At 44.6% G+C, this 259,865-nt stretch overlaps 8 protein-coding genes across 15 annotated transcripts in view; 6 read left to right on the top strand and 2 right to left on the bottom strand.

The window, feature by feature from the left end:
* Positions 1-40,101, bottom strand: part of atg7 (ATG7 autophagy related 7 homolog (S. cerevisiae)) — a 46,285-nt gene extending 6,184 nt beyond the window's left edge. Inside the window, exons 1-18 of one of the 2 annotated variants that reach the window (XM_056606583.1) lie at positions 39,589-40,101; positions 38,751-38,954; positions 38,510-38,564; positions 37,923-38,040; positions 37,599-37,676; positions 37,345-37,461; positions 35,570-35,716; positions 35,224-35,312; positions 33,485-33,606; positions 28,571-28,661; positions 27,954-28,098; positions 27,094-27,252; positions 23,896-24,090; positions 21,342-21,587; positions 20,239-20,354; positions 18,640-18,715; positions 16,726-16,806; positions 12,211-12,333 (exon numbers count right to left, since the gene is read on the bottom strand). In XM_056606583.1, coding sequence (XP_056462558.1) covers positions 12,211-12,333; positions 16,726-16,806; positions 18,640-18,715; positions 20,239-20,354; positions 21,342-21,587; positions 23,896-24,090; positions 27,094-27,252; positions 27,954-28,098; positions 28,571-28,661; positions 33,485-33,606; positions 35,224-35,312; positions 35,570-35,716; positions 37,345-37,461; positions 37,599-37,676; positions 37,923-38,040; positions 38,510-38,564; positions 38,751-38,922 — 2,130 coding nt within the window. In that variant the 5' untranslated portion in view covers positions 38,923-38,954; positions 39,589-40,101. The other variant, XM_056606584.1, reaches the window with a different exon arrangement.
* Positions 40,102-41,155: 1,054 nt separating this feature from the next.
* Positions 41,156-52,525, bottom strand: hrh1 (histamine receptor H1). Of its 2 annotated transcripts, XM_056606587.1 has the most exons (3): positions 52,454-52,514; positions 45,011-45,112; positions 41,156-44,130 (listed from the first exon to the last, which is right to left on the bottom strand). In XM_056606587.1, the coding sequence occupies exon 3, from the start codon at positions 43,887-43,889 to the stop codon at positions 42,285-42,287; it is 1,605 nt and encodes a 534-aa protein (XP_056462562.1). In that variant the 5' UTR covers positions 43,890-44,130; positions 45,011-45,112; positions 52,454-52,514; the 3' UTR covers positions 41,156-42,284. The 2 variants fall into 2 exon arrangements, with proteins under 2 accessions (XP_056462562.1, XP_056462561.1); XM_056606586.1 differs by lacking the exon at positions 45,011-45,112 and having other exon boundaries at positions 52,454-52,525.
* A 40,964-nt stretch (positions 52,526-93,489) lies between these two features.
* Positions 93,490-103,519, top strand: lrrn1 (leucine rich repeat neuronal 1). The gene is made up of 2 exons (XM_056606828.1): positions 93,490-93,989; positions 100,402-103,519. Exon 2 carries the CDS (start codon positions 100,580-100,582, stop codon positions 102,731-102,733), a length of 2,154 nt encoding a protein of 717 aa, XP_056462803.1. The 5' UTR covers positions 93,490-93,989; positions 100,402-100,579; the 3' UTR covers positions 102,734-103,519.
* Positions 103,520-110,731: 7,212 nt separating this feature from the next.
* setmar (SET domain and mariner transposase fusion gene) lies at positions 110,732-113,830 on the top strand. The gene is made up of 2 exons (XM_056605888.1): positions 110,732-110,922; positions 111,305-113,830. The coding sequence occupies exons 1-2, from the start codon at positions 110,818-110,820 to the stop codon at positions 112,097-112,099; spliced, it is 900 nt and encodes a 299-aa protein (XP_056461863.1). The 5' UTR covers positions 110,732-110,817; the 3' UTR covers positions 112,100-113,830.
* Positions 113,831-120,336: 6,506 nt separating this feature from the next.
* On the top strand, positions 120,337-215,493 carry itpr1b (inositol 1,4,5-trisphosphate receptor, type 1b). Of its 5 annotated transcripts, XM_056605398.1 has the most exons (60): positions 120,337-120,511; positions 121,362-121,475; positions 124,375-124,445; positions 129,387-129,502; positions 131,248-131,334; positions 132,598-132,756; positions 133,688-133,786; positions 134,840-134,923; positions 135,324-135,470; positions 135,934-136,029; positions 137,481-137,525; positions 137,670-137,699; positions 138,519-138,673; positions 140,876-140,975; positions 141,204-141,364; positions 141,679-141,820; positions 142,036-142,194; positions 143,096-143,268; positions 144,113-144,232; positions 144,659-144,853; positions 145,247-145,498; positions 146,185-146,326; positions 147,133-147,289; positions 147,998-148,191; positions 148,418-148,544; positions 148,663-148,717; positions 149,045-149,210; positions 149,715-149,882; positions 150,053-150,124; positions 150,546-150,683; positions 150,890-151,015; positions 151,388-151,588; positions 151,934-152,185; positions 153,377-153,502; positions 153,782-153,910; positions 154,188-154,205; positions 154,795-154,915; positions 156,200-156,384; positions 157,429-157,577; positions 159,642-159,753; positions 170,390-170,519; positions 171,831-172,015; positions 180,044-180,227; positions 182,430-182,746; positions 183,721-183,921; positions 185,006-185,116; positions 185,488-185,583; positions 185,719-185,850; positions 186,302-186,409; positions 187,390-187,621; positions 191,641-191,763; positions 197,240-197,415; positions 197,873-198,037; positions 198,443-198,632; positions 199,380-199,472; positions 200,788-200,936; positions 201,253-201,418; positions 202,797-202,957; positions 207,188-207,349; positions 213,657-215,493. In XM_056605398.1, exons 2-60 carry the CDS (start codon positions 121,384-121,386, stop codon positions 213,741-213,743), a joined length of 8,289 nt encoding a protein of 2,762 aa, XP_056461373.1. In that variant the 5' UTR covers positions 120,337-120,511; positions 121,362-121,383; the 3' UTR covers positions 213,744-215,493. The 5 variants fall into 5 exon arrangements, with proteins under 5 accessions (XP_056461373.1, XP_056461374.1, XP_056461376.1 ...); XM_056605399.1 differs by lacking the exon at positions 154,188-154,205 and having other exon boundaries at positions 200,785-200,936; XM_056605401.1 differs by lacking the exon at positions 154,188-154,205.
* A 1,097-nt stretch (positions 215,494-216,590) lies between these two features.
* bhlhe40 (basic helix-loop-helix family, member e40) lies at positions 216,591-220,991 on the top strand. Of its 2 annotated transcripts, none has more exons than XM_056605403.1 (5): positions 216,591-217,068; positions 217,248-217,311; positions 217,445-217,558; positions 217,922-218,045; positions 218,333-220,991. In XM_056605403.1, the coding sequence occupies exons 1-5, from the start codon at positions 216,992-216,994 to the stop codon at positions 219,319-219,321; spliced, it is 1,368 nt and encodes a 455-aa protein (XP_056461378.1). In that variant the 5' UTR covers positions 216,591-216,991; the 3' UTR covers positions 219,322-220,991. The 2 variants fall into 2 exon arrangements, with proteins under 2 accessions (XP_056461378.1, XP_056461379.1); XM_056605404.1 differs by having other exon boundaries at positions 216,597-217,068; positions 217,445-217,552; positions 218,333-220,938.
* Positions 220,992-222,292: 1,301 nt separating this feature from the next.
* Positions 222,293-227,391, top strand: LOC130402069 (N-acylethanolamine-hydrolyzing acid amidase-like). The gene is given in 13 exon segments (XM_056606166.1): positions 222,293-222,524; positions 222,749-222,913; positions 224,112-224,235; positions 224,371-224,461; positions 224,580-224,665; positions 225,504-225,529; positions 225,531-225,665; positions 225,769-225,834; positions 225,979-226,045; positions 226,149-226,177; positions 226,537-226,606; positions 226,728-226,744; positions 227,319-227,391. Coding segments are annotated over 13 exon segments (1,098 nt in total). The 5' UTR covers positions 222,293-222,354; the 3' UTR covers positions 227,371-227,391.
* An 819-nt stretch (positions 227,392-228,210) lies between these two features.
* On the top strand, positions 228,211-236,928 carry LOC130402077 (ADP-ribosylation factor-like protein 8B). Its single transcript, XM_056606175.1, has 7 exons — positions 228,211-228,438; positions 229,497-229,577; positions 229,686-229,759; positions 230,180-230,273; positions 231,324-231,391; positions 231,860-231,930; positions 232,314-236,928. Exons 1-7 carry the CDS (start codon positions 228,316-228,318, stop codon positions 232,361-232,363), a joined length of 561 nt encoding a protein of 186 aa, XP_056462150.1. The 5' UTR covers positions 228,211-228,315; the 3' UTR covers positions 232,364-236,928.
* Positions 236,929-259,865: the final 22,937 nt, after the last annotated feature.

Consider the following 259,865-nt stretch of genomic DNA (forward strand, 5'->3'; position numbering starts at 1 on the left):
GTGTGTGTCAGTTTAATTGATTGGTACGTACAAAACCAAAATACTGAAAATAAGCCAGGTACTAGGGAGCTTAATCCTAGCGTACCATCAGCCACACCCTGCCTCTACTAAAGACATCCAGTCTCCTCATAGAAACTGAAAAGAGGGACACCCAGCTCCAGCTGCTCCTTGGCCTCATGCCTCCTCATCCAAAGAACCATCTCATTTTCCCCTCCCTATTGTTTCCCCTCTGGTGGCTTACCGCCTCCATCATGGAAAACAAAACACACCGCACCAGGCCACCTAAGCAGCAAATTAGCAAAACAATGAAAAACGAGACACACATGCACTAGTGCAGGCATATATTGGCTTCTATGCTGATTCTTTTCCTAAACAACTTAACATCAGAAACATTATAGGGACATTTATAGTCTAGAACACACACACACACACACACACACACACACACACACACACACACACACACACACACACACACACACACACACACACACACACACACACACACACACACACACACACACACACACACACACAAACACACACACACACACGGGTGTACCCCAGGTTAATAGGAGCTCCTGTAGGTGTATCAATAATGCAGGCTGCGTGTAGAGTTTCTTGGAGTCAGTTGTTCATATAAAAGGCTACTCAGCTGTGAAATAGCCAACAATCTGAAGACACAAGGTCAACAACGGGAGGGCTGAGTGTACTTTCCATTCAAAGGTGCTGGAGGTAAGAGCAATAATTTGAGTGTAATTTGTTATAAATGCCATCTATCCATCTATCAGCTACGGCCTCAATATGAGCCAAAATATACTGAGCTCACAATCATGGTTTTTCTTTCCTTCGGAAAAAGGTAACTTAATGGCTTCATTTCAACAGCACTTATCCATCTTATCTTACAACCCCATGCAAAGTTAATATGATAAAAGAACATCTGGTTCTCATTTGTACATAATATTGAGGTTTTAAAATGAAAACAAAGCCAAGTCCAGGGCTCAGGTGAACTTGTAATTTGCTGAAGGGACAGCATGGGGCTCAAACCACCAGCTCCTACATGTCCCCCACCCCAAGTGGTAGAAGACCTCCTGATCCACAATGGAATGTGCCCTGGTATGCTACAGCATCATCACACACACACACACACACACACACACACACACACACACACACACACACACACACACACACACACACACACACACACACACACACACACACACACACACACACACACACACACACACACACACCTGCCTTTTTCCCATGATTGAGTAGCGTCTCTCAGTAGAAGCCGTGAAGAGAGAAGATGATGAGAAGCAGTGACCTGTCTTCTCATCCCATGGGAGTTGGATTAGGTTGTTCTAAATGCTGGTGTGATGGCAGGGCACCGGGCCCGAGATAAAGAGGAGCCAAGTGAGACAGGAATATGGACAAGACGGAATGCAGGAAGAAATTGTAAGGTTGGTAAAAACTTAGGACCGATTTTCAGTCCCACATCTAGGCCTAGAGGCTTACGAGTCTCTCTGCAGCTACATTCACACGTTGGGATTGGATGTTCACCCCGACCCATGAGAATAGCAGGTCACTCCTCTGATCCAAGAACACTAGAATATCTAAGTTTTGAGTTCAGAGCTTTGATTGTTCTTGTCATCAGCTGTGCCTCCAGTGCACATAAATATAGGAGTCATGAAGTCGTAATATATTCATAAGGAGAATATGAAACAGACTACACAAAGGGAAAGTAGGCAATATAATATACACAAATGATCAAATCTAAGATCAGAATATCTACAATCTTATTTCCATACTGAAGAATCTTACAGGTAAATCATCCAAGATAAGAATTTATTCTTATTTACATACTGAGGTGTTTACTAGTAAATCCTCCATAAGGAAGGGGAAGATGTAGCCAGGATGTTATTCACTTCTTCAGGATCAGTGGGCGTAGCATAACACCACAACACCATTAACACCAAAACACAATAACACCATACCAAACGTCATTCAGAGTCTGCCCATCGCAGCTTCCCTCTCAAGGGAGTGCAGACACTATTCAAAGTACTGCTTGAAGGAAAGTTGGGGCCTCTTTTCACCATTTGTGTTCACCGAGAAAAGAAAGTCTGCTGTAGTTGAAGTGCCAGTCGTTATTTTTAGATTTGGACTTAAGACAAGGTTTAAAAGGCCCATTTTCATCTCAGGGTGACTTTAAGGGTAAGTGATTGTAACGCACGCACGCGCACGCACGCACGCACGCACGCACGCACGCACGCACGCACACCAGGCTGAGATGTTGGCTGAGGTCACAGCCCGCGTCCCCTGTGCTTTCTGAGCCGTGATTGGTCTTAATGCTTGTCTTGATCTCCCCCAGGAGGACACAGTGTTCTCCACAGTGGCGTCATCGTTCCCGGCTCCACATCTCAGAGGGGAACGCCAGGGCTTTAACAACCTCGGAATAGACGCGCGTGCGTGCATAAAGGTGTGTTTGTGTGGGTGGAGGTGGAGGTGGCGCACACTTAACTGCTGGAGCGACATAATTGTATATGTAGCTATGCTGGTGGTAGTGTAGTATAAAACAAATCAGTAAAAATACAGCCAAAAGGTATCAATACATACCCTGACTGAAGCCGGTCCAAAAGCATCATCATGCTGTGCAGTGGGAGAAGGTACAATGGTAACATTGACTTAAGTAAGAGCCAATACCCACTTGTCAACTACAATCAATAAAGAGACACACTAAGCTACCCAAGGGCTTATAGAAACAAAGCAGAACATGAATTGACACGCATACACACATAATCCTCAACATGGTTTTGCTTGGTATAAGGTTTGTCCTAGTCTCACACACACACACACACACACACACACACACACACACACACACACACACACACACACACACACACACACACACACACACACACACACACACACACACACACACACACACACACACACACACACACACACACACACACACACGAGAGAAAGAGAGAGACGTCAGAAACAGCAGAAAAGAGGAGGACATCAAAATAAGTGTATGTGTGTGAACTACTCTGGGAACAGAGTAAGCGTTTATGTCCTGGCTGAGATCTTGTCCCTGGTTTGTGTTTTCATAAACTCCTCAGTCTCAGGGTAATCAAACAAGTCGCTCCAGATAACAACAACAAAAAAAAAAACACACTACTTAGGGAAGAGAAAACACAGAAGAATTGATTGTTGTCTTGCCCCCCCCCCCCCCCCAACACACACACACACACACACACACACACACACACACACACACACACACACACACACACACACACACACACACACACACACACACACACACACACACACACACACACACACACACACACACACACACTCTTTCCTCAGGTGTGTCAGGGTGGCTATGGAAACTCCATCTCTCTTACAATCTCTCTCTGACAAACTCTAGTTCTGTCCTACAGAGCACGGATGGATGGGTGGGTGAGTCTGTGCTCCCTCCTCATGAGTCTACTGTGATGTCTTAATAGTCGGCGGGATAATGCACAACTGCACGCAAAAGCTTAATTAAAAACAAGTCACTTCTGTACGATAGCCATTCCCGTCCACTCGTTCCAAAATGTCCCTGAACTCTGCTCTGCTCCACCTCCCCCCTCCAGTCCACTCGCTCCGTCTCTAGCAGAGCGCTGAAAAACAGCTAGAAAAACACATTTGGTGGTCTCTCGGCTGGGTGTGGCGGCCCACAGGGCAGCAGCTGGTTCCTGTTCATTCTCTTGGGAAAAGGGGACCTCTCTCTCTTTCTCTGTCTGTCCGTATGTCACACGACACACCTCTCCCTGCTCCCATGGCAAACTGCTGTCCAATCAACTTTAGTCCAAACCTAAATGCACTAGTAACTTTGCTCCAACTTTCAAAGTGACTTCAGTCTTGTTTTCAACTAGCTAACTTTAGTCTCACTGTTTCACTTTAGCCTAAGTGTCCAGCTGCCTAACTTTATAGACCACGTGTCCAACCAGCGAACTTTAGTCTACCTTTCAAGCTTGCTTACTAACTTTATCTAAAGCCTATCACACATAGTATATAGAGTTGCAACCGAAACAGAACATTATTAAATGTTGACATCCATAATACAGCCCTGCTTTATGATTTGCATTATTTTGTTGGGTCATGCTACAAATATGAACCCACATTTGCCCTCTGTGTGCGTTGGCTTGAGCCAACACTCATACGTAAACTGGGTTAATGCCGTACAACAAACTCGCAGCTCGTTCACTTTGTCTTCCTCTCAAGTCAACTCGTGTGGCTTATCCACTCCATCCTCAGACCATCAAACAATCAAAACCCAGCCAGCAGAAATCCCCCGTTCTATCATATCCTCTATTGCTTATTTTTCCACCTTTCCTCTCGCTCTCCCCCGCTCTCTCCCTCTCTCTCTCTGCCGCTCCCTCTGGGTCACATTTCCGTTCCTGACACATTTCCTGTAGGTTATCGGCTCAGGCCTGATTCACACACTTCACTGGTGGCTGCTTTCTCACCCTTGTTAAAGGACAACCGAGGTGTGCTGGCATAAGACCAATGATGCAAACGACTGTGCCAGTAAAGGATATGTTGTAGCACGGTAGCTATCCAATTATTTATTATTGTAGAATAAACAAACCACAAACCCCCCCCAACCCTCACGATAACCACTGAGCACAAAATAAATGTCATCCACATGATGATGATGGTGTGTGTGTGTGTGTGTGTGTGTGTGTGTGTGTGTGTGTGTGTGTGTGTGTGTGTGTGTGTGTGTGTGTGTGTGTGTGTGTGTGTGTGTGTGTGTGTGTGTGTGTGTGTGTGTTGCCAGTAGAGTCCTGCCCCATGTTTAATTACAACTGTGAGTCAAAGCCAAGCAACGTGTGGTCACAGGGAGCAATCAGACCCCGTGGAACCTCACTGGCATACACAGACACACCCACACACACACACACCCACACCCACACCCACACCCACACACACACACACACACACACACACCTCCATGCTAAAGACTTGACATTCAATAATATTTAACACTATTAGATTGCTGATATGCGTTTTATTTCTTACATCAAGGACATTATGTGGCACTTGGACAATTATGTGTAAATCATTGTCCAATGAGGATACAAATAAACTGAAATAAATAAACTCACACTGAGCTATTGAGATTAGGAGGGGATATGGGTCAATATATTGGGAATATTGAACATTAACTGAATGAATCACAACAAAATAATTGTGTGTTCCATGTGAAGCGAACCACATATATGAAATGTCTCTGGAACAAATCATTCACATCTCACAAGAGGCAGTAATAACAATAAGTGTGTGTTCTGTGTCATCGACCCAAGGCAAGCTCGTCACCAGTTAGAGACACACCTTCGAGCGGGAAGCCCAGTAATCAAACAGAGTCAATCCAGCACACGTACATGGAAAAGGGCAATTGGGAACACATGCTGTAACAGGCCGTGTCACCAAAAGGAAGTATGGCATTTACACCTGATCCCTGACCTAAAAGTGGCAGTACATGAACAAGTGTAAACGGACTGAGAGGATAAAATTACCTCATCTCGCTTTAAAATTAAGGTGTCAGCTTCCCCTTTTTCAGAGCTTCTGAAAAATACTTGGTTGTCCCCAGATTACAAACGTTTGTGTTGCGTGTTTGTGTGCAAAATCTGGACTTCAGGCCTGATATAATCACACGTTATCACTCTACACCATATGCTGGGCAGGACAGATACTAGCTTTAAGATGCCAGAGCTCCGAGGCAGATGACCTGTTATTAAGCCTGCCAAAACCTTATGATGCCAGACGCAAACAGCAGGACCCTGCAGAAGGGGGGGGGGGGGGGGGGGGCAGGGGGGGGGGGGTTACGTTTGTTCTAAAAGCGCAGTAGTAGCCCAGATTCAGAAATACCTGCTGCTGGCAGAGGTTCCTGCATTTACGACTAGACTGTAGTCTGGGCAGTGGCAACCCGATCACCTGTCTTCCGTCCATCCGTCTGTCTGTATTCAAGCTGGCCAGCTGCCTTGAGGGTGGGGGGGGGGGGGGGGGTTACAGAGGCCAGCGCCCCGGACTGGCAGGCGCCAGCAGACGGAGGCCATCTATAGAACCGTGCATGCCTAGAGGTTTCCCCATGTTGTGAGGCAAGAGAGTTTGCTTTAAGGGGCTTTATTTAGGAGTGCTTGATCATTCTGTACTGGAGGACGACCCTAGCCGATGGTACCCCTGCATGTATTACTTATAGTACCACACCTGCCAGACCGCAGGAGAGGGGAGGCGAAGGCACTTGACAGGGCATGTTGATGTCTCATGGCTCGGCTATGAACACGCGTTTGCCTCCTCTATTTACGGTGGGACGTCTCCGTGTCATCGGAAAATAATGTTGAAAAACATCTTTGATGCTGAGGGAATTAAGCGAACGTGTTTAGGAGGTTGTAAAGTACGGTTTATGGCTTACATGAGGGAAATGGCAGCCAGAAATGGTTTGGCTTTTGGAGACTTTATATCAGATGTCACACACACACACACACACACACACACACACACACACACACACACACACACACACACACACACACACACACACACACACACACACACACACACACACACACACACACACACACACACACACACCTCTCGTGGGCAGTATTTTAAACATAGTTGCATGGCACAGGCAGGCCAGCTATGGAATATCATGTTGCATTGTTTCTAAACAGCCTTGGTTGCTATGGTGCTGCACATTGTTGGGTTGCAAAAAAAAGGTAAAAATAAAAAAGCCCGGGCTGCATCTTATTTATTTTATAGCTCAAAGGGTTGAATTTCCTTATTCAGATCTTAGGTCTAATTTAATTTATATCTATAGCATATATAGATATATTGGCTGTCACCGATAACACAAGAGCTAAATAGCTTCCAGCAGACGACCAACTGAATGCATTGGTTAATAGTGTGCCTTTAATAAACACACTGTTCCCATTTATACTGCTATTTATAATAGTTGCTTCTGTATCGTCACTGAAATATAGCATGCTCTTTTCCCCGTATTTAAAGGTTTGGGTTGAAATGTTTGCCTGGTGACTGTGGTTTATCTTTGTTCTGCTATATAGGGTTGCAATGTAAAAATGTATGGTAATTCGACCCAAACCAAAAAAGAACAACATTTTGGCTCCACAGCATATGCTTCAACTCGTGTCCGTATTTACACCATCACCCAAACCCAACAAGATAAGGGATTGACCTTCAAACATGAAAGGAGCTGAGGCTGCCCAAGTCGGCCTCGGACATCCCAGAATACCCAGGATTTAGAAACCAAGCTATGTATAGTAAATGTGTGCGTGGGCAAGCGAGGGACGGAAGGACAGAACGCCAGAGATGCTAACTATGTTAGGAAAGATGGGAGGTGTGATCGGTTCTGTGCATAGCTGGCGTGCATCACTTCAGGTTGAGCACTAAGATATAATTAGCCGAGCTATACCGAAGCAGGCATAGCAAGCATACATTCAAAGAATACATGCATAGGACTAGCAATGCACACACACACACACACACACACACACACACACACACACACACACACACACACACACACACACACACACACACACACACACACACACACACACACACACACACACACACACACACACACACACACACACACACAGGTGTGCATTGGCTGCTAATGAAAAAGCAAGCCCAATATTGTTTTTCCCAGCGGACGCCCGACCCATCTGGTAATAATTGCAGCATGTAGCAACCGTAGCTGTGTTTGGATACAGCTCTGAGCTCCTCTGACATACATGAAGCCAAGACACAAAATTGTGTATTATTAACACACACACGTGCACTGCATACACACACACATATCACATTTTTGAAATGTAATAATTAAGTAAGAAGTCATGTGTGTGTCATTGTGTGCGTGGTGTGTGTGTGTCATTGTATGCGTGTGTGTGTGTTTGTGTCATTGTATGCGCGTGTGTATCATTGTATGTGTGCATTTGTGTTTCATTGTAAGTGTGTGTGTCATTGTAAGTGTGTGTGTCATTGTATGTGTGTGTGTCATTTTATGTGTGTGTCCTCGTATGTGTGAGTGCAAGTGTGTTTCATTGCATGTGTGAGTGAGTGAGAGACAGTGTGCGCATGCATGTGTGCGGCAGTGTGCATGCAATGTGTGCGTCAGTGTGCATGCAATGTGTGCGTCAGTGTGCATGCATTTGTGCGGCAGTGTGCGCCTGCTGTCACTGCGGCAGTGCTTGCATGGGCCAGGCTGAGCCGGAGAGGAGTGGAGGCCGGCTGGTTGGGCCAGAGCCGAGCCCCGGAGACGTGAGAGTGAGTCATAGAATGGTTGATAAACACCCCATGATGTCATCCCCTATGTTATCTCACAGCTCAACACACAACTCAGGGGAGAAATGTGTGTGTGCGTGTTTGCTTTGAGTGGGCGTTTGCTTAGAAAAAAGGCCTTAGGTAATCCAACAAATGCTTTAAAAAGTAAACTCTGGCTTATAAATACCATCACCACAAAGGCAGTAATGGCAATCCTTTGCTTGCTTATCATTTGTGGCCCTAAGAACCAACCAAACAGACACACACAAACAAACCTAAAACAACACATACTAATATTATGTGTGATGACGTAATCCCCCATGGCCGTCATACTTGTACTAGACCGCCCGGTTTGAGCTGGTTCACTGGTTTTGTCAGTGGCCTGTGTCTTATTGGATGGGCTGATCTGACCCCTAGTATTGCCTGCCTCTGTGGTTCTCCGGCTGGCTGCAAATTCAAACATGCAGGCAGGGAGGTAGAGCACCAGAGAGCCACAGCATCCTGTGCAGACACTAATTTCCTTCCAGGCCCCAACCATGTCTTTGTGTGTATGTGTGCGTCTGTCCGTCCACATTGTGAGCTTGAGTGTGTGTCCGTCAGTGTTGGCGTGCTTGTGTGAGATGAAAATGTTAAAATTGTTTTTTTTGCCCCTACCATCTCCAGCTCGACTCCTCCAAATTGTCTGGCTGGCACACACACACACACATTTCAGAGAGGTTAATCCAAGTTCAAAGACTACACCGTTATCTATACATTACCCATTTCGACTAGGAATTAAGTTATTCCTTTATATTCTTTCTGTCATCGCCTGTTCTCTTTCCAGTAATTAGAGAGATGGAAAATTGTACTACAATATCCATGTATCAAAGTGTTAAGCTAATTTAAACACCCAATATTGAGAAAAAAAAGGCAGCCCTCAACATCACAAAGCTGGTTCTGAACAAGGTTTACAAGAGAAGAACATGCACTTGCATAGAGTATAGACAGTGTATTTAAAAAAAAAGGATTTCAAGTTGATTGCTCATGTCAAAAAGCAGTAAAACACCATGATTAGTCACTGCACATCATGCGAGTTTAAAACCTCCTGGCAGCTATGACGTAATGCACTTTCATTTATTTGCTACCACAGACATTAAATCAAATCTAATCAAAGACAAAGAAAACACATCAAGTAGCTAAACATTGTATGCATTTATTTATGGAGCCTATTCTCAGATACATGTGGTAAAGTTTCTGGCCCCGTTAACCCACGCCTGCCATCCGAGTTTCCCCTAAGTCACTACAAGCTGACCTCACAAAGAAGCCATTCATACGGACGGCTCCACACACACACACACACACCACACAGAGAGAGAGAGAGAGAGAGAGAGAGAGAGAGAGAGAGAGAGAGAGGGGAGAGAGAGAAGAGAGAGAGAGAGAGAGAGAGAGAGAGAGAGAGAGAGAGAGAGAGAGAGAGAGAGAGAGAGAGAGAGAGAGAGAGAGAGAGGAGAGAGAGAGAGAGAGAGAGAGAGAGAGAGAGAGGAGAGAGAGAGAGAGAGAGAGAGAGAGAGAGAGAGAGAGAGAGAGAGAGAGAGAGATGAGAGAGAGAGAGAGGAGAGAGGAGAGAGAGAGAGAGAGAGGAGAGAGAGAGAGAGAGAGAGAGAGAGAGAGAGAGAGAGAGAGAGAGAGAGAGAGAGAGAGAGAGAGAGAGAGAGAGAGAGAGAGAGAGAGAGAGAGAGAGAGAGAGAGAGAGAGAGAGAGAGAGAGAGAGAGAGAGAGAGAGAGAGAGAGAGAGAGAGAGAGAGAGAGAGAGAGAGAGAGAGAGGAGAGAGAGAGAGAGAGAGAGAGAGAGAGAGAGAGAGAGAGAGAGAGAGAGAGAGAGAGAGAGAGAGAGAGAGAGAGAGAGAGAGAGAGAGAGAGAGAGAGAGAGAGGTTAGTCTAAACTTTTACCAAACGTGAACTCAACCAAAGCCCCATCACAGCCACATAAAAACTACTTCTCCGGTTTCATGCTGGCTCAAAATAGGCCCAAAGTACATATTACAGCAATGGAGTGATGTAGATTATAGTTCGACACGGTTACTTGAATATTTTAAATATCATCCCTGAAGTCATAGTAGTGCTACACGCATGCAAAATCCTGTGCACATGCACTACACAATACATTGAGGACAGGATTCTGGGCTGAGGAAAGAAATAAGCGCATGTAAAAACGTTGTTTGACTGATTCTGATGACATAGGGAGGTATCAGCAAAACGCATGACATGAAATATTGCCCATAGCAAGATAGGGCCGGTGGAGCAGCAGGAGTACTCAATGTTCTTCCATGGTCTTAAGTCAAAGGTGTAAAACAAACTCACAAATCTTGTCGCTGGATTGCCTCGAGGCAGTGCGAACACCGTGTTCACTTCTTCTCTATTAAATAAAACTAATTGGCTGACCTTTTCAACCTCTCCTTTTATTTTTTTAAACACAAGTCAACTTGATCTTCATATTTGTACAGCATGAGACCATCCAGTCCAAAAGCACACATACACTTGAGTTCTATTTCAAGTGGGTCCCCGCAGATATAAGTAATAACATGTTTTCCTAATGAAGACTAGATCTTTTCCCCGATCCTGGAAGCAGAAGAAGGGAAAGAAAGAGTGCTCTTTAAAAGAGAGGGCCCTCCCACACGCTGAAACCTACAGGCAGACTAGCAAGGCCCTGATACCTACAGGCAGACCAGCCAGGCCCTGATACCTACAGGCAGACTAGCAAGGCCCTGATACCTACAGGCAGACCAGCCAGGCCCTGATACCTACAGGCAGACTAGCCAGGCCCTGATACCTACAGGCAGACTAGCCTGGCCCTTCGACTTAATGGAGGGTTAGCCTAGCAAAGAGGCCTATATATATATATTGCAGAAATAGACAGACAGAGAGAGAGAGAAAAAGAGAAAGAGGGACAACAAAGAGATACAATATTTCTCCCTTTTCATTCCTTCTCTCCCTCACCTCTTTCTGTATGACTCTCTCCTTGTCAGTCTGTGTGTTATGAGGAGGAGTTGAAGGAAGAGAGTATGTGGGGTTTTCCCACAGCTCAACGGGACCAGACAAGACCCGACCAACAACCAGCCCCCAGCCCCACACATCTCCCCTCCCACACACATCTCCCCTCCCACACACATCTCCCCTCCCACACATCTCCCCTCCCACACACATCTCCCCTCCCACACATCTCCCCTCCCACACACATCTCCCCTCCCACACAGGCACCCGCCCCATCTGACAAAAACACAAAACAAAACACATACACACATACACACAAACACACACATACACACACCCACCCACACACACACACGTAACCACAAGAAATGCTTGTCTCCCTCTCGTCCGAAGGGAGTCTTGAGGGAAACCACCACCCTCACTCACTCCCACAGCAATGGCTCAGGATGTTTGCAATAAATATGTGCCACTGATTCAACAACTCGCGGTTGCCGTGGCGACGGAGACAATAAGGGAAAGTTGGACGGCCAGAAAAGTTCGGTGCCATAGAGACCTGCGTATTTCTCTTCTCAGACGTCACGAGTGCGGGAGAAACAGGGACACAAGGGGATAGATAGATACAAAGATTGATAGATACATAGATGGAGAAATCACAATGTGTCCAGTTATTTCTCAGTGTGAATGTGGGGTTGGCTTTGAGTGGCCAACCAATAATTGGAGGTCAATGGCACCAACCTCTGAACTACACAACTGAAGCATTCCAGTGAAGGGTTTACCATGACCTACTTAACACCTGTGTGTGTGTGTGTGTGTGTGTGTGTGTGTGTGTGTGTGTGTGTGTGTGTGTGTGTGTGTGTGTGTGTGTGTGTGTGTGTGTGTGTGTGTGTGTACCTCTGCGGCCTGGGTCTCCTGGTGCAGCAGGGTCAGTCCCGTGAGGTCTTCAAGGAAGGAGTGGGAGGAGTTGAACACTTTGGACAGGAAGTGAAAGCCGTCCCTCTCGTACTGGTCCAGCACCTATACAAACAGCAGACAGGCCAAGGGTTCTTATTATGAGCGGCGACTATCGGGGACGAGGAGAAACAACAGTGGATGTAAACAAGTGAACCCTCCCCTCCTCATATCCCCCTCAACCTTCAACTCAGATGATAAAACATGCCTGTAGTGACATGTGTGAATTCTATGTAGTCTATATTTTACAAGCTGTTGTGAAACTCATTCCGTGACGACTGGAAACAGATTGACACATCCAACGTGTCAATTAGACAACTGCGTCACAAACGCTCTTCATGGTTGAGCGCCTTAGAAAGGTGATTTCATTTTTTCATTTGAATAGATTTCGCAATCTACAAGCCTGGGCTCATCCCAGATTCAGATTATCACATGTTTACCATGTGTGGGCAAACATTGCAGTGAGCATGGGCCATTATTTGAAGAAACATAAGCTTGTGTGTAGACATCATGATCCCATTTTAATGATGGTGTAAACCATCTAGGGTACACATTGTGTCTTCAACCAAACAATAGTTATTGTATTCAAAAGGGGTTGAAATGCAACTTTTGTCATGAAGATGGATACAAATTCTCCAATTGTGATTGAAACAACAAACCTGCACTTCCTTTAACTCCCCTTTCTTGACTTCCTCGGCTCAAATGTGCCTCGGCTCAAATGTGCCCCTTGAGCCCTGTAGTAGTATAGTGCTGCCCCAATGTAGTTTTTGGGATCAATAGATCTAATATGAATTTGTTATACCTTGTACCTCTACTCTGATGCCCAAATTCTATTGAAGACAGTCTATTGACTGTCTTATATTTTCTAATCTCACTCTAGTCACTGAAGATGCACTCATAATCAATGTAAAAACCTGGATTATGAGCATGAACTTGCAACTTGAATGAAATGCATTTTGGTCTTTTGAAAGCCTAACCCCTACGCCCCCATTCATCCCCGCACCACACACTATGATCTTCCAACACACAGCCCCACACACACATATGCTCTGCCTTACAAGCCAGGCCAAGCCTTTCATGCCCGCCCACAGACTCGACCCTCCTCTGCAGGTGTAGGATTACCTCTACCTCAGACATCAATAGGCCTGTGTGTTTTACTGTCTTGTACGCTGTGTGTGTGTGTGTGTGTGTGTGTGTGTGTGTGTGTGTGTGTGTGTGTGTGTGTGTGTGTGTGTGTGTGTGTGTGTGTGTGTGTGTGTGTGTGTGTGTGTGTGTGTGTGTGTGTGTGTGTGTCTTCTCCGAGTGCCCCCTGCCTCACAACTAATTCTGTGTAGAAATGTGTGTGTCTGTGTAGAACCAATTGTGTGTGTGCGTGCTTCAATGTGTCTGTCGGCTGCCTAGTGCGATTGCATTTGTACCAACTGTGTGTGTGTGTGTTAGTGCCCATCTGTGTTCCCAGACCAGCCTGGCGTCTAGTCTTGAAACCAGACCCATCCCCAACACAATACACTCTGATATCTCCCTCTTTTTACCTTTCCAACGTTCATCTTCCCTCTCCCGGATGCTAAACTTCCATGTCTCAGATCCCTTCAACAGGACAAAGACGAGAACGGACTGTCCTGTCCTACCAACCCTGCTTCATGGACATGTGCCACCGTCTTTTGATGAAGCTCCAACTGATTCACTACAAGTCCTCTGAGGCCACTCAACAACACACAGAAAATCACAGGCACAATCACACCAAAAACATACTACAAAGTCTAAACACAAAGACCAACACACACACACACAATGCAATTGTATTGTATCAATACTACACACAAACACACACACACCCACACCCACACACACTAGCAACATGCCACACACAAATGCAACCAGTGGATCCAATGGTTTACTTCTGCCCAGATTGATGCGGCTCTCGCGGTGCCATACACATGGAAGAGGCAGCTAAAGTGGCACACAAACCAGAAGGGAAAGATTGGAATCTGCTTTACAAGATTCCCTTTTGTTTGGGGCTTCGCTCGTGATTCCAGACAGTTGACAGATAGAGCTAATTAAGCCAAGGGAACAATCATGTTTTAAGCTCTTAACATCTGGAACACATGACGTCGTTAAGAAGTTCACATACAGACACCCACACACACAGAGACAGAAGCTAGGACAGTGTTTTAGCCTTCCGGGCGGCTGATTGGACTAGGATGCTGGTGTCTTTTTGAAGCACAGTCTGTGGCTCCATCTTATTAAGCACCGACTGTATACAGTATAGCAGTGTATATTACTTAGGCCTGATTGGGCCTGTGCGTTTTTCTAATCATGCTAAAAGTCAATCAAACAGCCATTGTGTACTGTTCGTTCTGGGGAAGTGATGGAGTCTGATCTCTCTATTGTTAGATTCTTTTTTTAACTTTGTGAAAAACAAAAAACCCACTGGGTCAAAGAATTTGAGACTTTTTCCATTCTACTCATATTGGCAAACCATTGAATCTGACCAACCAATATAAAGTTCATATAAAATATTATGACCATCTTAATCTGTTGTTGTGCTATCAAAAGAGATGCTCAATACGAACTGGTATAGGTTTGTCAGAGGTAATCTTTAAAGACGAAGAAGGACTGCTGGAACTGGATTATGGGAGCAATGTAATGAATTTAGTTAAAATATCATTATTTTTAACGAGAGCAGTTTTGTGCCCTCTGGTGGATGGAAATCAAATTATGCTGCTTTTCAATTACCAAATATAATTAAAAAAACGATTTGTATTATACATGTTCAGCTTGATAACACTTTTGCTATAAATACGTATATAGTGTTGTGGCTTTTTTGGTAGTCGTTGTTAATGTAATCATAGAACATTGCCTGGCATGGTTTAAGACCAAGCCACGTCACAGGCTGAGATTTACTCCCTGGCCTTGTTGTTTTATTGGCTTTCAGAACCAGTAAGAGTTAAGAAATACACACATGTAGGAGCGCACACACAATAAAAGCCCCAGCTCGCTACAGGAACTACTCCAGCCCAGACAGGGGTTGAATTGTTTTGTTTCCATAGTGACCTGGCAGCACACAGCTGACTGGGGCAGGAACGAACACACATATGCACGCACGCACGCACACGCACATGCACACGCACACACACACACACACACACAGACTTGGGGGGTGGGGGTGGCTAAGAGAAAGGGCGGAAGGAGGAGGAGAAGAGAAGGAGGGGTGGGCAGATGAAGTGCAGACAGGAGAGAGGAGAACAAAAAAAATAATAGATAGAGCCAGGAGGAAGTTGGACGCCGACCAGAGAGAATGTAGAAAGAAAAGGGTTTTAAAGCGGGACAAACTGTGGGATTTAGACCATTCTCCCATTCTGGAGATGCGACATCTGGGCCTGCGTGCGTACTGAAGTGTGTTTACGAATTGGGATGTGCTGGAAGTGATGTCGCATGATTATGTTTATGCGTGGGCTTCCCTCAGTTCCTGTCAGCATGGGCCCTCAGAAGAAAGAAAAAGAGAGAGAAAGAGAGAAAGAAGGACTGCCTCCGCAGGAAAGAGATAGATCATGGACTTTATGACCTCCTCACAGACACAAAGAGGGCATTGAAGGAAGGGCCGTGCGTGTTTGTGTGTGCGCGAGTGTGGGGGAGAGGAGAAAGTGAAGCATTCTTACACTTTACACAACACCCTGTTTTGCGTATCTCTCCCCGCCCACCTCAACTTTACCTCCTTTCCCCCCCCCCCCCCAACATCTCTCCCTCTCTCCTTCCTCAATTCCCCTTACCCTCCCTACCCTTCAACACCTACCCTCACCCGAGTCTTACGCACAACCGCCACAGCCAATAGGATCCTTCTTCCCGCCCAGCCTCAGAGTATAACTAGGCCCGTCATTGGCAAGTTGTCTTTGGACCAATGACAACCAGGGACAAAAATACGAGTCCAGGGCCGCCCACCTCGGTTGGCTGATTTAGGACACTTGAACCATTGAATAACCCTCATCTACACACGCACGTACACACACACACACAAAACCGCACACATGCGCACAGACCGCACGAGTGGGAGATAATGCCTCTCATACGACGCTCAGTGACATCAATGAGAAACTGCTGCCTGATTATTACCATCTGGGTTGAGCCACTGTGTGTGTGTGTGTGTGTGTGTGTGTGTGTGTGTGTGTGTGTGTGTGTGTGTGTGTGTGTGTGTGTGTGTGTGTGTGTGTGTGTGTGTGTGTGTGTGTGTGTGTGTGTGTGTGTGTGTGTGTGTCTCTCTCCAGGGACTACATTTCAACACAGCTAGTACAGTGAGTTAGCAACACAGCGTCTATGGGAACCCCCTGATTAATTCTGCTTGAGATGCATTTTCCGTCTCAAAGACCAAAAGTTTTATGGTGTGGGTCTCGCCTTATTATTTCAACAATATCTTGACAACAATCATATGAAGCCTATTAATTGAGTATTCTGGTGACTTACGATAGGTGAACAGGCAGTGCATTTGTCAAATGCCAGGCTGGCAGGCAGGACGTTGTCAAACCTGGACAGGAAGCCTCGAATCTGTACATTCAAGACAAAATCAAGACAATGAAGAGCTCATGGCATAATTATAAGTCATATATTTTAAACATAAAATGTGTATTATTTCTGTAAGTAATATAACACATTTTAGAATAAACTGGTAAATAGGAATGTAAAAATAGGATTCAATTGAATCGTTCAAGTTGTGAGAAATTAGAGATTTTATACTAAGGGTAAAATGTTATGTTTGCTGTTTAGTTTGAACATGTGTCTTGAACCCCCTCTGGTGTTAGAAAGGTATATAGCAAGCTCCATGAAAGACTGAGGACTGAAATCAAAGCAAGGGGATAGCGCCATCTACAGTACAACACTTGTTAGAAACACTGCTTCCGATTGGCTCAACTCACCTGAAATATGAAAATATTGTAAAAACAGCTGTTTTTGTGGTTAGATGTTCAGTGTTTTTCATTACACTTTACACACACATATCAAAAATATAGTTATACATGCACAAGTTTAGTTTCCAGCTAGTAGGCTATGAAATTCTTACTTATACACATGGTGATCCGGTGCCTGAAAAGACCACAGGGTGGCACTGTGGCGCCAGTTCAACACAGACAATGGCTGTGGCGTCAGGACACTTAACCTAATAATGGTGATGAACTGCAGGCGACAGTCATGTCAACTCACATACCTCATCAGGCTAGCATACTACCCAGACTACCCCTTCACCTTGATTAACCTCTTTATCGAACACATGTAAGGAACTTTATCTGAAAGGCCATCCGCTGACGGCTTTGACTCACGGTGCCATTAATACTCATGAGAATGCAAATGAGAACTGTTAGGTGTTAGATGGTCCATCCACTGTGACTGAGCAAGCAGGCACAGCTTGCATATCTGCGTCTGGAACAGCCATTCAGAGCATTGGCCGGCTGCCGGTATAGATGTTATTTTTATTTGCATTCTAATTTATGGACAGTTTCAGATAAACAACGAATATGAACCACTTGAAATCAAAGTCCGGGGCCCAGTCAGAGTGGAGCTATCGATGGCAATCGTTTGAATGGTACTACTGCATGATGGAACCCTGTGTTATGGCCTCGGAGGAGAACACGTATGGAGAGGGACATGGGCAGGCGAGTGTGTGTGTGTGTGTGTGTGTGTGTGTGTGTGTGTGTGTGTGTGTGTGTGTGTGTGTGTGTGTGTGTGTGTGTGTGTGTGTGTGTGTGTGTGTGTGTGTGTGTGTGTGTGTGTGTGTGTGTGTGTGTGTGTGTGAGTGATTAATATCAGTGTATGTGTTTTGGGGTCATCAATATCAGCGACTTGACATTGTCATAGGGAGAAAGTTATGCAAAAAAAACTCCCTAAATAAACGCAATTAGCATCATGTTTGACAGCTGGTGCAATGAGTGTCTGCATGTACAGCTGATTAGAATCCGCATGAATGCAGGTGCCTTATGAGTGGCTGTGTGCATAGCTTTTGCCTTGCCAGAAAATCTTTGCTTGATTAAAAGTCAGGAGTAATTTGTAAAAGCATCGATATACCTCTGGATGATTTGATGTAACCACTTTAACGTAATGGTTCGCACAACAAAACAACACTGCCCTTTCTTTGGTGAATCAACATTTTAATAGAGAATAGCTGGCAGATGAGGATAAGTGGCACTTCATAATTTGAAGCGACTAGTTGTAAACAAAAAAGAGAAAACGCCTAATGAAACGGCTTAGTTTGAGTCGTGATTAAAGAACAGTGGGTTTGGAGAAAACCAACACAGGTCGGTGTAGTTCATCACACAGGTAATGTTGTTATTGTGTGCGTGTGTGTGTGTGCGCGCGCGTGCGTGCGTGTGTGTGTCTGTGTGTGTTTACCTGATGTGGCACAAGGCCTAAAGAGGTAGGAGGTTCATTCATCCGGTCGTCACTGCTGCTTGCTATCGCATAGCCCCTGAAAAACAAAAAATACACAAGTGCAGTGAAAAATAGAGACAAGGAAAGTGTGGAAGAGAGGACAAAGCCAGGCAAAAAAGAGAAAAACAGTCGTAGGGGCAAGGATAAGTGTCGGCACACGATGAGGTCGATGTCATCATTGGTTATAAGGATCATACTGAAAGTGTTTTTAACACGGCTTCATGGCCCTCATTAGACAAGCTTGCACATTGAAGCCCCCAGACCCCCCGTCGAGCCTGGGTTCCATAGCCGGGCCGAGCGTTGACACTGTGTAGGCGCTGTCGGCAGCTGATGGCCCGTTGGGTGTAGGGAATGGGATCGACCGATACAGATTTTTTAGGGCCGATACGATACAGATATTTTTTCATCAGCCTTAGCCGATACGCCGATACCGATATTTAGAGCCGATATTTAGAGCCGATACTGCTTTTGCTCCCTCAATCATAAAAATTACACTGATAACAAATGTTACAAGTCTCAATTTAAAAAAAGGAACATTTATTGAACTTCAATATCAAAAACAATATTTAACAAATAGTAAAAACAGGTGAGGTAGAACAAGTAAGAACAAGTAGATGAACAATATTTAACAAATATTAAAAACAGGTGAGGTAGAACAAGTAAAAAAAAAAATAATAATAATTAAAAAAACGGCGAAAAAATATCGGCGAAAATCAGCCGTGTATCGGCCGACCGATATATCGGTCGATCCCTAGTTGGGTGTGACGTTTATTCCGCACCAGGCGTTAACGCATTTGAGTGGGAGTATGGGACAGCCCAATTATTTGCTATAAACAGATTATCAATCCACGCGTCATAGTAGAAGAGACTGGCACTACAATAGCATTCATGACAACGTGACATCTGATGCGTGGCTTCATATGGTATATTGGAAGGAGAAAACGAAGAGCGGGGAAATTGAGGCAATGAGGAGGACAAAATGATATGAATGGGTGCGAGCGGTAGGGTAAAACATGGTCTACTTGGGGAAAGAACACTGGGTTCTGACGACTTTCCCTCTCCTCCCTGAAGTTGAGTCTTCCTGAGCCTTTTATCTGCACTCTATAATGTCTTAGAGAGGCTCAAAAAAGGAAAATGGCCACCTTATCGGGCCTGCACGGCTGGCCAATTTGGCCGTCAGTTCACCATACCAGCAAGCCCCCACGCCCCCCCCCCCCCCTCACACACACACACAGAACATAATGCTTCCTGATGGAGGTAAGTGGCTAAGAAGTCTTAGGAGCATATTGAAGGGAAAACTCTAATGAAGATTGGGGGTGTAAATATATTCTTTCTATTTTAGGTTACTTTAAATTTACAAGGAAATTGTTAATATGAAAACTACTCATATTGAAGAGAAGTATTGGCTACTCATAAGGTGTAAAAGCATTGAAAAAATCTACACGCATTGCCTAGAATGCAGTTTTTCTGTTTACCGTGTTGTACAGTACCACAACATTCAGTAGTACGGGTGCCATGAGAGAGACCCTTAGAATACACATATACCAGAGTCCATGTTACCCTTCACTGTGCTGCAGAATGGACACCATCATCTCTACAGCCAGCGCTCCTGCGATCATGGCCAGGCCCGGGCGGCTCACGGTGCACTGCTGGTCCAGTGTCCGGTCCCTTGTTGACTGGTGAACAAACAGAACCAATGACGACATTTAATGCAGAGTTAAAGGTGATGTAGGGAAGATTAAAAGGAGGTATTATTTCAGTTCAATTTGATAGAAAATGACATAGTTTTCCCACCAGCTATTAGTGAGTGAAATCTGCGGTACTGTACTGTGCCTGCCTCTGTATGACCCTATTCAGATTGTAAACTGCTCATTGCTGACCAATCAGGGTATCTCTTGCCTGATTGGTCAATGTGAAGATGAAGGGTTGGATGGGATTCCTTTTGGTTGTTTATTTTCAAAATATTGGCCTCTGCTCCCCTCTTGAATCCTACATTCAGCAGCTTTTAGAATGAATAGTTAATATTGGAGTCTACCGGGCATGACATTTAACCAAACAGTAGGGCTTAATTACAGCCAGGGATATGCAAAGGACACCCGGGCGATAAGAAACTGCCAGAGACAACTCGCATCAAAAGGTCAACTAAGGGAGAAAGTAAAAAGGACGAGTGGTGAAGGGGGAGAGACGGGGGAGATAAGGAAAGAAGGGAAGAGAGGGAGGTAAGAAAAAGAAACACAACAAGAAATAACAAGAAATATCAAAATAACAAAGGCAAACATTGAGTAAAGAAAGAGTGAGAGAGCGCTCATCAGAGGGAAAGTTAGATGGAGAGAATATAACGAGGGAGGGAAAGAGAGGGTGTGAGAAAATAAGCAATGGATAATTGTGACAGACACAGAAGGTCGTGGGACAAAAAAAAAAAAAAGTGTCACAAAGCATGCCTGCTCTAAAATCTGTTCAGTGCTCTTCTGGTCTCCTGTGTGCCTTCGAGGGATGCCGCAATCTGCCGCCCTTCATCAGCGTATTCTTACAAGCTCGATTACCACTTAAAACATCCCTCAACGCCGCACACACACACACACACACAGAGACAGAAAACACACGCACACGCACACACACACACACACACATACACACACACACACGTTTGCAAGGGTACTCACATCTCCGGGTGCGACGACGTCATTGCAAAAGTAACAGCCCAGCCTGTGTCCGGGAATGTTGGAGAACAGAGAGGACCCCTGTGCCGCAGGGGCAGCGCCGGCCGGAGTGGACTGGGAAGAGGAAGTAGAAGAGGCGGAAGGGGAGGAGTCTACGCCTGTTCCCGCATCCTGATTGGCTGGGGGGTTCTTCAAGCCGTGTCTCATGACAACAAAGGTGTCGAAGCCCAGAGCTGCGTTCATCACCAGCTATAGATCGACAGAAAACAGAAACAAACTGAAACCTTAATACAGTACAATCATCATATGTCTGCCTGTCCATCATGACATAAAACAAAAAGAGACCAAACAACACTGGACTTGACTCAGACTGCAGGGAAAGCTAGCCCGCCCAATCGACTTTGCCGACCACTCTGTTTCACATCCTCTTTTTCAGTGTCAAAGCTAGACTGCAGGTGCTACCTACCAAATATAATCTGGTATTATGGTACCCTGCTCACCACCATCCAGACCGTATAATGCACTCAGACTCTGGCCATCAACTCGAATCAGTTACCCATATTGTAAATGGCTGTACTACGTACAAAGGACTTTATATTGCACGCCATGACCGAATGGTCCTTCTTATTGCTAGCACTGTTTAGGAAGCATTTTCCATCCTAAACAACTCTGCCAAGGTTGTTTAGCAGCTCTATTGATGTGCTTTGTAATATCCACAACACCCCTGGCCTGAAGTGGTGCTTTTCAACAGAGACGGAAGGGAAGTGCGGTTACATGAAATAGGCTGTGTGTATGATCTCTACATGGACATTGCCTTTAACGATAAAATCATGAAGTACCAGCCCATTCTGGCAAAACGAAGCGACCTAGGCTATCAATGCAAGCTAGTTGGATAGATTTTTGGTATTTCCACAATCTTGCTTTCAGTGGATTAAGGTTGGCAGTGCTCTCCAGCAGAAATTCAAAACAGCTAGCAACGTTTATCTCCCTATCAGCAGTGATAGGCAGCCTTGCAGTGTGACACAGAAGGTGTGTGTGTGTGTGTGTGTGTGTGTGTGTGTGTGTGTGTGTGTGTGTGTGTGTGTGTGTGTGTGTGTGTGTGTGTTGGTAGTCACCATTAGCTTTGAAGACAATTAAAAACAAAAAATCACTTCACATCTTAAAATAATCATGTTACCTTATCTGCACAATGGGGTTGCAGCTAGAATTTCAGATGGCAGCAAAAATTGCCTATTTCGTTCATTGGGTGAATGGCCTCTGTTCAAGTCATGCGTCATGCACTTGGTGCTTGAGCCCCCTTGGTGCTTAAACTCACAATGACATTATTTTTTACACACCCCTTCAAAACTGATGTTTTTGAACAGAGCTGGAAGCGTAAAGCAACTCTTCAAATGAAAAATAAAAGGAGGAATAAAAATACTTAGTACTACTGAAGTACTCACAGGTTCAATAAGCAACAAACCCTTTTCTGTGTTATTGTGTAAAATCTAAATTTGTATTCAAGTAAAAGTTCCTGTCTTTAAGGACGTTGAACCTTTCACTGAACGTTTAGTGCTTAGCCATGTTGCCACAGTAACGGGTCTACCGACAGCACGTCAACTATTAATGTCTTGGCTGTGTTCGCTATGTGCGCTCATTGGGCTCACTGCAAGCTACCGTGACCATTAAAAAAGCTGCAGCGATGAGGACAATTCTACAGCAGACGCAAAACACTTAACAGGAAACAATAATTTTTGAGTTGGGCCATCGAAGGTCAAAGCTGTTTACAACTGCTTGGCCACTAACTGAATTCCATTCAGCAAATGTTCTGCTCCAAAGAGAAAACCACTATTATGTGCTGTGCTTTCTACTCATATTAAAGGCATCGAATACGTTCCCTATGTAAACTGACACCCTTAACTCGGTTAGGACATTGGTTGCGCACTAACTTTCAAAAGTATTCGTTTGGCGCTGGGCGGTCGCCAGGTTTATGACCTTCTATATTCTGAATTTAATATTCAGCCAGATTAAGCCGTCACTGTTGTGTTATGATGAATTAGAGCTTGAAAGGAATCTTAACTGCCCAAAAAACATGTCCCTCTTACAGTATTCCAAACTCTTTGCGAGGGCTTCAGTTAGAGTGTGAACGTCAAACTAATTTGCTGCTTCTCGTGCAACTCCAAACCTGTTCAGTCTGTGAGGTGGACATGTGTACGTACTACGTAGCTTCCTGGACATCACCCATTTACCTACACACGTTTTGTGAACATTAATTGGTTTCCTACAGTGTGTCGCCCTCGTTGGAGCTTCTTGAATGAATGGCTGCCTTGCACTAGTCTGTGGCCAAAACTCCTCCAACTTCTTCAACCTTCAAGGAACTTTCAGGAAAAACATTTTGGAGGTGAACTAGCCACTGAGATCCTAACCCTTGTGGCATAGAATATCGGGCGTTGGCGGGGTAATTTGCCCCCCGACCTACTACTATGCAACACCCAATGGCCGTTTGAGGAACTACACGCTAGTCCCTGCTTCCTTGGCTTCCCAAACAGACCAGTCCCTTCCACTGGAAGTACGGTACCTTCCTCTGGCTGGCGGCCACCACGGTGGGCAGCCAGCGGCTCTCCCTTGTGTCCATGAGCAGGAAGACCACGTCGTGCTGGGAAACCAGCTTCTCCAGCTGCTCCACGTCCTTCTGGGCCTGTGCTAGCGTCTCGGCAGAGAAGTCCACCGGGTGGCCCGGCATGGGGATGCTCATGTTGTAGCCCTGGGTGTTCTGCAGGTGGGGGGAGGGTGAAGGGGTTATTTCAATGAATGCTTTGAAACAATTGACATTCGATCTGCATTGCCTTCAATTATATGTATTTTGGTCATTATTTTCTATAAGTCCACAACAATTTTGTATAAAAAAAAAAGATCCACGCGCCACTCCAAGTCAATGTTGCCTTTGGAAAATTCATACAAGGCTTCGCAAGACGGTCGGTTTGTGGTGGTTTGGGCTCAACATGAACAGCAAATGATCCCAAAGCAAGGCTCCTAGCCCTCCAATCAAGGGTAGGGCTTTGACTCCGAACTTCGTTATTCGAATAAAATTAGAATATCAAAAAATAAATCAAAAATTCGAACGAATATTAGGCAGTCATTAATATTCAAACCTGTTATAGGCAGGCCAAGAGGGAGGGACGTCGGAGAACCTGACGCAGTCTATTCATAATATTGTAATGACCACGGAAGAGGCAGTGAATGAAGTATTGATTAGACAGCGATTTATTAGAAACCTAATAAACCGTTGGAATACGCAAGACCGGTGACCATAGCAACGCGGTAAACAAATCTCGTGAAGCCCAATCCAGGTCTTACTGAAGGCATTTAATGGTCAAAATATTATTAATAGATATTCGAATATATTCTAATATTAATATTAATAAACAAACAAACTTCTAATATGATTTTTGGGCAAAAGTCAAAGCCCTAATAAACGGTGTGCATAAGGAGACCCGGCAGAGGAACCGTGTGGCCGTGTGCGGAGAGCTCCGTCATCAAAGCCGGCAGGTTGAAGCATACACTCCTTACAGAGGGTCAAGTCACCCAGACTGGGAGCTGAATTAATAATGACCCAGATCTTGACCAACTCAATTGAAGCGAGCTGCGTGAGGGAGATTTAAAACTAGAGAAAGATGAACAAAGAAACGGAGGGATAAATATCCGCTGCTCGATGAGGACGTTGACCTGTTGGTGATGAGGGCAAACTTATTTAGGTTGGAATGGGCTCTGTCTGGAGACAGCTACAGCTTATGTTAGTTCCTTTGCATCAATTTGGAATATGTGCACATTGTAAATGCAAAGTATAATCATCTTCAGTTTGCTGTAGTGTTGAAAACAATGTAACATAATATCAGAAAATAAGGGCTCATTATCCTCCACTCCGACATTGGCTGTGACTCTCCGTGCAGAACAGCAGCATTTAACTCGGCCAAATGTATAATCAAATCTGCATCACCTTTGGCGTGAAAACAATTTAGTTAGAGCTATTGTTTCTGAGCTATAATTGGAACTACAAGAAGGCAGAGAGGGACACAAATATTGCGAGATAGATAGACCATTGCGTTTTTAATGACAACCTGGCTCTCCTGAGAATAATGCCTTCTAAAATCGTACCACAACTTGACAAGCTATAAGAAATGAGTAGAGAAAAAGACGAATCCTTCAAATACAAAGTCTGGAAGTGAGTCTAGCATCATGGGTTCTTTCAGGGTCATGTTCTGAAGAGTCATGTTAAGCATTTAGGCGGAGAAGTCACACACTACGCTTCTAGGGTATTATATTTGTATAGAAAGGCTCCCTAACCTTTCCCGGAAGGTTAAATAAACAGATTTCACTATCTTTTTTTAAATGTCAGTGTTGATATCATAAACCTTCAAAAAGGCGTGGCCAGTGTGTCGACAAAACATAAATAGAACCTTACCTAGAAAAAGTGACGCACATAGCGTCACTCAGTGCCTTTGTAAGCAGACAATGCGTGCAGTTTGAATGTTTTCACGACCTGCCACAACCGTTTTGGGAGCCTTTGCAAGTCTTTGATGAGTCCTTTTCATGCCTCACATAGTGAGGGCTCCAAGCCAAGTCCACGAGAGACAAGTGGAGGGCTTACATATAGAAAGTCATGCTGGGAGTGAGAGCACAGATAAGCCGTGGCATAACTTTTTTGGCAAATGCCAGACCATTGTGGTTTGTTGGCAGGAGGCTTAAAGTGACGCAAAGAGAAAGAGAAAAGGGGAGGGAGAGCGAGACAAAGAGAGAGTATGAGAGAGATTGAAACCCAATCGGGGATTGGTGGTAATTCATCTTTTTAAAATCGTAACACACAATGTCTGCACCAAGATTAGCAACCAGCGATTACAAAGCCCCTGATTGCAAGTCAGTCAAGGTCAGTGCTTTGTATTGAGGGACCCCATCGCCAAGCTCAGGGCCAATTACATCACAACCTATGAGTCCACAGAGTGAGACAAACTGGGACTTCTGGCTAACTAGAAGGGTGCAGGGGTCGTGGGGGTAACTGCTGATACAGCGTCCGAATCAAAGTGAGAAAGGGCACTGCAATTTCACTGATCAAAACGTAATTGTTATTGTCAGAAAACCTATTTCATATATAAGCACTTCAGATAAACAATATGATACGCACATACAAGAATGTGCACATTGAAATTCCCTCTTTGGGCTCAGCAGGATGTTGATTTTCATTATCACCAACAAGACACACAGCATGAATAAGCATGCGTTGTCCGACGCATGCGTTGTGAAAGTGTTGGGGATGGGGATGGGGGATTTCTTCCACATCGACACATGGCCCTCATGGGTCTTGCTTATTGTGCGTTTCCTTAGTGATGGACTGAAATTTCCCTCCCATGCAGGGGGCTTAATGTAAACCCTATCCTGCTCCTTAATTAACCAAATAATGAGACTGCCAGCATAAACACGCAATAATGAGAGCATTTCATTTTCTGCAAGGTCGGCTCACATCACAGCGCAGACACGACCAATCAAAAAGGGAATATGTTTATCCACCGAGATTAAACAAAACTGACACAATGAGCAAAACAAGCAAACATCCATCAGTCAGCCATTATCAGTAATTCCTTGTTATTATAGTAAGCCAAACCAGGGAATCAGACCAACAACAACAAGTTGAAAGAGAGTCATTTCACCTATTAGTCTGACTGAAGACATGTAGACTACTGTTAATAACAAACTTTCTAATTAACCACCATCAACTACTCACCACTCCTGGGAAGATTTTGGTGAGGCGATCGGCAGCTGCCGTTGCTTTGGATTTGCCCCCTCCAAGGCAGTCCTCAAACTCGTACAAAGGCTGCCTGACCGGGTTGGAGTAGGAGATCTTTGCGTTGTCGACAAACGTGATGTGACGTACACCCCATCCCTAGAGAGGAAGGATGAACAGGTATTGCCAACACAGTACAATATATGTTTTTGTGATTATTTTTGATTTAATACTGAAAGACTGGTAGTACATGTGAAGAAACTTTTTTTTAACCCTTTGGTAATGTTTTCATTATATGGTAATAATAGGTCTGATCATTTCATACGAGAGATATTCTTATTTTCCCCGTGTTTTCCTTTTCAGTGATTTTTCAACAGCACTTAATAAATAATGGGCTGTGTGAGGACAATGGGGACCAAACAAAAAAACACAATCCCTTTGGGAAAAGTATCTGGGGGACACAATTCCTTGGGGAGGAATAACATGAAACTGAGCTTTTTCATATCATTTTCATTATTGGGACAAAATACCAAATAAGGATAAAAGCGTCTTTCAAAAACAGCTTTGAAATCTTTAAGGATTAACAGCTGTTGAAATATTTCATGGCAGCATGAGAGTTCGGACAGCAACAGAAACATGACTAATCCTGTGCTCAGGGACTCCGAGATGAGAGACAGTGTTAATCCTACAGGGTTGAGGATTTGACGGAGACACTTTAACGCCCGACAGCTAACATGCTCTTGTTTAGACCGTTATGTCCGCCTGCGTCGCCATGTTCCGAGGGAAATAAACAGAGGGTCAAAAGTAAAATGTCCAAAAGTGTTCATTCATTCGTCATCCATCCATCCATCCATCTGTACCATGAGTGTCCTGGCTACGTTGCAGCCCAGAGTCCCAGCCCCGAGCAGCAGACACTTGGTGCTGACCACCTTGTCTAGATCCAGGGAAGGAACCAGCCTCCATCGCATGAGCTTCAAGTTGAGGTCCACCGAGGACTCCGCAAGCCTGGAGGTAGACAGTATGACGTGCACGGAGAAACACTCGCACAGACCCGGTTGAAATACGATGATGAGTGGTAATTATATGAGTCACAGTGTGCAGGGACTATAATCGACTCAATCCCCTAATTTCAAACTATCCAAGTCGAAATACTGTAGTCGATACCGTTACCATAACAGGTCTTATCATGTTATCTTGCTTGAAAGAATATGCAACCTGAGTCTCAAAATGAGTTCTAAGGTGATCAAATGTGTTAAATATGTGGCAGCAATCAATTCCATTCCGATTACCATTGTTTAAATGTATGTGTAACTAATAACCTGTCATTTATTACAAGGAAATGTATTCAGCTAGTAAGTGATTTTGTTGAGACCCAAATCTGGAGATTACTGCAGTCATTTATATATTTAAGTCCTAAGGTTTTCCACACACCTTCCTTGTTATGGATGGGTTAATCAATGGTATTCATCAAGCTTACCTTTTGGGGTCCATACATTCGCTGAGGTTCACCATCCTGGGACTCATGGCGTTCTTGGCGTTCTTTTCCCAACCCACGCTCTTGGGACACACTGCAATATCGAAATGTTGGGTCAAATTATACCATGGAAATAACACGCCAATACAAGACCAACATTCCAGCTGGTCTCTCACTAGACCCAGAACATACTCATGGGGATTGAACGTTGCTGACCACCTGAAGAAACCCCGGCCGGCATCCGGCGTACTTCAGGAAATCAATCTGAAACTTTTTAAATAAAAACTTTAAAATTGGCTTTGTCCCCTGCATCCCACCTGGTATGTGTTCTGGTGCCGTTCATATCCATTTGAATGTCGATTCAAAATGAGGGAACCAGGTTTGCAGACTACCGTCATTAGTATTATGTTAACAGGATATGAAGGATAATGAAGGATGCCAGAGCAAATGGGCGAGCAGTTCGTTCAGAAGATGCCCTTTCTTCCTGACCTGCAGTGGTCAGAATTCAATCGATACTGCTTACAAAATAGCCAAACGAAAAGTGTCTGACAAATAACCTAGTAACGGGGACGCTGGCGAGTCTAACGCCGCTCTGTATGGCTTGTTTTTATTCAGTATTTCCAATATTTCTCACGATTGCATTGAACATTTTGTCGTTTTTTTTGGTCTTTAGTAGTTTAGCTAAGTTTACTTGTTATATATAGTCACTTTTCGCTATTGTCAGTGCGCCCGTTTTCTTTATTTTTACGTGTTTTATACGTGAGGTCGTACGTTGGTGGACGCTGTTGCCTTTTGAACGCTGTTGCTGCTGCTGCTCACCGGAACGTCATTCTGAACATTATTTTTTCGCGATTTTCTTTTTCTTTCTAGTCTTTTAACTTTTTAATCAGTTTTCTTTTGCTTACTTTCAACACCTTCTGTCTGAAACCCTTCTGGACCTCGGATCGGACTACAAAGTTAAGTTAAGTAACTGCGCCAGTTTTCTTTATTTATTTATTTATTTCTGAACGTTAAACGTCTGCGTGTTTTGTTTTGTGTTTTGTGCGTGGAGTCGTGCAGCTGTTGGTGGATGACACCTGCTGGCCGGCTAGACTGCTGTTAACCCCCGGCGCCGTCCAACTGGCTTCCCCGTCTCCAGCGTAGCTACAACCGGCTTGCTCCACTCCTCTGCCTCCGCCGTGCTCGCTCTGTGGCTTCACCATAATCGCCTGGATCTACCGCTGGCTTCTTCCGACTTCACAACCTGTGGATTTTAACCTGTTCCTCTGGATTGCGCTATGTTTGACTCTCACGTAACGAGCGCATCTCTGCCGCTCCGTTACTCGGTAACGGAGATGTTACGTCTACGGATCTTCTCAAGGACCCAACCACCTCAGCTTGCATCCCCCCAGGACATTCTCAAACGACCAAAATACATCCACCGAGGCTCTGGACGGAATTTTCAGTACGCTCACACCAGCAACAAAAACATCCGCTCCTTCTGGTCCACTGGGCCCCGCCCCCCTCCTCGCACAGCCCGTACGGTCAGTCCCGTCAATCACAGTGTACTGTTCCCTCTGCTCAAAGCAACCTGCTACACTCCACTCACCTGTCTGAAACTCTGTCTGCTGAACACCAGATCCCTCAGTAATAAGGCCCTTTTGATAAATGACTTTATTGTTGACCAGAGCCTAGACATTCTCTGCCTCACTGAGACCTGGCAACAACCAAATGACTTCTCCCATCTAAATGAAGCAGTCCCACCAGGTTTTTCTTTTATTAGTAAACCCCGGGTTAATGGGAGGGGGGGTGGCCTCGCTCTCCTCCATCGTGATAACATCAAAGTCACCACTGTCACAGTCCCCCTTCATTCCTCCTTTGAATGTCTAGCTGTAAAACTCTCAGGCCCCAAACCCACTATCATTGTCACCATTTACAGACCGCCAAAACCCTCCGCCGTTTTCCTCAATGAATTCTCATCACTACTTACATCTGTATGTGCAATGTCCCCCACTGTTATCCTCCTTGGTGATTTCAACATCCACATTGACAACCCATCCTGTACTTTTGCTAATGACTTCACATCACTTCTGGACTGTCTTGGCATCACACAACATGTCAACCTCCCAACCCATAACAAAGGTCACATTCTGGATTTAATCTGCTGCACTGACATCACTCCCACTAACCTTGATGTCATTGATTTCCCCATCTCCGACCACAAAGCTGTACTTTTTGACATTCATACCCAACTACACAAAAGCAAGGAACAACGGATCATCTCCTTCAGAAACATCAAACTTATCAACACCACAGACCTCTCCACCATGATCAGCTCCTACCCCAACCCTCCCCCAGCTTCCTCCCTGACTGACCTGGTGACTCACTACAATAACTGCCTCTCCTCCTCCCTCACCACCCTGGCCCCCCTGAAAACCCGTTCAGTCTCATTCACCCACACTGCTCCCTGGTTCACTCCTCATCTGCGCCAGCTCAAAGCCACTGGTCGTCGACTGGAGCGACTCTACAAAAAGACTCAACTCACTGTACACCGCCAAATGTATTCGGACCACCTCCATCACTACAAGAATGCCCTCACTACTGCCAAAACCTCATACTACTCCAACCTCATCAACACTGGTACAGGCAACAGCAGAGTCCTCTTCTCAACAGTCAGCCACTTACTTCAGCCTCCTAAATCTCTCCCTCCAGACATTTCCACCACCCAATGCACTGCGTTCCTTGACTTCTTCAGCTCTAAAATCAACACCATTCACCAACAACTGGCCTCATCTCGCACCCCCTCTGATGACCCACCCTGGATGATCACCTCTGGCCAACCTCTCATCAGCTCCCTCTCTGACTTCACCCTAGTAACAGAACAGACCGTTTCAGAACTCATCCGCAAAGCCAAAACCACCACCTGTCAGCTCGATCCTCTTCCCACCTCCCTTGTCAAAGCATGTCTTCCGTCCATCTCCCCCATGATCACCAACATAATTAACTCCTCCCTCACTACTGGTACTGTACCCCCCACTCTCAAGCTGGCTGCCATCACTCCCATCCTGAAAAAACCTGGTGCTGACCCAACTGACCTTAACCATTACCGGCCCATCTCCAATCTCCCTTTCATCTCCAAAACACTTGAAAGGGTGGTTGCCGCACAACTACAGTCCCACCTCGACACTAACAATCTCCACGAACCGTTCCAATCTGGCTTCCGTCCAAAACACAGCACTGAAACAGCCCTAGTCAAAATCACCAACGACCTCCTCCTTGCAGCCGACTCTGGATTACTCACCATTCTCATCCTCCTCGATCTCAGCGCAGCATTCGACACCATCTCCCACCCTCTGCTCCTGGACCGCCTAGCTGGTATTGGGATCACTGGTGCTGCACTCTCCTGGTTTACATCCTACCTCACCGGCCGTCAACAATTTGTTCAACTAACCAACCACAAGTCTGGGTGTTCAGGTGTCTCACTGGGTGTCCCCCAGGGGTCAGTCTTGGGTCCACTCCTCTTCACCACTTACCTCCTCCCGCTGGGCACACTCCTCCGTCACCATGGGGTCCATTTTCACTGCTACGCTGACGACACACAGGTCTACATCTCCACCAAACCCACCGCTGCCATCCCCCCCACTTCCCTCATCACGTGCCTGGAAGAGATCCGGAGCTGGTTGAGCAGGAACTTCCTGAAACTCAATGGAAACAAGACCGAGGCCCTGCTCATCGGATCCAAATCCACCCTCACTAAATCACAACACACCCCAGCTCCACTCATAATTATCGATGGATTCCCAGTACCCTTCTCCTCCAAAGTCAAGAGCCTCGGCGTCATCCTGGACAACACCCTCTCATTCGCACCCCATATTCACAACATCACCCGGACTGCATTCTTCCACCTCCGCAACATCGCCAGACTCCGCCCATCACTGACCCAATCCAGCACTGAAATCCTAGTTCACTCATTTGTCACATCACGCATAGACTACTGCAACGCCCTCCTCACCGGACTCCCCACCAAACTCATCAACAGACTGCAGATCATTCAGAACTCAGCCGCCCGGATCATCACCCGCACCAAATCATCTGACCACATCACCCCTGTCCTCATTCAACTTCACTGGCTCCCAGTACACTACCGCATCCAATACAAAACCCTACTCCTCACCTACAAAGCTCTCCACAACCTAGCCCCCAGTTATCTCTGCGACCTCCTCCAAGAATACACTCCCTCCCGCTCCCTCCGCTCAACCTCTGCTGGACTACTATGCATCCCCACATCACGACTCACTTCAATGGGTGCCCGGTCATTCAGCTGTTCAGCACCCAGGCTCTGGAACTCCCTCCCCCCACACATAAAACAGTCAGACACCATTACAACCTTCAAGTCACAACTCAAAACTCACCTGTTCAAACTCGCACACAACGTCTAACTGATCACTGTTTTGATTGTTTTTTTTGTTTTGTTTTGTCTTGTTTTTGTTTTATTTATTTCTTATTGCTTATGTTTATTTATTTATTTATTTATTTATTTTTTCCACAATGTCTTGTTTTTTTTTTTTTTTAAATATGTATGATGACTATATGCTCTGTAAGGTGACCTTGGGTGTTTTGAAAGGCGCCTCTAAATTAAATGTATTATTATATATTATTATTAAATAGAGTAACGGAACCTCCTATAAGGACAGTAGCAGTAAAGGCAATCAGTATATCTTTGCTAAACAAAACTACAGCACTCATTGTGGTGACGAAGAGGTCAGAGCTCTATATCAGCAACCAAACACAGTGTGGTTAACAACGTTATTGCCGTCATCGAGAGAGCTACTATAATGTCATCAGCACCAACATATGGACAGCGCTAGCATATATTGCAGCGGTTCACGGTTAGAAATGTGGACACTCACGCACACACACATGCACACCCAAGGTCACCTGAGTTGTGGGGCACCTCAGGAAGTTGGACTTGGAAGATGATGCTATGCTGAATGGATCGGCTGCCCTGAAGTGTTCTGTCCCTGAAGCACAGCACCTCCACCTTGTCCACCTTAGAAGCCCTGCAGGAAACACAGGCATGAGTCACAACAAATAGGTACTCACCCTAATTCATACCGGAGAGGGTCAACAGGGTAGCATTTCATCTTTTAGTGTCCATACTTGATGTTTAATATTATATGAAATTGACATAGTTCACTATGACAATTGTGCATTATATTAAATGTATACATAATATTAATCTGCTTTTAATGAGGGATGCACATTTGAGGTCCAATTAAGTAATTAATTCATGCGAATATGAATCCATTAATAGAATAAGAATCTTTACATACATACACAGAACCCACATACATTTGATTTGACCGGATTATAATGGGCATGTGTTTAGTGTCTCGTGCTAAAAGAGAACAACTGCCGCCTTCAAATGCACCTCACACAGAATCCAATCCAGAATGTGTCTTAGCTCAACTGGGCATGGACAAATGACGCAACAAAAAAACACATGACAAGGAAGTAGCCTAGTAACCCAGTAAATCACTGAGTAACTTCTTGTCCCCTTAAAATGGCGGCGTTTCTTAATACATTGACTTATTAAAAGTAATTTATTCAATTACAATTCAGCTTCAATTTAAATATGGTGGTCTAAACTTGATCAACCTTTTTGTTGCATTGCAAATTCTATGGCGGAATATGATCAAGTTTATAGCTTGTTTATAACGACAGACCCAGTTGTCCCTTTTCCCTCTTCGTTCCAAAAGACTCAACTCCCTAGCACGTCGTGCTACAGATCACTCCACTGGCTCCCTAGCAGCCCACAACCCATTCAGTCAGTGAGGGGGCGATCAGCCTTGGACACTGTAGCTGCATCCATGCACATCCATGCACTTTTTTTGTATTTGTTCCAATATTGGCTCTATGGTTTGATTAGTCTCTTTGGTCGCTTAGAATAAAAGTATCCGCTATATGACTCGTCTCTTTCTCGCCCTCCTTTTTGTGGCTAGAGAATGTGATGACAAACACTTAATTATTAACACAATTAGCCTCATATGGTACAAAGTGACTTAGGTCAACATACAAGCAGTGAACCAACAAGATGCTATGAGGCTACACTGCATGCAGAGCTTCTTCAGCCAAGCCAAGATAAACAGTAGGCCTTGATGATGATGGAGGTAAGTGGGGTGTTCTGAACTGGCGACCACAGAGATTTTATAAAATCGCAAGATATTTCAGAAGATCTACTGATCTCACATGTTTCTGACATCACTCCTGAAACACACCCATCTATACAAAAATAAATCCAGAAAGAGTGTGCGTGCGTGTTTGCTGAACAACGAGGCCTATATTTTATGGCCCTTCGTCCAGTTAACTGTAACCTGCCTCCATCCGTTTTCTTTACACTAACAATAGACCCAGATTAAACAGCCAACGACAAAGATAAAGTATCTAGAAGGTTTACTGCCAACTGTATCTGAGAATTTACAGCCTCAATTGCACTTTGCAAAGGTATGAGGTATGAATGGCTCATGCTTCAGGCTTATCTCCGTCATATAAATATATCCCTGTGAACTAGCAACGCTGCAATAACACACTCTGCTGCAAAGAACTTTGAAAAAACCCACAACATATAAACACATACACGTATGAGTACATTTAAAGCCACACACACAGCTTTATACCATTGGTAAGCCAGTAGGATCAAGAGGTTCCTCAGAGGCCACCCCGGATGTTGGGACAGAGTGCATGGATCATAGACGCCCACTGTAACCTAGAAAAGCCAAACATAGTCTGTTTAAACTTTACACAGGCAATGATGCAAACTGTCATCCAAAACGCCTGTGTTTAAAATCTGAAGAGAGATTTAAAACCCATGACATGGAGTTTTAAATAGCGGTGTGTTTTAACTGTGTGTAGGTGGTGTGCCTGGATTGCGAAGCAAAATACAACAATTTATAGCAAAGGTTACCATATCCTGTGAGTGATAGTAGAATAAAAGATTGGGAAGATCTAGGAACACGGACGTACCTTCTTCTTATCGGTCAGGAAGGTTTCCCACTCGGCCAGGGGAGCAACCTGCACGCCTTCGTCTGTGTACCTGACCAGGAAGTAGGGCACCGCGGTGGTCCCACTCTGACTGCACAGACCGTCGTAGGCCCCCTGCAGGGCTTCGATCTAAACAAGTGAATAGAAACATTGTCATCAATTCAATAAGAAAATAGCTTGGAAAACAAGGAGGGCGATATTCCGGAATGCTTCCGAACACAGGGTTGACCTGGCAGGTCCTGCTTTATTCATATCTTCAGGAGATATAAATAGATAAGTGTTCAATTATCTTTAATGTTCGATTCAAATAATAATTTAAATCAATACATCCGAGGTCTCATTAATATATTAAAGTGGAAAAACATGTAGCCATATGTTGCCTTGGTTTTCTCGAGACACACTTGGCCATCCCAGGTTATAAAACCCTCATCAATTATTACCGCGTTCCCTGGTGAGGCATAGGGAAATACTCTGGTGGCCTCACACCGATTGAGGAGTGGCTCCAGCCTTGTCCCCTCCATGTCCCTTCAGTGCCCCGCTGGGAGGAACGAATGCCTCAAGGACCTCGACCCGAGTTCTCATTCAGACTTCTACATCTTTTTGATTGGTCACAGGAATATTTTATTGATCCTTTCAATGCGCTATCTATTTATAACTCCAAAAGCAAAGTTGCCGAGATGAATAAAGCATGAGCAGCCAGGTGGGCGCCGTGTTCAGAAGCCTTCCAGAATATTGCCCACTTTGTTTTCCAAGCAATTCTCTTAAGCCGGAGAGAAAATGCTTTGAAAAGCATATTTTTGGTTGAATGTCTTCTTAGGTAGCAGTATTAGTGCAGAATGCCTTATTTCAAGAATCACATTTCTGAAAAGCTTAATCTTTGATAAAAATAGAGATTTATACGATTTTGAAATGGGTGTGTTAACGACCAATACATCAGGCGACTGCCCTAATGATTCATAGTTGGGTAGGTTCTGTCTGCGCTGCCACATTAGGCTGTTGTCTATCGATATTAGGGTGCATATTAGGGTGAAGAGTGGTGCATTTAGTGGCCTCTAGTATAACAGATACCAATGAAGTAGTAAAATATAATTTATATGTAATAAGCCACACACTATGGCGTTACACTATGTATTCTAGAAGCTTAACCCGTTTCAGATGCGGACATCCACATCAACTGGCAGATCCTAATTCATTCATCCCGTCAACTTGGCTTCATGAGATATAAATAAAATTATCTATAATGTTCGATTCAAATATTAATTTGAATAAATACATCCGAGTATTGATTTAACAACATATGGCTCCTCACCACTAGTTGCTACTACATTTTACACACTGGACCTTTAACAGCAGCATTGTATACAGTGAAAACACTGTGTGGGGAGGAAAGGGCACAAAAATGCAATTTCAGATTCAAAGAGGTTGGATTGTGGCAATAATTTTCAGACTGAAAAATAGGATCACAGGCCAAAGCAAAGAAACTGCATGTTAACTGTCTAGGCTTTACACCGCCATCAGTACAGCCAACAACAATTACATAGCAGCTACTTTGAAACCGATCAACCTCTGAAAGCACAGACAAATAGAACAACCTAGCTATCAACCCACTGGGCAATGCCAGCCCTTAAGATAGATTTAGTACACTTAATAGTGAGGACGTAGATAATTATTTGTCATTAAGGCAGGTATAAATCTGCCTTCATGACAAATAAGGATAAAATATCCTTTATGAGTGGATCCATTGACGGCAGCCCCACCTGTTTAGCAGAGAGAACATCTTGCAGAAGAGAGGGCTGCTGCAGAATCTTTATCCCCTCGGGGAAACAGAGTGCAGGGAAGCAGAACCAATAGTAGAAATGATATTTCTTCAAATCCTATGGAGGGGAACGGTAGACAGAAAAAAAGCAAGATAATGTTAAAAAAAAGTAAGAAAGAGCATGGGCAGGAAAATAAACAATGAGAAAGAAAGACCAAACTAATCAACAAAACCAATATCTACAGATATACGCACAGCAAAGGTGAGCAGAAGGAATTTGCAGAGAACTGAAGGGTCCTTCATCGCAGCCCCAGACTGAATCGCATCCCATATCTGGAAAAGATTCAAAGAAAAACAAGCTTAGCAGACACGTAACGTCGAAATAATAATTTAGCTTCAATAAAGCGACATAACATTTATTGTGTTCTTATTTAATCAAATGAATATAAAGGAAATAGATCCCATGAAATTGAGATTACAACCTAAACCCGGTGGATAGGAGTTCAATTGACATTCATTTCAGTGAACTTCAGTGTGCGTGCATGTGTGACCAGTGTATACACTGTGGTGATTCCTTACCTCTTGAGCCTGTTTCTCCAGCAGACCTTTCTTATCAGTGGTCTTGAAGGCATCCAGGGTGTTGGTGTTGTACAGAGTGCCTACAGCTGGACAGCAGCGCGCTGGGGTTTTTCCATCCCTGAGTGACGAGGCAATAACTCATGTTTACGACGCGCTACATCACGTACAAACATCAGAATAACAGCAGGAATTTAAACTATTATATGTATTTATACTACAGCGATTTTTGGGGGAAACAAGAATATATTAAAGGATGGTTTCAGATTCACAGATTGTAGATTAAAGCGATAGCCCATTTTTTAGCAATGAATTGCAATGATCAAACCTATCTGATCAAGTTAATAAATTAAATATTACGCAAATTGGTTGACACATGCAGTGTAGTTGATGTGTTCAAATTTATAATACTGTATAAATGGTCACTATAATATACTGCATAATTGGGCACAGTACCTAGTTACATACTTGGTCATCATGAAGGAAAATAAACTGTATTGTGAAAAAATTTCTCTGTGCATTCTACATTCTTCATGAAATAAATATCAACATTTTAAGAAAGTTACATTGAAAAATAATATAACACTTACACATCAAATGCACTGAACTCTAAAGTGAGACGTGTGGGCAAGCTGATTGGGTCACCTGTAAAAAGCAGAAAATTAAAAAAAAAAAAAAAAAAGGACATTTCACAAGACAGGACATTTCCTCATATTCCAGCTATAGAATCATTTCTAGTTTCCAATCCTCAAATTATGAAAGACAAAATATTCTAAAAATAAAGCCAATTCATACAATGCATACTAGCTTAACTGTTGCGCCTCAGCTCACCATTATAGTAGTAGCCTTTGATACATTTCGGGCTTTCATCCAGCCGGTAGTCATTTAGTTTTTTCTGAGTGAGTTGGTGCCAAAAGCCTGCCTCCAAAGCGCTGCAGAAGGGAGCGAACTGCAACTTTGCATCCACTGGAGAAGACCCGGCTTCACCAGAGCTGGACGCCATTGAAAATGTACTAATAGGCTAATTTAACCAAACTGGAAAGGAAAACATTTTACTGGTTACCATAGAATATTGACACTTGACATAGCTTAATCATGAATTTAAGAAAAAAAGTTGTGGTTGTATCACACAGAACTGTTACTTCCTCTTATCGAGTCAGCTGAAGGGATTGAATCAAAATTATGAAAATATGTCAAAGATAAATATTGTTATGCCCCTTAGCTCAACAGACCACAACCAAAAGCGAGAAGACACCTTATCATAAGTTCTACGTGATTAATAAATACCCCTAAAAATAGTTAGCTTTGTATTATTTTTCATGAAGTAATAAGTCTGGCTTTTTGTAGCCTATATCTTTCTACTAAACTGTCCTACAAAACACGCAATGTGGTGGGCTGGTTCAGTAACATAATGATTAGGTACTGACTAGCTGCTGGATACGTGTGGTAATGTGATTAATGGGTGAGGGAAAATTGTTGTGACAAAAAGCAGTATCATGCTGACAGCTAATGTCACGTTTGTTTCACATCAACAGCAAGTTAAATGGACTAAGATTCCTACATCAAAACTCTGTAATGAACAAAAACAGCAGGAAAAGCAGTTTTCCCGAAGTGTCCGTTCATATCTTGAGACCTATAGACGCAACTATCCCATAAAATGTACACTTACCAAAAGTATCACTTCCTTGTTGAGAACATGTGACCGGAGCGTCGTATAAATAAAGCAGTGCAGTCTGGGAAGTCTGGATGACAGCCAAGTTGTGGCTAACAACATTAGCTTATCTGACGTGTAGTATGCATTTCAAGGAGCGTGCACCATTGAATAAACCACAAAATACCAAAACAAAAACAAGAAGGCGAAAACAAAAAAGCAAGAGAATACCGACAAGAACCTGTACGCGCCGCTTCTTTTCATTTGGACTAGTGGGGGGGTGCTCTTGGTGTTAACCAGTACGGAATGCAGTCTAACGTTACCTCTACCTTGAAATGATCTCTCACAACCTCAAAAAGAATGAGAAAATGCGAAACCACTAATTGAAGTGTTTCAATCTTACGAATGGATTAACATTTAGTAATGTCCTATTCCTAATAGAAGTAAACCGTATAGCTTCAGTTTAGCAAGTGCAGGCGCGGAGCAGTTTCAGCATATCTGACAACATTTCTTCCATTCAAGTTAGGTCAGTTTCTCCTGCGATGTCATTGGCTGATCGGAAATGTAGACTACAAGGTGGTTTACTTGAAACTTCTTTTTTTTTTGCTGTCTAAACCGTTGAGTTAGCTTAGATTTGGCCGATATTTTGTACTAATGTATAATATTATGTAATAATAATGTAATATAATGTCAAACCAATGTATATAATAATTATGTATTGCACTTATCAATCTGGTAAGAAAATAGAAGCCTCAATAATATCCTGCCAAATCTATAAAGCCAATCCTTCTATCCGTCGAATTTCAATGAATTGGCAGGTTTGATGGTTAAGTTAACCGGCTGTTTTTATTTGGCTGCATGCTTGTCTGTCCTCTACGGAATGCAGAGCACACAGAATACATCGTCGTATGCATAGGGGACGTATATGAAGGTCTTGGAAAGTCATCAGATTATCTGCTCCTATTTTGTTTTCCAGTAATCCTCTGCTGTTACCCGCATAACACAGAATGAGGACCGACCTCATCCGAAGAGTTCATGTTGAAAACTGCTGAACCGTGATGTTGCTTAAATAAAGAACAAATGCTCTGTGCTTACTACATGTGTTTGTAGTACTCAAATATTCATGTACTTTCCATCTAAGCCACGTCCATGCATTAGAAAACTGTTTCTTTTTAAAGAAAAGCTGTGGCTTTATTTTAGTCTCCTGGAATCTCTCAGAACAAATCCTTCTGCTATATTGAATGTGATCCCTCATAATTCCCATAGATAATTCCCACATATATTGAATGATGCGGAGATAATTTTGAAAACTATCAAGGAAATTACATCCTCCAACTTATATACATCAAAACCAACTAAAAGGTACTTGTATGTCATTGGCATAGGTCTATATTTCCCAAACCCTTTTTTCCCCAGAGGACTATCATGATACTAACAAAACGTGTTAACACATGAGCACATAGAAATTGACAGTCAAACAGACACCCATAAACACACACTCACACACAAGTATTCACGCGCGCTCACACACACATACACACACACACACACACACACACACTCAAAGACAGTTTTTTTGCCTCAATGTAAAGTCATACCATCTACCGTATCAATAGAAATATTGGGCCAGGCTTGCAGATTTACAGGAGGCAACAGTATTCGTATATATTTTTTAGTTTTCTTCTAGCAAAATGTTATATTTTGCATCAATGGACCGCTAATTGACAATAACATTAAAACAATGGTGTTTATTGATTTTAAATTATCATGTTTTCTTTCCAGCATGGTAATAAAATAGCTAATATGTATTACTTGTGAATGATTGATTGGGATAGTAAATCCCTCCGTATCCTATCCAGCTGTTGAGGGTGGTGAGGGTGTGCTTTCTCGAGTCCAAGTCCACAGATCATTTCAAACAAACATTTAGTGTTCTTTGCATTGAGCAGTCCACACATCAAAAATAAACAATAGTCTTAAAAAGTTTGGACAACACCTAGAGACATCTTTCAAAAACGCCCTCACCCTTGAAACACCAGGTTTATTAAACATTTTGTTAAACACAAAGTTCTAATTACAATTTGAGCAACCTTTTGTGAGGCGTTCCCTCATTGAAAAGGTAAAAGCAAATGAAGGATACACACCAGATCCATGACATGTCATTAGTTGACATACTGAGGAACAGTATGTATACGTTAATACAAAAATATTGAGAATAAATAGTATTTATTGACACCAAATAAAACGTGTGAACCTTGGAAAATACTATACAAATGTTTTTCATTCACTTCAATACCCTGTTAGGATGCTGTGAAACTTGTTTCGCACATTTAAGTCCCTTTGCCTTTTACAAGTAAGTACAATACATTGTCTGGAGGCTTATAATTGAACTGACGACTCAAAAGTAACAAAAAAAAGGTGTCAATCACAGTGTCTCTTGCCTATCATTTTGGTTTTGTATTTATCAGTCTTCCATCTTCCACTGCAATATTATATGGCACTATAGTGCAAAAAACATATATATCTATATATATGACATTTGTTTGTATTTGTATTTTACTATTCTCAGGCGGCTGTAATGGAAAAAGTACATTCAATATATTATTATTTTTGCTATTTACACTTTTTACAATTCAAAGCCAGTTTGTGTATCGAGACTTCATCCAGTCATTATGCATAGGCACAAGTAAGCATTTTGTTGCAGGCACGATAAGCATTTATAAATGCTCAGGAATATGTAGAATACTTTTAAAAACTTTTTTAAAGTTGCCGTTACAGAGAGGGTATATAAAGGGGTTAAGAGTTGAGTTAATGTACCCAAGCCATATGGTGAACATATGCAGATCATGGTGCACACACCTCTGACAGAATGCCATGACCATGAAAGCTATAAAATAAGGAATCCAACACAACAAGAATGCCGCTATTATGAAGCCCAGCTGCTTAGCTGCCTTATGCTCTTTGCGGATTCTAAGTGACTGGATCCGGAGACGTGATTGGTCAACAAAACGTTGCCAGGTCTGTTTCATTGTCACACCGTTGGCTTGATTTGATGCGGTCTCCTGACTGGTTTCCTCCACCGATTGGGTTGACTGACTAACGTCTTTGTTGTACATGACAGTAGTGTACTGCTTTACCTTTGGTAGATGGCCTAAGTCAAATTCGCCACTTACTGAGTTTGGCACTGTAACACAACACTCGTTTATGGATACGTAGTGTTTGATGTCATTATGCTCATCTAAACATGCTATACAAGCTGACCCCCCCGGCAGACTTGGAATAGTCGTCGTGTTGGTCTGCTTCTGCAACAGGAGTTCCGGAGAACTCCTGTTGTTCTTTCTTGATATTTGTTCCGTTGTCATCATGAGCATTGACCTCTGAGCACTTTCCTTTTGAGATTTCAGAATTGCCATTTCTTCGAGAGAATATCTTTGATCGAGGGTGTTATGATCCATCAAGTGGTCATTCTTAGTATATCTACCCAAAGGGTCTTTGTTTCTCACTGGTGATTTGCAAGCACTTACCTCTGGGTTAAGAGCGCTATGTTCAATCTCATTATCGCCAAATGAATCGGTTGGATGGACAATCCTCTCTCTCTCTCTCAGATGTTGCCTGACTGCCAAGTAGATGTGCGTGTAGAACCACAGCATTAAAATAGAGGGCACATAGAAGTTGAATATAGCAGTAATCACTTTGAACCAGGTTACGAAGCGAAAATCCGTATCACATTTATTCTCATCCTCTGGTTTGAGGTCCACGGGGGTGAACCATCTCCAACCTAAAATAGGAACAATCCACATCATTGACAGCAGCCAGGCCCCAGAGATCATCAGACACGCCCGTCCCCTCGTTCTATACTTTAGGTACTTCAAAGGTTGCCTGACCGACCGATAGCGATCCAAACATAATATGAAGAGGTTGAAAATGGAGGCTGTGCTGGCCACATAATCCATGATGAGCCAAAACTGGCAGACTGCACGGCCCAGCAACCACTCGTCCCTCAGCAGGTACACCAGGTTCAGGGGCATCACCGTGGCGCCCACTATCAGGTCGGCCACCGAGAGGCTGGCGATGTACAGGTTCCCCACAGTGTGCAGGCTCTTCTCCCTCCTGACGGCGTAGAGGACCAGAAGGTTCATGAGGACCGTCAACAGAGACACTAGCCCCAAGAACACTCCGAGCGCTGTGCTGTACACAAAGTCCTGCAGGGACAACGTCTCATTGGTGTCATTGTGGAGAACGCTCCAGTTGTGGACGGCGTTGTAGATACCACTGTTGAGGTGGAGGCGATCCAGGGAAGCTGCAAAACCAGGTTCCATCATGGTAGTCCGGGGGTGGGCGAGACTGCCCCCTCACGTCACATCAACACCTGGGGTTAGTCTCTTCACGCATCCCCCCGCGCCAGAGGGTTCAGTCAGCCTGAGTAATAGTCAGGAGCAGCGCTGCTTACATTAGGCCCTGTGAATCCAGCTTGTTTGGAATCAGACAGCCGTGTTGCAATTGGAAATGACTCCCTTATGCTTAATCGAGGAAATGTGTCTTCACATTCCAAACAGTTACAGCCTAGGAATATAGAAGGGAAAAAAAACAGACAGGAACACACAGTGAGTACAAGTAACATATCAATGACTGTATCACTGGAGACTGGAGTGAAATATCCATAGGTTGTGTAGTGTAAAGAGCTATGACTATGTGTCTAGGAAAGAAGTGCTCAAAAAAAAGGGGGGTAGAAATGGAGAGTTGCTGTGGGTGTAATCTTTATTGTCATCATATTTTGGAAGCAGACCGACCAGCTTGAATAACAGCTCGATAGTAGCAGTATAAATGTGCTTTGTGTTTACTTTCGCCTCTGCAAACAGATTGCAGATTTACCGCAAATCAAGTGTTATCATGTGACACATCAACACTCTTCATCCTGATAATAATACACTATTTACGAATAATACACTGTTCTGCTAACTAGTTACAAAGGGAAAATGCAAGCTAAAAAAGGTTGCTATAGTGATGCTGTGTGAAATCTATCCAGAGCAGACGCCTTTACAATACCATTATATGTTTAATTCCCTTCACGTTTAAAAAGGTTTTATTTTCTGACTCATTGAAAATTAATTTATTCATCTTTCTACATGGCTATACATAGTTATTCCCCTAGAACCATGATTATGCTTGGTCATATGCCATTATTCTCTTATCTCCGTTAAGATGTCTGTGTTTCTGTCCGTCTGTCTGTCTGCCTCTTTCTATCTTGCCATATTGCTATGTAAACTATCTACCATCTCTTCCCCTTCTCTCTCTCTTGCCTTCTTCTTCTATCTCTCTGTCACTCTAGCTCAATCTCTCCCTCCCCCCCTTATCGATCTCTCTCCCCCTCTCTCTCTCGCTCTCACACTCTCTTCCACAATGCATCATGACCACACTGGCCGACATGTCTGATGATCCTTACGCAGAAGTAGGAGTGTGGAAAGGGACACCATGCTGTCGAGTGTTGTTTCTCCAACAGCAACAAAGTGCGTCCCATTGAGCAGCACAGTCAGCCTAGTGGAGTCTTCACATGCAACAATGAGAATATGCTCATTATCTTCGCTAAGATGTGTCAGCGTGCTATAGTACTTTTATCACAGTATTTATGCTTATGTCATAAAGTGGCTCATACATATCTTATTTTACTTTTGTATCGTGCACCACATCTGTTAGGAAGAGTATGACTAATATCAGATTAAAAATGACCTTTTTTATACTTTTATTTTAATCTATGAAGATGAATTAACTTTACCAATTTAAAATTTTTGAAGTTGATGTTCTTGTCCCAAATCAGTGATTCCTGTGAATGCTTATGGTCATGCTATGACCATTGCTTCACACTGTCATTCTATGACAGTACTTCCTCCTTAGATTATAATGCAATTTATTTACACAGTTACAGATATGCATTTCACTTGGATAAATTATGGTGAGGTAAACTAACATAGAACACTAACAAAAACCTAAATCTAAAAAGAAACATTTAACAGCCTATGGGACATCTGGACAGGAGAATTTACCTTATGAAAGGTCAAACTATTCACAACTATTAATATAATAATAATATCATAATGAATATAATTGATTGTGCAACTATTCAGGACCACCTGAATGATCCCCCTATCCTTTTCCACCGACAATGGTGGCCTGGAATGGCCTGGATTGGGTATGGTGCCAGTAGGTAAACCAGTTTAATCCAAAACAAAACGGTATCTTTGGTATAGACACCATGGTCACCGTACACATATTATAGGTCATTGCTGCAGTAACAGCCTTTACATTTATCCACACACAATCCTCTTACTGAATCCATAATGATAAGCTACATCCATAGACGAATAATTATTGCCATCGTTTATATGCATTGATCGTTCATCTCGATAGCAATCGGCGCTACAAGCCAATGTTTACCTGCACTACGGTACGTTAATATAGGTTGCTTTTGATAACCTGTGTGCACTTGTATTGCAACAGTTTTGTTTTGGATACCAAGTCTCTCCAAAAAAAGAATAGCCTACTTTAAGTTATTGAACAGGGAGGAAACTGCAAAAAGGTATGTCTACGAAACATTGATGCATTAAAGAATGCACAACAAGTTTTCATTATCCCCGTCGTCCATTAACTGCCATTAGCTGCACTATTCTACACTTGGATATCAAAGTGTGATCTGGGCTATGTATGAAGATGGTAGGGCAACATGGCGGCCTCAGAAGAGCACCCACCCCATATAAAGGGCTCGTTCTATGGTAAGGAAAACTGGAATCATGATGGAATTATGCTCTAATTCAAATGCATATTATATTCCACTTCTGCCAACTCCATTAAACATTAACTTTTGAACGCATTAAACCCTTACTCTATTGAGCACAATAAACCCAAACCATATAACTATTAAACCTTGATTGAGTAACTTTCAGAGTCAACCAGCATAAGAGACCTACATGGTCACTCTTTTGGAGAGTGTCCACTCTCCAAAATGATGAGTGTCCACCATCGCGAGGCACTACCGCCGAAGGTCGGTGGTGCCTCGGCGCTGCCCGCTTCCGAGACCATCAACAATCGCGGGCAACAATCCCTTTCTCCTCCATGGCGCTGTTCAGTCTACTTCAGATTGATGTGGAAGTGGAAGAACCAGAGACGTCGGAGAACCAGACGCAGTCGTTTGAGATTCATAATATCGTCTGGAGGCGCCATAACACCTGTTGGTGTTATGGCGCACAACACGGCTCTGGTAGTTCCACAACGAGACTCGTAGTGGGGGTTATCTCAGACACAGTTGAGAAGGATTTGGGGGAAAGGAACTTTGGCTTTGACTCACTGAAATACATGAACCGCGGAATAGAGGAGAAAGGGATTGTTGCCCGCGATTTTCTCCCGCCGCAGCCCCGCTGCCAGCTGCCGAGGCACCACCGTCCCATGAGACAATCACGGTCAACAATCGCGGGCAACAATCCCTTTCTCCTCCATGTCGTGGTTCAGTCTACTTCAGATTGATGTGGAAGTGGAAAAACCAGAGACGTCGAAGAACCCGACGTGGTCGTTTGAAATTCCTAATATCGTCTAATATCGCCGTGTATATATTACACAGCGATATTAGACGTTATATATATTTATATTACACGTTATATATATTTAATGATATAGTTATCTATGTATAATATGATATTATTGAGATTTAGAGCTCCTGGACCCCCGCCAGAGCACCCAGAGTGTTCTAGAATATTAACAGAACATGGCCAAAAGCTGTCTGCGCCTCGCCATTGCGATACATCCACTGTAAACACGAGTGCATGGTACCGTGGTCGCAAGCTGCTCAGGACCACACCCCCACCCTCCACCTTGACCCGCCTCTAAAAAACGGCGCGTTTGGAGAAAGCTCAATGTGCGACTGGCTCATACTGGCTGTATTTCTGCACCAAGGCTGAATCTCTTGAACGTCTTCAAATACTTTATTAAGGGCCCACTAACATCTATATGTAAGCATCCATAAATTAGCATGCAATGGGACCTTTAAGTTTTGCCGCCCAACTACAATAATATATTTTTATCACACTGACTAGCTATCTTTAGCTTAATCTTAAACTACAGGCAACCAATTAATTTAGCAAATTATTTTGACAGTTGAGTTCTCCCCATTTAACTTTTATCTGAAAGGTTTCGATCCACTTTCAGTTCGGCCTCTCCAGTGGTGTAACTTGGGGTCTTCAATGGAAATTACCCCAAACCGATTTTTTTTTAGAGAGCTCTCTATAGGGGTGTCAAACTCATTTTAGCTCAGCGGCCACATGGAGGATAATCTATTCCCAAGTGGGCCGGACCGGTAAAAATATGGCATAATTATGTAAAATTAAACATGCTGTGAGCACACCAAACACAGGTTTCCCATTTACTTCCGTGAATAAAAAGGACGATGACCATTTCTCTTGGAAAACTCTGCACTCTGTGTCCACTTTTCGTCTTTTTGACAGAGACATTTTGGGGCAATGAGAGTGCCAAAGCACATAATGTTGGAAGTATAAGGCAGAACGACAAGGTAGCTCCAGGCTAGCTGCACTACCTGTTTATACTTGCTCCCTGCTCAGCCCCGGTATAAAGTTTGCTTGCTTAACATAATTGCTATTGCGACTTCTAGTGGACACATTAAAGTGCGTATTGGAAGTTAATGTTTTTAAAAATATTTATACATAACATTCTCTGAAAATTGCTCTTTGAAATTAAAATGCAGGATTTTATCAGTTTAAAAGAGTATATCGGCAAAAAATCCAGTTTTAAAGTGACTATTTTGAGCAAGGCTTCAAAAACCGTTGTTTTTTTATGTGATACGTCAAACGCGTCATATTACGTAGGAATTGGTAGACGCGGTCGCTGTTGCTGCCTCAGCTCTATGCGTAGTTGTGAGCAGTCTATGGTTACCGCGGTGAGGGGTCTTGTATTCCCCCCCCCCCCCTGTGGTTTTTGTTTTTTTCTAATCGACGAGATGAGGTTTTGTATCTGTGGGGGTTGTTCCAACTCCGACCTCTTGTCCGACCATCTCCGATTTGACAGTTTCCCCGATCGGAGAAAGGATGGAGCAGGCTTTCGAGCCTGCAAACCCTCACGTTAGTTGTACTCACTCGTTCTCCAGTAGGGGCATACACACGACCTCTTTGACGCCAGGGTTGTTGGCCTTTTCACTGGAGCAGCGCTGAAGGTCCCAGGTGGCCAGGCGCACCGTGGCCCGGCTGTCCCGCGGGCCCGGTGCCTCGCGGGGCCGCAGGGACACCATCTGCGTGGGTCCTCCCGGCGGGAGTCGAGGTCGTCGCTCCGGAGGCTGAACGAGGTTGGGCTCGGATGGGACCGACCCGTGTAGGTCAGCCCGCCGTTGGTATTGGTGGACGGAGTTCTTGAGCGCTCCACAAACACCTGGAAACGGATCTTGTCCAGTAGGGAGCAGTTTATGTGATCGACCCGAACCAGGTCCTCGATGCTCTTGAACGGACCGTGTTGGGTCCGATATAGGCGACAATGTTCCGGGCGATTTTCTCCGTGATGCCGCGGATGCTCATGAGCTGCGGCGGGACGGCGGTGTTGATGTTCATGCCGCTGCAGGAGGACATATGCTCCGGGTCTCTCCGCAGGGAGGACGGGGAGTGCTGCGACGAACTGGTCCTACTCGACACGCAGATCTCCACTTTAATAATCTCCAGTTTGGTGGCGCCTATCCCACTCACCAGCGCTAGGTCCTCCACCTTCTTGAAGCCCCCGATGCAGTCCCGGTACTCCACGATGCTCCGCGCCACGGGGCGGTTGACACCGGGCAGGGTCATGAGCTCTTCCTCCGTGGCCGTGTTGATGTTCAGCCGCTCCTGGCTCACCATAATTCTTCTGACACCACAACTCTATCTCCCTCCTATTACCATGGTGTCTCCCCCTTTTGGGTGGTTGCTGTTCTCCCTCACGGCTAGCTGGCTCAAAATTGTACGGAAGTGGTCCGAAACTGTTATCCATTGTTGTTATGTTGCCTATGTAGTCTATGATGATTAGACTGTCCGTCTACCAATTCCTACGTCACGCGAAAACGAGCGTTTGAGATGCGGAAGTAAAATTGTATCACAAAAACGGCTCAAGATGCCACTTGTAGTGTAGATGTATTAATAAAAACTAAATAATCGTGTATTCGAATTTTTTTCCTATATGATTCTTCACTGCAGTATCTAACTTCCAATACGCACTTTAAGAACAGCAGTTTCTTTCATTGAAAAATAGCAGATCATTTTACGTTACATTCCAAAGCGACTTCCAGTTACACACAATTGTCCAGTAGTTCAATGTACAACAAATTAATCAGTGCCAGTCAATTCAATCCATGTAATGCTAGGAAGGATTTTTATATATATATATATATATATATATTTTTTTTTACAATACTGTACTTCACAAAATCATCTCGCGGGCCGGATTAAACCCGTTCGCGGGCCTGATCCGGCCCGCGGGCCGTACGTTTGACACCCCTCGGAGTGTAGAGAATTTATACCCAGATAATAGGGAATTTTCTGTATTATTATGTCTGTAATATTAAACATTATCAGGAAATTGGCATATTTGATAAAAAATCGATTGACACGTTAATCTTTTAGATTAAATTTAAATTATATAAATCAGGCGTTATGATTACACAAATGTACTGATGATATAAAATGATCTGCAAACTAAATTATTATCACACGGTTTAGCCATGTGACACAACAAACTCGAGAAAAGATAGGGAAAAAATATGGGAAAATACAAAGTATATCAATCAACAAAAGATGTGCGACCATGTGGATGAACTCATTATAAACAACTTATACTCAAACAATAAACCTGCATTCAATTGAATGATTAACCACAATAAAAAAGCATGGATTAATCAATTAGTTAACATATCATTAACAAATCAAATCATAAGTAGTAGGGAGAGCGAGCTGACACCGCCATCGGTGTGTGAATGTTTGCATGAATGGGTGAATGTTAGGCAATATTGTAAAGCGCTTTGGGTAAAAGCATATAAATGCAGTCCATTTACCAGAGAGAGCGAGAGAGAGAGCGAGTGAGAGACAAATAGGGAGTGTATTTGGCGTTTTAGCAAAACAATTTGAAGTGCGCCTACTACATGACATTTGGCACAATCAGGGCGCAGAAAGCTATGATGCATCAAGTTTGAGGGGGGGGGGGAGGACCTGAAAGATTACCCTGTCCCAAATGGTGTATGGTTAAACTCAGGGTGGTCGAAACGTCCTGAGTGTTTCTTGGTAGGGTTAAGTGTAGTGAACAAAATGGTTCTTGGGGATGGCCGGATGTGGTTGAGGTTCTGCCTTGGTGCGTTAGGTGGGATTAATCACTTATCAGGCCCAGATCAGAAAATGACTCTGTACTATGTAATCTAAGGGAGCGTAGCTTGCTATGACTACACCTGTGTTTAGCCATACCATGTCTGAGGTGAGACTGAGATGGACCCAAACCACACTGGAAAAAGTCTGGGAGATTGGATGATGGTACACCACATAACACATAAGCTGATCATCTTTTTGATATCACAAACTACACTCGTGCCATCCTTATCATTAAAACCATAATTGTATTTGTGAGTCCAGGAAAACATTTCCAAATCAATCCTGGCCCCCTTCCATATAGCCCATATCCTCTATTTGGCTTCCCCCCCCCCCCCCCCCTCCTTCTCCTCCTCCCAATCCTCCTCCTCCTCCTACTCATTTACCGCTCCCTCCTCTTCACCCTGAGCTTTGGAATGAGAAAGGTATAGAACACACTCAAAGCCCCCAAACTACACTCACAGAGAGCTGGCAGATCAAAGGTTGTGTACACATAGAAGCCATGCACTGCTTGTCAACATAATTTAACACATAACACATTTTCCCTGGCTGTCATCCAACTTCTTATCTTCATTGGATCGTTATGCCCTCTGCCCTGCACTACTTCACGGATCCCCATCGATCTCATTGTAATGCTGCCTAGCAATTGATTTAATGACACTGTCGAGAATGCTCTGCGGAGTTCTCTTGTATGTCCCAATAGTATAGGGTTAGGGTTAGTTGTAATACCATTAATGGTATTACATTCGATTCAATGGTATATATACACCATTGAATCGAATACATGGAATACATCGAATATATGGAATAATTCTTAAATATTCATTTAAGGCAAGGACATGTTTTGATAGATTTGTAGCTGTACAAAATTTCAAATTAGGCCTATCTGATGGTAGCATAATCTAAAGAACCATTCTTAAACTGCCCCAAACCCGCTCTGTTGCGTATCTGGTGTGCATAATTACGATCTCACCCTTTGTTCATAGCTATTTTAGATAAGACTTGAAAGTCTCATTGTCTCATTCTGCTTGGAATGGATTCACTTTGTGTCGTCAGCCAAAACTGAAACGGTTATCATTTATGTACATATTTGGCTCTTTATTGCCAGAACTATACAATAAACTAATTAACCAACATGACTGTAATTACCATTGGGCTAATGTCATTGGTGTGATTACGAGTGGGCGGATACACAGCGTTAATTATGATGTTGTGGGCTCTATTTATAGCTTATATGAAACATGTCAAATAGTAGATCTTTCCTTCAGAACAAAATCCACCTGTTCACTACAATCTCCGATTACAAACTTTCCCTTATTTTGGTCTAAAAACTGCTTTTTCAAATGCTAAATCCATGTCCCTGGTCCCCTCTGTAAGTTTACCTTCATAAAAGACAGAGGCAGGGCTATGTCATATTTCATAAAACAACTTTAAAAGACATCGGACAACGGAGCTTTTGGTTTCATTACATCGCAGCTATAATCTAAGAAAAACACAGGTTGTCAAAGCAAACTTACCCATGAAAGACACGATAATGCCATAAGTAGAGGAACACCGTTTTGCCGCAGTATAGCCTATCGATTCTGGACAATTTGGAAAATCTGAAATCCTTCGGCGCGATCTTTGCACCGCACACGAAACTACCATCACTCCTCCTCTCTCGGTCTCTAATGCCCTCCCCCCCCCCACCCCCTGTTCCTAACTCATCCTCCTTTCCTGCGCTTTGGCGGCATCTAGGAAAAGTCTGCATTCCATGACACACACAAAGTAGACTAAACACAAGGTACTGTTCCTCGCAAATGCAATAATATATCATACACGTTTGTGTGTGTGTGTGTGTGTGTGTGTGTGTGTGTGTGTGTGTGTGTGTGTGTGTGTGTGTGTGTGTGTGTGTGTGTGTGTGTGTGTGTGCGCGTGTGTGCGCGTGTGCGTGTGTGTGTTTGTGTGCGAGTTTGTGTGCATGTTTTGAGTGTGTGTGTGTGCGTGTGTGTGGGTGTGTGAGTGTGTGTGTGTGTGTGTGTGTGTGTGTGTGTTTTAGTGTGTTTTAGTGTGTGTGTGTGTGTGTGTGTGTGTGTGTGTGTGTGTGTGTGTGTGTGTGTGTGATTGCGTGTGTGTGTGTGTGTGTGTGTGTACGTGTGTTTTTATCAACTGACATTTCTAATGATATTCTTCTATTCAATGTTTGAACTGATTTCTTTCCATAATTGTTTGAGAGGCTGCTAAGGTCGTTCTTACTGATGTGGTGAGTCTGGTTTGTGAGTCAGCAGTGAAGAGAATATATATATGATCGTTCGGCTATATATAGACTCATCCAACAATTAAGTTTTTAAATATATCATAGTCTTAATACAAAATGTGGTCGTGACTGAGATCTGAGATGGCACTGAGGCAAATATTGTCACTATAAGTAAGCCAGAATGTAACTTCCAATAAATTCATACACAATTACAAATAAATCAAATATATCAATATTTTATATAAATAATACTATTATTTAATATTTTTTGAATTCTTTGCGTTGTGCTTCCCTGTGCAGCATGATGCTCTAGTCTAAATTACATATAAGTTGGTAGAGTGACAATTGCGCATCAGTCTATTAGGATCGCATGAGCGCATGACAATCCATAGGCTGCAATATCCAATATGTCATTTATTTTCTGTTTTTTTAAAATGCAGCCTTGGCTACTGATTTTCTTAATGGAAATCCAAGAACTGTTGAATGAAATAAACGTGGGAGGACTCATTGAGGAAAATCCTTAAATGTGTGTGTTTGTGTGTGTGGGCGCCAATGCGTGTGTCTGTGCGTCCAGTTGTTCTCAAAAACGTACATTGTATGTGTGTGTGTGTGTGTGTGTGTGTTTGTGTGTGTGTGTGTGTGTGTGTGTGTGTGTGTGTGTGTGTGTGTGTGTGTGTGTGTGTGTGTGTGTGTGTGTGTGTGTGTGTGTGTGTGTGTGTGTGTGTGTGTGTGTATGAGCAGGGCCGCTGGACTGCGGGTGTAAGGTACTGTACAGGCTTGGGGGGGGCCAAGGCAGAGGGGGGCCGTGGGAATGTAAAAGAAAAAGAAAAAATATTTTTATTTCTCTACCACCCCCTAGTTGTAGGAGCCCCACACTGCGCTCAGTGGCCATTTGCCACTATAGGTCACGTCTCGTCGTGTCGTCGTTGTCCCCCCCTCCGTCAACAATTGTCCCCCCCCAACAATTCTGCGCAGGGGACTGGTAGGGGGAATTCGGGGGGGAGGGGGGGGGGGCATCAGTACCTCTTGTATACAGGGCCCAGAATTTGGTGCTACGCCCCTGCCTATGAGAGTGCACACCACTATTAGGCACTCTAATATCGTGTATTGGAGATATTGAATAGTATTTTCTACTACACCAGGGAATTACAGGCAAAGCAGTGCTAGTGCAACGTCGATGTCCTGGTGTAAAGTGACGATTAGAAGAGATCTGTCCATTTTTTGTTAAGCCTAATACGTTCCCTTATCCTTTTTTTTGGTTTATTTTAACAGGGAGTGTTCATTAATTAACATTCCTGTAAATGCACCAGTTAGCCAGAAGGTTATTTTCCATCTGTTGTCCCTTACAGCACCTGGTATTCCCAAGCAAATTCCCCTCCAAGTCCCTATACTCATATAATGTCTCGCTACGGCTTGTAGGACATGGACATCCAACGTCCAAGTGCTGTCACGTGATTCCACTTGCCACCCCCACTGACGTCACTGGCTAATGACTGTCTGAAACAACCTAATTGTGATTGCAAAAAAATGCGTTTGTGAAATGAGTCTTTGATGGGTCCACTCCTTAAAGGGGACCTATAACTTTTATGACCTATCGTTGTTAGAATGATTGATAGTCATGTTTAACCATACTAAAGTGTCAAATAATGACGTACATGCATTTCGACGTATTCCTTGCTGACAGTCTGGGGTGGCTGTGCAGAGCGCTAAACACTCTGGACAACGTTTGCGATTCACTTGTTCACATTTCCGGTAAATCATCTACGTAGAGGCACTCCTGCCGCGCCCCCATATGCCTGGTCAAATCTGCGCGCGCGCGCTTCAAGGAAGCGCGCGCTTCCAATCACGACGGAGTTGGGTTGGCCGGAGGGGAGGGGAGAGGGCGGAGAAGGACGAAACCGAGCGTTGACAGAGAATGCTGAAAGCGCACAGATGAGAGGAAGAGTTTCCCGAAAATCAACATCGTTTTTTGTGTATGGTAAAACATGACTATCAATCATTATAACAACGTTTATAGGTCATAAAGTCGAAAAAGCATAATAGGTCCCCTTTAAGCCAGGGGTGTTTCTATAGTTTTCATAAACTTCCGGGGCTTAGCCTAGACGGAAAATGAAAATGCCAAAATTATTTCTATGCTTTATTTTGCATGAATTATTTTTCATAATGCTTCACCTAAATAAACAAAGTGCGCAGTTTATTATAGCTTAAAATAGCTACCTGACTGCTGTGCTGCTTATCCCCAAATGTCTTAAGTTCCATTGAAGTTATTTCAGAGTAAAATTAATACAAGTGAGACAGACTTTACACACACACACACACACACACATCTAACTGGGGATAGGATAGGTTAATTCACTTGAGGTGGTAAAAAGGTTACGTTTTTAAACGGTTTATTCTCTTGCCAGAAGGACTATCTAGACTAGGCTATTACTTATAAATAATTATAAATATTTTTACTTTAATTTATTTTTTTAACCCAAAAATTATGTTCGGGGCTAATTAAACACAGGGTCTGTGATTAGGATGTCTGGGTTGGGTCTGCATTCAGGGCCTAATCGACCAGGTAAACACGCGTCCTGCCGTCCTCCGAGCTCCAGGGAACCAAGTTCAAGGTGGTTAATATTTAGCTCAGACGTCGTTCACTCAATACATTCATGAACCAAAATCTGACCGCAGCTGACCTCAGATCTGGTGAACTGGGCTTTTATTTCTTTCACTTCATATGTTTCGACAAATCCTGTTGCTGGAGGCAGAGTTATTTGCAGACAAACTAGACCAGCCCATGAACATTTTAAAATGTAAATACAAAGACATTCCTGTATAATTAAGGTGTATGACAGCTCCCTCTGCTGGACAACAGCCTCACACCAAACGACATCTTCCGTTTGAACCAACGTAGCTATAGTACATTGATGCGAGACGGGTTGGTGGATTGAACATGTGGTAGTAGCAGAGAATGGCCTGCGGGGCAGTATGTACATTGTTAAATACATGAATAGGCTTGAATTAAGTAGTAATATGGAGGTTTCATATTTTTTTCAAAAAGGATTATGTGAACATTGCTGAATAACAATCATGTATACTAAATGTATTGCAGGAGTTTAGCTTGACATTAACCAAGTTAAAGAACAATTAAATGAACCGCACCAAACATGTGGAAGTCAATGTGGAATTTTAATATGTAAACAAAAACACTTGACAGAAGTTTAATACAATTTTGTAAAGGAAAGCAGAGGAAAACATTTTCCCGAATGAATCTTTTCAAAATGTCACCACCATTCCGAAAGCAAGTGAAGAGGTTTGTGTAAAAGCAGTCCTCCCTGACCAGCTATGTCCCTGACTCTAAATCCTGACTCTCAACGCTAAACCCTCTGAGGGCAGGGAGACGCGCCCACAGTGACCTCTAGTTTAAAGGTAATCTAAATTACCGGTCCCTGTGGTCATTACAATATACAGGTGAATTTGTTTTTTCAAAACAAAGTTTACCTTTTGACAATGACGTAACAATTATTAACATAAGGCTAGTTATCACGGTGATTTCATGATAGAAAAATGTAATGGTGCCAATAACATTGATTTATCAATTGAAACTGAAAAACAAATAATCCCAACGCTAGTGTACAAGGCCTGCTAATAGGCTGCAGTGGGCTACATTACTTCAGAATTTTTTTGCTGGGTGATGAAATGGTCTGGAACTACTCTATATATCCCCGAAATATAACTCTCCAGAAGATGTCAGTGGTGCTTTTAAAATGAAATACATTCTAGCGACCCACAATATACTTTGCATTGTGGTTCTAATTCACATGCCGCGAAATAAATAAAGAAGTTACAGTCATACATTATATTTGTTTGCAGTTGAATTCAGATAGAATAGAAGGAAACTTATTGTACATTTTTGGGATGACTATAAGTTAGAAAGACGACAGAGGAATGATTGATGTTGTTGGAACACCAATAACCCACAAATAGGGGATGTAATAGGCTTTGGGGGAGAATCCAATGTTATTGAAAAACTTCCAACACTGTGAATCCATTCTTTCCAATACTACAGTTATAAACTCTCAAGTATAGCAAGGGGAATAGGAACAAATTGTCTGATATTGTTGTAAAACCGTTTATCTCATCCAGCCAGACAGTGACAGACTGTGTAATGCTGTTGTTCCGTGAAAGACTGTATATAAGTGTATCAAGCATCTATCCAGTTTGGACTCCCAACCCATATTTTTGGAGAGGGGGGTTTTATAATGGGAAAGGTTCTACACATCACAAAGACAATGTTATTGTTTTTGGCATTTGAGATTTTGTATAATCAAATTACTTTCTGTTATGTTTATGTTTATACTCTTCTAAAGGGGTTTCCTTGAGAGGAAATTGGCTCTTGAGTACACCATGATGACGATTTCTGTCTGTCTGTCGGTCGGCCTTCTCTGAACTTGTATCTCACTTTCATCGGTAAGGGTTGGTTGATCCCCGCATGGACACGATGTGGTTAACATTTTTGTCAACGCACTCAAACAGCGTTAGGTCTTTAATCCGATTTAAACCCAGCTGTATAGGTTCTCAATGGCAGCACATAGAACTCAGGAGATTTCAAGCCTCAGCGATATAGTTTAACCTTCCTTATACCACGGTCTGCGGGAATACTCGATTCTGATTGGATGCAGGGTGTGCATTAACTCCTGATATACGGACACCTGGACAAGTAGTTCCGTCAAATTGTCTGTTTACCGTTCTCAATTAATGCGCTAGCTGGCGTATCGTCTCTAAAATAGTAGTAACCATAGCAACGGGAAACAAAACAAAGCTCAGCGGACTATAATACCTCCCGCTACCTCCCGTTCTAAAGTCGTAGCTATGGTCCGTCCTAATTACTGGAGGAGTGAACAACGTTTCCGTTGCATGAGAACCCAACGGGCGTGTAATGGTGGTTCCGGGTATTAGTCGGACCCTCAGGCGTAACCAGGGAAACAAATGTATGTTTTGTGGAAAACTTTATATTCAGATTGTAAAACGCATGAAAATATAAATTAATGGTCTTAATTTGGTCACCGTTGGTAAGTGACCGTGGTATAAATATATTAATGGACTTCGCGGAGGCAACCGTCCTCCGCTTCGCGTCGGACGGTTCACGCCTCCACGTCGTCCATTAATTCCTGATAATGGATACCTCGTCGGGCATTATCCCTTAAATAACCTTATTTTTTTGTCGCAACTTGGTCAGAATCGTTGAAAACACCATTTATAACACGTGCACCTGGAATTGTGTGAAAAGACAAATAGGCTTTATTATATGATTAAATTGGCCAGCTGGTATGGTAACATAGTTAAAACGTCCATTATTTATTCCAGATAATTACCTTGTTTGGTTTCTTGGGCTGTGTCAAGGATTCACCAGATTACATTCTCATTCGGAGTCTGTAGCTTGGTTAGGGTTAGGGTTTGGCTTTATCCCTGATTATTTTCTCATTGGTTTCGGTGGCTGTGCAAGGGAATTTGTTCCAGATTACTTTTTCGTGGGTTTTTGCGGCTGTTTAAAGGATGTAGAAATAGTGTTCCCTCTTCAGAATTCTGTGGCAGTGTCGAGAAATGATTCCAGATAGTGTAGCATGGCACGTAAGAAGCAGCACTGAATCAAGGAACAAAAGGAATTGCAACGAGCTGATGTTTAAACGGTGATGTTCCAGGGGATCAGCCCAGATAATTGCTTGGTTGGAGTTTGGTACGAAAGAATCCCCAGTCAGGAATCAGTGGCTATTGAGATCAGGATAATGGTGAAGCCTTGTTATCACAGCTGCTCCCTTCACCTATGTCGACCCCTGCAGGCTTCTTCCCTGCGGCGTAGCACTCATGAAGTGTGGGAGCGTGTATGTGTGTGTGTGTGTGTGTGTGTGTGTTCGTGGGTGTTTACTCTATGTTTGTAGAGGTGTGTGCTTGTGTGCATATGTCTGTCTGACTCTGACCAGGTGTGTGTATGTGAGTATGTCTGTGTTTTTCCACTGGTAACATTTAGTAACGACTGGAAGTCTCCGTGTGCGCCTCTAAAGCATCCCTCTCCCGCCCGCCCGTTACGCTGCAACATCTGCGCTGAGGCGGCTGACCTTTGGTGAATGTTACCCGTGATGTGTTTCTACCTGCCAGAAGACAGGCTGATTGGCCGAGTCCTTGGCTCTCTGATGTCTCTGCTGGTGACCAAACCATCTGTCATCGGAGCAGTTGGTCGGGCAGTTGTGTTTCCTCAACGACCGGCCCCTGCCAACTTTGAGACGGAGCCGTCTGCTGCGCGTCCTCACAAGACGAATTGTATGGGAACAATCTGCCTTGCGTCATCATCAAGCAGTCGTGAGAACGGCTTTGTAACACCACATGTATGACAATGCAGCAATATGTCGTACGACCTCATAATGCACTGTAAGCAAAGGAAAGCTCTGCTACATGTCCTCTCAAAGCAGCGGGATGCATAGGCCTGTAGTCTGTGATGAGACGGTCTTGTACTGCATTGCAGCATGTAGAAGAATCCCAGTCATGTGGCGTACCATCTCCTCATAACGCCTGTAGGAATGGACCTGCCTCTCAGAATGTGACAGGATTACAATGACTTCTGTCTCTCTCTAGACATCATGTCGCCATACAGGTAGTGGAATTTCCTGCTCCACGTCCATGTAAAGTATTTCTAAGAATGACAGGTGTTTGTCACATGAACTCACAAGGCCTCATAGATATCCTTGATGAGCATTAAATAGTGTGAATCAATTAATGAAAACATGCTTGCCGATTCACTGAGTGCTTTTAAATTGAACACTTATTGGCTGTTAACAGAATCGTTCACTACCTGGTTACTCCTTTAAAAAGCAAGCGTCATCCAATGCTCATATTTTGAAGTATAAAATGTCAGCCAAGGAGAGCTTATACAACCCAAAAAAGTCTTAGGAGGCAAAAAGATGAAGAAGAGGAAGTTTAAGTCATGGAAAAGTGTGAAACGGATTATGGTTTGACGGTGGTGGTGAATCTTAAAGTAGAAAAAACCCAACAGTGAAATTATGAAGCTACGTCGTCTAGATTGCTGTGAGTGCCTTAGCAAACACCTCTATAAATGGATGTGTAATTATAGAGGTGCTTGAATTGCAAGCAGCATCTAGGTTTTATCAGAGATATTTCCCACTGCTTCAAACCACAAAGTGGATTGAATGTTTTGAGCTAGGATTTGAGGAGTTGGTCAAGTTGAGACTTCAGATATATCAACATTGCATTAAGAAAGCTCCTTGGAAAAGCAGACAAAACACAAACAGTAAAGCTTTGGAAGAGAAAGGAAGGAGACACTTTTTTTTCCAATGTTGTAACTGTTTGCCTATAATTGGTAATTCATTATGGATGTAGAGCAGACATTTCAAAACTGACAACAAAGGATGGAAACATGTTGGGATGATGAAATCGTTGTACTTTTAAAGTGCGAAGTAAAATGCTTCAGTTATCTCTGCAGTTCATGCAGAGGCTTCAATTGAAAACAAGGCTTAGAATGAAAACCATCCAACAATAAAAATAACTTAAAAATGGGTGCATAGAAAAATGCAGCAGCACATGTAAATGCAGAGGAGAATGCCATTATTTAAGGAGTTGCACTGTGTAGAGGAGGAGTTGATATCGTGAGCGAATGACAATGAAATTGGCAGCTTTGTGCTTCGCTGTCACCCCAGCAGAGAGTGGGACTGTGAGAGTGACTCGTTCTTTATTTTAACCACAAGCCCCCCCACTTGTCCGTGTCGATCTAATCAGAGGTCCTGTCACTGTTAGTCCATAACTACTACAGTGGGCTTTTATGAAGAGCAGAGTATCAGATATGAAGGGCCACTCTGGCTCTCCAGTGATTACATGGAGTCCCTCCTCCGCGACACGAGGCTGAGTGAACGGGCCTCCCGCCGCCCAGACCCTATTACCACTCGACTGTCTTGGGCAGAAGAGAAGAACGGTCTCGGGGGACTATATTAAGGTGGTCATTTGTATTCTAGATGTGCCCGAGATGAGGGGACATTTGTAGTTATCTCTGGCTGTATACATTAATAAAGTGAAGTAGGGGTTCAATAATTCATCTGCCGAAAACAGAAACTCTAGTCCTCGGTGGCTTGAGGAATCAGTCCGCCTTTAGTGATCCGGGTTCAATTCCAACCAGTTTTCCTTTGCTGGGTCTCATTCCCTCTCTTCTTCAGCCAACTTACCTGTATATTTTCACTGCCCTGGACATAAAGTCACACAGCACATACAATATTATCTTTCTCTCCCTATATATACAGTATATATGAATCTGCAAATCTGTGGAGAGTTTGGAGGTGGAAAGTGGGATGTCTCGGCATTGCTGGGAGACAGTAGAGGTAGTGAGTGGAGATACGATTGAAGACTGAGACAGATAGGGAGAAGACCAGCGAGGAGATCCATTTTTCTGGGTTCGGCTTGGCAGGCGGCTGTTAAGGACCGTAGTAAGTGAATCTTAGTAAGTTTTCAATGATAATGATAATTTCCAAGGGGTTATTCAAGAAAGGCTTTTTAGCTGCATAACATTTGAGTATATGGTAACTAAAAGTAGCCTAATGGTAACCCTAAATGAAACATGTAACATTTTTTAAATGTAATCTAAAATACTTTCGCTTTTCTGTGGGAACTAAGTATGGCTAGAACAACTTTAGAGCTGTTTAACACAGGGACCTCTGGGTGGCACTAAAGTCTCCCTCTCCTATGGCTGAGACTATGTTATGAGTGATGCTAGCTTGGAATGGAAGGGACCAGTGTTCTTGGCTCTAGTGTTAGTGCTGGAGTAGCTACTCTTCTAGATGTATGATAGCTACTTAATTCTGCCCTATATGGAAAACATATTGCATAATGCCGCTTTCAACCACTCGATGGGTAAAAGTGTCACGATTTCACGAATTTGTTTCATATTCAGCTCACATTGACCAAATTTCTTCGACTTTTCATGCTTCACTTTGACTCCCTTATGGTATTCTTCCTCTTCAGCGGATCCTATACTGTATATAATGTATGTATCAAATGTTGTTATAGGTTCCAGTGGCTCTCTACTGTACTGCCTGCTCCTCCACATCCCATTATTAGCACCCAGCCTACCGGAATCCAAAATAACAAAGAACAAACCAAACTAGCTCTCTGTCTAACTTGGTTTGGGAGTCGTTTAGTCTTCCTCCTCTAACTAGCTTAATCACTCTGGGGTCATTATGTGAACACGGATATTCTATGTAGTCCCACAGCCTGCTGTCTCCTCTATTGAGTTGTCGGGGTGTTGAGGTTGTTCCGGGGAAAGCCATCAGCATCCATCATGTGGCTCCATCCTGGCCCTCTTCCCCCGTGGCTTCGGGGCTCTGCTGGACATCATGGGCGAGAGAGAGGAAAGTATGTTGTTGAGAGAGAGAGACTTTTTTTTCCACTTTTAAAAATATATTTCAACACTCAGCTTTTGTTAAGTCAAACCAAAAGGAACAAAAAATAAAAAAATTGTCTTAAAACCGGAAAGAGATTCCATCAGGGCAGTCCATTAAGCATTTAACACCACCAATGCACCACCGCTGGTTGAAACATAAAAACTCAGTCATTTTATAGTATTCAAATTCAGCTGCCACCCTGGTCCTGACAATCACTTTAAACACCCCCACTAAATCCTTCCCATTGCCCTCCTCCTTCTCAGTCTTGTGTGTAACGGGGGAGTTAGGCAGAACCCAAGTGCACAGACTGACAATGGTGACAGGGCAGTCCAAAGGTTTTATTGATGGCACAGATGATCAGGGTCGGGCAGGCAGAGTAAACGGGGACAGGCAAGAGTTCGGGAACCGGCAGGCAATCAGGTAGACTGGGGGTACCGTCGGCAGGCGGGTAGTCGGGCAGGCGAGGGGTCGATAACGGGAGGGCAGACAGGCAGGCGAGGAGCTAGAAACAGGGGAGCAGACATGCCGGCAGGGACTCGACAACAGGCGGGTGGTCAGACAGGCGAGGGTTCGGTAACAGGCAGGATCAGCATTGGAGGAACAGTTCAGGAGTTGCGGGAAAGCTCTGTGAGTATCGAGAGACGATCTGACAGAGACAGAGTGGAGATAGAGGATTTATGTATAGGGAGCACAGATGAAGGTGCTTGGCAGGCAGGTGAACGGGAAAATCAGAAGCGGACCATGACACTTGTGGGTTTTATAGATGGCTAGCTTTGCCTGATCGAGAAGGAAATTTGCCAGTGTACATTTTCCTTTTCTCTCCTTACTGTACCATACTGAAAATATTAACAAATACAGAAAGAAGAAAACAAAGGTAACAATCTGGAGCATTCAGTAAAAAAATTAAAAACCGTGTCTGGGGCTGGGCAGAAAGGGCAGGTTGGCATGACGTCAGGGTTGAACCTTGAGACAAAATGGTTAGTCGGGATGGCCAAGTGAAGGACGCGCCACTGCAAGTCCCTACTCTTTGGGAGATGGGAGGCTTGTACAGCAACCGCCATGTGGGAGAGAGGTTTGGTGGAACCTGTCCATGTTGCCGCCACTTGGTGTCTGGACGACTGACCAGCTGCTTGAAAAACAGGGATTTGCTGCATATGTGATAGATTGACTTTCGGTCAACTGAGGCAAAAACTAAATTAGTAAGACCATCAAAGGTCAGCAGGTGTCCCTGTCCTCTAGATACACACTTTGGAGATATCCGAAGATCAGGGAAAACCCCACGTTCTGGTATTCCAGCTACCACGCTGCTTGCTGCAGTACTGAGCCTTGGCGGGAGGGAGACTCTGAGCCTGTCCAACAGGTCAGCCACCAGGCGCAGAGACCTCAGTCCAGTCTGGGCACTGAACTAAGATAAGATAAGATAGCCTTAATTGTCATTGTACAGTCGCCTATACAAATCAATTGGGAGAGCCAACTGAAGGTGCATTACACATACAAAAACAAAAAAGCAATTTAAGTTAAAAAATTTAAAGACAGAAATAACAAGAAAAACATTTGGAACAAGACAAGGACAGGCGAGGTGAATACTAAACATAAAATATAAAAGGCCGTAAGCATATTGCACTTTATAGAAAGTGAGGTGTATGTGTGTCTATTTAATGCTTTATGTTTTATGAGTGTTAAGTGTCCTGATGGCCCAAGGAAAGAAGCTGTTCAGTCTGTTGGTTCTGCTCTTCAGGCTCCTGTACCTCCTACCAGAGGGCAGTAAGCTGAGCAGGTGGTGGCCGGGATGGAGGTGGTAGCGGACCTCCAGTGCCAACTTCCACCTTCCGTTCTCACGGTCTAGCAGGTGTCCTAACTTGGCAATGCCTGCTGCCATGAAAGCCGAGATCAAGCTATCTTACCGCGCAAAGGAAACCCAAAGCACACTGTCGGGCGCATAGAGGAGACATTGGACCGTCTGTAGTCTCATAGAAGCAACCTTACTTGCCAGGCGAATCAGTCCCTGCCCTCCTTCAGCCACGGGCAGGCACAACACCTCCCGGGGCGAATGATACCCATCCCAAAATAAATGTACAAAAATCTTCTGGAGACTACAGAGGAGGGAGACGGGGGTCAACTACGAACGCTCCGTGCCACAACATCGACGCCGCCAGGTTATAGTCCACCAGCACCCGCCTTCTATACGAGAGCTGTGGTAATATCTACCTCCACCGTTGCAACTGACAGGCTATTTTCTTTTCCATTCCCTCCCAGTTCTTATCCATATATGCAACAGTTCTTAGATATACCCCCAAAAACTTAAAACCATCCAAATTCCAGACACAACGTTGTGGCAATACCGATGGTGTTGAGTCCTGCCTGTCTTCATTTAAAAAGGAAGAACATTTCTCCCAGTTAATCTTTGCAGATGCAGCTCTTTGGTAGTTTTGTAAAACCTGAGAGAGCACCTTCACATCCTCCTGCGACTGCAGAATCACAGTTACATCATCTGCATAGGCTGTAAGTGACACGGTAGGGGCCTGTGGAATCCCTGGTGCAGCGATGGTGCCCAGGCGTGCCCTCAGCATTACAAGGAGAGGTTGAATAGAGATAGCATAAAGAATCCCAGAGAGTCCACACCCTTGCCGTATTCCTTGCCGTATATTGCCAGAAACAGAGAAAGGTCTGGTGAGTGAGACGTTTATTTTAAGGATGCTAAAAATGTCTTTATATAGCAGCTTGAGGAGGCCTATGAAAACTGGACCTTACCCAAAAGCCTCTTAAGTCCTAAACAGAAAGCCATGGTCGACCCGATCAAAAGCCTTCTCCTGGTCTAAGGAGAGAAGGCCCAGGTTCAGCTTATGATAGGCAGCTGTGGTTATGATGTCACGAGCCAGAAACAGGTTAACAAAAATTGATCAATTTGGAATGCAGTATATTTGATCACTGTGGACCACAGAGCCTACTACAGCCTTTAACCTATTGGTGAGTAGTCTGGAGAAGATCTTTGTGTCCGCGCATAGGAGAGAGACAGGGCGCCAATTTTCTAAGTATCCCAAATCCCCTTTTTTTGGCAGCAAAGACAGGCCTGCCCTACGACAACTTAAAGGTAGACTTCCCTGTCCAATAGATTCCTGGAGGACGCTATGCAGGTCTGGTCGTAAAAGAGACCAGAAAGCCTTATTGAACCCCCCCCCCCGACAGACCATCTAAACCAGGTGTCCGGCCAGAGTTCTGCTGTTGTACTGCCTTGGTGAGCTCGCTGTAGGAAAGGGGGTGCTCTAGTCTCGGGGCCTCTCCTAATCGTGGTAAATCTTGCAGAAGCTGATCCCCTGCAGATTTATCACAATCCTCAGCTCTAAACAGATCTTCATAAAACAACAATGAAAGTGACCTGATGTCTGCTGGGTCAGTTTTCTCTCTTCCACCAGGGAGCTGAGACACTGCATGTGTTCAGTATTTGATGTCCACTTCTCTAGTCCAAATTTTTTTTTGTGGGACCATCCATGTCTTCATAAAGCAAATAGCGGGCTCTCACTAGTGCCCCCTCCCCCCTATCCTCCAGAAGTTTCCTGAGTTTTAACTTATTCTGATTTAGATAGCTCTCAAACCCTTTCTTTATCCCCACCACTGGCCTTAACAGATATAATTAAGATATCTTGCTCTAGAGCTTCAAGTTTTGTCTTTACAGCTCGGTTGGAATTTGCTGTGTATTGTTGACGAAAACCATCTGATCTGGTCTTTCCCAAGGTCCCACCACAACTGTGTTAGGAACTTTCTCCGCCCTCCAGGTCTCCCAAAAAAAGGTGAAAGAACTCACAAACCCCTGATTTTGAAGTAGCCTAATGTTAAAACACCAGTATGGGCTTTTCGGCTTATACAGTGTGGTGGCAATTGACACAGTGACATAGTGATGGTCAGACAGGCCCATAGGGGTGATACTGCTCTTAAAAAAGGTCTCCTATCCTGTTTTCTAACATAAATATGGTCTAGCCTTGCCCCTGATAAAATGTTTCTATTTTTTTTTAACCAGGTGTCTTGAACCTGGAAAGTCCTCTCTCCACGCATCCACAAAGCCATGATAAGCTACCAAAGCTCTCAGCTCATTGGCTGATTGAGTATGAGGCTCGTCATGGTTCCGATCCAAAGTGTGGACCAGTGTGGAATTAAAATCCCGGCTTACAATAAGTACATTTTCTGGGGGGCAGCTTTTCAATGCGTTTGACAGCGCTTTAAAGAAAACACATCTCTCCTTGCCTTCGCACGGAGCGTAGATGTTGAAAAATGAAAAAGCCATTCCATCTAAGGAGGCATCAACCCTATGTAGGCGTCCTGCACTAATGCTCACATGAGACATACCTTGCCAAGGTGGACCAGGGGAGAGAAGAGTAGCTACTCCAGCACTAACACTAGAGCCAAGAACACTGGTCCCTTCCATTCCAATTCCCACTGTGGGGGATTATCTTGGTCGGAGTGACACTCTTGTTGCAGTAGAGGAGAGGAGAAACAGATTATAGTCAGGGAAGAAAGATGTAATGCTTATATTACGCTGACCCTTTGTGTCGTCAAGGAATTTGTTGAGTCTGGTAATTGAGTATACATTTTGCTTACCCTTCCGAACAAACTTCCCCAGAGCATCCATACTTTCCCCCTCTACAGGCTGCTGCACATTTTCCATGGTTACTTCCTGGTATTCATTCAAATTGATTTCAGATTCATCTTCAAAACCGCCCCACTTTTCTCCAAAGAGCTCGTTCTGCGCCCTGTTTTTCGCCCCCAGCCTGGCTCGCACTGCTCTTCGCTTTGCGTTTGCAGCTGCTCCACTCTGGTTAGCTGGCTGGTTTTGGCTGCTGTAGACCCGCCGTTCGGTGCGCGTCCTCCTCAGCGTCGGCCTCCAGCGAAGCGGCGATCTCTGGGTCCTCATCAGCTGCGATGGTCGGTGGCTGCTGAGGTGTTGGGGAAAACTGTTTGTCCTGCCACCTGAAAGACCTCTGTGCTCCAGCACTAGAAGGACCGGGTGTCTGGGAGTCCACAACAGGTCCCGATGGTGTTGTTGCTGGACCAGGTGTCCGTAAAACCGCAACAGGTCCCGGTGGTGTTGGTGTGGGAACGGGGGTCCGTAAATCCGCAACAGGTCCCGGTGGTTTTTGGCACGAGACCGGGTGTCCGTAGCTTCGCAACAGATCCCGGTGATTTTGGTGTGGGACCGGTTATGCGCTCACCCTGCGCCATATTCGGGCATGATCTGCTGAAATGTCTGTGTTCTCCACATGCAAAACATTAATTGGTGTTTGTGGAAATGTATATTACATAGTCCTTACCCCCCCTGCACCAGGTTGACAGCCACATCCAGGTCCCGATGCTGTTCAAAATCATTCAAAATCATGAACGTTTGCACCCTGAAACTCTCTACATGAACCAAAGTTGTTTTTTTAAAGCCGACTAGGACCGGCCTTATCCGTGCTGTTTGTTTCCCGTATCTTGAGAGGATCCTCTCCAAAATCTCATTTTCGAAATACGGGGGTACATTGGAGAGAACAACCCTCTTGGCAGGGGACGATAGAGGCAAAACTTGAACAAATGAGTCCATAATAACAAGCCCTTCCTCGATCAATTTATCCACCATCGCGTTTTTTTCAAATAATGTTACACTTGGTTTTATACAGCTATTTGATGAGAAAAAAAATAAACCAAAAGAAACATAAGAATTACAAAAAAGCCGAACTGATCACGCACTGCTCTCAACACAACCAACTCCGTCAGAGAGACAGAGAGAGAGAGAGAGAGAGAGAGAGGGTGTTGTAGGATCATTAAGTCTAACTGTGTGGCTCCACGCTTGTTATCCTGACAGTGTCGCCGGTAGTTAACACAATTAAGTTCCCCTCACGCTTCAAAATAAAGCAACTAAATGTGCGCATCCACCAAAAATATTGCAAGTGAATTTCAAAATAAGATTCTATGTATTCGAAATTGACACAATTAACTATTACATTATTTCACTTTTGAAAATCCAAACGTCATCGTGAAATATGAACTTAAATAAAGCAAAGAGGCATTTAGGCTCCTACAGGTGTTGATGTGGTGTGTGGTTCTAACAAACAAGGCTCCCTGTTGAGTTGGAAGCCCTTTGTTTCACATGAGATTAAAGCAAGCTGGCCGCCGTCCATATGCTAGGACTCCAGGGAAGATGGTCGCATTGTAATCATTTTGATGCGGTATAACAACGCACAAGAAACATTATCTTCTGGATGGTGTGCAAGGACAACGGGATAATGGTCACATCCTCCCCGAAGCAATCCATTCTGTTTGGAAGATTAGCTGAGATTCAGCACCGCCGAGCTCATAGCGCGTGACAGATACCTCCGTGGGGCTGGTTGGGATTGCTGGTTTGTGGATGAATTGGTTAGAAAAAGCTACTTACATTGCCCCCGGGGGAGGGAAGGGGGGGCATGAGGTCAGGCGCTGAGAGACAGCAATTAGGCATAGCATTATCTGATGAAGATGGTGAAGACGATGCTGACGATGGGGATTCCTGACAGAGCACAACATGTTTTGTCTGTGTTGTGGAGAGCAGGGCTAATCTGATAAGCGTCAGCGGGCGTGGCGGGATACCATTGGAGCCAAGCGCTCCGAACACGGCCACACGCGTGAATCACCCTCAGGGGTCTTCTGGTGGGTGGCACACAGACTTGTAGTCGGGCGGTGGGTGTTGTTGTGTTGTGGACGAGAACCAAAACCCGCCCACATCGAATTTGGCCTCTTGATTTCAATGACGAAAATAAACGCACGCTTGTTGATCTAAAACTGTTTATTTTGTGCACTACCGAATTGAGGCATGTGTTATAACTATTATTAATATTATGATTATGCGGATTCACCGAAATGTGGGGAATCCAAATTATAATATTAATAATAGTTATCTTAATAATAATAAGATAGCAGAGGATGTTAAGTTGGCGAGCATGATGTAACCATCTGGCCTACTTTAGTTCTTAATTCTCCCAACCTGTTCCTCCCATCCCGGGAGCTAGGTAAAACACAAAAACTTAAGTTATGTGCGACATGATCTGTAAGCTGCCATATGTCGGGCTGTTTAAAAACACATTGTATTACAAAGTTCTAGAAGTTTCAGTCAGCGTGTGCAACTTCCCGCGGAAATGGACCCCAGCATCCCAGACTGACGAGGTGAGACGGGGTGACACAGGGGAAAGGGCGTTGCAACAACATTATCTCCAAAAAAAAAAAAAACCGAACAGGAAAACATCTCAGGCTTCACAGGGTCTAGAACATCCTTTCATGCACAGGAACCGACTAAGAGTGGCTGACTTTGTTGTTGCAAACGTCGCTCCACTTCCTGTGGCTGACAGGCCATCTGCCTTTCATCCGACGACTCGTCACTCGATGGGTTGCTGAGGGTATGAGCCTCTCTCTCTCCAGTTTCTTGTCTACTTTTGCAGTGGTGAGCTGCCAGGGACTCTCACACACTGCGAGCAAACAATTATTAAAATAGAAACGCATGTAAATAAGCCTGGCATCGGGGTGCTTTTGCGTTACGCAACTAGGAGGCGAACGGGTGTCTTTGTCGTCTTTAAGGGAAAATCTGAAGCTCTCGGTTTTGTGTTTCTCCAACGCTCGATTTCTGTATTCATTATTCAGTTGTTTGTGTTGTTTGGATGTGCAGTGATGTGCGATTTTCTACATCTGTCTATCTCTCTGTTTGAAACGATTAACTTGTATAGGGTGCTCTATCAGGATTGTCGTGTAATAATGTTACAAACTTACCATGTTTGCAAACTTAAAAAACGGTATGAAACTATCAAGGCTAATATTATATTGTTTCCACCCAAAGGACTGAGATAACTTTTATATTGTTCTAAATGTAACATGCTACGATTCTCTGTCTATATAAATCCTCTTTGTGAACGTAGCAGTGTCGGGGCAAGATAATGATATCTTCCTTGTAGTCCAACATGGAAATCATAACCTGGCCCTTTGAAGCATCACACCCCCTGCAAGCTTCTCCATCATATATAAGAGAAAGTTGCTTTTCCTACTGAAGCTAAACTTGTTCCCGCGTTGGCAAAAGATAGAGCATGTGCTCAGCTGTGAAGTTGCCAGTCACAGCAGCAGGCTTAACTTACTTGAAATGGCACATTTTGGGGCTTTGTCAGAGTTTCTGTTGCCACACAGAATATTCATCAGTGTGCCTCAGAAGGGAAGCTCTTTTGATGCGGCCTGCAGTGAGCGCACCGCAGTGCTCTGCTGTAAAAAAGAGAAAAAAGACGGTCTCACTCATTATAAACCCAACAGACTGCACCCCCCAAAACAACGTGCGGCTTCAAACCAGCATTACAGCCCAGCACGGCAGAATCAAATGCCATCGATGCACATCCCGACACAGCTTACTCCCGAGCTGCCGTCAGGGAGCAGCCTGATACACGCGGCGCTACGTTTAGCGGAACTGCTGCTATTTATCAAAACCCCTCGGGACACCCACGAGGGGGCTGCATGCCGTCTTGTCTTGTTGCCCCGCTCAAGGTCGGTGGAACACCGGCGTGCATAACGTTGATGAGGGTAAACGATCGGTGCGGAGGATGAAGCCCTAAAGTGGTCTGTAGCCGACGGCAGGGAGGAAGCGAAACAGATGAGCTCGACAAGACGGTTTAATGTACAGTACATGAGGTTCATGTACAGTACATCAGGCGCACACGCCTTCTAGCATGCTGTGCAGCACACACACACGCACGCACGCACACACGCACGCACGCACGCACGCACGCACGCACGCACGCACGCACGCACACACACACACACAGACAACATGCCCCCACGCTGGCATGCACACATATACACACTCATAAAAAACACACACACACCCACACACGCACACACAGAGACACACACACACGCAAACACACACACAATGAGACAAATCACACAGAAGAACATACAACCCGTCCCTCCTATAGCAGTAACCTCTCCAAGAGGTCATCGGCCAAAACACCAACACATCGTTTGTGTTTTGGCCGTGTTAGACATCGACGTTGGCTGTTGTCGGAGGGATTTAAACAAAGGCAACATTACATCCCAACGTCAATAATTAAACATCAACCAAATAAATGATAAACGATCACTGAATAATTTATCCCACCAACGAGTCATTTGCATCTTTGGGTTTCTCTGTAGAGACGGAGAACCTTCCACATGATCTGCGTTGGCCCCAGGGGGCCGGGCATGAAGGGCCATGGGGCCTGATCAGCCGCATCTCCTTTAACTTTAAAATGCACTCATCATGGAACAAGGAGACACAATCCCTTCAGAGACACAATCTGATGAGGAGGAGGAAGATGATGATGATGATGATGATGACAGACACCCTGACCTCATAAAAGGTGAAGGTTTCACATAACATCATTGCATCAGAGTGAAAGGAAACCACCCTATCCAAAGAACGGTGTGACAGTTATTTTATTGACCGATCCGAGGACATTTATATCCGTGGTATTTACGCAGTGATGGCAGCAGTGAAGTTAGGAAGAGCTAGACTCGAGTCTAGCTCTACTGCCAGCAAATGTCCGCTGTAACACAGGGACTGAGGTTAAACAAGTGAATAGAAGAGTCAGCCGGGGGCCGCTGTCCACTCTTTAGCATTTCCCCTGCTGTTACAACAACAGTTTATGCCCTTACAATGCACCTGAAACCTGACCTTAACAATGGGACACTATTTCGTTTTTGGGTTGCTGTTTTCTATTTTTGAGCTCACTCGGGGAGAAAACATACGCACACACATGCACACAGACAAATACACACACACACAGACACACACACACGCACACACTGGCCAGCTGTTCCTGAATGCCACAGAATGTCTTGCCTTTGGCGTTCTGGGGAGAACATTGTTATACTGAGGCACGTGCCGTTAGCACTTCTGTCCATAACCAGGGGCCAGGGCTACCTAAGGCTCACACATATGGTGTGCGTTACACCCTGCAGCACCATATTCACACACACACACACACACACACACACACACACACACACACACACACACACACACACACACACACACACACACAGACAACCACACACACACGCACGCACGCACGCACGCACGCACACACACACACATACACACACACACACACAGAAAAACAGAAACAACTGCAAGTCATTGCAGACATGCATTTATTCTCATGCACACAATTGCACACACACACACACACACACACACACACACACACACACACACACACACACACACACACACACACACACACACACACACACACACACACACACACACACACACACACACACACACACACACACCACAGACACACCATCACAAAGTGTGTCATCAACAGGTGTGAATCCAGTACAAGAGGATAATCTATCGAAGAAACATTTTTGTTTTAACATTTTCCCGCCCCCATTTTGTTTTGTGAGTGGCTACCATGCTGTTTTTCTGCCCCAAGCTGATCTTCCAAAACGGTCATCATATTATAAACTCCTGCCATATGTATTTCCCTATTAAATGAACAGCTTGGGTGAGTTGAGGCAGACAGACAGGATCGCGATGATTCACAAAACAGGATGGGAGTCGGGAAAATGTTTAGGAAAAATGCATTCGGGAAACGCTTTCACGACTCCCATCTTGTTTTTTGATTAATTGCAATCCTGTCTGTCCGCCTCGACTCCCCCAAGCTGTTCATTGAATAGTCATCATATTAGAACCTCCTGCCATATGTGTTTTCTGTCCATGTCACTAAAGTGTCTTAAATTATATATGCTAAAACATGAATTGTGTGCTCTACATTTATGTGTAACGCATAAAGGATGCTTGTAGATTGTGTACTTGAGATTCCGTAGCATTTCAAAATGTGAAAATGTAGCAAGCAATATATGAACGTTAACGCTCCAACGTTCCCCTGTGGTTTTCCATATGCTTCTAAGACTAAAGGATTATGTGGCAATTGAAATGGAAACATGCTTCATTACCGTGGACCATCAGAGGCTCTTTAAAATGAATGTATTCCTGCGTCGCCCTGGGCTCGTAAACAGCCTCCACCAGCTCCGCCGGCCGGCTCTCAGTTAAAAGCACTAAACTTAAAGACACTGAACTTCAATGCCTTCTCAGTCATGATAAAGTGCTTCAGACACATGCTGATCACGCTCTCCTGGGGATGTTGTTGACATCTTGGTTTATTCTGGATAAGGCTTTTAGTGTTTCATTTCATTGGCATAGCCTCCCACGATGTGCAAGGCACATAGGGTGGAGTGTAACAAAAGATTGACGGTAGTGTGGGAAACTGTTCCCACTCTCAGAAATTGTTGTCCAAGCCGAAGCCAGGGTTTTTATTTTTGGTTTTAAGCAAATAACATCTTGATTAAGCAACTTGAAACAATGGCCTTTTTCCACAACCACTCTATGGGCACTATCTTGCATCCGGCGCAATTTAATTAATCACTGGCGCATGTGTCGTTGCTAGTTTGCAACTGGCGCAGAGCGTTCTTTTCCCTCCTGCGCAACGCGTCGGTAAATTAGGGAATGATCTTGCACGCCAAGGGGCGGTTCTGCGAAAGTTCTCGTTCCCTGGTGCTATTTTGCAGTTTCAGAAACCACTTGCGCCACAAACCAGGCAATACCTGGTTTAAATTCAGTGGCGCGTTGTACAGATGCTATTTTAATCAATGCATCTGCAAACACCGTACAGAAAACACATATTTTCTGGACACAGACATCGTGTACATGCCCATAACTTTTAGGATTGATGAGTATTTGATCTTGAGAAAACATTGTTTAACCGCAAGTGAGTGTTAAAAAGAATGAATGAATGCGGGCGCGCCCGCGTGTGCGTCCATCTGTTTAAACACACGCAAACTAAACACGTAACGCATAACACAGTCCATGATACAATATATTAACGGGGGGACACATGCATATCAGGGACACAAGTCGTATTGCTTATATATAATTAAAACGAACCACAGTTACCGCATATCATATGTTATATCATATAAGTTTTCTTTGCCGAAATTTATTTGAGGACTCAATATTTCTGAAGTTGTGGAAGAAAACCTTATTCCATGTTTGAATTAGGCCATATTATTTGGCCATAAACTAAGCCATTTGACACGCTGTCAAAATATCAACTCGTCAGATTCAAATGCGCTCATGGCTCTTAAAGGGGATGGGAGCTGGCACTCGCATTGGTTTATTGCACGTTACGCCCAAACCACACCTACGGGTAATTAGGCTACTTTAGACTAACCCTTTTTAGATATGCGCCGGGTGAAGGTGTCATTTTTCATGCCGGTAAACTAGCGACATCGCCGTAGAGCCGCCCACAAAGGTACTTGCGCTTGGCGCTTCTCACTTGCATTTCAGACCGTTAAAATAAGGCCCTATGTCTCCTTTCTGCCACTACGCTGCTTCACTTCCTTGATCAAATCATAACAATGTGACAATGAGGCGTGTTTATAAATAGGAAAAGAAGCAATACAAAAATAGCTCAGCCCTGAGATCTCTATTTGCACCCTTCACGCTGTCATACGTGTTACAAAATGGGATATGTTTTCTTTCTTTCTGTCTCTGTGTCTGTGTTTGTCTGTCTATCTCTCTGTCTGTCTCTCTCTCTCTCGCTCTCTCTCTCTCTCTCTCTCCCCTTCCTTCTTTCTAGAACACAATGTCAATCTCCCCTCCCCCCCCCCCCCTCCCCCCTCCCCTCCACCCCTTCCTTTTCAAAGCCATCAGCAGGGAACAAAGTAGAAGGCGCCATTTGAATTTCAAAGGCCTGACAGAGCGAATTGCGTGTTTCGGAGCGGACAATAAGGTCCTCTTGTCAGGGCGATGCGCCGTCTTCGGAATTATTCATCACAGAGCGCCCAGGCCTCCTGCTGGAGAGTCCGACGGCGGGCGGACGGGGGGGTCATGAAAGACTTAAAACGGGATGAGTCCGTGCACCGCCAGTCACCGCCGCTCCGTCGACCACCAGCCGCACACGTGTCCCTTTGTGGAGGAAGGAGGACATGTTGTCCTCTTCAAATCCCCCCCCGCCCCCTTCACGCGGTTGTTTGGGTGCAACAAATCTGTTAGATGAGTCGTTTTCCGCGCACCCCAGGGGCCTTCGGGTACAATGACCCCCTAACAACACGGATACGGCGGCCCTGTTCTGTTACCCTTTTTGATTTACACCGCCCTTTCATCATTTCATTTCCATGGAGACAAGGACTTATTTTTGTAGTGTTGCGCGCACTTTATTCAATAAATTGGCATTTTTAGCACACAAGAGAAAGCCGGTTGATTGATCAATCCTTATTTTATTTTCTTCGGTTTTCTTCTCTGCAAATGTTTGTATTGGCACTTGGCCATAGCTCCATTAACACTGCAAGGGTTAGGTATTAAATGTCCTGTATTGCACAACTGCTAGAGCAAGGCATTAACACTGCAAGGGTTAGGGCTTTGATTCCCTTTTCTTCCACGTTAAGTGTTCCCTGAGTTGAGTTGAGTTCACTTGTTGAAATAAAACCTTGGGATGTTTTTATTGGACTTTAATATAGGTGACTATCATATGGGCCTTCATATGAACGTTTGTCCTGAGTCATCATATGAAGGTTTGATGACAGCGGCCAGCTCCATGGTCAAAACTCACTTATGTTCAATCCTTTATACCGTCTTAATGAAATAGAACGGTCAAACGGGGCCACTCAATATCCCCAATATGGAGATGAACTAGCCACTGAGATCCTGAACGAACGGTGGAAAACTGTCATGGCTTCACAAACAGGCTGTCAGGGCTATGGTTATTTATAACATATATTAGACTCTTTCTCTCTCCCTTTGTCTCTCTCTCCCCCCTCCCTTTTCTATCTCTTTGTAGAGACGTGACGTGAGTGTGTGTGTGCGTGTGTTTATTAGCATGTATTTGTGTGTTCGCCCTATTATAATATTTTTCCAAATCTAATTTTGCTGCTAATTAAAACAACATTAATTGAGTGAAGGCAGTAGGCCATCTAGCACATCTAGAATGCAAGGCATCCCAAAGCCTCCGGGAAGGTGCAGAAGAAATACCATCACTTCATCTATCAGTATCGTCTCCAGCACCGTCAGTGTATGGAGGTTGGTGTATTCATCATTTGAGATTATGTTTTGAAAATTAAGATATGGTATCTTGTCTAAGTACAACACAGTGTTTAATGATCGATTAAAGCGTTTGTTGTCTTCCGTTTTTCCGATCAGTATAGCATAAAATATTTTTAACGATTAGATATACTTTGATACACAAACTATGGTGGTCAAAAGATCAGTGCTCCTTTAAACAATAACCACAACAATTATTCACATTTCTGGTACCGATGCAGCTTGTTCAGCAGTCTTTATGCATCTGATCAAAAACCATTGTGGATTGTAAACCCTAATCAAAGATCAAATAAAACTTTATGTTCTTAAGGATCCCCTTGAAGACGAGATGGGTTCATCTCAAGGGGTTGTTCCTAATGAAGACATTTGAACAAATCAAGAGCTGGATAAGGGAAAGGGCCAAGCAGTCATTCAAAATAAAATTACCCTTCTTTTACTGCTGCCTCTGGGAGGCCAATGGGGCTGTGACCTTGGACATTTCTACCAATCAAGAGCCAAGAGGGCCCTCTGTCTCCACTCCTGCCCTGGCTTTAGTACCCATTAGCTCCTGTGGCGCGCCCAGGGGGCCAGTGAGTGGGTTAGGCTGGCTAAGTGTTCCCCCGCTCCCCCAACGCCCGCTGGGGATGGAGTCACGCACAGGAGCCTCGACCGGGATGCACTGAGGCAGGCTGTGAGCCAGGCACTATCCATTGTGTGTAGGCTCTGCTTTTTTAAATCAGCCATTGATCATCAAAAAAAGCTCATAAAAATCTGTAAATAATTGTAAATGATAATAATAAAAAATAATGCCTTCGGTGCTTGATATCTACTAATAGTTATTTACATTTCCACTAAATCCTCAAATCCTTGGAAACAAAACCAACACAAAACACCTACGGTTTCCTTTTAAAATTGCCTTCTAACAGTTGCTGAAACCCTTTGACTCCGACAACATGACGTTAGAGAACAACACTAAAGACACACAGTGATGGTGGGAAAGAAACTAGGTCACACAGAGAGGAAGGAGCAGAAGACCCAGCCGGGCCCCCAGGTAGGGACAGACAGCTACCTGGCCCCAGGTAGCTGTCCTATGTTCCCCAGTCTCATACAAAGAGGGGAACATAGGACCCGGGGAACATAGGACCCGGGGAACATAGACACGCTCCCCGGCCGACTGCCTATCCTACCAATTCTCACAGAGTTTCCTCCTTTCATCTAATCTGTTCCGTGATGTCGGCCACCGCGGGCCCTGAAACCACCTTCTGATAGTCCTTCAGCAAAGTTTGGGTAATGGTTACACACATAGGAACACAAACTCGCACACGCACTAACGCATGAACTTGTACACAAATAAAAACACACACACCCATGCGTATACACACACACCCACTAACAGCACGAAAAAGTGTGGAAGCGTTCACAACTCATTTTCTATAAAAAAGTTGAAAGATTGATAGAGTGAGTGGCAGAGGGAATTCATGTGTTCTGAATAGTTGTCCTCTAGAGAAATACAAGGGGCTGAAATAAACAGGGAATGTAATTAACTAAGTATGTCAATAGATAAATCCACTGTGGGGAAACCAGATGAGCTATCCTACCTCAACAAGGTCCTGATGTGACCGGAGGCGTCCCATAATAACTGTGCTCAGACACCATACATTGTGTTTCTGTCATTCATTACTACTTCTTCTTCTGTTTTCTTCACTTATTTAATCATCACATATTATGGTGTGCACACAGACAATGTGTCTTCAGGGCACAAAGACCACTTTTTTGGAATAAAGCAGGTGCATTATGATGAATAGTAGCCAGTGATTTTAATAGAATACCTAATAGAACGACCACTTGTGAACCCGAGTGAAGGTCCTTATTTTCTTTAGATACCGCCTCTTCTACTATATGGTACTAGATACAGTACCACTACCACATTCATTCCAAAGAGGTGAATACACCAAAGGCATGGGCTGCATCTCCCACCCTTTCTCCTACCGAGTGCGGACTCATCTCAGCCCCGCACCCCAACTTTATCATCAGTCCATTTCTCAGTCCTTCGTTCATTGTCCCCAACTTGTCCCCCAAAACTCACGATGCTATCTCTGCCTCTCGCCGACCCAAGTGGAAGAAGGCAAAATGCATCTCGCACGGATTAGGAAGCCACTGAGCTGTTTAGACTGTGGTGGTGGTGGTGGTGGTGGTGGTGGTGGTGGTGGTGGTGTTTGGGGTTAGACGAGACTGAGGCGACACAGGCTTTGCTGTGGAGTACGACGGGCTCAGTCTGAGATGGGGCGACCCCCCGCTGTTCCCAGACACTGGGGATCCCATTGGTCACAGGATTATGCATGGGTGGAGGTTGAGGATGGGCGGGGGGGTAATTAATACGACTTGTGGTGCTAGAGAGTCGAGTAAGGCGATTATAGCCAACAATAGGCGCAATCAACCCGGGAGTACTACGCGGCGCGGGTGTATGCTAACGAGTTGCCACGACGACGGGTGCGGTGTGCTTTGCGTCATTGTTGCTGTTGTTGTTGTTGTTGTTGTTGTCGTTTGAGCGGTGGCAGGTGAGGCATCGCAGGGTGGCCTCCGATTGATGGCCGATAGGTGGACGCCCCGGTGGTGGCTGTCACCGAGCAGTGACTGACTGACAACTGTTATCTCTAAGGGTGTCGGGAAAATGTGCCTTTTGATTGTACGTGACGGTCGCACGGTCTCATGACGGGGTCGATGCTATCTGCTGACTGGTCTTCCACTGGGGCTTGTGTCGGGGATATCACTGCTTTATCTGCATGCGAGTGCATACACAGACACACGCGTGCACACATACTCACACATGCATACACAAACACACACACACACGCATGCACACATATTGCACACACACACACACACACACACACACACACACACACACACACACACACACACACACACACACACACACACACACACACACACACACACACACACACACACACACAAACACTATATTTAGACAGACGTGTGTGTGTGTGTGTGTGTTTGTGTGTGTGTGTGTGTGTGTGTGTGTGTGTGTGTGTGTGTGTGTGTGTGTGTGTGTTTGTGTGTGTGTGTGTGTGTGTGTGTGTGTGTGTGTGTGTGTGTGTGTGTGTGTGTGTGTGTGTGTGTGTGTGTGTGTTTGTGTGTGTGTGTGTGTGTGTGTGTGTGTGTGTGTGCCATCTCTTTGTTCTGCTTGCTTCAGCCATTTTGATTTTCAAGGAGACCCATTCAAACTCCCCACAGAGAACTTTAACCGACGATGCCCCGTGGGGTAAACATCCGGATGACCCCTTGCCTCCTTTCGCAGGCGCGTAGCGGGGGTGGCCATGCAGCAGAGTCCACACCGCACCTGTGGATCTGACCAGAGGCCTGGTGGTCTCCTGCTATTCAAAGACACGGCGTCCCTCATGGCTCTCTCCCAGGTACCCTGAGTAATGTGTACCAGCAATGAGGGATGTGGAGCTAGACTTTGCACGGGGGAATGCAGTGCTTTTAGAAGTTGAGCTCTACTGAAGTTGACTCATAGTCGTGGGCTCCATAGGAGTGTTAGATAGGCAATTTGTAGGTTTTAGTCATAGCAGGTGGTTTGCTTGGAAGGCAATGTCAATTTTGTTTTTGAGAATAACAGAAAAATAGCTATTGGGACACCATGATGATGAAATAATTGAGTTCACTGAATTAATTTATTCAGGGCATGAATCTGAATGAATAGCAATAGACATATGGATTAGTTAAGATTCCTCACTACTGTGTGCTTTGGGTTAGGGTTATCGTGTATGGTTTCCCTGAGAACCCATAGAGGTTCTCTGCTACATGAATTGTCCATTATGACCTTTGTTTGTCTCTATCAGAGTCAATATTTAAAGGAATCCAAAGCACAAAGCAGCACAGCCCATAGCATTGAAAAAACACCTCTCAGTGTATGGTAAAGGGTGCACAACAGTGGGCTTGGCAAAAACACCTTGGAGACTATGATTAGATTTGTTGATGAGATGGAAGGCTAATTCACAGACGGGGGGCTAAACAAAGGTGTTACAGCAGAGCACACTACAGAAAAACGGTGCCAAACACAATAGAATTACATCAAACAATGATTATTATCTTTATCTAAAGCTAAAACAATATTGTCAGAACACAAATGGATCAACATCTATGTACTCGCTTTAGGTACAAAAGAGCGACCATTTATCCCCAGGTGTTTATATCTCACTGAAAACAAACCAACGATAACCCTCCTCCTCCTCCTCCTCCTCCTCCTCCTCCTCTTCCTCGTCTCCCACAAGTCTTTTCTCACCCTCTCCTCAGCTCGCTCCCCCACAACACCATCCATCATCCGCTGCCATCAATAGCAGCTAATCAGGCAGATGTTCCGAGGGCAGGACTATGCATTCCTTCATGGGCTCAATCAAAGTCCTCACTGGAGGCGGCTGTGTCACCCTACCCCCGTCCCCCTATGGATAATGACCCTCCATCCTGCAAAGCTCACTCATGCTTGTGCCATTTTTCCTTTTCCCTGGGAGTCCAAGGTCGGTGTCCCCACGTCTGAGGCCTGGGGCGACAGGCCGGCGGTTGCTTGGCGGAGGACCTTATGAATATGGATGTGGCCGCTCCATCTGCTCCTTCTCCTGGCCTGGCCGAATGCAAGCACACCACCACCACCACCACCACCAGGCTTGGCTGGTGCTGTGGAACAGCGACAATCCCCACCTTGTAAGGTCTTACTTTGAAGGGTGTGCATTGTGATTTAATAGAGGCGATGGTGAAAATGTGAGTCCTGATATGAGGAAGTGGTACTTTTTGAGTTATGATGCTCAAAGGGTGAGGTATTGCTGTCTTTAACACTTATAGGTCCTATAGTAGTCACAATGTCCTAGCAATAACACAAAACCAGCTTTCATCAACACTTATTTTTATTGCCTGAACCTCCAGTAGCTCAAAGAATTGGGCATTATCAGGCAACAACACAAGTCACTCGAAAGCAACTGTGCCTGTGTAATCTTCTGTAGTTTGTCTCTGTAATCATTGACACCACTTAAATTGCGTACGTTGGATCGGTGCAAGTTTTGCTGTTAATCACCTTGAGGCACAAATCAGAAGATGTGGATCCTGTCACCTTGCTAGCTCTCTCTCTCTCTCTCTCTCTCTCTCTCTCTCTCTCTCTCTCTCTCTCTCTCTCTCTCTCCCTATCCCTCTCCCTCCCTCCCCACAGTCTCCACGAGGCTGTCCTCCTAAGCTCCTTCTGTGTGGCGTGATGAACCCCTCAAGCTCGTCGCACGCACCACACTGATCCAACGCTCCCAGCGAGCCAACCCCGCCCCCACCCACCCTGCCCCCGATTGCGGCTCAAAGGAACGGTATTGTCTGCTCCCCACTGTGGACCAGCCGTCCTAATCACCATCTTTTTGTGGGCTTGGGTTCCAGTCCCACACACACACACACACAGCTATTTAACCCCCAGCAGGGAGACAATGCGACGGCCCGGACCTCTTCCCATTGGCTGGCGCCCGGTGCCCTCCGTATGGCCGGGCAAGCTTCCAACGCAAACTCACTAACATGTGTACAGAACCATTTGATATCCTGTCACGCGCACCAGTGTGCTGGTTTTGGGTGTCAGAACCCAATGCAGCCGCTGGTTTGATTATCTCCGGGCACACAGCTTTGCTGTGTTTGTATTTGAGACAAGACAATATCGGGTTTGAATGAAGACAGGGACTTTGGATTGGATTTCCCCCATTTGTTTGTTTGCATTTTTGGCTGTTTTGTGTTTAGTAAGCATGGGCTTGCATCGTGCCCCGAATGCCCTCGTTATCGGGATGTTTGTGTTCGCGGGTCCAGTCTACTATCTTTTCTTATCTTATCTTAGCAGAATATATGCTTTCAGAAAGAAATTCTTCATTCTTGCAAGCGCATGAACCCTTGAAGGGGATTTTAAGGATTGTATTTCTACAATGGCCGATTGTGGAGTTAAAAAATTTACAAACACTTTCTCCAATAATGGCGATGTCCAGAAAGGATGTTTTGGGTTGCCTTTCCGCTCGGGTAAAGTTGACTAGGGCTTGGCGAGGATGCGAGATGAGATTTTATGTTCAATCCCTCACTTCTTGCTGGCATCTTGTACTGAGGTGACCTTGGGCCACTACTCTCTGGTCTGACATCGATATCTGTATGCATGTGTTTGTTTTTGTGTGTGTGTGTGTGTGTGTGTGTGTGTGTGTGTGTGTGTGTGTGTGTGTGTGTGTGTGTGTGTGTGTGTGTGTGTGTGTGTGTGTGTGTGTGTGTGTGTGTGTGTGTGTGTGTGTGTGTGTGTTGTGGCATCCCGCTCCTTACCCCTGTGGCCCACTGCCTCCGTCCATTGACTGATCGCCATTGACTTTGAATGGGGACGGACGCGCAATGCATTGTGGATCTGTCAAAAAGTTGAAAAATGTTCAACTTTTTCGGCAGCGACGGATCCGTCATCCAATCAGATCTCGTATGCAAATGTGTGCAATGTCTCGGGCTCCGACGACCCCGGAAAGCTCCCCCATCCGTCAGCCAAGCCTTCCGACGTCCTTTGACTGACGGTGCAGTGGGCATGAGGCGTCAAACCTCGGCCCGGGCGGGTCCGAGGTTTAGTGTTACACTTACCGGCGACAGATAGCATCACTTCTCTCCCCCCAATCAGCGAGATAGGGGACACCTGGCCGGAGGTTGGAAAAGGCCCGGGAGCCGTCTTAAAAGGAGCACGAGAACTGACGAGAGGGGAGAAAGGGAGCAAGTGGCCAGAAGGAAGCGCTCGAGACCACGATCGACTAGATGCTCACGGAATCAACGTGTGATTCTTACCTGGAACCCGGCACATCGGGAAGTGGGTTACCGCAGTGTGTAGAAGAATGAATGGTCTTAACTGTGAAGTAGCAGCATTGGCTGGTGGAGCTCAATATGAGTGCCACTTATTTACCTACCATACGAAGGCCTGATTATCAAGGGTGCAGGGAAATACAAAAAGACAAACACGTTTTCCCTGAAAACACATCCAACGATTAAAGGTCCCATGGCATGCTACTTTATGGATGCTTTAATAAAGATATTAGGGTGCACCTAACACAGTATTGGAAGTCGTTCCTGAAATTGAACCGTGGTGCAGAATTACAGCCACTACGTGCCAGTCGCATATTGAGCTTTCCCCAAAAGCGTTGTTTCGGTGTCTGTAACTTTAATGCAAATGAGGAGGTCGAGAGGCGGGTCAAGGACGAGGGTGGGGGTGTGGAGCTGAGCAGCTTGCGGCCACGGAACCATGTGCTGTTTACAGTGGATGTATCGCAATGGCAAGGCGCACACAGCCTTTGGCCATGTTCTGTAAATATTCGGGAGTCCTGGAGCTCTATATCTAAATATTATCATATTATACATAGATATCTATATCATATATATATTATCATGGCCAAAAGCTGTGTGCGCCTCCAGAAGATATTATGGATCTCAAACGACTGCGTCGGGTTCTCCGACGTCTCTGGTTCTTCCACGTCCACATCTGACTGAACCGCACGCTGCCGGCTGCCGGCTGCGGGGTTGTGGTGCATTGTGGCGGTGGTGCCTCGCGGAAGCGGGCGGTGGGCAGTGGGGCTCAACGATGGCTGAGATATCCCCCACTACAGGAAAAACGAGAGACGTCAGAGAACCAACGTGTTATGCGCCATAACAGCAACAGCAGAATGGTTATCCAAATAACACTGTGTACATAAATGTACAACACTTGCGTTACAGTGTGTGCAATCACACACACACACACACACACACATGCACATTGCAAGGTCTTCGCTCATTGTCTCATTGGGGGTCAAATTCTCTGGGCGTGCAAGGCTGAGAAAGGGGAGGTAGCTAGGCCCCTTACCCTGCGTTCACACCAAAAGATGCAAAAAGTTGACGCGCGTCGTGATCCCATTCAAAGTGAATGTAGAGACGCGTTGCTGCTTTGCTGCCGCAGCATTTGCTGCCGAGAAAACGGGCAGCAAAACTTGATTTGCGGCGCGTCAAAATCTGATTTGCGGCGCGGCATGCCCGTGCCCGCTGCCGGGCACGGGCGAAGGGCGCGTTCACGTATTTTGCGGCGCGTCAAATGCTGCTCGAGTTGAAAATTTCAACTTTTGACGCGCCGCAAACCTTTGATGCGCCGCAAAACTTGATTTGACGCGCCGCAAAACTCAGGCGTCAACGCGTTCGGGCAGCAAATGCATCTTTTGGTGTGAACGCAGGGTAATGATGACATATGGGACCACATTCCAAATCAGCTCGCTTGAGCTTCCATTTTTTCAAAGGCGAGCAGGATACTTAGTGCTCGTTTTACATCGAACCAGAAAAAGTGACATTTTCATGCCATGGGACCTTTAAAACAGTTCAACAACTCCAGTAATGCTGCTTTGTTCATTTACCAATATGAAACAAACATAAAGATTTCCTTTAACAGAACCAAGTTGTTTTTGCTTTCTTGTCATATTGATCATCCTTTTTTTTTTGTGCTGGAACCAAATACATTTTAGCTAAAACATTTACAATATAAACAGATATTTACACAAAATGAATCATTTTCTTTATTATAAATAAGCTATTTTGCATGCTATGAATATAAAATACAGTTGAAACTCAAATTGAATTGAATTAATAAATTGACAACTTATTTACTTCCATTACCATTATATACATTTATAACCCTACAAATATTGTTCTAAATGTAAGCATGCGGACAGATATCCCTCAATTGTTATGTCTGCTTTACCATCTGCTAAAAGAAAGATTTAAAAAGCCAGCATTAAAACCTATTTCTTTGAACTCCTCCTCGCTAGGACTGCGCTTTTAATGCGTGAAGTGCGGAGATAAGGTGTTTGAAGAGTCACCCTCAAAGATTAATACAGACATCGTTGGATGTCTGATCTGTCCCGCTTTCTGCAAATTCTTTTCATTTCCACGGCTGTTCAGCTTCCACTGCTGTGCTCACCCCTCTGACACCAGACATATGTCTAATAACTAAAATATCCTTAAAGCGTCACAGTGTGTACAAGAGTGTCTTGACAAGCATGGTCGCAATAAAGGAGTGTGACCCTGCTTGTCGAGTGTGGAAACAAAGTCAGATTTCTAACAAAGGTTGTTGCTGTTGTTCAAGAGGTTGTCTGCTCGAACCCCAAATGTCCGCATTTTGCCTGAGGTCATCACTGAGGAAGTTGCCCCATTCCCCTACCTGCTCACTCACAGAAAAATCGATGTAAGGCTCTTTAATAGTATAAAACGATCTGCTAAATGACAACATAACGGCCCGTGCATTAGAGACTGTGGGTTTAAATTGAAGGCACTTTGTGTGGCAATAGTCTCTGAGGAGGTGGAGGGCGAGTTGGCTTGGGGCCAGCCCCATGACATCACTCTACTAGCGGGTCTCTGTCCACGGTGCTGAAACCACAGCAGAAAGTAACGTTTAAGTTCTGCAGCTTAACTACCGGCACCAGCCCTTACATCATCCCCTCGCCCCTCCCAATAGCCAGCCGCGGTCCCAACACCCGATCACTCCAACTGGCAGAGCCAGAGACCTGGGTGATGGGTGGAGGTGGAGGGTATACCAAGCTTATAGAGAGAGAGAGAGAGAGAGAGAGAGAGAGAGAGAGAGAGAGAGAGAGAGAGAGAGAGAGAGAGAGAGAGAGAGTGAGTTCTGGAGGAGTTCAGAAGAGGAGGCGAGGGGAGAGCAGATTATGGCACACACTTTGATCTCGTCCTTTCAGGCCCACCGTGGGATGGGTTTGAGGCTCTCCCCCAACACCACCCCAACTACCACCGCCACCACCTATTCCCAAAGTAGAGAGGTGAAGCTCTCTCGCTCACTTAAAATAGTTCAAACAAACCCTACCTCCAGCTCTCAGAACACAAAGCGAGTCGACATCTCAGGCCTGACATTTCCCGGCTGTCAGCTGAATTTTTATTCATGTCTTAATGGCCAGGAGAGTTTGGTTGCTGCAGCTCGTGTGCTCCCAGTGCTATTAATAATTAACAAATCCTTCGTGTGGGTGTCGTGCTCGAGTGTGTGTGTGTGTGTGTGTGTGTGTGTGTGTGTGTGTGTGTGTGTGTGTGTGTGTGTGTGTGTGTGTGTGTGTGTGTGTGTGTGTGTGTGTGTGTGTGTGTGTGTGTGTGTGTGTGGGGTTTGAATTGTCTTCATTGCTTTTTCCCAGTGACCAGTCCCCTTCCCCGGGGTTGCCTACACCCTATACTCGGTGTCATAGTGTGTAAGTGACAGCCTACAGAGGAACCCTCTTGTCCACTCCCTTATTTATATGCCCTGAAACTGCTCATCTCCCCCTCAAACAGATAGAGAGAGAAACAGGGTCCGCTGAGGAGACTGGAGCTGATAAGGTTCTGCGCAGGTCCCATTTGTCACGTCATTGACTCCTACATTGATTCAGGGGGTGGTATGTACTCGTTTAGATTTGAGCGTGTGCATGGCTGATTGCCAGGGTGGGTGTGATGCGTGCGTGGTGGGTGAGGAAGGGGGGAGAGTGGCGGGAGTGATGGGGTAATGAAACACCTCGCCAAACGGGGAAGGGGAAGGAGGTGTGGAGCAGGAAAAAAGTAATGGATATGGATAAAAATGAGAATGAATAAAAAAAAAAAAAGAGTGCTGGGAGTTTAAGCCTGCACTTAGCCACCCAATCTGCCCGGCAACTGTAGGGGACCGGTATCTGCCTCTGGGATTGACCTCCTTCTACTCCCCCGCGTCCCCCCTTTGCTCCTCCCTCCTTCCTTTACATCAGCTTACGTTTTTCTTACCTTCCCCCCTGAAACGGGGATGAGTGACAGTTGCTCAAAAACTAAATATGTACCGTCGACAGACAAGCAGACCCAATATGGAGCATAAATGTATGTACGGTTATAAAGACATACACTCAGAAATAGACAGACACACACACACACATGTATTATGCGCTAAACCGTGCACCTGTGGTTAGTTATCACTTCAAAACCCTTTGGTCACGGTTAGCGGGTGGCAGGCAGGCAGGTGGGACCCAATCGCAGACAGTTCAGGTATAAGGGTAATTTATTAACTCAACAGGCAAGGGACACCGAGAACACGGGTGATGCGGGTAACACAGGGAACACCGGGAACACACAGGTAACACACAGGACACAACTCACCACGAACTAAAATGATCAGACAAGGAACTAAGGAAAGACAAGGGCTTAAATACTAGACACAGGGCATGCAATGAATAACAGGTGAAACACATTAGGGGAGGGAGCAGTAATCACACAGGAGGGAAACTTGACCGGACATGGGGAGAAACAAGACAGAGATACTAAAGTAGAACAGGAAACACACCAAAACAAGACGAGGAAACCGACAGACACCTTTTTTAAGATTTGATATCTCTTACCTGCGTGAAGCGAAGCGATGGCCAGTGGGGAGACAACGGTGGGAGTACAGCACACACACACACACACACACACACACACACACACACACACACACACACACACACACACACACACACACACACACACACACGCACACACAAAGGATCCGCTTTGATCCCAGCCAGGTCGTTGACATGGCGATAGCATCGGGCAGACGGAGAACCCACAGAGAGTGTCGGCAGGGTTTGTGGGTACAGAAATAGCAATGGCCCCTCTGTAACTGTGGTAACAACCTGCGGTGTCTGGGAGAAGCTGAGCATATGGTTATCTGTACAGAGCTTCCCACTGACGGCACTCCAGGGGACAGTGGTTCAGGTCAAGACTGCGGATATACACGGAGGATGTGTGCCTTCATTTCTCACAACCTGACTTTTCAAGACTCATTGGATAGAAGTGGTCACTCAATGCCTCACAACGGGAGGCTGAAATTCTTTCAGCGTTCATTCAAATGATTTTGACAATTCAATTCAAACAATTCAATTTGTCTGGTTAACTCAGCAGACGACTCATTTCACAGCTTTCATTTACAAAGCTAGCTCTCTAACGGGACGTGTTCAACCCGGACGATTCGATCCGTCATGTCCTTCTGACTGACGTAGTAGGGGGAGCCGGTCCCGCCAGCCGTTCTGTATGCACTGTGCCGGGACAAGCATCGCTTGGCAGACTGAGGGTGGATGGCCAGTCCCCCGGACGCCCTGGCCTCCTGGACGTCTACCGGCTAAATGTCAAAGCTCATCCGCGCCCCAGGCCACGGGGGCCCCTGGGCCCTTGGTCATGCTTAGGCTTGAAACCACGGCTCTTAAAGGCTCCCCAAAGCCATGTAATCCACCTATCTGCTACTACAGCAAGTAAATGGTGTACGCCTCTCTAGTTTTCTCTCTCCCGTTTTCTCTCTCTGTCTCTTTCTCCCGCTCTCTCTCTCTCTCTCTCTCTCTCTCCCGCTCTCTCTTTCTAAACCCTCTCACTTTCTAAAACCTCTCCCTCTCTCTCTCGCTCTCTCTCTCTCTCTCTCTTAACCCTCTCTCTCTCTTTCTCTCTCTCTCTCTCTCTCTCTCTCTCTCTCTCTCTCTCTCTCTCTCTCTCTCTCTCTCTCTCTCTCCCTATCTCTTTCTTAATCCTCTATCTATCTCTCTCACTCTCTCTCTTTTTCTTAACCCTCTCTCTCTCTCTCTCTCTCCCTCTCTTTCCCTCTCTCCCTTTCTCTTTCTTAACCCTCTCTCTCTCTCTCTCTCTCTCTCTCTCTCTCTCTCTCTCTCTCTCTCTCTCTCTCTCTCTGTCTCTCTCTCTTTCTTAACCCTCTCTCCCCCCCCCTCTCTCTCTCTCTCTCTCTCTCTCTCTTTCTCAAACCACTTGCCACCTTTTTCTTCAGGATACCAGGACGAATGCTCTGTTGCAGTGGCGTCACATTCTAACGCTGAACCATCTGACCGATAATAAACCGCATAAACAGTAGCAGCAACACTAATGAAGAGAGCTAATTCCTTTAACTGCCTCCAGCAGGTCACCAGGGGCCGAAGCTGCAGTACTTCAAGTTGCCGTCATCGTTGGTGAACCTCGGGTCAGGTTTGAGTGTTTGCTCGTCTTCCTCCTCCTCCTTGTCCTGCATCGTCCCCGTAAAACAGAGTGCTAGTTTAATGGTGGCTGGCGGCCTTGTGGACAATAACATTTTATCCATTTCGGATGGTGTGAGGTGTGATAAAGGGGCATTAAGCACTCAAAGCTGAGCGCGTGGTGCAGCTGGCACTTCCTCAGGCCCCCTTTTCAATGTGTTTTGCTGTGATACGGGGGCTTAGTTTTCACAGTGTCTCATTTCGTGGGCCGATGCCGAGGCCTGATAAACCACGGCATATAGTGCACGGGTTAATAGGAGCGATCAATACCGACACCCGACACCGTGAATACACAACGGCTGGAACCATGGAGGAAGCGCTGGGTCCACTTTACCTCATAACCTTTTACTTCAAGGGATAAAGCCTTGTCATACCTCCCCGGTGTGTACAGCACATTAAGGATGATGCATTGATACCTTCTGCCAAGTCCGATGAAGGAGATAATCTTTTCATATGATTAAACTTCCTTCAGCTTCCTATTTAGAAACCCACTTGAACAGACAGGCTTTTCATCTGTGTTTTGGTTTTTCAGTTCTCATGTCTGTTCATTCTTTTATCTCCTTATGCGTCCGTTCTTTTACGCTGTAGAGTTTTCATCCTCAAAGTTGGGTCAATTGAACAGTGATTACAGTCTTTCTTCTTCTCATTGTTTTTAATTCAATTTTATTGCGCTTGAGGTGGTGTAAGATAGGACAACACTTTATCGCCAAAGGGAAGCTATGAACTGGCTGTAAAACGCTGCCCCCATGCAAAGCGCTGCAGCCTAGGGTCCCAGCTCTGCGATGTGTTTCCACCTGTGTTAGATAGATGCAGCCCTTCCTGTTCGGGCCGCTCAGACTTCTATTTTACTTTGTTCACCTCTGCTGACTGGGTCGTAGTGCACCCTCTGTCTTCCTCTCGCTTTGGGAAGGGTCCAGGGGGGGGGGATCAAGATTGCTTGGGAGCTATATAACCACTGCAGAGATGTGGGTGAGCGTCAGACGTCTGGCAGGTGTTTGTTTGTTTCTTCTTTTTTTAGGGTTGTGCTTTCCACCTGTGTGGCGGCCGTTGGTACATTGAATTATGCGGCGTCGAAAACAACATTACAGCACCGAAAGCCAGACTATGAGTCGCATAATGCAAGAAAATCCACGCTGTATAACACACAGAGGTTATTACACACACGCACGCACACTCACCACACGCAAACCTAATAATATTCAGACGTCATAGTCAAAATAACTTTTAAACCTGTTTTTCTATCGATGTTATTGCGAGTTTTCCCTGAGCCTCCACAGCCCTGGGAGAAATTGTGAGAGTCAGCGACCCGTAACACAGATTCAGAAATTGCTCTAAATCAATTACAAACACAAAACAAACCAACTCTACAGACATCTTTCATCAATGAAGGGAACATTGTGCTGCTACAGTGTTTAGACGGCTTAAATATAATGGGTCATGCCACACACAACTAGAGATGTTCCGATACCATTTTTTCCCTCCCGATACCGATTCCGATACTTATGCTGTGGGTATCGGCCGATACCGAGTACCGATACCAGTATGTTACAAAAATGACTGTGATATGATTATCATTGTGGTAAGGCCTGGGTCAGGTTAAACCCTTTGTAAATGAATGAATGAATAAGGCAAATTAAAGCCATTTATTTTTAAATAGAACAGTATAAAAAAAACTTAAATAATAGTTATTTAAAAAAAAATAATAAAGTGTAGCCACAATATCTTTAAAGGAGCATTTCACCGGTGCAGACATGAATATGTATTGAAATTGGGTCCTATATGTAGTCGAATAATAAAATAAAATTCTAATTTGGTGCCGTCTTGACCGAGAAAAGGCAGAAAGTGACTTTTTGGCGCTTGTGGATTGAAGACAACAACTCCCACCATGCACAGCTTCGCTGGCGGCCACTCCCGCTGATCATCTCCGCCTATCGGACACCTCCTTGTTCCATCTACTAATGGAACAAATCAGCGTTGAGCTTGAACCGACGTCACTAGAGTAGTGACGCTTGCACAGAAGCATACGGCCGTCATCTTTCCTTATTCTGGGTGGAAATAGTAACATAGTTACGCCATTAAATGCGTTTATGTAAACATTTTTAGCGAGAAATGTGCATTTTAATTTCATAATGTTCGCTCGTTGAATTTGAAGGATGTTTTTTTTGATAGTTATGACGAAGAGGGAACGCTCCATTCACTGCTCGGTCTTGTCTATGCTATGCGCCTAATAATCCGGTGCGCCCTATATATGAAAACAGTTCTAAAATAGGCCATTCATTAAAGGTGCGCTTTATAATCCGGTGTGCCTTATAGTACGGAAAATACGGTCCTCGTTTGTATTTCTTTCGAAATGGTGAACTTTTGCATTGAGCCATCTTCTATGTCAGATCCAGTACCCTCCGCCAATGTACTTCAGTTTTATCAACAGCCTCTTTTATCTTAGCTTCAGACGCTGTGGATGTTAGTTTCTGCTGGTGAAGTCCCACCCACTGGCACTGCTCTAATAGGTCTGTAGCGTCAGTGGGTCCCACCCCCTCGTCGTGCTCTTTAGCGTGACGCGTCTTCAAGTGTTTTATTAAGTTGCTAGTGTTGAAATTAGCAACACTCGCGCCACCCCTGGAAATCTTTTCACGGCATACGTTGCATGTCGCAGTCTTGCTGGTGGGAGCATCCAGCGTGAAATATTGCCACACCGCCGACATGATAACGCTAGCTCCTTGATTGACAGGTGATCAATTCTTCTTCGCCCCTCTAAAACAGCAGCCTGCAGATGGCAGCACAGCGCAACTGTTTTAAGAGCCGCGAAGAAGAACTGTGTCAGCGCTAACGGAGCTAACCAGTAAATAGCTTTCTATTTTAATAAATTACGTGGTATCGGAGGTGCCTGGACTCCAGTACTCGCCGATACCGATACCAGCATTTTCGGCAGTATCGGAGACATTTCCGATACTGGTATCGGAATCGGAACAACTCTACACACAACAGTATGAAAGAGGGAGAAGTGGCATCTCAATAAGGGGGGAAGGGGTTGGGGGAGCATATATTTATGCAGGGCTCTCACTTTAATCCTTTTACATCCCATTCTAACATCCCGGCGGTTGCCATGCATTCTGGGTCGTGGCAACGGCGGGCCCCGTCTGGAAGCAGATGTAGTGCATTCAGCTGCCGTGCGAGCGGTGACAGCGAGTTGGTAAGCTCTTTGTCTCAGCGCATGCTGGGCTCAATGGATTCATCATATCTGGTCCAATACTTCAGCAGCGCCGCGATACAGGCTAGGCCGCCGCGCTAATGGGGTTAGAGTTGCGTTCAGGATTGACCACCAGCCTGATGTCATTCCTTGGCTGAGTGCAGGATTGTTGTTAAATTGTTGTAAGGTTAATGCCAAGCCGAGGTTAATGAAGCCATACATGCACACACACAATCACATACATGGGCACGCACCAGCACACACACCTGTACACATGGTGCACACACAGGCATACAGACATTCAAACAATCACACTCAGACACGTAACGTGTAAATGTAACAAGAACCCAATTACGTTCACAATCAAACAAATGAGAATAAAAAAGTGGATGATGAAGGCTGACCCTGGAGACCATTTTAACAAGAGATCCATGTGCCCCCTCCTCCCCCCTCCTCCTCTGAGACACTCCTCCCAACCCCCACGCCTTGCGTGGCAACCCTGTGCCGCCGCCCCTGCGACTCCCTTTCTTTTGCATCACAACAATCCTCGAACAGATGGTGTGCTCCTCGGCCGGAGTGATCGACACTCCGCCTCAGCCAATCGCATTGCTTGGAATCAGCTGACTAGTCTGGACAGCGCCAGGTGTTGTTATCATTTTCCAAGGGAGGAGGCGTCTGAGGGGAGAGTAATATCCAGCAAGCCACTGAACAGACTGCAGGTGCTTTTTGGTGGGGGGGATACGTCCGCCGACAGCATCGCAGGCGATACTTCACTCAAATAAGCCTTGTTGCTGGGATGTGCATCTGGTTGGAATAAGAGTTGCGCGATCGCTTCTAACAGCGACTGACTGACCCCGATGGAGAAACGGAATACATATGTTGTAGGGAGATACAGATGAAGCCCAATTTGTTGTACGTATACGTTTAAAGAAAAAACAATCCCTCACGTCGATTGGCCATGTGCTGGCGCGCGGCTTAGGCGCATCGTTTGGACATCTGGAGCCAGAAGAAGTAGAGCTGCGATCACAAAACCAGTCAGGGATGACAACAAGGTGAGGTCACATTAGAAAGCAGCATTTTTCAATACTGTAGCATGTAAGTCCGTTGGATTTTGATGAACTTTAAAGTGTAAACACAGGATAGACTATTGCTGGATGTGCTACCTTTAACATCCTAGTCGTGTCTTAGTTCCATTGCGTCGGCATGTTTGTTGTTATTGAGCATCTCTGCAATCTAGGTTAAATCACAAAACGTAGTTAGTTTCTTGCACTGGGCTATGTCGATAACATAAATGTTCCTATAAAATCACATATCGAATGTATTACCTTCAGAGTGTTTTTTTTAATCATACGTGAGTTAAAAAATGTAAACGTGCAAAACACCGCTTGTACACGTCAAATAAAAGCCATCAACTTTGATCTCGTATCCTGCGGCACATCACTCGCAGTGCACCACCAGCACCTACAGGCTCTGCGTGCTTTGCGCAACGTTGCCCAAATGTCATTTGCATATTAATGTCAAAGTACGACGGCAGATGTCTCGAGCAAAAGTTCCCGAGCCCCGGCGCCCTGCAGGACGTTCTGGGGGAACAGAGGGCGAGGAGTTGGTCAGGAGGGCTTTGTCTCCTTCACAGCAGCTGTTGCGTCTTTGTGCCTTTGGCCAGATGCTCGGACGAAACGCGTCACTCTAAACTTCAGCAAACAGAAGCACCGAAACCACGTCTGTTATTACTTTAGTGTGGGCAGATTTCAATATGAAGATATAAAGTGATGACCATGGAAAGCATCATCACTGCTGTCGTAAACCACTGAGTCATTTAGCAACAACTGGATCTTGATAGTTTATTGACCTTGGCAGCCATTTATTTTTTTAAACAAAGTACATTGATTCAATATATTCTCTTAGCCTGCATACAATTGCTGGTGGGAAATACATTTACAATTGAGATGCCATTCCAATTCTCAGAGTTCCCTTTTCATATACAGGCTACTTACATAATACATAGGCCTATATTTTTCAATTTAACAAATCATCCTAACAATTGACCTTCAATAAGAATTTACTGTTCCCACCTGGTGCTGCAGGGGACTGACTAAGTTTTACGTGACGATAGACACAGCCAGAAGCTTTTTAAGGGATGCTGGGTCTTGCCTCGGGCTCGGTCGCGTGGAAGCAGTTCTGTGAGTGAGCAGGATGTCTGAACCTTCTCCATAAGTCAGGGGAACAGATATAGACACCGATCATCTATCTTGAGTTATAGGTTTTCCTTCTGCCCGTGGGCGCTAATAACATCTATCTATCTACCTAAACACACACGCATGCATGCACACTCGAGCACACAAAAAGACGCACGCACGCACAATAAAACACAGCATGCCTTCATCTTCAGATGGTGTCTGTGCGTGTCGAGTGGAACAAAGGCTGGTAAATGGGGGGGCATGTGTGTGTATGTTTGCATTTGCGTGTGTGTGGGTTCATACAGTTGTACTGATCCCCAGAGAAGGTCTACAGTATAGGCTGGGGGGGGGGGTGGTGTCTGGTCACGGCTTTACTACTTAACTCTGAAGGGAGGGGGGGGGGGCGGTTATGGGGAAGGGGCTTACTGCCTTAACTCTGTTTGTTAAAGGGGCTATATTAAGGATTTTACATGCATTAAGCGTTTTATGCAGTATTTCTATGGCTTGCAGTTGAACCAAAACAATGTGTCCGTCCCAGACTCTCCTCGTTGTGTAGAACAGCTTGTGGGCTGTTTTTGATTATATTTATTATGAACTGGGACGTTTTGCCTTGAAAGAGGAAGGAAGAACGTCTAACTCCCAGTGTCCTAATGAAGAAGAGCTTTAGCCTATTTGCCAAAAGAAAATGTTGTGGTTTTGTTGTCCTGTGTTTAGTAGAGCTGTCAAGTTCTGGTCAATTGGTTTGTAGATGGGCACTTTATCTGCCAAATTCGCATTGGTCGCTGGTGTTACTTTCATAAAATAAAAAAAGCGCTTCTTAATCCATTATTTTCGGGGACGTAAGGGACCAAAGCAGCCTGACGTGTCAATTTTTTTGGCGATTAGGATAGATTGTGTTAGAATAACACAATTTTATTTATTATATTAAATATTAGTACATATTATATTCAAGACTCCATAGTTTCTGATTTTAATTATCATGTGATTTAATAGACAATAGGATTTATACACAGGTGGTCAAAACAGCCCAGTTTTCATAACTTTGAAATCACCCAACTTAAGTGCGACTGCTTGTTGTAACTTCCTGGACATTTACTCCACTCCAAAGTAATGACATGACGTCACAGAAGTCAGGTTGGCATATATATTCTTTAAAGAGGACGAAAAAAAAGTATGCCGGCGTATGCATACAACATTGCCATGTTGTCTCCAATGCGTGTCATCTTTAATGTTTAACACTTGGTAGGCTTGACTCAGAACATATCCGAGTGGGCACATTAGCACAAAGCATGGCGGCATCCATTGGGACCCATTATATTAAACACAGAAATAAAACAAAAATCAAAACTTCCATGTGTTGTGTGGTGTGTGACCCGCTTTGCATTTGACCTCTGTGGTAACCGAGTCAGACTCAGAGAAACCCACAGATTTCCTCCAAGTAGCACTGGCCTGGTATTGAGGCCGGCAGGTACAGCAGAGTGCACTCCGGCCGGTTTAGCCAGAGAGCTAAACCGAGGGGTGATCTAATGCCACCAGTTGTGAGTGTGACCTTTTCCTGTGTTTTAGTGACATCACAAGTGGGATGGTACACCTAGACGTATGATCAATAGATCAACATTTGCTACAGTTCTAGCAATTTTTGCTGATCCAGGATACTTTGATTTTCAAACGGGGTGTAATGCATTATCACACTCAAACCTGATTGCGTAATATTATTCCTTCAATCTAGAGATAACATAGGATATTTATTTTTTACATTTAACGCCCCATCTATACATCTCTTTGGTTGACTACAGCCCCAGTAGTTAGTTTGTATTATTAGTGCCAGTCTGCTCGCACTCAAGTGGTTTTTCACAGATTTTCTTTAAATAATTTTTAGACCATTTTAACTTTTAAGAAACATAGTAAAAAAGCAATTAAAGTTATATAGGAGTTAAACACTGTTCACATAATCGCTTTTCAATCGCCTTTTCATTTGTTCATGTCACACTCAATATCTGTCCTTTGGCGATCAGTGGGTATTATCAAAATATTTTAATAAGCGGGTGTAATATTGCGGTACTCGATCAAAGACATAAACACAATGACGATGCTTAACATTTTCATGTAAGAATGGGAAACTAAACCGTTTATAGACATAGAATATATATTATATTGGGCATGATTAATCGACGATCGACTAATTGATCATTAAGAATTTCGTCTGACGTAAATTGGATAGATAAAACTGATGCTGAAAAATATCTTCAGAAGGTGTGTCTTTTTACAATTACCACTTGAAGTGTTGTTCAGCAGGGAAATATAAAAAAATAATTAATATTTCGATTAGCAACTGGACACACTTGGGTTGATAAGTTACCGGACCACTTGCGGAGTAATAAGAAAGACGTGAATCAGGCAAAAAAAATCACTTTTGCTGAAAGTGGTCTAGTTCGGTGTGCATAAAAGTACTGACGGACCAATCGTGAACTACTGCAACTGCTGATGCCATCTCTCTTAGTTATAATGAAGCCGCACCGACCCCAAACCATTCGGAATAAGTGTATACATGTCGATTATAGCGGACTACACCACCTCTTCTATTCCGCATGGAATTCTATTCCAATCAGAGAATTGTATTCCGATTAGCAGCGTTACATGGACGCTTCTGATCCAAATAGATTTATAATCGGACTAGATCTATTCCTATCATGCAATCCGAATGTACTGTATATATGGCATTTACATAAGTGGAGGAGCGTACGTCCGTATGTCTCTTGTGCATTCTCGTGTTTTCCGATTGAGGCGTATAGATGATAATTTTTTATTCATATTGAGCTGTTCTTCCACTTCTAATCGGACCAGAAGTGTCCATGTAAACGCGGGAGAATTAACGATCAATTTTCATTGCATTTTGAATATAGCATATAAATAGTTAATTTCAATACAAATATATTAATGATTAATCGAATCGACTAAGACAATTTAATTGAATTCCCATCCCTAATTAATGTTGCTGTGTGTTTTTTTTCCTTTTTTAGGTAGTCTATAGTAACCTTTTTAGTGAAAGAGTTGTTATTGTTGTTATCATAGCATATGTTGTTGTCGTTGTTGTTGTTGTTGTTACCATAGAAAGTTATGTAAAAGGTTGCGACTATGGACCCACATCATTGTGCATTCTGAGAAAACACTGACTCACTTGCTTTGGCTTTAATACTAAATGTAAAGTTAATTTAATCCTCATTTACTCTTAATGAGATTTTTATGCAAAAATAAGTTATTAGTATCCCTAGGGAACATCATAATCTGTCAGACAGTGTGTGGTTATCAATGTCTTTTTGGCTTAGAGTGGGTTGTGTTTGGATGTTTGGATAATTAGCAGAGGTGGCTAGTCATCCAAGGTAATATCTACCAGAAAGGTCTCCTTTTCTCTCCATGCAAGTCTTTCCAGCCAGGGGCTGTCGATTGTCGCAGGTAAATATTCATTTCCCACTATGAAGGAAGACGGCTTTCAGCAATTGAAGTGACAAGTGTACACTTTGCCTGCACGGTTGTCCTAGGTTGTCAAGAATTAAAATAGCAGCCCAAATGGGTTTTGTAACCTGTGAATTGAATTATCCTTGGGAAGATAGGGGAACATTTTATCTGGGAAATGTTTAGAAGAACCAAGTGTCCTGATACAAAAAGGATGTGGTTTTACAGCCTCAACGGTAGAATATTCTATGCAACACACAGCTACCCTTCTGTGTATCTGATGCCATGTTTAGTGCAGAATCAATGCCCATACTTTCATTTCCTATGCTTTTCACATCTGAAACAACAATAGTATGTTTTTATTTGTAACAATTTTTTTATTTATCTAGAAAGAAATTAGCCCAAACCTCTCGAGTGGAAAATCAATCGCTTCAAGCATCCGGTTTTTAAACATTCATTGTGGTTTGGGCTTTTGGAAACCACGAAAAGATATGACAAAAAAACGAAAACCACATCTCAGCTTTTTTGGCACTTGAATCTGTTTGTAATGGCACATTGAAGTGTAACGTGATTCGTCTGCCTTAATCAACGTAACCTGTTGCACCCCCGCTTTGAAACCATCACAATGCCCCCCGACTCACCATCTCCTCCCTGCTAATCCCGACAGGCAGTCAAGCGTGACCATGTACCCCCTGCTTCAGCTTGAAGAGCAGATACCGCACGCATAATACCACTGGTTGCACCCAGGAAACCCCACCCCTCTCTCCCAAAAGGAAGTCCCAAGCGAATGGACTCATCCCGCGGCCCTGTTGCCAGGCAGGGTGCCTGCAGACTCAGACCTAGTCAGCTCTCCTGGGGGAAATCCTCTCAGGGTGCTATCTTCTTAGACGCACAGGGACAGAATGTGTTAGGTGGCCCACCAGGACATGGCACCCGCATGGCTGCAGACGGGTCAGGGTGTCGCGGTTGGTAAATGGATCTAATTGGTTATGGGGATTTTCTAATCTAGTTGCACAGTTCTGAATGGGGCTGGTTTTCAATAACTAAAAAACGTTCAGGCCACATAAGGAATAATGAGGAGAGGGACATGGTCTTCACACCTTTCACTTTATATTCTATAGTTTGCGTTCATAATGAAGGTTGGTTGTATTGCATTGGTGCAAATCCTGCCTTTTTCTTATTCTCTTTTCTTCCTTCACCCAAGAGTGGTTATGGAAGCCATTTGGGCAATCAAATGGACTAGTGTAAAATCTCAGCTCCAATTTGTAGTCGTCTTTTATATTAACCCTTTCTTTTGTACTACTTTTCACAAGCGTCTTCTCCCTGCAGAAAACATGGATGGATGGTTAAGCACACTAAAAGTAAAAACATGTTCTGTGTGTATTCTGAATTCAAAAGGCAGAGGATGCTTCATTAAAAATGTATAAGCAAACCCTTTATTTCTGTCTTTGAGGCATGGCGCACGCTAATATCTCATAGTGTTTAATGATGTTCTCAGTAGCTAATGATCAAGCCCTTATGGGCCAGTTGGAGAGATGAAAGCCCTAAAGGAATACCATCCATTTTCACCTCGTTCTCTGTTTTTCTTTTTTGTAAATGGATTTTAATGAGCCGAGGTAGCATTTTTATGAGAATGCAAAACTGATGATGTGGCACACAAAACAGATTCTCCCATGACTAACCCTCTAAATGTCTCTTGTTTTATTGCTATCCGTAATCTATGTAATGATTGCATTTACAAGCGTACCAACCACTTGGTATTTTGTGGACATGGGGATACGATTGTGTTGAACTGATTCTAATCATATGTTTCTTTCTTTCATCTTTCTTCAAGGTTGGACCTACTGCTCCAGGATTTTACTGATCCCATCCAGACTGGGACACAACAACAACGACCCATTATTGGAATGTCTGGTTGATGACCTTAACCAACAATCTGTCTACAATCCTCTCCTCACCTGCCTCCGGTCCACCCTGTGTGGGTCTTGGGGAATTGAACACCGATTCACAGCATGGCTGGACCGAGATTTAATTACTGCCTGCTATGCCAGCTGTTTGTTGGCTTGGTGCTGGTCTCTGCCGGACTATCTATGGTACAGAGCAACGAGTGTCCCCAGCTGTGTGTATGTGAGGTCCGACCCTGGTTTACTCCACAGTCCACCTACAGAGAGGCCATCACCGTGGACTGCAATGACCTGCGTCTCACTCGCATCCCGGGGAACCTGTCTAGCGACACGCAGGTGCTGCTGCTCCAGAGTAACTACATCGCCAGGTCCAGTGAGGAGCTGGAACAGCTCTTCAACCTGACCGAGCTCGACCTGTCCCAGAACAACCTCAGCAGGATCCGGGACGTGGGCCTGACCAACATGTCCCAGCTCACCACTCTTCATCTGGAGGAGAACCAGATCACGGAAATGCCAGATTACTGCCTGCAGGATCTCGGCAACCTGCAGGAGCTTTATATCAACCACAATCAGATCAACACAATCTCTGCCTACGCCTTTTCTGGGCTCCATAACCTACTCAGGCTCCACCTCAACTCCAACAAGCTGAAGGCTATCGATAGCCAATGGTTTGACTCAACAGCCAACCTTGAGATCCTTATGATAGGGGAAAACCCAGTTCTTGGGATAATGGACTTTAATTTTAAGCCACTTGGCAATTTGAGAAGCCTTGTTTTGGCTGGAATGGATTTAACTGACATCCCCGGGAATGCCTTCGTTGGACTCGACAATCTCGAAAGCCTCTCTTTTTACGACAATAAGCTGGCCAGAGTTCCCCAGAGAGCCCTGCAGAAACTACCTAATCTCAAGTTCTTGGACCTAAATAAGAACCCGGTGCACAAAATCCAGGCAGGGGATTTCAAAAACATGCTGAGACTAAAGGAGCTTGGCATAAACAACATGGGGGAGCTGGTCTCCATTGACCGTTACGCACTGGACAACCTCCCAGAGCTCACCAAGCTGGAGGCCACAAACAACCCCAAGTTCTCCTTCATCAACCAACAGGCGTTCCACGATGTACCAGCCCTGGAGAGCCTCATGCTGAACAACAACGCCCTGAATGCCCTGTACCAGTCCACCGTCGAGTACCTGCCCAACCTCCGGGAGATCAGCATTCACAGCAACCCGCTGCGCTGCGATTGCGTTATCCAGTGGATGAGCTCCAACAAAACCAGCATCCGCTTCATGGAGCCCTTGTCCATGTTCTGCGCCACGCCGACAGAGGCACGGGGGCAGCAGATTAGGGAGGCGCTACAGAGAGACTCTGTGGAACATTGTCTGCCCATGATCTCCCACGACAGCTTTCCCAATCATCTCAACCTGGATCTGGGCATGACCGTGGACCTGGACTGCAGAGCCATGTCCCAGCCCGAGCCCGAGATCTACTGGGTCACTCCTCTGGGGAACAAGGTGGCTATGGACACCCTGTCAGACAAATACGCTCTCAACAATGAGGGGACGTTGAGGATCTCTCACATTCAGGTGGAAGACACCGGCAGGTATACTTGCGTGGCGCAGAACTCGGAGGGCGCTGACACAAGAGTGACGGCGATACGCGTGAACGGGACGTTGCTGGACAGCACGCAGCTCATGAAGATCTACATCAAGCAGACCGAGTCCCACTCCATCCTTGTCTCCTGGAAGGTGAACTCAAACGTCATGATGTCCAATCTCAAGTGGTCGTCGGCCACCATGAAAATAGACAACCCACACATCACCTACACTGCCCGGGTTCCCGTAGACGTCCATGAGTACAACCTCACACACCTGCAGCCAGCCACAGAGTATGAGGTGTGTCTGACCGTCTCGAACATCCACCAGCAGATGCAGAAGTCATGCGTCAACGGCACCACAAAGCAGGCCACCTTTGCGGTGGAGTTATCCGACCAAGGGACTAACATAGCCCTGGCGGCGGTAATGGGAACCATGTTCGCTATCGTCAGCCTGGCCTCCTTGAGCATGTATGTCGCCAAGAGGTGGAAGCGGAAAAACTATCATCATTCATTGAAAAAGTACATGCAAAAGACCTCCTCAATTCCCCTGAATGAGCTGTACCCTCCCCTCATCAACCTGTGGGAGGCAGACGGCGAGAAGGAGAAGGAGGCGGTCCCGGAAACCAAACCTAGCCAGGTGGACACTACGCGCAGCTATTACATGTGGTGAAAGCAGGGGATTGAATAATTTCAGGAGCACAAACGCATCTTCTTTGTGTCAAAGTAAAATAAGAAGTTTTTCTTAAATGTTTCTTTTTCTTGTCCTATACTTCTGTTCTTCGGGATTTGCCCGTTTGGGGCAAACGACAAAGAGAGTTTTAGTTTAGTTTATTGCCTTTTCTTCTAGCCCCTTTTTGACACTCAAAATGGCAGCTTTGTTAGCTTCCTATGGGCTCTGTAGTCACTGTGCTTGTTATTAGTACTCGTATCGGTTAGCACAGCATGGGTTATGGCATGGATTCATTACGGGTACACAATGGAGAAACTGTATTCGGAATCCATTTGGACATGTATCTCTGGCAAAATTCTTGGAGACTGCAGTTTTTTCTTTTTCTCCTAAGACAGTTTTACTGTTGACTGTTGTGCACTGAAATATATATTCAGATTTCTCTATCAACTCAAATATAAGCTGACATATACTATGTTTAGACTTGATATAGTGTCTATTGAATAATGTAAGCAATTCTTATGTAATGTTGTATCAGCTATGATTTTATATTACCAAACAGTACGTTTGATTTAGAATTTAAATTTGCAGAGCAACAACTGTCAACCAGCAATAGAAATATGAATGTTAAAAACTAGGTTCATAGATGTAAGGCTTTTTACGTTTCCTAAATATATTGATTATTTTTATTTTGTTAGACTATGTAAACAATCACTAAATTTGTTGTGGTTCACACACTGAATAATGTTGTTTATTAGGAGCAAGTCAAATAAAATACTTATTCCCTCCTATTTTTCATACCATTGTTCCAAGCTCATGTGTCATTATTTAAATTTCTAACATTCAAGTTGTGAATGTTGTTTAAAGTGTTCCCAATATACATTACCATTCAATATCATTGAAATCAAAGCCACATCTGCAAATAATACAAAAAACTGTTAAATGTATTGTCCCACAACAATACACCATCTGTTCGGGCTCAAATTTAATCTCCCAACATCACTACCCACTGATGACCAAAGCATCAACAAAGAATCAGCCGAAACTTTGCCCATGTAAAATACATATTTTCAATTTAGATTTCCAGTTGGCTGTTATGAGTGCACAGCATTCTATGTAACTTAATACAGTTCTGTCCCACTGCCACTCCTCGGCCACCTTGGCGGTTGTCGAAAGTTTCCCACTAGTCCATCTGTGTACAGTGACAATGCTAACGTGTGTTTTGTGATATCATGTTGGCCGGGCTCTCCTTTCCATATTTGACTCCACAAATGACAAAACGATCCAAAGTGTTACTTTCAAGGGTCTCTATAAATACCCTTGCGTGAGGGGGCCTCCTCACTTGCCAGGGTAGAGGAGAGCGGGGTCCGCTATCTCTAGTTTGATTTCACAATATTATTGCATTACTCCGTTCTATTTTCAGCTCAGCGAAGGGTCCTTTTCTGTGTGGGGCCTTTGTTCCTGGTGCCTTGAAAAGGGAAGCTGCAGGGAGAGAAAAATGTCAGTGAATGTCAGGGACACTCTGGGGACGTGTGTGTGTGTGTGTGTGTGTGTGTGTGTGTGTGTGTGTGTGTGTGTGTGTGTGTGTGTGTGTGTGTGTGTGTGTGTGTGTGTGTGTGTGTGTGTGTGTGTGTGTGTGTGTGTGTGTGTGTGTGTGTGTGCGCATTGTGCTGGGGATGATGGATTGAGGAGGACCGGGATGGATGGGGACACCGGTAACCAGCGCTGCTCTGAGACGTCATCCAGCGTCCCCCTAGGTTGATGTGCAAGGCACGCATCCCCACACCCTTTCTTCTTCTCTCTCCTAATAGTCCCCCAATAAGCAAGAGAGAGGCAGAGTGAGAAAACACAGATAGAGACAGAGACAGAGAGACACAGAGAGAGAGAGTCAAAGAGAGGGACAGAGCGAGACAGACAGACATCCTGCTCAGTGGGACAGCCATCAATGAGGGCCTTTCAAAAAAAATCTTGGTTCCGGCAGGGAGAGAGAGAACTACCCTGTTGCTATGGCAACCCTCTCACCCCCCCCCCCCCTTAGTTTGCTGCTTACCCCACCTGCTAAAGCTGCAGCATCAACCCCCCCCTCCCACCCCACACACAAACACACATACTCACACACATACACATGAACAGACACACACACACACACACACTCCCCCCAGGGATGAGGGAAACATCATGTACTAAAGGGGTGTGTAAGTGTCTATGTGAGTGTGTGTGTGTGTGTGTGTGTGTGTGTGGGAGGGGGAGGGGGAGGGACCCAAGGTGAGCTGTCATCTCCGCTTCACACCCCTTGACCCTCAGAGGATACGCTCGTCTTACGAAACTTATTGCAAGCCCATCAGAACTGTGTTCTTAGTCTATCTGTATTATTCAATGGCATTTCAACAGTACTGAAAAGCTGCTAACGATAGCCACTTCACTGGTTATGAAGGCTGTGACTTACTCACGTCCAACTGCTTCCACAAATTAGGCTTGTGTGCGATCCAAGGACCCATCGAGCATTTGCTCCTTGAAATCTGGGGTGGTTTTAAGGACAGGGCCCATAAAGTGTATTTTGTGATATAGTTGACGTGACACAAGTCCACACTGCAGGATATATCTGGTATGACCTTTTGCGAACGTACACCAACTCTTACTCATGCGTCACATCAGTGAAACTGGGGACAGTGAAAACACATGCCAATTGGTCAACTCTTCCAAGTCTCTTGCTATAAGAGTGCATACTCTTGGCGACATACATGCTCAAGGAGGCCAGGCTGACGATGGTGAACTTGCTCTACGAATTGACTTACCCAGGACTATTTATTCCCTCCTGATTGAAAAAGGGATTTTTTCTTTCCTTATCGCAGTTAGCGCTGGCCACCGCAACGAAGAGGCCAGCCGGGGTCAACAAGGTTACCATAGCAACATTGATTCCTTCCTTATTTTTCCCAGGCCTGCCGTTTGAACAGCAAAAGCATTTGTGGCGCAGCATTTTGATTTGATCGGCTTTGATGGAATGCTAAACAAATGACTAGAACCCTACACCGCAATATCTCAGGGCAAACAGTTGCTATAGTATCGGTACATCGTAGTCATTTACTGTCGTTTTTTTTAACAAAATGGAGCATCAAAGCAAGGGCCATGCTTGCACATATAAGCCTTTCCGGCAGATTCACTAAATGTACTTCTGTAATGAGGATAAAAAGACCCACAAAATACAATAAACCCTTCTTTAATTTCTCTTTTTCTTGCGTTGATGACACGCTGCTGGAAGAGTGTCCATCAACAGGGGTCAATCAAGTTCATCGGAGCATTACAATTCCGACGCCTCGCCCACTCATCTGGGAGGCTAATAATTACAACGTGTGTAGTATTAACAATGACGGTTGCTCCTCCATCTTCCAGCAGAGTAGACTAAAGGTTATGCTGGATTGTTGTTATTCAAGGTACCTGGCTGACGGGAAGCTATCTCATAGATGCAGCACCCTTCAAATTTCAACATAAAATGCTTTAGGCCAATAGCAATATTAGATGATTATGACATTCAGTTGAAAAAAAAGCCTAAAGGCATGGCATTCCCATCATAACAAGCTAATGCTTGAAACAGTATAATCCCCAAACAAAGCATTGTGTTCCACAAACATATGATAATTAATACAAACAAGGGCTTGATGATCCAGTGATCCTGCCCTGTCTTCATGTCTGTGTGAGATCTACAACGGAGATACATACTGGGAGTGACAGCACAGCCAACAACAGCCACCACCTCCAGCCTCTGTATGCAGATGAGACTGTGCTGGCAGGCCTTCTATAACAGTTACCCAAATCCAGACTCATTTAGACATCTTCACAAAATCACATTTGCGTGGAGGCTCGCTTGCAGCCCGTCTGCTAATTGTGTGCTTTGAAGTGTGGCAGATTCCCATTATCAGGCAGCGCTCGCAGACTCGTTCGCTTCTTCTTGTGCGTTGTCTAAAAGCAGCCGTGTAGAAATCACAGTTTTAAATGGAAAGGTGAGAGCGAGAGTGCCGGAACATAATGCATCTCTGTGCTGTTAACTGTTTGTGTAGTATACAGTGAATAGTTGGAGGGAGCATGCTGCCGAATTTCTCGGAGGGCCCAATTAAAATTCTCTGCTTATTGTCGGCGGCTTGCTGTTCTGCGTTTGTGTATGAGTGTGCACTTTGCTGCAGGCAGGGTTGTGTGTGTGTGTGTGTGTGTGTGTGTGTGTGTGTGTGTGTGTGTGTGTGTGTGTGTGTGTGTGTGTGTGTGTGTGTGTGTGTGTGTGTGTGTGTGTGTGTGTGTGTGTGTGTGTGTGTGTGTACGTCTGTGCAAGTGTGTGTGTTTTTGGTGGTGTGTTTGTGTGCGTGTGAGTATGTGTGTGTGCCTGTTAATCTTTATAATTGTGCGTGCTGGGGGGCGGTTGTGTGTCTCTGTATGTGTGTTTGTGTGTGAGTGTGTGTGTGCATGTGTGAGGGTTAATATGTTGGTCTGGTAAAAAGGTGTAAATGCCAACAGCTACAGTACAAGCGGTTCCTGCAGTAGAAGTTACGTCATTGTTAAAACTAATTCCCTCAGTTAATCGGCACTCCTATCTGGCTGTTTTTAGGAACTTTGTCGTGCAGCACTTCCATTCCCTGTTCCCTTCACAACTATGCAATATGCAAGCGTATGCCTTGTTGTGCTCAGCCTCGTTTGGAAGTCGTTTGTGATTAGCAGCAGCTGCTAACTTACCAACTTCATGTAATGTGAAAGTAGAACAAGCTTGAACAAGAATTGGCTTGCAATAAATGTCAGTGCATATGCATAATTTAATAAACAAAGAATTGAAAGTACCATGAATGTAGTTTCAGAAGATAAGTTGTATAATATGACTAACTAACTTCAAACATACTGATATTTTAACAAATGATTACTTAATATAAATGTACATATGGATTTCAAATCTTCTGCAAACAGAAAATGCCTTTCTGATCCCAAAACAAAATGGTGTGGCTGTGTGGTTGCTAGACTGCGCTCACGCGTGCGTGCGTGTGTGTGTGTGTGTGTGTGTGTGTGTGTGTGTGTGTGTGTGTGTGTGTGTGTGTGTGTGTGTGTGTGTGTGTGTGTGTGTGTGTGTGTGTGTGTGTGTGTGTGTGTGTGTGTGTGTGTGTGTGTGTCTCACAGCCCCATGTGCACTGTGACTGGTGTAAATGGATATTTCACAGGCAGGTCATTTCATGCCTGTGTACTTCCTGACAGCCCTGTGATGATGAGACTGCTGTGAGAGGAATGACGGATGCAACCCCCCCCCCCCACACACACACAGACACACCCAAGCCCCCCGCCACCTGCCTCCACCAGCAACAGCAAGGTGCAGTGAGTTAACCACCAGGCGGCTTCCCTAACCGATGGAGAGGCACCCCACTGATGATGGCATGCCCAATTCACAGGCATTCCACAGACATGGAAACTAGAGGCCGTATAGTTTGTCATTGCTGTTGGTTGATGGATTTGAATGCACCTGTATGTATATACCCCTTACAGGGACGGAGAGGAGAACGGTTGCTGCGGCTCAGGTGTGTGTGTGTAGTTTCCTTATCGAAGTTCCATATTTGGAGAGATGGTGGAACTGAATGGTGGGGCCAGACAAGTTGACGCATACAAAGAGATATCGATTGAACTGTTGAAAATTGACCTCTTTGCATAGGCGTGCCCTGCCTCAGGAAGAACTCTCTAGTATTGATTGGATAGAGGGTATAACGTATAAAAGACAGGCAGATAGACATGTAAGCAGGCGGATAAACAGACAGACAGTTTAATTGCATAGTATTAGACAACCTATGCACTGAATTTAAGCGAAAGTCGTTTCCAAAACTTACCAATTAACTAACTTAGTAGGATGTGCTAATTTTGGCGTTCCATTCAGGAGGACAATCAACACAATGTAATTGCTGCCACCAAATGTGAGCATGCAGTTGCCTAGCAGCACCGGAACTCGCCCGGGAGTGTTCTCTGGCATATGTCGATAGTGGTAATGTCGTTACAAGATAAATCAAAAGTTAGTTAAAAAATCTATATATTTTCAATATTTTCCTGTTGTGTACTTTCTTTCCATTATTTCCGACCTCCTTTTCTGTTTATTAGTTTACTTCAGTTCTCCACACACTTCAGTTCTCTTCAAGTCATCTCTGTGTGCTCCGTCTATGGTTGTTTGACATCCAATCCAGGCCTCTGATATAGCACCAGCACTGGCTTAACTCAAACCAATCAAGCCAGCTCTGAAGGACGGAGGGAAACAAAGCCATTGTAAAGTTCTTTGTTCTACTTTGTCGAAATGGTCTCTGCCTGTGAGATTTAACTCTGCATCAGGGGCGATGTGAGGCCTAGACAATCACCGCAGTCAGCAAGGGGGGGGGGGGGGCTCAAGAACACGTTCTGCCGTGCCTTAGATTCATTAGCTCTTCGACCGACTGTTGTCTAACTGTGGAGTTCTTTTGTGCTGTTGTACGTTCCCATCAAATCAACGGGGGCCCCCTTCCGACAGAAACAGGGCCATTAAGGCACCGCTGGGGTACCTCACTTCTGGGGGCGTGACAGATGGAGGCTTCCTGTTGTCAATCACAACACAGTGAGTCGAGTCGCACAATCACATCATGTACTAAACTAATGGAATGGATTCTACAACCGTGAACCGATGAACATCGCTGGTTAAGACTCACCACACAGATCACACAATCAATTAAGGATTCATGGGGGGCAGGATATTGTTGGGGTTCGGGGGTAAAAAACGATTTGGGTTCAATTCCAAATGTCTACAAACTTCCTTGAGCCATCCTTGAGCAAGATGATGAACCTCTTCCTGTTCCTGAATGACATGCATCTGAAAATTCGCTGGATTAAAGATCAAATATCCCTTGGACGAAGAAAATACAATCTATTATGTGTGAAAGAATACATTTAGACTTTGCCCTAACCTTTTCTACTGTGCTTTTAAACAAGTGAATGCCTCTTGCGTGCTGAATATTATAGTCTTGTGATTTGATAAATATGTAATACCTCTGATACCTCAACCCAAAGTGACTTTCTCAGCCGGGAAAAGGAGCAGAGTGGGCCAGAGGCAGGTGGATGAGCCTCAGTGTCTTTAGTATCTGTTGTTCCTTTAAAGTGCCAGCCGAGTGACCTCCGTGAGTTCATCTCCCCAGCCACCAGAGTGCAAACCTCCCCACATAAATTATACATGAAGAAAAAACTCAACATCACAACAAGGTCAGACCGTCTCAAAAATGTTAATAGCCGGAAAGTGATTGTTATTTTTCAGCCGGAGTAAAATAATATTTTTAAATATATATTGAATATCTTGGGCAAAAGGAACTGAGCTGGTACAGCCAACTAGAGACGGAATTAGCAAGTTAATGAACTCTTCATTGAAACATAACAACACTTGCCTGACAATAGCATGCATGACATTTTGTGTCATCCATTTTAAAGGGAATAACAAAGGTATATCACTCTGCACGAAGAGTCTTGTCATGGCTAGCAGGAAGGGTCCCTCATAGTCATATTATTGCCTATCGGGTATTTTATTGTTAAGAAGGGATACTGGCTAATAAAAGGAAGAATGATATCTTCCTGGATGCATTGTCACTGCAGAGGCATGCATAAATATCACTCGCTATTCTGTGATGATTTGAAAAAATAAAATCAATGTATGTGTGTGCGTGTGCGCAAGCACGCGTGCGTGTGTGTGTGTGTAATTTCCCATTGGTTATACTATTTAGATTGAATCAAATGTCTAGAGCTTTGCTGCCATCTGCTGTCTATCCTTCCTGTCTATGGTTTCCCGTGGGCTGATTTACTGACATTACTGGCAGGAGAGAGTTGCAGGAATATACATCCGTGTTTCAAAAATCACATTATTCAAGCTGGTCTTGAAAAAAACTCAAACCATACGTTATTACGCGCCAAGTAGGCTACATTCATTGGTATTCTTCATTGGAAATTGTCCTTTTACTTTGAAAGAGCTGTACCGGATGTTTTTTAAATTTCTCTCCCACTACCTTCACATTCAACTTCCCGTAGCAAACGATGCTACTACAGATAATACATAATATTCGGCAGTTATGCTTTTTCAAAGCGCATGTGTTGTCGATTTGAGTAAAGGTCAGGAAAATGTTCCGATTACAATAGACGGAGATTTTAACCAAGTGGAATACCCTGCATTTCAGGTAATAGGGCTTTTATAATCTACATCCTTTAGCTTAAGAAGTTCAACCATTTAAAATAGTTATTCGTAACGTTATTTGATTGAAATAAAATCATTACATATCTATGTCTCAGTTGATGTCCGAGAATGATTTTCTGATTAGGCCAAAATATCGTTAAAATCGTGTTCATAGTTGAGTTCAGCCATCCGGTGGCAGCACAGCATCACAGGATATCACCACTAGAAAAGTCTGACAATAAAAGTTGATAAAAGTTATAATCTGAAAACTTGATCTATGCACATTTAGCATAACTACAGAGCTTAAATATAATGAGTTGTTGAAATGACAATTTAGTTAATAATCTATAGCTGTTGTCCCTTCTTATAATTAACATCTTCTTCAGTATTCACCAGGAAACGTACAGGGACCAGGCTGTGAAATTGACCCAGGCGAAATCACCCTCCCTGGCTGCTCCTGCCTCAGCCAGTCCTGCGTGGATGAGAGCTGCTCTTGCCTGAAGACCTACGGGCAAGCCTACGACAGCTCTGGCCTACTCCTGGACCGCTACATGGCGGACGGCGCCTACTGCGCCCCCGTGTTTGAGTGCAACGCCCTCTGCGCCTGCAGCGAGGCCTGCTCCAATCGTGTAGTGGAGAGAGGCCTCGGCTTCCGCCTGCAAGTCTTCCTCACGAGGGAGAGGGGCTGGGGGGTGCGCACCCCTGAGCTCATCCACCAGGGGTCGTTTGTGTGCGAATACGCCGGGGAGGTGATCGGCCGGGATGAGGCCAGGCGCAGACAACTCTCCCAGGGGCCCGGGGACAACAACTACATCATAGCGGTCAGGGAGCACGCAGGACCGGCCTCCGTCACAGAGACCTTCGTGGACCCGGCCAGGGTCGGGAACGTGGGACGCTTTCTGAACCACTCATGTCGCCCCAACTTGGTGATGGTGCCCGTGCGCATGCATTCGGCGCTCCCCCACCTGGCGCTGTTTGCGTGCCGGGACATCTGTTCCGGCAAGGAGCTGACGTTCGACTACTCCGGCGGGGGAAGCAGAGATGGAGATACGTCGAGGGGGAGCCAGGCAGCTATTGAGGCTAGTAGGACGCATGGGCTTCAGAGGAAAGCATGTTACTGTCGTGCCCAGAACTGTTCTGGGTTCCTTCCCCTGGACACAAGCGTGCTCTCTAACTTGTGACCAATGGAGCACCCTGCAGAGCAGCTGTCAGGATCTGTCATTTGCACATTTAGGTCACTTGATATGAATCTTGACCTTGTTTCAGTGTGGTTTGCCGATATGTTTTCAGTAATGGCTATCAAACATCTATTGGCTATATTAGCTTTAAGTAACACACTGTTGTACAGATCGTGGTCAAGAGACAATCTTCGGCTAGGTACAAAATATTCCAGAAAATAAACAAAAAATAACAAAAGTTTGACCTGCTATATTCTGTTATGTGTCTGCTTCTTGAATTATATTTTCTTTTCAGACATCAGAGAATCCTCTATCTATATAGGGCAGGTCGTGCTGGAATCTAAAGGCCTCTATGTTATCTTCCCCAGGGCAACTATGGTTTTCCTAATGCTGTATCCGACAGCTTGACCGTCAAGGTATATACTTTTATATGCATAGGTATGGATATTTATTCCTACCGATTTGCATTTCAAATTTCAATGCCAAAGTCAGGTTTCAGACACTGTGTTGCTTTTTTTTTTCAAATCAAGTCCCCTTGAAGACATTCTCTTGTATCCAATGGTGCGCATACCCCCAGAGAGTCTTTAGCAATTAGCAAAAGACCAGAGGGTGTTGTTTTTAATATAGCAACCAGTTCTATTCCCTCATCAGACGTGGGGCCAAGGTGTCCCAGTTTACTGTGACCGTTCTCGGATCAGAACTCTCTCTGATCAAACTGCTCCCTTTCCACACCAGACCTGCCTTCCTCTTTATTAATATCCACATCTGGGTTAATTGCGAGCGAGACCGCCAGAAATGAGACCAAGGGGGCTGGCAGTTGGATGGGAATGCAGAGAGACCTCATAGGGGGGGCTTGATGGAAGACCGGGTCGTAGCTCTCTAGACCCTGGAGCACATAAATGCTTTTATTATTTTTAAATTTGAGAAATAAATGTTAATAAAAATACATTAACAATTTTGTCTAATTCTTCCACTATTTATAGATAATCTCTTCACACTACCAGCCTACTCATTTCTGATTATTAAAGTTTTTCTGGTTGTCACCTACGTTTTTCCTGAATGGTGGTCTACTGCTGTATATACACGTCGCATGAGGAAGGAGATTCCACAGCCCAAAGAATCCACCCTTCCTCCAACAAGAATCCCCGTACCTAATCCGTGACTCATGCCGTTTGTAAATTTGCTTTCACTTCGAATCCCCATAGCAACGCATTATGTGTACAGTAGGTGATTGGACGTCGGCTGTTCACAGAAGGCTGTGGGGCTGCGTTTAGGAGCCCGGCTTGAATTGCAGTGCCTCCTCTCTTGGTCAGTCACCTAGCAACCAGCCGTTGATCACACAACGGTGGACTTCCTCCTTGTGGGGACATTCATACTGGGAAGAGGAACACAAAATCCAGATGTCTGGATTCAGAGCAATGTTGGATTAGATGAGGCTCTTCTCTGTTTGTCTTTAAATATGGGAATCGTAAAGGGTTTATTATGTATGTTGCTTAAGACATTGTTCATCCATCCAATGTTAAGTGCAGTGTTAACAAACATTGTATATTGTTATCAGAATCAGAATTTGTTTGCAGGTGATATGAAGAATAATATTAAAAAAATTACTGTGAAGTGTTGAACTGTAGTGGATATACAAAAAATATATATTAAAGAGGCAATCTTGAATATTTAGTATTTATCGCTGAATGAGGTAAGACACTGATGATTGATCCTATGGCCCACTGATTAAAGCCCTTACATTTGCAGTATAATGAATGTGAACTTTTGTTTCGCAGTGGCCGACACTTTAACTATCTCTTGGAAAAATGACTGGTTAGGTGTCGCCGAAGAGAAGGAAACGGAAATCTTCTTGATTGCACTACAATGAAAACTAAAATCTATAAATTACCTAAACTTGTTACATTCAATTAATGAATCTGTCGCTTTTATCCAAACTGAAATACAATTAGTGCAATCAACACCCAAGATCCAACTGGGAAACTGCAATAATCATGTCAAAAATATGCAAATATGCAGCCAGAAAATGAGGGTTTTGCATCATGAAGAATGGGGCTTAGAGGTATTGTGTGAGTAACTAGAGAGGAAATGAGGGCAGTAGGTCTTTCTACAGTCGGAGCATTTGTCCAATACAGGGGTCATCGCCAAGAAGCCGTGAACAGACGTGTGGGGTAAAAAGGTTGAAATAAAGGGTGGCTCTATGAGCTGTCTCACATGGGACACAGCTGAGGAAGACAGTGTGAATATCCCAGTTTGAAGGAAGACTCTACTTCTGTATTGTTTCATGTAAGCACAAGCTGAGACTGAGAGGAGTAGACTTGGATATATTTAGCGATTCCAATCAATCATAACTTTTTTCAATGCAGCAGACTTAGATTTAGGATTCCCAAATCCTTTAAGGATTGTCTTTAGATAGGGTTTATTTAGCTTCAAAAAGAGAAGTTATTTTGTGGTTATTGTAAAGGACCACATAGAGATGGTTTCCAATAAACCTTCCCCACCTGGATGTACTCAAATCTTTTACTGCCAGTTTATGATTCAGTACTGCAAAACTCATAGTACTTCTCTGGTAGTTGTTACATTGTGGCATCCATTCGATTCCATCTGATGCAACAATGCTAGATTACACAACGTTTCAAACGTTATCACAGGATTTGATTGACGTTATCACTGGATTTGATGGACGTTATCACTCGTTATCAGTCCCATGCCGTCTATTTAATCAACTGACGTCAATGTTCGAAACGGATGCTTGTGTGTTCTGAAAGTTTTGTGCCATATAGCTGAGGTTGTGAATTCACATGCCGTGTGTCTGTTAGTCATGTATTGTTTCACCTCCAGAAATAAGCATCTTCATCACACAATTATTTTTTATACCAAACAGGGTGATCAGCATCATATGGCTGTCACCTCTCCAGAATGGTGTCACCTCATTTATTACATTTATTTTCGTTTTGATTTTTATCCATTTATTACATCTTATTCCAGTATTGTGCACTGAATGATATAATACTTACTGGATATGATACACAAAAATAAACTGTGTTTCTAATGTTTTTATAATAATAGGCCAATTATTTTAGAACACGGTTATCTCTGCAAATACTTTGTACTCATTTATTCATACCAATTTATAATTTGACTGCAAACAAGGTCCAACTCACTTTCGAGTAATAGAGGTTTTAACCTAGAGGTGCACTGGGAAAGTGAGGACAGAAGTCTCTTTCTCTCTCTCTGTCTAACATAATCCCAAGGGGATTTACCTTTAAAGCAGATTAGTGAACACAGACTCACAAACTCTCCAGGGTCACACGGGTGAGCTTGCGATTTTGATGTCTCCTCGGTGAGGAGTGTGTCATGTCTGATGTGCTCAGAGTGCTACGGTCTGTGCCCCTAACTTATTTTTCCAACTGGAATTTGATATATATCTGGTATGTCAGTGTGATTCGTGGCGGTGATATTCTGTAGCCACATGAGGGATAGAAGGTTTAATGAAGCTAAACTGCTGCTGTCAAAGCTGTTTCAGTTGATCTGCTGTTCAGACGACTGCATGATAATTGAAACAGGTTTTTATTCATTCCTTCAATCAAAATCCCTCCTAAAACATAGTAACACAGTTACATTTCATGAAGAACTGCTTTTTAAGTTAAGTTCATTATAAAAATCCACCTGTCATAAACAGTTACCGGTAACATTTCAATTGGTAAATGAATCATTTCACACTTCCTAAAATCACAAGGCCTATTTAAACCATTGCTGTGGTTGATCTAATAAGACTATTTCCTTGGGGAATAGAGAAGCCATTAGACGGGTGTAATTATCTTTTATTTTTAGTGAGGCAGATCTCTTCTTCATTGTAGGGCGCAGAACCCATGCCTGTTATCCTGGCTGTTTCGCATGAGATTAGACGGCTCCTTTGGTGGGTTTATCTCGCGAACCTAGATGGGACAGACACTCTGTTGGGAAAGTTTATCAACATGTTCACCTCAGATGTTTTGGGCTCTAAACCTCACCCAATGTGTAGAAGAGATGGGACCATGCAGGGTTTTCAATGCCATAGCCCAGTAGGTAGCACTTACCTGAAGTAGGTCCCCCCCTTCCCAAACACCACCCACCTACCCCAACCCTTCCTGACTCCCCATCTCCTCTCCTCTTCCACCGCTAGACTACGGACAGGAAGTTCCACTCCAACAGGGAGAATCTTGCCATTTTTCAGAAACTAAACTGGTCTTAGAATCATAGGTCAAGTTAAGTGGATGTTTGAGACTGCCCATTCAGCCGCTTCTAGAGCAGAAATGAACATCAAATGGTTGGTCAACTACCCACTTCTATATAGAAGTGGGTGATCATGTTATATATGATGATGTTGTGGAAGGTGAAGTCAACTAATCATGTACTTCTGATCTGAAAGAAACATTGGTTTCAAAGCTGCGCTGGAGGTGTGGACCGTGGAAAAAACTAAATTTAAAGGAACCTCTTGTCCCAGTGTTAAATGGACCAAAATAAAACCGGTTGACCTCTTGACTAGAAATTATTAATCTGTTGAAAAATATGATCAACTTGGCTCATGGTTGTAGAGCAGGGGTTCTCAAAGCTTTGACAGCTGAGGGCCAATTTAGGAACCCAAAATTTGACTGAGGGCTGCCAAAGGCTAGAAAATTAGGTGGAAAACGCCGTCAGCATCCCAGTGGTTAGAAAAAACCTTGCACCGTCAAGTGAGGTCTAAATCACGAAACTGAGGTTCATCCTGTCAAAGTAATGTACAGTCGGATTAAAACAAATGTATTATTATATTTATTATATGTATCATTATAACAAATGTAACAGGAGTTAATTGAAAGCTAGATAGTCGACTTTTATCTTTATATTTATTTATTTTTGTTTAAATTAATATTGATATAATAAGAATATATATATATTTTATTTTTAACTTACATCTGTATGTCATTGCGGGCCGCCAGGAATGTTTCTGCGGGCCACCATTGGCCCGCGGGCCGCACTTTGAGAACCAATGTTGTAGAGAGTGAACTCCACCATTTCAGAGGAAGCCATTGGTGGATTCTTGCTTATCAGAATTTGTTATTGGCTAAGCTACAGGTGAGTCACCTCTCGGCCTCCTTATGATGCACTCTTCAATGTTAATCTCCATGAAGATGGATTTAGTGGTGTATGCTACTACACACTGACATATACAAGGAGAGAAGATTAATATCGTGAACATTCCTGCCCACACATCCCTATTGCTGGAAAGGAAAAGGCTTCCTGCATATGCAAATTTGTGTGAAAATACATGTGCATACACTCACACATACATGCACAATCATTCACACGTGGAAGAAATAACCCAAAAAAACGTGCAAACACAACAAAGGCCATTACAATTAGCCAGCAGATTGTACATTGCTTAAATGGTGGATGCTTTGTTATTTAGCTGTGTGGGATGGCGTAAAGCCTCTAGTTTTACGTCTTTAAGGCTGCAGCTAAACCCCTGTTTACGTTGAGAGGCTTGGAGGGAGGAGTGGTTTCCTTTTACACTCCTGGCGGGTTTCTTCCCATAACCCCGAAGTCAGACAATCTCCATACTTGCGCACTATTCAATCTCTATTTAGAATGGGGCGTCTGGCTACAGTCACCGCGGCGTACACTTTTGGACAGCAGATTCCAGAACCATGATAAGGTTTCTTACATTGGAAGACATCATGGGATCACAATTAATCACTAGACAATGACCAAAGAAAACATTACTACCCACATAATTAAGAACATTACAGAAGCCTTTGCTTCCAAAAAGGAGGCGGTCATTGAAAAGATATGTTGCGCGAAGTACCTGCCCTATGTAATATAGGTGAAGGTCAGATTAGGATGTTAAAGAGAAAATATTTAACATGGCTAGCACAGCTTCCCAGTTATTCTCAAGAAACGTGACAACTACAAACGATCACCGTTGAAGAGCTGATCAATAAATGTTGTTCCATGAACTGTAAAACGATTCAAACTGTTATTGACGGCACAGAGCATTACTAGCATAAATGATCGGTTGAATATAAAGCCCTCTTTTTATGCTGCTGCAGAACAGGAAAAACTCTAGCAGGTCCAACGTATCCATGACAACAGAGAACTCATGATGATCTGAATTTGACTTTAGTGACATCATCTGAATGGAGCCGGGAAAGTATATTTTGGGCCCTGGCTTGTCACTCAGACACATCTGTGGTCTGAGAAGTTTGAGACGCAACAACCTTCCCTATTGAACCCATTCATCCATTCATGTATTAGTCCATCCATCCCTCCATCCATTTACTGTTCACCCCTCCTATCTATTTTCCATCCATTCATCCATCCACCAAACCATCCATCCATCCTTCCTTCAATTAACTCATCCACCTCTCTGTCACTTTCCCTTTCAGTTTTTTATGAGACCACCCCACAAACAGACACACACACACACAATCAGAATCAGAATCAGAAAAGGTTTATTGCCAAATACATTTACACATATTAGGAATTTGTCTTGGTATTCGTATTCAATGCGCACGATCTTAACAAACAATAAACAGTAAACAATAAACAATAAGCAATTATTGAATAATATGTACTGAAAAAGATAAGAGTAAATAAAAAAAACAAAAAAAAAAACAGAGATACTCTATATACATATACATATGCACCGTAATAAGATAAGAAGTTAAGATAAGATGACTGTGGGTGTTGATGGGGGAAGGGGGGGTAGCGTGTCAGTGTTGGTGGGGGTCCGGGGCCGTTGTTGATGAGGCCAGTTGCAGACGGGAAGAAAGGTTTTGGTCTTGACAGACCTCAACCTCTTACCAGAGGGCAGTGTTTTAAAGAGTATATGTCCGGGGTGGGAGGGGTCCAACATGATCTTCCTTGCACACCTCAGTGTCCTGGAGGCATGCAGGTCCTGGAGGGACGGCAGGTTGCAGCCGATCACACACCCGCACACGCACACTCACACGCACACGCACACGCACACGCACACGCACACGCACACGCACACACACACACACAAACTTATTTGTTCATATTTCAACACATTATGTAGTGATGACTTATCAGAAGTGATGAAAGGAGTAGGTAGTACTTGCCTTGGGCCTGTTTCCCGACGATATTGATCACCATGAGGCACTTTATTTAATCAAAACTAGAATGCAAACTGATGTTCCTTAATGTGTTTGTTTAGCTATCATATGGTTGAACACAAACAGCCACATTGGTTTGGTTAACACCAGGATCATTATCTGGCCTTAATCTATCATTTTCATCTGGGACTTCAGTTCAATGTGACGTATGCCTTATAAATATTTCAGTGCAATGAGGAGATTGTGCTCCAATTACAGAAGTAGACGACTGGCCTAGCGTGATTTTAATGGGGCGGCTGCAAGGAATTTAGATCACTCAAACTTACGGGATCAAAACTAGCAATCAAAACTTTGCAAGAACATTGAAATCCCCCACTGGTCTGCAAGCTCATGGCATGCTGTCAAAATAAGCTTGACTTGACTTCAAAGTGAATAATACCAAACAGGCTACTCAAATCCTGCAATACTCTTAAGACCACTCTTTGTTTCTCTATCCTGTACTCTGCTGCCTGAGTTGTTTAGGACGAGGTGGACGCTAATCAAAACACCTTCCTCATTGTGTGAAGGTGCTGTGGAAGGAAATGTCCAGGGGACCTGACAGGTCCCATCGGAGGCAAGAACAGCATCTGGCCTGGACAGTCCCCGCACAGCATGACACCCCATGGTTTCTGGCAGTAGGCCTATGCATCATTCTTATGACATAAAAGTCATTGCAAAGAAAGAAAGAAAGAAAGAAAGAAAGAAAGAAAGAAAGAAAGAAAGAAAGAAAGAAAGAAAGAAAGAAAGAAAGAAAGAAAGAAAGAAAGAAAGAAAGAAAGAAAGAAAGAAAGAAAGAAAGAAAGAAAGAGAGACAGACGGCACACGTGACTGCCAAAACCATGTGACTTGTGTACATTGTGGACACGCATCCTCGTGTGACAAGCATGATGCCACATGGTTCCAATATAGCTTATTCCGACTATTGCATACAGTCAATCGAGTCATAAAGAGAAGGAAGACTGTAAGGAAAATATATTTGTAATAAACTCGATTTTATTATTCATACATTTTACACGACAAAACTACATTTCCCAAGTAGCTTAGCAGCTGTGCATATACTCATGAAGAGGGCGTTCCCTCGCTGAGCATGTGGAGGAGGTAAGAAGAGGATTGAAGCTGAGGACAGTCAGCTGTCTGAGATACGGCGCTAAAGACTTCTCCACCTGGACTTTCACATTCACGACCATGGGATTTATCCGGGGATAGCGCGGTGTGGAACTTAACGTCTGTTCGCCCAGTCTCTCGCATCTTGTTCTTTCGTCGTTCTCCTTTGCGCCAGGTAAAACATTCCCCCATCGCATTCACTTTTCTGCCAGGGCATTTTTTTCATTGAACAGCATCCCCGTTGAGGAAATATCCATCCGTGTTATTAATGTTGCTGCTCGTTTTTAAAATGACATTGGCAGAAATAGATGGCACACACAGGTCCATTTTCCGATTAAACACAGCTGGATGCTCAATGCAACTTTTACACACCAGTCGCCTCAGGACCCTATAAGCGGACAGTGCTATTTTGTGAACAGAAACAAAGGTTAGGCTTACGGGGACACTTGATTGCAACAATAGTCAAACCATCATTTCAGTTCATCAGGAAACCTTTGCTACTATATAGTGTAGTCCATAGTATCAAAACTTGTATCGACTCTGAGCTGATTAATGCTGTATAGCAGCAATAAGTGGGCCTAACTCATCTTATTGAACCATCATTGAGTGTCTAAAATAAGGCCACTGTGTTTCTTAGAAATTATTCATACACCAGAGCGGGTTTTCCCTATGTTGATGGCATGTAGAAGATAAGAAATGACCCCTTTCAATTGGGGAAGTGTCTTCTTGTTAGTTGATTCAGAGAGTGGATAGTGCTACGGTTAGTTTGGTCCATTGTATTGCTGTCACACTAAAAAGGGTAATAACTGTGTTTGCAGCTTTTATCATTCACTTGTTTTGTTTTTGTTTTCAATGCTTTTTCCTCCACACTATTGTCTTCTGGAATAACATAATTTGATACCGCCCTATCAAACCTTTTAAAATTCTGCTTATGCTGCCTTGATTAATTAATACAAATAGAGTGTAGTTTGCTGGATACTTGTTCACCATTCCGACCTGTCGTTGTGAAACCCTCCCTCTCTCAGGTGCTGTGGGAGGAGGGCAGCCATGTCGGACAAGATGTCCAGCTTCCTCCACATTGGGGACGTCTGCTCCCTGTATGCCGAGGGATCCACCAGCGGCTTCATCAGCACTCTGGGGTGGGTGTGGGTTGTTTTTGTGTCTGTCTGTGTGTGTGTGTGTGTGTGTGTGTGTGTGTGTGTGTGTGTGTGTGTGTGTGTGTGTGTGTGTGTGTGTGTGTGTGTGTGTGTGTGTGTGTGTAAAGTATTTTCAAACACCTCATCAGGCTTTGTAATCCAGCCTCGATAAGATGGTTTGTTGCAGTCAGATATTCGAACCTTCCGGTCACAGCCATCTGCAAGCGATCACTCCCTCCAGATTACATTCAGCTCTGTTTAGGAGATGTTAGGGTGGGCTGCTCCTCGTATTGCCTGGGGGGGAAGGCTCCATGATCCTTGCTCAGATTGGAGTGTTTCACTAATACATGTTGACCCTTCATGAAAATGATTCTCGTAAGATGCGTTGATTGGCAGAAAAGGCTGAGTAGTGTAATATTGGAGTATTGGAGACCCTCATCGTTTCAAAGAAATGTCACAAATCCATCTTTATCTATCTATCTTCATCTATGCAATGATTTTCAACATTCGCTTTTTTTGTGTTTTGCGTTTCTTTTGTGTTTTGTGTTTTTTTTCTCCAAATATCTCAACAGATATTTTGTATCTTGCCTTAGTCTGGGTATAATACACTAGATTGGTGCATTCAGTCCTGTATTCAAATGTTCCCCTGAATGACTTGGAAAGTGGTTGTTGGGCTGGTGAATGGAATAGTGGGAGCATTCAGAGTGGTCGAGAATTATTGAATGAAGGGAAGACAGAGGACGGTCTAAGGAACGATTCAGTCTAGTGGCTGGGGTGTTCGACACTCATCGTCCACAGTCTAGTCAGCTTGGAGCAAGATGTGCCCAGACATCCACTTTCATGTCACTCCAAGTCTTCTTTCGATGACAAACTCTTCTGATTGACCTCATTGTAATAAACCCTGTAAGTATTGTGATAGTTTGCCAAAGGAGTCTTTTTCAAACCCTGTTTTCTAAGATGCTTGTCGCTCTCACAATCTAAGACAATGGAATGTGAGAATGTTGACATGTTCTTCATGGATGACATCATCCCGCCACCTGCTCCCCCAACCCCCCCCCCCCCCCCCCCCCCCCCAACACCGATCGCCACGGCCATCAAAACACGTCGTCTGGTATGGGCTGAGCCGTGCCTTTTACATGCTTCTTCCTCCTCTCTCGGCTGGACCCCATAAGTTGATTTTAAATGAACATTCCTTCCTTCCTTCTCCCAACTCGTAATTGTAGACCATCAGGTCCAAGTTTATTTTAGTTGCAGGAAATCTTTGAAACCCTTGATATATGAAATATGTTCTTAAAAATAAATCTGTCTTTCTGGAGGCCAGCCGGGCAGACCATCTTGGCTCTTGTTCCTTACATTTATGGTCTCTCGTCAGGTGCTCCAGACTCCCTCCTTTTCCTTTCTCTCGCTCTCTTTTTCATTTTCTTCACATGTCTACGCCCATTGATTTTCTACTCCCATTGTGGAGACAAGCACCTGCTTCGCCTTTTCTATCTCTGTCTCGCCCTCTGCCTCCCTGTCTCTCTTTCAATGTGCCTCAATCTTTTCTACCCATAGTTTTTGCTCTCTCCCATTGTGAAGATAAGCACCACTGTTACCCTTTCCCCCAACACACTTCCTCCCTCCCTCTCCTCCTGTTCTTCTCCACCTAATTATGCTTCATCATTAGCTGCCACTCATCACCACTGAACAACCCCCCCCCCCCCCCCCCCACACTTCCACAGAGACGAGACCTTGTGTGCTCACTATTTGGGTTTGTGTGCGTCAGTGCGCCACCCATGGCAACGCGTGTGTGTCTGTGTGTGTGCGTGTGTGGGTGTGGGTGTTTTGTGTACGTGTGTGTGTGTGTGTGTGTGTGTGTGTGTGTGTGTGTGTGTGTGTGTGTGTGTGTGTGTGTGTGTGTGTGTGTGTGTGTGTGTGTGTGTGTGTGTGTGTGTGTGTGTGTGTGTGTGTTTTGGTCAGCAGGGGCTGTTTATGGATGCCCTGTAAATTCTACTTTTACCACTATAAATAACCACAGCGCATGGCCCCCCCTCCTCCCCCTCTCCCTCCCGTTGATTTCCGAGGTGCTTGAACCAGGGGGGATGGGGGGGGGGGGGGGGGGGTGACGATGTGCCTGTATAATCAGACACCTGGGTTGGACCGTGTCCCGGACTGGACAGCCCTCAAGGTCTCTCTCTGTCCCCTGCATGCTTCCCGTCCCCTTCCTCTTCCCGGGCCATCCGTCCCTCAGTGTTTGAAAGGAAATGACATCCGATCCGCACTCTCTCCTTCAGATACAATTAAGCCGCGGCTGGCGTGCGTAACGCAGTGATTAGGCTTAAAGCCTTCCTTCCTCCCAGGGCTGGGGAGCGGCAGTCACATACAGCGTGTGTCAATGTACTGGTCTCTTTTTTTTCCTCGTAGGTGAATTGCATCACAACGTTGCCTCAGGAGTGCCGTGCACATCGCATGCGCTATAAATAGATATAGCTGACTGGACTGAAATCTGGAGTCGGTTGCCAGCAACTAAAACTGTCATTGTTATGTTGTAAGGATCCTGCCGGCGTCAGGGGAGTCATACCTGAATGTCCTTGCTAAATAGCCCATTTGTAAATGTTCCCAGCACCTCCCCTGTCCCTTGTGAATGTACTGCAACTACCTTTTTATAAAGGTCCATTATGTATAATTTTGTTATTACCTCTTAATGACACATATGTCTATGTCTGCTATCAATGGACAATATTGTCCGTCTTGCAGGCGTCACGTTGTATCAAGTCTCCGCGGGAGTTGCAACATAAGTGTACCAGCCAAATAACAAAGAAGAGGAAGTTAGGCACTGCTATGTCTGGGTTGAACCAATGAACCTATCGCTGACGGACAGTTGTGATGGTTTGAGTGACACTTGTGTTTACTTCCCCCCCAGGCTGGTGGATGACCGATGTGTGGTGCAGCCGGACACCGGGGACCTCAACAACCCACCCAAGAAGTTCAGAGGTGACGCTAAACGAACGTGCTGTCTTTGTATACGGCTACACTTATATACAAACCGCCATGGAATGTAACGGTTGCTGTGTTCGTTTTTTTTTGCATGTTTAAATATTTGAATGTTCACGTGACGAGAGGACACAATGAGCATCTTTCAGGAAACAACCTTGATGGTTACAGCATCAGTAGATATGAGGGGAGGGGAACCAGCCCCTGCAGACTCCATAGCCCACTTGAAGAGGCTTCCTTGTGTATCTACCCTGCCCTTGTGTATTGATCAATGTGTTTCTGACCATTAGGCTTCTCGACTGGAGGGGTCTCTGTGGAAACAGGGCCCTGTGGCCATGCCTCCGCCTCATGATTAATTGACTAAACTTATCAACCACCTGTTGCCTCGCGGAGAGGGAGAGAGAGAGAGAGAGGGAGAGAGAGAGAGGGAGAGAGGGAGAGAGGGAGAGAGGGAGAGAGAGGGAGAGAGGGAGAGAGGGAGAGAGGGAGAGAACACTAGCTAGCTAGCTATAAAGAGAAGAAAAATAAGCAATATTTCCTGATTTAACTGGTGTCATTCCAATGTACGGGTCATATGGAGGCAAAGAGGCGTCCTCACCGAGCAGATGTGGTCCAAACACATCCTTGGAAGGATTTGTGAATTACTTTGTTAGTTCTTAAGGGAAATAAGGTTAGCTTCCGCCAGTCTGCACCACTTGAAACCAGTTTTGGAGATGAGGTTGATCTTTTATTTTATTTGATCAATTTGATTCTAATAGCCTTGTTGAACTTTATTCAGCTGATTAGTTGTTGTCTGAAGTGCTTCTATTCAGCTTTTAACCGGTAAACAAAAAGCACTTTCACTATGGACTGTCACAAGCACTTTGTATTGCGTTTTGCTACTCTGTTCTATTCTCAATGTACTTAGTCCAATATATACGTTTATTTTACATGCTCTCTTTCATTGTATTCGGTGAATTATAATTAATGCAATACTAAAGATATTCTATGCCTGCAGCGCAAAATGGCGCTGTTACCTGCTACCCAAAAATGTACTCTCCCTACCACCAATGTACGTACTCTCCCTACTACCAATGCAAGGAAAATGATTGATTATTTTATTCTCTCTTCTTCACAATGAAAATAGGAACTGGGTCAAGGGCCAATATGCAGCAGTCCAAAGGAATGCGACAGAATAGACCAGTAGCCTGCGGTATCTCAAAGGAAAACAATGTGTGTTACACGGTTAAGCTTGGCCTGGCTCCATATCTGGCCAATTTATGAGAGGTGTCTAAAGTGCTCGGGACTTAACACTGTTAGCGGCACAGCCAAGACGTTGCAGAGCAGGTTAAGTGCCCATTCATCTACCTGAATGATAACACACCTCTGTTATAACACGCCATCATTGAATATATTGCACGTCCCTGTGATGTTGCACCTTCTGCGCAAATCCATGCAGTCAGATACTTTAGTTTTTAAGCCAGATGCTGTGGAGTGGTGGGACTTGGATAGAAGTTTTCTTTTACCGGGCGCGCCGCAAATGAATTTGGGAAGGATGCAAAGCGAAAGTAGTGATCTTGTCGGACTCTAACAGAGCCATTTGCATGATATGCAAAGCGTTGTTGCGGTGTGGGCTGTACAGGTTTTGAATGTTGTAATATGACGAGGACTACAATGGCTATTTAGTGTTCTCCCACTGTTCCAGTTTCTGTTGTCACAAAAAGAGGTGTTGAAGAAGGGGCATTGTCAGTATTATGATCCACATAAGACCTTGCTGCTGTGGATTTAGAGACATGCTGTAGGCCTAAAAATATCTATTCCCTAGCCCAGGGTTGACAAAAACAGACGAAACTGTGAGGAAAAATGGCATCCGATCCTACATCACAACAAAACTGTTATGTGGGCGTTAAGTCTTTGACCTTGAATTGAGTGGGATTCCTAAGGACACAATACAGCGAATCATGCTATCATCAGTTGTTTTGATATGATTGAAGTCCACAACTGCAGAAATATTCTATATATGTATATATATATATATATATATATATATATATATATATATATATATAATATATCTATCTCTCTCTCTTAGTAGGAGCCCTGGTCCACAAACCTGTTTTTCTTTGTGCAGAAATGCGCTGGGACACATTGGGATGAAGTGTTGAAAAAAAAAACAGCTGCATCTCTGTGCTTTGTTTACGGTTTCCATGACAACTAGCTATTCTAGCTCTTAGCTCAACATGATAGCTATAACTTCTTGTTATACATCCATGAATGATGAGCAGCGTATGCCTACGCCAACATTACAGTATGGAGCAACTGCCTGTAGACCAGGGCTATTCAAACTCCTCAACAAGTGGGCCGAAAAGGAAAACCACTGGGGGTTCATGGGCCACACAGAGTAAAACTATGTGAATGAATCGCTACAAATAAATCGTACTTAAAGTAGTGTTAACTTAATATATATAGTACTACTACATGGAATAAACTTGTCAGACGCATTCCTTCCGTCTTCACTTTTAATTGTATCATTGTAAAAGATTTTGTTCTCACATATTTTGGACACGTATTTAGAATTCAACAATGTTGTTTGAATCATCACAAAACAGAACTACAGTATATGAGACATTTTGAGTCAGTGAGAAAGATTGCACTGCCTTGTTTGCCTAGTTTGGCTCATCCTGAGACACTCATGCAGCTTTTCATAGGTCATGGAGCAACGTGCCCTTGTTCTGATGGCATTCATATAAGAAAAGCTAATAAGTGATGCCAGTTCCTGATTGTGGGGTACTGATACTGGCTAGTATCACCGGCTACACACAGAAACCAGATTTGCATGCAACTATGTTTCTCCTTTATTTTATTTATTTTTTGCATGCAACCTCTTGCGGGCCAGAAAAAAATTAAGAGGGGCCGCATTTGGCCCACGGGCCGCTAGTTGAATAGGCCTGCTGTAGACTATGAGGGTTCGAAAAAAACTATTCTCTCCTGAAATTGAATGTTAGTTAAGACAGTTGACGTAGTCTGTGATTTTGGGTAGCACTGTTCTGAAAGTTCAGAGATTTTCAACCTGAGGCACACTTGCGGCCTCAGGTTGAGGCCGCAATTTATTACAGAAACGCTAGATTCATCAAGCCTGTAATTTTACCACCAATTATCTATCAATCATGTTCATCCCTTTTAATAGTTTATACAATATATAGCCAGTGTCACCGGAGGTCATTTAGTGTCTTTATGAGACCCACTGGTGGCTATCATCATTAGCAACCACTAGAAAGTGTGCAATGGAGCTAACACTAAGACTGAGGAGTATTTATAGCGCTCCTAAGCTAGTTAAAAGGCCAGCCTTCAGGGAGCTTTAGCACAACATTTTAGACCTCATCGTAGCACTAGTCTCTGAGCAACCGTCTGGGTCAAAGTGTGTGTGTGTGTGTGTGTGTGTGTGTGTGTGTGTGTGTGTGTGTGTGTGTGTGTGTGTGTGTGTGTGTGTGTGTGTGTGTGTGTGTGTGTGTGTGTGTGTGTGTGTGTGTGTGTGTGTGTGGGATTGAAGTCATTGGCAGGATTGTCGTCAAACAAGGCCCATGCGGCCGTCTCCTTAACATCTTCGTGGTACTTGCTTGGGAAGAAAATGTTGCCCTCTTTAGAGTGTTTGACCTATCGACACACAAATCCTGTGTGTTGGATGATTAGAGGGCATCTCAGAGGAAATAACCCACTTGACAGTTCATTATTATCTCTTACCGGACATTGTATCATCGTACGGTGTCATGGTGAATCAGGCAGAGCAAATCAAATTAACACATTGTCTGTGTCAGTGAAGCTCTGGCCGATTTAGATATGAAAGGGTTAAATATAAATATTTATGTGTTAGGGTTAGCCAAATATATGTATTTACTTAAACATCATACACCACAATCATAAGCTATAACCTTATCGTAACGACCATAAGGATTGACACGCAGGTGATGTAATATCGCTGTAGAATTGTGTTATTATTATTAACCAGCAAACGTTATGTTCTTTCATGACAACATAAAGTATGAATGATGAAAATGCATAGATATGTTCCATGTTCTATGCAATTTATAGCCATGTTCTGAAAACGAACCGTGATTGCCCCAGCGTGACTAGCCTACATTTGTAGCATGGCACAGCCTAACCCCTCCGCCACAGCCACAAACAACCCACTTCTGTTTCTAGTTTGTCCTGGATATCCTAGTTTATCCTTGCCCTGATTATAGGCTGACCCCTGAGGCCTCTTCTCCCACTGCCCTATATTCCGATTTTAGCCACTCCCTTTCCATGCTTTACTTTGTCCAATTTCCCTCCATTTCACTTCCCTACCTGGCGCTCCCCCCCCCCCTCCCCAGACAGCTAGCTACATCAGCAGCATTAGCTGGTTTTCCAGTGGAACCCGCCAGAGCGGCTATTCTTAGCCCTGTCAAAACTCATTAGGTCTCCAGTTGAGTTCCTGTGAAGGATGTGTTGTGAGTGTGTTGCGCACAGTTCACACCGATAGGTTGACGTGCGTGCAATGTGTTCCCAGGTCTTTCCATCATATTCACTGAGGATGGCCGTTTGGATCGATTAGCACCATTACCTTAATGATGGTGGTGCTAATGAGCGGGGTAGCTGGGGGATAATTCTGGTGTTGTAGTCTGTCAGCGGTGATCTGTCACGATGACGGTACGGGGTCAACGTTCGTGGATGAAGAATTATATTTTGGCTTAAACTTTCCAGTGTGAGTTCTGAAAGAGTGCTGCTTGTGAGTGTTTTTATTAAAAAAAAAAAAAAAAAAAAAAAGCTAAAACACCCAAAGCGTGAATTGGCAACCAGGGCATGGAGGGGTAGAATCCAAAACCCATTTTATCAAAGTATGGGTTAAAGAACATAGTTACTCTCATCTTACCTGAACAATCACCTCCTTGTTCTTCTCTCTCCCTTCCTCCCTTTCTCCCCCAGACTGCCTGTTCAAACTGTGTCCTATGAATAGATACTCGGCACAGAAGCAGTTCTGGAAGGCGGCGAAGCCGGGCGGCAACAGCACCACAGACACCGTGCTCCTCAACAAACTCCACGTACGTGTGTGTCTTCAGCACACTTCTGTAGTCAGCGTGCGCCTTCATTGTGTGTACCTGTGTGCACAGCACAGGATGTGAATAACTTACATTTTTCATGGTTCGAATAATCAGTGGGTGGTATGAACGAATAATCGATTATTCGATGTGTGCCGACATTCACAAAGGCAGCCATGGATCATCAGAAACAACTACGTAGTTCCAGTCAAATCATTCTGTTCAGCCTTCAAAACGCAAAACGCCGCATGCGGCCCGCATCCTCACTCAGTGTGGCCCGCATCCTCACTCAGTCAGGCCCGCACATAATAAAAAAAGAATTAAAAAAATAATAATAATAATAATAATAATAATTGATCGAGTTACAGAAAACTCTGTCAAGAAAGATGAGAAGTATTCATAGAATTCGAAGGCAAACCCATGCGTCTAGTTTGCTTAGAAGCGATATCAGTCATTAAAGATATCCACTTAAGTCGCCACTACAACTACTACAACTGCTTGTTGGGTTTGAGTTCATTGAGTTGTTGCACTTAATGGTGGGCCACTGTTTTTCAGTTTTTGACTTCATTGAGTGATGATGTATGTGAGCCCTTTGCACTGATAAAAATACTGACCATTCATGTGGCTGTTTGAGCATGGAAAACATGAAATGAATGTATGTTGGTTCAATTAACATACCGTACATAGGTTATGATTCTGGATGATTTTTTAGGTAGTGGCCATCCCCAAAATGCACCAGAATACAGGAAATCATATCTACCAAATTCAAAATTGTGTAGCTTAGCTTCTCTCAGCTCACGTTTAGTTGAAGTGTGCAGTCATGTGGCCCTCCGATGGTTATGATGAAAAATGTGGCCCTCTTTATCATGAAAGATGCCCATCCCTGCTGTAGACCATATAGTATTTGTGGTATAAAGGCTGGGACGAATTTCAAATTATAAATATGTGCACTTTATGTTGAAAGTACAGACAGTCGCGATTCCCATTGAAACGAATGGCGCGGTGAATGGGTCTTCCAAACGAGAGCTGGTCAATTGTGAAAAACGAATTAAACTGTAATCCGACACCGCGGTTATATGCTATAGACCCTAGAGTATCTCAGGAATCTTACTGGAGGGTAATGATTGTTCCAGCTATTAGTCAAACCCTCAGGCGCTACCAGGGATCAAAGTTATGGCTTGTGAAAAACTTTATATTTGGATTGTAAAACGCATGAAAATATAAATGGATGAATTTATTTTCTTTGGCAAGTGACCATGGTATACGGGGGATAATGCCCTTCGAGGTGTCCATTATCAGGAATTAGTGCCACAGAACCAACATTTCTGCAAAAAATTTGAACGGTCCAAATGTTAAAAATCGGCTTTGACCCTCGGGAACGAATAATCGAATAATCAAATATTCTGGAACCATCCTTAACGTTCAGTAGAATGCAGTGATTGTGCGAAATGTGCAAGTTTCGTGTTCCCTCTGCACAGCATCCAGGCTTGTGCACACCAAAGTGTCACCTACAAGAGAGTTGTTGTTCTAGTATTTCGGGATGTCCCTTAGGCCTGAGGGATATTTCCGTGTCCTTGTTGTCGGTCTGCCATGATTAATACATCACTGTTCTATAAATATAGTACTCCTGTATAGTCTGACATCCGCCTAACTGAGCGTGTGTACTCCAAATTATGATGCTCAATTGCTTTGAACTCCCTCTGGTAACTGTCATGATAATAGTTTCTTTCTCCTCTCCTGTGCTCCAGCACGCTGCAGACTTGGAGAAGAAACAGAACGAGTCAGAGAACCGCAAGCTGCTGGGGTCTGTCATTCAGTATGGCAACGTCATCCAGGTACTCTGTCTGTCCGTCTGGCTCTCTGTCTGTCCGTCTTTATTGGCTTGTAAAATGAACATTAATGAATAAATACAATTTATTACAGTGCAAAACATGACGTGATGGTGAGGGACCACACGCACACACACACACACACACACACACACACACACACACACACACACACACACACACACACACACACACACACACACACACACACACACACACACACACACACACACACACACACACACACACACACACACAAAGCCCGCTTTGATGAGGTCTGGAGGCGATTTCTTGTATCGTCCAAATGTTTTAAATAATTGTTCCAGAAACAGACGTCCATAAAAGAGTTATAAGGATTTATCGCTCCCTCTCGAATACATGGTACATTTGACCAGGAGAATAGTTTCGCTCACCGGTGTCAGCGAGATTAGCTGTTCAGTGTTTGCTACCAATGATGGTCATGGTGAAAGGTGGATGATGACAGTATCTGACCAGCTTTACACTACAGACACATTCTGTTTAATGAACTCTTATTCCATAGGTGTCCCTGTGCCACTGGACTGTAAATGTTTAAAATGTACAGAAATAATGCATTCATTATTTGTCTATTTTTTTATTAAACTTTATGGGCTATGAGTCCCCACCTTAATTCATTGGGAAATAAACAAGCATAGATGATTGATATTACATTACATTATCTATTTTTAAATATCTGCTTGAATTTTAGGTTAATCTTCAAGTAAAAGTATCTTCTGACAGTGTGGAAAGTAATGTTTCAGTTGTTTACAGGGCCGATGTTCTGCTGGTCACGTAAGGCCAGTCTTAAGTTAGTAGTTAAGGCATTTGAATGACTGGGGGGGGGGGGGGGGGAAGATGGGGACCGTTTATTTAAGGAGCTATGGTCATGAAATAACATTCCTGCTCCAGGCATTTCTTGAGACTTTTCAAGCATGTTATTCTGAAAAAAATGCCAATGATGTTTCAAAAGAGCAGTTTCCCATGGGTACGTTCATTTGTCGTTCAACCTTACACCAACGTTTTCCCTCTATGGGAATAAAGTAAAACATCTCACATTCATCAACATTAAATTGAAATGTGTCATAACAATTTCAATGTTTCCTCTTTATGTTTACATTTTTTTGGTTTATTTTTTTCCTTTCTCCTGCCCTTTCAACCCGAATTTCCTAACCTTTCCTTTTTACTTAATTTTCCCTTTCCTTCTCCTCTTCTCTTCTCTCCTCTTTTCTCCTCTCCTCTCCTCCACCACAGCTGTTACACTTGAAGAGCAACAAGTACCTGACCGTGAACAAGCGTCTGCCAGCGCTGCTGGAGAAGAACGCCATGAGAGTGACTCTGGACTCGGCCGGCAACGAGGGCTCCTGGTTCTACATCCAGCCCTTCTACAAGCTGCGCTCCCTGGGGGACAGCGTGAGTGGAAAGGCCCCCTCGGGACTGTTTCTCCAGAGATTATGGAGCTCTGGCATCACGAGTGAAGCCCTCCTTCCTTGCCCACTCTCTGTACTGTTTGTTTCGTTTCTTGCAGGATAAGGGGGAAGGATAGGTCTAGGGGTTAGGGTCGAGGGTGTATGTTTGTTACCAAGCCAAAAGGTTAAAAACAAAAATGTCAGCAAGTCTATCTCTAAGCATCCTCGAGTCAAATGCTTAACCCCTACCCGCTGACGGTGAATAATGTAGACACAGTTTTCTTAAGGAGCAGGTAGACGGGTTCGGCCATCTTGCAGGATGCATGCAGTACCTTGACTAGGTGGTTCAGCAAGAAAATACAGCTAACCTTGTGTCGCTCCAGCCAGTTGAGCTACTTTTGGCTCTCGGCTTAATGAGTCATTGTTAAATGGAGTGTGGATAGTGACGAATAATTAGAGGAACGTTTTTAACGCCCTTTACAGCCCTGGGGTTTCCAAGCTCCAGTGCTCTAAACGGACCCTGCAGCGTGCATCTGTTGTGTCTCCCAATAACGACAAATAATTTCTGGATGTCTCTGAGCAACTTACAGGTGTGTTTGTGCGCGCCCTGCTTCACAGAATTGGTTATTAAATAATAAAACAGACTGAAAACACAAACACACTCATTCACAATCCAAATGCTTGATAAGACTAAAGTGATGAATGTAATCATGATCTTAAAAGATGAAATGCCTATTTTTCCTTCATCAGGACAGGGTTAAAAATCGCTCAAAATAGACAGATCTAATGATACAGCACAGCGCTCACACCAGAGAGAGTGAAGGAGAGAGAGAGAGAGAGAGAGAATGTGCGTATTGTTCCTATTTGAGGCCGCTCTGTCGTGTTGTTGACGTGCGGGCCGGGGGGTGTTGTTGTTTATGTGTTATGATCTGCAGGTGGTGATCGGAGATAAGGTGGTCCTCAACCCTGTGAACGCTGGGCAACCCCTGCACGCCAGCAGCCACCAGCTGGTGGATAACCCAGGATGCAATGAGGTAGAGCAGCCCGGGCCAATCTGAATCTGGACCCGCATGGATGTTCTCGGTTTATTTGTAGAGCTTCTTCTTCCATCTACTGTCTACTAAAATGACCTGGACACATCTGTAGTCATTGCTGATCAATAGGGATTTTAATGTTATCATTAAAATATAAGTAATACAAAAAAAGAATTGTACAGCCCTTAATCCCAGTTGAGCCTCAAAGGGCTATACAGGGCATATATTTACGACAGCCCCTAACCCTAGCTCACCAAAAGAAAAGAAAAACTCCCTCTATTAACAAGGAAGACATTTTGAGAAGGAACGCAGAGTTGGGGATCGCTCCTTCCAGAGATGGCTGGGAAAGCAATGGGTGCCACATAGTAGTATTACGAGCAAAATCACATCCTATACCAGCTAGGTATATTATTGTTTGCAAGAATCTTACTATTGACACTCCCAAAACTCCTCCTACTGACGGCTACCAGCCAGTCGAGCTATGCTGGTTTGAGTCACATAGTTGCACAGCCAGTTTGAGTGGACAGAACATGTTATTGAGGGTTTTCTTTCATTCTGAGAGTCTCCCGCCTTCTAACAGGGAAGGGTGCAATCTTACACATTGCGACTTTAACAATAGATTCTGTTCAGAGAAAACGAGTCCTGTACAAGTATTTTGATCCCTTGGAGAAAATGTTCACCTGCTGATCCCAACCTTTACAAAGGAAGGAGATAAACCCCCTTATAACCTAACATTCAAAAGATGGACAGAAAGTTGGGACAAATATGCTTCTAATGCTGAAGAGGAGTGCAGTAGGTGCCATGTGGGAAGACATGAAATGAAAGATGAATGAATATGAGGGATAAATATCCACACAGAAATCCACCTAGAAACTTTTCGAAAGATTAGATTTGACATCATCCACCCTAGAGAAACCTTTATGAACCTATCTTTTTGGGGTTGGTTTCGTGGTTATCAAACATAAGCAAGCTTGGATTTGTACTGATTTGTTTATTTAAATGATCCCCAAAAGAGAGAAAGATCTCGATCTCACCGCTGTCCTCCCCCTGCAGGTGAACTCGGTGAACTGCAACACCAGCTGGAAAGTGACGCTCTTCATGAAGTGGAGTGACAATAAGGAGACCATCCTGAAAGGGGTGAATAACTCATACAATACTATTCTTTAAATGCATGAATATGTGGTTCCAAATAATCTCAAATCTCATATTATGGTAATACTTAAAGTGTATCTTTCTTATCCTATTGTATTGTTGAATTTAATCTACATTACAGTCCAATAATGTACTAAGAATGCAATTGTTTAGAGCTACCCCTCTACTGTGTGTTTGATGAATATAGCTCCTGATACTTGAATGAACACTAAGTTTTAAAAAGTCATCATAAACATGTCATGTGTTAATGACTGTGTGTGTGTGTGTGTGTGTGTGTGTGTGTGTGTGTGTGTGTGTGTGTGTGTGTGTGTGTGTGTGTGTGTGTGTGTGTGTGTGTGTGTGTGTGTGTGTGTGTGTGTGTGTGTGTGTGTGTGTGGTGTTGCAGGGCGACGTGGTGCGGATGTTCCATGCGGAGCAGGAGAAGTTCCTGACGTGTGACGACCACAGGAAGAAGCAGCACGTTTTCCTCAGGACCACCGGCCGCCAGTCAGCCACCTCCGCCACCAGCAGCAAAGCACTCTGGGAGATCGAGGTCTGACGTTGTTAGCACCCTGTGCTAATAATGCTAATCAATGACACAAAGGCATTATTTAAATGGCGATATTTAACTCTCCCCACCTCTGTCACTCAATCCCTTATTCGTTACAATTCTATACCTCGTTAATGATTTAATATGACGTTATGATAGTTTTTGAAGTTTTACTGTGACCTTTGTGTTGTCATTTTGACTTTTTCGCCGGGTGTCCATCCTTTCAGTTTATTGTTGTTATTATTATCATAGTTCTTTAAAGTGAATGATGGACCTGAGCGCTTTCTGACTAGCCGGTTGGTACGGGGTTAGGTTCTCGAGGCCCTCAGCCTAACCTGATGTCATCCTCAGGGCCAAACGCCCCAACAGCATGCTGCTTAGTGACACATGCCCGTATCTACTGGAACAGTGTCCGAATGAGGGAGTAGTCATTGTGACACCTTTATACCCCTCTCTTCTGCATCAGGTGGTCCACCACGACCCGTGCCGCGGGGGGGCGGGCTACTGGAACAGCCTGTTCAGGTTCAAACACCTGGCCACCGGCTGCTACATGGCTGCAGAGGTGGGTGAAGTGTGTGTGTGTGTGTGGTGTTTCCCTCCACTGTCAGGGTCCATTGCCTGGTTGGTGGTGGGGGGTGGGGGGGGTTGACCTTCAGCCAAAAGGGACTGGTGGTTTGCTGTCCTAGCTCCGCAATGGGGGAAAGAGTTTGATCGAGACGACCATACAACAGAAGCCCACCGCATCCTCGGAGGCAGACTGGGACCTCATCCCTTCAGGCCGCATCACAACACATTCTCACTCTCTTGTTCCTCATTAGACACATTTGAGGCAATCCGCTTATTCGATTAACTAAATGTAATCTCATGATTCTCGCATTTCTGATGGGTGTTTCATGGTTGAATGCACTTATTGTAAGTTGCTTAGGATATAAGTGGCTGAACAAATGTTATGCAATGTGATGTACTGGGCTAAATAACCAAATGGCTGCAGTCCGAACAATAAGGCTTGATGACCTGTCTCTGACTTCACTATCTAACCCCTACCTTCTCTTAAGTGCTCTGTCTCTGTATTCACTATCTAAGCCCTACCTGTTCCTTAGTACTCTATATCGGTATTTACTATCCAACCACTACCCGCTCCTTAGTGTTCTGTCTCTGTATTTACTATCTACCGGTACCTTCTCCTAAGGGTGCACTCACACTAGGCCATCTGGCCGTGGCCGTTGGCCATCGCAACTGTGGCCTGGCCACGGTAGGCTCTTGTACATACGTCATCACGTCGTAACACGTCATCACCAAGCGTCCGCTGCATGGACCATAATAAAGTCTGCCGCCAGTCAGAGTTTTAACAACAATGGACAACAACACAGAGAACACAGTTCGCACTTTGCTGAGTCTGTTGCTTATTTGGAGCCGTTCTCAGATAGAGCCCACTCTCACTGTTGTTTTTTTCGAGAATGCATGACGCCATGTTTACCGTTTAATGAGAAAGAAGGCTCGTCGCCTTTATTATGTCCATGGTCGTCGCATGGACTATACGTCATCCAGCTCAGGTTGCGTAGCCATGCGTGTGCGCGTGTTGGCTCATTAGCATCTGTACCGTGGCGGCCCGTACCATAGCAGCACACCTCTCCCAAGTGGCCAAGTTGGCCTGGCCTGGCCAGACTGGCCACACTCACACTGGCAGATTTGAGCACGGTTAGGTGTGAAAACGGCCACGGCCACGGCCAGATGGCCTAGTGTGAGTGCACCCTTAATGACGTGTATCTGAATCCACTGTAAGTCAGTTGGATAAATGTGTATTAAGAAAGTCTAAATGGTTAATGACTGCTATCTATTTCGTTATCAATTCCAGCTGTTACATGAACATTATGTTCTCAAACGGTTAGATGATGTCAATAATTTGATAGCACAATGCTAACTAAATGGCTCTGTATTACATAGCGTTTACAGAGCAGAGAATGGGGATAGAGGTGGGGACACAATTCAAGCGATGGGTCTTTTTTTACTCAGGTGAACCCAGACTTTGAGGAGGAGCCTGCCGAGCAGAGGTCCTCAGTAAGTCCACCTCCTCTCTTCTCCAGACCCGCATGGTACCCCATGTTACCCCATGTTCCTCTATGTTCCTCTATGTTCCTCTTTGTCTCGTTACCATGGTGCTTTCTAACTGGGTCTTCACTGGGTCTTTCTGTTCCCTCTCAGGTGGCGGACTTTACACCTTTTAACTTCCAGGTACTGTCCATCATTATGTGGTGTCACTAACAGTGTTGTCAAGCCTTGTCTTTTTATCGTTCGGCCTGTCATCTCTGTCCTGTTTTGGGCTTTCTGCCTCTGCTGTTTCCAAGTGTTCCTTATTTTTCCACATTGTTCGATATATTTATTTGAATTCTGCATGGGTCTTAAATTGACCTTCTTTACCTAATCCGATTGAGTTGCAACGGATGCTGTGACAGTAGTTGGCCACAAGATGACTCTTTTGAAGCATGTGCCTTAGAAACCACCACCAGATGGCAGTGTTGTACAGACCATCGGAAGGCTCTATCCATTCTACTGGAAGGTGCAGAGCAGGGGTGTTCATTTAGATTAAGGGGGCTACTATTGTTAAATTAATTGTAATCAAGGGCTTGGTCATTTTCCACTGTTTCTCAAGGCTAATTTTGGGTCAGTATGATACGCCTGTTAAATGAGATGATCGACAGAATTGAGGGTGTTGCGATAATTATACGCTGATCAGTTCAATAACCTTTTCAACTCCAATTACCTTTTTAAGAGTCATTGAAGGAGAACTCATAATCAAATGTGTCGTCAAGGGACTGGACTGATTGAATATGCATAGTATAACAGCAAACATACGTATATTAACACAACAACATACGTATATATTTGACAATCTAAAAATTATTATTATGATTCCCCTATTTGTTTTTTTTATATGTGAAGATGGAATGAGTTGTCGGGGCCTTGAGGAAGTGTCCCAGGGCCCAGGTCCGGCTCAGTTTATATCAGTTCTGATCAGTCACACCTTCAGCCTGGTTCTGTTTGGATGTCTAGCTGGACACGGATCACGAGGCCCTGCGTGCCCGTCTCCGGGCGCCCCAGGGGAAGGTGATGTACACGCTGGTGCCCGTCCCCGATGGCATGGAGATCTCCTCCATCTTCGAGCTGGACCCCACCACCCTGAGGGGAGGGGACTCCATGGTGCCCAGGTGTGAGCCCCCCCCCAGCCCGCACATGCAAGGAAACACACACATAACCACGACACATGCACACGCACACACACACGCACACGCATGCATGCATGCATGCACGCACACACACAGACACACACACACACGCTAGTTTGTAGGTATGAGGCCGTCATGCATGAGTCCTGCTGGCCCTCGTGACATCTCTGAAAGAGTGTCATGGTGGGGATACCTCACTGGACTTGAGAGTTGTTTCTAGAAGTAGTCATCCAACGAGCTCTGTCCTGACCCTTCACTCTGTTTACTGCTAATTTGTTCTTGTATTTAGGCTTCAATATGTCCCCGTCATGCGTGTCAGTGTATGTGTGCATTTTCACGGTATACAAAGCTAATTTCATTATGGAATCATTAACCAGGGCAACGATTGTTTGCAAAAGTATAAAAATGTATAATTGTGGTCAGTTTATGACATTCAATGAAGAAATTTCCCCATACCCACAACAGCACTGCTATAGACGGTTTATGTGTGAGAACGTGCGGAAATATGCTGACATCAAACAAAAGATTGTGCATTCATTTATAAGGCACTAAACCAGAAGTGCAAAAGAGGAATCGATCTTGAAGGAAGAGATCAATAACCCAAACCCATATCGCACACGCACACGCATACGGCGTGTGCGTGTGCCCACGGGTGCTTTGTTGTGTGCGAGTTGCCGCCTGCTCCTGCACCTGGCCTCCCTCTCCGGGGTGGATTTGTTTATCCTTCGCCGCTTCCTCTTCCCTTTATCGCATGAGCGGCATCACGTGTCGGAAAGGTTTTCTGAATTTCCCCCGTGCGCCATCAGATAAGAAGGACACGCCGCGCCTAAAGCCACCTATCGTGAGTGGGGCTCAGTCAGGTGACCCCTACCGCACGCATCCAGCCTCCGCCTCCGCCGCCGCCGCCGCCGCTGTTGTTTGGCGTCTCTGGCTTTGACACAACCCGAGGGAGGGACGGGGGGAGGGAGGGAGAGGGATAAGCCTTGCAGGCTTTGGGTTAACCATTATGTAACACCTGCCAAGAAAGTGAATGCGGTCCAGGCTGGGCAGGGTATAGGGACGGCACATGCACAGCATGAGGCCCGTGGATTAGGTGTAGTGGCCGTGGCTGGAGAGAGCGAGGGAGACAGCGACGACACCAGGGGCCACTAAGCTGTTGTTGCCAGGGTCTGCCGTTTGCGCTGAGTGACAGGTCATGAAGACACGAGTCCTTGCGGGATTATCGCCTCATGTTTAAAAACATCTTAGACGTCTTAGAGTTACAAGACCCACTTGACCATGACATAAACTTATAAATTAAAGATGCTTATTCAACTATGCAATTCATTTTATAACTGGGAAATAACATATCTTTAATAAATTGATCAATTAAAAAAATACACTTAAAATGTATAGATATATATTTATGTTGATTTTCGCTACATTAATATAGAAGGGATATCACAGTTGGCCTCCTACCCTCCCTGGCCACACACACACACACACACACACACACACACACACACACACACACACACACACACACACACACACTGTGGCAGCCCCGGTCGTCAGCGGCTGCGAACCCGAACCAAACGCTCGAGCACAGTTGCGCTGCAACGGTTTTATTACTGCAGCTCACAAAAGAAAGGGGAAATCATACAGCAACTCAAGTTCCTTCCACACTGGGGCAAAAAGGGTGAGGGGGTCTCCGGGTCCGGTCCGTCGGTGAGGCTCCCGCTCCCGGCCTCTCCCGCGACTGTCTCACTCGGCTCCCTCCCGGCACGAGCCCCATGGCTGAGAGAGACCCCTGAATGAGTGGAGCAGCAGGCTATTTAAGCTGCTTCTCCACCGGTTCCTCAGGTGCTCTTCATCTCCTTAATTGGCAACGGCCGGGTTGCCACACTCCTCCACCCTTTGTTGAAGCCTCGGGTGGCCTTTCGGAGCAGCGGCGGTCCGGCTCGTAGCATGGCTGCTTCTGCGGCCGGCGTGGCTCGTTTCGCGTCGTTGTCTGGCGCGGCCTCGTCCACCGCGGCCTCGTCCCCCAAGCTATTATTAATCCCAGCTGCCACTTACCATCACTCACGGTGTCCTATGGACAACGCATTAGCTTTATGACCAAGGTGTGAGAAATGAAAGCTTACAGAGTTCACTGTCGGGTCAACCCGTAACATGGCTCCATCACGTCCTGCCTCCACCCTCTAGGAGCTCGTACGTGAGGCTGAGGCACCTGTGCACCAACACGTGGGTGCACAGCACCAACAACCCCATCGACAAGGAGGAGGAGAAGCCTGTCATGTTACGGGTGAGTTGCACGTACGGTAGACCGGGATGTATAGTCCATGATGTACATTCCATGATGTATGATCCATGATGAGTAGTCCATGAAGTTTAATCCAAGATCGGTAGTCCACCATGTATACTCCTCGATCAATAGTCCGGGATGTATGTGTCAATAATCTCTGCATATACAGCCTGAATTTAAAGGGGTTATTGTGGAAGAAGTGAATGATCAATTGATAAACTGTTTCAGATTGGGACCTCGCCAGTGAAGGAGGATAAAGAGGCGTTTGCCATTGTGCCCGTGCCGCCCGCTGAAGTGCGTGATCTAGACTTCGCCAACGATGCCAGCAAAGTGTTGGCTTCTATTGCCGGGAAGCTGGAGAAGGGGACAATCACTCAGAATGAGAGGAGGTAGGTGCTGGGGCCTTGATGGAACAAGCACTAGGCATTTAAAACCATGGTGTATTCATTACAACTCGGATAGTAGACCTACAGTGTATTACCGTATAATGGCTATGGTCATGATGGGACTCATGATAATCATAGGTTTAATGGGACTGATGATGTTTGGTGTAATGAATCGAACGGGGTTATGATAATGGGAAATGATGGGTGTTATTGTAATGATGGGTATTGATAGGTATAGGTGTTAAGGATGATATACAGTATATGATGTGTGTAATGGTTATGACCACAAAGTAAGGAGTCTTTGTGTCTCTATCCAGGTTTGTGACCAAGCTGCTGGAGGACTTGGTGTTCTTCGTGGTGGACATCCCCAACAGCGGGCAGGACGTCCTGGAGATCATGGTGAACAAGCCCAACAGGGAGAGGCAGAAGCTCATGAGAGAGCAGAACATCCTCAAACAGGTCGGTCGAGTCATCTTCTTCCACAGCTCTTTCTTTCTCTTTTTTCCCCTCTCCAGATTGTAAAGTACCGTAGTCGTTTTTAAAAAGATTGTGACGAGGCAATGTCCGCCTATGTAATGAATGTCAAATATTTAATAAAAGATACTTGAAAGAGAGGTTGCACTCAAGGGGCCTGGTCTTTCATCTCTCCGTCTCCGTGGCCCTTCCCTCCGCAGATCTTCAAGCTCCTCCAGGCCCCGTTCACGGACAGCGGGGACGGCCCCATGCTGCGGCTGGAGGAGCTGGGGGACCAGAGGCACGCCCCCTTCAGGCACATCTGCCGGCTCTGCTACCGCGTTCTGCGCCACTCCCAGCAGGACTACCGCAAGAACCAGGTGAGGAGGGGGGCCCACACGGGGCCTTTACCCCCCCCCCCCCCCCCCCCCCCCCCGGCCCCCAACGGAAGGCTCCTCTGAACACCTGTCCTTACCCGTGGCATATTACCAATTATGAAATTGACTGACCAAGGGAAAATATTGTAGTAATATTCAGTAATACCCCCCCACACCCTGAGTTTTTGAGTTATAATCCTGTTGATATATTTTCAAAATAGTGACAACTGACGAAGGGCAAACGCTCTTCTAAACTTTAGTTCTAAATAGGGGCAATGATGTCGTGCAGCGTTCTCTGCACCATTACCCCTCTTGTCGAATATTTGCATAACTGATGAATATGCATATTGGGCCACGTCAGCATGACCTGAGCTGCCGCCACCCCTTCCCTCTTGAGGTAAACCTGCAGGCCTATTTGAAAGCATTTGCATACAGAGTCGCGGTTGGTTCAGCCTTCTTGCGGGGTCACACAGTCGCTCCTCCCACGTGCACCGTTTGAACTTGGAAGACACATAGCCTCCTCTAAAACGAGGCAAAAGTTTCTGCTGTAAGAGGATCGGTATTTAAAACCCCCTTTTACAGTCATACTTCCAAGAAGAGGTAACCATAAAAACATACCACATCCACGCCTCGGTGTGTGTCTTGTCATTCCATCGTGAGTAATATTTCAACAGCTCGTGCTGACGCAGAGAATATTATGGGAAAGGCAACATAAGTCGCCCACGAGATCTGTCACCAAAGTCACGTTCCGGTGACATATCCTAGTCGCCTAACCCCTACATGGTCACGAACTAAACATCTGATAAGCCCTACAGTATACCAAAGAGACTTCCAATCTCATTTTCCTACACCTTCTGTGTCCCCCCCCCCCCCCCCCCTTGTGTTCCCCCCATCCTGGCTGCAGGAGTACATCGCTAAGCAGTTCCGCTTCATGCAGAAGCAGATCGGCTACGACGTGCTGGCCGAGGACACCATCACGGCCCTGCTGCACAACAACCGCAAGCTGCTGGAGAAACACATCACCGCCGCCGAGATCGACACCTTCGTCACCCTGGTGCGGAAGAACCAGGAGCCCAGGTGAGACCAGTGATGATGCAGAAGCAGAGGCTTGGGGGTTAAGGTTGGGTCTGGGTTACCCTGGGTTAGGTGAGGGTTTGAGGTAGAGGTTAGGTTGGGCTTAGGGTTTGTTTCTCTCTGTTCTGACAAATGTACTTATTGAAAGTTGCTTTGGAGAAAAGCGTCTGCCAAATGCCCTAAATTGAAATGAGTAGAGGGCAAGGTTGGGTCATGTTATGGGTTTGGGGGTGGGTTCCGATAGGGATGGGGGTTGTGTTAGGTTCAGGGTCAGGCTTTGAGTTGATTGGGTTATGTTAACAGTTAGCAATAAGGTTTGGGGTAGGGGTTTGGTTTTGGTTTTTGACCTTTCATGGTGGTTATGGTTGGGTTAAGTTTAGTGTTAGAATTTAGCATTTTGGGTTAGGTTAAAACCTAACCTAACCGTAATCCCAAATACTGGGCTTAATTTAATTCTACAGCAGCTGCTAAAACATGTAGAAACATGGAGATTTATTCAGAGTCTGAACCAGTGTGACGAACTGTGTCCAGTAAGAACCTCGGGCACTGTAAGTTGTTTGTCCCCTCGTAGCAAATATTCCAAAGTGGGCCAGGTTTTAGAAGTCCTGTCGAGTTGTCTTTGAGGAAATAGGAACTGGTGCTGATTCAGCCGTTTTTGAATTAATGGCGCCTTTTAAAGTAATATTGCTGCGAGTGGTTCCAGTCCATTAAGTTTCCCTCAGCGCCCATCATAGCCTCCAAAGGTAAATACTGGCAACAAGGCCTGCATAACCATGGGCTTCGCCAAAATCTCATCTCCGGTGTCCCAGACATTTCTGTATGTTTGTGTTTTTGTTGTGTCTACCAGGTTCCTGGACTACTTGTCGGATCTGTGTGTGTCCATGAACAAGTCCATCCCTGTGACCCAGGAGCTGATCTGCAACGCCGTGCTGGACCCGGCCAACGCAGACATCCTCATAGAGACCAAGTAGGCTGCTCTCTTCAACGGACCACTCTGTCCGTCTTTTTGTTTACTTATGATGATTCATATTTTTAATAAATGTTCATTCTTGTGAGAAATCATTATAAGGACTCAAAAAGTGAGTAAAGGGAAACAAGGAGACCTCTTCAACAGAGCAATAGATACATAAAAGAGCAATGCAAAGCAGACCGTCTGACTAGATCACAGGGAGATAAGATGGTGGTGTCTTGGAAGGGGCTTAGGCTGAACGGTGTTGTGGTAAGCTGTTTGACTCACAGCCAAAAGGTTCTGTGTCAAACTTCATGGCCCACCTTTTGAGGCATCGTTAAGTAAGACGCCTAACTTCTACCTACTCATTAATGACATGTATCTGAATAAAAATTCATGATAAATGGCAAAAAAAAAAAGTGTAGATTCCTCTGGTTCCCCCAGGTTGGTCCTGTCCAGGTTTGAGATCGAGCCAGCCGCCATCGGAGAGAGCCCCTCCCTGGAGGCAGAGGACGAGGAGGAGGTGTGGCTCTTCTGGAAGGACCCCTCTAAGGAGGTGCGCAGTAAGAGCATCAGGGAGCTGGCCCAGGACGCCAAGGAGGGGCAGAAGGAGGACCAGGAGGTGGTCAGCTACTACAGGTCTGAGGCCTCGCATTGTGTCTACATATACATGCTTGCACACACACACGCACGTACGAACACACGAGCGCACGCACACACGAGCGCACACGCGTGTGTGCACATACATAAGTATACACAAACACACACTGATACTAATTTTATTTTTATATTGGATTTTATATGGATTCTATAAAGTATACCAAACTACTCTAACTTTAAAGCGTCAAATATTGAATCATATAAAAACATCTTTAATATTCAAAATATTCAAGAGTACACTTCCAGGACTTTTACCAAAACGGAATATTAATAAAGAAATGAACTACTATATTTCAACTCAGCTGCTTAGCACTTTAGCTTGAGCTATCATATAAGCTTCACCCATCCAGCTACCCTGATTCTGTCCCTTAGGTACCAGCTGAACCTGTTTGCCAGAATGTGTCTGGACCGCCAGTACCTGGCCATCAACAAGATCTCGGGCCAGCTGGACGTGGACCTGATCCTGCGCTGCATGTCCGACGAAGACCTGCCCTTTGACCTGCGCGCCTCCTTCTGCCGCATGATGCTGCACATGCACGTGGACCGCGACCCCCAGGAGCAGGTCACGCCCGTCAAGTACGCCCGCCTCTGGTCTGAGATCCCCTCCAAGATCGCCATCGACGAGTGAGTCCAGTCTCATGTCCAGTTCAACCTCATGTCTTTCATGGTCAGGTGTGCAGAAACTACCTATCTGGGGCATAATATGCTAGAAAGATAAAAAATGCTTTATATATAAAGATAAATATACTAGAAAGCACTAGTATATTACAGTAATATAAATAAAAATAATTCAATATAATCTATATACATCATATATATATATATATACATATATATCATTTTATATATTGTATATAACATTAAATAGTATAATAGGTTAATATAACTGGTATATGAATTGAATTTTGTTGAAGGAAGCTGTTCAACTAAATCAGTGAAAAGGGACTCAATAAGTAAAATAAATATAACAGTAGAAAATCAAAATCCTCATCCAAACAGTGAAGGTCCTGCAGAAAGCCTAAATTCATCCACTTGACCACCATGAAAACAACATCTGCACCGTTTAAAGTGGTTCCATACATGATTTACAAGATGCAAGTAGGAGCATACCAGGCTCTGTGAGCGTTTCTTGGATCCACATCTGACCCACGTACACTCAGTAGACCGCCAACATTTTTAACTTACGGTGAGAATAATGCGGGGCTGTGTTTAATCCTGACCAAGGGCAGACATGTCCACATGAATCAGTGCAACCGAGCGAGTGCGGGGAAATGGCTCGTACGAACCGGTATCTCTCTTTATTTATCCAGCTACGACAACGACGGAACGACCAGGGATGAGATCAAGGAGCGCTTCTGTCTCACCATGGAGTTTGTGGAGAACTACCTGAGGGAGGTGGTGTCCCAGAACATCCCCTTCAACGACAGGGAGAAAAACAAGCTCACCTTTGAGGTAAGGCTCTCCTAGGAAACGCCTCTGATGCGTTGCAATGGAATAACATTGACATTTACCTTTTACATAGTAATTTGTTTGAGTGTTTGTTGAAGTGTGGAGGTGAACATTAAGGCATACAATATAGATTTAGGAAATTCTAAGGACTACACAAGCAATTTTCAGATGGGGAGGTCTGAAAAGCTTGCAGTCCATCTACGAGCAGTCTGTGCTCAGACAAGAAGAGAAAATTGTGTCTGATCAGACACATGTTCTGCACACAGAATACAGCTTCTACCATCGGGTAGACGCTACAGAGTCCCCACTTGCAGGCTGAGCCGCTTCAGGAATTCCTTTTATCCCACCTCAATAAGGATCCTAAATGCCCCCAGGGCCGAACAAATTGTGCAATAGTACTACTGATCATGACCCCCGTGTGTGTGTGTGTGTGTGTGTGTGTGTGTGTGTGTGTGTGTGTGTGTGTGTGTGTGTGTGTGTGTGTGTGTGTGTGTGTGTGTGTGTGTGTGTGTGTGTGTGTGTGTGTGTGTGTGTGAATTGCACCGTTTCTTGTATGTTGTATGATATATGTGGCCTGTTTCCTATATGTATGCATTGTCTGCATTTGTATTGTTATTTATATGATGTAAAGCAGCTATATGGGACAGCATTGGAGTCCAAGACAAATGTCCCTCCAATGATAATAAAATGTATCTTATCTTACCATAATTTTCTGCGAACATGAATGGACAGAGTGTAGTTTAGCTATAGGAATCGGAAGACAGCGTTTGCAGGATATGTTTTATTGAGTTCACCTCTGTTCTACACAGGTGGTGAACCTGGCGAGAAACCTCATCTACTTTGGGTTCTACAACTTCCGAGACCTGCTGCGTCTGACCAAGATCCTGCTGAACATCCTGGACTGTGTCCACGTCAGCACCATCTACCCCATCACCAAGCTGGAGAAGGAAGAGGAGGAGACCAAAGGTTCTTGTTCTAACAGTTGAATGGATGTTCAAACTGTTATTAGTGTGACACAGCAGGTCTTTTTAATATTTTGTGTCTGTTTTAAAACCTTACTTTGTAATGTGATGTAAACATACTAATAACCTTTTCCCACCAAAATGATAATTTGCTGATTGACTCCTTTCCCATTCAGTCAGTATACAACTACTACTGTTTCTTTCTTATGAGTCACGTTCAATGTCAAGAATGTGCCGGAAACATGTCTGGCAAACAGTATAGAGCAGCTTGTAGACCATTGAATACAGGGCTAGTAAACAGTATAAAGCAGCTTAGAGAGCAGTTAATACAGGGCTAGTGAACAGTATAAAGCAGCTTAGAGAGCAGTTAAAACAGGGCTAGTGAACAGTATGAAGCAGCTTAGAGAGCAGTTAAAACAGGGCACGTAAACAGTATAAAGCAGCTTAGAGACCTGTTAAAACAGGTCTAGTAAACGGTATAAATACACACTTTCTAATTCAATTTCAACGTATGGATCAAATGAAGCCAAATAGATATCTTGAGATACATATTTTAGTCGTTCTATTTGGGATCCTATATTATAGATTGTATACCAATTACTTTGAGTATTAGTATGTATTGAGTAAGTCTATTTTCATAGATAGTCTATCATACTATGTATTTACTATTCAGAACTATGTGTTGCTCATGTTTGGTGTTCTCTACGTGCAGCAGGCAGCAACGTGATGAAGTCCATCCACGGCGTGGGGGAGCTGATGACCCAGGTGGTGCTGCGTGGCGGGGGCTTCCTGCCCACCACGCCCACCCACCAGCCGGAGGGAGACGTGGTCAAGGCTCAGATCGAGCCCGAGAGGGAGGACATCATGGTGATGGACACCAAGCTTAAGATCATCGAGATCCTACAGGTGGCTCCCCTTCATAGTCTCCTCAATACTGGAGCTCAAATATGAAATTAAACTATTGGTAGAATACTTATATTGGCCCATTGTCAATCAATAATCTAAAACCTAATTTATGTTAATAGATTATCCATATTTGCCCTTAATCATCAACAGTCTGTAAACAATAAAAATACGTATTCCTCTATATTGCTGACATGTGGTCTTTCTGTTGTGTTTTCCGTGAGTTTAGTTTATCCTGAATGTGCGCCTGGACTACAGGATCTCGTGCCTGCTGTGTATTTTCAAGCGTGAGTTTGACGAGAGCAACCCCCAGGGAGACAACAGCACCAGCCAGGATGGGGTCAACCCCCTGACAGGTACAGACGCAAAGACAGAGCCCATGGAGGCCTCTGGACAGAGCTGAGTGGTTCATCCCCCAGCAAGCCATCACTTGATTTGTAACTGGTATCTGCTGCTTATTTTCATTGTGACCAGGTAATCTGGACTTTGAGAACATTGAAGAACAGGCTGAAGGGATCTTTGGTGGAAGGTGATGCCTCTTAAGCTATAATTGTAGTAATGATGATAATAATAATAATAATAATATAAAGCTATAGTGAACATCAAGGTAATTTAAGGTAATACGTTTTTTATATATGTTTCATTTATTTTAATTAAATTAAAATACATATATATATGAGGGATATATATATATTTTTTTAATATTCATTATGCAGTTGACCCTTGCCTTACCCAGAATGACCATATGTTCTACGGTGCATTTGATAAACAACACTTTGACTTGGGGTCGCTGGTGTAAATCGTTGTGGATGTCATCCATTAATTCTCTCGAGTGTCTCTCTCTCTCCCTCCGCAGTGAGGAGAACACCCCCCTAGACCTGGACGACCACGGGGGCCGCACCTTCCTCAGGGTGCTGCTCCACCTCACCATGCACGACTACCCCCCGCTGGTGTCCGGCGCGCTCCACCTCCTCTTCAGACACTTCAGCCAGAGGCAGGAGGTGCTCATGGCCTTCAAACAGGTACATTAAGAACAGATGACTCTATTAACCCCAGATGGGAAGTGTAAGGGAAGGGAGGCATCCTCCATAACATTGAACTCTCCTCTTCTTCCCTTTTCATTTGGCAGTTTTGTGGACTTTTGTGGTACTTTATTTTTCTACTGGGTTTTGGTTTACGTCAGTTGATGTCTTCAGAATCTTGGCCCATAAAGACTTCACTACGATGAAGTCCTGTATAAATAATAGCCGACCGTAAACTTATAACCCTAAATACACTTAAAGCCAGAAGCATCCTTGTGTGTGGGACATCCGCCGTGGGTCGACTCCGCGTCCGGCGCTCCATCCGTGGTTCCGCCGGCCGACGTGGGTGGCTGACACTTCTGGCAGCGCCGGTATTGTAGAGGGCCCACGGCGACTATCGGGAGGCAGCATAATTCACTAAGCTCAACCCACGCCCCACCGTGAGAAGCAAGCTCCTCCAGGGTGGTCGATATTGACCAGAGGTTTCCTCTCCAACCCATCCAGGTCCAGCTGCTGGTGACCAGCCAAGACGTGGACAACTACAAGCAGATCAAGTCGGACCTGGACCAGCTGCGCTCCATCGTGGAGAAGTCTGAACTCTGGGTCTACAAGAGGCAGGGGGAGGACGGGAACGATGGCGACGGGCCTGCAGAGTCCGACCACAAGAAAAAGGTTTGACGGCGCTGAAGGCAAAAAGAAACAGGATCCAACAGGCACTGTTTATCAATAGAGTACTTGAGTTGTATCCTTAAGGCTGCATGATGTACACACTGATTTATACAAGGTGGCTTCATCTTGACTCCTCGTCTCGTTGCCTTGATTTGGCTTGTGTTGCTGCTTAGGGAGACTCAAGTGGATCAGACAAAAAGAAGTCGGAGAGCGCCAGCTGTTACAACTACAGAGTCGTCAAGGAGGTACCACTAATCTATTCAGTCCATCCATCCATTGGGGGTTTTGGTTGTATTGCTGCTTCCACTGAGATTTCGGGAGGGGGGAGCAGAATAGTGTCAGAGTGGCAAAGGGTGGCTGACTCCCAATGTTCCGAACAGTACAGCAGTTACCTGGTTCCATCCCCTCATATCCGCAGCTTAGCTGTAAACATCCTTGAGCTAGTACAAGCCTAACCTCTACTTGCTCCTCAAGGACACAAGGTCACTTTGACTGCATACATCTAAATGATGAAAAGTTGATTGACACCTGTGTGTGTGTGTGTGTGTGTGTGTGTGTGTGTGTGTGTGTGTGTGTGTGTGTGTGTGTGTGTGTGTGTGTGTGTGTGTGTGTGTGTGTGTGTGTGTGTGTGTGTGTGTGTGTGTGTGTGTGTGTGTGTGTGTGTAGATCCTGCTGCGCCTCAGTAAGCTGTGTATCCAGGAGGGGGCATCGGGGAAGAAGACCAGGAAGCAGCAGCAGAGGTTACTGAGGAACATGGGGGCTCACAGCGTGGTACTGGAGCTCCTGCAGATCCCCTATGAGAAGGTTTGTCATATCATCGTACTCCATACCACAGATACAACAAAGGGCTGGGATAAGTCGTGTTTAGCACCTTTAATGGGAGGGCACTTTAGAATGAAGACGATCATTTAGGATCAATGATCCTTATCCATTCATGTCCATCATTATGTCGTGTTAATGGGCTTCATGCATGGCCTCCTGATCAGTATTCCCTCTACAACGTCCTCCAGGGTGAGGATGTGCGCATGGAGGAGATCATGAAGCTGGCTCATGAGTTCCTGCAGAACTTTTGTGCGGGGAACCAGCAGAACCAGATTCTCCTTCACAAACACATCAACCTGTTCCTCAACCCCGGGGTAAGCTGGTGGGGAGGAGAGACACACCTCACAGCTCATGGAACTAAGATTCATTCCTGTGGCTTAATGTTCAGGAAGAAATCCACAGAAATCCTTGGCATTTCTGTCGAATATCACATTTTGATTGATTCAATATTCTGATTTCATGCATATATGTATGTTTGCCCTGAATAGGAATAAGTGAGTAAAGATATATTATTTATTATTATTTATATAAGCTATTAGGACTAGCTTGTTCATCCCCAATGTCCATGGGCAACCTTGATGCATCCATAGTCCTATTGGGGATCGAACCCTCTACCTTCTGGTACTTTGGCGTGCATTCGGTATCACTAAATAGCTATGTTTTATGTTCCCCCACTTCCTCCTCAGATCCTGGAGGCGGTGACCATGCAGCACATCTTCATGAATAACTTCCAGCTGTGCAGCGAGATCAACGAGCGCGTGGTGCAGCACTTTGTCCACTGCACCGAGACGCACGGCCGCAACGTGCAGTACCTCAAATTCCTGCAGACCATCGTCAAGGCGGAGAACAAGTTCATCAAGAAGTGCCAGGATATCGTGATGGCCGAGGTAGGTGGGATCTGTCCTGTGTATATTGGAGGTGCATACTGATGGCATTTTTTCCTTTCTAATGTGAATGTGTACAGATGATGGGTGCACGCATTTTCTTTTGATGGATTATCTTTTTATTTATTTTGTACTTAGAGGTATGCTATATGTTGCTGATATTCCAATTCTCCTTCAAATTTTGTTCACTTTTTTGTCACTGCTGTAGCACCACTGTCTCTTAGCAGTCTTAGCCTTAGCCATCTTAGCCTCACTCTTAGCTTACCAAACCTATGCGTCAACACAGTCAACGCGTACCTCGGCCCCTCGTGACACTGCCTCCGGGCTTTCCTCCGATCTCCCCCTCAGCTGGTGAACTCGGGAGAGGACGTGCTGGTCTTCTACAACGACCGCGCCTCCTTCCAGACGCTGGTGCAGATGATGCGCTCGGAGCGCGGCCGCATGGACGAGAACAGCGCGCTGATGTACCACATCCACCTGGTGGAGCTGCTGGCCGTCTGCACCGAGGGCAAGAACGTCTACACCGAGATCAAGTGCAACTCCCTGCTGCCGCTGGACGACATCGTCCGTGTGGTCACCCACGAGGACTGCATCCCCGAGGTAGGGGGAGGGGGGGTGGGGGAGGGAGTGAGGAAACGGTTGGGCGGGGGTGGGATGGTCGGTGGGTGGAGCTCCTCTCTGTGCCGTGTGATCGTTGGATGCGAGGATTCGTGATTGAAGGGGGTCGGCTTAGCTCAGGGGGTAGAGCATTTGTCTTGTAACAGAAAGGTTGCTAGGTCGATCCCAAGCTCCTCCTAGCTGAGTGTTGACGTGTCCCTGAGCAAGACACTTAACCCTAACTGCTCCTGACGAGCTGGCTGTCGCCTTGCATGGTTGACTCTGCCGTCGGTGTGTCAATGTGTGTATTAACCAATGTATGTTGCTTTGGATAAAAGCGTCTGCTAAATGCCCTAATTGTTATTGTAATTGAAGGAGTACAAGGTTGAACTACGGCGGTTAAGATGGTTTATTCCAAATAAAGTATCTAGAACTTTTAAGGTAGTGTAGTCAAGTACTGGAGTGAAATTACAACAATGGAATAATTTACTTTAGATTCTTGAGCTTATTAAGTTTGAGAGGGACAGAGATGGACCATCTCAACAAAGTGTGTCCTAAATTAAATTATAACAAGGCTCTTCTCAATGCCGTTCACTTGCATGGGCCCTTCACAACTTCCGGTGGTGAATTATATCTCATAATTCACCGTTGCTAAGTATAATTGACCGCTGTCAAGGAAGGTGGATTTTTTGCAGTCTTTCGTAACACTCCGCAAGTAGTCCGGTAACTTCAACCCCAGTGTACTCAGTTGCTAAGCAACGTCAACGTCTGGGGTGGACTATTTCTCTGCTGATCAACACTACGAATGCTGGTAACAAATAAATTGTAAAAAGACACACTGTGTGAAGTTTTTTTTTGTTTTGGCCCATGTAATAAGCGGGATAATGTAAGAACGTCGCCGGTCATTATCGAAAATTAGCCCCTTCAGGGCGAAGCAAGACACCTCTGCTTCGCGTCGATGTTAAACCACTATTGTAGTTAAACGCATGCAAATTTAAATCGATAAGCACTCGCAGGAAATATGATCCTGTGTTAGCCTATCGTTCATGTAATGCTCAATTTGCATATAATGTAATTGAATCATCGTGAGTAATGGGCACATTGCTATTCCATGCGTTTGACCGTAATGATTAATGTATTTGAAACGTGCGTGTGTGTGCGTTCGGAGAACTGATTAGCAGTGGTGTTTTCCAGATAAAAGTTGCCTACATCAACTTCCTCAACCATTGCTACGTGGACACAGAGGTGGAGATGAAGGAGATCTACACCTCCAACCACATGTGGAAGCTCTTCGAGAACTTCCTGGTGGATATCTGCAGGGTGAGTCAGAGAGAGAGAGAGAGAGAGAGAGAGAGAGAGAGAGAGAGAGAGAGAGAGGAGAGAGAGAGAGAGAGAGAGAGAGAGAGAGAGAGAGAGAGAGAGAGAGAGAGAGAGAGAGAGAGAGAGAGAGAGAGAGAGAGAGAGAGAGAGAGAGAGAGAGAGAGAGAGAGAGAGAGAGAGAGAGAGAGAGAGAGAGAGAGAGAGGGGTACAAAAAGGAGTTGAGGTACATGATTAAAACCCCTCCCCCCCCCCGCCTCCTCCTCCTCCTGCGGCTCTAGGTGTGCAACAACACCACGGACAGGAAGCACGCGGACACCATGCTGGAGGGTTACGTCACCGAGACGGTCATGAGCATCGTCACGTGTTTCTTCAGCTCGCCGTTCTCCGACCAGAGCACCAGTCTGCAGGTAACCACGAGCTGCGGCGGACCAGCCAACCTCCCCCACGACCCTTTCAAGGCATCTCATCTTGCATCCATTCAATCAGCATTTGTTGAAATGAGTGGCATCAAATAAACTCTTGATTATTTTTTGTTCATTTATTATTCACGGGGGTGGATCATTTAGTGTTTTTTTTAGGAAAAGTCTTGCTGTAAACATGTGTGATACACGTGTGTACACATATATGTACTGAATGTCACGTGTGTGCAATACGGTAACATGTGACATTGTTGCCCTTGTGCAGATGGCTCATCATTTGTATGTAAGTATTGGTAATACCTTGTCTTCTCCCACCCTGGGTGTTGCTTTGTTGTTTGTCGTCGGCATGTCTACAGATCTTAACTGTGCATTTCACGCTGGCCTGTCTTTTGAATGAGTCAGAATTCGTTGTGATTCCCAGTGGTGTACGTGGGTCCATTGCACAAGGTCTAGAAAATGTATTATCCCATCTGTGTTGCATCATGTCTCTGCTTACACGATAGTTCCTTTGAATTGTGTCCTCTCCCCCTCCCTCACTCATCCCATGTGGCGTCGTGGTTTAGTATTACCCCTGTGACCTCTACCTGGTTCATGGAGAGCTGGACCTGTATTCCACCAACTGCCTCATGTTGTCGCCGTAGATAAGACTATGGTGAACAAAGTATTGTCATGCGTACAGGTACTTGGTTTGCTCAGCCACTTTAAAGGTTTAAGTCGTTTTAGTTTTTCCCAGGAAAATCATCTATTGATTGGGTATATAGTCAATCTATTGATAGGCTTCATAGCCAATCTATTGATCTGGTTCATAGCTGATCTATTGATCGGGTTTTGCCAGTGTTTTAAGTCTTTGCTCTTCTTGTCATTGCTGCCAGACCCGCCAGCCAGTGTTTGTCCAGCTGCTACAGGGGGTCTTCAGGGTGTTCCACTGCAACTGGCTCAACCCTGTCCAGAAGGCCTCCGTGGAGGCCTGCATTAAGGTGCTCTCGGACGTGGGTAAGATACGACCGCATGATCCCCAAGGGCCAGCAGCTTAGTCAAAGTAGTCAGGATAGTATAGGGCTAAGGGTGATTGACTGCCAGCAGAAAGGGTTTGGGGTTCGAACAACCTGAGCATCATTGACATGTCTCGCTGCGAGCCCTTTGGGAAATCCCTTGAGATAATAATAATGCAGTGATTTTAGTCCCAGGAACTAAAAGGGAACCTCAGCCTGTCTACTGCTTTCCATCGTGGTCTAAATACCCTCAAAGGTTATGCAAATGAATGTATTTTTACATCAGACACAGGAAAAAATGAGAACTGAGATAAATATTGGACAAACAAAATCCAGTCAATCAGTTCTCACACATATATGCAGCCTTTTTCAATTGCACCAGTGAAAAATAAATGTAAGCCTCAGCCTCATATTACCTCGTAAAGACAAGCATATGCTCGTTTCTTTCAACAAAATAACCTATGTATTAAAAGGATTCAATTATAATAGATTTTCCCTTTTCAATCCAAGTGTAAAATAGTGCTGAGAATGTCAGTCTGCGGATAAGGAGGATTATGATTACTGGGTGTGTGTCTGTGTGTTTTGGGGGCATTATTGAATCAACCCATGTTTAAGAGACTTTTGAGGTTGCGTCCTCTTCATAGCAAAAAGAAGGCTATCAATCTTTGGATCAATGTATTATCCAAAGCCAAGCTGTTGCGACAAAACTGCACATTATTTTGTTATCAAAACCAATCATGTACCGCAGTGCCAGTAATAATTGGCTTGTTGTGACTTCTATCAAGGTCAATGTACCAAAGAATATAACAGATGGCGATAATTATAGGTTGATGAATTTGGTTAACTACTAAGGATGAAACAAGAGGACTGTGAGTGGTCTACTTAATGTTGAAGTGAACAAAAAAAACCAGTGGAATAGGTTTATGTGTAAGAACCTCTCTCTTCTCATTATTGGTTCAAAACTCTGTGGATTGAGACAATCAGAAAATTAAGTTTAGTTATAATCATCAAAATAACAAGTGAACAAGTTAAACAATTATGGAAGAACAAACCCTCTTGCCCTAATTGCACTTCGACGTCACTTCAGGGTCAGTTAAGGAAGGTCAAGTTGAATTAAAGTTAAATTACAACCTGTTCATATATTGGCAATTTAAAGTGATTTCATTCTACACATAGTGCCTTTAATGGCCTGTATTTGAATTCACTATGAGTCACTTTGGAGAAAGCACCTGCAATGGTGGTGTAACAAAGGAACTGTAAACTGATTTTCCTCGTCCTTACCCAGCGAAGAGCCGAGCCATCGCCATCCCAGTAGACCTGGACAGCCAGGTGAACAACCTGTTTGTCAAATCCAACAACGTGGTGCAGAAGAGCATCCTGAACTGGAGGCTGTCGGCCAAGAACACCAGCCGGAAAGACTCAGACCTGCCCTCCTCCAAGGATTACCGCAATATCATCGAGAGGCTGCAGGTCAGACACGCACACACCTCACGATAGATGATGATACATTTAACTGTTTTGTTTGTATGTTAAAGGCCATGATCTTTCCAAAACAGCATACCACACACTAACCGATTCCATTCCCGAACAACCCACTCCTGATTATCAAAACCAAAGCTATCGCAAATCTCACACACAATCTTGCAGAAAAAACATTCTGGAATTTGCTTCTACAACATGGAGGACGGATAGCCCAGCTAGCCTCACTTCTTTCCGGAACATTCTGAAGAATAGAGTTTGATTCCTCTCTTTCTGGAATCTATCTCTTTCTGAGATGGATTTCAGAAAGAGAGGAATCAAACTCTATTCTTCAGAATGTTAACAAAACAAAGATGTTACGTGTGTAATCTTTTTTAAATGCATTCAATGTTTTTAATTAACATAAAATGTGGGCGTTCATTTGACAGTACTACTTTAAAGGAAAAATCTAAAACAAACATAAAATGTATTATCTGCCGGTACAAAAGTCCTTCCCTAATGGGACTCTTTATCTGCAGACTAATGAGAGGAGTGGACGTGGTTTACTGTAGGGTGCTTAGGTCAGTTCACCACATATCAGTTCTGTCGAAATATTTCTTGTTGTGTCCGGGAATTTCTTTTTTCAGCCAAAAGTTTATTTTCCCACCAAGAACACATGATTCAGTGCCTGCTTGAACTGATGTGTTTCCGATTTTGCTAACCCTGGCACTGAAAAACCCCTTCAACAATGGCCAACAATGATTTTTGTGTCACATTACATAACATCACATATTTACAATGCTCCATCTTTATCAACAGACCACAGATGTATAGCAACTGTTTCCCTGTCCTTGTCAGAACATAGTGTCTGTCTGGCCTCACCCTTGTCTCCTCTGTCCCCTCCAGGATTTAGTGTCCGTCTGTCCTCCTCACCCTTGTCCCCTCTGTCCCCTCCAGGACATAGTGTCTGTCTGGCCTCACCCTTGTCTCCTCTGTCCCCTCCAGGATTTAGTGTCCGTCTGTCCTCCTCACCCTTGTCTCCTCTGTCCCCTCCAGGACATAGTGTCGGCCCTGGAGGACCGCCTGAGGCCTCTGGTGCAGGCGGAGCTGTCAGTGCTGGTGGACGTCCTTCACCGGCCCGAGCTGCTCTTCCCTGAGAACACAGAGGCCCGCAAGAAGTGTGAGAGTGGAGGATTCATCTCAAAGTGAGTCCCTCTCTGTCCCAGGGTGGACAGGCAGTCCGAGGGAAGACTGTAGTTCAGTTTTTCAAGCTAGGGTAGGCTCTTTGTTTTAGAGGCATTGTGGGTGATATTTGTTGAAATTCTCCTAACATCCCGAGAGCAATCAATAATAATTAGGGGTCCGATCAGCGAAGCTGCTTGGTCCCCTATTGTTTCTGTAACGTTTTATTTTTTTTCTTAAATTTTTTAAAAGTCATACTGCAGCTTATACCGTAAATCGAAAACCCTTGCAATTTTCAGGTATGGTTACCAATAACCCCCACTACCCATAAACCCAAATTTGTGGTACTGCACCCAAAGGTGGCGCTATTGTAAAAAATCATGAATTAGTCTTATTTCTCCTCACCAGATTGACCTGGACTCGAAATTCTGATGCATTTATAAAAACCCTAAAAATGTTATCTTTTCCCACAATTTCATATTAAAGATAAACATGATAAAAGATTCACAGGCTACAAAAATAATCAAAAATTCACCAAAATCGCCACATAAAATCTTTAGACCAAGCGTCACAAAAATCATCAAACAGAATTTATTTTATTTAGTTCCATTTGAGAATTATTGGCCAATAAAGTTGGAGCAGTTAGCCCATTTTTCTTATATGACCATTTTGTTATTGTATAAAAAAAACATACAAATATTATTAGGTGGATACTAATACCCCCCACTACCCATAAACCCTAATTGTGGTACTGCGCCCAAAGGTGGCGCTATTTAAAAAAAATATGAACTAGCCTTATTTCTCCTTACTAGGTTGACCTGGACCCAAAATTCTTTCATCATATTAATCTCTAAAATCAGATGCATCTTTTTCACCCTGGTCTTCTGCTCTAAAAATGTTTACTTTTCCCACAATTTCATAGAAAAGCCAAACGTCCACAGTCTCAACCCATTTTGCCTATATGACCATTTTGTTATTGTATAACTACCATACGGCTATGATTATGTGGATACCATTAACAGTGCAAATTTTCAGATCTGTACTCTTTTAAGAAAGCCCTTAATTCTCTTGTGAAATGTGTGCTTGGAGTTTTCTTTAATGTGGTATGTGTGCTTATCAATAGTCATTTTCACCATGTGAATGAGGCTTCATGCAGTTCAGGAACGACAGTGGCTCAACAGGATAATGCCTTGTACTGGTGATCCTTAGGTTGAGAGTTTGAATCCTGATTAGAGCATTATGAACAAGCTGAACATGACATTCTGTCATTGCCACTGATTTAAGAAACACAATATTGAACAGCACCTGAAATTCATCAGGAAATCAACATTCCGACTCATTCGTTTCCAAGAATCGGACTGCCAAGACACAGTACGGCATTAGGGGAACTTCTTCGTTAACCATTTTTCCTTCATAATTAACTCTGTCATATTTATATTTCTTCCGTTAGTGTTCTTGAGTACAAAGGTTTAATTTCCCCAGAATTTCAAAGTTTTTTCAGGTATATGCTTTTAAGAAAGCCCTTAATTCACTTGAAAAATGTGTGCTTGGAGATTTCTGGATTTTGTATGCTTATCAATAGACATTTTGACCATGTGAATGAGGCTGCAGTTCAGGTTTATCAGTGGCTCAATGGGATAATGCCTTGTACAGGAGATCGTTAGGTTGAGAGTTCGAATCCCGATTATAGCATTATGAACAAGCTGAACATGACATTCGGCCATTGCTTTGCAGCTCACCTGAAAGCCGAGGCACAGTATTGCATTAAGTGGAACACCTTCATCAACATCTTTCCTTCATAATTATTTGTCATATTATATATCTTCCATTAGTGTGTTCTTGACTTTTAATTTTGCTCGGACCCCGTTGATTACCGCTTGCGGTTAGATTTATTATTATTTTTATTGGTATCTTTGGCTCCAATCAAAAGCAGTTGTTCCCTGATACTAATGAACCAATTAATCAAGCTCCTTTTTGAGAAAAACTCAGAATCAGATCGGATGACGGTCAACACGCATTAAACAACACATCATCCGGACATCATCATGATGTTATCCTAACCCCTTCCTTTCCCTTCTTTTGAACAGGCTGATCAAGCACACCAAGCAGCTGCTGGAGGAGAACGAGGAGCGTTTGTGCATCAAAGTCCTGCAGACCCTCCGGGAGATGATGACCAAGGACCGGGGTTACGGGGAGAAGGTACCTCCTCCTCCTCCCCCCTCCCCCTCACCTCTCCTCTCGCCCCGTCCTGGTTCAATCCTGTAGCCTTGTCCCATATGGCCTGATATCACGAGTGAACCAAGGTCTGAGTGTTCAACGACCTGTCCCTTCTGCGCAGTTCAGAGCCCAGCCCCGGATGTACCCGACATGTTGTACCCCTGAAGCCATCGTGGCGGTCAGTTAGTGGAAAAGCGTTATCCATTAGACCACGACTGCTGTCTGAATGCGTCCTGCGTACCTGTATCAGGTGCCCATACTGTCTTAAAAATGTTTTCTTTCTTTCGTTGATTTTAACTAAGGATGCACCGATAAGAGTACTCTGTTTCGGTCCGATACACGTAACCGTACTCGTAAAACCTACTCCGATAAAACCACAATCGATGCCGATTTTATGGCAAAATGACGTTAACCTGTGGTCAGGGGAGCAGGGAGGCGGAGGAAGAGCATATGACCTGTGTGCGGATGCACTCGTGAGAGATCGTACCACTTTCATATACAATCTGTTAAACGCAGAATAAAACAGTAACCAAATTCCACACACACACACACACACACACACACACACACACACACACACACACACACACACACACACACACACACACACACACACACACACACACACACACACACACACACACACACACACAATAGGGAAACACAATAGGCACCATGGAACTGTTACTCATCATTTGTTATCCAAAGTATAGTGACCACAGCTTCTGCTTCCCGTTGGAGGAACCAGAAAGCAGCATAGCAATCCTTTTCTCTGCAACACAAATATATATCCATGTGCGTGTTGTAGAGTGAATCACAGGCGATACTATGGCGTGTGATGATATTGTTGTTAATATCGATGTTGGCTGGTTATTATCCATACAGTCTGTTATCCGCTCCTCCTTCTCTGAGTGTGCGAGTGAGTGTCTTAGTAACAGTAATCCCACTGACCTTTGTTAAAGAGATGTTTCAATAATTCCATGTTCCTTTACAGTCTTCCCTGACCTCTCAACTTATTGACGCGGTCAGAAACCTGTTTGGCTCCAATCTTAACTAAAATTTGTTGTTATCTGTGTTAATATGCCTTCACATCTTTTCTGAAAGGCAAAAAAGCATTTCCGTCGATGCAACAAAATGACAATATCTTGCATATATCGCAGTGGTTATATCATGCAAACCCTTATATAATCAACACATATGATATAGGGAACAGACTCCCCATGCCAGCTTACAGCATCAGGGTATATATTGAAGTTGTTAAGGTCAGAAGGTGAGGTTCAAAATAAAATAAATTCAAAGTAATTCATAGAACTGTTGTGGGATTGCTCATATCGGTACTCGGTACGGGAAAGTACCCAAATTTGAGGACGCGTTCTGAAAAACGGTGGTATCAGTTGCACCCCTACTATTAAACCATTAACAGATATCCTTCTATCCTAATGTACGCTCCAACACTAACAAACACATGCAAGCTAACAAACACAAGCATGCCAGCAAGCCTTATTGAACTAATGAGCACAAGAATGCCAACAATTAAGGCTAACTAACACACTATCCTAGCAAACCAGTCAAATAGCTGAATAGATGGAAACAATTTTGCATGCTTATTCTAAGTATTTCATTATTTTAAGGCCTCCGTTCTCATTCAATTTAATACAAGAATTCTTAAGGACTTGCATGAATACAAGATAAAGTACAAATATTAACGGAACTAGCACACGTTTTAAAGGAAGTGGCAAATTTCCAAGAGAAGATGGGTGAGACCATGAGTATAACCCATCCTAGATGTTATAAGAGATATCCAACATTGAGGCCTCAAGACACATCAATTACCTTGATGCTAACTCACTAACGTTTTACACTTGCCATGCGTTGCCACGCTAATGTCGCTCTATTAACCACTAACTCTTGGCTTCTACACTCTTCTCTTCCAGCTGATTGCCTTTGATGATGAAATGGATGTGGCGGAGGTTGACCTTTTTTCTTACTTCTTCCCTAGTGTAGTGTTGGTTTCTCCAATAGACTAACCTCCTAAAGTTTGCTGTTCTGTGGTTGAAGTCCATCTGCTTAGTCCCTCCCCTTTGTGTAGCGCATCCGCGTTAGCTTGCTTGGCTAGCATCCGTCCATCACGTCTTCAGAATCGTTCATCTTAGAAGCCTTTAGGCATTTCTAAAAGCTTTTGGGCATTGTATTTAGCGATAGCATTGCACTACACTGCATGCTGCGTGCTAACAAAGCTGTCCATTTTAAGCCTGCATATATTTAATATTGGTGTAAGTTAAGATAGTAGTAGAACAGGTTTATACTGAGTAACTATGTAGGCTTGCTGGACTATGTTGAAATGTCTCGTGTTAATCTTTGTACAGAGGTCAATTTAAATTGAAAATCTGTTCTGTGCATTAATCAAAAGTAACTTGCCATTATTGTGTTGATTGTTTCGGTCCCTCGATATGAGATCGACTACTTTTTACACTGTACCTTTAAGGTGTATGCATGTCAATGTGTTATTGTCTGATGGGCGATTTCCATCGACACTGTTAAGTGTTCAGACCAAACAGCATCATATCTTTATGCCAAGCAGCTTTGCTAGATCTTCAGAAGGGATTTATAGAAGACTGCAGAGGATTTGTAATATCTCTTTCAATTATCTAAAGGACGTAGTATCTCATATTCTATATTCTTGCCCTTTATATCATATAAAAAATGTTGCATTTCAACTGTTCAGATTGCTGGTTAGATCTGTGTGTGTGTGTGTGTGTGTGTGTGTGTGTGTGTGTGTGTGTGTGTGTGGTGTGTGGTTGTGTGTGTGTGTGTGTGTGTGTGTGTGTGTGTGTGTGTGTGTGTGTGTGTGTGTGTGAATGAGTGTACATCTGCACGTCTGTGTGTGTGTGCGTGTCTGCGTTTGGATGGGTGTGTGTGTGTGTGTGTATGTGTGTGTGTGTGTGTCTCTATATATATATATATATATATATATATATATATATATCCAGAGCCACTCCATATATGTAGTAGCCGCACAACCAGATCTGATGACAGCCAGAAAGCGAGTGTGGGCGCAGTCTTTTTCCGTGTGTTTACTGGGTGGCAGCGACCTCTCACCCAGAGGAATCGATACTCCCCGTCCTCTCCGGGCGGTAATCGTAAACATATCTGAAAACGGTGCGATGGGGTGAGGTAAGGTAATCTATGAACGACAGCTGCCGCCAATAACGGGGAGAAAAAACGCACAAGAAGCATTAGGTTAGGGTGCCAGGAGAGTGGTTTGTGTGCAGCTGGGAGCAAAGTGCAGTGTGTGTGTGTGTGTGTGTGTGTGTGTGTGTGTGTGTGTGTGTGGTGTGTGTGTGTGTGTGTGTGTGTGTGTGTGTGTGTGTGTGTGTGTGTGTGTGTGTGTGTGTGTGTGTGCCCAACCAATCCTGTGCGTGTCTGCGTTTGGATGGGTGTGTCCGTGTACGTGCATGCACGGGGGGGGGGGGGGGGCAGGGGGCAGGGGGCAGGGGGCGTGGGGGGGAGTTTCCCGGAAGAGGTGAATTATTAGTTCTCTGCCATCCCACACCATGCAGGATCCCATAGATGGAAAACCCCCTTCTAAGCACGCACAGCCACACGTGCATGCAAACACGCACGAGCACACATGCAGAAACAAGCCCGGGGCACACACACGCACACACACACACACAGCTAAACAGACACGTAGGCATGTACACGTCTCTCACACACACACACACACACACACACACACGCACGCACACACACACACACACACACACACACACACACCACACACACACACAACACACACACAACACACACACACACACACACACACACACACACACACACACACACACACATCACACACACACACACACACACACACACACACACACACACACACAGACAGGCATGCCCACACACACGAAGACACAAACAAACAAGTGGACTTCCATGCACACGTGCACACGTGCACGTGCACACGCTGGTCTTGCTAGGAGCATGGTTGGCAGGCTTAACACCTGGCTTTCCCTCGCAGCAGCAGAGGGAGTGGATCTGCTGTGATGGCTGAGCGCTGACGCTGCTCCTCTGAACCCTCTCTCCCCGGGGGGGGGGGGCAGCCCTTCTGTTATTATTACACAGCTATTATTATTAGTCGCAGTATTTTGGAGCTGATGCTCCGTTTTTGGGAAGGTTTCACTGGTAGATATTTTTGGATTTAAAGTAAACATGAACATGCCTAAAATAAATATACACAATTCCATATACTGTATCCAAATAACACATCACTGTATGTAATCCATGCACATTCTAAGGTGCTGTGGGGACATCTTTGCATGTGTTGATCACGTGTTGATCCTCCGTGTGTGTGTGTGTGTGTATGTGTGTGTGTGTGTGTGTTTGTGGGTGCCTCTGTAAACACTGAGGTTTTGGAAGGGGTCAGCCAGGGACACTGTCTCAACCACACAGTTGTGATGTAATCGGAGCTTCTAAGGTAAAATGGCTTCAGGAAGGCACAAGTTATTTGAGGAACGTGTCTTATAAAGCATGCTGTGTGTGTGTGTGTGTGTGTGTGTGTGTGTGTGTGTGTGTGTGTGTGTGTGTGTGTGTGTGTGTGTGTGTGTGTGTGTGTGTGTGTGTGTGTGTGTGTGTGTGTGTGTGTGTGTGTGTGCAGAGCAGTGGGCACGCTCTGCATGTGTGACAAGAATCTCGCCTTCTCTTGCTCTCACTCTGTCTCTCTCTCTCTGTATCCGTCTCTCTCTCCGTCTCGCTCTCATTCTATCTTATCTTATCTCCTCTCTCCCTCTTTCATTGCTATTCTTTATCTTTTTCTTTATCCCTCTATCTTTTATTGCCTCACTTTCTCTCTTTATCTCCCTCTCATCACACCGTTCCCATTGTAAACTCATACATGTGGCAATGTTGACTGTTAACTTTTGTTTCTCTTATCCAAGACAAATTCCTAAAATTAAAACATCTCTCATGATTTAATTCCCTTCTCCCCCATTTTCATCATAACAACCTGTGTCCCTGATTACCCCCTCCCCCACTGTTCCCCCACCCCAACCTCCGCAATCTTCAATCTATTTCATCTCACTCTGTTCTCGTGTTGGCTGGGAACCTGTCTGGTTGCGTGCCAGCAGTCTGCCTGTGGGTGTGTGCGTGTATGTGTGTGTGTGTGTGTGTGTGTGTGTGTGTGTGTGTGTGTGTGTGTGTGTGTGTGTTGTGGTGTGTGTGTGTGTGTGTGTGTGTTGTGTGTGTGTGTGTGTGTGTGTGGGGGGGGTTGGGGTGGGGCGGTGCGGTGCCACACCTTAGTTGTGCCATGACCGGTTTGCCTCCCGCGTCCCGGTTTGTCCTCAGCCCTCCCCCCATCCCTCCCTCGGCCCGGGTGACCTGAGGAGGCACCGGGAGGGTCGGCCCCTGCTGTTCCCGTCCCCACCAAGAGGGGGCGCTGCAGGCAAATTCCTTTAGACCAAACAGCAGCACTGTCAAGATACTTCCCCACACTGTACAGCCACATGATTCCTGAGCTGCAGCCAGCAGCACACAGTCAGCGGCTACAAAACATGTGTTGTTTTAGTGTGTTGTGGTGTGGGTGGGTTTTGTGTGTGTAGTGAGTGAGGGGAGAGAGGAGAGTGGGTTTGTTCAGTTTCAGGCTGTCGATGTCTGACCTTTGAGCAGTTATTGGCAATAAAAAAAAAAAAAATCCAGCTGAAGTGGTTTCCTGGACACATCGATAATGCCGGTTGGTTGGGTGGGAGGGAGGGAGGGGTGAGGTGAGGTGAGGTGCTGTGAGGTGAGAGGAGGCATTTTGCCCCCCCCCCCCCCCTGCGGAGCACTTTCCCCCACGTCGAACGGCACCTGTTAACTGTTTGAGGCCTGCCACACTTATTTTGGCGGTTAACCAGTTTTTAAAAGGGGGGGAGCTTCCATAACAAACGCTTTCCGCCACCCTCCCTTTCGCCTCCTCTCCCCCCTTCTCCTCCACCTCTTCCTCCTCCTCTTCCCCCTCCTCTTCCTTCTCCTCCTCCTCCTCTCCCCCCTTTTCCTCCTCCCACTTCGCTTCCTCTCCCCCTTTCTCCTCCTCCTCCTCCACCCCTTCCTCTCTTCTCTTCCTCCTCCTCTTCCTCCTCCTCTTCCTTCTCCTCCTCCTCCTCTCCCCCTTCTCCTCTCCCTCCTTCTCCTCCATCTCTCCCCCCTTCTCGTCCTCTTCCTCCTTCTCCTCTCCCCCTTCTCCTCCTCCTCCCCTTCCTCTCTCCTCTTCCTCCTCCTCCCCCGCTTATCCTCCTCATCTCCCCCCTTATCGTCCTCTTCTCCCCCCTTCTCCTCCTCTTCCTCTCCTCCCTTCACCTCCCCCCCTTCCTCTCCTCTTTCTCCTCCTCCTCCCCTTCTCTCCCCTCTTCCCCTCCTCCCCTTCCTCTTCCCCCTCCTTTTCCTCCTCCCCTTCCTCTCCCTCCTCCTTCCTCTCCCTCCTTCTCCTCCTCCTCCTCCACCGCTCCACTTTCCCTTGATGTGAACGTTTTTTCCCTCCCTCCCTCCTGCCTCACCATCTCCTTGTTGAGCCCGTCAAAATCGGGCCCGCCGCTCTGGTGGCTTTGAAAAACGTGTTTTTGTGTGCGTGTGTGTGTGTGTGTGCACGTCTGTGTGTTTTATCTCCTCCTGGAGGCATTTCTATGTAACCGGATCAGAAAGTGTTGCGGGGTGTAAAGTTAATCATCAGTTATTTGTCAGTTGAAACCCATCAGGTCTTGTGTCTCCTCCCCATGTCAGGCCAAGTCCAAGCCTCATCCTCTGGCCGGGGAAATGTCTTTATTGTCAATGTAAATATGGTGTCATATTGAGCTAGCTTTAGTTTGCGTGCACCCTGACCACCATCACCAACCAAGCAACAAGTCCTGGACTATTGAGTAGTCCAACTGCAACTCCTGTTGTTGATCTGGGTGTGTACTCACCACGTTGGTCCTGGTCCTCACAAGTTCACACATTGGTGTTATTATCGAAGTCAACTGGGGACAACGGATGATTAAATTGCTTGGGGTGTTTTGTAAAGAGATGGGCTGGGGTTCAAAGTGTGTCTGTGTCTGATTCCAGGCCTCATTTGCATGAATCATCGGCGATACAGTGGAATCGATGTGATGAAATGCCCGGGGGGGGGGGGGGGGGGGGGGGGGAGGATTCCTGTCACGTGTGTAATACTAGTCCATCGAGCGGCATGGACACGGTCTGTGGTAACTGCGGCCTTTGGGTGACGGTTATAACTTGACTGATTTTTTGGATGTCCCTCGCGATGTGTGGGAAAGCAGCAGAGATGAGTTCACTCATTTATACAAGGGTTTATTCTTTGCACGCATATGGGTTAGTGTGTGTGTGTGTGTGTGTGTGTGTGTGTGGGTGTATACAAATAGTCATATTGATTGAATTCCTTTGTTCCTTTTCTTTAGTTTTTTTTTCATATATATTTTTGGATGTCCTAGATTTTCCACATAATTGTATTTGTAGTTTATTTTTTATTTTTTTGTTTGAGTTTTAATGTATCATGGTTAAATCATCTCACAATCCATCATTCCAACGTTCCTGGGCTTCTTGGCTTCTTGTCAGTAGAAGACCACAGCTCTGACATGGGCAAATTAACCTTTTGTCTTTGATTACAATCTCTGATATTTTCTAAAGTCTTTCCCCAACAAACTCCCTATTTTAAGCCTCTTTTTAATGACTGGTCGACCATGTCTTTACATGACCAGCCCGGTAAACAGAATGTTCTGGCAGTGCAGTCATGACGTTACCTTCATCTCAAGCACTAGAACCGCAACGTCATGATGGATTCTCAGTAACTGTTCAAGCGCTTTGTACTTTTTCTTTTTTTTCTCCTCCTTTTTTCCGAGAAGCTAGTCCTGCTAATCACGTTATGAACGGGATTATGTCCACTGAGAGCATAGCAAAGTCATGGCCTGCAAGTAGGTTAAACAGGGGCTCTCCGAGATGTGGTGGATAGATCCAAAAAGACATAGGATCGCTCTATCTTATTCGTCTTCTTATTGGCCAAGTAAGGTAACACACAGCGAATTAACATCAAAGGAATTTGGCTCGGTGCACTGCTGCAAAAAATACCTCAAATAGCATTTGAGGTATTCCGTTCATGTGAATAGCTAACCCTACAGATGTGAATAAACGGTGAACATTTGAAACAAAGGTGCAAGAAGTGCAATCATTATTTTGGCTGAGAGTGGTACCTTCCTTGAATGATTTCCCTAGGTCCCCCTTGGTTCTGTGGTACTCTAGAGTCATCTGATGTAGTGCATCAGCTGCATGCCATCCTGCATGCTTTATAACATGTTCAGAAACCTTGCAGAAGCTAACACTCTTTGTATTTCTTATCAGCTGGCACCTCCGCCGGAACCTGAGGTTCCCATCGAGGTGTGTGTATAACACACACACACACACACACACACACACACACACACACACACACACACACACACACACACACACCCACACACACACACACACACACCCACACACACCACAACACACACAGTGAAAACAATACAAACAATGTTTTAGTGTCCTACCACCACCCAGGGTTGGGATCCATTTCTAGTCTCCCCCTCCCCCCTTTTTAACTGTGCAGCCCAGATACCATTTGATCATGTTGCCTGTTGTTTACTTTGTTGTGAGGGCCGTGGCCTCTCTCCATGGCTCACCAGAGCACGAGGTTCCACACTGTGTGTGTGTGTTTGTGCGTGTGCCATTATGTAACTTTGATTGAACATTAAGTGTGTGTATGTGTGTGTGTGTGTGTGTGTGTGTGCATTCACAAGTCCTCTTGGGTGTGTTCCTGCCCCCCCCGGCCTCCAGTGGTTCACCTCTGTGTGATTAACACGGGTGCTGTCACTGTACCTCCAGCACCAACGATCCTCTCCCCCTGGGTGCCCTCTCTGGGTGCAGAGGAAGCGCGGCTGGCCCACACCTAGTGCAGGCTTTTGGCTTTCAACGCACAAATTGTGTGTCCGATCTGTTAAACGTGATCGCAGCAATACGCAAGCTCTTTTCGCTAACTCCCTTTTACTCATTGTTTGTTTTAATATTTAGTATCGCATCAGAAGGGTGCTTAGGCCCCTCCCACCTTTGCATGCCTTAACTCCCAACTTCTCCTTTATCCTTATCTTACACCCTGATTTCCTGAAAATAACTGCATGATGTAATTTACACCCCCGCACACAAACAGTGACAGACAGACAGACGCGCACACACACACACACACACACACACACCCCTACTCACCCGCCCCACTCACTTCCCTGCACGTTAGTGACATTTACTAATCTGCACTGTATTAACACACTTATTTTCTGTTCTGCTTCTGTGGTCTTTTTTTTGTTTTTTCGTTCCCTTCCCAAACGTTTCCCTTGTGACGTTTGTGTATTTGACCTTTGTGTTTATATGGTACTGCTTTCCGCTAACTCACTGCACACCCTATAAGGACCTCGACCCCAGCCAGCCGCAGAAACAACTCGAGGATCAGACGAGGGTAGGTACCCCCCCCCCCCTTACCCCATGGGGATCCAGCCCTGTCAGCCTCGCGCTCCCACGACTCTCTCTCTTTCTCTTTCTCTGTGATTGGGGAAGGTGGGGGGGAGCACCCCTACCCCTCCACACCACTGTTATCCTGAGCAGCTGCTGATCACACAACTGCCCAAGCAAGGCCCTGATTGGGCCTCTATACATAGTATCGAACTCCATCTCATGAGTTTGACATCACATGGAGCAATGTCATGTCATGTGATGACCTCTGGTCGTGTGACGTGGTGGAGACCAGGTGGCATCTGATGACAGGGTTTGTGTGGTTGAATGTGCATGTTTGTCTGCCATTGACTGGAGTCATACTGTTGGGTGCTGGAGGGGGGGGGTCAACTGAGCTTGGAGGTCAAGGGTCAAGTAAGATGTTGCTCTTTGTAAGTGTGTTTGTGTCTTTGTGTGTGTGTTGTTTTGAGTACCATGGACATCAAAGATAGTCAGCTCTCATGTGGTCGCGTAGCCAAAGAGATCAGGTCAAGGAAACCGATATAAAACCCCTATGTCATTGAAATTCAGCTTTTTGTAAATGTAATTGAATCTGATTCACTGTCACTTAAATTGCATTGTTTACAGTGTCATTATTAACTGCCTCCTTCTGATATCCCAGCTTTGTTTCTCTACATTGTTATTGCCAACGGATATGCCCATTGTGTTCTCAGACAAGGCATAATCTTTTACCCTGTATTTAATCACTGACTCAATACTATAAGTGCTGGTTTTACCCGACACAGAACGTTCCAGCTGTCTGCTCCTGTAACACACGTATCACTGATCCTCTTGGAGATCCTAAACCTCATGTGTTAGTGTGTGTGTGTGTGTGTTCTTGTATATGTTTGGGTTCATTGTGTCGATTGTGTAATTGTGTGCGTCTGTTCCGAGATTTGTATACGTGTTTGTCTATGACTGTGTGTTTATATGTCCAGAGTGTGTGTGTGTGTGTGTGTGTGTGTGTGTGTGTGTGTGTGTGTGTGTGTGTGTGTGTGTGTGTGTGTGTATATCTGGGTTTGTGTGTGCATGTTTTTATATGTCTGTTTATGTGTGTGTCCTACAGGGCGAGGCCCTACGGCAGATCCTGGTCAACAGATACTATGGGAATCTCAAGCCCAGCGGGAGGAGAGACAGCGTCACCACCTTCTCCCCCAGCCCCCTGAGTCCTACAGCGCAAGGAAAGCCCACTACAGGTATGTGTGTTTGTGTGTGTCTGGGTCTTCCCTTTTGTATGGGCGTGCACATGTGTCTTCCATGTGTGTAAACGTGCACATCTTCCCTGTGTGTGTGTGTGTGTGTGTGTGTGTGTGTCTTTCTTGTGTGTGCGTGTGTCTTCTGTGTCTTACGTTGTGTGTGTGGTGTGTGTGTGTGGTGTGTGTGTGGGGGGGGGGGGGTTGTTTGTGTGTCTCGCCCTGTGCGTGTGGGTGTCTACCCTTTGTTTGTGTGTGTGTGCATGTGTTTGTGCATGTATGTGTGTGCCTACCATGTTCGTTTGTGTGTCTTTGTGTTTGTGAATGTGCATGTGTGTGTCTGCACTTCTCCCCTGTGTACATAAGAATAGCTGATGTGGGCCATTCTTTCTGCCACCCAACCCAGCCATGACCTTTTCCCTAAGCAGTGAAGCGCTAGTTTGTCTCTGACATTTATACGCACGTCACTGCAGCCTTGCGTTAACTACTGATATGACGCTGTTCTCCGGGCCATTCCAGACATCGGTGATGTAGGTTTAGGGGGGGGGGGGGGGGGATAGTATGTTTCTGATGTCGGCAGCGGCCCAGTCCTCGGACGCTCCGCTACCGGGCATTCAAGGCGTCGTTTTACAGTGCTAATGCAGAGCCGTGCGGTTGCCAGGCGACCTTAGCGGCATGCATTGATTCAGAATGGGTCCCATGTTTTCACATGCACCTGCTGGAGTTATGGAGGGTCAGAGAGAGAGAGAGAGGAGAGAGAGATAGAGAGAGAGAGAGAGGATAAAATAGGTTATCTCGCTGGCTGTTCTCTCGGGCGGCTATCCATCCGTGGCTGGAGAGCAAACGGTGTCTGTATTAAAAGTCCAGACGAGCGTCAGCTATGTAAATTCTGGTACAGGTTGCTATCGGGGATGAGGTTAGTCCGGATAACGCCAGACATGATACAACTGCGGCATCTATACGCGTTCAGGCACCACCAGTTTGAAAAGGCGCAGTTTAAATGCGATCAATTAATTGTAGATTAATTGATTGATTTTATTTGACTATTTTGATATATATATGAACAGCACTCTGTGCATTAAAATACATAAATAGTCAGGGATGACACAATAAAGCCCGAAGGCTTATTTCCATTGTGTAGCAGCAAATCATACATCAGTCATTCAAATAAATTACACAACTACATAGAAGTCACACACATAAAAAAAATATTTTTTGCTTCCATTCTTGAAGAGCAAGCAAACCGATATGCAGTTCTTTACCCATGGCATCGTCTCACCCCACAATCTGCCCTACCCCGGCCTGTGTCCGTAGTGGTGAGCTCCGGGGTCGGAGGTCGTGCAGAGCTGAGTCTGGCGGAGGTCCAGTGTCATCTGGACAGGGAGGGCGCCTCAGACCTGGTCATCGACCTCATCATGAACGCCACCAGCGACCGCATCTTCCAGGAGAGCATCCTATTGGCCATCGCCCTGCTGGAGGGGGGCAACACCGTCATACAGGTGAGCAGGACCCTATTGGTCGGGGACAATATCCCCCTCCCCCTCAAAGGGATATTTCTGCCAATGATAGGCATGCGACTGAAGTGTTACATGGAATGGTGGACTGGTGGATACATGGAATGACATCTAAAAACACACGAGATATGGAAATACCTTCTGAATGATATGTGCTAAAGCGGCCTGAAACCGCACATGAAAACAAATGAATTTCGTTATCCCTGCTAACGGCATCAACAAGAGATACCTGAAACAACCCCCAGAAACCCTACACTAAACAATAACACACTCTGAACAGGCCATGCTAGCCTTCTTAAACCACCAAAACAAGTCTTACCTGGCCTGAACCCTTCTGCACGAAGTTCTGGGGAAAAACCTTGGAGAGTTTGAGGGTTGGGTTTCTTTACTTGTTCTTCCACGCAGCCGCACGCATCGCTGTGCTACACGCAACCAAGTGACAGGTGGCAACATGAAAGACAGGCAAGAACCCCACCCCCCCGTGCTGTAGCACTAAAGGTGCGGTGCAGAATACAACACAAAACGGTTTGGAAGGCCTCCCCGCTGCAGACTGCGGTGGTGAGGGGAGGGGGAGCGTAGCCTGCGGAGGGCACGCTGGTTCACATAGGTCCATGGTCACAGGGCCAGGAGTTGCCACAACAACAACCTCTCCTAACCCAACACCAGCCCTCAGCTGACTGCACAGCAATTACATTAGCCTGGCATGTGTGTGTGTGTGTGTCTTTCCCTGTCTTTGTGTGTGTGTGTGTTTATGCATGCGTGTGTGTGTGTGGTGTGTGTGTTGTGGTTGTGGTGTGTGTGTGTGTGTGTGTGTGTGTGTGTGTGTTGTGTGTGTGTGTGTGTGTGTGTGTGTGTGTGTGTGTGTAAGTGAGTGCAGTTGTTTGTGTTTTTGGTGTGCTTGTGAGTGAGTGCAATTGGGTATGTGTGTGTTTGTGAGTGAGTGCAAGTGTGTGTGTGTGTTTGTGTTTGTGAGTGAGTGCAATTTTGCGTGTGTGTGTTTGTGAGTGCAACTGTGTATGTCCTTCTGATTGCAATTATGTGTGTGAGTGCAATTGTGTGTGACTGTGTTTGTGAGCAAGTGCAATTGTGTGTGTGTGCGACTGATTGCAATTATGTGTGCGTGCGGTTATCACAATATGTGTGCGTGTCTCTGTATGCGTGTGTGTGTGTGCCTGCATGCATGCATTTGTGAGAGTGCACACCCGCCACCTGAGCCAAGCGTGAGTGTGTCAGTGTTCGCCTGTGCCCTCGTGTGTATGTGCCTCCGTGTGCACAAACAGGTCGCAGTGTTGCATAACGGCGGGTTATATTTGCATAGTGCTCCTGCCTGACAAAGCCTGACTTCCCACAGAGTTTGCACAGCCACGCTCACATGATGTTCTCCTCACATGTGGCTCCTGTTCCTTCATGAATAGCACCAGGTGACGCCCAACCAAGCCCCACAACGTCACACTCTGAGAGAACAAAGGGAATGTGTAACGCAACCCCCCCCAGGACAAATGTCCAGGGCAGGTCACACTGGCTGACCTTTGACCCGGCCACGCTGTTTGATGGTTAACACCTCAGGGGTCATGATACACACACACACACACACACACACACACACACACACACACCCACACACACACACACACCCACACACACACACACACACACACACACACACACACACACACACACACCACACACACACACACACACACTTTTTAATGTTAGCATATTCACCAATGCCTAAGTGGCGGGGAGGTCCCCAACCAAGCCAAAGGAAATGTTCTTCTTTCGCTATTAGTCACAGCCATTGAGAAGCAGCTATTGGAAAAGGACACTGAAGCCATAACCCTGTCCATCTTCTTTCCTTTATTATCTGATTCCCAGATTCCCTCCCCAATTAATACCACCGTGGCTGGTATAAAGTGAATTGAAAGCATATCAGAAGATTCATCCCATTTCCAAATCTTGTGAAACTGCAGGCGGCCTGGGCCTGATTTAAGGACAGAAGGCTGGTTGTTTCCCACCAAATGAAAAACAGGACAGAAACACATTAGTGCTAAAGACCTTGTTGTTGTTGTTGTTGTTGTTGTTTTCGAGTTTTTTGGTTTCAAATGTTTTTCAGTCCGAGCTAACCACTGCTTCTAGGAAAGAGTTTGGGCGGGGGGGGGGGGGGGGGGGGCGTTGGAGAGTGAATGAGCTTTAAAGATCAAATGAGTTTTAGAGATCTATAGAGGTGGGAGGTTAGGGACGGATTCGTCCATGGTCCCGGAGCTCTGCCCTGGATAAGCTGGATGTTATGGCCCTAAGGGTGACATTTATTATGTCCGTAATCAAAGAAAATTGGCTTAGGTCCAGCTCGCTGCTGTTTAACCTAGGACACATTTTGCAGTTTCCTTCAGTCCAACCGCTTTCTTTTCTCCTTCTCTCTCGGTGAAGCCGGTGTTTTCAGACCCATATCGAGTGAAGTAATACCCACACGCGGGCGCGGCTACGATCAGGTCGACTTGTTGGTCACAGTCGTAGAAAATCTATCGATCTTGTCCCTTTTATTGTAATATAGCACTCAAAAAGGCATGACCTTCTGGTGTTCATTCAGCCAAATGTTAGGCTCTGTGTCGACCGTGTTCCCTGCCGCGGTGCTCGCACCAAAAGTTTGTCCCAGTGTTATTCAGAGGCCAATGGAGAGCTCTTTACCTGAGAATACCCTCCGGGCTCCAAGTCTTACGTCTTAAGCCCAATACACACAGAGCGTGAATACCGGTTCCTATTTGGGCTGCGACCCAAAAAAGGAAAATAGAATCATATTGACTCAGCCGAGCAATGCGCACACAGCGCAAATGTAGCTTTTGTTTCTTTTGCGCTCCCTTTGTATAGAACTCGGGTTTATTTTGAACATCAAAAATTGGGAAGCGTTATTCTGTGTCCGTCCCCACACGGCTGTGTGCTTTGGCTCCACTCCTATTTGACTTCACTGCACCGATATACAGTGAGCAGAGACGTGGTCTATGGAAGTGTTTCTCAGGCAAGGTGTCTTTATGTTTGTACGCCTGCCATTGTACAGATTATAAACATACACGCTGAACACACATTAGCTATGCATTTCAAGAACTATGGAGAGTCTTTCAGTGGCATTCATCACATGCCGCACAAGGCCTTGTCTGTATTATATTTAAATTTAGTATTTTTTATTAAACCGGGTTGGTCTCGTGATATTCAAATACATTTTGCAAGAGAGACCATGCCAAGATAGGCAGCGTACCCATTTCAAGCTCTGTTACGACATACAAACCTTTACAGAAACTTGAAACCCTGGAAAATCTAAGATTCTTGTCATCTTCTACATCTGAAAGCAGAAAAGCTGTGATAAGAACGAGGGGTCAAGACATTTATCAACCACAATTACATTTTCCTGCCTTTCTTTAGCTCTTGCTTTAAAGTTCTTTAAAGCAACCAATTCTCCGTTTTAAAGTGTCATTTAACACCAGGAGACGAATGAAAATGGAACAGGCTACAGGTATTCAGATGTGGAAGTTGTGAAACCTCAAGCAAGCAGAGAGATACACACTCGCTTTTTAGGACCTTAAACCTGGCTGTCATTTCACACAGCCATGCCCTGCATCCTTTCCGACTGCTTTGAAACCACGCTACTTTGTCAAATATTAGCTCCTGACTTATATGACTTGACAGCCCTTGTCAGCGCGGCTCTAAACACACGTTAACAAGAAGTAACAGACAGTGACACTTAATGTTTACACACACGTACGCACGCACGCAAGAACTCACACACACAAACACATGTCAGGTTTCCTGTGCACTGGGCTAGCTTTCGTGCTTGAGAAACTGTGCACAGTACACACGACTGCATCGGGATGTGTACACCTGCACCATAAACCTTGTTTGTATCAACAATATGCTAATTTGTTCACGTCCCAAATACGCTTGGGCGCAAATGTACATGCCGCATGTCAGGCATTTACTGTAAACGTTACATTTACATAACTCTGGACAAAGGATTGTGTGTGTGTGTGTGTTTGTTTGTTTGTACACATAAGCATATGTGTGGGTGATTACCATTGATAGGTTGCGGAGTATTATGTAAGGGCCATTAATTCCCACACAGCCTTCCCCTCCCAACAACATTTCCCCCAGAACTGTGGCCTCTCTTCCTCTCCCTCCCCTCCCCCACGACCTGTGACCCCGACCTATCACAGAAGCAAGCAGCTGTCACTAACTCTCACTCAACAGGAACCGATTACTGTCGCGTCCGGTCTGCCGTGAGCACTATCAGGTTCCATTCTTGCCAACCTCTTGTAAGAGTACAAGTCAAAGTCTCCTTTTACGCATCGGTGTGTTTACAACACGAGCACCAGCTCCCTCTCAGCCAATAGAGCGCAGGGGGTGTTTAGAAGGCCACGCCCTGAAACCCTTATTGTACTATAAGTCCATAACAATGTCATTATCCTGTAGTCTGCATGACCAGCCAACATGAGGTATGTTCGGCCTGCTCTTGCACGTGAGAAATGACTCGTCGACAGCGGGTTTCGATTTGTCCGTTTAGCACGGGTTTTGCCCGCATCTTGTTAGGCGCTGCGGACGTGATCACATGTTTCTTTTTAACACTCACCTCAGTTGGCATGGGATTTGCCTTAATTTAAAACCGCCAATATATGTAAAAATGGATGGATTGCTGGTTGAGGTGGCTCAGTATGGCATTGTCACTCAGCGAGGTGTGTGTGTGTGTGTGTGTGTGTGTGTGTGTGTGTGTGTGTGTGTGTGTGTTGTGGGTGGGGGGCGAGCCGGCAGTATAAATAGATCTTACATAACAGAGCTTGTTGATGCCAGGAAAGGGAGAAGGCAGCTCAAGAGGGGAGAGAGGAAAAGGGAGGGAAAGGAGTTTCTCTTTTTTATTAGTTTTTTGCCTTTCCTCGTTTTGCTTCTTTCTTCCTTCACTTCCTTCTCTTTCATTCCTCCCTTCTTTCTTTCGTTTTTTCCTTATTTTTTCCTCTCCTTTCTTTTCCTTTTTCGTTAAAATGTCTTTCCTCATCCTTTCTTTCCTCCTTCTCTCTTTCCTTCTCTCCTTCTCCCAGTGGGAGGTGTAAGCCTTGCATGGCAGAGAAGTATGCCAGCCCACCACTTTCCTCAAGACAAACTATTCAGCAGCCAACTGCTGGAATGCGTGCATTGATGAAACAAAACTTGATCAAATCTATTGACACGTTTATTTGCCCCTGAAAATATTTGCACGTCCGCCAGAAATACTTCTGAAGTGCGTTGTCCCAAACAAATAATGGAACACAAACATGGCCATCCACCGCATAGAATGTCACTTGGCATACATTTCATTTCCCAGCCCACCAGGCGTTTAACAAAGAGCGTCTGTAGTGTACTTTGTCCTTGTTTATGGAAGTCTAGTCTCCCGCCTCCTCACCACAGTGGACAGGACCTTCTGGGCTGCAGGCTACAGCAGGCAGCAGACTCACTGCACATGTTTGTTTCTCCCCCGCGTCGTCATAAGGCAGTCAGGCGTCGATAACATCACGCACCTTCCTGACTGGAGATGTTTTTTAATGGCTGAGCGATCATGAGGTTCCATTAAACACAGTAATGTCATAAAGCCTGAGGCGTTTCTGCAGCTCTCTACTGCCCAGAGAGAAGGACTTAAAGCGGGAGAGGAAAGGAGAGAGAAGGGGAGAGAGGGAGAGAGGGGAGACAGAGGGAGAGGGGAGAGAGAGAGAGGGGAGAGAGAGTGAGGGGAGAGAGAGTGAGGGGAGAGAGAGGGGGAGGAGAGAGAGAGAGAGGAGAGAGGGGAGAGAGAGTGAGGGGAGAGAGAGAGGTGAGGGGAGAGAGAGAGAGAGAGAGAGAGAGATGAGAGAGAGAGAGAGAGAGAGAGAGAGAGAGAGAGAGAGAGAGAGAGAGAGAGAGAGAGAGAGAGAGAGAGAGAGAGAGAGAGAGAGAAGTATTGCATAAGTCTTTGCCGATTCATTCCCTAATCAGATAACGATGAAATGAATGACCCCCATCTCGTAAACAAGATTATGTTCACGGCTCGGACAACATGTTCTGAATAAACATCAAGCAACAAAAACAAGAAAGAAATTAAAAGTGTTTCATAAAACGAACAGAAAGAAAACAACTTTGATTGACTTGGAAAGGTATGATCTTATCTGGCCTTTATATACATACTTGACACACTCCTTCGTCCCTTCTGTCAATGTGACTTCAACATTAATTTATATTTCATATTCAATATTCATCAAGTTTTATTTCATTGTTTTTATTTATATAAAGGCCTTTACTATATCTAGTATATTTTTTATCTAATAATGTTACTCATAGTTTTGTAAATAGGTTTATGTCTCGCAGGCTTGACATCCATAAGCACCGCACCTCCTACAGAGGCAACCGTTGCACCTGCAGAAAAGTACACTACTCTTCTTGATTGTGTGTGTGTGTACGTGTGTGTGTCGGCTCTTGAGACTTGTGTGCGCATCCCTCACCGGGGGGGTTATGTAAGAGACTTTCAAAGGGCCCCCCCTTCACAAAAAAAAGCAGCCTTTACGTGATAACTCCAGGCCCCCTCTCCCTCCCCCGCCATCCGTTCCAGACTCCTCCTCACACACACTGTCCTGGCACAAAAGAAATTTGGGGGGCCAGTGGCGCCACCCCACGGCCCACTGGCCCCCCACCCCCCCACCCCCCCCCCCCCCCACCCACCCACACTACACCTCACCAGAGCACCACCCGCCTCCCTCTGGTGTGATGTAACAGGGCTCTGGCGGAGGTGCCGCGTTTCCCCGCTGCCGCCACTCAGCTGATTACAGCCCTTATGTAACGAGGGATTGGAGGGGGGAGGGGGGTGCTGTGGCGGAGGGGGGGGGGGGGGGGGATAGAGCAGGGTACTCCCGCGCGTTGCGCAAAAAAACAGTTGCGACAACGATGAAAAGCACTCTGTGAAGAGAAGGGCGCCGCTGCAGAGGAGTGGTGTTGGATCACGTATCACACTGCCCGTCTCTCCTGTTGAAGCCTCTCACAAAGCCTGCTGTGGTTGCAGGAACACACCAAGCAGTTATGTTTGAACCATTTTCGGTGTATTTGCATTTGAATGCAAATGTGTATTTAATTATTATTTGCTTGTTTATGTTTGCTAATTGATGTTATGTATGTCTTTTGTTTATTTATATATATATATATATATATATATATATATATATATATATATATATATATATATCAATTGTATAATATACCGTCGATTATAAGTTCAAATGTAAGAAGCCTATTTGTTGAAGTGGGCATGTGCTGATGTGTGGTTGCAGGCACATATGCACGTGGATGCATGCTTGTGTGTCTGTGTGTGTGGGTGTGTGTGTGCCCGTGTGTGCACATAGTCTCCAGGGAAGCCTCCTGCTTTGCCCCCAGGCCAGGGAGCAGATGGAGTGAGTTCAGGTTAGAACAGTGCTGGCCCTTCAGCGTGTTTTCCCCACCGTAAAGGAAAGCAGTCATTATGTAACTCCTCTCCCGCGTGAGCTCGCAGCCTTCCACAGAACCAGGGCTGAACCAACACCCTAAGAACTGTCCCTGAGCTGTTTACCACAGTCAAATGCAGAGTTCACGAGAATACTCTGCAACACGCGAGCCTTACTGTACAATACACCGGGTCACATGTTGTAAGTGTTGCGTTGAGCCTAAGATAAGATAGGATAACATCAGATGCACTTTATCACACGCAGTCAAGACAGTAAAATAATGAAGGAGTTGAGAATATGCTAAAATAAAGAAAGCTGAGAATAATCATGCATACATGAGTGGTATAAATAATTACAAAATACAAGTGCAACATGACAACCTGGCTGTAAATAAAAATGAAAAGTTTAGATAGTAGAAACAGAAATACTAACTGCTCATGAATGACATGCATCTACATAAGATTATAATTGCAATTGTCAATGTAGATAACAGCTCCAACAGCTCAATAACAAAATGTATAACAAACGTGTACGACTCTCCTCCGTCTCCACGCAGAGGTCCTTCTTTGCACGGCTGACGGGCGATAACAAGTCTGAGAAGTTCTTCAAGGTGTTCTACGAGCGCATGAAGCTGGCGCAGCAGGAGATCAAGGCCACGGTGACGGTGAACACCAGCGACCTGGGCAGCAAGAAGAAGGAGGAGGAGCCACCCGACAAGGACGCCGTAGCACGCAAGAAAGGTACGTACTACCTTTATTCAGGGTTGAACACAGACCTTCCTCCTACCTTCAACTGCACCCCCACGCAAGAGTTATTTATTTTACATTTTCTCCAACGTGTGGGTGAAAGTTGGTGAGGACCAACAGTTGAGGTGTCCCTTAGCAAGCTAACCTTGTCCTACCTGCTCCCGACAGGCTAGATCCAGTGTATCCGGTCTATGGTTGACCACACTGTAGGGTATGAAAGTGTATATGAATGGATGGGTGAAACGGTGAATGTGAGGAACTCATTCTAAAGTGCTTGGAGTGGCCACAGTTTAGGATAGTGCGAGAAAGATGCGGTGCAGTCCATTTCCTTTATTTTTTTCTCTGCTTCCTAAATTTGTTTTGGGCAAGTCCAGCCAGGCATAACACAGTCTAATATAAATATTATTGGGACTATTATCAAGGTGTTTCTCCTAAAGGTATATGCCGAGATATCCTGAAATAGGAGGTTGCCAAACTTAACCAGATTCAGTTTTTGATTACAAATTCCTCGTTGTCCGTCAAGAAGGGGAGTTCGCTGACTGAGCATTTGCTCTCCGTTAGTCGCTTTACTTGTAGAGTTACAGTAGCCTAGCTATTCATGGGAGGGGGAAACACTTTTAATTACTTTCCAAAATTGTCCAATGTGTTCAGAATAGTCCATTTTTTTATAAACAAGTGCTAGTAACAACACAACCAGATTCTAGTTGGTCATAGAACACTTAGATAATTCTGCGTTATTTTCCATGCTATGATTTAATAGCCTACCTGTGAAGCACCCCTGGCATGATAATTTCATCAGCTGCTTCTGTCTTGCCAGTCTTGGTCAGCGGCGCATGACATAAACCTAATTCTCACGCACCAAAAATAGTTCCCAATTATCTGAGGCAAACGCCATTTTACCGATAGAAATGGCCGCCACCAGTCTGTGAATTTAAGGTTTTCCGACTTTGTGTGTACAGGTTTGACCCGGGAATATAAGAAAGGTGTTAGAGCAACAGTGTTGACAAGCACTCCCGCAGTGTTTCCCACAGAAATTTTGGAGACTATGGGGGGGGGGGGGGGTATGGAGCGATTGTTGACGGGGGGGGGGGGGGGGGGGGGTGGTTGGAGCGATTGTTGACGGGGGGGGTTGGAGCGATTGTTGAGGGGGGGGGGTTGGAGCGATTGTTGACGGGGGGGGTTTGAGCGATTGTTGAGGGGTGGGGGGGGGGGGTTGGAGCGATTGTTGACGGGGGGGGGGGGGGGTGTATGGAGCGATTTTTTTTTTTTGGCTCTAGGGTGCCCCCTAGTAGTGGCCCGGGGCCCCAGTCAATTGCCTGGTATGCCTAATGGGATGCAGCGCACGAACTTCGTCTGAGCAAAAAAAAAAAAAAAAAAAAAACATGTGCACGCAGAGACTATGGCGGCCGAAATTAGACTATGGCGGTGCGCCATAGTCTCGTCAATGTGTGGGAAACACTGCTCCCGACCTCGGCATGTCACCTCCCTGATATGAGTTGACTCTGGGACTTTCTATTGATTATGCAAGGCAGGTTTCTTCTTTTACTCCCTAATTGTTCCCACCCAGTTTCAGACACGGAATCTGGGAGAATGACCTCAGTCCGTTGCTGTGCGAAAGCGTTTAGAGACTGACTTGTGAGTCTTGTGTGATGGCTGCAGTTTATGTTGTTCCCTTCCCTTCTTCCAAATTTCTTCTGCTGATCAGAAGCCATCGGGAAATAACTGTTTTATATCTTTTGCCTTGGATTAAGTTATTTATGTGTCTGAAAGAGAAATAAACTCCTACACTATGCTTAACCCTTATCCTTTTGTTGGAAGCAGCCAACAAAATCCAACCTTCATAGTGCAAAACAAACCCCACACGTCTAATGGGATTATTTGAGAGGGCAGGGGGGGTTAGAGGTCAGGACGCGGGAGGTTAGACATGTGTGAGGTTAAAGGCACTATCACTGCTCGCTTATCTAGTCGCACTATTGGAAACCAACATGGGCGGCTGACTGATTGAATGAATGAAAGGGCGAATGTCAATCTTAAAGGGGTTTAATGGGTTACTGAAGGACTAGAAAGCCCCAAAAAACCCATTCACACATAGTCTCGCAACTTCAACAAAATCAATGAGTTTATTATATATTTTTTATATATTCCGATTATCGCATTCTATAATCAACACCCAACCTTTGACCTCTCTGCGGCTAGCTAAAGACGCTCCGGGGCTGGTTGCTGCGGCGGCGACAGTGCCGGCGAACACGGTGGTGGTGGTGGCGGTGGCGAGCGAGGACATCAAGGAGCAGCTGGTGGAGGCCACACTGACCACCAAGAAGGCCTTCACCACGTACCGGCGCGAGGCGGAGGCGGAGGAGCAGCAGGCGGCGGCGGAGGGCGCGGCGGCGGCGGCAGCGCCGGCCGGCGACAAGGGCCAGGAGGAGGGCGAGATGAGCGTCATCATCACCATCATGCAGCCCATCCTGCGCCTCATGCAGCTGCTCTGCGAGAACCACAACCGGGAGCTGCAGGTCAGCCGCCAGGGGGCTACCGCCGGGGTCGGGGGGGGGCCTACTGCCGGAGGTCATAGGGGGGGGGGACTCTGGAGGTCAGAGGGGGGACTCTGGAGGTCATGGGGGTGCTATGGAGGTCAGAGGAGGACACTCGCACACGTACGCACAAACTCACTTCCAGCACCAGGCAGTTTCGTAAGTTATGAAAGTGTGGCAAAGTCAGGAAGTGGGGCTAAATAAAGTATTGTGAAACCAGCACTTTCCATTGTTGGTACATCTCGGTCTGCTAGCAACATGAGGAGATGGAGGAGGTCTTGACAAACTCAGCCCCCCTCCTCCAACCTCCGCGTGTTCGTCCAGACGGGGAGACAAGCCAGACAGACATCACACTTCCCTCTTACAGTAAATGTGGTTATACATGCTGCTGGGCAGGGGGTGGGGGTGTGGGGGGGGGGTGGAATCCTGGACACGGGCGTGCACGTGGAGATGTTGTGTGTGTGAGCACGCAGCACGAAGGCTGCCGCTTGGCCTCTGCCTGCCTCGCTGAGATGGATGCCCGCGGCGACGGGGACCGAACACGGCTGGCTTCCGGAGGGAGAGCAGTGAGGAGCCCCTCTTATTAACGCTGATGAGGCGGAGCAGCAGCAGCAACCACAGGCCTGCTCTCCGGCTCCGTCCTTTGAGAGGGAGAGGTTTCCTAGTGGAGAGGTCGCGCCTCCGTGTGTGTTGCTTTCTCGCTTCCAACCCTCACACGAAGGTCCTCGCACAGAGACCAGGGTTCAAAGTCCTTACTAACACGCCTGATTGTCCCCTTTTATGTGTTTGACTCGATTCATTTCATGAATGGGATCATCAGGGCCTTGTCTTGAAGAGCCATTAGTAGAGCACACAGATGCATGATGGGTAGAGCGGCCTTCCGGTCGGTACAGCAGGTAAAACCAGGCCGGGGGGCCGCCTTTTTTAACATGCTTGTCCTACACGCTCCCTTCCAGAATTTCCTCCGCAACCAGAACAACAAGAACAACTACAACCTGGTGTGCGAGACGCTGCAGTTCCTGGACTGCATCTGCGGCAGCACCACGGGGGGGCTGGGCCTGCTGGGCCTCTACATCAACGAGAAGAACGTGGGCCTCATCAACCAGACGCTGGAGAGCCTCACCGAGTACTGCCAGGGCCCCTGCCACGAGAACCAGGTACGTCCACCACCAACCTCCCCCCCGGTTGGTCCGCCCGTTGGCCAGCCAAAAAGGACCGACACATCATGTAGGGGGTAGAGCGGGTTGGCTGGTAACCACAAGGTTGCTAGTTTGATCCCCGGCTCCTCCTAGCTGTGTGTGTGTTGAGAGTGTTGAGGTGTCCCTGAGCAAGGCACCTAACCCTAACTGCTCCCTTACATGGCTGACGCCGCCGTGTGTGCGTGTGAATGTGTGCATAAATGGGTAAATGATATAAATGTCGGTAGAATATCATTTTCCGTGTACGTCCCACTTTTACCTTTTGCCCCATTGGGCGAATTTCGATTTACACAGCGTTTCACGTCATTTAATTCAGGGGAGTCTGGGACTCCACTGTTTGTTTTGCTTCACAGTCTCTCCCCAGGCAGCCATGGCTCCTCCCCTCCCCCGTTTGAAACCCTCCCCTCCAACCTGACAACCCCAGGCCTGCCTCCCCCCCCCCCCCACCCCCCCACCACCACCACCCCAACCCCGGGAATCCTGCCCGAGTTTGTTCTCCTTTGGGAGGATTAATATGTCACATGACGGCCTTCTTCGATGCTGCTGCTGTTTGTGTGTGTGTGTGTGGCGACGTGGGAAAGACAGCTCGGCTAAACTTGATATTGCTCCAACGCGGTCAGGCCCGGGACGGGTTTGTTTTCAGCAACCTGAGATGAAAAGATTTAAGAGGGGTGAATTAGCGCTGATTTGTGATAACCCCCCCTTACAGTTCATCTCCACTTTTCTCTCCCCTATTTTAATCCACCCTACCTATGGCATTTTGTATTTATGTATGTACTATGTATACATGTGTGTGTGTGTGTGTGTGTGTGTGTGTATGTGTGTGTATGTATTTATCTATGAGAATATATATAAATGTTATTTTTTACTTATTTGTTGTATAGCTTGGTTTAAAATGTAGAGAAAGTTTGTTTTGTGTGTCATGCGCTGAAGCTTTCTTCTGTCTGTATAATCATATTGTCTTCTACACATATCTGAGTGGACTGGACACTACCATTGGCGTCCCCCTGACGGTGCCTCTGTTTCCACGGTGTCCCCTCAGAACTGCATCGCCACCCACGAATGCAACGGCATCGACATCATCATCGCCCTCATCCTCAACGACATCAACCCGCTGGGCAAGAAGAGGATGGACCTGGTCCTGGAGCTGAAGGCGAGGCTCCACCTCCGGCTCACACCATTTGTTTGCCCTCGGCATGACTCAGATAATCAGATAATCCTCCCAGTGATGTAGGAGCTGTGGATCAGCTGTCTGCGGAAAAAGAAAGTGATTTCCCCCATGCTGCTGAAGTGTGAAACAGACATTTCACATTCATATAATACATGTACTGAATGAGTGTTTGCTTGACCTTTGATTCATGACAGAGGGAAAGTTGTGGTAAAGACGGAAAAAACTATGTGTTGTGCGCTCCGAGGGGCTTCTCGTGTCGGTTTAGGGCAGAGGTCACGTTTGGTTTGTATGGTGCTAGTGCTTGCGCGGCGTTCAATAAGGGTCTTCTCTTCTCCCACATGATCTCATCTCAGAACAACGCCTCCAAGCTGCTCCTGGCCATCATGGAGAGCCGCCACGACAGTGAGAACGCCGAGAGGATCCTCTACAACATGAGGCCCAAAGAGCTGGTGTGTGTGTGTGTCTGTGTGTGTGTGTGTGAGTGTGTGTGCAGTACTGGCAGCGCTAGTGCAGTCACGCTCACAGATAAGCCAACAACTTAAAGGTGAAGGACTGACTCCCTCTCCCCCCCCCCCCCTCCCCAGGTGGAGGTGATCAAGAAGGCCTACATGCAGGGGGAGATCGAGGTACTCCCTGAGGAGGGGGAGGAGGGGGAGGACGAGCACTCGGCATCCCCGCGCAACGTGGGCCACAACATCTACATCCTGGCACATCAAGTAAGCCGCCGCCGCCGCAGCGGCGTTTATAGTTTCGGCGCGGCTTCCTTTGAGGCCGAGCTGCGGGGCTCCATGTGCCTGTACATGTGTCGATTGCTCCGCTATCGGACGCCCTCCCCCCCCCCCAGGGGCCGGCCTTCAGGCACTGCGGGGCTCTGACGCAGGCTGTGTCTCGGGTGAAGTGAGATCGTAGCAACAGGTGCGTCTGTTAAGGTTCCAGCACAAAAGAAAAATATATATACTGTGGAAAACAGTATATTAAATGATTTTTAATGATCCTTGCCAGTTGCCACATTACACATAGATTGCGCAACAGATAAACTTGAGTCAAGAGAAGGCCAGGTGTTAACCCTGGCTAATATACCAGCGGTGTGCGGCGGCTGATGGCGTGACGATACGGCGATGTGCGGCGGTTTGCTGTCTAACTGCCGACGCCGGGCTTCTGTTTCAGTTGGCTCGCCACAACAAGGAGCTCCAGGCTATGCTGAAACCCGGGGGCACCTACGGGGAGGGGGATGAGGCCCTGGAGTTCTACGCCAAGCACACGGCGCAGATCGAGGTGGGTCCCACCGGAACCCCCGTTCCTGAGGCCGAATGGCTGATTATGGTTCCAAGTTGACGCAACGCAATGACCATGCAGGAGCTTCGACGCAGTCGTGGACCTTTATGGTTCTGCGCTGGGTTTTAGTAAGCGGACCAATCACAGCCCTTGCTGCTGCATCAACTCGACGGAAGGTTACCGTTTTTGGGAGGCGCACGCCAGGCCCTTGCGGTGGACGCAAGGAGGGTCAGCAAGGATGTAAGGGGTGACTAACCCTCTTGCATTGCGTGAACGTGGGACCAGAATCATTCCTTGAGTGTGTGTGTGTGTGTGTGTGTGTGTGTGTGTGTGTGTGTGTGTGTGTGTGTGTGTGTGTGTGTGTGTGTGTGTGTGTGTGTGTGTGTGTGTGTGTGTGTGTGTGTGTGTGTGTGTGTGCGCTCGAGCCCGGCCGAGCTGTTGACTGATTCAATTTTCTGCGCTGTGTAAACTTGAATGCATTGCAACATATCTGTTGGCATGGGTGTTGACCTCCGGCTTGTGATAGCTGCCGTGTGAGTCACTCCGCTTGGGTGATTTGTCATGCTTGAACAGGACAACAGGTGCCTGCGGTGTGTTTGCACGTGCAGTCATATGCACATGCACGAGTGACTAAGAATGCCGTCAGGTGAAAGTGTCCGCAACCCTAAAGAATGACGGTTAATTATTGCTGACAATAACTTTTTTTTTTTCTTGTTGTGGAAACGGGTTCAGGTATTCTTACTCAAACATGTAAGGACACCCGAAACCAGAGATCTATTGTTTACCTATATTCCAGCGAATCGAAAGCTTGACTGCTGAAGTCAACAAAGGCCGCAATCAGATCAATCGGCATGCATTCCATTTAACTAGTGACTGAAACTGTTACCGTGTGTTCTTGGTCCGGGCCTGTTTGTCACTGTGTGTGTGTGTGCGTGTGTGTGTGTGTGTGTGTGTGTGTCTGTGTGTGTCTCGGCGGTCAGATCGTGCGGCTGGACCGCACCATGGAGCAGATAGTGTTCCCCGTGCCCAACATCTGTGAATTCCTGACGACGGAGTCCAAGCTGCGCGTGTACTACACCACCGAGCGCGACGAGCAGGGTAGTAAGATTAATGACTTCTTCCTGCGCTCGGAGGACCTCTTCAACGAGATGAACTGGCAGAAGAAGCTGCGAGGTACTCAGGAGGTGGCTGGCGACGACAACACGGTCCCCTGTGCGTTTCCTTTTTATTTCCTCTCTTTCTCTCTCTCTCTCTATGTCTCTCTATCCCTCTCTCTTTCTACTAGTACTTGGGTTACACAGGCTCTCTCTCTCCCTGGGATGGTCCCTCACCCAAGGTTCCCCTGAGGGGTGTTAGCTACTCTACTTCCTCCGTACAGACACACAATCACACACAAAAGACACACAGACACAAACAAACACACACACACACACACACACACACACACACACACACACACACACACACACACACACACACACACACACACACACACATCATTTAATTACATAAACATGTTGACACACACACAAACACAGACACACACACAGGTAGGATTATGATAACCTGAACCTTGGTAGGGCAGAAGGATAGAGAGGGCCTGTAAACTCTGCTAAGTAATAGCTGCATGAGATTACAGTACTGTATATAACCGCCGTAAAAGTATGTGTACAACTGCGGTTCATAACTACAGTATAAGCAAAGCTGAAATTCGTATCGCTGCACGATCTGAATTCACCGGGAGCAATGTGAGGAATGTGGGGTTGGCATGAGGTGTCATTACCGTGATCGATGTGTTTTCTTACTTTTTCAGGTATTTAATTTGCATACACTCCAAGCGCGTGAACAAAGAGGGCGTTATTTCAAGTGCTCACGCACACGCAGTGTCAGTACATGTCTGTTCCCTTCTCCTATGCCGTGATTTGTAAAGGAGATTTACGTGCTTCACCTGTCAAGTCCAGGTGTAACCCCTGGCTACAGCTTTACTGTGGGAAAGAAGAACGAGGCGGAGACGGGACGCCCCGTTTGGCTTTCAAAACTTTAGAGGGACAGATAAAATGTCCACTCGTCTGTGAACTACTGCAGAAATAGGGTGGGGTAGGCAGGGGGATTGTTGAGGAGAAGACGGACGGACGGACGGACGGACGGACGGAAGGACGTGTGTGTGTGAGTGTGTGTGTGTGTTATGACGCGTGCCACTCAGAGGGCATATTTGGGAGCGGCAAGACAGCGGGAGTCGATTTATGATACATTTTGTATGGCCGCATAATTTAGCCATCTAAAGAAAAGCCAGAAATAGAACAATACACTAGAAACCAATCAGCTGTGGGAAGCACTGTTGCCTCACAGCAACAAGTTGGCCTTAACAAAGGCCCTGGCATTTAGACCTGGAGTTGATCCCCATGCACTGTACTGTACTGTACTGTACTGTACTGTACTGCACTGCACTGTACTGCCCTGCACTGTACTGCACTGTACTGCACTGCACTGTACTGCACTGCACTGCACTGCACTGCACTGCACTGCACTGCACTGCACTGCACTGTACTGCACTGCACTGTACTGCCCACTGCTCCAAAGGATGATAAGCACACATATCCCCTAAATAATACTTATATTCCATCTCATCCCTTCTAACCTGCTTACATTGTTTCTTTAGACGGTTCGTTTTGGTGGATTTTGGGACATTGTGTTTTACTTGAGGCTTGAGGCTTGTAGCGGTTTGGGTGGTTTGATTCTCAGCCAGAAGGTTTTGGGTACGAAGCCCCATTCAGTGTAGACCTCCTCCAGCAGGATGTCCCAGCCCCTGCCTGCCCTAGATGTTGAGTATCGGCCATGTTTCGTGTCGGCGATTCCACCAACACTGCATACCGGTTTCAGTGCTCTGGTTCACGCCCACGTGTCACTTTTGATGCGGGACTGCCACGTGGCAGACATGGGGTCAGACAAAGCACTCAGATTGCCCTGAATGGTTTATGTCAATATGTATTCATATAGTGTTGTGTGTGGGAATACATTTTGAGAGTATCCGACTGAAAGAATCCCAACCCTCCCTTCAGAATTCCCTCAAGGCGCTCCCCAAACACCCATGACTAGCTCGCTAGCTTTAGCAATTTGTCTGCCTTGCCTTGTTTATCATCATCATTTCATTTGATTCAAATTAAATGTTGAGACAAGCTTATTACAAGCCTGCGACAGCCACCGATTCCGGCTTATTGTTCACTGTCGAAACGTCTAGAAAATATCAACAAATATCACAAAATGATACTCAAAACAAATTGCCTACCCTCGCTTTAAGTTATTCTTGTGATTTATTAATCCCAGACAGCAGTGTAATTAGCATAGTCCCCTTCCCCTTATGGTAGACGGTATCCCTAGCAACACAGGCTCCCACCCCTCCCCTGTGTGTTTGTGGCATGCAGCCTCACGGCCAGGCCTGCAGCAGATAGAAGAGTCTGCGCACGCTACTGTCCCCACGTGATGTCCCTCCCCAATACCCCCGTCCCTCTCTCTCTGTCTCTGTTTCTCTCTCTCTCCCTCGCCCGTTCTCCGTCTCTCTCTCCATCTCTCCTCTCTAAGCCTTTTTGTGTTTCTCTCTACCTATCCCTTCATCTCATACTCTCTTGCCCTCTCCCCCAACCCCCCCCCCCCCCCCCCCCCCCCCCCCTCTAGGGAGTGAATCAGCAGAAAGTGCGTAGCCCTGAGGGGTGCTCATGTTGTTCTGGGTTTGCTGCTCATCGCCGGCCATGAATGTGTTTGACCTCGCTCGCTAAAAGTCCCCCACCGCTCACTTCTTCTTTTGTTCCTCCAAAATAACTCCAATGTCACGGCTCCCCGTCTCCTGACCATCCTCCATGTGTACGTCAGCTTGGGTGTGCACGTGGGTGTGTGTGTGTTTGTCTGTCGTGCACGTGGTTATGATTTAGAAGTGGTCTGGTCGGATAGAAGTTTATTTTCTTTGGTCCCTCGTGTCCAATCAATATTAAGACCCTCACAAATGTCTTTGTCACAATAGCCATAAAAAGCACAACACTGCCGATACTAAAATAGCTAAAACAAACTGCTTCGTTTGACATAACTAAGTCGAATTTTCGTAAGGAATTTGTATTCATTATATCATGCCGCGTGTATATATGGTTGACTGCTGATGGCAACTTAAAGGAGAAGCATGTAAAATGGGTTCCTCTTGCTGTTGGCAAGGGCTCAACACACAGTAAGAGGTCAGCGCCATGATGATAATTATTGGTAAAGTAAATATTTATCATATCATTAACCTCGACAAATACCACGTATCTAAAAACGCTTCTAGTATCCAAAGATAAAACCCTCCGTAATAATAATAATACAAATCGTGTACTATAATTTCCCCTTCATGCATGACTAAATCGTATCTGATCTTACAGTGGCTGCAGGGAAGATTCATATCTTTTTCAGTGTCGTTTGTTAGGAATGCCCCAGCCACCTTTCACAACGTTTTGTGAAATGCTCTTTGAAAATACTGTTCATGTTGACTCTGTATGAGACTATTTACAATTAGGCCGCTCCCGGCTCTCGCTGGATCAAATGCGCCAACGGAGCATATTCATACTATATTCATATTCACACCACCAGTGTGTGAGTGCAGCGCTTGATAACGGCGGAGAAACGTAGGGAAGGGGGAGCAGAGAGAGGGAGAATTTTTTTGTAGTTTATTTTTATTGTTTGTTTTCTTCCGTCTTTCTTTGCAACGCTCAAATCGTACCTGCAGCAGCTTTAACAGAGTAGTTGAGCAGAATAGGTATTTTGTTGCGGAAAATAAGGAAGTACTATATGCCACACCTGAACCTCCTAAGATGGAATAATTTGATTGGTTCGCTATCTCGGGATATTGGGCAAGATCCCATGATTGAGATCTCAAACTCGGGAAATCGTTTTCGTAATGGGGAGCGTGTGTGACGTCATCTCGTCGTGCTAATAAAACAAATAAACCGCTAATAAAAGCAAAAAGTGTTATCTTGTTAATTTTTTCGAGTGTTCACGTGTACTATATACTCAAACACTTATTCACCTCGGGCTCTCTGAATATTGAACACTATTCACTTTGCCATTGACAAAAATTGTTAATTGACCTCAGCTTTTTGCTCCTTTTTTTTTTTGCATTGTATGATGTTAGAATCCTAGCTAGTGGTACTGGATGGCATTCCCCTTCTTGTGTTACTCTCTCCTCTGGTCTCCTCTCGCCCCTCCTGCAGCCCAGCCCATCCTGTACTGGTGCTCCAGGAACATGTCCTTCTGGAGCAGCATCTCCTTCAACCTGGCGGTGCTCATGAACCTGCTGGTGGCCTTCTTCTACCCCCTGGAGGGCATCCGCCGAGGTGAGAAGAGTTCACCTCGCCACCGCCTTGCCGACCTCACCCACCCACCCGTTTCATCTCTCTCTCTCTCTCTCTCTCTCTCTCTCTCTCTCTCTCTCTCTCTCTCTCTCTCTCTCTCTCTCTCTCTCTCTCTCTCTCTCTCTCTCTCTCTCTCTCTCTCTCTCTCTCTCTCTCTCTCTCTCTCTCTCTCTCTCTCTCTCTCTCTCTCTCTCTCTCTCTCTCTCTCTCTCTCTCTCTCTCTCTCTCTCTCTCTCAATATTGAAGCATAGAATCTGTAATATAATGAATGAAAATTTACAAAAGCGAAATACAAGGTACTATATGAAAGACTATAATATACTATACAGATGTAGCACTCTATCGCTCACCATCTCTGTCTCGATAGCTCTTTCTCTCCATCTACCTCTGTCTCTTTAGCCCTCTCTCTATCTTTCTCTCTCTATCTTTCTCTGTCTCTTTAGCCCTCTCTCTATCTTTCTCTCTCCATCTATCTCTGTCTCTTTAGCCCTCTCTCTATCTTTCTCTCTCCAAATATCTCTGTCTCTTTAGCCCTCTCTCTATCTTTCTCTCTCCATCTATCTCTGTCTCTTTAGCCCTCTCTCTATCTTTCTCTCTCCATCTATCTCTGTCTCTTTAGCCCTCTCTCTATCTTTCTCTCTCCATCTATCTCTGTCTCTTTAGCCCTCTCTCTATCTTTCTCTCTCCATCTATATCTGTCTCTCTAGCCCTCTCTCTATCTTTCTCTCTCCATCTATCTCTGTCTCTTTAGCCCTCTCTCTATCTTTCTCTCTCCATCTATCTCTGTCTCTCTAGCCCTCTCTCTATCTTTCTCTCTCCATCTATATCTGTCTCTTTAGCCCTCTCTCTATCTTTATTTCTCCATCTATCTCAGAACATGTCTGTACATGCCTTGTAGTTGTTACTGTTACCAAGCAGGAAACGGGAGTGGGTCTGGGTCGGTGGCGTGTGTGTGGCTGGGTATTACTGTACACTTAACGTGTGAGCACATAAACACGTAGAGAGATTGAGTCACTTCTGTTTAGCCACCGCTTTTACAGGTCTTGTGATCCGGTTGTAATCTGTAACAGTGACTCGGGAACTTGAAGAAATGACGCGGAAAGCAAAGCCGGTTAGCTAGGGCAACTGTCTTTGAAGTTTTCTCTTTCTCTGGAGTTGGATTAAAGAAAGCAAAAAGGGGTTGCTGATTTCTTAGTGACCTCCAGAACGAAACATATGGAACATATGATGACAGGATCAGCCATGAGATGTGTGTCTGAAATGGGATTTAAGAACACAGGCCCTCCAAGGAGACTCTGGACATTGTATTCTCATCAAGACTGTGGTTTAAGTGAAGCCTCACGCATCTCTTACCACGGTGGGTGGAACAGGTCCAGTGCAGCCAGAACTGCGTACAAAAACATGATCCTCCTGTGGTTGAGATTGACATTCGTCTTACTCAGCTTTACCCTCTGAGCATCACGCCTCCATCTCACACCTCGCCCATCCCTCTTTCAGGGGCCTCTTAAGCAAATTCCATTAATTTGTGTGTGTTTTTTTTCTTTTACGTTTCGTGTCAGAATACATCCGTTTCTGTTTGTGAGTGTGACATGTCGTGCTGGGTTTCTAATACCTCAAAAGGACCGGTTTGGGACCAGGGAAAGGATGCATGTGTGTGCCTGCTTGTGTGTGTGTGTGTGTGTGTGTGTGTGTGTGTGTGTGTGTGTGTGTGTGTGTGTGTGTGTGTGTGTGTGTGTGTGTGTGTGTGTGTGTGTGTGTGTGTGTGTGTGTGTGTGCGCGTTCTTTTGTGGTTTTTATCAGGGGAACCATGGTAGGTGACGACAGCCCTCAAGCTCCATGATTCATCCCCATGCGTGGCCTTTGGTGCTTTTTCTTAAGGATTATTATTTATTATATATGTATATATGAATCATATTAGCTTGCATTAACTCAGCACTTGCAGTTAAATAGATATTAAGCTATATGGGCAAATGTAATGACTTAAATTAATTAATTAAATTCATTTATTGAGTTATTTATCATTCTACATTATCAAATGGAGTTAATTTACATAATGGGTTGTTGATCAAATCCAAAGTGGAGTAGCCTCTCGGTGTGTATATCTTTGAATATTTTATTCCTATTTCTAAATCCATTGTCGGCTCTATATGGCATTAGATACTCAGTTCCCTTTCCGTGCCCGAACATGACCATCTACCCCCGGCAAAACCTTGTTACGGTTTTGCCGTCCCTGATGGTATAGTTTTCAATGTCGAGTAAACACGCAATCAATTAGTTATGTCATACCTTCATCTAGTGTCCACATGAATTTGACCAGCTCATAATGCCTTGTCTTAAACTGCAGAACATGGTAGCAAACGCTATAAACACACCCAAGTCGCCGGTGATTTCCTTGTATCAGTCTGATTTGATTTACAAATGTTGGATGAAGGCTTTAGGAGAGAGTCGGGTGGATAGCTGTTGTTATCCACCTGGTGTCCTGTTGTTATAATGAGGTCAGAGGACGGTTGCTGATTTATCGATCACATTCTTTGGCTCGGAGTCCTAATGTTCCTGGACGTAAATGCAGTTGTGGATCATAATTCTCTACCTTAAGGTTCTCTACTTCTCTACCTTAAGGATAGCTGTGACTCCAAAAGATGCTAAAATAAACGTTATTTTCTTTCTCTACCGTACCGTATTTGTATCCGTGCTGAACAGTGCACGTTTGCAAACCGAATGGAGGGTGGGATCAAATGCGGTTTTCTTTTTGCGTGAACCGTCGCACCCCGACCATGTCTACCATGTGATGAAGCCTGAACTCGCTAACCCCTGGAGGTCACCGGGGTCACATCGTATGTGCTAAGACGTGTAGCTTTAGGTCAGGGAGGTCAGCCTTGGCCCTGGTCACAAGGCACCTTCTGCCTTCAGTGATGGTCTGACTCTCATGGTTCACTGGCTACGGAAAATGTCACACTGTGGGACGTTTGAGTTTCTTATTTAACAATTTGATGATTGTTTTTTTGATTGAACCATTCAAATCAAGTCACAGTATAAGGATGCCCGTTATATGCTGTTTTGGAGGATCAGTTGAGAGGACAATTTAGATCTTGTATCTTTACTCGTCAACATAAGGTTACAGTTACGCCCCTTTTATATGCTCATTGTGTCAATGTAGTAATGGTCTGTTTAGTTAGGATAGATTGATAGATGGATGGATATTCTATTCCTTTTCAATGGAAAATAATTTTCATTAGGATAACTGCATGTATATATAGTGGATTCCAATTCCGATTACTTCTCCTAAAGCAAACAAATTGCTGAAAAATGTACTTGTGTACCGAATGTTGATTAAAGTACTGAGTTACTTTCAAGCTAACTCACCAAATGAGTTGAGCAAGGTTTCATTTGTTATTCTTTTTTATTCCAAAGGATTATATTTATTTATAATTGTAATCGCGACATCTCGTTGGCCCTGGTTTTGTTTTCCGCTCTCGGTTCTCTTTGAAAGCATTATTTGTGGTTGTGCGCAATTCCCCAGCTTTATTAAAGAATCTATTGTTCCACGGAGAAGACACACACATTGTGACTCACATACACTTTCAATTGTTCTGTCTGGGGTCAAGCGGCGCAGTCCCTTTTGTTTTGAACTTCAGCGTTGGGCTTTTATTGGTCACATCAGAAAAACAGCAAATAAGTAATTTGCTTAATGTTAGCATCAACAGAAAATATTTTGTCTGCAGTTTCACATGTAAAAGGTCTCGATGGGTGGGCGATATGCCTTGTTGTCAGTGACGGGAGGCTCGAGTCAATATGAGTGTAGAGGAAGTCGTTTTTTTTACAAATCATTATGTAAACAAGAAGAAAACGAAGACACAGAACTACAGAAGCACACGCGCACACTCCTGCACTCCCACACTTGTTCATTGCTTCAACTCTTGTGTTAATGTTTAGCAAGCTGCTTGTTAACCTGGGATGAACCGGAGACTCGGATTACACTTTAACTGCAATGTGTTGTTACTCGGATGAATGACATGACTTTTTATTCAGATTTCAAAAGATTTTTCCGGTAGCAGCATAATTGTTCTGCCGACACAATGGTGTCCAATTAGCCATAAAGCAGTAGAAAGGCTCAGGCGTTGCCCAGTGGGCCATTTGTTGTTGGGAACGTTGGCCACCGCCCCGCATTCTTGACACGCATGTCTGGAATTTTAGTCCCATTAGGGAATTAAAACATGAAAAGTAGGCTAAATGTGCCAATACGGCACGGTTCACATTCATAGCATAGCAATTATGGAATATACGAAGTCTAAAGATGGATTTTACTTATTTTGGCCCTGGCTGGTTTAGGTTTAATCTGCGTTAGGTGATGACTGCCTTTACTGGAACAATGAGTAAAGGAGCCAGAGGCAGACTTGTGACCAGAGAGTGACCAGAAGAGGTTGAACCTTAGAGCGGGTTAACTGAGTTGTAACCTCCCAGAGAGTTCAGTTCAGTTCAGGTCAGTTCAGTTCCAAGGTGCTTCGGTTGTTTGTTGGCTGGCTGGAGTTGTACCTTGTACTGCGTAATAAATAAATTAAAAGATACATAATTTACATTGGATTGGATTCAGTTGGACAGTGAATACAATCCAATGTAAATTATGAATTAATTTTTTGCTCCGATTTTAATTGGTGTATCAGATGAAGAACCCATTCACCATTTCCCCCCCTTTAACCACCCCCCCACATCCATAATACAAATGATAAACACTGTTTGATCAAAAACGAAGACAAAAATTAACAAAACAACATTTACAAAAAGTGAAATAACAGAAGAACAACAATAGCAAATTTCATTAATAATAATGATAAATACAAATTCCTAAATACATCTATGGATTAAGTCCAATGCATAATTAGCAACTAGTAGATGCACAAATATAGTATTGGACTTGTTAACAAAAACAACTGACTGACACGTTCAGTCTGGAGGGAGAACATACAGACTGTTTTTAAAGAATCTCTTAACTACCCCCTGAGCATAAATTTAATCTTTCTCGATGTAAGATAGCTTTAGCCTTTAAACGAACCCGTAAGTGTGAAGATCATTTCAGGATAAAGTATTCTCTGCTTCGATACTAGTGCAGCAAAGGCAGTCATGGGGGGATTGATGTTTTTAATAAATAAATACAAATATTATTTATATTAAAAATATATATATTTACCAATGCAGATACCAGAATTTTAACATATAACAATGCAAAAAAAAAGCATACAATTTCATATTCCTTTTAAATGAGGAAAAGTGTATAATTGTGTGTGCGAGATGGAAACCAATATCAAAGGAGTGGGAATCAGTGGTGTTTTTAGATCATTTGCATTCCCTGCATTGTGATCTACCATTAACAAAAAAAAAAAGCTCTGTTCTGAACAGACACTTTAATCACAATAGCGGTCACATTCTCACTTGTCCGATCCCTCCGTTCTTTGGCCCTCAGGTACCCTTGACCCCCACCTCTCTGCCCTGCTGTGGACGGCCATGCTGGTTTCCCTGGCTATTGTCATCATCCTGCCCCAGCCTCACGGCATCCGGGCCTTCATAGCCTCCACCATCCTCAGGCTCATCTTCTCCGTGGGCCTGGAGCCCACGCTGTACCTCCTTGGAGCCTTCAATGTAAGTGGTGTGCGGTGGACGCTTAGTGTGGGAAGGTCTGTCTCTCTGTCTGTCTGTCTGCCTGCCTGTCTGCCCTCTCTGTCTGTCTGTCTGTCTGTCTGTCTGCCTGTCTGCCTGTCTTACTCCCTTTCGTTCTGCATGATGGTCTGTCTGCCTGTCTGCCTGTCTGCCTGTCTGTCTGCCTGTCTGTCTGTCTGTCTGTCTGTCTGTCTGTCTGTCTGTCTGTCTGTCTGTCTGTCTGTCTGCCTGCCTGCCTGCCTGCCTGCCTGTCTGTCTGTCTGTCTGTCTGTCTGTCTGTCTGTCTGTCTGTCTGTCTGTCTGTCTGTCTGTCTGTCTGTCTGTCTGTCTGTCTCACTCCCTTTCGTTCTGCATGATGGTCTGTCTGCCTGTGGTGTGATCTCACCCTGGTGTGAGCCTGGTGTGAGGGTTATAACCCTGTTATGACCCTGGTGTGCAGGTCTGCAACAAGGTGATCTTCCTGATGAGCTTCGTGGGGAACCGGGGCACCTTCACGCGGGGCTACAAGGCCATGATCATGGACGTGGAGTTCCTCTACCACCTGCTCTACCTCATCATCTGCAGCCTCGGCGTCTTCGTGCACGTCTTCTTCTACAGCCTGCTGGTACACACACGCGCACACACACACACACACACACTCACTCACTCACTCACTCACTCACTCACTCACTCACTCACTCACTCACACACACACACACACACACACACACACACACACACACACACACACACACACACACACACACACACACACACACACACACACACACACACACACACACACACACACACACACTAATAGATTCTAATTGCTTTCCCTGCTACAAGACAACAGTTAGAAGGTATTTTTAACATGTTTTAGTGTAAGTACGTTCTAAGAGATGAGAACGTTGAAGAACCACTGTTTCAAACCGTAAACTGTATGAAGAACAGGGGATCTTCTGTCCATTCCATTTGAACCACGCCACCACTAGCGCTGGACTCTAACCTTCATCCCCGTCCCCACCAGCTCTTTGACCTGGTCTACCGGGAAGAGACCCTGCTCAATGTCATCAAGAGCGTGACCCGCAACGGGCGATCCATCGTCCTCACGGCCGTGCTGGCCCTCATCCTCGTCTACCTCTTCTCGATCGTGGGATACATCTTCTTCAAGGACGACTTCATCCTTGCCGTGGACAGAATACCCAACAAGACCCTCGGTAGGTTAGCGGTGCCCCTCTCGGTACCTTTTACAGTGTGGGCGACTCTCGATATGAGTTTAGATCGTTGGTTCTCAAAGTGAGGCCCGCGGGCCAATGGCAGCCCGCAGAAACACTCCTGGCGGCCCGCAATGACATACAGATGTAAGTTAAAAAAAAAAATATATATATATATTTTTTTATTATTATTATTATATCAATATTAATTTAAACAAAAATAATAATTATAAAGAGAAAAGTCGACTCTCTCTGGCTTTTAATGAAATCCTGTTACAATCCGACTGTACATTACTTTGAAAGGATGAACCTCAGTTTCGTGATTTAGACCTCACTTGACCTTACTCCCAGAGGTCCACGGTGCAATGTTTCTTTTCACCACTGGGAATCTGACGGCGTTTCCCGTCGATTTTTTTTTCCTTTGGCGGCCCTCAGTCAAATTCTGGGTTCCAAAATTGGCCCTCAGCTGTCAAAACTTTGAGAACCCCTGGTTTAGATGAAGGAAGTGAGTATGATTTGTGAGTAATGCCGTGTAAATACGCAGAGCCTGGGCTACCCCTGGAGCTAGGTTTGTTATCTCATGACTTGGGATGACTATACTTTTTTTCACTTTTCCCCCATCCTCACATCCGAGCCAGATTGATGTCACATTTACCATCAAACGTCGATGCTATCTCAAGCAGTTGATCACTCACTGAGCTGCTTTGAAGAATGGTTTGTGTGTGTGGTTGTTGTGTTGCTAACGGGCAGAGCACGGGGCCAGCATGGTGGGGGAGCTCTTCTCCGGGGGAGCTTGTCTGAAGGAAAACGGAGAGAACTGCTCAGCCGAAGCCTTGGTGGATGGTAAGTAGTGCACCATGGTGTCAGGTCTCTCTACGCTCTCCCTCTCTCCTTCTCTTCCTTTAACTCTTTTGCTCTCGCTTTCTGTCGCTTTTTTTCATTCCTCTCTTTCCATCTCCAAGGGTTTTATTACAAATAGACTGGATGGATGGTGTGATGCCTGGCGCAGATTGGCATTAGCCGTTGTTTAGAAATGATTCATATTGGTTGTGCTGAATTTTTTTAATTACCCCCTTTTTTTAAAACTGTGGATTTACTTTAGTTAGCTTCAATTTCACTGATAATCAGCGGTAGATAACAGCTCCTGAGTTACGTTAGGAAAAATGATATCAAGATTATTCTTATTTTTATTAGGAGAAAGCCCTCCGGATTAGGAGAGCCGGCCGGGCTAACCCTTGGCAGGTGGGGTATAAGGGGAGGGTACTTCCTGCAAGGGGGCAACGGGTTTAGGAGGGTGAGGGGCTAAGACTAACTCGGGGGCGTAGGGTGCACTGGGTCAGGGGGTTAATCACCGCCAGCGCCCTGGGCCGGGTCAACGGGTTTGGGCTGTAGAAATACCCATCCCCGACCACCGCCACCACCTCATGGAGAGCTTCCCACCGGCGGCCACCAAGCCCCCGTGTGCATCAGGACCACCGCCGCTGATAACCGCGGCATGCAGACCTCCTGACCTGAGGAAATCCCAGATATGGGGTTGTTTCGGGACTTCTGAGAATGCCACAACAAAGTGGACATCAGCTCTCCTCCGCCCGGGGAAACATTCAAATCTGTTAGGAGAATGTGACCGTGACCATCAATGACTTGATTGTAGTCTGGAACGGGTGTTGGACCGTGATGAGAAGCTTTGAATGAGGTGGATTCTTCAGGGCTGAACACGTTCAGAGCTCAATGGTTCGGCCCCACATGGCTCAACATTATTTAGTCTGCCACCACTCTTTATGAATATGGAGATTGTATTGGTTAACCTTCTTCATTCTTCTTTTTACTATTTCTCTTTCAAATTAAAGTATTGATTGTCTTCTAAAGGTCCTTGCCGGTAGTCTTTCATGCTTTATTTACAAAAATACCCTTCAAGGCATCTCCATGAAAGACCAGAAACCAAACCTTGCTTTTGAGGGTAATAATGTTATGTATTCTGTGGGCACTTCACCTCAGAATGTGCCAATGAGGTAGAAAACACGACTTTATATGGATTGTGTTGGCAGGGACTTTGAAACTTATTTCGAGGCACCACTGAGCAGCCAGTGCCACATAAATAAACATAGACTTCTACTACTTCCTTGTGATGCTTCAACCATCATGGCCGTCTCCCCAGCAGCTGTTGTGGTGCCGCAGCCCTCGCCGCTGGTGATCGAGGATAAGGAGCGGGTGTGCGACTCGCTCATCATGTGCATCGTGACCGTCCTGAGTCACGGCCTGAGGAGCGGCGGCGGCGTGGGGGACGTCCTGAGGAAGCCGTCCAAGGAGGTGCGCGTGTGTGTGTGTGTGTGTGTGTGTGTGTGTGTGTGTGTGTGTGTGTGTGTGTGTGTGTGTGTGTGTGTGTGTGTGTGTGTGTGTGTGTGTGTGTGTGTGTGTGTGTGTGTGTGTGTGTGTGTGTGTGTGTGGGGAAGTGGGGGGGGTTAGAGGAGTAGAGTTAGTGTTTCTGTGTCAGATTGTGTGGTGCTCGGGGAGGGAGGGGGGGGGGGGGGGTAGTGAATCATTGAGTGATTGAGGGGTTAATAAGTTATTTCAATATTTTTCAAAGAATCCCCTCATGTTCTCCTTCCTCCTCGTTCTCCTCCAGGAGCCTCTGTTCGCGGCCCGGGTCATCTACGACCTGCTGTTCTTCTTCATGGTCATCATCATCGTCCTCAACCTCATCTTCGGTGTCATCATCGACACCTTCGCTGACCTGAGGAGCGAGAAGCAGAAGAAGGAGGAGGTGCTGAAGACCACTTGTTTTATTTGTGGTAGGTAAACAAGAGACAAGGTTTGATTAAAGATGTTTTCTAAAACAGTTACTGCAGATTAATCATTAATCATTTACTGACAACAAATCACCGTTCTTTTGCCATTGTTACTCAGGACAGCAGTTATGGCTGCCAAGCAACACAGCCTAGCAAACTTTGAGATTAGCAGCTCATTAATACCAAAAACAAATTGGAATGCGGTAACATAGTGTGCTTAGTATTTTACAATAGCTTCGAGAATCAACTGAACCAATTGATTATCTATTTTATTAACATTAAATAAATCACAATGACGGTAAGCCGCAGCCACACACAATATGACTAAGGACCATTTTGTTTCCATGTATCTCGCCTTCTTCCATCAAAAAGCTATCATATATGAACAAGTTAATAGTTCATTAGATAATATTTGATATGCAGATATGTTAAAACAACAATTCATTAGGATATTATGATTATTATACATTTGCTTGTATTAACAGCGAAAAGTTCCATAAGACTGTGACTGGGTAGAATAGCTTTGTCGTGAGACGAGCGGAGATCGGGCCCACTTTATAGCGAACGGACGCCATTTGCGATGCACTTGCAGCTACAAAAGAATATATATAGCAAAGCAGCAGTGTGACACACAACAGCTGTTGTGGTGTGCAAGTGAGGTTCTGCAATTTGACGTCGAGAGGCAGAATAGTTCTCTAGAAGGATGGGGGCTGGCTTTTCTTGGTAGTGTAAACAGCCGCACACCTCCTCTTCCCAGAACAGCTTGGTTAGTCATGAGTGCTACTGCAGAGGAGGGAAAGTGTGTCTTCCTGTTGCCGTATGAGTCGCTTGACCATGTTAGACACTGTTGTGATAATGTTCTGAACTCCTGAGCATCATATGTCACAAAGTGCCTGGTGGTTGTTGTTGTTGTTGTTGTTGTTGTTGTCTTTTTCGGTTGGTTGTTTTGTGGGTGAACGGAGTACGTGCCTCTTTACAGTAGGGTTGTCTTTTTCTAAGCATTATGCTGTTTCTGGGGTATTTACAACTCCACATGATCACACAGATGTACATGTATTCACGCCCTAACCAGGTAATAATCATTGATAAGTAGAGAGGCAGATTTGACCTCTGTGTGTAACTCTCCAATAAGATATGAGCATGTATCTGTGTTTCTTAGTCTCTAACCTACCTCTGTATAGTCCATGGTGTATATGTGTTTCTATCTGTTTCTATGGACTATATGGTAGTTGGTTAGTGTATCTATGTTTCTATCTGTCTCTATGTAAGTTGGTTAGTGTATCTTTGTTTCTATCTAACAATATGGAAGTGTGTTAGTGTATCTGTGTTTCTATCCGTCTCTATGGACCATATGAACGTAAGCTGCTTTGTTTTTTCACAGGTCTGGAGCGCGACAAGTTTGACAACAAGACAGTGACGTTTGAGGAGCACATCAAGGTGGAGCACAACATGTGGCACTACCTGTTCTTCATCGTGCTGGTGAAGGTCAAGGACTCCACCGAGTACACCGGCCCCGAGAGCTACGTGGCGGAGATGATCAGGGTGAGATGCTCCCCCCAGCCCGGGCCTTTATCAGGCTGTTTACGACCAGCGCACCTCATGCATCTCATGAGTTCTGCTTAGGGCACTGCAACGCAATATTACCACCAATATTAGATTTTTTGCCTGATTTGATAGCGGGTGTTCTCTGGGATTTGTGGAAGATCTTTGCCTCCAAATACCCTTTCAAGAATGTTCACCTTTCCTCCTCCTTGACAGTAAATTGCTTTCCTAAACGGTCACCTTCAATCAATTTCTCTGGGTATAATGGTATTTTTGAAGGTATTTTTGTATTTTGTCTGAATAAATCCATAACCTCTGAACTTTAACCTCCAGATAAAACGTTGATACTAAGTACCAGTCAGTCTGACCTCCAGGGTCTAATAGGTAATCCCCCGACTCCTTGACCCCAGCTGCTTTCAACACATGACCGCAGACGTGAGCTTTGTGAACGGAGAGTCAACTTCAGACACGGCAAGCCTATGCTGTCGCGCTATTTGTTAATGCTTTAACCGCCTGCTTAATCGTTTAATACCAACACATTCACACATCCACGGACACATACACATATACATGCACACACATCCATAACGATTCTCTGTCTCCCACAAACACACACACTCACATGCCTGCAAGTTGAGCCACTAATATCGCAGCTCACTTAATATTCATCAGCTTTATATTTGTTTATTGATTTAACCATACATTTACATATGTATAAAAAATATGTTACGGTTTTAATTGCCAAAAAGTATTAGCTATTTAAAGAAGTATTAATAAAGAATGAATGTGTAATTTCCATATATACATACATTATATAGATTTGAATAGTGTATCTTATTTGCATTAGTTATTTCATAAGAGTTTTATTAATTTAATGTTTCATTTGAAAGTAGTAATGGCTATTTAAAGAAATATTTATAAATAATGAATGTGTAATTTCCATACATGATCTACATTTGTATGGTGTACTCTAGTTGATTTAGTTTAATATAATTAAGGTAATACAATTACGCTTAAAATGGTTTATTGGGAAGTAGTAATGGCTATTTGAAGAACAAAATAAAGAAATAATGTTTAATCTATTCTCTATATATATACTTTATATACATTTTTGTATTGCACAGTATACAAAGGTTATGAAATATTTTCTAATATAATGTGTCATACTTACCAAACTCTTGATTAATAAAATAATACCTGTAAATTCTACGTTAGATATTTTAAAATATGTATTTCTTGATACAAATTGCAACTCAAAAAAACAAAATAACCGGAAATATAAAGATATAAAAGAATTGTATGAAACATTGTTAAGCTAACAAACAGAGAGTGGTGCATTAGCCCAAATTAAATTAAGCATTTCATTAACAATTGACGTAGATTTATTTATATTTTATTATGATCATGATGATCATTGCTTACTAAATGTTGCTTTTCGTAGAAAAAAAATATTGTATAGTTGAGATAGGATTTTGGATTTTAATCAACTTGAAGACATTGCACAAACGTTGTTTCTAGCCCAAGGAAAGCCCCTTGTATTTGTTGCAGTGGCTGATGGCGCATCTGTGCTGCCTGTGAGTGACGTACTTTCTCCAGACAGTTCGCCATCGCTGTCCCCTTCAATCTGGGGGTCGGGGTTAGCTCCTGTGAAACTTGGAAGAAACACACTTGAACCTCACCTGCAACACACAAACAAATGCACACACACGCACGCATACACACACATACACACACACGCATACACCCACAGATGCACACATGAATGTATTGTAGGTAAATAATAAATATGATTTTGATTAGAACAGTCTAAATAAATGGCATATATTTATATTCACATACTCATATATTTAATGTATCAATATCCATGTATTTATTTATTTTTTTGAACTTCTTTTTATTTCCTCTTATCATTTGCAGTCATACAGTACATCACATCAGTACATGAATTTAAGTGCTACGGGTACAAATCTTAGGCTGGTGGGGTTAACAGTCCATGGATGTCCTGGGCCCAAACCATCCGGATCCATGCATAACAGAATTGAGTTACTCATTAACATTGTCCACAAACACAATATCCATGTATTTAAATGGATATTATATGTACATTCTTGTTAATTCATAAAATTGTGCCAAAAATGGTTGATTCATGCATTTCAGACGACTTTAACGCGAGGCACTTCTTTTGGAATGCCATTATTGCTCTAATGTACAGACTTGACAACCATTTGCGTAATCTGAACAGCATCTGTGCCCACTCAGCTGTTTGTCTCACCATATCCGTCGAGTGTGCTTTAATGTGGGAACAGCGACAGGCGCGCAGCTGGGGGAGTACAGGCCCTCACAACTACTCTGATAATGACTGGGCCTGACGTCAGAGGCAGAGATCGCTGCCCTATGCGTCAGGTGGAAATGGCAAATGCAATGGTAAACGGTGAAGGTGTTGCGTACACCACCGGTTGATCTTCTGCGACCACTGTGTGTCTGACACCAAAGAGACACCGCTGTCTGGTTACATATGCGAATAAAACACCTTTGAAAGAGAGGACAAACATTATTATATGGTGTTAGTTCCTAACTAGATGTGAGCGTTGTAGTTTTGCTTTCTCTGTGTTTACAGGCTTGTAGATGTTTTGCTATCCACAGGGTTAACTGGGTGGCTGTCCTGCCAGGTGCCTTGTGGTGTGATGCCGGGAGAGATATATTTCTGTTGCAGCCTGAGACCCAACACCATATCCTGTTTCCCTGGCTTGGGCCCTCCCTGCGGTTCCTAATATTGAGAAATGTTACTTCGGTCATTTCCATTGAACTGGCGTGTCTCAAGTGCCAACGATTCCTTCCACTTACTGGAAGCATTGTAAACACTGAGGGACTGGACACACAGACACACACACACACACACACACACGCACATGCACACGCACACAGTATGAATACCATGGTTAGAATACATGATTGAAGTAAAAATGCGGAACCATCCCTTTTTTTTTTTTCTTGACCATCTCATCTCTGAGAAAGAGTGTTACCAGAACTGAACGTGGCCGACATGAGGTCATTGTTGGATGATGCAATTCACTTGAATGGCATTCAAATAAATCAAATATCGCCTTCCTATGTTTTATACTCTTTCGCTTTTAATACTCAAGTTTGCCTGTTGTTGGTTAAGTCTCGCCTGCATGCTATCAGCATTCAAATGCACATACATGTACCTGGTAGTCTTTGAAACTTTTGAATTACCAACCAATATAAAAAAGAATGTTAAAATTATATAGTTGATTTGAGCAATGACCTTAGTTTGTCCATTCTGTGGGTGGAAGAGAGTGTAGGCCCAGCTCAACATCGACGTCACACTACTGTTGTTTTTCTTTGCATTCAGGAAATGGAACTTGTTTTCAGAATGAGTGTGGCCTCTCACTTTATTACTTTTGTGTGCTTCCCCTTCGACCGTGTGCGTGTGCGTGTGCGTGTGTGTGTGTATGTGAGACCCAGAAGAGGCTTTGTGGCAAACCTGTGACCACCGCAGGCACTCACCTCCCCGCCTCACATTAAACCACTGAAATCAGGGACTTTTCCCAGCCCAGTTCCGTGGTACCCAGCATGCGTGGTGCAGGATGCACTCACCTGCAGAGCGGTGTTTTTCTCTTTAATCTTGTTGCGAACAATGTGCTCATGCGGTTAATTCAGGGGCTGTCTCTGTTTAAGAAGTTAAACTCTTTTCAGACTGTATTTCTGTCTGTCTATGTCTATCCATCTGTCAATCTGTATCTATCCATCTGTCTGTCTTTCTGTATGTGTGTCTTGTTTGTCTGTCTATGTCTATCCATCTGTATCTATCCATCGGTCTTTATGTCTGACTGTCTGTATAGCTACATATGTCTTTCTGTCTGTCCACCCACCCGTCTATTTGTCTGCATGCCTGTCTGTCTGTCTTTGTCTGTCTCTAACATTCATGAAACACATTATTCCCATTTAGATGGAAATGGAATGGAAGGACCCAGAGATGAGCTTGATCCCATTTTATGCTAAACAAAAAAAGGTGCTGTCCGTTTCAAATATTGAATTTGTCAAGGCAAGAATTACTCTAAAAAACTCCCTCTCGTGCTTACATAACCATGGCAGCACCAGAAGAAAGATGTAACTCAGACATTGTTCTCCAAATGTTCAGAACGTGCTTCAAGCTTTCGATGATCTTAACTCTGCTTCGTTGTTTGTTTCCCTTCTCCGTTGACCCAGGACCACAACCTTGACTGGTTTCCCAGAATGAGAGCCATGTCTCTGGTGAGCAGCGATGCGGATGGTGAGCAGAATGAAATCCGAAATCTGCAGGAGAAGCTGGAGTCCACTATGAAGCTGGTGACCAACCTCTCGGGCCAATTGACAGAGCTCAAAGAACAGGTCCGTTCAAACACCGCAACCGAGAATACCGCCATGATACCTAATAATACCTTCAAAATTAAAACATATACTACATAATAAAACGCGACACGCTCCACTTGTGACAAGAACTTCAAGACTGAGTGCTGGTTCCTTAATGGAATAATAACAATGAAGGAAAGGCCTTTTCAGGTACAGTGGCTCATGATGTAGGATACTAAAAGATAAAACTCAAAGAAGCACAACACAAATTATGCTGATTTCTAGAAGTAGACGGGAACCAAGATCTTCCTGTATTTGATCAACCAACAATGTTATAGTGTAATATTGTTTAACTGACTTGATGCAAAGTCCTGAATCCAAACGGACATACGAGCGGCAGGTTCTTCAATCAAACCTATTGATGTATCAAAGAACAATTGCTTCACACTATTTGACACAAGTCAAATCAACTCAAATACTGACCGGATAAAGCAGTAAGCCAGTATCAAGCTTCCGATTTCTAGCAGCCAATTAAGAGCCAGCGGGACTTGGACAGAATAAACGATTATTAAGTCAGTAAGTGCCATATAAAACGCTACACAAATATCTATTATTTGACTATTCAATTAAGGTTCAAATCCTTTGAATGGACCTTTTATTAAATTAGACCCAGTGTACACCAACACAGTAGGGAGCAGCGCCACCCTGCAGCTTCAGAGAGCTGGCATGGTCCCTTCCTGCTGTCGACTTTGCTTGCGTTTCCTCTCGGTGTGCTGGTTTCCTGCTACCTGCTATAACACATTTACATTTACATTAACAATTAGGGCATTTAGCAGACGCTTTTATCCAAAGCGACTTACAATAAGTACATTTGTCATAAGAAGTGCAACAATATATCGCTGTCGGTACAGTAAGGATGTTCATAGAACCAAGTGCAAGGACAACAATCGCTAGGCTAACCAATTCCCCGTGTTACAGCAATGATAGCAGCTACTGCAGTTGCTACACATAACACGCAGGCTAATGATAGACCTGAGATCAGGCATCGTTAAGTCATGATGTGTGTGACACTGGTGATAGACTGGCGTGCCATCCTTCCCTACCTCGAGCCGATGGAAGCAGGGATAGGTTCCAGCTACGGCCAAGAAGTCGGAACAACGCATTCATTCCCATTTCCCAGATTACCCCAATAGGGGGGAACACTACATTAGTTCAGACAACCTAGTTCGTCAACCAATATAAAACAAGGGGGCGTTTTATGCAGATTTATCTGAAACATTGCCGCAAGACGGTTATGAGTGTGTTCCCTTTTCCTGTCAGTGTTTTTTTTTGGAAATTCAAAAACATTTGTAGAATCTTGATATTTCTCTCATTTAAAGAGGGCCTTAGTGGGTAAAGATGGATGGATGATTGATGGACTGACTTGAATAATGTATGAATGGATAATGGAGAAATGGGTGTATGGATGGATTGTGGATGTTTGGATGCATAATGGATGAATGATAGACGATGGGTGGATGGATAATGGATGGATGAAAGAGAGATGGATAATGGATGGCTGGATTGATAATGGTTCAGTGATGGATTGTGGACATTTGATTGATGGTTGGAGAGAATGGGCAGATGGATGGATGAATAAAAGGCAGTTCTCTGTTCATTGAGGAGAATTTTTCAGATAGCAAAATATACCTTGCTCACACATGTATTTTCATAAAAGTTTTGCCAAAGCTTCATTGAGCCATCAATATAAACAGCCAACCTTTCTCTGTGTAAGTCTCTTGCCCTTTAGATGCAGAGCTTACTAAAAACAGAAGACAATGAGTCATGGTTCACAACACTGCTCATTGGCCTTTCAACCTGATGGTGTCTGCGTCATTAGAGCAGAAACTATTTTAAGTTTGGATACACGTTGTGGCCCTGTTGATAAGACAGGAAATTGGTTCGTTATGTTGTTCTTCCGTTATAATGCCGGAATATAATTTACAATCCAAAATTACAATCAGATGACAGATATTTTCATCGGAATATTATAATTAGGTGAGTACTGCATGCAGCGCTCAACCATTGTTCTTCATAAGTTGTATTCATTCTTTCTTTATTATTCTCTACAAAATTTGTGTTGGGACCTATCTCCTTCCTCAGTTTTTCCCCTAGAGACTCTTAAAGAGAATTTTAAAAATTTCAGAATAGCTTGGAATCGCCCGCTTCTTTTCAGATTTTTTTTAATATTTTGTACTTTTAAAATCATATATTTTTTTTAACATGGGAGTCAATGGGAGGACGGCAGAGCCGCCCTCTGGTACTTTAAACTTTTTAAGACGTAACTAAATCAATTTTCAACCGTTTATCTTTGTTCAAACCATTTAACAAATCTACACATTTGTATCTTCAATAATATCCAAACGGAATTTGGCTATCATTGAAACTTTCTTCAGAATCACAGTTTTAGTTTCAAACCGTCATATTCTACAGTTGGTCCCATTGAAGCCATCTGCCCATTCTGATATTCAAATGACGTAAGACGTCGTAACTCGGTCAAATTTCAACCGTTTACGTTCGTTCAAACCATTTAACAAATCTACACACTTGTATCTTCAATAATATCCAAACAGATTTTGATATCATTTATACTTTATTCACAGTTTAAGTTTCATACCGGCTTCGTTTTCACTTGGTCTCATTGATTTACGTTGACGCTGGAGCGTGAGGACTAGAGGTGGCTCGGTCGCGAACGAATTAGTTTGAATGAACGAATCTTTATGACAAACAAACCGAATTGGTTCCTTTCTCTTCATCTTGTTCGTCTCGTTCATTCTCAGACTCGACTCCTCCCAGACCCACTAGTCGCTGACTTGCTGACAGTTCGTTCACTCACTGTGTGAGTGGTGAAGAGGGACCGACTGAGAGACGTCACGACTCATGAGAGCCAGCCAATCGTATGCTGTTCTAGGACTGAGTCTAGGACGCTCACGTTGAATTTTAGCCACTGAGAGACAGAAATCAACCGGTTTCTTTGGGGGGAAAAAACGAATGGGCTTAGTGAGCGAGCTATCTATTGTTCACATTGGCCATCTGCTGCATGGACGTATATAAAGGATACATTGATTGTACATATTTATACATTTATAAATTCGTCCCAGCTTTTATACCACAGATACAATAGGGTCTATAGCATATAACCGCGTTTTACAGTTTAATTCATTTTTCACAAGCTACCAGCTCTCGTTGTGAAAACTAGTCACCGCGCCATTCGTCAGCCGAGAGCAACCAATAGGTTTAAAGCTAAATGGTCCCGCCCCCAGGAACGTTTTTTTTTTCTTCAGACTTGACTGTCAAAACATATGCGCGACAGAACACTGCCAATATTCACGCAAAGCTTGCGCCTGTGTGGTCAAATCTCTGAAAAGTCAATGCTGAAAAGTCAGTTCTGAAAAAATACGTTGCAATGGCGTAAACGTACACCTTTACAAGTTTTTAAAACTAAATATACAACCTTTAAAAACTTATTTCTCAATGTATGAACACCTGTTTGCAGAATCCCATTTACAAGGTTTCAAAACCGGGAAACAATGAAATACACTGTTAGAACAGTGCCAGATTTGAAACTCTGCAAATGTGCTGGTGAAATTGTTTGAACTTTGAAAATGTGTTGGTGAAACAGATGTTTGAATTTTTGTTTGAATTTTTTTCAGGTTATAATCTCTTTTTTCAGTGTTGCAAAACCTTTTTTACAAGGTGTTTGAGTTTTCAAACCAAGACTTACAAGCCCTTGAAAAAAAAAATTCAGGTTTGAATTATGGCAGGAAACTGGCTCCATATATAACCGCGCTTTCTGATTACAGTTTAATGCATTTTTCACAATTAACCAGCTCTAGTTTTGAAGGCAGTGTTAATTTTGGCAGCTAGATTTAGTCTTGGGCTGCAAAGGGTTCTGTTTATGAGAGCCTAAAACACCCGGGACCCCCACCATCATTGCTTAATCAAGTCTATTATCTTGCTGATATGTTAAACATCCAATAATCAACTACAACCCCATCCCGCTGTGTTTGGTTAAAGTTGTAATGTTGACGTTTGAGAATGAGAACGAGGGAGGTGCTGAGTCTGAGAACCGTGCATTCCACGATTCGATTCACCGCTACCGGAAACTCGACTGAACGAACGAACGAGGAGCTGAGTCTGACTGACTCAGAGAACCGTGCATGATTCGATTTACCGCTACTGGAAACTCGACTGAACGAACGAACAAGCATTCGCGAACGACTCCTCTTGGCGAACTGACCGACGCGAACTGAATCACATTTTCTGCAGGAAATGCATTTTCTAGTTACACCTGCAATACATAATTCATAAATGGACAAATAACTACTAAGCCCCATCTGCCTTTTGATTAACTGAAAACACAGTTTTCTTCTTTCAAATTAATAATCACGGTGGCAGTTCTTTCTGACCGATGAGGCAAACCACCTGAAAATACAAACACCCTAAAAGGAATAATTTAAGGCTTTATCCCCATGGTTACAACAAAGACCAGTATGTGATACTTATATTGTTTGCTAGTATGCATCGTTGAGCATGAGCATTTTGGCAAAATGGCATCGACCACCATGTTCAAGATCATGGAAGACATAATAACACGTTTAACAAAAATAAAATATCCCAAAAAGATGTCTGCTGGCACTTGTCTACCAGTGAGTTTGCTCTGTCCACCTGCTCCTACAGCCATCCCTAAACTGCAGCATATTGAACGGCTGGTTCAGGATTTTGGCTTTGGCGCCTTCCTGTGTGATTCTTCCTGTTTGGATAACAGCGGTGAGACCACTTTTTGTCAATCAGTCCAGTGGTAATATCAAAATGGGTCAATTTCAACAAGGAGAATTAACCCTTTTTTACAAGCCGTCACAACAAGACTATTTGGTTCAGAATTCAGTTTCTCCTTCCACTTTTTCGCTTTTTTGGTGGTGTTGTGCACAGCTTAGACAAAGAAGAACTGGAGTAATAGCTTGTAAAATAGATTAAATTCTTTAATAAATTAACGTTGTTTATTCCAAGTCACACTCAACACGTTAATCATTTCAACAATGATTAACATTTCAACTATTTGACTTGTGTCAAATAGTGTGAAGCAATTGTTCTTTGATACATCAATAGGTTTGATTGAAGAACCTGCCGCTTGTATGTCCGTTTGGATTCAGGACTTTGCATCAAGTCAGTTAAACAATATTACACTATAACGTTGGTTGATCAAATACAGGAATTAATCTGCTCAACAACGGTAACAGAGATAACGGTTGACTGTAGGTAAAAAGGTTAATTGGATGCTTTAAAGAATGCCCAAAAATAAAAGTTTTTGTGTAGTTCAGTTCTTTTTTTTTTGCAGAACTATAAAGAGATATTTGTTGTTGAAGTGAGAAGTATGGGTAAGGAAGCGAATCTCATTGAGACACATTTACCCAGACAGGACCAACCAGGGAGGAAACCGGTGGAGAGGAACCACCCAAATATAGCTCACTCCTTTTAAATTAGCGCTGCACTTTTATTGATACGCCTGAAAGACAAACACCAAATTGCATTAATCTCCAAGGTTGTGTGTGTGTGTGTGTGTGTGTGTGTGTGTGTGTGTGTGTGTGTGTGTGTGTGTGTGTGTGTGTGTGTGTGTGTGTGTGTGTGTGTGTGTGTGTGTGTGTGTGTACAGTAGAGAAATGTTCCTCTTTAATTGTTAAAAGTTTTTCAAATAAAAGCAACTCAACTAAACATATCCATAGGCATTACAGATACGTTTATCCTTACAGCATATGCACCAAGGCTGCCTGTTAGTTTCTGATGCCTCCTTGTTTATCAGAGGAGGTTGCATCCTGTGCGGAGACTCATTTTCTGAACACACATACAACCCTCCTAACCTTCACTTGACATATTCAAATGGGCCAAAGTGCCATTGTTGGATCATATAATTCAAGCACTAAAACAAAGTCATTATTCAAAAAAATCTGGTGGTCGGGTATATATCTTGACTAAAGGTTAACAACTTTGAAAATAGAGTGAGTTTTGTTTACAGTCAGGCTTACGTCAGAGCCACAGGACTCTCTGGATGAGTGTTGTGGTAAAGATTTCTGAAGAATCTTATCCGCTTGGTAAAACACACTTCAGTGCTAAAAACATCTGCAGGCAAGAGTCACTTCAGATTTGCCTTTTGGATTGAACAAACGAAACGCATAAACAGAAGGATCACCCAACACACACACACCGACCACAGTCCAGTAGCAGAGGCCTCGCTCCAGCGAATATTCACAGGTACTAACTGATCAACAAAATGTCCTCCTTTCGGTTTTCTCTTCTCTCTCTTCTTCAGATGACAGAGCAACGGAAGCAAAAGCAGCGCATCGGCCTATTGGGCCATCCGCAGCACATGAATGCCAACCCCCAGCAGCCCGCGTAGCGACCACTTGACCCAACACGACCACCCAGTGAGGGGGCGACTGCCGATGGACTGCCGAGCCTCTGCTCTGGGTGTCTGTGCGGTGTGATCCGCATAGCTACAGCTAATAATGGTATGAAACGTTTTAGAGAAACACAAGTAGGTTAGTTACGGTATCATGTCTTATAATGTCTAGCCCGTGCTCGTGGTGACTCCATCCGGTACGACTCAGTAAGCCTAATGTATGTGGCCCTACGAGGGCCCGCGGTGCCAAGTGCTGTTCTATGTAGAGACGAATGGGATTTTTGTTCGATACATGGCCTTTACTGAATGAACTTGAACGACGGAGAAGCCGAATGGACTGGAAAGTTACACGAAAAGTCCCATTTCAAGCTTTTTTTTCTAACGGTTTAAGCAGTATTTATTAACTTTTCTTCTTTGTCTTTTGGTGCAATACTCAATCTTATGCAACCTTCATATATGTGGACTTGAGTCTTGAATTGTTTTGTAAGGGTTGAGAGCTTGCACTCTTCTGTCGTGTCATGTTTGTCTCAAATAGCCCTCGGTAGGAGATATGTTGAATTAAATCCTAATATAGAAGTGATAATAATAATATAAATTATAATTATATGCCAGCCCAATTTTTATTATTTTTATTTCAATTACATTTATTTAATTTCTTTGCTGTGTATATTGCAAACAATTCAAAGGCACTCAAGATAGTTTACTGTGTCATATATATATATATGAAAAAAAAACATATATATATATATATATATATATTTTTTTTAATATATATCTATACCTTTGTTTGTCCAATGCTGTCTTATCTGAAAGCTTGTTTTATGATGATCTTATATATTTATGTGTGTCAGTGCTGCTAATACATTATGCTCAGGAGTTTACAGCTAATAATGAATCATTAGAATATGACCAAAATGCGTCTCACATTTTTTGTATGTGCCTTTTTATTATTTTTCCCATAACAGTGGAAATGTAGTTTATCTTGCATAGATGCAAAGTCTTAATTATCAAAAACTGTATTTAATATGTTTTTGTTTATTTATTAGTTTATTTATTAATTTACGGAATTGCTTTATGAGTGGGGCAGTATTTTTGTAAGTGTACATACAACCATTGCTTAAACCATTGCTTTTGTATACTGTAAGTAGTACATTTCCAGGAGAATAAAAAATGGAAATAAATGCAAAAAAAGCCACAATATTTCCATTCTAAGCAGTGTCAATTTGTACATTAAAGTAGAAGTATTTATTTAATTGTATGCAACTATCCTGTGCTTCTTGAGTTTGGGTTTGGCATGCATAGTGGATCTAAAGAGTTAACTCAAATGATAATGACGGTGTTTAAAAGCATAACAACCACTTGATATCAGAGTTTCTGTTTCACAGTGAAAGGGTGGTAATGACTTCACATGTTTTCTTTCAGACGCGTTACTTTAGCCTACTTACTAAATGCTGTTGGCCCACGCTTGTTGTCGGCAAGCAATGTGAAACTGGGTAAACAATAACAACCACGACAAATAATGAACTTATCTATGTTTGGTTAAAACGTGAGTTACAACGACTAGTTTTAAAAGGCTCGGGATATTGTTTACATTTTAAATAAGAGTTAACCTATGCAAAAAGAAGCAATAGACAAGAGGTACAAAAAAAGTTGTCTAAATATGAAGCCTAAAATATAGCCTAAAAGTAATTCCATCTGTCCTTATACGGCCTGATTTTTTTTTTTTTTTGATGTGCACGACAACTATATTCAGCTTAACCTCTAGTGTTTTGATATTATGAGTCCTCTAAAACACGTCAGCACTATTGTAAGCCACACATTTCACCTTAAGAAGGACAATATGTTTACGCTGAAACTGGGGTTCCTTCGAAATAATCTGTCTTCTTTGGGACCCCTGTAAACTCTTATTAGGCTATCGCCTCATAGGCGTCTCGTCTCGAGCGGGGACATGGGGTGATGTGTCTGTGACCCTACCAGACAGCAGTCGCTCCCATCCCATGCGGTGCGTGCGGATGACGTCAACGGCAGAGCTGCTCTGCTCCTTGTTACTTGAGCGGCCATGAGGAGCTCAACGTGACAGCTCAGCGCGAGCAGCCCGCCGCCGCCGTTCACATTCTCCTCTCGCCGCATGTGCACGTGTAGCAGCAGACGAGTACAGTATGAGAGGGCACGCTTCGACAAGCAAGCAGCGCACATGTAAAACAAATAATAAAAAAATAAAGACCTGAAGAACGTGATGGATAGATACGTAAAACTTATCTGTGAGCGGAATATGTTCAAACGTAGCGTGTGACTATGCCGATGCGCATTGAAGTCATTTTATGGCCAATATGGGCTATAGCTTTTTATTTGCAAACTCTTTAATATTGAACATGGTATATGTTGAAGGGTTCCTCGAAAATTAAAAGATACATTTTAGTCTTTGTCAGTAGCTCTTTGCGCGCAATTAGGCTATATATGTTGGTTATGGTTGTAATTATTTATTCAAGCCAATTTGGGTATAGCTTAGTCTAAAGTGTTATTCTGCGACTATTCTTATTCCCACTCACATGCTACAGCCTAGATGTTAATGTTCCAGCTATCTTTATTTTTCATTAATAAAAACAAATTGACAGGAATTGGGCAGGACAGTTTCAAGACGACGCGAAACATTCTGCCCTAATTTTTTTTTTAGTAAATAGAGTGGCTGCGCACGTTCCGCTCTAACTGCGTAGCTGAGAGCGTGGTGGTACACGAGACACCTCCCGCTAGAATGGGGGGAGGGCCAAGCTCGTGCAGATCCTCCTTGTTATTACTCACAGCAGAAAAAGGGGCCGTGCTCCTCGAGGGTTGAAAGCGCCGTCCAACACGTGAGCCTCATGTGACTCGAGCTGGGTCATTATCCGACAGAGGGAGAGAGAGAGACGTGCCTGTAGTCACAGGGTTTATTTAACACGTAGTCAAAACCGCCCTACTCTCTCACACATCTAGTCGGGGCGTGGAGCTGCTGTAAACTATTGCCGTGTCTGGAGCTCAGAGTGACAACATCGCATGTGCTTGCAAAGTGCTGCGGTCTGAAGCGGGAATGTACATTGAAAACAAATCTAGATTCTTCTTATTAATAACTGGATTATTTTAGTTTTTGGTTTCTTGACAGCCGACTACATTTTTTGCATTTTGACGTCTGACATAGATAGATAGACGCGCATTATCAACATTAAGGGATATTTTGTTTATTATTTCTGCCGGAACATTTTGGGAGAGATATGGAGAGGATTACAAGTGCGCAGCCGCCTCCTTGTTTGCCAAAACACCCGTCGCTAGAGATAGCAGACATGCAAGGGTAAGTGTTTATTTTATTTTTGTTTAATAATTGTTATTGTCTGTTTCTGCAGTTTATTTTCCATTGGCATGTTTGAAACTTTGTTTTGAGATCATTTAAAATACTTGTGCATGATCTGAATTTAATATCACAACAAAAACCACATATTGATAACCATTAATATTTTTTTGTCCCCATAGAATGGAGTATCCCATGTACATGTACAAACCCAGAAGAGGTTTGAAGCGTGGGGATAACAGCAAGGTAAAGAGAAGTTTAACTATTTAGGCCTACAATATCTCACGTTTCCTTTCTTTCTCTCGGTGACACCGTCCTTTGTTTATGGATTAATTCATACGAATTCTTAATACATTCTTCTTTATTTCCAACCTCATAGGAAACATACAAGTTGCCTCACCGATTGATTGAGAAGAAAAGGCGTGACAGAATCAACGAATGCATCGCACAGTTGAAGGACTTGTTGCCAGAACACCTAAAGCTTACAGTGAGTGTGAGTTTTTATCTTCGTTATATCTCTCAACTGTGACCGACAACAGACAATTCTGAGACAGTACATATCGGATGAATGCTCGTTGCTTTACAGTTCTGCTCACTATATTCGTTTTTATTTCATTCGTATTACCCCCATGCAAAATAAAATGTGAAATACACTAGTATTAAATGATAAAAAAATAATGCTTTATTGTTTGACAGACATGTGCATGTTGTCCCGCCCGCGCGCGCGTGTGTGTGTATGTGCGAAAAGCATGGCATGGCTTCCCAACCCCGTTGCGGAGGGCTTATCCTCTGTTCAGCTGCTGAACGTGTTGCATAAGAAAGATCAACATGCTTATCGTAGGTCTTCCTGTTTTAGACGCTGGGTCATTTGGAAAAAGCGGTGGTGCTGGAGCTGACTCTGAAGCACGTGAAAGACCTGAGCATTGTGCTCGAGCAACAGCAGCAGAAAATCATTGCCCTGCAGAACGGTCTGCAAATTGGTATGTTTACAGTCTCATAAACTTGGAAATATATACAATTACGCACACACACACACGGGTGTTTTGAGTCAAACATTACAAAATAATGTAAATACATGGTAATAATGACGAATACATTACACTTTTAGAGGTGCTCGAAGACATTTTGAACACCTTATGACACAACAATCTAACCACAAAACATTTTTTGTTCAAGCAAAAAACCAAAACCTACAGGTTGATCCGGTGCGGTGTAGCCTAATCTGGTGAATATAATGTGGTGATCTAACCACCTTCGTTCCTTCCAGGCGAGCAGGGAGGCGATGCGGCAGAGAACGGCGAGGAGATGTTCCGCTCCGGCTTCCACCTCTGCGCTAAGGAGGTCCTGCAATACCTGGCCAATCAGGACAGCAGCCGAGACCTGAGCTCCTCCCACCTCATCAGCCACATCCACAAGGTGGCGTCCGACGTCCTGCAACATCCCGTGAGCCCACGGCAAACCGCCCACTCCTCCTCCTCCTCCTCCTCTTCCTCCTCCGGCTCGGCCCGCCACCAAGCTGCGGAGACACCGGAGAGAGGCACCGGCCGCCAGCCCCCGGCGCGTGTTCCCGAGGGCCACGCCATGAACTGCGTCCCCGTCATCCAGAGGACTAACGCCCACGGAGGGCACAGCGAGCAGAGCGGGAGCGACACAGACACGGACAGCGGTTACGGCGGCGAGCACGAGAAGCTGCAGCGGACCGTGTGCCGCGGCGAGGACGGCGGCTCGCTCAAGCCGACGGCCGCGTCCGACAGCAGCGCCATCAAACAGGAGGACCGCCACCACCACCATCACCAGGACGGCCAGGACGACGAGGCGCCCGGAGCCAAAAGGTCCAGGTGTGACTCCTCCGAGGACGAGAGCCTCTCCGCTCAGCTCGGGGCCGGCTCCGGCTACATGAGCTTCGCCCCCAACCAGCCTCCCTTCTGCATGCCCTTCTACCTCATCCCGTCCGCCGCGGCCGCCGCTGCCGCCTACCTGCCCATGCTGGAGAAGTGCTGGTACTCCGGGGGCATGCCCGTCATGTACCCACCGGGCATGACGGTGGGCTCCGCTGGCAGCTTGCAGCCAGAAGCACTCTCCTCATCCCCCTCTACCTCCTCCTCCTCCTCCCCCTCTTCCTCCTCCTCCTCTCTGGTAAGGTCCCCCAGGGCTGGTTCCCCGGCACAACAGCACCAGACCCCCAACATGGAGTCCCCCGCTCTCCGGCACGCCCTCAAACAGATTCCCCACTTAAGCACGGAAACCAAAGACTAAAACTGTTTTGCTTTTTTTTTTATCTTGTTATAATTTGTATTATTATTTTGGTTGAAATCCTGCCCACCGAATGTTGAGAACTTGACCCGCTGGAAAATATCAACGAGAGATATGGACAATAAGACACTGGTACCCGTCTACCACCGCAGTTTGCCCCATCAAATCTCTCCCTCTCTCCCTCTCTTTCTCTTGAGGGTCCAGGCCTCTTGTGGTCCCCTTCGTTCATGGTGCGCTCGCGATAGACTGAAGGGTAACAATAATCAGTTGTTGAATCGTGAACGCTCTCCTCATTCTTATTGTTTACAGATCACCTGTTGTGTAGCTCTGAAACACTGTGATGACGACTAGTTCAAAGTTGAAAAAAGTGAAGAAGTCAGGAGAGTTTTTATTATTAGAATCGGTTTTTGTTTTGTTCAGCCTGGTTTCTCTACACTTTGTGATGAATGTCAATAGCCAACCCATAATGTGATGCAGTGAAAATGCCCACCCACCGTAAATCATATGGGCTTGCGCACATAACGGGTCTGTAAAGAATGTTAGATGTCGAACAAAAAGAAGCCCTCCCCAAGATAGATGCTGCTTCGAGGAGTTCATGATTATTACCTGCTGTTGATAGCTGAGCTGAGCTGTTCTTGTATTGCTATTCTCTTGCATAAACTCTCCCAGGGACAACAACAGGACCATTCTTAAGGACTAGAATGTTACCAAGTAATGTCTGGTACAACGCTAGCCAGAGATTTTTGTCATGCATTTCATCCATAAACTACCTTGCGGCTATAAGGTCAAACAATGGTTTATTGTACTCAGCGGGATGGTATATCCACCCACCAGCCACGGTGGTTTGTGTCTGTTGAACGATGTACACCATATGTTTTTTTACATTAGAATTAGTTTGTGACACGTTATTATTTGTGCAACTAGATGGGAGTTCCTTTGAACTAAAGTATTATAATAACTTTTTGTTAAAACTTTTATTTCAACTTGTACATCTTTATTTTTGATACGTGACCCACTGAGTGTATTTGCGTTGTAACTAGGGAGAGAGAGGGAGTTCAAGGTTTGTTCGCTGTATGCCAAGGAAAACACGTTAGTAGCATTGTGCTAAAGCCGCGGATCTGCATCATGCTAACACATCTCTAGTCTATTGCCTTTTGCTTGTTTAAAGCAGACACAAGTCTCAATGTATTTACACTAAATCAAATGTCTGTGACAAAGAGCGTGAATGTATAATGTTCAAAACAAAAATAATAGTTTTGTAAAGATGAAAGAGGTACTGGATATTTTATTTTAAGATGTAACACAGGGTGGTTTGTTGTATATATTTTGTCTATAAAGTATTGTTGATATACATTAAAAAATATTAATAAAGTTTTTTTCCTCATGTGGAATTATGTGTTTGTATTTGGATATGGTTCCAACCATCAAAACCCTCAGCTCCTGAAAACACACAAACTTGCATAACAAGACTTACATAACTTATAGAACAGCCGTTCCTCTGTAAATCAATACTGAGCCTCAAATTACAGCTCTGCCACAAGTCCACACTCAGGGCATTTTCATTAGTTACAAACAAAGATGTAAAGGGTCATATTATTGTTGCAGATTTGAAATATTAAAAGTCAATTTGATAGACTTATATGATACTATAGTGTTTAAGCGGGGAATTTCTTTGAATCATCTTTATAATAACAAAGTCATGTTAAGGCACGTGATTCAAGGATATACTCAAAAGCAAGTTCCTCTCTCATGTTAATAACTATATTTTTCTGTATTACTAAATTAGCAAAATCCTAGAAATAAAATAGTTACAGGATATTTATGATTTAGCCAATCTTTGAGGAATTAGAGGATGAAGCCTATTTGTTAAAACATTGAAATGGGCATTGAATGGTTAGGAGGGTGGATTAAGCCTAAGAGCACATGAGGCAACTGTGAACTTCATTATTAAATGATAATGACACCACCTAAGTATTATGAATACTTTAAAGTCTAATTCAGCTGTTGTCTGTAAGCTTTCAATATTATATTAAAAAATAAATGGCTTTGTTTTCATTTTGCAATAAAAAGAAAAATAATGCAGATCCCATTGACAAAGTTGGAACAGCATCAGAATCCAATGATCAGAATAACTGTACAGCCATCGTGGTGGTTCATATATAAGGTGCGCTCGCCCCCTTGTGTTGATATGATACGACACAGTCAACGGTCACCTACGCACGAGCGTATGTCATCATGGGTCGGGGGCATCGGGGCAGGACATTTAGATTTCATCTAGTCATAGCGATATCATGTTGATTGTTTAATTAATCGTTTTAGCATTGTTGTTTTGTCAAAGTGGTTTAAATTTGCAAAGTAGCAGATGCCTCATCTATCAATATAAATGCTTTAAGCTTCTGTACGTCTTATAGCTGCACTGAATTGAGAATGTCGACTGAAAGATCAAGGCCATCATATGTTTTAATTGTTATATTTTGACAATGTTTAATTTAGGACTACTACGTAGTCAATAACTTAGTAACCCTATATGTTACTGTTTCGCAGCTGGATCCAAACATGCTGTGAGTTAACATCTGATCTTGTAAGGAATTTGTTAATTCAAATACACTTTCGATACTTAAAAATAAATAAAGATCACTTCAATAAGTGTAAGTCATTTCTCGCGTCAATTTCATCCCAGCCGGCAAGGGGCACACTTCCTATTAGGGGGTAAATAGCCTAAGCTTGGCACGAAATCTGTCTTCCCATAATAAGCAAACGCTAGTTAGCCTACCTCATTCAAAAGGCCAGAATCACAATACAAAATTACAACACATGTCGATAGCCATGTCGATATCAGCCGATATGTCAGCACAATCCAAGTTGTAGCCAATCTTTAGCTACAACACAACACTCAACCCATTCAAAATAATTGAATAATAATGTGCCCTACGTCAGGCCACCCGTTACTACCCCAAAACACTTAAGTCTTCGGGACGCAAACCTCTGCACATTTCCTTACGCTTTTGTTTTTCGACTCCTGGATAGAGACATAGCATGAATATGTGGTCCGCATTGGTTTTGTTTACCCTCATAGTGCCCTGCACTACAGAGTTTGCACCCCCTTTATTGATAAGCCTGGATGATCCCCCCGGAACACGATGGGCGCCAATACTGAAAGTATTTGACATTAAGTATCTGAATGCCGCAATGTCTGAAATAATTGAGTAAGTTTCTGATTATATGTCTTCTTGCTGATATATAAATATGAAAGTAATAATATTTCGTTCCAGAGTTCTATATTTATATAACCCCAAAAGTACGATTAGTAATAGCGCAACTAGCCTACTTACAAAACTGAAAGTTTATTTTGACTCAACGTGAGATATCTCTGCAATGGGGGCAGCATAGGTATATAAACAAATTGATAACTACTCGATTACTGTTTCAGCACCACGGTTCCAAAATGGGTCCATAAAGCTGTGACTCCTGTGGTGCTTGCTTTGGAGAAGTATATTCCTGAGCCGTACGCAGGCGAGATCCGTGGCATGGCTTCTCTCTCCGGAGCCAGCGTCTCAGACATTATACTGCTTAACTTTGCCTATGAAATATCTGCGTAAGTATGTTTTCCATGATCAGACACCTTGTACCATATTCCCAAGCATTAGGCCTACATGATGTAGGTCTTTGCTATAATCGCGAAATAACAACAGCGTCACTAATAATTTGACAGTTGTAACTTAAAGGAGAAATATGATGGTGTTTTCCCAACAAGTAAACATAGCATTTGAGTTCCAGAAAATCAGTTTTGGAAGCTGTTTGCTGGAAATAGCTTTTAGGAGAATAAGAAATCTCGCCTACCACTATTCCCGTCTGTTTCAGTCCCTTCAGAATGCGCTGTTTCTGGTGTCTGTAGCTTTAATGCAAATTAGCTGCTGCCCATTGACCAAGGAGCTGTCAGACTGAACCACAGCATAGCGCGGCGAAGTCACACCCCATCCGGTAGAGCCCATGGGACCTATGAGATCGAAAAATATGAATGGGTTTCAATGGAGAGAAAGTAATTATTTTCTGGTCCCAGTCATTATATGCCGCGGATTACACATATGTTGTTTGTGGATTTAAATGATCATTTTTCATGTCAAGAGATTGACCGTTTATTGTGCAATTGTTCAGTTAAAGGCTGTAGAGAAAACACAATGAGACAGACTACATGTCTCATATGTGACGTCATGCTCCCTGTGACTGGCGTTGACAAGAACGACAATCTCCCCATCGGCATAACTGAAACTCTCCACATGCCTCGACTTATAATGGTTTTCACCTCTTTGGATGCTTTTATCCTCCCCTTGGAAAAGTGGAGCAGAGAGATCGACATGAGTTCCAAGTGCGGATGGTGACTTACATCATTCGCATCGAGGTTGCAGGCCGAGCCATCCATATGGGCAGCCAACTACTTGCAAATGCATGCTCCTAAAAAAAAATTCCTCAGTAAATCATGGCTCCACGTCTATTTTAATAATGTGAATTTCACATTAACTTTATATAGTTTCTGTAGGCTTTCCGACTATTTTTTACACAGGGGGATATATGGACCACGGGTGTGAGTTATGTGAAGCATATATATATATATATCACTTATATATATTATATATACTTATATATATAACTTATATATATATATAATTTAGGGTCACCGCACGCTACTGCTAAGTTGACTAGAAAATGTAAATACTGGTAAAAGTATGTTGAGAGTTTCCCAAAACTGTGATGCAACACTTTATGAATGACCACCCTCTTGTATTTATTCATAGATTTTGTACAAGCATTGTTGCTCAAGACACCAAAGGAAATGTGTACCATGGTAGAAACCTTGATTACCCAAAGAAAGTACTGAGGAATCTGACTGTCAACGTACACTTTATGAAGAAGGGGCAGGTAAGTTATTAAACCTTAATTTGGCGTGATAGTACGATGTCGTCCAGCTGCAAAGATGATTGCCGTAAAGAACTTGTTTTTTTAAAAAATCCCTTAAGCCATTAAGTGTTTATTTATTTGTAATTTACCTTAAAGGTGGCTTATCGTGGCACATCGTTTGCTGGCTACGTGGGCCTGTGGACAGGACAGAGTCCCAAAAGGTTCACCATATCTGGGAACCAGCGTGGTAAGACCACGCTTTCCATCTCATCCAACATTTAGTGTTTTGTAAAGATTCAGTGCATTGTTCTCCTACAGCAACCTTGTGTGTATAAATGTTCTGCTTGTTGGTGGCTTGTCCTTAGGTAAGGATCGCTGGTGGAACTGGTGGAAGAATGTAATCTCTGCTCTCCTTTTGAAGAGATCCCCGGTCAGCTGGTTGATCAGGGAGGTGAGTTGAAGTAGGGTCATGACCCCTACAAATTCAGGGCTCCGGCCTAGCCCTGAATGTTTTAGCCTGTTCTGGAGCTAATTATTGGACATTTTGTCATAGCTAATAAAAATATTATAACATAACGAGGAAAATAGTCAGCTTTTCCTCAAGTGGTTTATTGTTATTGGTCAACGATTTAAAAAATAAATAACTTAAGAAATATTAGAATCACCATGACATCATTAATCGAAGTGTAGCCATTCAATTATTAATAACAACGATAAATGAACAAAATGCCCGTCGCCTGGCTTCCTTTGTAATCCCACAAATCATTAGCATAGCATGTAACTTCTGTTATATTGTATATTGATTCAAAACTAAACCCATCAAACCTAAACAGATTCATAAATACAAAGGTCAATAGTGTAGCAAAGTCACGCCCATCTCATATGCCTGGATGCAAGGAATGAAAAAAGGTAAGATGTGAGTCAACCGAGCTAAAAGTTTCAATTTCAATCAGAATCCCCATGAAATGTTGTTTTCATGGTTTGTTTAATTACAAAATAATTTTACACATCAAGAAATCTGCAAATTCCGGGAAAGAATGTCATGGGTAGAAGAGTATGACTCAAAGAGGAAGCAATAAGCAGCGTGAGTAACTTTGATGAAAGTGTGGGATTGACTCTGTGCATAGCAATGCTTAGTCATCAGACAGACATAGGTAAAGAGAGAGTTTGGATACAAGTGTGTAGTCTATACTGAAAACGAGAGAAAGTGACATCAGTGATCAGAGATAAAAAATGCTTGTGCAAACATTGTGTGTATGTGATACCCCCCCCCACAAACACACCCATAGACCTTAGAAGGAGCAGTGGACTTCCAGGAGGCTGTCCAAGACCCCCATTATCACAGGGGTCTACTACATCATTGCGGGGGTGCGGCCGGGGGAAGGAAAGGTGATAACCAGGGACAGGAATGGCCCTGCTGATATCTGGCCGTTGGATCCTTTGAACGGAGGGTTAGTAAACCAATGGCAATGATGCAATGATCCACAGAGACAGCTGTGGGCAGTGTTTGGGCATGGATTTAGATAATATGTTTGTATGTGTTTTCATTTGTAGATGGTACCGTGTAGAGACAAACTTTGACCATTGGCAGCCTTCCAAAGGCGCGGGTCATCGTCGAAGGTTTGTGGCGGTCTTGATAGCTAGAAATATTAGTATGATAAGTCATAATCATCTTCATTTCATAACCAGAGTTTTCTGGATATTAAAGAGGAAAACATGAATTGGTTTGTGATGGCATAGTCGTACATATTATTTTTGTACTAGAGACGAAGCCGTCAAGGCGATGGATGCTACCGGACAGAAAAACATCAACTTGGCTACTCTTTATCAGGTATGGGCTATACAAGCACACCGAAATCAAGCTGAAATTCTACCTTTTTAAAATATCCAAACATAAGTTTTAGTATTAACACTTGCCTTTCCCTTGTGTACAGGTTTTGTCTGTGTATCCAGTGTGCAATGGGTAAGTGGGTTTTAACACACAGTATTTAGCTATATTTCTTTGCCTTATCTATTGTTTTCGCTTGTTGGGTGTAAATATCTGGACATGGTCTGGTATTCAGGCACAGAGAGGCTTTCAGTGCCTTAGCGAAACATAGAACCAGGCCTTTGTTTGACATGGCTTAGGCAGTCAAGGAAGCACAATGGTCATTTGATAGTTTCGAACCAAAAACCTTATGTCTATTGGTAGCCTACATGTTTTCATTATATTCTGACATCATCCCGTTTATGTTGAATTATTTAATACCCATAAATGAACATTGATCATTGTCTAATTGATTGAATAGAATTTTTGATTTTAATTAATTTTAATATTCTCAGAATTACTGTTTATACCACCACCATGAGTGCAGCAATTCCCGGGGAATACAACACTCTTGTCAGGCCACAGGTAATGAAAAATATTTAAATTATTTTTTATTTTATGGTTGAGGAATCATGCTGCAATTACTTTGTAGGTTGAGTTTTTTCCCATGGTGACATCTTTCCTTCTTTATTTTTTTTCTAACAAGGGTTGTCACGGCAAATGGTGAATCAAAAATTTAGGATCAACAGAAGCGGGTTTGAGGAGTCATTTTTTGTAACCTCAGCATAGAACACGGCAAAATGTTTCTAAAATTTAAATTACTAACTAGGTATGTCTCACACCCAAGAGATGATTATTAAACATAATGGATATGTATTACCCCATTCTTTATAAAGGGTCTTTAATTTGTATTAATGTTACTGTAACAACACAGAAGTTTTGCACTTTGGAAGAGGTAAATCCCTCTTGTTTTGAGGAAACATGATGAAGGACATTAGCTGGATGGATGCCACCTTACGCTACACCTAACATAATTAGTTGCAGGCCTATCACTGAAATAAATGTAAGAACCTTTATCTCAAACAATCACTATGCAAAGTTAAATTGGCTGAGCAGAATTTTGCCCATGACCACCCCAGCCCCCATCTGGTTGGTTTTGCTCTGTGTTAACCTAAGCAAGCGGTTGAGATATCTGATGTACCCTTTGGGGATTGTAAAGTGCTCCCTATTGTCAAATGTTGGTATGCTGTTGGTATTCTGTATCTGACATCTTTATGTAATGCTTTACATCCTACAGCGGGGAGCAACAGAAAAGAGTGGAACCATACAGCCAAACTAAATTGTATTAGCATTTCATGCAATAAATGGTTAACTCTATGTCATGAGTGATTCCTGAAAGAAATTGTCACAGTGGTAGATAGATAGTATATAAACAAAGACAAAATATATTTTTCACATTCCAATACATCCCCCACTGAAATTGTGTATTTAATATATATATATTAGATGAGATTAGATTGTGAAGTTTGAAAAATAGTTTTTACTTGTAGGCCAAGGTATATCAGTTTGAATTTTAATCAGGATTGATAGACTCATGAGAGTAAAGCATAGGTGTAAAGTCTCAAAACAGAAGTAACCGTATCGACAACCAAACCACAAAACAATGTTAGTAACAAAAAGAAATACGAAAGCAGAACAGTGCCCTTAATAAAACATAGAAACGTTGTGTCTCAGATAACAGGTCTTCCACAATTTTGTTGATTTGGAATCTAAAAAGTGCATATTATAGACTTTTATGGTGCTGCTGGTGATTGACCTTCTATAGCACACTAGACAATTAGCTCACTACTACTTTACCCTGGTTTATTTCTGATAAGGTAGATAGATTCTGTATAGATTTTTGTCTATTCCATATTTATACCAATTAATTTAATTTGGTTTGATGACTTTAGTTTGTAGACTATAGGTTCTGGTAGACTCATATCAATCGGACAAATTCATGGGTATAGAGCAAAGCTGTAAAGGCTCATTACAAAGTATCTCTGCCGCCACAAAAATTGCAGAATAATGGAAGAAAAGCAGAACAGAGCCCCAAATAAAACGTAGAAACGCAATTATTAACGCAGAAATAATGAGGAAATTTGCGTCAATTACGTAGCCGGTCAGACGCTCGGAGTTTCTGAAAGGTCACATGACACGACAACACGCAGCTACTTCCTGTGCAGGAGACTAGCAGACAGTAAACGAGAGAGAAAACAGCAGTGAAGATCTGTGAAACTACTGAGTCGTTCAAGATGTTGGCTCTCATGAACAGGCTTTTGGACTGGTTCCGCTCTCTGTTCTGGAAAGAGGAGATGGAGCTGACATTAGTGGGACTTCAGTACTCGGGGAAGACGACGTTCGTCAACGTTATAGCGGTGAGTACGAAACAAGCACAGTCAGTGTGGGCCCCAGGCTACTACCTTAAAATGATTCATGCAATATTGTGTCACTATATTTGTACCCAAAATGACTTTATTTATTGACCAGTACAGTGTATGGTTCACCATTGTTAAGTATTACCCGTCAATACAGCACCACGAACATGTTTTAACAGTATGTTTTCATGGGTACATTTTTCTTGGGAGGTTCCCAAACCTAATGGCTTTCTTTTTTGTTGTTATTTGCAATTTCCTAGTGTTTTGTACGTTGATAATATTACATGTGTATCGGTAAAATAAACGCACAACTAAAAAGTACAGGTGTATGCGTTGAACCCGTAGTTAGGAGGGCGCTCTCCGACATCACATGTCAACAAAGACAGTGTTGCATTTTGTAAACACACCGACTTGTCAACTTCGTACGCTGGGGAAAATCCTCGTCGAATATACATGCAGCAACCATTCCGCAGGCATTGTCTTACGTTAGGGTTATTAGAGTACCCGGTGTTCAATAGGCACTTAAGTATAATTGAAATGCGTTGTAGAAACCTAGAAGTTTGTACGTTAAAATACTAAGTCTCCCCACATGTATGGATTCGTCACGAGATTACAGATCTGCTCCATTGAGCTGATCAGGTCAGGTGATTAGTTCTGCGGTTTGCACAAATGAGCCCTCATGACATTCTCGTGTAAATATGCAACTTTAAAAAAAACGGCGACTTAACTAAAACTGAAACAGTTATATATTGCTGATGAACTTGTAAGCAAGTGGTGGCTCTTTTGAAAGTTGCTAAATTTGGGCCTCCGCTTATTTTTTCAAAAAGTAGGTGGATGTAAGGTGGCTGTACACCCAAGGTAAACAAATGTTTGGTTAATTTGGTATCTATATAGAAACCGTTTCCTACTAGCACATGCCTGCACTCCAACATTGTTCCTATAGCCTGCAATTATATGTGTGGCCTGCATAAAGGATAATTAGGTGTTAAGTGTTTACTTCGTGGAGGAAAACGCCTACTGTTTGTTGTTAACCTTTCTGCACCTGTCTCTTCGTACAGTCGGGCCAGTTCAGTGAAGACATGATTCCCACTGTGGGCTTCAACATGCGGAAAGTAACAAAAGGCAACGTGACAATAAAGGTACGCTAGGGTCTTCTTTGTTTTAATTGTGTGCTGTAATGCTATCAGAATGGCAAATAGCATTGTGATGCTAAAGTGGCTTACTGTGATATTGTATTCTGTCCACAGATATGGGACATTGGTGGGCAACCTCGCTTCAGAAGCATGTGGGAGCGCTACTGTCGGGGGGTCAATGCCATTGTGTAAGTATCTGCCTCCAACATAAAGTGCCCTAAGAACTGAATCCGATATACCTTGGTTTCCTCTAGTAAATGAATAGAAAGAATTTAATTTCAATAGAGTTCTGTGAACAACAGCAGCTCAACTAGCACAGCTGTTTTGGTTCCATGACATGTGAAACATTGGCTCTCATAACGCTTATACTTGCGTACAGTACTTCCTGTTTCTAACATTAGAAGGGGTGGTTACAGTTGAAAGCCTTTGACACAATTCCCAATTTCCTCAGTCATGCATATCTCTTTTCTGTAAAACTATGTACAAATTGTTTATAAAGCTTTGAGATGCATGCTTAATAGTTATCATAACTGTTTGTGAACAGTACGAGTAGAAGAGGCCTTAATGGACAGCTGAGAGTTCTCCATCTTTCCCCCTTCTCTCTGAAGTTACATGGTGGATGCTGCAGACCGAGAAAAGGTGGAAGCTTCCAGGAACGAACTGCACAACCTTTTAGACAAACCCCAGCTACAAGGAATACCCGTAAGTTATATTGTTCTGCTCTGCGAGCATTGAAACCTCCACTCTTATGTTGTTGGCCAATATTGGTTTTATCACATAGATATATATATTTTTAAGTGACCCTCGACACTCGCACTTACTGGTCTCGCAATAAGTTCTAACAGCACCCAGTGGGGTTGTAAGGTGCTCTTGCCAAGACCTTGCTGCCATCACACTTATTAACTCGAGGCAGGATATTTTATAGGAGTATGGCATCTCAGCTAATGGGGGATAAGGTACATGCTGACTCAATGGCCTTCCAGATACTCTTAATGTCCCCCGGTCCAAGCAGTGTAATGACAGTTCTTTTATCGATCCTCTGCATTTGACTCATTTGAACCTTGTGTGGTTCTCAAGTTGTATTAGTCATATGCACAATGACAACAATGTAAGTCATTAAAAGGCACAAAATGCCTGTATTCCAGGCATCCTCCACTGTGCAATGCACAATATCAATAAGTCTAAATAAAATACTGTTATATATGAATAGATGTTGATTTGGGATGGATTTGGTGGGGGTGTAATGGGTGCAGGACAGCGTAGTGTCTATGGTTTTGGACTCCCGGACCAAAATGTTCCGGGTTCATCCCCAATGTCCAGATTGTTATCACAGTTTATTGTGCCTACTTTCCTCACTGCATGTACATTTGCCTATGAGTGGCAGGATGTTCTAGTGACTAGAGTGTTTGACGCACACTGTAACATCCCTGGGCCAGGTGTCCTCCCTCCTAACTACTCCTTAATTACATGGCTGTCATGGATGTCATGTTGTTTGCTAAATGACTTGGTAGTTATTAGTGATACAAGTGTCTGCTAAATGTAATTATGGTTCCTAATCAAATCCCTTCAATGTTTGGTCGAACATTAATATGTTGGTTTATTCGGAAATGTGACTTATAACAAGAGTACGATATGCTCTGATTGATTTAACACATTTGGTCTTTAATTTCCCTCTTTGTTTCTCCTTCTCAATGTCTCTCTCTTTCTCTCTCGCTCTTTCTCTCTCGCTCTTTCTCTCTCTCTTACCATCAGGTTTTAGTACTTGGCAACAAAAGAGATCTCCCCAACGCACTGGATGAGAAGCAACTTATTGAAAAAATGTAAGCCTCTCAGAACTTCTGATTGTATCTTTAAGGGAGGGGCTGCCTGAAGCACTCCATTCGGACTTCAGCAATGGTTGACTGAAAGCCCGTATAGAGTTGCTATGCTGGTTTCTGGCTTGATAGATATCGCGTCTAGAAAGAGTTACGTGTGGAAGTGTTCTGATAGAGTAAGTAGTCTGACTTGTGTAACAAGAAACGAAATGACGGTGATTTCCAAACATTTGGCAATGTCCAATCAAAGTCCCACAGAGTTACACAACAAACCGACTCTAATCTCCTCTTTTGGTGGAAGTGTGTGGTCAATATACACATTTTCTAGAGTTAAAAAAATACATGAGTGTGGAGGTTACTAATGCCCATCCCTAGTTTTGACCTCCTGAGCCATGTTTTCCAGCCCCTTTCTCCTTGTGTGATTATGTCTTGCTGTCAATATACCTTATTGGTCACATTATACTCCATCTGCAGGAACCTTTCTGCTATTCAGGACAGGGAGATCTGCTGCTACTCCGTCTCCTGCAAAGAGAAAGACAACATAGGTAAGCACCAAGCATCCTACATGGGCAGGATAGCATGGTGGTTAGCGTTAGCCTTTCAATAGCCACAGTCCACCTGTAGGCCGCCTTGAGTAAGAGACATTACCACTACCAGCTCCATAATGACCTGCTTCTGAATTCACTCAAGTGAAGTAGGCGTGTTAACAATATGAATTGGATTGAACTTTACTTCAGAACGACAACATACAGCTATAGCCTACAGAGACAGTGAAATTGTAAAAAAAGAATTGCGACGGTTTGTCCAATTTGTCTGGCGTGGGAGGGCAGAAGCCAAAAGGAGATGAGGATCATGAACAGAATTCCATCATTAAACAGCACGTCTTGAATGGACGTCCAACAGCCTCTGCTCTTCTCCCTGACCTCAGACATCACCCTGCAGTGGCTCATCCAGCACTCCAAGTCGCGGAGAAGCTGAAGCTGAGGAGTTGATGGTTGAAAAGCCCCTCTTCCCTCCACAACCAACCGACAAACCAATCCCCCTCCCCCCTTTCCCTCCAGCCCAACTCAACGGTCGTCGCTCCCTCATACAGTCATCCTCTCCAATGCCTCTGTGAAGTAATCCAGCTCTCCACTCACTACCAAACCACGCACCACGCACCACCACCACCAACACCTGCCCCTCACCATAAATGTGTAATATCGCGTTCCGTCACGCAAACAGTCCGTGGGGTTCCTTTCTTTCCTGCTCGTTAATAGGGCTAAACGGTGGATCTGTCGTTTGTAACCCATCCCGTCCTCAGAGTCCCTCCGTGTCCTTGTCATTGTTGGGTTTATTTTGCAGCGGGTTCACGTGGGTTACAATGTCTTCAACCCAGAAACCTTTGCAAGCAGACAGTATGACTCTGGTTGCATTTTATGGCAGACGTCGTTGTTATGTCATGATAGTGTGGGTTGGCTTGACAGTCTGACTGTACTTTTATTTGCCAAATAATGATTGTCGGCTTGCATTCGTATTCAATTCTCTAGTACCTTGGGGCAAATTCCTTTTGTTTTGTTGCTGGCATATGACCGAATGTTTTCTATGTGTCTTAAAATCAAGTGTTTACAGAAAAGATCAGATGGCAATTTTGTGAATGGATGAAAGGTTGTCATAGCTAGAAACCCTAAGACAGGCCAGCATAGTTTTAAGTGCCTTTTGCTCAGTAAGTATTCTCCAAAAGATGGATACCTGAATATGTTTGCCTGAGGATTACGTCCACCTCTCACCTGTTCTCCTGATTCACTTCAATAGTACGAACGATATTCAATCCTGATGTATACACAATGCTGATCAACGAACCCAGTTCACATGATGATATCCTACAAATGCAACTGAAGATACTACAATGACAAAGTAAATGGGCTCCTGTAGAGGACCATCTCAAGGAAGGAGATTGATATTACATTTGTAAATGGGTCGAGGGTAGTTTTGAATGTTATTTCACTGTCGCCGTTTCTATTGTCGCTTGATAATATATTTAGTCACGCTTGCCACGCGCTGATTGCAATATGTTTACTAACGTTATCACTATATGATACGATTTTCAAATACACAATACCGGCTTGAGAGTGTAGTCCAGTGTGGGTCAGCGTGGCTCATGTTGTGGTCGCTGCGTTACTCCAGTACAAGATCTGGACGCTTACAAATCCATTGATGTCCCCTCATCTTTTTTCAATCATGAACTCTTCTACAAAGCCTTAGCAATCCAAGGGAGGTTGAGGCTGTGCGCTCCGACCATACGAAACAAGTTCAATCCTTTCTACGGGATAAAGACTGCGACTATCATTGATTTATGTACAGTTCAGCCTCTTCTTATGACGTTTGCGTCGTGTGTGTATATATCTTATCTGCAGCAGTTGATTCGGTCGGTTTGATTGTCCTTTTTGTGTTTTCTAATGTGCTTCTTCATCTTTGCCCAATTGTCTTCCTTGGTCTTTCAAACTAAAATCACTTCATCTTCTCTTGTAATGTCTCTTGTTTTTTCTGTTTTCTTTCCTGTCTATGACCCTTGCAATCTTGACTGTTCAGCAGTTTCGCTGCTGTAAGTGGCTTTGAAACCAGGAGCCTATATAGGTTAATAGGGTAAAGCTTTGTTACCTTTTGTAATATAATATATCTATTATATAATATATATACCCACACAACCATAGCTTATTTGCAATTTGTATGTGCATGTGCTTTGTTATCCACATTCAATTAGCAGAATTTGTAAATAAGAGATTAGCCTTTTTATTCAGATTGATTTTCGTAGATGTCTTGCATAATTTCCTTGTGATTGCTAATAAATTTATTTTATTTTTGATCAGATATTTGTTGCGCATGAGTAAACATGTTAATTCATTTCTTACCAGTAGGTGGCGGCATAGGACTTTAAAAGTATGGATTGGTAAGCAGTGAATAATACCTGAGCGGTATCTTGTTGTTTTGATTCGAAGCTCTGCAACATTTAAAATAACCTCCTTTTATAAAACATTTCTTTTCTAAGTGTGCTTCTTGCACATTTATTGAAAATGTTAAATATGTTGAATCCTAATAGGTGGCGAGTCATAGAAATACTTTTTTCTTTTAACTCGCAAGGCATCGTTTTGATGGTTGAATGATTTGTCACCAAATTTACATTTTGATGAATTGTTTTGGATAATGTGCAGGTCATTTTACTAGATGTCATCGAGCATAACATTTTATAAAAATTAACCGTGAAGGAGGATCTTCAAGGTACTATTCGAGTTATTAACAAGTTTGAGCCACACCCTACCAGAATAATAATCCCATTTCACAGAACAACAATCGACTACCGTCCAGTTTTCTTAATCGATGACCATTTACTAAATTCACACACCTGGTTGATTCATGTGCATCATAAAACAATTCAATATCCCAGTGTTCCCTTATCAACCCAAACCACCCCTTCTTTAAAACGCCTCACAGCTTTTCTTTTCACGCATCTATTACCGCAAAGAGGAATTGATCCAATACAAAAGAAGGAACTGAAACACTACAGCAAGCTAATCTTGGGGCGCAATGAACCATGAGGACCGTGTCGCTCTCACGAGCTGTGGGAGACTCGGCCCGCGCCAGGTCCTTGTAAAGCGCCTACACCTTAATTCATCTAATTTCTTAAACACAGCCTTCTTAAATGAGCAGCTGTCAACTTTAATGGCCGCTCCACGCAGATGGGCTGGAACCAGCCAGACCTGCCGCGGCAGCCAGGTGTTTGTGATGGACTCCATGGCGCATGGTTGCGTATGGGTTTATGATCATAATGAATTTAAAGGGATTAGGGGGAGGGGGTTACGACCCCAGCCCCCCTTTGCCCTAACCCTACCATATTCATTTCTACTGAGCAGGTCAGGAAGAGATGACCTCAATGTGAGCCATAGACGTCTGTGTTGTTGCACTCAATTACCGCCAACACGTGGCCATTTATTAGCTTGTATTTGGCGAATGCTGCTTCTACAAATAAATATTAAACGGATGGGCTCTGGCGGAGGCCTGTGTTGGGAGTGGCCCAAGTGGGAATCAAACTGCTGACCATACCAGTGTTTTTAATGCCATGCTTCACCATGCTTCACCAGTGGTGAAGCATTGTGGACAGGACCACAGTTGAGTTGTAGACCGCATTAGAAACTGTCAAAATTACACATTTTCCTCTGTCAGGTGTCCATATAGCCAGTTGTCCCTTGCTATAAAGATGACGTTTTTATTCGTATCATATTTTATTTTGGAACTCATTTCTAGCACAAAGTGGCAAAGAACTAGATCCAATGTTATATGTCCTCCCATTGGGCGCTTGCCGTCTGAATGGTAACAGTGGAAGTTAAGCACAGTCAGTCATTGTAGTAGTTCCGAGGTTAAAACGTGATCCACGAATGTTAAGCCATCCACACTGAAATAACAATAAGGCTCTGTAGTCTTGTGCCCCACTTTCTCCCAAGCATATAGCTGCCTGCTGGTTCAATACTGTATGTGTAATTGAATCACTTCCAGATTGGCTGTACAGTATTTACTGATGTGTCTCTCTGTCAAGACCCTGGACCCTGTCACTCAGCACTGGGGAAGAACACACTTTGTAAAAATAAAGAGGATGGATGACTTGACACACTATATTTGAACTAATCTTTGCAATCAATGTAGTATTGATGCAAACCCCCCCATATGGATCATTATAGGGGTTAAAAATCATTAATAAACTTTATAGAAGGCTAAATGTTGTATTGTTTGGAATGATATTTCTGTATGGTAAGCTAAATTCTTATTTTTCAATCTTGTAGTTTCTTATTTGGACATAGGAGGAGGCTTTAGTATTTGCTGTTAAGTCATCCAGAATACACTTTTATCCAAAGCAACTTTGTGGACATGGTGAATTCAGAGTCAAGTCATCAGGAAGCGTTGGCATGGTTGTTTGTGAGATCAGAGTGCTATGCTTAAGAGCTTTCTAACAATAGGCTGTAGATTGTGCTCCACGAGCCCCCTAAAGCATAGTATTTGTCAAATGACTGTTTGTGGCCTGGACCTCTGCAATCCACCTTACACCTTGTTCTTATCTCTGTGCTGTTCTTTGGTCATAACCCCGGGGCTGATCGCTATGGGGCATGTCACATGATTTGGCATGGATCTGCATGGCAGCATTTCGCCATCCTTAACTGCACCGCACTCAATAAAAGACACATGGCTACATGCTTGCCTTGCCTTGTAATACACGGCACCTGATGGCTCGTTAAGTTAATACATTCCTGTCCCTAATTAGTTTACATTGTGCTTGTTTTATTAGGGGCCGGCCGGAACATGCTGTTTAAAGTATTTCACAGGGTTTTTACTGTTGGCTGAATTTAATACTGTTTTTTTTTCGACCATAAAATAAATATTTAGAGAGTCTGACCGCTGGGGATGGAAGAGGTGTGGTGCGTGTCACCGTTCAGTGTTGTAGTGATATTTGTATTCCGTTCAAATACGACTGCCTTTTGAGGAGAAAAAAGTTTTATTTTTGATAAACCAACCTGTTTAACTTTTATTTTATTAGTTATGGATGCAAAGGGAGAAAAAAGCTGCCGAAAGCGGCAAACGCAGTAATTCCTTTTCCCAGCGAGAGAGCGTAATCTGTCAGCGGCGCACTCTTATCCCTCACACCCCTCAGATAGCCAGCTCCCCCACGCACACTTTCGTACCTTCACCTCCCCACTGGGCACCCCCACACTCCTCCCTGCTCTCCTCTCCTCGTCTCCCTCCCCCTCCTCACCTCCCTCCCTCTCTTCCTTCCTGCCTTCAGTTCATTTCACACGTACCTTCATTCCTCTCTTGCTCTCTTCCTCTCTTGCTCTCTTCCTCTCTTGCTCTTTCTCCCTCCCTCCCACCGGTTCTCCCTCCCTCCCCCCCTCCCTCCCTTTCTCCCTCCTTCCCTCACCTCCCTCCCCTCCCTCCCTCTTCTCAGATTCCATTAAAAAATCACAACTTCAACTCCTAGGGCGCTGATCAAACAGGCAGACCTAATGCATTTCCTCCCCCCATCCCCAATCCAATGCACCTTCGTATTTACATATAGATTGAGTATTTATCAGCGTGCACTTTAAGGCGGATTCACTGTAGTCCACTTTATTGAAGCGCGTTGGGTTTATGTATATTTAATGAAAAGTGGATGTAGGGAGTGTAGTTCTTTGAACAAGGGAGTACACATGGAACATGGCACACGGGCAGAATAATAATATCGTGCTGGGATGTGAACTGCACAACTTTAAACTTTGTTTCGTTGTGCTTTGGCTAGGTCTGGGATGTTACTGTATGTTGGCAGAGCATGTTCTTTAGTTGCTTTTTTGCACACCCATATATCATACTTATCACAAGACTGGAAATACCTCAGGGGAGCAGGAGATAACATCTGCTAGGAATATTTCGGCCTGACTATACTTTCAAACTGACATCAGGTAAAGTGAAATAACTGGAATAAATAATACATGTACAGGTATTAAGGTAAGATGAGTTACTTCTTACCATTTCGTAAAATTTAGGACATCATCTTTTCTTCAGTTTAAACAAAAGACACACCACACTCTCTTCTGTACGCAAGTCATACGCAATCAGATTTGTTTGGGAGCTAACCATTTTTTTTTGGATTGGTGGAATAACCTTCGGTCATACAAATGCCTAATAAAAAGATTTAGAAGCAATACAAATGGAGGATTGAATTAACTTAACATCTTCTAAGAAGGTCTGATTTCTAATCAACTTTGCCTTAAACAAAATAATTTCGGATCGGCATTTGAAAAATGTGACCTGTCTCAATCTCTACATTTTCTCAAACGGATCAACAATAGCTCTTCCCCCGGGATGTTCACGTCGATTAGATTCAAGCACAGTGGAGGACTCCGCAGTCCCGATTACTCATCAACTTGTTTTTGTCCCCGGTGAGGTCAAGATAATTAAGTACACAAAGTCTAGATAAAAGATACATCTCACTAAAAATGTATACTCAATGGATGAATGCCTTGTCTTCCTCTCAACAAAGGAAATCCTGGCCGTGTGCTCGTGGCGTTCTCTTAAATGAATCTGTCTCTGGCCATTGTTGCGGAGGCTTCAGAGGAGCTGTGTGTGAGTGTGTGTGTGTGTGTCTTTTGTCCTTCAATCACCGTGGCTACAGGTTGACAATAGCAGGAAAAAAGCCAAACGGTGGGTGGTGAGGTGCTGATGGTAGAATCGTTACAAGGCAGGCAGGAATGTGCAGGAGAGAAAGAGATAAACTAAATGATCTACGTAAAAGCCGGAACGTTTGTGAAAAACACAAAAAAATGTTTACATGATCTGAATACCTTTGGGAGCATATTGATTTGCCGATCTTGTTCCTGTGCCCCAGAGTCCTAGAGATACATATCTAACAATAAGACAGTGCGGACGAGCCCTGAGGTTTTATATTTCTCGTATCCTTCAAGTTTTATCGGTAAGAAATAGTCTGCATCGGGAGAACCGCATTTGTTTCCTGTAATGTATTTGATGTTATTTCGCCCTACCCACCGAGAAACAAGTTCCAATTGAAGACATGGTTTAACTGCATGCTCTTTCAAGTTCCTCTTCCCCTCTATGAGAACCATGTGAGCGAGACCGTGTGAAGAGAGGTCTGAAGTCACGTTAATGGAAGACACAGATGTTCCCTTGGTGCAAAGGAGTAGACCTGGCCGTAGACCAGATTAGCCGCCTTTGATGTCCGCGGAAACCTTCCCTATCACCAGGTGACTTACCGGGGTCTTGGGCTTTTGTCTCCCGTTCCCGGATGCAAGGTTTGATCCCTTGCCAGGCCAACTTTCCCTGCATCTGCACGGGAGGAACACCTGAGATATACAGGACAGTGTGTATGTACAGTATGTATTTTCCCCCAGCCAATCTCCCCACCTTGGTGGAGTATAGCAATGCCAAGGGTATTTATAGCACGGAATAAGCAGTGATTTATGAATGGGCTCCCAGGCATGTCTAAAGACAACTTTGTTTTTATCAATTTAGATAGTCTTCCTAGTAGTACTTTTTTTTTTATAATTTTGCTGTGTTATGACCTATCATGAATCACATGTCATTTTCCTCCTTCCTCCCTTAAGTACTTTATCACCAGATGAAAACTGCTGCAGTGCTTGCATAATCTTCAATGCTAGCATCAGTGGAAAACATTGTCTCTATTGTCTAGAATAAATTATACACTTAAAATATACAAAAATGTAAGAAATGATAAACAACAAAAAAGATAACTAATTCAATCAATAAATCATAGTATGCTTTTTATTTTCCGTACCAATACCTGGTTTTATCTACAACAATTTCCACAGATGACTGCGCACACAATGTGTCTGTGTCTGTGTGTGTGTGTGTGTGTGTGTTTGTCTGTGTGTGTGTGTGTGTACACTCAGTTCTGTGTTAGCATAAGAACGATTGTTAGGAAGGGTCTAATTAAAAATCACTAAATAGACGGCAATAGTTTCAATTGCTGTTGGAGTGGGAGCTCCTGTGTGTTTTTGTTGAGTTCTGTCCAAAGCAAACCTTCCCTGGCGTCAATTCCACCACACCGCGACGTGTGAAAGGCTTTCTCAACACTTTTTCTGGTTATCCTTTTTTTTTGAGTGTGTGTAATTAAGGAAGTGTTTGAACAAGATCTGAGAGCATTGTTAGGATACACAAGGAGGGGCGAGAAAGCATGGCAACCAGATCTGAGGAGAGTTACATTCCTGTATCAGCGTTTCTCTATGTGTAGAGAAACCGCAAACAGGGTTAAACAATCATATGGAAACATTGATTAATGAATGGTAGTGTATCCTCATGAAATGAAGATATTGAATTGTGATACACAGTTGTATCGTACGAATGAATGAGAAGATTTACCCTTTCGAAGATCAAATATCAGGTTTGAAACGTTGTAGATTAAGGAAACTAGTTTAGTCCGATACCGTACGATACTACCATACCAACGGAGCTCTGTTAAAATTCCCAATATTTATTGTCATAACAAATGTTTCCATGTCTCCCGGTCCTACGTCATGGACTCGTCTTTCAGTCCTTCCCTCCCCTTGACTCAGCCGATGGCGCAGCACGGTGGCGGGAATGCCATTGTACAGCAGGAATGCTTTTGCCTCCTTGGTGACATTTGCCCCGACCTGGGGACATGATTCTCTCTATCTGGGGGAAGTGCTCTTGAAGACCCCCGGGCGCCAGCATGTGGGCCCTCATTCCTTTCTCCCACTTGTCTCTCGCGGGGTGACAACAAGGTGCTGACACCCTGATGTCCTGGGAGGCGTGGGGCGGACTGGGAGGGCGGGAGGGGGGGGGTGGGGGGGCCTGACGGGGCCGAGCCAGGGCACCGCCGCCCCATTCTGAAGCTGACAGGCGAGCTTCTTCATTTTCTCCGTTTGGCGGTGGGTGTGGTCCGTGGGAATGATGCGTCTTCATTTAACATGAATGCAATGCAATAATATTGTTTAAAACACCGGCACAAGAAAGAAAGGCCCACAAGACGCCATTGACACGATTATGATATCTCCAAAAGGGTTGATTCTCTCCCTGGAAACCTCCTTTTATAACTTTTAGAGGTTCTTATTAACGCAATTCACCAAAGTTATTTCTAGGTGGATTCGCGAGCAGAGTATGATGTTTGTCTAGGGTAATTGGGTGAAATTTCTGTCGCCGAGGTAATAAACCCATGTTGCTGAGGCTGAGGGTTTGTCGTTGTGGCGATGTGGTTGGGCGGATGCTTAAGCCCCTCGACAGAAGCGAAGGCACGCAACACCACCTGCCTGGAAGAGATAAAGGCCTCGGGGTTTAACCAGACTCCCTGACGCAACTCAAGTGCAGCAACCCAAAAATAAGAGACTCACCCTCCTCCTCCTCTATCTCATTAATCATTCATCAGCTTGTGACCCTCATCAAATTGACATTAACATGGAACCACTAATAAGAATATGAATGAAGAAACCCAAGGGTTTGTTTGCATGGATCTGAAATTGGCCCTCTATCATTAGATAAAAATTTGAAACATTTTCATTAACGCATTCATTGTTTCAACCACAATGCTCATTTTAATCCCTGTGGTTTCACACAGTAACTTCCCCTCCAGTAGCGCTGTGCTTCTCTTGAGCCCTTGCTATGACCTCCTCTCAATTGGAGATTGTTTTTGTTCACCGGCCCTTTGGCGTTGGCACGTCGACTCGTTCTTCTCATCTTATGTCTTCTTTCATACAAAACCGGATTGCCTTTTTAACCGAGGGATTCATAGTGTGCTAAACGGGCCTTTCATGGGCCTGTCCAATCCCAGGTTTAGTGCTCCTTTCTCTAAATATTTCCACTTGTGGAGTGTAGTAATACCAGCAATATGTTTCTCATCGAACAAGAGTTATCACCGCGGTGGTATTCACACTGCATCCTTTTATTCCTTCCGGATTCCGATTAGCATCGGTCGTCCCTCCTCTTCTTTGACCGAACGCCTCGGGCTTGTTGTGTGGAAAAAAGGGCGGAACTCAAAACTCTATTTTCTTTCTGCTTCTTTGTGACGTTTGGCTTTTGTGCGTCTCTTCACGCAGGGCCTGACGCGAGGAATGCGGCGTGTGGGACCGGTTCTTTCCCTCGGCTTATCGCACGCTCATTACGGCCGTGTTGCAGCGCTGGTGTTGAGCCGTTACGCCTGCAACCACGGTGGTCCTCCTCCTCCTCCTCCTCCTCCTCCTCTTTAAGGACCCTGTCATATCTCCCCCATAATCGGCAGCCAGCACCTGCGCCCCATTCTCCCAGCACCGCGGCGTGTCCCCCACTTAACGGGGTTCACGCCTCTCCCCAACACCCACGCCCACGCGTCCCCACCCAGCATGCCTCCGCCGAGGGGTTCATGGCAATCTTTGTGTTCTTGTGTTTTCTTTTTGTAACCCCGCCGCCGCCTCTTGAGCCCGCGAGGTCCCGTGGCACATTCCACAGGCGGCCCGCTGGCCATTGAGGCCCTGCGATTCGAGGCTGGAGGGGAGGGAAGGGAGCAGGTCTGACTCTGTCGCGAGGGGGGGGGGGGCCTGATGGATGGGCTGTCTCCAGTTTATCTGGGGCAGGATGGACGCTGTGCTGGCTGGGGATGGGAGATTGTCACTCCTGACTGGTTTATCAGGACGGGGGGAGGGGGGGCTGAGTCATGGCGCTCTCATCCTGTCAGAGGTCAGGTTCCCAGGCACCTTGTCCAGCCTCCTACTGTCCTGTCCCTCTGGCTCACACGCTGGCATCCGCAGGCTGGCTGGCCGACATGCCATCCTGAGCACAAAGGGACAGAAGCAGCAGAGCCGTCTAGAACCAAGACGATGTGGTGATAGATCTAGACTCCAGATCTGTCTCCCCCTCCTCTACTATCGGTCAGACGGGGGCAGGACAGGGCAGTAGGTTAGGGTGGGTCTCAGCTGAAAGGTAGTGTGTTCGATGCCCATTGTCCAGATGATATGAGATGCCTCACCCCACCTTTTCCTTAATGAACTGTATCTGAAGTCACTGCAAGGCGCATTGGATAAAGGTCGGCTAAATAACTTATGGTTAATAGTTATAGATTACCCATCATGCCAAGCTGTATGCTCCGCACTCAGTATGACATTTGGAACTAATTCAGATGCTTTCTTTTTTCCCTTTTATCTGTTGTATAAAACTGCGATGGAGTCTTGCTGGCTACTGGCTTTTAAAAGAATATTAAGAGCATTGGAATTTGCTGTCTACTTCAAACTATGATATGCTTGTGGTTAAAGAGGGGGGAGCGGGGGCCTTTTAAGATGATCATTAACATTGAGGGACTCCACAAACAAAGATTTCATCATCATATAAACCGTTTTTATTTTATTCTCTTTGTACATGTATTTGTTGAGAGAGAGAGAGAGAGAGAGAGAGAGAGAGAGAGAGAGAGAGAGAGAGAGAGAGAGAGAGAGAGAGAGAGAGAGAGAGAGAGAGAGAGAGAGAGAGAGAGAGAGAGAGAGAGAGAGAGAGAGAGAGAGAGAGAGAGAGAGAGAGAGAGAGAGAGAGAGAGAGAGAGAGAGATATTTCGGAGAACAGTTTTGTTCTCCGAAAACTGTTGAGGAAGGTTTTATTTTTTCCCTTTAAATGCCCACCACCCAAACAAGCCCATGTCAGAGCTCGCCATGAGACCGCAGCCGTACTCCCTCCCCTTCCCCACTTTGATGAACCATCGGTGGGATTTGGGGAAAGCCAGGAGAAATTGGGGGGCCCCTCGCACATTCTGATGTTTCCTTTAAAAACACTGAGGCCTTTGTGCGACTGTCAGACATGGGAGTGTTTCAAACAAGTGTTTAGTAACCGCAACGCATTCAGCCTCGTGTTTGTTTTCCTGCCTTTTATTTTATGCCGTGCTCGTGTAAATACCCGGGCTGCGTCGTGTTGCGCCATGTCCAGAGGTCCTGGCAATCACCCTCTGACGGGATGACTTCCATCACTGTTCTCCAACCAGGCCCCTTTGGTGTGTGTGCGCACGTCAGGACAGTAGGTAGGACATCAGAATTGCGCTGGTTGTTTCGGATGTAGGTTGATTGGACAAACTGGATTATCTGCTGCAGAGCTCACCTGACCTCTGACCCACCTGTCAATTGAGAGAAAGCGACACCCTACACGGGTCCCAACCCCTCATCCATCCTGGGACGGCCGTTTGTGTCTAAGAGCAGATTATGCATTCATTATATTTTATGTAATGCAATATCTTGCTTTTCGAGTTTCTGTTCTCTCCTCTTGCTTCTCGATTAAATTGTTGTCCATCTTTTTAGAGAACGGTAAAGAACTTTAGCGTTCTCTCCATCTTCTTTCTCGCACTTTCGCACCCATTCTCAATATTCCCAATGCTCTTTATTCTTTCTCTCACTCTTTTTTCTCGATCATCCTCCCTCTTCATCTTTTGTCTCTCACTCTTTTTTCCGGATTTTCTCATTCTCTCCGTCTTTTTCCTCCTCTCTCTCTTCACACTTGAACCTGGGCCAGATACGGAGCAGAGAGTGAGAGAGAGACGGAGTCCAGCGTCGGTTATGTTACTATTTATTTCACTGCAGATTCTGTGGGATTACCTGGTGTTGTTCTCAAGCGCAGTGGACGTCACTGTGGGACCAATAACAAGATCCTCATAGTAATAATAATCCTCAAAGCTCTGACTCCTCCATGACCTCTACCACTTCTAACCCCGCGCAGAATCGACCAACCAGGACTATTTGACCTGTACGCACCCGTTGCATAACAGAGGCCACCTAATCCCGTCACGTTCCGCGGTTATAGACGCACAGTGCTCCTTCCTATTAGCTCGGATTAAAACATTAGGCTGGAGGTTTGGCAGTCAACAATCAAGTATGGCAGCAACGATTGAAACCTTTTGCTAACTTTACGTCTGACAGGCACAGAATGGAACCAGTGTGTGAGCCAAGCTGTCACGGAACAGCTGGATCTAATTCCCCGGGTCTCTCCGATCCAGCTCTCACCGTATCTGGCCCCATCACAGGCGTTAAGCAGTGTGTAATCTCTTAAAGGGCCGAGATTTATACATCCGCAGTTTGGCACCGAACTAGACGGAGAGAAGAGCCTCCTAGGACCCCATTGATCACCTCCCTCCACGCCGGCATTACCGATATCATGAACACCACCTTCGTCCTACGACCAGCAACACGAACCACCCCTATCCCCGCCCTCAAGAGCCTTCCCACTATCACCACCGCCATCACCACCACCACCATCAACATGACCCTCACCACCACCATCACCACGACCATCACCACCACTACCATCACCACTTACATCATAGCCACCTCCATCACCTCCACCCCCATCGCAGTCACCCCCACTGCCCCCACAGTAGGCAGTTGGGGAGATGGAGCAGAGACTTAATAAGTACTGCAGGCTGCTTGCGGTGTGGTCTGTAGTACCCCAACTGTTTCACCATCTCCCTCGTTCTGACGAAAGGTCGGGCAGATGGATAAAGGGGGGAAATAGGGAGGAAGGGAGGACATTTTCCCTTCCTCCTCCCCCTTCATTCAGTTCTGTACAGCGCAGCAGACCTATAGATCACACATGACACATGTATAAAACAGAACAGATGTGGATGGCCTGGTGTTCAGCATGTGTCTTACATTACTGGTATTCTCAATGGTGGTTCTGTGCCAGCGTAGCCCACTTTCTGTCTCCGATGATGTAGTTGTTCTAAAAGGGCCTGGTATTGTGTTGTGCGGAGGGGTCTCTCTCCAGACAATATGCTTTTGTTCTCAATGAAGGAAAAGAGCAATGCATCCCGTGGCTGTGCTCTCGGGGTTCTGTGTTTTCAGCGGCTCAATATCGGCTTGTTGTCCCACAGTGACAGGATGTGACACCGGAGCCCCAGTGTTTGTAGGGCTGTGTATTAGATATGGGAAATCAGTACTGCATCTATAGAAGACCACAGAATGGGTAGTAGACAGTTGGCTCCAGTGTCTCTGATGGCAGGATGGTCTATACGGTGTCTAACTCCAAGCTAAAGCCCAGTGTCTGCAGTCTACCACTGGACATCCGTGGGCAGGATGCCCTAAGCCTAACCCCTTCCTGCCGTTTCATGGATTTAAAGAAATCACCGGACGTCGGTTTGGATAAAAGGGTGTATAAAACTACAGAATAGTAATGGTATTGAGGAAGGAATGTGGATAATCATTGCGTTTTAAATAGTTTAATTTTCCTCAAGGTAAAGGCTTGGAGGCATGTGCCTGTGCTCCAAATCCACACGCTAAGGAACACATCACCTGACCTGGATCTGGAAGAGGAGCGTTCCACGCTACCTGAGGAGGTGGAGGGGAGGGGCGTCCTGCTTTCATGTCTGACAGATGAGGTAGTTTGGCAGTCGAAGCCATGGGATGGATGTAGCTAGAGAGAGATCTGTATCTTGCCCCCCTGCTACTGAAGTCTTCTTTTTTTTTTGTCTTTATCTCGTTTTCTGGCTCCAAAGGTCCTGCAGGTGTCCTGAGTTTCTTTTTATTTGGCTTTGTGGCGAGTACATAATATTTTGGATGATTTTAGGTTATACACGTTGTGCAAGTGAATCATTATTGATAGTTGTATTGTTGCGATGTGTTTGATTAAAAACATATATTTTCAGTTTGTGTTACTGTGGATTGCGGTTCTGTAAATTGTTAACAAATGTACACTGTGTGACAATTTATTAATTATTTTGCCGCAGTTTTATTCACTTGCAAAAAGAACCACCATCTTTAGTGACCTAAACTATTATGTTATGCTGGGAAAACACAATGTTTGTGTCTATTAAAGCACTGTGTATGTTCATAATCTCACAAGGGAAATTATACCAGATGTTATTTTGAAGAACACTCACCAGTTATTTTGACATTCACGTCACGGTGAATGAAATCAGATTGTAATGGTTTTTAACTGCGGCCCATGAGGTGTTTGCTGGGGGAACACTCTGACATGACCGTGCAGACTAGAGAGTTCATCCCTTGCCTGCAGCTTTCCGATACGCTCAAGCTCCATCCCTGTTGCTCTCTCTGATTTATGAAGGGGACATTTTTTTTTTTATCTTGATGCCCATTGAAGCCAAGATAAAAATAAAATTTGTTAACCTAAATGTATGGAATTAGTTTAACATCCTGCTTGAATCCAAGACACACGTTATGTTCCTGATAACACCTCAATCATGATAAGGGTACAAAAATAACTCTCGGCTCTTGTCTTGTACAAGGTTAGGCTGTGTAGAGTGTTGTGTCAACACAACATAACAGTGTAACATCCCAACATCTTCAATCTTGGACATGTTAACCGTTTACGACAGCATCACTCAAATTGTAAGCTGCAAACCCGCAACACACACACACACACACACACACACACACACACACACACACACACACACACACACACACACACACACACACACACACACACACACACACACACACACACACATTGCCCACCTGTCTTGTCTTTCACCAGGGGGTGTATTCTTGAGCCTCTGTGTCAGCCCAGAGCTGTGCCCAGAGTGAGGCGAGGGGGGCATGGGGGCTGTGGGCCCCGAGGAAGAGCCAGAGGGGGGGGGGACCATCACTGCCATCCTCTGCCAAGGTGACCTGTCACCGCAGGCCTTTTTACACAAGCCCCTGGGATGGTCTTAAGTGGCCCACGGGAGCTGTAAACGTGTTAACACGGCCCTCTTCGGGCCGAGGAGGGCCCGGTTACACGGGGATTACCACCTGTTGCTCTGGCCCGGGATGGCTCCACCCGTCGCCCCACTGGGGAAGCAGCCCAGACACATGCCGAGGGGCTGTGGCGAGGGAATCAGATAATGTGTTTATATATATATAGTGTTGGGGACCACCGCTATATTATTCAAGCTGTGCTCTTAAACCTCTTTGTTGGATGGTAGTGAAAGGTTAAGATAGGATACGATATCATGATACTGTCTGATTCGTTCAGATATTTTCCTGCGTCACAAAGTGCCATAGCTAGACAGACATGCGACAATTATACGGTCAATCATAAAGTCTGTACAGTATATTTAACAAAAAATGTCTGATCATAAAAACACAAAATAAATTGCCTGATAGTGAATTTTATATTGCACCTCAGTGAACTTTTCATCTGCTCCATTAGTAAGAATGTTGTTTTTTATCCAATTGGGTAGTCCTGCAGTTTAACGATAAACTCCAGAATGACTCTGCCAGAGTTCCTGATCTATAGGTATCAGTCGTAGTATTGCTACGCTGTGGAACTTCTTCATGAACTAATTGCTTTGAAAAGAAAAGTTAGGTCACTTATGAAGAGTATACACACACACACACACACACACACACACACACACACACACACACACACACACACACAGACATGCATGTACGCTCGCGCGCAAAATACATATGAATGATTATACATTAGATCTATACAATTGAACACAATTTATACTATATTAAATGTATAAAATTGAAATGCATACTGTAGAAGCAGGAACACTTTTCTTCTTTCCATTGTATTTCAGATATAATTGAATATATATGTGTGTAAATGTACGTTTTTAAGCTCTGTTTTCTTTTATGATATTGGGGCCAAATACGGCAGTATTCTTGAGTTATGTCTGTTGACTTAACTGGCCGGTAAAGGATTTCCTGGATGTGTTCGCTTTTTATAATAAAAGCAGCATGGCTATATTAGTAGGCTATTTGTCAAAATAATGTGTTTTGGATAATAATTTCTCCAGTCAAAATGCGATGCAAAGTCTAATAATAATAATTCTGAGTAATTTCTTCTACACAGAGCTTTTTTTATATTTTTTTGTAATCTGTCCTATTTTTAGTAATTGTCTAATTCCTTCCTTCTTTATTTTCTTCTTCCTTCTCCTAGAAAACAAATAATCAAATTCTCAAATGCTAACAAATAATAATGTTACGAACAATTTCTTCATCCCTAAAAGGGAAAATAGATGCCACCACACACACTTGACATGAACAACAACCATGACCTTCGGGAGACACACAGGCACTCACAACTCAGTGCAGAGTGAGGAGAGTGTGTGTAGTGTGTGTGTCTTGTGTATTTACAACTCTAAAGACTGCAGAGCAACAGACAGATCCATCAGCCTCTCTGCAGAATGCTGCTGCCACGTGACATCCCACCCCCCGCTCTCTGTCGGGGGGGCTTATTGGCAAACAAGCATGGCTGCCCAGTGCCCAGGGAAGGGAGGTTGAGGTTGCGGCGGGGGTTGCGGTGAGGCTGCAACCCATTTTTAGTCGGGTTGCGTTGCCGTGATACCAGGGTTGAGGGCAAGTGTCAATCTGACTGCAGCTGTTGGGGGGCTGGCTTTAATAGCCTATTACCTCATCATAACCGGGTTATGAAAATATCAGCGCTCTTTATTGCACGGACACGCAGAGATCGAGTAGAAAGGGGGCCCGGGGCCGTGCAAAGGAATAACCCAGAGACAGCACAGTGAGACCTCCAATCACAGACGACTTCCAGTGAAAGGAATTCCACCAATAGTGATCTGCAAAAGAAGGAGAATAAGTTAATCATACAAATCGATTATATGAAAAGATGAAGTGTGTATTGAATTGCTCCTTTTAGTTTATTTCTCAAAATGAAAGAAAGAAGGGATAAACTGAAGGAAATATTGACAGCTTGTGTGTGTGTGTGTGTGTGTGTGTGTGTGTGTGTGTGTGTGTGTGTGTGTGTGTGTGTGTGTGTGTGTGTGTGTGTGTGTGTGTGTGTGTGTGTGTGTGTGTGTTTGTGTACTATCAGCATCATTACGGCAGCCATTAAACGATCCATCACTTTCGCACCCCACAAGTCTCCTGCTTCCCTCTGACATCATCATCCATTCACAGAGTTCATCTCACTCCACACATCAAACACAGCCTTTACTTGCTCAGAGTCCCAAAAGTAGTCTGGGTCTGGTATGGGCGGGGGGTGGGTGGGGGGGATTCTCACTAAACACGTGGAGATGTGTTTAGTTTTTCTTTCCAATTTTCCTTCCTGCGACTGTAGTAAAATGAAAAGTGTCCAGCATTTTATTTTTTTTATATTCCTCTTAACGATACAATGTGCATACTAACTGCATTTCTGCACTTCTTCTGTAATCAGTATAACATGATATATTTACCACTCTGCACAGTCCAAACCTGCGCCTAAAATTGATTTTCTTTGCCAAAACAGTGGGATTGTGTTATTGCAGAGGGTGGGTGCTTTCCTCTGTGACCTCTAGGTGCCACTGTGTTCAGCGGACCCTACACTCAGTTTCGTGTGGAACTCCCTAAGCCTGTTCCTGGAGCTGTCCCGGTAAAACAACAGGGCCAGGCACGTGCCTTCAGTCCTCAGACAGGAATACATTAGCCAGGGGGCCCCTGTGTTGTCTTGCTGGAGGCCCACAGGCCTGGGGAGAGGTGGGGGAGAGACATTGGTGATAGATTGTTCATTGAGGGGAGAGAGAGGAGTATGGGGAGGCTTTGGTGGGTGTCTGACAGGTGATAAACAATTAAGTGTGTGTGTGGGGGGGGGGGGGGGGGGGTAACAAGAGCAGATCATAACTGAGTGGCCCCTGAGGGCCCTGTGAGCATAGCATTCATATTGGATCCTGTTACTCTGCATGCACTTTACAGTTAGTTTGTGTCATATAATTGTGTGTTTCTGTGTGCATTTGTGTGTGTGTTTCTGTGTGTGTGAGCAAGTATGGCTACAGTAAAAGAGCTGCACTCATGAAGTAGTTCAACCTTTACCCAGCCAAAGAGACTCCAATTAAATATTTGAATTTGAAAGTTTTCCAAACCTTGCAAAGGTTACAATCCATCCAAATAATGGCTTTAAAATGAAAATGGCTGCTATCTTATTATATGGTCTTTGATCGTTCAGGTGACGGGCTGTCTGAAGTCTGTGGTAAGTGTTTAGATAATTGGGGGGTTTATCATGACTGTGATGACTATTAAGTTCTACCGTAAGCGTAACCTTTTGTGTGCCAAGGAGCTTGCCACCGTTTTTCTCTGAATCAGCCTTGATGATGAATGTTCGTACTAGACGGAACAGGATCGCAGAGCATTTGAATGTGATCTGAAGTTGCTTTAAATAAGTTAGAGCCTGCTGTCTTTGTACTTTTTGTCCAGAAATGCTCGATTAACCAAGCAAACCATTGTTATTTTCTTGTTCTAATGGGGTAAAAGAATCAAGATGGCCGCTTAGAATGTGCGTGACATCATGTGAAACCTTCTGTTATGGACTGAATAAGTATACATACTTTTGTTGAAGTTTTTCTAAGATATTAATCTGTATTTGATTAGTATTTAATAGTAAGTAAATTAAAACCACAACATTTTGCTCCCAGGCCTTTTCACTTTGGTGAGTCAATATTTGTTTTGCATGGAGATTAGACAAAATAAAAGATAGATGTCTTGTACAGATGGACTACAGGGGATCGCAATCCTACATGTTTATCACTTAAATCAACTGCTCAAGGGTAGATTTTTTGACATTGGTGATTTCTATACGTTCAAATATGGGCTGGAGGAGACGGTGAAGTCTGCTGACAGACTGAGTGAGTTTCAATCAGCCTAGACTTCCACAGCTGTACCACAATATCTACCATGGTTTGACTGTCTCTCTCTCTCTGTCTGTCCCTCTTGGTGTCTTTCTGTCTGTCTCTCTGACTCTCTCTCTCTCTCTCTCTCTCTGTGTCTGTGTCTGTGTCTGTCTCTCTGTCTCTCTGTCTCTCTGTCTCTCTTTCTGTCTCTCTGTCTTTCTGTCTTTTTGCCAGTACATATCGTTCGAGTTTAACTGGAACCACGGGACCTTCAGAGCAGATGGGAGTGGCTGATCATTTCAGTGTTGTTCTTTCATTTGAAAAGAGCCAAGCGAATGGCAGGGACAGGAGAATGATTGAATACCTCCGCTTATTATCCATATCCAGGAGACGAGTGACATCCTGTTGTTGTGACCTCACTGGCATCTCTGCTGCTCAGGACCTTGGAGCTGCAGAAGCCAACGCTCAACTCCTTTCTTGTGGGTTTGCACGATGTCCGACGGCATCGGAAAATTATTTGTACGGTGGAGAAGGAATTCTCTGTTTTCCACACTGTTTGAGGTAAAGTGATTGCTGAGCGAAACTGAAAAGAATAATCTCCAAAAGCTTCAAAGTCACCCAGGCATATGGATGCAGTTGAGGCGCCCGGCTGGATGAGACACCATGTTGTTTGTGTCCTGTAACCTGTGATTACGCACTACAGAGAAGAGCATTGAACAGGATTTTAGTTCTTTTTTTATCTCACAGAGGGCCGATGAGATGCAATTTTCCTTTATGAGGTTCCATCAAAACCAAAAGCAGGAAAAAGGGATTGTGTTTCGTACCCTGGAACCGGTGCAAGGCATGACGATGTTCAGGCCGTAAACAGACACCCATTAGCGTTCACACACAAGCACTGTACACTAACTACACTAACATTTGTCCTCTTTCTTTCTCCCTCTCTCTCTCTCTCCCCCCTCCCCCTCTCACATGCACACACTTACCGACTGTAATGTGTATTTCTCTTTGAAAACCACATAATTGTGGTTCTCTGTAACCAACCACAGGCAGTCACAGTGAATAAACAAAACATTGTAGTACAAACCAAAGTCACCTTGACCTTTTCAATCTGACAAGCGGCTTCAGTGGGTAATTACATCAAATTCCGCTCCGCCAATACCCATCAAAAGGGATTCTGGCATTTTCTTGGCTTTTATTTTGAGGAGGCATTCGGTACAGGGTGGTGAGGGCAGCATTTTAAGGCATGTCTTGTGCCTTCTGTGGTATCCGAAGAGACACTGGCCTGTGGATTTTCAACCCCCTGCAGAACGGCTGGGGGAACTTGGACCCAATAGTTTCACGATCCAATTGGATCTTACCAGGTTGTGTACATTAGAAATAACCTAAAATTGGGCTAAGAATTTGAAAAAAAAAGATGAATGAATTTGACATGGGACCTGGAAATAATCACGGGCCAATTTACTTGTCATTTTTAAACTGATATACAGTTGTTACCTCTTATGACTAAATCAATTTAGACATTAAGGAGTTATTACTGTAATGTCAATGAACGAAAAACTGGCCAGAATATTTTTTGTACTTTAATAATTTTGTATTTGAAATCTGTTTAATTTCTAATGAGACAGAACATGCATGCACATACTTAATTACTCATAGATTTTTGAGTCCGATGTATGCCTGAAAAGATTCCAACTTGGTTATACGGCAATCATTCAAACCATACTATCGTCTCCGCGACAACCATCCGATGTTCTGTAACTGGGGCGAATCCAACAGAAACGGAGTGATAAGCTGTAGTGCACTGCAGAGCTCTATCCGCTGTAGGCTGTCCCTTAGCCTAGCTTACCAATGGATTTTTCCCGCTTTCACAGCTATTACAGGTCCTCGCACTGCAGGGCTTAGGGATCTTCTGCTCCTATTCACACATGGGGCGTAGTAGCCCCCCCCCCCCCCCCCCCCCCCCTCCAGCCATCCACTACCTGCCGTCTCTAATCTCCAGTGAAGGTCTCCAGCCACAGCCAGGTAGCTAGCTGTGACAGTCTAGGCCGGAGCCTCTCCACAAACCTCCCTTATTTCCATTTAGCGGGACCATGCTAACCACTTACCTCACAAGGGTTCGCACGCGGATAAAGTGCTGTGTTCTTTAGTAGTGTCTAAGCATGTGGTGATGTCCTTGATAAAGCATATGAGTAATGCCCTTTAGTGGGTTGTTTGAGAGGGAGTTCGGGGGGGTAAAATACCATGTCAAGAGGCATAGAGAGCCCTTGGAAGACGGCCAGACGCCAGGCTGCATCACAGTGCTTTGTGTTTTGCCACACTGTGCTCCACAACTCACCGCTGTGAACATTACTATGGTACCCTCTCGACAAAACTATACAAACCCATGAAGGACAAACACACATGGGAACACATTCCATGTTTTGTTATTGAGACGTTCCACCCTTTGTATATTCATTCATGGAGCGAGGTCTTTTTTGTATTCGTTGGTATATTGACCATGCTGGTTAGGTTGAACGCAAAAGGAAGAATAGGCATTCCCAGTAGCCTAATTTGGGTCTATGTCTGTGTTGTGAATGCCCCCCTGCGTACTGGTGGTTGTATCAAGGTTCTAGTGTTTCTGGAAAGCCAGACTATCTGGCCTCTGTTCCCGGATTGGGCTTGGACTGGTTTCTGGGCGGTTGGTGGACAACTCTGTGTGTTTCCAAGGGGTTGTAGTTAACCGCCTCTTCCAGGCTTTTCAGTTTCTTCAAACCCCATGACCGCATCAATCTAAGCCGCAGCCAGACTCTGTTTGCCTTCAGCATGTCTACTCTAACTCTTCAACCCTGGTCCATTGCCTAGCAACCCCCTGATCTCTCTCTCATCCAAATCACTCTTCCCCTCCATGGCAGCTAAACGATGAAGTGAGTTCTCTGGCCGCCGTCAGAATGATGGAACGGTGATCAATCTTTCTGGAAAAAATTGATGACCCCATCAGTTCAAGTTGTTAGGATTCAAGTTCTGAATCCTAACAATTACAATATCAAAAGTTTAAAGTAAAACTGTTTCATTTTGTTGAGCATTAACACAAGCATACATCTGTGTTTTAAAGCACCTGACATTTTATTCTTATTTTGCACTAGATTTAGCCGAGTAATATTGAGTTAAATGGAATCTTTTAACTCATATTATGTTGTTTAAGGTTTTCAGAAGATTTTAATTTGGTGTCGGGGGGGGGGGGGTGCACAGGAAGTCATAAATCAAGGCAACATTTTCTGCTAAGGCTGAATGGACTATTTTATCAGCCATTGACACATGTCTCTACTGCCCAACATCCCAGCTTTTGAGGCTAAGTGTATATTTATTTTTGCCTTGGTTGCATTCTAGTTCAGTCAGGCTCAAGTTTTGCTATCGACCATCCCTGGTAAGAAAGCATGAAACAGACATAAAAAGAATACTTTCCTCCCCTCACACTCCGAGGTGTCAGAGTTTGGACAACTGGACTGCATCCTCTCCAAATTCGGTTGATAGGTGTACTTTTGATCATCCTATGCAGCGCTCCCAAACCCAGGAAACGCATGAAGACATCCTCAGAAAACAGAGATGGAGCTCTCCTCTGATCTCCCAGGAACTCCCTTGACACTCGCTTTTCATCTCCTCAGTCCTGATGGTTCTCTGAAACAGAAATAAAAGAACAAGGGATTGTGCTATTCTTCACAGAAGGCTGAGAAGACAGACAGCCAGGGGTCGGTGGAAAGGCCTTTCATCCATTCGCCATGAGCATCTCGCTGGGGCCCCCCATCGGAGATCTTTTTGATTTATTTGTTTGTTGGTCAAATACAACCCTGACCCGGGGAGTCTGGAGGGTCGTGTAGACAGCGTTGGAGGAGCAGTGCTAGAGAAGGCACAGTGGGAACCTCCGGGAGGAGCCAAAAAGCAAGCCTCCTGCTGGGGAGAAAAGGGGGGAGCCTACGGCGGCAGGGGGGCTCCTGTGGAGGGGCCCTCAGGTGTGAGGGGTCTTTGTAGTGTTGAACTCATGATCAACAACACAACTTGGCCGAGTCAGGCTAACTTACCAAATCGTCATTAACAAGCAAAAGGTTGTGGGTTTGTTTCCCAATGTCCTCCTGTAGGCATCCTTCAGCCAGATGCCTAACCCTGACCTGCTCCTCGTTGACATGCATCGTTCACTGTAAGTCGCTTTGGATAAGAGCGACTTACAGTGAACTCGACTTCCATGACTTCCGCTCAAGGACCATGATGAGTAAAAACTAAAATAATGTACAAACAGGGGAAGGAAGAAGAGTGCTGTAAGACATTTTATAAGCGTCCGAATAAACCACGGAGCCTTCCTGTCTCCTCCAAAGTGGCGGAAGAGGAAGGGATAGACTCCAGCAATAAAAGTTGACTATCCTTTTCCTCCTCCTCCCTCCTCCTCCCCCCCCCTCCTCCTCCAGTTAAGCCTCCTGCTCCAGATCAATCAGTGTGGTTATTTTCTGCTCTGCTGGTTCTGGGAGAAGAGGTCTGCATGAGAATAGACTGCAGTAGCTCAATCAGCTGGAAGTCGGTCCAGAGACACACTGTGAGTGAAGGCACTTAGACACACACATCTGCACACACCTGCATTGACGCACACACAGGCACTTACACACGCACACACACACACACACACACACACACACACACACACACACACACACACACACACACACACACACACACACACACACACACACACACACACACACACACACACACACACACACACACACACACACACACACACACACACAGAGTAACAGAGTGTGTACCTTTTCCCATCCTTTTTGGAGCATGGTGGAATAATATCGAGTTTATTAGATATCTGTTATTTTGGTATTTTTGTGCAGGAACGATTTAAAACTATACTGTTAGGATATTTTATTAAAGCTAATAATGCAAAAGTATGTTTATCTATTTCTGCCATCTGCATGCATTTTTTATGCAGATGTGCATGCATGAGAGAGTTTGTGTGTGTGCGTGTGTAAGTATGTTTGTGTGTCTGTGTCTGTGTGTGTGTGTTTGCATGTGTGTGTGTGAGAGAGAGAGAGAGAGAGAGAGAGAGAGAGAGAGAGAGAGAGAGAGAGAGAGAGAGAGAGAGAGAGAGAGAGAGAGAGAGAGAGAGAGAGAGAGAGAGAGAGAGAGAGAGAGAGAGAGAGAGAGAGAGAGAGAGATCATATTCTTCTGCCTGCTCATCACTGCCCCTGTGTTATCTCCCAGTTCAGACCTGGCATCAGCTCTTTCACCAGTGCCAGCCCTTCCTCTCAGTCCATCAATGCCAGGTCCTCTGTCCTGCAATCCCCCAGGTAGACAAAGACACGCTATGTATAGGCCAGGGCTCACAGAACAACCAACTTTATTCATGTACACATCTACCCGTCTCCCTCTGTCTATCCCTCTGTCTTCTTGTGTCTAGACTACAGCACATAGAGATATGTGTAAGGCCATTATTTGGTGGCAGAGCAAACCTCCCACTGCTGACAGTAGCAAAAAGAAAAGAAAATCACAGCTACTGGTCATTAGACGAAGTGACAGACAAATGAGACCGAGACATTCCAAGGTGGGTTGACCTGGAACTGAGAAGACACACAGAGAGAGAGAGGAACTCTCCTTGAAACAGTGTGAAACCCAGTGTGGGATCCAGTCCCATACTGCCGTGCATGAGAGGCCTTCCTGCTCGGGATTTGTACCAAAGCCGCCTTGATTGACACAGATCCCTGAGCCGTCATGCTTCAGAACTGAGGAGAACTGAATTAACAAGCCCTAGTATAAAGGCGCTGTGTACACTGTGTACGTTTTCTTTAGACTCTCTTGTAGAGAGAACAATAGGATCTAATCTTTCTTCTCACTGGGAAAAGTTCTTGATCTAGTCATGGACTGAGAGAACGTGACCGACGTTGTGGATTTGGAGGAATGGCTCTCATTATAACTATGGTTATGGTAGTGGTTCCCTACTAATACGGTTAGCAGATGCTTAAATCCAAAGTGATTTTATATAGGAGCAGGTAGGGGATGTGCATCCTACAGATAGTGGACGTCCAGAACCTTCAGAGAGGTTTCACCTTCAAGCAACGTAGCCACTACGCTATCCGTCTCCCTGGGATCTATGTTCTACAATGATGGACTCCCTCATCAAACACCACCCTTCACCCAGGAACCTAGACAAGGCTGGAGTCTCCCCTGTTGCTCAGGAGAGATCGGCTAAAGCCAGGTTATATCACACACATGTGTTCATCTGTTTCACATTCATAGAATACAATCATTTAGGGGCTGTTGTGTTATTGAGATGGGGGTAGGGGAAGCGGGATAGGGTTCTCTCTGCAGTTCTTCATCGTCAGGAACACTTCCCATCCAGGTGTGACGCGTGACACACCTCCGTAACATACAACAGACCTGCTGAAACTCCCTTAAACAGGCCTCGGGACGGTCTGATCCAGGTCTTCTCCCACAGCAGATGGAGTATGAATGATACCCCCGTCATTCAGTTCTTCGGAGTACACTTCATCTTCTCGGGACTCTTTAGGGGACAGGATGGTGAGGGGGCTGGACACCTAATGAAAAGGGACTGCTCCGGTATATGCAGGCTTAACTGTAGGCGTCCTTGGGCGAGATATTTAACTCGTACTTTTTTCAAACGACGAAAACATCCAAGTCATCTGCTGAAGGACTAAAAAGGAATACTTTAAAAAAAGGTCAAACGCGACCATACATCAGAGGTCACCAAGTAGTTGCCGCCAGCGCTTGAGTACATGAGCAACACGTCACACGAGCTTAAACAAATCTCTTGATAGTTTCCTCTATTTCCCCTCACTGGCGAGGATAACTTCCTACCCCGCGCCGTCACCCGCCCACCTCCCTTCACCCTCAGACCCCCGAGAGCTGCCCACGAACACCTCTCCCTGCTGAGAGAAAACATGGAGTCATTAGAGGACTTCCTCCCCAGCTCCGCTGGGCCCCGCCACAGCCACTTGACCCTCATAAAGGTGATGAACGGGGCAGCGAGGAGACGCTGGCTCGCGATCCCGCCGTAACATGAACCGGTGCCGGTGGTCACGGTGGTATCCATTCTGTCATTTAGATCGGTGATTGTGTGGAGTAACGGTTTCCCGCCGCTCACGTGATCTGCATTTCTTCATTTCTATCAAAACAGCGGGTTGTAAAAAATGGGGTCCCACGCTGGTTGGAGCTCGTGAATTTGTTTTAAATAAGTGTAAGAGGGGGGGGGCAGAGCCGGGCTGATACAGGGCCGGGCTAAAACACATGACATTGGTTAATGTGCTGCCAGGGCTGCTTTCATGGGGTTCAGAGTAATGCTACACCGCTTTTTTTCAAGGCATCAGCGCTGCTCGTGTGACCTCCATGGAAATGAAAGATAGCGTGGGCTTCATCAAGACGCTAAGATTAGAAACATTTCCTCTGGTCGTTGTGGCGTGACACACCCGTCGCCCTGCAGTCTGCTAAACGGCCGCTTTTATGGCCGACTTTGTTTTAGGGGCCTTTCATCATTTCTGTGTGTTGATTTAAGCTTGCACTATTATGAATGTATTGCTTAATGCAGCTTTGGAGTTTGTCATCTTGGCAGTCGGTAAGTGCGGCCATATAAACTCCACGCTGTTATCGCCGTTTGGCAGTTTTATTGACAACATCAGCTATTAGCGGAATGTTTTCCTGGTTCTTTTGTCTGGTTAATAAAGACAAAGTGCTTCCACCTTTTCCTAATCTGGTAATGATCCTGGAGCGTGCGGGGGTCGCGTGAGGGAGGGAGGGAGGCTGGATGGAGGGTAGATGGGAGGTGGGGAGGGGAGCTGGGAGATGGGGTAGATGGTAGGTGGGGAAGATAGATAAAGGGTGGAGAGGGTGGATGGGAGGTGGGGCGGTTAGATGGTAGGTGGTGTGGAGGTTAGATGGGAGGTGGTGTGGAGGTTAGATGGGAGGTGGTGTGGAGGTTAGATGGTAGGTGGTGTGGAGGTTAGATGGTAGGTGGTGTGGAGGTTAGATGGTAGGTGGTGTGGAGGTTAGATGGTAGGTGGTGTGGAGGTTAGATGGTAGGTGGTGTGGAGGTTAGATGGTAGGTGGTGTGGAGGTTAGATGGTAGGTGGTGTGGAGGTTAGATGGTAGGTGGTGTGGAGGTTAGATGGTAGGTGGTGTGGAGGTTAGATGGTAGGTGGTGTGGAGGTTAGATGGTAGGTGGTGTGGAGGTTAGGTTAGTTGGGGGTGATGGTAGATGATTGGTGGTAGGTGGTCGGTGACGAAGAGGGTTGGTGTGGTAGGTGGGGTAGGTGGTAAGTTGGATAGATGTAGGTGTGGTAGGGGGTAGGTGGTAGGAGGGGTAGGTCGTAGGGGGGGTCTGGGGGGCCGAGGGTGGGTCTCATTTGGACTTACCTCGGGCACAACGTCAGAACCACAGCTCAGAAA

This window comes from Gadus chalcogrammus, chromosome 13 (assembly GCF_026213295.1).
Source record: "Gadus chalcogrammus isolate NIFS_2021 chromosome 13, NIFS_Gcha_1.0, whole genome shotgun sequence".
Taxonomy (NCBI): domain Eukaryota; kingdom Metazoa; phylum Chordata; class Actinopteri; order Gadiformes; family Gadidae; genus Gadus; species Gadus chalcogrammus.

What these genes read in the sequence shown, in the direction of transcription:
- setmar (XM_056605888.1), top strand. Translation starts at nt 110,818, where the DNA reads ATGCTTTTTCAAAGCGCATGTGTTGTCGATTTGAGTAAAGGTCAGGAA. An exon ending in TGGAATACCCTGCATTTCAG is followed by an intron (nt 110,923 to 111,304) that starts GTAATAGGGCTT and finishes CATCTTCTTCAG; the next exon opens with TATTCACCAGGAAACGTACA.
- bhlhe40 (XM_056605403.1), top strand. Translation starts at nt 216,992, where the DNA reads ATGGAGAGGATTACAAGTGCGCAGCCGCCTCCTTGTTTGCCAAAACAC. An exon ending in ACCTAAAGCTTACAGTGAGT is followed by an intron (nt 217,559 to 217,921) that starts GTGAGTTTTTAT and finishes TTCCTGTTTTAG; the next exon opens with ACGCTGGGTCATTTGGAAAA. An exon ending in GCAGAACGGTCTGCAAATTG is followed by an intron (nt 218,046 to 218,332) that starts GTATGTTTACAG and finishes CGTTCCTTCCAG; the next exon opens with GCGAGCAGGGAGGCGATGCG.
- lrrn1 (XM_056606828.1), top strand. Translation starts at nt 100,580, where the DNA reads ATGGCTGGACCGAGATTTAATTACTGCCTGCTATGCCAGCTGTTTGTT.
- LOC130402077 (XM_056606175.1), top strand. Translation starts at nt 228,316, where the DNA reads ATGTTGGCTCTCATGAACAGGCTTTTGGACTGGTTCCGCTCTCTGTTC. An exon ending in AAGCAACTTATTGAAAAAAT is followed by an intron (nt 231,392 to 231,859) that starts GTAAGCCTCTCA and finishes CTCCATCTGCAG; the next exon opens with GAACCTTTCTGCTATTCAGG. An exon ending in CAAAGAGAAAGACAACATAG is followed by an intron (nt 231,931 to 232,313) that starts GTAAGCACCAAG and finishes CCCTGACCTCAG; the next exon opens with ACATCACCCTGCAGTGGCTC.
- itpr1b (XM_056605398.1), top strand. Translation starts at nt 121,384, where the DNA reads ATGTCGGACAAGATGTCCAGCTTCCTCCACATTGGGGACGTCTGCTCC. An exon ending in AGCAGAACATCCTCAAACAG is followed by an intron (nt 141,821 to 142,035) that starts GTCGGTCGAGTC and finishes TTCCCTCCGCAG; the next exon opens with ATCTTCAAGCTCCTCCAGGC. An exon ending in TGAGGAAGCCGTCCAAGGAG is followed by an intron (nt 200,937 to 201,252) that starts GTGCGCGTGTGT and finishes GTTCTCCTCCAG; the next exon opens with GAGCCTCTGTTCGCGGCCCG.
- hrh1 (XM_056606586.1), bottom strand. Translation starts at nt 43,889, where the DNA reads ATGATGGAACCTGGTTTTGCAGCTTCCCTGGATCGCCTCCACCTCAAC.